The 243,793-nt window shown below is 41.9% G+C and overlaps 3 protein-coding genes and 7 pseudogenes across 17 annotated transcripts; 3 read left to right on the forward strand and 7 right to left on the reverse strand.

Moving 5' to 3' along the window:
- Positions 1–20,774: 20,774 nt before the first annotated feature.
- On the forward strand, positions 20,775–22,349 carry LOC104669242 (annotated as a pseudogene). The gene has a single exon (XR_748961.2). The product of XR_748961.2 is annotated as a PSME3-interacting protein pseudogene (transcript).
- A 6,913-nt stretch (positions 22,350–29,262) lies between these two features.
- On the reverse strand, positions 29,263–39,608 carry LOC104679591 (annotated as a pseudogene). The gene is made up of 15 exons (XR_004054848.1): positions 39,337–39,608; positions 38,743–38,815; positions 38,498–38,580; positions 37,173–37,212; positions 36,603–36,684; positions 36,045–36,152; positions 35,608–35,717; positions 34,325–34,373; positions 33,680–33,800; positions 32,891–32,985; positions 32,424–32,489; positions 31,856–31,955; positions 31,340–31,492; positions 30,004–30,367; positions 29,263–29,816 (listed from the first exon to the last, which is right to left on the reverse strand). The product of XR_004054848.1 is annotated as a TBC1 domain family member 3B-like (transcript).
- An 11,506-nt stretch (positions 39,609–51,114) lies between these two features.
- Positions 51,115–78,056, reverse strand: SLFN11 (schlafen family member 11). Of its 5 annotated transcripts, none has more exons than XM_030922949.1 (7): positions 77,958–78,056; positions 71,595–71,752; positions 70,992–71,108; positions 66,797–67,866; positions 64,279–64,407; positions 54,136–54,859; positions 51,115–53,938 (listed from the first exon to the last, which is right to left on the reverse strand). In XM_030922949.1, the coding sequence occupies exons 4-7, from the start codon at positions 67,845–67,847 to the stop codon at positions 53,167–53,169; spliced, it is 2,676 nt and encodes an 891-aa protein (XP_030778809.1). In that variant the 5' UTR covers positions 67,848–67,866; positions 70,992–71,108; positions 71,595–71,752; positions 77,958–78,056; the 3' UTR covers positions 51,115–53,166. The 5 variants fall into 5 exon arrangements, with proteins under 5 accessions (XP_030778809.1, XP_030778808.1, XP_030778806.1 ...); XM_030922948.1 differs by having other exon boundaries at positions 70,992–71,088; positions 77,850–78,011; XM_030922946.1 differs by having other exon boundaries at positions 77,850–78,011.
- A 4,016-nt stretch (positions 78,057–82,072) lies between these two features.
- Positions 82,073–82,334, reverse strand: LOC104679589 (annotated as a pseudogene).
- A 32,919-nt stretch (positions 82,335–115,253) lies between these two features.
- Positions 115,254–120,058, reverse strand: LOC104679588 (annotated as a pseudogene). The gene is made up of 2 exons (XR_004054947.1): positions 119,016–120,058; positions 115,254–118,652 (listed from the first exon to the last, which is right to left on the reverse strand). The product of XR_004054947.1 is annotated as a DTW domain-containing protein 2-like (transcript).
- A 1,359-nt stretch (positions 120,059–121,417) lies between these two features.
- SLFN12 (schlafen family member 12) lies at positions 121,418–150,322 on the reverse strand. Of its 2 annotated transcripts, XM_010385209.2 has the most exons (4): positions 149,944–150,322; positions 139,882–140,960; positions 138,520–138,627; positions 121,418–123,679 (listed from the first exon to the last, which is right to left on the reverse strand). In XM_010385209.2, the coding sequence occupies exons 2-4, from the start codon at positions 140,918–140,920 to the stop codon at positions 123,084–123,086; spliced, it is 1,743 nt and encodes a 580-aa protein (XP_010383511.2). In that variant the 5' UTR covers positions 140,921–140,960; positions 149,944–150,322; the 3' UTR covers positions 121,418–123,083. The 2 variants fall into 2 exon arrangements, with proteins under 2 accessions (XP_010383511.2, XP_030778815.1); XM_030922955.1 differs by lacking the exon at positions 149,944–150,322 and having other exon boundaries at positions 139,882–140,961.
- Positions 150,323–151,906: 1,584 nt separating this feature from the next.
- SLFN13 (schlafen family member 13) lies at positions 151,907–243,413 on the reverse strand. 6 transcript variants are annotated; one of them, XM_030922950.1, is made up of 6 exons: positions 243,127–243,413; positions 221,263–221,952; positions 161,444–162,522; positions 160,619–160,750; positions 158,408–159,131; positions 151,907–158,212 (listed from the first exon to the last, which is right to left on the reverse strand). In XM_030922950.1, exons 2-6 carry the CDS (start codon positions 221,586–221,588, stop codon positions 157,441–157,443), a joined length of 3,033 nt encoding a protein of 1,010 aa, XP_030778810.1. In that variant the 5' UTR covers positions 221,589–221,952; positions 243,127–243,413; the 3' UTR covers positions 151,907–157,440. The 6 variants fall into 6 exon arrangements, with proteins under 6 accessions (XP_030778810.1, XP_010383510.2, XP_030778811.1 ...); XM_030922951.1 differs by lacking the exons at positions 151,907–158,212; positions 158,408–159,131; positions 160,619–160,750; positions 161,444–162,522 and adding exons at positions 182,307–182,907; positions 186,074–186,184; positions 187,132–188,210; positions 205,428–205,613; XM_030922953.1 differs by lacking the exons at positions 151,907–158,212; positions 158,408–159,131; positions 160,619–160,750; positions 161,444–162,522; positions 243,127–243,413 and adding exons at positions 182,307–182,907; positions 186,074–186,184; positions 187,132–188,210; positions 205,428–205,613; positions 205,709–206,043 and having other exon boundaries at positions 221,263–221,374.
- Positions 211,539–212,794, forward strand: LOC104679599 (annotated as a pseudogene).
- Positions 212,794–215,595, reverse strand: LOC104679598 (annotated as a pseudogene).
- LOC104679597 lies at positions 232,319–233,828 on the forward strand (annotated as a pseudogene). The gene has a single exon (XR_004054946.1). The product of XR_004054946.1 is annotated as a serine/threonine-protein phosphatase 4 regulatory subunit 2 pseudogene (transcript).
- Positions 243,414–243,793: the final 380 nt, after the last annotated feature.

The raw sequence follows: 243,793 nt of genomic DNA on the forward strand, positions 1-243,793 counted from the left end.
TAATCCCAGCTACTTAGGAGGCTGAGGCAGGAGAATCACTTGAACCTGGGAGGCCGAGGTTGCCATGAGCTGAGATCACGCCACTGCACTTCAGCCTGGGCAACAAGAGCAAAACTTTGTCACAAAAAAGAAGAAAAAAAAATTCAATGGAACAAATATCCAAACAATATCAAGGAACTAAAATAAACAAATATAAAACACAATAAAGAAAAATGGTTTTGGCATAGTGAATTGGGGTAGGAAAAAAAATACAAGAAAAATGGAATTCCAAAAATGTTCAAGTAACCCAAAAGAAAGCAGGAAAAAGAGCAATCAAAAAACAAAAACTTGAAAGAGGCATGGTGGCTGAGGCGTGTAATTCTAGCTAAAAATACAAAAATTAGCTGGGCATGGTGGCACATGCCTGTAATCCCAGTTACTTGGGAGACTGAAGCACAAGAACTGCTTGAACCCAGGAGGCAGAGGTTGCAGTAGGCCAAGATTGAGCCACTGCACTCCGGCCTGGGCAAGAGTAAGACTCTGTCCCTCCACTTCCCCCCCAAATAAATGGGACTCTGACAACATCTGTAACTACGTAAATGACCCAAATACCTAAATACAGCAAATAAAAGACAAAAACTGGCCAGGTGCAGTGGCTCATGACCGTAATCCCAGCACTTTGGGAGGCCGAGGAGAGCAGATCACTTGAGGTTCGGTATTCGAGACCAACCTGGCCAACACGGTGAAAACCCGTCTCTACTAAAAATACAAAAAAAAAAAAAAAAAAAAATTAACCGGGCGTGGTGGTAGGCATCTGTAATAGCTATTCTGAAGGCTGAGGCAGGAGAATCATTTGAACCCACTAGGTGGAGGTTGCAGTGAGCCAAGATCATACCACTGCACTCCACCTTGGGTGACAGAGCAACACTCCGTCTCAAAAAAAAAAGACAAAGATTGACAAATTGGATTTTAAAAACTAACCTAAAGCCAAGCATGGTGGCTCATGCCTATAATGCCAGAGCTTTGAGAGGCCATGACAGGAGGGTCTCTTGAGCCCAGGAGTTCAAGACCAGGCTGGGCAACATAACAAGACCTCGTCCCTACAAATAATAAAAAAATTAGCCAGGTGTGATGGTGCACATGTGTGGTCCCAATTACTTGGGAGGCTGAGGTGGGGGAACTGTTCGAGTCCCGGAGGCGGAGGTTGCAGTGCGCCAAGATTCTGCCATTGCACTCCAGTCTGGGCAACAAGAGTGAAACTCCACCTCAAAAAGCTAAATAAATAAAATAAAAAACAGTGTTTTACTGGCATAAAAACAGAGCACTGAAAGAGAACAGAGAGTTCAGAAATAAACTCTTGCTTATATCGGGAAGTGATTTGCAACAAAGTGTCAGGATCGTTCAGTGGGAAAGAGTCTTGTCAACAAATGATGCTGGGAAAACCGGATTATCTACATGCAAAAGAATGTAGGTGGACACTTATCTTACACCACACACAAAAATTGACTCAAAATGGATCGAAGATCTAAACATAAGAGCTACAACTGGGCCAGGCACGGTGGGTCACACCTGTAATCCCAGCGCTTTTGGAGGTTGAGGCAGGTGGATCATGAGGTCAGGTAATCAAGACTATCCTGGCTAACACGGTGAAACACTGTCTCTACTAAAACTACAAAAAAAACTATCCACGCGTGGCGACAGGCGCCTGTAGTCCCGGCTACTTGGGAGTCTGAGGCAGGAGAATGGCGTGAACCCGAGAGGTGGAGCTTGCAGTGAGCTGAGATGGCACCACTGCACTCCAGCCTGGGTGACAGAGGGAGACTCCGTCTCAAAAAAATAATAAAAAATAAAAATAAAAATGTCAACAAAGTTGCTCAACTATAACAGAAAAAGAAAGCTTACAAGAGAATGTAGAGCTCGTAATTTTTACTTAGTGTTCGTTAGAGAAATGCTTTAAATGGACTGAAAATTCTGAAAAATTGCTTGAATCATAAAGAATCTATGAAATATTATGGAAGCATTTTCTAGCTTGTTTTTGAAACCTCTGAAAAAACCTCCTCATGTATCAATACAAGCTAACCTGCTTTACAGAAACAAAAAGAAAACTATGACTGGGCGCGGTGGCTCACGTCTAAAATCCCATCACTTTGGGAAGTCGAGGTGGGCAGATCACTAGGTCAGGAGTTCGAAACCAGCCTGTACAACATGGTGAAACCCGCTCTCTACTAAAAATACAAAACTTAGGCAGGCATGGTGGTGCACACCTGTAATCCCAGCTCCTTGGGAGGCTGAGGCAGGAAAATAGCTTGAACCTCAGAGGCGGAGATTGCAGTGCAGTGCACCAAGATCGCACCACTGCACTCCAGCCTGGGACCAAGCGAGACTCTCTCTCAAAAAAAAAGGAAAAGAAAACTATACATTTTACTACATGTATACATTTGTCTTTCATATACTTGTAACTCAGAAAACCATGCTTTCACAAATAGAAATACAATAATATTAGCAATCATAACATTCGTGAAACTGTAAAGAATAAACTGGCCAGATGCTGTCTCTTACACCCTAGAACCCAGGTTCTGGTCAAAGTTTCTCTTGGTTGTATGAACTCACCTCATGCACCTGTCATAAGGCTCAAAAGAGATACGGTAAACAAAAGCGTCTTGTAAACTGTATAAGCCTGTAGATATGTGGTTCATCTTAACCCAGGCACTTTAATGACTCACAGCTGCCCCCCAGAATCTCTTTTCTCAATTCTTAAACAACTTATATTTCCAAGACCATTTCAAAAGTGATATTCTTAGAAGCCTCCGCATCCCCGCTGTCCATCAGGCAGAACTGATCCGTCTCCACTCTAGTATTATACTCTCATAACTCTTGGCCCTTCACCAGTTCATTCAAGGGTACAAAGAGCAATTAAAATATGTCAGGCATCATGCTATGCACTGGAGAAAAAAATCTTAAATGTGTAAAGCTTACAAAGTTTTTCACACACATTATCACATTTCCTACTTTAAAAATATCCCATAGGATCATAATGGTTTGTTTACAATTTCTCTAACCAGAATGAATTCCCAGGGGTTAGAGACTAAGTGTGATTCATCTTTGACTCCCCAGAGTCTAGTGCAGTGTCTGGCACCCAGAAGGCACCCATTAAGTGCTTGATAAATAAATGAATAAAGAAGTAACAGACACTTGTTCAATTACTAAAATATCCATCAGGGTTAACACTGAAATAATCTGTCCACAAAGTTTCCACAGGGAAAAGGGGAAAAATACATTATATTACACAAACACATCTGGGGAGTGAAAATTCCTCCCTCTGGCAGAGCATCTCCAACTCAAGTTTAACTGTTGAACAAAGGCACGTAGCAACTGAAGATGGATTTGACTTTACTACGGGACTAACAAGCTCTAAGTGAAGAAGAATGTGCTCTGCATAAAAGCTCCTATGTAGATCATTCTGCTTGGTAAAACTGGACATTATTACACAAATATTAAAATAAACACTGAAACTAAAGGGCTTCTGCACAGCAAAAAACTATCATCAGAGTGAACAGGCAACCTACAGAATGGGAGAAAATGTTTGCACTCTATCCATCTGACAAAGATTTAATATCCAGAATCCTTAAGGAATTTAAACAAATTTACAAGAAAGAAAAACCCATCAAAAAGAGGGTGAAAGATATGAACAGACACTTCTCAAAAGAAGATATTTATGTGGTCAACAAACATGAAAAAAAGCTCATCATCACTGCTTATTAGAGAAATGCAAATCCAAACCACAATGAGATACCATCTCATGCCAGTTAGAATGGCAATCATTAAAAAGTCAGGAAACAACAGATGCTGGAAAGGATGTGGAGATACAGGGACGCTTTTACACCGTTGCTGGGAGTGTAAATTAGTTCAATCATTGTGGAATACAGTGTGGCGATTCCTCACAGTGACCACTTTAAATCTTATTTCACATGTAATAAAACCATTTTCTATTTACATGAATCAAAGTCTCCTAAAGCAAACACTTTACACCTTCATTTATTTCCCATTTTGGCACAAAATTGGATTTTCACTGTAACTGTGGTGTGCTAAGTGCATGGTTAAGCCAGTGTCAGCGTCATCTTCCTGTAAATTACAGATGCCGTCTCTGAGCAGGTCTCCTGCGGATTCATGGATGTTGTATTTTGAAATCTCCCTTAGAGGATATTTTAAGACTTTTAGAACCAGAAATACCATTTGACCCAGCAATCCCATTACTGGGTATATACCCAAAGGATTGTAAATCATTCTACTCTAAAGACACATGTACACATATGTTTATTGCAGCACTATTTACAACAGCAAAAACTTGGAACCAACCCAAATGCCCATCAAGGATAGACTAGATAAAGAAAATATGGCACGTATGCATCATGGAATACTAGGCAGCCATAAAAAAGAATGAGTTCATGTCATTTTCAGGGACATGGATGAAGCTGGAAACCATCATCTCGGCAAACTAACACAGGAACAGAAAACCAAACACCGCATGTTCTCACTCATGAGTGGGAGTTGAACAATGAGAACACATGGACACAGGGAGGGGAACATCACACACCAGGGCCTGTCAGGGGACGGCGGGCAAGGGGAGGGATAGCATTAGGACAAATACTTAATGCATGAAGGGCTTAAAACCTAGATGACAGGTTGATAGGTGCAGCAAACCACCATGGCACATGTATACCTATGTAACAAACCTGCACGTTCTGCACATGTATCCCAGAACTTAAACTATAATTTTTAAAAATTTAAAAAATAAAAAAATAAAATAAAGTCTTGTTTCAGGGTAATACTAATTTGCATTGCCACCTATTTCAACATGGCAGACAATTGTACCATCTGAGCCAAATGGAGCCTTGACGTGAAATCTGAAAATACCCCATGAAAGGAGTGATAGACATAAAGTGAAATAATCCAGTGCTACCAGTTCTCATAAGCTCAAAATGCAGTTCTCTACTGTACAAAAATCCCTGGTATAGGTGAGAGATATACTTCAAGATCTTTGCATATTTCAAAGTTTACGGCTATCACTATGACACAGAGCTTCTTCCATAAACTTCCCATGTTTCCACTGAAGAGCACTGTGTCTGGGGCTACTTTACTGTCACTAAGTTGACAATGGTGTTTTCTCCTTGGTGTAATATTTCACAACAAGACAAAGAATATGTATGTGTGTATGTGAATCATTCATGCTAGTTACCACAAGCAAGTTAACAACAAGCAGCAAATATGAAGATAAAAGTAAAGTTGAAGTATAAATGCTGCTGTCCAGATGGGTGAGACTTACTCATCCGCCAAGCGATGTCCTCGGCCCAATACAGTGAGTTTTAATAGACAGGGACAGTTGACATTAATCTGTCTAGTCCTACATGCCATTTTGGCATTGAAGGTTTCCACAGGGCTAGAGTCACTTAGCTCTAGGTGCACAATTCTCATGTATGAGTATACTTTTCTATTCTAAAGTCACAGTGGGCAAAATGGCTCAGTGTAATTTTAGAATTCGTCTACTACATATCAAGCACTGTAATAGGTAAACATTTTACATACATCCTCTCTAATCTTTGCAACATTCCACAAAGTAAGGGTTATTTTACCCACTTAAAAGTCACTGGATGCCGGGCGCGGTGGCTCAGGCCTGTAATCCCAGCAACTTTGGGAGGCTGAGGCAGGTGCATCGCGAGGTCAGGAGATCGAGATCACCCTGGCTAACACAGTGAAACCCCGTCTCTACTAAAAATGCAAAAATGAATGAGCCAGGTGTGGTGGCAGGCGCCTGTAGTACCAGCTACTCGGGAGGCTGAGGCAGGAGAATGGCGTGAACCCGAGGGGCGGAGCTTGCAGGGAGCCGAGATCGCGCCACTGCACTCCAGCCCGGATGGCAGAGGGAGACTCCATCTCAAAAAGTAAAAACAAAATAAATCAAAGTAACTGGAAAGTCAGAGGATTTAAGTCCACTGCCCCCAAAATCTACAGCCCACACCAGGATATGAACCTAAATCTCTCTGGCTTCAAAACCCTGCCCTAATCATTTCACTATACCACCAATCCAAGGAATAAAGAAAGTTAAGGTATCTTAGATAAAAGTGGCAAATTAGACTGAGGGGGGTGACTCACACCTGTAATCCCAGCACTTAGGAAGTCCGAGGCGGGCAGATCATGAGGTCAGGAGATGGAGACCATCCTGGCTAAATGGTGAAACCCCAACTCTATTAAAATAATATAAAAAATTAGTCAGTGTGGTGACACATGCCTGTAGTCCCAGCTACTCAGGAGGCTGAGTCAGGAGAATCACTTGAACCCAAGAGGCAGAGGTTACAGTGAGCCAAGATCGTGCCACTGCACTCCAGCCTGGGTGACAGAGAGAGACTCCATCTCAAAAAAAAAAAAAGGGGGGGGGGGCAAATTAATGGGAGGAAAATATTAAAAGTTAACCCTACAAACCAAGAAATCTATTTATGATTATGTTTTTTGTAGGAGACAGAGTCTTGCTATATTGTCGAGGCTAGTCTCAAAGTCCTGACCTCAAGCAATCCTCCCGACTCAGCCTCCTGAGTAGTGGGTATTACAGGCATTACAGGCATGAGCCAATGCCCCCAGCAAGAAGTCTATATGTTCTTATCACGCATGTGACTAAACAAAATTATACGCAAGAAACTGACAAATTGTGGTAATATTTTAAATATCACGACTACACTGAAACTCTGCCAGAAGTATTTTTAAAATGTCAAGCCTTTTTTTTTTTTTTTTTTCTTTTTTTTTCAGACAGAGTCTCCCTCTGTTGCCCAGGCTGGAGTGCAGTGGTGTGATATCTTGGCTCACTGCAACCTCTGCCTCCCAGGTTCAAGCGATTCTCCTGCCTCAGCCTCCCGAGTAGCTGGGTTTGCAGGCACGTGCCACCACACCTGGCTAATTTTTGTATTTTTAATACAGACTGGGTTTCACCGTGTTGGTCAGGCTGGTCTCGAACTCCTGACCTCGTGATCCGCCGGCCTCAGCATCCCCAAGTGCTGGGATCACAGGCGTGAGCCACGGCACCCAGCCAAAATGTCAAGGATTTTTACACTGATGTGCTTAATGTGCCCAATCTGTAATTCTAGTGGTAATCAATGACATGCCTATAAATCAGAGAGTACTTCTATGAAACAATCACAGCCTACAAGTATGGATAAAACTCCTCAGCTTTACCTCTTACTTGGTTCTAGACAGTTTCAGAATTCTTGCCTCTTTCTTCAACTCTCTCATTAATTTTATTACCCTTAGCAGTAAAATAATCTTACAATTGCTTTCCCTATGAAATTGTGAATGAAAATTCCCATTTCTCTTTGCTAGGTCTTGTTAGCTGCCATCTCTGGGAAGGAGAAAGTGTTTTTATAGACAGGCATGTCAAGGACAAATCATAGAGCTGAAATACAAGGGTGGATGGCAAATAAATTGCATCTTGTGAACTAACTCCAACTAATTTCTGCCTGGAGCACTGTGTTTTGAAGGATTCCTAGGCCATATCTGGAGGGACCTGGAAAAAAAAATAAAACAGAAGCAAGGAAGGTAAGTGTAGAACCAGTAAAGTGTTGTGCTACAGTAGCCTAGGGTTTCAGGAAAGGAGATTATAATATCAAGTCAGGCAGAGCAGCAGACAAATAACACGAAGAAAAATGTCCGTGAGACTTGGCATGCAGGAGATCACCGATGTGCCTATTGACAAGTTCAGTAGTGTTGTGAGGGAAGAAGTCAAGGCGCTAAAGCGGAAGTGAGTGCTGACACAGAGACAGCAGGTGTAAACCAGAGACAGAGCCAGCGTACCGGATGGCTGAAGTCAAATACTTACGTAGCAAATGGGGATAGAGACAAGTGTCCGATGGATGCATTGGCCTTCTCAGGACAAATATTCCATTCCCTAAGAACCATAGGAAAGGGGTAAAGAAGGATACTCCTACAGGTCAATTTATGGAAGAGAGCAAAACCTTAAAATTCTCAATGAAGGCCGGGCGGGGTGGCTCACGCCTGTAATCCCAGCACTTTGGGAGGCTGAGGCGAGTGAATGAGGTCAGGAGATTGAGACCATCCTGGCTAACATGGTGAAACCCTATCTCTACTAAAAATACAAAAAAATTATCCAGGTGTGGTGGCGGGCACCTGTAGTACCAGCTGCTTGGGAGGCTGAGACAGGAGAATGGCCTGAACCAGGGAGGTGGAGCTTGCAGTAAGCCAAGATCGCGCCACCGTGCTCCAGCCTGGGCGACAGAGCGAGACTCCCTCTCAAAAAAAAAAAAAAAAAAGAAAGGAAAAGAAAAAGAAAATTCTTAGTGAAGTAGGGCTAAGAATATCTATCAGGTGAAGAGACAGGAAGGTCAAGAGGGGGAAGGAGATTTGGTAAAGATGTTGAAGAGAATGAGAGAACTAAACAGGGTTGGGCAAGGAAAAGGCATCAGGCAAGGCTGGGCACTCAGATGAGGTTGAAAAGATTTAGTAGTTACTTTAAAACAGGGTTCATCTGTATAACTAGTTGGTTTTTCTTTAGCCCTCAGATACAGAAGTAGAACAACAGACTGGGGATTGGGCTGGCATTTTACCAGTGTACAGCAGGAAGACAGGGGCCGAGGAAAGGCCCGATGTTGGGAGTATTTCAGTTAATCTCCTATGAGATCCAGGCTGGATAGGGTAGCGAGGTAGATTACAAGAAGAAAAATACAGACAAACTCGTGAGACTGCAGAGGCCTGGAAGGAGAAAATGTGTTGGGTGACAGTGAGATGCAGAAGATTTCTGAGGTGATACACCTGTAGATGAGAAGGTAGCGGTCCCAGCCCGGGTAAAGGGTGGCTGATCTACACCTGGTGATGACCACTGGCGTTAAAGGCATCCAGAAGAGATGAGGCTTTTTCTGTTTGCGTCAGTTATCTCCTTATCCAAGTTTCTCTTCACCACTGAAAACCTCTGAAAGTTGTCAACTTCATTAAGGTAAATTCAGAAGACCTATTTTATTCAAAATGACAAAATGCTTCTAGAGAAAAAGCACATATGTTTGGTCAGATAATGCATGTTACGACTTGGGACAAATCATAGCATTTCAGTGTTTGAGGTAATCTAGTCTGTCCTCTTTATTCCTTAACTCTCCATCTGTACAGACAGAAACAATATAATCAGCCACATATCTTGTATAAAATAAATATGAAGAGAGAAACAATTATAAAGGCAGAAGTTCTTGGGGTGAGGAGAAGAACTTTAAAATTAGCTACTTCTTCAAGAAGAAAAATATCGGGGAGTACTGAAAGACAACAATTGTAGATAGGAAGAGAAATTAACCGAAACAGCAACCAAAAACTTTCTAAAAATGTATCAGCAGTCCCGTGAAAAACAAATAGCTACAAGCTTGACACTAATTCAGAGTCAGTGTTTTCTTCTGACTGAGACTCAGGGAAAGCAAGCCAAAAATGAAAGTTACCTTATCCACCTTGTAGGAAAAGAAATTTCTGTCTTCCATAACACAAACTGCTAAAACCTACAAACATCCATTTTCAGAGAAAAAGAGTATTAAGGAGAACTGGTAAAAACAATTCATTACAAAGTTAATTCTCTCTCTCTCTCTCTCTCTCTCTCTCTCTCTCTCTCTCTCTCTCTGTGTGTGTGTATATGTGTGTGTGTTTGTGTGTGTGTGTGTGTGTTAAACTCTGGCATTCATTTACAATAATTGATCTACTCTTTTTCCAAGCAAAAATATGTACTTTTGGAACAAGTAAAAATTTACATGATCATGAAAGAAGATTTATGAAGAAGCATAAGCTTAAACATAATTCTTGCCATAAAAAGTCTGATCCTACTGCAAAATATCAAACTTGGAAATTTGGCAATATTATAGAAAAAATTGCAAATGAGTGTCTCTTTTAATCCTGCAATTCTAATTTAGGAACTTATCATAATAATGATGGATACACACAAAGGTTTTACTATGTATAATAATAAAAACAGAAAATAATACAAAAGGCCAGCATTAGGGAAGTGGTTACATAATTTATGGTTTCTCTGTATTATGCAATATATGCACCATATATATGTGTATACGTATATATATGCATATATATATATACACATTTATTTATGTTTTCTGAGATGGAGTCTCTCTCTGTCGCCAGGTTGGAGTGCAGTGGTGCGATCTCAGCTCACTACAACCTCCGCCTCCTGGGTTCAAGCGATTCTCCTGCCTCAGCCTCTAGAGTAGCTGGGTTGCTACAGGTGTGCACAAATATGCCTAGCTATTTTTTTATACTTTTAGAAGCGACGGGATTTCACCACGTTGATCAGGATGGTCTCAATCTCTTTTTTTTTTTTTTTTTTTTTTTTTTTTTTTTTTTTGCGACGGAGTCTCTCTCCTTCTCCCAGGCTGGAGCGCAGTGGCCGGATCTCAGCTCACTGCAAGCTCCGCCTCCCGGGTTCACGCCATTCTCCTGCCTCAGTCTCCCGAGTAGCTGGGACTACAGGCGCCCGCCACCTCGCCCGGCTAGTTTTTTGTATTTTTTAGTAGAGACGGGGTTTCACCGTGTTAGCCAGGATGGTCTCGATCTCCTGACCTCGTGATCTGCCCGTCTCGGCCTCCCAAAGTGCTGGGATTACAGGCGTGAACCACCGCGCCCGGCCGGTCTGGATTTCTTGACCTCACGATCTTCCCCTCTTGGCCTCCCAAAGTGCTGGGATTACAGACATGAGCCACCGAGCCGGGCCGCACCATATGTTTAAAAACAACAACAACAAAAAATCAGATTACCTGGGAAAAGGCTTGCAATCTACTGAAGAGTAAAAGACGTTAGAGAACTTGTAGTAATGTGTGATTTAAATTTTTCTTTTTGTGTTGTTGAACTATCTATGCTTTTTAAAATGAGCACTACGACAAAAGCACATTTAGAGCTTTTGTTATTTCAAAAAAGTTATTTCAAAAAAATCTTCACACTTCTTCCTCAAAGCACTTAGCAAATAAAGTACAGTAACACTGAAAAACTAGTTTTTCACATTACTTTGTAAACATATTTTACTAATAATTTTAATGTTATCTTACTACCTAGCAAGTATTTTTAATTTCAAAAAAATTGACTACAAAAAGTATTTGGAGGCTGGGCTGGTGGCTCACGCCTGTAATCCCATCACTTTGGGATGCCGAAGTGGGTGGATCACAAGGTCAGCAGTTTAAGATCAGCCTTGACAATATGGTGAGACCCCATCTTTACCAAAAATACAAAAATTAGCTGGGTGTGGTGGCAGGCGCCTGTGGTCCCAGCTACTCGTGTCGGGAGGCTGAGGCAAGAGAATTGCTTGAACCTGGGAGGCGGAGGTTGCAGTGAGCCTACATCGCACCACTGCACTCCAGCCTGGGCGACAGAGCAAGACTCTGTCTTCAAAAAAAAAAAAAAAAAAATGAAAAAGAAAAAAATGTATTTGGAATCTCGTGTACTCAATATTGAGAGCAATGACTAAGCCCTGGTTTTCACAGTCAACAATTCCTCTAATTCATCAGACGCTCTCATTCCATTCAGTTTCATCCTATCTCAGTTTCTCTCTGTATAGATTTGGCACACACAAACTTCTTCACAAGAATGTTGAAAGAAATGTATATAAAGTATATAATATATGTAAAGTATATACATTGGAAGTATATATATATTGAAGCTCTCATTCCATTCAGTTTCATCCTATCTCAGTTTCTCTCTGTATAGGTTTGGCACACACAAACTTCTTCACAAGAATATTTAAAGAAATGTATATAAAGTATATAATATATATAAAGAATATTATATGTAAAATTGTCTGAGACTTTATACTTTGATCAAAGATGGAAAAATACCTTTTGATTTTGTCTTCTCTGCATGTTTATACCCTAAACAAATTATTAAAGATGTGTATACTTGAATTACTTCATTCTCCTGTAAAATGAATGATATTAAACTCCTCAAGGATTTACTTTGAATAATTAAAGCAAATGCAAAACTTTCTGCAAAATTCATACAGAAGTTTTAATATGGGACGTGTTCTGAAGTCATTAAATAAGTAATATTTATGTGTATAATAACTGGTAGACTCTTCTCAGCGTCGAATCATTCTTGTCAAAGTCAACTACTGCATTTCTTTTTCTTTCTTTCTTTTTTTTTTTTTTTGAGACGGAGTCTCCCTCTGTCACCCAGGCTGGAGTGCAGTGGCCGGATCTCAGCTCACTGCAAGCTCCGCCTCCTGGCTTTACGCCATTCTCCTGCTTCAGCCTCCCGAGTAGCTGGGACTACAGTCGCCTGCCACCTCGCCCGGCTAGTTTTTTGTATTTTTTTAGTAGAGATGGGGTTTCACCGTGTTAGCCAGAATGGTCTCGATCTCTTGACCTCATGATCCGTCCGTCTCGGCCTCCCAAAGTGCTGGGATTACAGGCTTGAGCCACTGCGCCTGGCCCAACTACTGCATTTCTGTGTCTTTTGAAGTAATACATATAGAGATACTGATGCAACCTAATCTGTATTTTGTGCTACTAGAATATTCTATCCCCTAAATTACTGTGTTCCCCAAGAATAGATTAATATAATTTTGGATGCAACGCAAATTTCTTTTCACAGTAGTCTTTGTTAAATACAAAGAGAACTACCAAAGCTATGAATACCACAAGTAAACATGCTCTAGAAGAGACGGCCCCCTGGTGCGAACCAATAATGTCCAACAGATTCAGAAAACTAGTTCCAATGCTAGGAGCACCCAGGCTTCTAAAAAGGTCTGGATCCTTCTGTGTTTTAATTTCAACAGCTTATATTTAAAGTGGTGGCTTTTAAAGCAAAGTAAATTGAACAGTATGTTAAGCCCATAAGACATGACTAATTTATGACATTCAGTAGCAAATATCAACACAATTCCTGACACTTAACTCTCACGGATACAAGCTGCTCAAGTGCTTATAGACTAAGTCCACAGAGATGCCATTTTCTGATCCTTAGTTTCTACAACAAAACACAAAGTCAAGAGCAAAGAAATCTGTACATTTCAGAGAAAAGTAGAAAAATAAAGAAACAGACCATGGTGGCTTATTTTTAAAACTATATATACTTCATCCAAGTATTTAAGTACTTTCTTCTGAAATCTTGAAAAATAAAACCTTTTTAGAATTGATATATGACCTAATGTCTCTTTATATGGCTTCTTCATATATAAGTGGTAACAGGCCATTCAAACATAAGTCATTATCAGCATGATTTTTTTTTACTCATAATCTGTAGTGTTGGACCAAAGCTTTAGAGCAAGACTTGCTAAGGAAAAGAACACATTAAGGCAATAAAAAACATGTTAAGGTAACAATTAAGTGATTAGCACAGGATCTTTTCTCATTATGGTCAGAACAGTTGCAATTCCTTTTCTATTGAAAAGAGTCATTAGGAGAATAGAATGAATTAGCATGGATAAAGCACTTACTATAATAAACATCATAAAATGTTTGTTACATAAGTAAATGAATCAATAAACACGGAAAACCACATCATGCACATACATTCAATAATACCTACTTTTGAAGGTGGTCATGTTCTTTCAAAAATAGCTCAGTTCTTCTGTTGTTTACTCCAGACCCACTTTTATATGACCTGGGACAAAAGAGAAAATTTATAAACATTTTTGGCAGAGGATACAAAATCTGAGGAACTGAGTGACTGCAGTGATCTTGAAAGTAGATGCATTGAGTCTCTTCACAGTTTTGAATGAACAACAAAAGTGCATAATCCTTTCCCTTTCGCCCCCAAAAATGGTATCTAGTATAAACAGGTAAATATTAATGTCTCTCTATTTTAGGCCTAACAGTTTACTATGTTTTTCACAAAAATAACTCAACATTCGGAAACATACAAACAAAATATCTCACTTTTACTTTCCTTTCCTTCTCTGCTATCTTCATGTTCTCCACGTGGGAGTAAACCGCAACACTGATTTAGTATGTAGCACATGGGGAGGGAAAGCTGTTGAAATGGAATGTTTTCCTTCACAGTAATGCATGCGGTCCACCAACAGAAACCTGAGGAAGCCAACAATTTATTTATTTATTTATTTTGAGACAGGGTCTCTTTGTCACTTAGGCTGGAGTACATTGGCACAGTCTCAGCTCACTGCAGCCTTCTCAACCTCCCAGGTTCAAGTGATCCTCCTGCCTCAGACCCGCAAGTAGCTGGGAGTACGGGAGCACGCCACCATGCCCAGCTAATTTTTGTATTTTGGTAGAGATGGGGTTTCGCCATGTTCCCCAGTCTGGTCTCGAACTCCTGAGATCAAGCAATCCGCTTGCCTCGGCCTCCCAGAGTACCAGGATTAGAGGTGTGAACCACCATGCCTGGCTCCAAATTTTTAAAATTCAAGTTAACTGTACAAATACTACAGTAAGACAAAAGAGAGTCATGCTGTTAAAATGGAAATACTGGCTGAGACGCAGGGCTACCATGCAAAGCACAGGAGAAAATACCACCGAGGAAGGCAGAATGATATAACCAAGAACACACTGGACTCGGGAGACTGATGACTTGGATTTAAATCTATACTCCATCATTTCATAGCGGCTTCACCTTAGACAAGTGTGTCAATGTCTACATTTGTAAAATGAGACTGATTATTTCTATCTTAACCAAAAGATCGTTATGGAGCCAAAAAAAATACATGAAAAAATGCTGTGTAAGTTACTACACACACACGCACACACACATGCATGCACACACACACACACAATGTCAGGTATCATTACTATATCACATCTCACTAATCATATTCTGCCTTGGATTATACGAACTTGAGTATCTGCCTTACTTTCCTCCGGCACCTGGATTATAAACTCCTACAGGGCCATGTTGGTCTTTTCATTTCTACCTGCTACTGTGACTAACTCAGAGTTGGTCCTCAGGAGCTAGTTGAAGGAATGGACGAACATATCTTTTCTGCCCATTTTTCAAAAACCAAGTGATTACAATGGGTTGCATTCTAGTGATTCCCACACATGGTGTGTGGGGGGTGCTCAGTGTCCACACATTAAAGGCGTCCCCTGCACAGGTTCTCAGTGTGTTTCTCAAAATGTGTATGTAAATGCACTGAACAGAAATTAAACAAAAGCCTTACATGTCCTGAAGGACTAGAAATCTGACAACTGTCTTACTGTTGAAACTGTTACAACAAAATAAAGGATCTCTAGGGAAGTGTTTCTCAGAGTACACATAATGTATAGTTGATAATCGTGTATATCACAATTTATGAAACTTACCACATAATTTATCACCAGTGACACGATGACAGGTATCATTCGATGGCTCCAAATTGGGAAGTCTTCAGCTTCAATGAGATGCCCACAGGACTTAACATTGTCTGTCCGGAGCCATGAGGCCTGGAATTAGCCGACCTCTGTTGCTTGATCTCCGCAAAGCGGAGACAAGAGGGCACATTCCCGGGTTCTTTATTTACAAACCCTTCCCGCGCGCGCCCAAAGCTTTTCCCGCGCGCGCCTAAGTTTCTCCCGCGCGCGCCAAAACTGTTTCCGCGCGCGCCAACCTTTCCCGCGCGCGCGCAAACATTTTCCCGCCCAGGAAGATATGCAGCCCAGGGCGCAGGTGCAATCCCGCGCCCGGGAACAGTACAAACCCATGGCGCATGCGCGATTGTAATTTGAGAAGACCCGGCCCCCCATCACCGCCCTGGCCCAACCTCTTCCCCTGCCAGCCTATATAAGGCATGACCCTACACTCAATAAATGAGACTTGATCAGGCCATTTGTCTTGTCTCCATTTCTCGTGTTTTCTTGTCTCCTCCATTCCCACTCCCCCTTCCAGGGCCCGTTCGACTGTCCTGCAGGTCGGGACAATTGTCAGTAGTGTTCAGTTGTGAAATAATTTCCAAAATTGTGTATCAAACGCTAGAATAGATCATTAAAGGAGAGGCAAAATGACCTCATCTTAAAAAATATTTAAAATGATAGATTGAGATCAGCATAAAAAAGTTGGGAGTCCTTAAATAATGTAACATTAAGGCTATGAGTTTCTATGTATTATTGTTGTAATACATACAAATGTAATACACAATTGTTGGGACAAGGGAGGGGGCAGAGATAGTGGATAAATAGGAAGACAAACATGGAGAGCTTCAGTAACTGATAATGTTATAATTTTAAAAATTTTATTTTCTTTGACACATCTGCAGAGGATTATAGAAATAACATTATAATTCTTAGGGTGGGTGGTAAGAGATCGAAAAACCATGAAGATACTATCTAAGCTGCACTTTGAACTAAGACAGGAAAGTCAAGGTTGGCAGGAGCCAATGGTAAAATAAGAGGAAGCATGAGATAAAAACGGAAAAGTAGATTAGGATGACGCTGTAGCAGCAATGTTCAAAGACAGTGAAATGGGAATTGGAAACTGAAATCTCCACCATGGTTCTGCCACTCAATTTGCAGTTAACCATAGACTTTATCCTAAAGCCAAATCTGAATAAATAATCTGCAAAACAATATAAAAGGCAACCTACTCAATATCTTTCCATACTGATCCCATGAGATTCTGCCTTTCCCGTATTGCCATAAAGTTTGCTTTGGTTTTATGGAATCCACGTGTATAATCCTGTAATAAATCAACATCTAGTTTCAACATAAGCTAATTATTGGATTTTCATCTGACTGAACCAGTTATGTATTGTCTTTACACTGTAAATTTCTGTCAAGGAAAGTGCTATTTAAGAAATCAAATTAACCAAAGGTAAAAATAACTTTATAATTACTTTTCTGAAGAGTGACCAACTTCTTTCAAATGAAAATAATTCAGTGTTAGGGGAACAGAGCCATTACATCACTATCCTTTGTACCTCCTAGTACTTTGTCTTATGAGGCAGAATTAGGAAGAAAACATTTCCAAATAAAATAACTTCAAATAGCCTAGGAGAAAACTTGAGAGGTTCTTGCTACTTAATAGTGCACCTAATAGAGCTTATTTTCAAATTTCATCATTTTGGAGCTCTCCCCCAAAATTTAATTCCTAAACTAATCAAAAAAGAGCAAGAGAATTGTAAAGAACAAAATAATCTTTAAACGTTTTCCCTTATTTTTGTACCATTGTATTTTTAAAAGATATTAACAATATTAATTACTTCTTAAAAATTCAGAGATGGCTGGATGCAGTGTCCCAGGCCTATAATCCCAGCACTTTGGGAGGCCAAGGTGCTTGGATCACTTGAGGTCGAACTTGCATTAAAGATCCTTGCCGCTTGGCTTTGACTCTGGACTCTGGTGGTCTTCTTCGGGGAATAAACGGTCTGGGCATAACAGGATCACTTGAGGTCAGGAGTTCGAGACCAGCCTGGCCAACATGGTGAAACCCCATCTCTACTGACAATACAAAACTTAGCCGGGCGTGTCAGTGGCTGTAATCCTGTGCCTCAGCCTCCTGAGTGACTGAGATTACAGGCGTGTGCCACCATGCCCAAATAATTTGTTTCGCAATTTTAGTAGAGACAAGGTTTCACCATGTTGGCCAAGCTGTTCTCGAGCTCCTGACCTCAGGTGATCCACCCGCCTTGGTCTCTTAAACTGCTGGGATTACAGGTGTGAGCCACTGCGCCCGGCTGAACCCACTTTCTGACTTTGGCCACTGCATTGAGAGGGATATACTGGCGGTGTCATTATCACTGGATAAACCAAGGCCAGGGAGCCAAACCTATGGACTGGGACTGTTTCCACAGCTGCTTTCACATAAGCTTTGGTGGCCCGCCCTCTCAGCAGGAAGGACAGAGATGGCTATTGCCATCTCTGAGATAGAGTTGACTTCACTTTAGAAAGTAGAGTACTTGATGTTTCACTTCTGGTTCCTAATTCTGGGTCTACAGGGAGAGACCCCCTCTGTCCTACTTCATGTATCACAGTTCCTGAAACGCTACTAGTTAGAGGTCCTTTGGGCAAACAGCTGACCTTTTCTGCAAATCCTTCTTATCTAACAAGACCCAGCCTAAATGTCACCTCCAAAACTTTCCTCAACCTCCACCCCTAGGAGAGTAATATTCTCTTAGTACTTATCTTGTCATAGGACTTATCAGACTCTATTGTAATTAATTATTGTGATGATTTTACATTTCTCTCCTGTATCTTGATGGCTAGCATGGGGTCTTACTGAACTTTCGCCCTCAGTGCTCAATCATGGGTACTTATTGTCCTCAATAATGTGTGTTTTGGGAGGATGAGGAGAATTCAGAGAGCCGTTGTAATTAGGAAGACACCTCACATGGCTTTCCATACAGATAGGCGTTATTATTGCCATGTTACCGTTGAGGAGACTAAGCCACGGAGAGTTTTAGTAGCCCAAAATAATAGTTAAATGCAGAACCACAATCCAACTCCAAAGACAGTGGTCTAAACTAGTACACTTTACTGTCAGGCTACATCCAAATTCTTAGAAAATAATTTGGACTCATCTCTGGGTACAGATAAATGAGCCTTTGAGGTCAGAGAATTCTGCTTCATCTAGTGTGGCACTCATAATCATGATTTCATTAGCATAGAACAACTGCTTTGAGCTAAGCAACTCACTCTAGAGGCTTCTGAGTGATTAAAATTAAAAATAGGTGCCATCCACCCAAAACTGTTACTTTGAATTTCAGTGAGTTGAGGAACAGTATGTGGCCCTTATTGCTGGCTGTTTACTAAAGCCGTTTCGAGCTTGTGAAAAGAAGCCTGATCCAAGTATAGCACAGTGGCTGAGAGTGAGGACCCCGGAGTGTGACAGGTCTGGTTTGTATCTGGCTCCACTACTTGCTAGCTGTGTGACCTTGGGAAAATTAACTTCCCTTTCTGAGCCTCACTTCTCTTTTCTGTAAAGTGGGGATTATAATTCCTACTTCAATGTTGGACAGACCAAATTACAATATATGTACACATACATACTCCTGGCACAGAGCCCTCAACACTGGCAGCTACTATTCTTGTGGATTTCTGTGAAAGGGGATGCATGTCTTTCTATTCCCTAGAGCGGGGCACCTACAGACAGCTCATGCAAAGTGTATCATTTCATTAAGGAAATATTTCAAGATAAAGAAAACTCAGAACCTGTCCCTATTTTATTCAGCTGGATATTGTAAACTCAACCATGAAGAGACTCCAAGGCCGAAGCCGGTATTACTGTCACTTCCATAGCTCTATGTGGGCTCATGATTCCCATAAGGAGGTCAGGAAGCTTCGTATGTGACCAATTCTGCCTCAAGAGTCATTAGCAGGCAGAGGGTCAATAAAATCACTATCTTAAATAATTTCCTCACAAGGTGACAAAGAGCATTGTGATTGTCTACAGGGGACAGTCGCCACCCAAAGGGCTCCTGCTCCCAGTGAGAGCCTTTACAACATGAGAGGGTGATTATCAGCAATGGCTTGTGAGTACTCAACTCTTCCAAATATCAGCTCCGCTACTCCTTATGCTCTGAAACTAGAGCATGAGACCAAGACCTGGGTTGCTGGGAGGGGCCTGCAGGAGACAGCTGGACCCCACAATAAGCATGCGTCCTTCCACCTACACCTCTTTAGCTTGTACCAGACCCAGTAGTGTAGCGAGTCAGCCTAAGAATCTGAGCTCAGGACCCAGATCACCTGGACTCAGATCCTGACTCCAACTTAGTAGCTGCGTGACCGAGGACAAGTTATTTAACACCAACATCATGTTGCTGGGGGAAGTTTCCTCTGATGACAACACAGATGGGCAGAGATGGGCTGAGATTTTCGTCTTCCCTCCCAGCATGTGCGTCCTGGCTCACGACACAGGTATTTGGAAGCTTAAGTCCCAATAGGAAGCTGACCTTTCTGGATTCTGTAGACCTGTGTTTAGCATTAAGTATTTTCAAACAAGCTTTCTAAGCCAAGGGAAACAGCTTCTTCCACCTAATAATAAAGACAACGAAAGAATGGTGGCCACATTGAATGACAGAGAAATGGGACAGGGAGAAAGGAACTGGCATATACTGGCACTCTGTGCCAGATTTTATCCCCTTCCCCCACATCTCCTATCTCCACCCCCTTTAAAGATCAAAAACATTATCAGAGGCTGTCTTCATTTCACACATGAAGAGACAATAGTTTGCCCAGGTTTACACAACTTAGTTCCCCAACTCTTTCTGATTTCAAATCCCAACCTCTCTCCTTCACATGACACTGTTTATTACTTTTCCTTACACACTGCTGTTTACCTGATTTTAGATGCAAATATGAATATTACAGGGCTCGGCTGGGCATGGTGGCTCACGCCTGTAATTCTAGCACTTTGGAGAGCCGAGGCGGGCGGATCACAAGGTCAGGAGATCGAGACCATCGTGGCTAACACAGTGAAACCCCGTCTCTACTAAAAAATATAAAAAATTAACCGGGCGTGGTGGTGGGTGCCTGTAGTCTTAGCTACTCAGGAGGCTGAGGCAGGAGAATGGCGTGAACCTGGGAGGCGGCGCTTTCAGTGAGCCTAGATCCTGCCATTGCACTCCAGCCTGGGCGACAGAGCGAGACTCCGTATAAAAAAAAAAAAAAAATTTTACAGGGCTCAGGTCTTGGCCTAGGAACAAGGACTGGCATCCTGTTTTCTTCTTCTCCCAATCTTCACAGAACTATCTAGAATTCCTCATTCAATCACACTACCTGAAATGTTAGCAAGTAGAGACTTCGTAGGGTAAAAAGCCTCCTGGCATGTTCAGATGTAGGGAAAATCCCATATTTGATTATAATAACATTTTACCTCCTCTTTCCAACTTGAAAAAAACTTGGTCTCGCCTCCCGCGCGCCGGTAGATTGGTTGTTTCATTATGGATGGAGGGGATGATGGTAACCTTATTATCAAAAAGAGGTTTGTGTCTGAGGCAGAACTAGATGAACGGCGCAAAAGGAGGCAAGAAGACTGGGAGAAAGTTCCAAAACCTGAAGATCCAGAAGAATGTCCAGAGGAGGTTTGTGACCCTCGCTCTCTGTATGAAAGACTACAGGAACAGAAGGACAGGAAACAGCAGGACTATGAGGAACAGTTCAAATTCAAAAACATGGTAAGAGGCTTAGATGAAGATGAGACCAACTTCCTTGATGAGGTTTCTCGACAGCAGGAACTAATAGAAAAACAACGAAGAGAAGAGGAACTGAAAGAACTGAAGGAATACAGAAATAACCTCAAGAAGGTTGGAATTTCTCAAGAGAACAAGAAGGAAGTGGAAAAGAAACTGACTGTGAAGCCCATAGAAACCAAGAACAAGTTCTCCCAGGCAAAGCTGTTGGCAGGAGCTGTGAAGCATAAGAGCTCAGAGAGTGGCCACAGTGTGAAAAGACTGAAACCGGACCCTGAGCCAGATGACAAGAATCAAGAGCCCTCATCCTGCAAGTCTCTCGGAAACACTTCCCTGAGTGGCCCCTCCATCCACTGCCCCTCTGCTGCAGTCTGTATCGGCATCCTCCCGGGCCTGGGCGCCTACTCTGGGAGCAGCGACTCCGAGTCCAGCTCAGACAGCGAAGGCACCATCAATGCCACCGGAAAGATTGTCTCCTCCATCTTCCGAACCAACACTTTCCTCGAGGCCCCCTAGTTTCTCTGTCCTTACACAGGGAGCTCCTCCCCAAGGGTAGATCGGACCGTTCATGCTGCCTTCGGGCATTACATCCCTCAAAAAAAAAAATAAACTCCTTTGCCTGCATCCTGTGCACAACATGACGTTTTTAACCAATCTAATCTAAAAATGTGCCAGAATCCACCTGTGGCCCGAATCGTGTTTGGTTTCTCTTTCTACTGCAGTGCACATGAGCAAACCTGTCCCGCTGCCACTTTCCTCACTGATACTGGGAGGAGGGCAAGGCCCAGCTGAAGTTCCACTAAAAATGCCCTAGGAGAATAGGCACCGGCTGGCTTGCCAAAGGGTTTGGGTTTTATTGCTTTCTGTTGTTTTCTTTTCCCGACAGCACAAAGAAGTAAGGGCAGTTATTGGACAGGTGTTATTTAAACATTCTATTGTAGGTGAATGTGTTGTTTGGTTCTACTGCATTGTGGAGCATGCGGGGAAAGAGAACTGACCCAGGGGATGAAATGGAGCCCTTCCCTGGAACTAACCAGTCCTTGATGTTGTGTGACTAAGTAAAGATGATAAACCCCATCTGCTGGGGGTGTCACTTCACACTCGGCATGCATTGTGAAAGCTTTCCATACCCTTGGCCATTCTCTCTCCCCTCTTTATCCAACCCCATTTATGCAGGAAGGGACTGCTAACAAGAAAGCTTCCATCTCAAACCTTTTCTCTGCCTGGGAAATTATTTTATGTTTGTTTTTGAAATAAAGGATTTAGTTTAAGATTCTAAATTTTAGAGAAACAAACGTAGGCCTTGTTTACTCATAGCCAGACATCAGAACTGCGGGGAGGTATGTTAATGAGATGACTTATTTCTGGCAGCTCCTGGAATCCTGATATTGTAAACGAATGGGACACACTTGCATATTGTGACTGTTCTACTGAGGCCCTTCTCTGTTTAATGCACATTATACTTGTGCTTTTCACTGTGGAATCTATTTCTAACCTAAAGGTGCTGCCCTAGTACTTTTCTTTGCTGCTCCTGCTGCTCTTTTTCCTTTCCAAACAGCAACTCTGAGGCCATGAGCAGCCAAAAACTAGAGGTGCTGCTCCACCTTGTCTCATAAAGGGAAACGGGCTCATCCCTTGGATTCTGGAGGAGGGAGAGGGAGACGGTTTGGAGGCCTCTAGGAAAGAGATAAGATATGAGCTTTGATGACAATCTGTAGGCTCTCCTGCTTTAGAATAAGCGTGTACCGTTCTTCATCCATTCCCCTTGTTCCTACGTCAATTGTTTTTACTGTCTTGGGTGTGAGACTGAGACACACACAAAATGTGTTGACACTGTGATGCCGGCAGGCAGAGCAGCTACTGACTTTGAACGTGGGCAGAGAGGCCCCTGGATCTCATCCAGCCCACTCGGTTTCCCCTTCCAGTGCAGTGACACTCTGGTGCCCGTTGGCAGATGGCGACTTCCCTGCACCCATAACTGATGCTTTGTGAATTCTTCCTCCTTTTCAGAACTACTCTGTGCTAATTGTTCCTGACTGCCAGTATGGGCGCGTCAGCTCCATCCTAACAAACAAGATGTTTAGGTAAAACTGTGTAGGCACCTTCTGCTTCTCTGCTTCATTGTTCCTGTGATAGTCGTGTTATTACAGCATGTACCCAAAACAGCCTCACATTGTTACAGGAGGCAGGCTAGGGCTTCAGGTCACCATCTTTATGTGGCTTGAGTCAAGCCACTTTACTGTACCTCATGGCCTCTTGATGTGGAAAGAACTTGACAAAAGGTTGCAGGGTTTAAAAACATACATTAACATGAAAGCTAATAAACCTGTCAGAGAACAAAAAAAAAAAAGAAAGAAAAAAACTTAAGTCTTCTTGTATTACAGGTTCTCAGAAATGTTGATCCATCTTTCGTATCTAAGATTTTATTTCTCCTTTTGCAAAAGCTGCTCCAAATACCAGCTGTGCTGCTCCGCAGGCTCTGAATGTTCAGAAGAACATTCTCGTTACGAGGATGACTCCATGGAATGCTTGACCACTAAGTTTGGTAACTAGCTGGTCAGCCTTTTTCACTTTAGCCACAGTTGGGGAGGAAAGCCTCTATATGAGTGGCAGAGGCTGGCTGGCTGTTTAGCAGACTCATTTCTTCTTTCTGAGGACACAGTAGCTTACATTTCCTAGCTTTCTTTGCTATTGGTTTGCCATGGCCATGCAATTGAGTTCTAGCTAATGGAATATAAGCAGAAGTGATGCACCCCACTTCCAGGGTGAGACCCCGAACTCCCCTGCTCCCCATGCACAGCCTTCCACTCTCTCCTTCCTATTGCTGGCATGAAGCACATAAGCAAGCTGTCTTGGAAGCCACGCATTGAAGCTGGTGAAGACTACAAGATGGAAGCAGCCTGGTCCCGGAATCACCACTTGGAGAAAAGCCTCTTGCTGTTCACATACACCAGTTTTGGATTTCACATAGGGAGGCATAACCAGCAAAGAATAACCAGTTAAACCAGTAAGACTTGGATTTCTGACCCCCTAGCTGACCGACAAATCAGCTGTCCCCCTTCTGATCCCCTAGCTGACTGACAGATTCATGAGAACTATTGTTATTTCAAGTCACTGAGCTTTGGGACAATTGACTTTTGTTGCAGCAGCTGATTAAGACATTGTAAATTCTCATTAGTTGCATCACTTTGACAAGTCAGTCTAACCTCTTTCTTCTACCAACACCACCACGACCACCACTGCCGCCGCCCTCCACTGTACTCCTAAAGAGAGTTGCTACTTTTAGGGATTCTTAATTTCTTGAAGTCGCTATGTGGAGGCCAAAGCAACTCCATGTTGGATGCTAATCTACCTTGTTGACTTCAGGTTAACCTCTGCTCTGGGAAGACCGTTAAGATTTCCAGTTTGTCTATTATTCCGTGTGTAAGAGCACATACTTACTGTAAATCCTGCCCTTAGGTCAAAACAGCTTTGCTGTTATCATACTTTAATTGTCTTACACATCACTTCTGAATCATGTATACCCTTTCCCTGTGGTATATCAGCCCTGGGTCTGCAGGGTAATGGTGCGGGGATCCACGATCTCATCTCTCCACCACCAGACACTGACATGGCTTCTGTTTGTAAGTTCCTATTAAATATTACTTTATGTTTTTGTTGTTCGTTTTGTTTTTTTCAGAAAGAGTTTTTCTCTTGTTGCCCAAGCTGGAGTACAATGGTGCGATCTCGGCTCACTGCAACCTCCGCTTCCCGGGTTGAAGCGATTCTCCTGCCTTAGCCTCCCGAGTAGCTGGGACCACAGGCATGTGCTAATTGTTTGTATTTTTAGTAAAGATGGCATTTCTCCATGTTGGTAAGGCTGGTCTCAAACTTTTGGCTAAAGTCAGCTTTTGGCCACATCTGTTGATCAGCAGGGAAAGAGAAGGAGAAGAGGGATTTTCACACTTAGCAAGCAACTCATGTGTGCCAGTTGCACAGAAGCAAGGTTATAGTGAGCTATCCAATTCCCATTAGAGAAACAAGGGAGCTGGAACTCAGAGAACAAAGTGATTTGCTGACAGTGAAGTCTTGTGAGTGGCGGTGCTGGGATTGGAGCCAGGCTAACTTGGCCCTAAGGTCCATATTGAACAGAAACCTTCTCTGTGATTCCCCAGCAGACACACATAGCCGTGCCGTTTCAGGTCCACTCTCAGGTTGCTTCTGCTGGGGCCTTATGTGCCTGAGCGCAGAAACTCATAAACAGTTGAGAACCCACGTGGTGTTGTAGTTCAGCATGAACATTTCAAACTCTAACCACTCCTGCATCTGCAAAATGGCATTTTCCCTGCTGGATGTCTAGGGTAGGGTAGCATCCTACCCTGTATGGTTCGTAGCTGGGGCCCCTGTCACCAGGGAAATGGTGCTGGTTCTCACCCAGAAATAGATAAAGAGGAAGTGTCTCTGCTGAATAAGAACAGATATGCAAGCCTATCCCGACTCCCTGCTCCCTGAATGAAGCAGGGCCTCCTGGCATCGCTTGATGTTTGTGACGCTATCCCAGGTTGCATTGGCAGCAGCCAATACCAGGGTTTTCCAGAGGCTGAAGTCCAACACATGGTTAGTGTCATTGCCTTTTCTTCCCTTCCTCGGGATCAGAGGAATAAACATCTCTTACTTAGAACTGTTCCAAACAGACTTAGAGTGGCAGAGGAGTCACTTAACCTATCAAAGGCTATTTTGAGCAAAGCCACCTTGTGTCACTGAAGCTGTAGAACGGAGCCACAGAAGGAAACTGTTAAAGTCGCAGGGTCAAGGACTAGGTACCTATGTTATCCTGACAGCACAGAAGCACGGCCTGAGTCTCTTCTTTGGCTGAGCCAAGGGTGTGCCAGAGAGGCCTGAGAGAAAAAGGAGTGGCCCTAGTGGCCAGTACCCTTTTGGTTCAAAAGGAACATCTCCTCTTGTTTAAGTGACTTGGCTGAGCTTGCTACTTCTGCTTTGAGAGTCAAATATCAGGATCAAGACTTTAATTATCCCCAATTTACAGATGATGAAACCATACTGGGCAGGAAAGTAAGTCACTCCAGGAGAGCAACTTAGGCCTGGGCACTGGCTGAGGACACGGGGGAAGGACAATTTGGGATGTAGCTTGTTAAGGGGCTTCCCAAGAGTTCTTGGGATCCAGATGTTGAGAGGATAGAGCAGAAAAGTTGCCAGGGAGACGAGGGTAGGGTGCACTGCGAGACTGGGAGAAATTAAAGAGAACTCGCAACAGAGCCTTGGGACACTGGCAGGAGGGTGGACCACTCTGTTTTGTGCTGCAGGAGAAGAGAGCAAGAAAAGGAATCTGTGTTAAATACCGACAGCCTGCAGGAGAAGCAAATGCCCTTCATTTTGTTCATCCGCAGTGAGACTGGCATCCCTGTAGCTTTGGGAAACCAGGCTAGTGTGGATGCCAGCTCACTCCAGTGGGCCTGACTGGGAGACCATGGGCTGGGATTCTGGTCTGGGCTCCTAGGCCTGATGGGAGGAGAGTTCAGCCCCAGGTTTCCTGTACTTCAGCTCGTATCCAGACGATGGTAATTGTTGGAATGAGAGACTCACAGGAAGCTGGAACCTGAACTTTGTTGTCGTCCCATGTGGACACCTGTGTTCACTTTCTATTGTACCTCTTGCTGTCTGTGTGTTCTTAGGTAACTCACTTAAACCTTTCTGCATCTCGTTTTGTTCATTTACAAATAAAAGACACAACAGTTATGTCAGATACTGTCCTGAGGATGAAATGGGAGAAGGAGCAGCCTCTTCTGCATTCCCCTGGCTTCCAGTGGGTGGAGGCCAGAGAAGCTGCTAAACATCCTGCCAGGCGCAGGACAGCCCCCGTCACAAAGAACTGTCTGGCCCTGGTGTCAGTAATGCAGTACTCAGGAGCCCTGGTGTGGGGGAAAGAGAGGAAACTCAGAAACTTGGCACATCTCAATTCAAACCCTGGTTTTAACACCACCAGCAGGCCTTGGTCAGGGAATAGTATCTAGCTAAAATTCATTGACTTCATTTTGTTTTCATTGAATTTATATTTTGCTGACTTTCCATTTGTGAGAGTGATAGAAATTTCCTTTAAACATGAATTTGTAAATACGAACAAGTAGGCCATTCAGAGAAATACATAAAATATGTCATAGGAAAGGTGGCACTCTCATATGGCAATAATTATGACAGAGGCCGGCAAATGACCTGAGTGACCTGGAGTGACCTGAGCACTGACTTCCAATCGCCGTCCGTAGGATGTCCTGCATCCCCCAGACCCTTTCCTGGGTCCTCCTGGGCCCTAAAACCCTCTAGACCATCCAGACCTCAGGCCACCCACCTCTCTGTTGCCAGAGCAGTCTCCATTCCGGAACGTGCTGGTCACCACCAACAGCAGCTGCTCCTCCTCCAGGCAGCTCAGCTTATACTTGTCCATACAGAGAACCTGGATGGCACTGAGGTGGACATAAGCCCTCAGCTCCCAGTAGAAACTCTGGGCTTCCTCCCACACCTTCCCCCAGCCGGGACTCCTGGGCTCATCTGTCTCTCCAGTGCCCAGCACAGGCGTGGCACAGAAGAAGTGAATGGACCGATTTGAACACATCATCCTGGATTCTCCTTCCCCACTCAAGCCGTGCAGCTAACCCATCGGCGAGTCCTGGAGGCTCCGCCTCCAAAATACTGCCTATCCCATGTCCAAACGCCTCTCACCACGTCCACTGCTACTTGCAATTCTGTGTGTGTGGAAATATTTCCACAAAATTGGAATGAGCAGGTCACAGCTGACGCCTGGAGGGAATGGCCGGGGAAATGTGCCCTCACCTTGCTGCTCTATCCAGGCACACCCAGCTAAAGATGGGGGACCTGCCACCACTCTCCTGGCAGTTCCGGACTCCTGGGAGCCAGCAGGTGAGGACCCAAGAGTGTCTTCAGCGACCTGGCTGACCTGGTCATCAGTCACTCCCACCTTGGCCTAGGCCTCTACATGGCACAGATCACAGCTCATTCCAACCTGGCATTACACTGGTCTGTGCCCTGTCCTCAGGGTCACATCCGTCTCCCAGAAACCGTGCAACCCTAGAAAACCCATGAACCTGTCTAACAGTCAGGTTCCTCCTCTGTGCATTAACAATGACATTGACGCCTGCTTTGCAGGGTGCTGGGAGGATAGAGGGAGGTGTATGCTGGAGAGCTCCCCAAGGGCAAGGCCTGGCTCTGCGTCACTCACTCTCAGATCCTCAGAGCCTGGAACTGGCCCAGCAGGTGGCCACCATTCCCTAAGAGTTGGATTTGATCCGTCAGTGCTGAAGGCAGGGGATAGAGCTTAGACAGACCCCCTGTGTCCTGTCTTCTTTATCTGCAGCTTACTCATCCTTGCCCCTTTCACATGCACCCTGCAGAGCAGGTGTTCACTGAGCTTCCACAAAATTCACTAGAGCAGCTGATGGATCCTGGGGCCTGGATTCACTGTCAAAGTGTTTCTCAAAGTGTGCTCTCCAGAACACCATGGAAAACTCATTTACTGTATAAGTTTGAAAACCCCTGCCCACAGGTCTACCTTTGTGTACGAGCAATCAGCTCTACCATTCAGCCCAGGTGTGTGTTTGCTGGACCATCTGGAGGAAGCTGAGGAGACATGAGCCGAAGGCAGAGGGTGAGTCCGAAGTGGGATCTTGGGACAGGTATGAGAAGTTAGGCAAAAATGGGATCATTCTAGCCTTAGTAACCTTAGATAATAGTTCACATTATTATTTAGTTAATAGGGTTGTACCCACGTTAAATTTCTTATTTTTTTTTAAGAGGGAAAGTCTCACTCTGTCAACCAGGCTGGAGTGCAGTGGTGCAATCATGGCTCACTGCTTCCTGGAACTCATGGGCTCCAGCAATCCTGCCTCAGCCTCCCGACTAGATGGGACCATAGGCACACGCCACCATGCCTGGATAATTTCTTAGACTTTTCTCTAGAGACAGGGTCCACCTGTGTTTCCCACGCTGGTCCCAGACTTCTAGACTCAAGTGAACCTGAACGTCCTGCCTCGACCTCTCAAATTGCTGGGATTACAGGTGTGAGCCACCACACCCAGTCTAAATTTCTTATGTGCCATGGTACTGCAAAACGTCATTATTAGGGGCAGCTGAATGGAAGGTGTAGGAGGACACTGTAGTCGCCTTTTCAATCTTTTATATCTAAAATAATTTCAACAGAAAACATTTATTTTAAAACATGAAGGGGTTAACCGTCTATGAGTTGAAAGTACAAAGGCAGGCTCACAGTGTCGTCAGAATTCAGAAAGCTGGTCACACGGCTGGGGGTGCTGGGAGGGGCTGGACATGGTTGACTTTGTGATCTGGGGGCTGGTGTGTTCCATCTGTGAATGTCTTTCGAGCTGCACACTTTCTTAATAAATTTTCATACATTTAACAAAAAATAAAACGAGGACGTGAAGTTTGCTTGGGTTGTTAAGCCTCGGGAAATTATCCAGCCATGAGCCCTGCCCCAGATGCTTCTGGAAGCCTGGAGGGAACTGAGAATTTTCCAAGTAGAGGTGGCAGAGGCAAGGCCCTGAGGTGGGAGGGCACTGCTGCTCGTCACCAGCTGCGAAGGGGGTGCCCTGGTTGGAATCAGTGCTGGGTGCAGTGCAGGGCTGGAAGTCCATGTCCACACTGTGGCTCAGTGCAGTGAAAGCCAATCTCACCCCCTCCGCAGGGTGTTCCGCCTGCCAGCAGGTGGCCAGCTGGTCTTCCTGGGATATGGTGCCATTGTAGAAATTGGGTGCAAGTCTCTTGTCCATAGATGGGATGCCCTGTTGTAGTGGGATATCTCCTGGCCTCCCTCAGTCCTGATGGGCCTGGGCAGGGCCTGGTGTCAGGGTCCCCGTGGGCTTCTAGAGCTGGCCCTGTCCCACATGTCCCGAGGCCGTCCAGGACACATTCAGAAGGGACACGGACCCAGCAGGTCTGTTCGAAATCATAATGGGGGAACCAAGGGCCCCCTACATCCAGGTCCGTTGGCAGCCGGGGCATCGAGTTCCACTCCAGGAATCTCCAGGAACCCTGAGGTCTTCCCTGAGCCTGGGGCCAGGCTGGGCACACCCCGAGTGCCCACAGGGTAGGTGTCTTCCCGGACAGCCCCACCAGGACAGGGTGTGGAAGAACGAGGTGCCCATGGTGGGGAAACTAACCAAATGGGCCGCTGGAACCGGGCTGGTGGGCCTGGAGGGGACTGCCTGTCCCCCTTGCAGAGGGTCGTCCTGCCACTTGAAGCCAGCACAGACCTAGGTGCGGAGGACCCTTGCTCGGGTTTGGCTGAAAGGAAAACAGTCGTGGTCAGTGTCTCTAATGAGACCATACAGGCCTTTCCGGCTGGGCCCCACCTGCCTGGGTCTCTGGAGTCCTCGTGGTCTCTGTGGGGCCCTCGGGGCCTGACACTGAGGACACACCTGTAGTCTGCTGATACCAGAGGGAGGGGTGTGTGCCACCTGCCATGGGGAAGCTGTCAGGGCATGACAGGCAGCTCCTAGGACTGCCCCCAGGGTTCGGACTGGCTGAGGGATTCCTACCACACACCCTCATCCCAGGGCTGTTGGACCAGGGATATAGACCCCAGTGAGAACTCAGGTGGGAGGGAACTTGGATGTCACCCAGCCCCTTGTCACCTCACATGGGGACCCATCTCCACAGTGGGTGATTGGACATGGACATGGGTCACCCTCTGCCCTCCTGGGTTGCCCAGTCCATGCCAGGACTGACTGTTCTCACATTTGCCTGAATTCTTGGCTCTAGCTCTCGTCCGGGGTCCTGCCTGTGCCCTCTCCCTGAATGTTCTGGGGTCAGGGACACCCGATTCCCTTGTCTCCCTGGCTCAAGGCTTGTTCTGGCAACCTTGGAGGAGCGTGCAGCAGTGAGGGGCTTCTGCTGCTCTCTGAGGCTGTGGGTGCTTGCAGGGAGGGGTGGGGTTTCCCACAAATGGGTCTGGCTTCTTGAGTGCCCTTGACGGCCTTGTGATGGGGAGACAGAGACACTGTGGAATGTGGGAGGGGGCTTGTTGGAGGGTCATGCCCACATCCTCCTCCTGCGTGCACAACACATCCAGTACACACGCACTGAGTGCCTACCCTGAGGACTGGTGGGCCTCCTGTACTTTCTTAGAGTCCAGGAGGAGGAGGAAGAAAAGGTGAAGAGGAAGGCCCAGGTAGTAGATTTGTGGGTCCCAGGCACTCCTACACTATTGACTGCCCCAGAAGGTGACATGGGAGGGGACATGGCACTGGAGCCCACCTGGGGGTGGCAGGTCCCCTTGCTTCCTTCTTAGTTTCTTCGTAGAGGCCCTAAGATGCTTGAGCACAGAGTCATCATCCAACTCCCAGGTATGGAAGAACTGGTTCCGAAACCGTGCCCACAGGCCAGACCTGGACGTCTTCATGAGGCGCTCTAGGGACAGGGTGGACATCAGGAGAGGAGAGTTCCCTGGGAGGGGGCACAGCTGATACCCCATGGCCACTTCAGCCTCCCACTAGGCGATGCGGGAACCTTTTGAGCCCACCCCAGGGGTTCAGATGTGCACAGGAGACTGTGGCCGGGGGAAGTGGGTAGGGAAGTGCTCACAACACTACTTTCATCTGGGTCATGTGGGGGACGGGCTCGGTGTCACTGTGCCTTGCCCAGCCCACCTGGCCAGACCTCCCTCTAGGCCAGAACAGAGAATCATGAGGACAGTGTGAGGAAGCTGCCCTCGGGTAAGTCGGGGTCTGACCCCAGGGCTCCCCAGGCCCCACTGGGCACATGGAGACTTACTCCTCTGAACTTTAAAGGCAATGCTTGTCATCGGCATCAACACCTGTTCTCCTTCCAGCAAATACACGTCCCACAGGCGCAGGATGAGCCCAAGAGAGATCTGTGGGGATAGCAGGTGTGGGAGACTGTAGCCCTTCCAGGCTGGGGCTGGTGGCTCGAGCTGAGCCCACTGGGGCTTCAGTCCCCAGAGTCAGTGACCTTCGCCATGAGGGTTTCCTGAGCCCTCCAGGACGCTGGGTCAGACAAGGTCTTGCAGCTCCTCATGGGGGGCACTCATTGGAGGGGGATGTGGCTCCTGGAGAGAGGGCCTTGCCCAGGGCATGAGGCTTCCCTGATCCCTCCCAAGTCAGGTCTCGGCCCAGTCTGCCTATAAGGCTGGTCCTGAGCCCCAGTCATTGCCCTGGGATGACCCCTCTTGGGCAGAGGGTTTTGTTTGGGTGTCCTGTGGGGCCCCCCTGTGGGCGGAGCCTCCTGTGGGCTGTGGGTGAGCCAGACCCCTGGACTGGGGAAGCAGGGCACTGCAGGGCAAGGAGGGTCCCTGAGCCAGGGTCTCCCTGTGCCTTCTTACCCCGTCATTCAACATCTGGAGAAGCCAGCCAAACGAGGAACCCTGCGTGCAAAGACCTTCCTTGTCCTGATGGGAGGAACAGAGGTGCTCAGGGGCCCCTGGGCTGCCCTAAAAACCTCCCTCTTCCAGGGCCTCTGAAGACCCTTCCCCTAGTGCAGAACACTGGGCGGTGTCCAGGGCTCCCCACAACACAACACCGTCCCCTTTCCACACTCCCGGTGGACATACTGCCCTTTGCGCTGCTCTGCGGGAGCTGGGCCCCCATCCCTGTGCCTCTGTCTCCTCCAGGGCAGGAAAGGAAACCAACTCCCCGCCCATGGAGAACCCGACGTCCCAGGTCAGGCCCTGGCTGGACTCAGCCAGTCACCAGCCCCACCAGGGACTCCAGTCCCCGTTCCTCCAGCCCCACGGGAGGCAGAGTCTCTGGGGAAGAGCCCAAGCTTGGTCACCAGACGCCATCAACTCACCAGATGCCACATGGTCTTGGGTTGCGACGTGGGTACCACATGTTCCTGATGGTCTTGGAGCCCCTGGACTGTCCCGCCATTTGGGCTGTGGAATCCTGAGAAGCCCCCAGCCCATCAAGAAATCAGAGCCTTCCCCCAAGATGTGGAGCCATCAGCAGGAAAAGCTGGGCAGCTACAGAGGACCCGAAACCTGAAAGCCTTTCACCCTCCCACCTGATGACCCCACCATGCTGCCTTTGCCCTGGGGACGTGGGTCAGGAACATCCCCTGGAGCCTGGCTGGACACCCTCCTGGACCAGGGTGCAAAAAGGGCAAGCATGACTTGAGGCCACCACATGGCGGCAAGAACAGGATGGGTGCTGGGCTTCCTGGTCGTCTCCTGGAAGTGAGGTCGGGCCAGGGGACACGGGTTGGGGAGATGCTGCCACCTGGGCTTGGTCGGCCCATTTGTGGGCACCAAGGGCAACAGGACCCCAGCAACTGGAGGGCAGGAGGACTCTCAGGGATTGGAGAGTCAGCTACACAATCAGAGCTGGAGGGCGTGGCTGCAGGACACAGAGGGTGGCCACGGGGAGGATGAGATGCCCTCCGCTGATGGGGATGAAAGTCGTCTGACTTGGGCTTTGGGGGTCAGCTGTAGACTCCTGTGGGACCCTCAGCAGAGACATCCTAAAGACTCCCAAGGAGCTGGCCAAGGAAGGTGCCTTGGCTGAAAGCTGAGATCATCTGGCCAGGGTGGCCGTCCCTGGGTCTGACTGCATGAGGTCCCTTGGGCAGCTGTTCACTTACCCTGCAGGGAGTGCCTCTCCCTGGCCAGCAGCTGCACCAGTGCCCAGAATGCATCCTCCTCAGGCAGATAAAGGAGGAACAAGGCTGCGATGTGGCTCAGGTCCCTGCAGTAGCCCACCTCCTGCAAGAGCCAGAGTCACCGTGAAAGGACATCACCTGGGAGGACTGAGGTCACCTGGGAGGACTCATGTCATTGGAGAGGGCAGAGGTGACTGGGGAGGCTTCCTCTGAAGAAGAGGCTTCCTCAGAGTGCAAATTCATTTCATGACAAGAGCCAAGTCCATTAGGCACTTCAGCACCTTGTCCAAAATGTCTCCTGATGGCACCATCCCAGGTGCCACCCTGCCAAGCTCCTGGGCTTTGGGGCAGCCCCAGGAGGAGGGCGTCATTTCTTGTCCTGAGAAGTGATGGTCAGACCCAGGTGACAGCAGGAGTCCATGCCCCGACTCCTTTGTGTCTCAGCTTGACCCCTTGAGGCCACCCCCTTGCTTGGAGGTTTATGCCAGCAGTGAGCTGGAGTCCTACCTCCTATATCCTGGTGGGTCACAAACACTAACTTTAAAAGAAGCGACGGCACCGCACCAGACACCCACTCCTGTGAATAGGGAAATACTGCCCGGGAACGTCACTGCCGGGAATACTCACCGGGGTATACTCCGAATATGCCAGGAGGATGTAGAATAGTTCCCGCTGCCTAGGAAACAGAGAAATGAGGCTTTTGTTTGTTTCGTGCAGATGCTGTTAGTTTCAGTTTGTCTACAAAGCCTAACAACAAATCCCATTTCAGGTTCAGATGATTCACCAGATAAGCAGTGAGCTCTTCAGGGTCTTTGACTTTGAGGAAATATTTCAGTAAAATCCACATCTGTGACATGCAGATAGCCCAGTTGTACAGTGACTTGCCTGATCCTTTTCACACTGAATGAGTTTTTTTTTCAGTTTGCACACACGCCAGCTCAGTCTTTGGATGTACAGTTCCTCCATGGTTCTAAACCAATGGGCAGAGTCTCCCGGCCACTGCTCTAGCCCCTCCTGAAACGACTCCTTCATCTTCCAAGTCTCCAGGGTGGCCCCTATGCACCCGGCCTCTCCCTGATCCCTCAGCCCCTGGCCACCCAGACTGCTTCTCAGTCCCTATGGTTTGGCCTTTTCCAGAATGGCTTAGGAATGCGAATCCTACGTGGTAGCTTATTGGGTCTGGCTTCTTTCCCTCAGCAAAATGCATCTAGGATCCACCCACGTTCGTGCGGGCATCACTGGCTCGTTCCCTTTTCTCACTGGGTCTTCCGTTTGAAGGGAGGACCAGCCTGACTCTCCCCATTCCCATGTTGAAGACTGTCCCCGAAGGCTCCTTGTGTGAGTGATAATGAATCAAGCAGTGGACGTGGCATGCAGGTTTCATGTGGACATTAGTTTTCAAATCAGTGGGTTCAATATTTGTAATACTTTGGGGACACGTGGTTCAAGTCCATTGAGCTTTGTGAGTCACTGCCCAACTGGCTGCCAAAGTGGCTGTGCCAGTGTCACGTTCCCAGCAGACCAGGATGACAGTTTCCAGGACCCCTAATTGTCCCAGCATTTGGTGCTGTCAGTGTTGCCTGGAGAGGCTCATGGGCCCTCCATCCCGTCACCCTCCCATGGATCCTACCATGGGTCCCCTTGGGTCAGGGAGAGCACCTTTCACCATTGTGCATGATTTTGTTTGCTGTCTCCTCAGGGTCCTCCTTGTTTCTGGCCCCACATGCTCCAGTCTGGCCATGGGCTTGGAACCAGGTGCTCAGTTCATGGTGCCAGCTGCTCCCTGGGTCAGGGGAGGTCTTGGCAGCTCTGTCATCCCTCCTAGGTGACCCTGCCTCCGCTCCATGGAAGCCCCCATCCCTTTTGTTCACTCCATCTCCGCTGAGACCCTGTGGCTCCCATAGGCTTACTTGGCTCCGTATCGATCCCTGAAGAAGATGTGAGTCCTTAGTGTCCCGCTCACGTCCAGGTCGATCTGGTGGATGTGTTCAGATGACCTCTTGCCCTTCTCCTTCATGACCTGTAGGGCAGGGCCAAGAGGAGGAAGCAGCCTCAGAACAGGTGGAAGACTCCCTGCCCCAAATGGCAGTCAGCCCACACTCAGCACTCCGGGAAGGAGGGAAGCAGGGAGGTTTCCTTCTGCACAAAGCTGCTTTTTGGCTTGTTACTGAAGCCGGGGAGGGTCACCAGAGCCGAGTTTGTCTGTGGTGACTATGTCACCGTCCGTGCTCAGGATGTGCATCTGACCATCCCACCCAACCCCAGGCTGGGCTTGATGCTCCCTCCAGCTGGAGACCTGGGCCCCTGACACGGCCTGTCCTGCTTGTTGTGCTCTGGCTGAGCGTACCTTGTATGTTCTGGGGTTTTTCGACTTGACTTCCTGTATGTTAAGGAGGACTGACCACACTTGGCCCCGGATTTTCATGGGAATGCCCTTATATACTCGATCTATCAGCTGTGGGCAGAAAACAACCTGGTGTCACAGGCCACGGGGCAACCCCAGTGAGGACCAGAGCCCGAGGATTCTGGAAATGGTTGGTTTTGGCCCAATGATTCCTCGTTAGAGGTGACATTAAGCTGGGACAGGGTCTCCCTTCCCAGGATTGAAAGAGTGGATGGACACTCAGAGTCGGGACTCTGATCTGAACCTTTTCCTTCCTTTGGTCACCGGGGCATCCCTAGCCTTGAGCTCCGGGTGGTCCCAGCCCTAGATTCAGATTCCCTCCCAGCAAGGTGATGCTCGCATGAATAGGCAGGCAAACCACCGACCAGGCCTGCAGTCCTCTGGGCGAGGACAGTGTGCCACCCGCCCTCTGAGAGGCTGAGAGTGCCAGGTCACAGCCATGCGTGCCTGTCCCCTATCTCTGCACAGAGTGGTTCCGGGGCCTCTCCCTCCACACATTACCTTTGTGCTGTTCTTGTATGTCTCCCACTTGTCCCAGCATTTCCATCCACTTGCTCTTTCGTGTTATCTCCCGCCGCATTTGCTGTCAAATGAGGAATGTTGGCGTTAGGGGAGCTGCCAGGCTTCCCGGAGCCGCCCATGGATGCTGGGTCTTGGGCTGTGGAGCCCCGGTGGACCCAGCTGGAGGGAGCCAGAGAAGGGCAGACCCGAAGGGTTGAGAGCCTTTGAGCAAATGAGCCCCAGTGGGCTGGCTTTGGGACCCTGGGATGTGCCATTCTCAGGCCACAGACATATCAGTCTTAGGTCAGGTCCCAGCCTCCATGTGGGGTCCTGACACAGGCGGGCAGCCAACCCCAAGCCACAAATGTGGTTCTCACTTTGGAATCTTATCAAGCTGCCAAAGTTACAGCAACCTGGGGTCAGGTCCAGCAGGGAGTGCTGCCCCTCCCAGGGACATCGTGTTGCCCTCAGCAGCCACCGCCCAGGCCAGCTGCCTCCTGTGCCTCACCGACCACCTGCCCAGTCCCCACATCCCTGGTTCAGCCCCCTCCTCATGCATCAGGCTCTTACCTTCGCCTCCCGAGCAGTGGCAGGAGGCAGCTCTGTCTCACTGTAAGATAACCCAGGCAGAACTGAGGACCTGCACAGGGCCTGGAGCTCCCGGAGACTGAGACCCAACCCCCAGAAAGGACAGGCTCTGTCCCCATCTAGCTCAGGGCTCAGTCCAGGAAAAGACACAGGGAAGGGGGACAAGGGCCTTCCTGTGGGGCTGACTCCCAGGAGGGGGAGGACTTGGGAGAAGAAGGAGTGCGGGGCCAGCCTGGGCGGGGTTACTGGGGCCCCTGGCGTGGGGGGCAGTCAGGCTGCACCATGGGGCTGCCTGTCCTGGACTCGAGGTGGTACTTTCTGCTGGAGCTGAGAAATGTCAGGCCTGAGACGGGATGGGGGCCGCCCAGGGTGGGCGACTGGGCCCTGACAGGAGTCCCTCAGGGAGTGACCACATCTCCCCACCAGGGTCAAGGCAGCCTGCCCTTAGACCTGCCCGGTGTACTCCTGGTGTACCCAGGGCCCATCCCACTTGACAGCCCCAAGGCCCTTGCAGGTTCTGACTCCCAGCTTCCACCTGCCTCTCCCTGCACCTGACCCACACACCCTGCGTTTCAGAAGTGGCACGGCTCATCAGCTCCCACCCTACCTCCCCCGGGATCCTCTGTCTCTCCATCGTATGATCCCTAAGGGATGGGCTCCTGGCTGGGCTCCTCTTACATGGCCACAGGTCCTTTCCCAGCACCAGACCCAGGGTCTCTAGCCACAAGCCCTGCTGCCTCCCTGGCCTCACCATGAGATGCCCATAATGGGGCCCTGCCCATCTTCTCCCCCATTCCCCTAGGGCCACAGCCCCCACTGTCTCCATGCCTTTCCATCTTCCCCATGGGGACAGTGAGGGCTGTAGCTCTAGGGAAATGAGGGAGGACAGGGGCAGGTGGGCCCTCAGAGACCTGCTGGACAACAGCCCTGAGGCTAGGCCAGGCGTCCCCTCAGCCTGTAGCCACAACACTTGGATCTCACTGGGGTTGTTTCCAAGTAGACAGGGCCAGACCCTCAGGCTGCTCCGCTCCCCTTGTGCTGACTTAGGGACAGAACTGCTGAGAGTCCAGGGGCCTGACCTAGCTCAGTCTTCATTCCCACCCACTCCCTAGATGGGCCCCGCACCTCTGGCCTAACAGCAACCTCAGGCTGGACCTGCAGGGGAGCCAGGGAGGAGTTCTGACCCTGGAAAGGAGGTTGGCCTGACCCGGCGGGACAGTCCTGCCTCGGAAAGGCCTTTCTAAAAGCAAACCCATCCCTGAGCTGAGACAGGTGATTTAGGGGTGAGGGGAGCACAGAGGACTCACTGCAAAATTCCAAAGTGATCAATGCTGCTGTAGATTCCAACAGGCTCAGGTCCCGAGTCCTCTGGCAGCCCAGCTCGGTGTCCCTGTAACCCAGAGGGAGCCTTGGTGAGGGGTCCAAGGCAAAGGGTGCAAGGGCCTGGGGGTAGTGGCCACCCATGCCCACCCTGTGCTCCTAGGGAGCCCAGGACCCTTTGACCAGGGCTCACTGGAAGAGACCTCCCTCCAAGGAGCAGACCGACCTGTACCTTCTCATAGTTCATGATGATATTCTCTCGCTCCTGTGCCTGCAAACTATCTGCATCCTCTACGATTACCATCCTGTGAGACAAAATCATCTAAAAGTTACATTGTACTTGAGAGCTTCGGAGAACACCTGAACTGTTCCCGCCAGGCTCCCAGATGCTGGTTGGCTGTGTAACCCCGATTCCACCACCGCCCCCGGGTAAAAAGGCGCCAGACCTAGTGTCCCCACACCTGCAGGAGTCTCTAGAGTCTCCAGTCCCAAGCAGGGGTGGGCATCACCCCAAGGACTTGAGGACAGTGGGACCTGGACAGAGAATCCCGTCGTCCCCAGTTGCCATGAAATGGGGACACACCTGCCCCAGCAGGTTGAATGGTGTCCACCTGCCAAGGGTGAAGGGCCCATGATGGGCTATTCCAGGGATGTGGAGGGAGACTGGGGTCAGCGATCAGAGGTCTCTGTACAATCGGCCTCCTGAGATGCTCAGGGACCACAGAGATGCCCAGTTTCCTACAGGGATCAAGAGCTCTCCTGACTGCTCTGTTCTCCGCTCATCACTTTGGCTCCCGTGGCCCTTCAGTCTGAACAGTGAAGCCACCTTAGGAATAATGCCAGCTGAGCAGGAGGGTGTCCGGTCTGGGGATGAAAATGATCTATTGTGCTCGTGGAAACCCTCACTCGGGGAGGGACTGTGGACTCCACCATTCTGAGCTGTCCCCACAGGAGGGGCTTCATTTTCCTGGGTCACTGAGGAAGGACCGTGGGTCCTTGATCCTGGAGAACACCTGGATGGACTGTCCCTCCTGGGAACACTTGGGGCAAAAGGAGGGTGAAGCCTCGAGAGGACCAGACAGAGCAAGAAATACTTGGAGAGAACCCCAGTGCCTGGACCCCTTTGAAGAGAAGGGAAGATGGTCTCCCCCAGCCAGCCCTCCAGGGCTCCTTCATTTTCCACAGCTGCCCAAGGGCAGAAGGTTCCCCAGGATAAGGGACCATGTGTGTCCAGTGGGGCCCACAGCCACCATCAGGACCCAGCTTAGGGCACAGAGGTGTTCTTAGGACCCTACTATCCACCACACCTACAGTGGATCCATCCCAGTGGCTCTGCCAGGACTAGGCTCTGCCCCATCGGGATGGGAAAACTGGGAAGACTTGGGATCTAGGGCAGGGAGGTCCCAGGGTTCACACCTGAATTCCAGCACAGCACACGGCAGGGCTGAGAGCAAAACCCAGGGTCCTGTCTGGATTCCCAGGCCGGTTACCGCCTCTCTGACCCCAGACGTCTCACCTGTCGAATGGGTACACTAGGGAACGGCACTCACTCTGTGAAGCCACCATGAGGAGGAAAGAGCCAATCGTCTACACAGGCAGTGGAGAACAGGCGCCCGGTGGGTGCTCAGGGATGGCCCTCCTTGGTAGCTGCCCAGAGGCCAACACCGCCCACACCATAGCCACTGTCCCCAAGTCAGCATAGCCACTGTCCCCAAGTCAGCCTGGAGGGAAGAGAGCAGGTCGCACTCACCTGATTCTGATGAATCAGCTGGCCTGCGTTATGCCTCTCAGGTAGAAAACCTTCGAGTCCACAAAACTGTTCCCAGATACCACTGTGCGTGTGTAACTGCCGTAGAACACAGAGGCAGGCCGGACAGCGGATTGGTGCTAAGCACCAGTGACATTCTGAGGTCATGGCACGCATCACAGTGGGGCCTTGCCCGGGTCAGCAGGGCCCAGAGTCAGGGTCCTCCGCTGCCTGAGGCGGCCACACGCCTGCCTGCAATGTGTTTGTGTGCATGCGTGCACACGTGTACGTGGGTAAACACGTCTGTGCACGTGTGTGTGCCTTCTCTGGCCAGGCCTGGCTGTCCCACTCATGTGTGCACCCAGTTCCTCATCACTGTCACCTCCGAGGCCCAGGACCAGTATCAGAGCATCCACAGGTGTTCCCTAACCTCAGCCCTCCTCGCCCAGGGTGGTCTGGGACACACATAAGGGTGGAAGGAAGTGACCACTACTGTTGAATCTCAGAATATAAATGCTAATACTATTACATAATTGTCTTTTTATGTCTCTAATGCTATCTCTTTTTTCATTTCTGATATTTTAACTGGGTATTTCTCTCCATGACCCTTGAATGTTCTAGCTAGAGGATCCTGTGGGGAAAGTGCCGGGCACACAGTAGGGCCTCACTCTATTCCAGACATGTTATCTAAAATCTGGTTCATCTGTCCTTCCTGCCAGGGCCTAGGGGATACCAAATTCCAGGGTCCAGAAAGAGCTTGGGGTAAAATGATGCTTCAAGGGGTGGACTTTGACCTGGGCTGAGTCTGCCTGTGCCATTCAAACGGAGTCTCAAGTCCCAAGAGAGGGCGTCCAGATGCCCCAATGCAGGGACCTCTGATCGACACCTGTTCCCCTGCACTCATTAGCAGCCTCACCCACCCAACTCTCAAAGCACACTTGGCCCTCATATCCGGGAGCTCTGCATCTGTGGATTCAGCAACAGCAGATGGAAAATATTCAGAAAATAAACTGGATGGTTATGTCTCTACTGAACATGTGCAGACTTTGCTCTTGTCATCATTCCCTAAATAACACAGTATCACAACCATTTATGCAGCATCTGCACTGTATTACATATCTTAAATAATCTAGTAATGGTCTAATGTCTACGGGAAGATATATATAGCTTATATGTAAATGCTAGGCCATGTTATATCAGAGACTTGAGCATTCATGGATTTTGGCATCCCCGGGACAGCTACTCAGAAGACTGAGGCAGGAAGATTGCTTGAGCCCAAGAGTTTAAGTCTAGCCTGGGCAACATGTCTCTTAAGAAAAAAAAAAAAAACTATCAAGAATATTTACTCACAAATATTCACTTTTATTCCTTTTATATACCTTTCCTTCCTTAGAGAAATAACAAAAATTCCATTCCAATGCGATGCCCCATCATAGACAAAGTCCAGATCATGTGGTGGTCTTTCTATCAGGCCTGGGTATGACTCCTTTGGAGATGTATGACTTAAAATACAAGTTATCATGCATACACACACATTATACAATAGTGAAATAAATAGTAACAGAATAACATTTAATAATCCTCTCATTTGATAGGCCATGAGTGGTGGCTTATGCCTATAATCTCGGCACTTTGGGAGGCCAAGGCAGATGGATCCCTTAAGTATGGGAAGTTGAGACCAGCCTGGGCAACATGGTGAAATCTTGTCTCTAAAAAATATTACAAAAATTATCAGGCATGGTTGTGTATGCCTGTGATCACAGCTACTCAGGAAGCTGAGGTGGGATGGATATTGCACAATGGCACTCCAGCCTGGGCGATAGAGTGAGACCCCGCCTCAAAAAAAAAAAAAAAAAAAATCACCTCTCATCTGGGAAGGGGAAGAATGGGAGGCACAGAATAGTCCCTGGTCCATAGAAATTTTGAAATGCTGCTGGGCAGACACTGTGAGGCACTGTTACCCAGGGCTCCCTCTGGGTTACAGGGACACCGAGCTGGGCTGCCAGAGGACTTGGGACCTGAGCCTGTTGGAATCTATAACAGCATTGATCACTTTGGAATTTTGCAGTGAGTCCTCTGTGCTCCCCTCACCCCTAAATCACCTGTCTCAGCTCAGGGATGGGTTTGCTTTTAGAAAGGCCTTTCCGAGGCAGGATTGTCCCGCCGGGTCAGGCCAACCTGCTTTCCAGGGTCAGAACCCCTCCCTCGCTCCCCTGCAGGTCCAGCCTGAGGGTGCTGTTAGGCCAGAGGTGCAGGGCCCATCTAGGGAGTGGGTGGGAATGGAGACTGGGCTAGGTGAGGCCCCTGGACTCTCAGCAGTTCTGTCCCTAAGTCAGCACAAGAGGAGTGGGGCAGCCTGAGGGTCTGGCCCTGTCTACTTGGAAACAACCCCAGTGAGATCCAAGGGTTGTGGCCACAGGGTGAGGGGACGCCTGGCCCAGCCTCAGGGCCAATCTCACAATATTTTCTGTATATAATATCACAACATCTGCAAACACAGATAATTTTATTTTGTCCTTTCCAATTTGGGTGCCTTTTATTTCTTTTTCTTGCCTAATTGCTCTGGCTAGGAATTCAGTATCTCTTGAATAGAACCCATGGTTCCTGCTTTCACTCTCAGGAGGGTGTCATTAAGTTTTTCCACTTTTTTTTTTTTTGAGACAGAGTCTCGCTCAGTCGCCCTTCTTCCACTTTTAAAGTGGAAAGTTTCCCTTTTCTATTATTTTCTTCAACCACATTTAAAGCAGGAACTGGGGACTGTACCTTCCTTTAGAGCTGACCAGCTTTCTCAACCTACTGCTTGCCCAAAGAATGTTGGAGTCCAAGGGTTGTGTTAGGTCTCAAAGCATCACAGTTTTTGCTTTCTGGATTTTAAAAATCTAGGTATGGCTCCTTGGCAACTTAACTTTATCAAAAACATCTTGTTGTTTTTTTTCAAATCTGTATGGTCTCAGTTAACTCTGTGCGCTAATACAATTCAATATTTTTGAGACGTGCTTTTCTCTTTAGATTTAATTATATTACCTTGAATTAGCAGGCTTTCATCAGAAAGCAATGCACTCAAGCTCTTTTCTCTGAGCAATTTTGTCCACTGAAAGGATTTATTGGCTGACATCTTAGTTGATTCAGAGGTTTCCACCATAAGTTTAATAGCTACTTATTAACTGCCTCTTTGTCGAAGACTGAGTTTGAATTTCTGTCTTTGTCACCCAAAGACATTCTCAGATTTTTTATTAGTTGAAGAAGAGAAATATTTGCAACTTCTTATTCTAAAAGTCCAAAAATGTGTAGACCATTTTCTTCCCTTCTTGCTTGCAGAGAGTTTAGTGCTTTTCCAAGCATATTGTTCCTCCCACCTTTTGTATTACCTTACCTAGTAGCGATCAAACTATATTACTAGCATCTGTTTCCTTACTTCTTCACTCAAACCCACAGGCTCATTTAATACATTATCTTCATTCTAAGTTATTAAAGGTGACTGTTTTGTCCAGTCTTTCACTACTACAAAACAGGGGTTGCCATCTTCCCAGCCTCCAATAATATTTTCCTCATTGCCCACCACTCAGCTCTGGAACCAAAGCCACAATTTAAATTATTTTTTTATGCAGCATCCCCCTCTAAGCACCAATTTCTGTATAAATCAGAACTAGCCAGATTTTGCCGTGGTAACAAATTATCCCCAAAGTTTCCGTGACTGTTTAAAAATAACAAATGTTAATTTCTTTCTTAAACTACATGTCTGTTGTGGATCCCATTTGACTCTACTCTTCATTGTTTTCATTCCAGGACCCAGACAAAGCAGCCAAATCTGGGTCATTGCCTGTCTTATACCAGGAACAAAAAAGAACATGGCAGAAACACTCAATGACTCTTCAGAATTCTTCTTGGAAGTAACACACGTTATGCCTGCTTATATTTCATTGGTCATAACAAGTCACATTGCCAAACCTGACACCAATGGGACACAGAATATGATCTACTTCTGTGTAGGGACATCAACCTTATCAAACAATATTTCAACTTACCACACCATCTTTTGCTCCAAGATGACTGTACCAGATTCTGGCATCTCGTCCACATTTCAAGCCAGCAGAAAAGAATTCACACTCTTTTCAAGGGCACAATATGAAAATTACACACATTGCCTTCCAATATTCCATTGGCCAGGCCTTGGAAACAAGCCATATCTATCTGCTTTGGAGCATAGGAAATACAGTTTGTCGTATTTGTTTTGGGGTATTTTTTTTTTGGTCTATCTTCCCCACTACCCCCAAAACCACACAGTTCTTACCTGGGCATCCCTATAGTGGGTTTTTTGTTTTGTTCTGTTTTTCTTTTTAATCTGGTCCAATAATTGTGTCTTACTTGGAATTTAGTCTCAACACTAATGAATAAATAACAACAATCCAGCCTCCACTATAGACTCTACACAGCTGCCAATGCTAACGCGGAAGATGGCAAGGAGCCTTGTGCCTTGTCCTCTCACTCTGGGAGCACAGGCTGTGAGTTAGAAGGGCAACAAAAATGTTCTGTCTCCAGATGTGAAACACAGTGGGCATGTAGAGCTGGGACATGGAGTGCCATACAACTGCCATCCACAGGGTCCAGATGGCATACCTTTCTTGGGTGTCAAGCTGAAAACAAACAAGGGAACTGTGTTGTCCTCTGAGGAGAATGCAATCACTCCTTCCACAACTGTTGCATGTCCCTATGGGTACAACAGAGCCATCACTGACCTCTCTGCCAGCAAGACTGGGTGGTCCAAAGAATCAGAGACGGAGAGTAGTAGAAGGCTTTCTTAGTGCACTTGTCCTGACCCCTGGTGGATCTTGTTATCAAGTGTCCAACAAAGGCTGGAACATTCCAGGGGATTAATTCTTCAAATAGGACACCATGGATCTGTCTTTTGGAACTCCTCAAAGGCAGAATTTACAATTTCATCCGTTTTATTTTCAGAAATTCTCTACAATTAAGAAGATAATTTACTAAAAATGGTCTTTCCTACCTCTGTAGTGTGTCACACACACTGATTAGAAGTGCTATAAAAAAGAAAATTCCAAATTGAATGACCTTCAAAATTTGCCTATTAATATACAGTATGTTATGAAAACAGTTCCATTCATTCAGAGAACTTTTGCATGCTCATGGTTGATCAGTTTTTAAAAAAGAGAACAGTAATAAATAAAGTACAGTTTAAAACCCAGAATTGGCAGGGTATGGTGGCTCATGCCTGTAATCCCAACAGGTGTGACTAGGGTGAGAGGAGTGACACAGGGCCTGGCAAATGCAAAGTTGGATCCGTTCTTCATTTAACATTTTTATATTTTATTCATCAAAAATGTTTGCATTAATTTTGATTTTAAAATGTTGTGCATCTTGGTCACTGAGAGGTGGTGTTTCTTTGGTGCCCCCTTCAATTTTGCACTAGCAGGTGCCTCACTCTCCTGCCTCTCTCTCCTTACCCAGCCCTCCCCACAGGCTCGTTGTCTTAAGTGCGGTGATGATTTCAAGGGATTCTACATAGGTGGCTTTCCATCATTTTGTACACTTTAAACAAGTGCAATTTCATGTATGTCGATTATAGCTCAATACAGCTATTTTTATAGTAATATATAAAGCAATAGGGCACAGGCTCTGTGCACTGGTCGCCTTTCCCTGCAGCTGTGGTCTCAGGCCTAGTTTGCCGCATCTCCAGAACCCAGAGGCCAAGACAATCCCCCAGGGCAACGCCCTTGGCGCGGGACCTGAGACTCCTGCTGCAGGCATCTTCTTTGGCTCCTCCTGAAGCGGGGTGCTGCGCTTAGAAGCTTAGGCCCGCACCCACCTCCCTACCCCACGCCCCTCCCCAATCCCCTGCTGCTCGTGGGCTGCAGAGATTGATGCCCACCCACTCCTTTTCCGGGCAGGCGAAGATTAGACGGGGTCCAACCCCAGGGGACGCTGGCCTTCACGCCCACCAACAACTGGTCAGGGTGAGGACCCCCCAGACCCGCCGGGATGAGGGGGGAATCTGAAGTTCGCAAGGTCTGCGAAAGAGGCTGGAGAAAGCTCATTTGGAAAAAAAAAAAAAAAAAAAAGACGCGGAAGTGTCTACAGGGCCCTCCGAAGTGGTTTAAATTCTCCGCAAGGAAACCGAGGCGGATACTGAGGTCGGTCTCACCCTTTCCAGGGCGCGCAGTGAGGTCAACCCGGGAATGGCTGTCACCGCGGGAGGAGAGCAGCCCAGGGAACTAAAGACGCGTCCAGTTACCAGGGAAACGTCCTGGACACGTGTGGTCATCCCTGCGGGAATGAGGTTGAGTGATTCCTTAGGTCAGGCACTGCGGTTAAGTCCTGCATTCCCAGCAAATTCACAGGGAAAGGCAGAGGCGGGAGGATTTTTTTTTTTAAGTTAGCCAGGCGTGGTGGCCCTAACCTGTAGTGCTAACTACTCAGGAAACGAAGGCAGGAGGATCCCTTTAGCTCAGGAGTTGGAGGCCGCAGCGAGCCGTGGTCGCGCCACTGCACTCCAGCCTGGGCGACAGAGCTAGTTCCTGTTTCAAAAAAGAAATAATTCCTCAAATGTTAATTATGAAATATTTCAGACGTACAAAAAAGTGTACCACCACCGGCGCAACCACTTCCACCTTAGCAAGTGAAGCCCCACTACAATCGAAGCGTCAGGTGTATCCTCCCGGGCCGCTTTCCCTCCCTCCCCGGCCCTTCCCTCTTTCGATTTCCCTCCGGCCCCTCCTTTCCCCTCCCTCCCCTCCTGACCTGGACTTCCTTCTTTTCTCTGTCCAAGGGGCAGGGCGGAAGATCGAGCCTCAACGCTGCCCTACACCCACGCTGGATTTAAAGCCCACGCAGTAGGCGTCTGTCTCCACGGTGGCAGCGTTTTCTTGTCCTCCCCGGGACTGGGAGAGTGCAGCGCTCCTTGTTCCCTTTCCTGCTGCAGGAAAACGAGACCGCCTTCAGCCTTCTCTCTGCGCCTCCCCAGACCCTCAGCTCTCCAGTGATTCTGATGACTCTGCACTGGGAGGGGGTCACCCATTCAGCAAAAAGTCACCGAGGGCCCAAAATGTTTTGCCAGAGAACTAGGACGGCTGAAAATGTTACCCTGATGGTACAAACGGAATAACTCCGTAGGCGCACATAATCAGCTGTTTTCTGAGGGCATCCAAAGCTACTATGGGTGGAGTGGCTCATGCCTGTAATCCCAGCACTTTGGGAGGCCAAGGTGAGATGATCGCTTGAGGGGAGTTTAAGACGAGCGTGGACAATTCAGAGAGATCCCACGGCTACAAAAAAAAAAAAAAAAAAAAAATTTAGCCGAATATGGTGAGCACGCCTGTAGTCCCATCTACTGAGGCGCCTGAGGTGAGAAGATCACATGATCCCAGGAGTCTGAGACCAGCCTGGGCAACAAAGGGAGACCTCCTCTCTACAAAAAAGAGAAACAAAACTAGCCAGGCCTGGTGGCGTGCGCCTGTAGTCCTAACTACTTAAAAGGCTGAGGTGGGAGGATCCCTTGAGCCCAGAGTTTCCAGGCTGTAGTGACTGCACTCCAGCCTGGGCAAAAGGGCAAGACCCTGTCTCAAAAAAAAAAAAAAAGAAAGAAAGAAAAGAAAAAGAAAAAGGAAAGGAAAGGAAAGGAAGAGAGAGAAAGAAAAAAGAAAGAAAAGAAAAGTCAATGCATACTGCTGGTGAGTCAAGGAAGTAACCATGTTCTCCCGAAGTAGCAACCATAGTTATAAAATAAGTATCATATGATCCAGCAATCCCATTTCTGGATGTATATCTTGTTTTATATTAAATTTCAATTTTCTAGCACCCTTTTCTGAGTATATATCTAAAAGATGTGAAATCAGTACATCAAAGAGGTATCTACACTCCCGTGTTCATTGCAGTATTAATAATTACCAAGATATGCAATTTAACTGTCCATTGATGCATGAATGGATACAGAAAATGTGTTACATATGCACACACACACTCTATCTCTCTCTCAAACACACACCACACAAAATGAAATACTCTTCAGCCTTAGAAAAGAAGGAAATCCTGTCATTTGCAACAACATGGATGAACTTGGAGGACATTATGCTAAGTGGAATAATCTAGGCACAGAAGGACAAATACTGCATTATTCCAATTGTATGTGGAATCTAAAATAGTTGAATTAATGGAAGCAGAGAGTAGAATAATGCCAGGGGCTGGATGGGGGACAGAAGTCAGGGAATGAGGAGATGTTGGTCAAAAGATACAAGGTTTCAGTTAGGATGAATAAGTTCTTGAGATCAATTGTACAGCATGGTAAGTATAGAGAATAATAATGTATTGTATACTTAAGGGTATTAGAAACCAAGATCTGGATCCTCATTGTTATTTATTTGTTTAATTTGTTGATGTTGACTGTTGTGGGTTTTTTTTTTTTTTTTTTTTTTTTTTTTTTTTTGAGAGGGTGTCTTGCTTTGTCACCCAGGCTGGAGTGCAGTTGTGCAATCACGGCTCACTGCAACCTTCGCCTCCAAGGTTCAAGCTTTTCTCATGCCTCAGCCTCCCAAGTAGCTGGGACTACAGGCTTGTGCCACCATGCCCGGCTGAATTTTTTTGTATTTTCAGTAGAGGTGGGGTTTCACTACATTGGTCAGGTTGGTCTCAAACTCCTAGCCTCAAGTGATCTGCCCACCTCAGCCCCCCCAAAGTGCTGGGATTACAAGCATGAGCCACCATACTTGATCTGTTGTGGTTTTTGCCAGATATCCTGTATATGCCTAATACTAGAACAATCTGGGCAACTAAATAAACAATGTAGCATTGGAATATAACACAAAGTATTAAATAAATATCTATAAGTCCATTCTTACAAGTAAAGGAATAATTCCAAATAATTTATGTAGATAAATTATCTACATATCTGAATGTTTGCGTCCCACCCTTCACCCCCAAGTTCCCATGTTGAAACCCCAACCTGTAGTGTGGAGCTGGGGCTGCTAAAAAAGTAATTAAGGTTACATGAAGTCATGGTGGGGCTCTGATGTGCTATTGGTGTCTTTATAGGGAGAGACCCCAGAGAGCTTGTTCCTTCCCTCCCTGTGCATGCAAACAAGAGGGCATGGGAGCACACGGAGAGAAAATCAAGTAAATAGAAAAAATATATATAAATGATAAAGTATCATTTATGTAGATAAATTATTTTGCAGGATATGCAGATATTGGCCCCCTCAAGAAAGTGGAGCTTCAATCCCCACCCTTTGAGTGTGAGCTGCACTTAGCAACATGGGAGGAAGGGAAAGTAACTTCATTGTAGAGAAACCTGGCAAACACTTCCTCTGTCAGCTGGCCAAGGTTAATATCACCAGTGATAAGGCATGTTGATAGCATATGCCCTTGATGTGATGTGATCAGAATAACTCTTCATTTCTGTGGTCTTCCTCTTGAAAACCTATAATTCCAGTCTGAGAAAAAAATCAGACAAACCCAAACTGAAGGACATTTTATTTGTAGATACCTGACCAATACTCCTCAGAACTGTCCAGGTCATCAAAAATAAAGCATCACAGGTCAGAGGAGGGTAAGGAAACATGACCACTAAATGTAGTATGGTGTCCTGGATGGGATCCTGGAATAAAGACACTAGAGAAAAACTAGAGAATCCAGGCCGGGCGCGGCAGCTCACGCCTGTAATCCCAGCACTTTGGGAGGCCGAGGGGGGCGGATCACGAGGTCAGGAGAACAAGACCATCCTGGCTAACATGGTGAAACCCTGTCTCTACTAAAAAAAAAATACAAAAAATTAGCCGGGCGCGGTGGCGGGCGCCTGTAGTCCCAGCTACTCGGGAGGCTGAGGCAGGAGAATGGCGTGAACCCGGGAGGCGGAGCTCGCAGTGAGCCGAGATCGCGACACTGCACTCCAGCTCCAGCCTGGGCGACAGAGCGAGGCTCTGTCTCAAAAACAAACAAACAAAAAACTAGAGAATCCAAACATAATGTGGGGTTTAGTTAATAGTCATGTACTAAGTAAGGTTGGTTCCTTAGTTGTGATGAGCGAATCACAACAATAGGGTAATAAAAAAGGGAACTAGCCACTGCAATGGCTCACACCTAATCCCAGCACTGTAGGAAGCCCACGCAGGAGGATTGCTTGAGCCTGGGAGTTTGAGACCAGCCTGGGCAACATAATAAGACCCCGTCCTCTATAAAAAAATTTTAAAAAATTAGCCAGGTGTAGTGGCATGCACCCACAGTTCCAGCTTCTCAGCTAGTTAGGGTGAGAGGATCACTGGAGTCCAGAAGTTAAAGGCTGCAGTGAGCTGTGATCACCCAAGTGTACTCCAGCCTGGGTGAGAGAGCAAGACCTTGTCAAAATAAAATAAAATAAAATAAAGAGGAAACTAAATGAAGGGGACACAGGAACTTTCTGTACTATCTTTGTAACTTTTTCTGTAATTCTACAACCACTCTAAAATAAAAAGTTAATTTAAAATATAAAAACACTTTGTTTCACTTTATAATGGTTGGGTAGGTTTTCAGATCTTTAATGAAGTACATCCCAGATGTCTAGAGGCAGAGTCCAGAGATGGGCAGGCACCCAATTGAGCCTGGTGCACTGGCTCACGCCTATAATCCCAGAAATTTGGGAGGCTGAGGCAGGAGGATCACTTGAGCCCAGGAGTTTGAGGCTATAGTGAGCCATGATTGCACTACTGCATTCCAAACTGGGCAACACAGTGAGATCTTGTCTCTCAAAAAAAAATTGAAAGTTAATGTTACTTAATCTTTTACTGGCTCGTTTTGGCTCTCGCATGGAGTCACTGGCCTCTGTCTTCTCCTTTTCCCCCATTTAATCATTTATTTTACAAGACCATTTTTTTCCAGTTTAATGAGACACAAACTCTCAACTTTTTATTTAAAACAGAAATGCAGTAGATCTGTAAGCTAAACCTTTTGCCATTCATATGGAAACAAATATCAGTAATCCTCTTTGGTCTAAACAAAAATTCATAATTATTTATACATTTAAAAATATATTTCGTTTCAAATATTGTTAGTGGGGCAATAAATCATAAAGAGATACAACCAGTCAAAATTAGACTTTTAAAGAATTACTCTCAAAGACATTACAACAACTCCAAAGTCCAGAGATCTTATAAGACTAATTTATTAGGAACAACATTTACAAAGACAGCTTTTTAATGCTGAGTTGTACCTGATTTAATGCAGTCAGAATGAAAGAAGAAGCATTTTTCTCCTTATTTTGCTGATCTGTCAGATTTTGCTTAAGTTAGGAGAGCCTACAATTTCAAGGCTAGATAACTGGAATTCCATGAGTTAACACAGAAAGACAGGAGAAAGGCAGGGAAGTTCAAAACTCACAATCTGGGGGGAAATCAGCAGAGTAAGATTACTAATAAGTGAAATATTGGGCATATGATTTCTTAATTTCCATTAGTTATGCAAATATCTTATTGTTAGTATTTAGATTAGTATTTTAGAATATTTTGTAGAGACTGAAAAGCAAATACTTAATTGTATTAGCATTGTTAAGTATCAGTGTTTTCTGTTTGACAAATAATCATACAGCTGTGTTCTCGGGCTGCAATAACAAAACACTAGAGACTGAGCAGCTGAAACAACAGAAATTTGTTTCTCACAGTCTGGAGGCTGGAAGTCCAAGACAGAGGTGCCAGCAGCAAGAGTTTCATTGTGAGGCTTCTCCTCTTGGCTTGTAGGTGGCTGCCACCTCTCTGTGTGCTCCCACGCCCTCTTGTTTGCATGCACAAGGAGGGAGGGAGCAAGCTCTCTGGGGTCTCCTCCTATAAGGACACCAACCTTAGCAGATCACGGCCCCACCATGACTCCATGTAACCTTCATTACTTTTTTAGCAGCCCCAGCTCCACACTATAGGTTGGGGCTTCAACATGGGAATTGGGGGGTGAAGGGTGGGACACAAACATTCAGTCCATAACAATGGCCCACCAAACCATGAAAGTAAATGGAAAAAAAAAATCACAGTTCAAGAATGACATAAAACTTCACTAGGTGTGTTATAGAACAATGCATAGAACTAAACTGAGAAGTTAAAACATAAACTCATTGATTTTTAAAGACAACCTTTCTCAAGTTCGGTTCACCTTAGGGCTGATACACACCTTCAGAACCAGATTTTGGTCTCTAATATTATTTTCCGCTGAAAGCCAGGGCAAACAGGTTTCTGTTCATTTCATTTTGGCCTATACTTTCTCTTTAAAGTGACCATTAATATTCACTATCACAATTAAGCCTTGGTCTGGGCCATTCTGAGAACAAGCTCTGGAGATCACAATTTTAAAGGATTAAATTATCACAACAGTAATCTTTGTTCTGACAAAATTATTAATCTGACAGTGACTGAATTATCTTGGGACTCTCCCAAGCCCTAAATGAATACAGCAAAGATAAATGTGAAGAATTCAGGAACAATTGCTTCTGTTATGGTCAGTAAGCTCCTAACAGATCAGGTTTCTGCAGAAAACAATTCTGGACAAATGTTTAAAAGCAACAAACTACATGAAGGGACTTAAAAAAAAGAAGCCAAGCCTTGGAAGAAAGAAAGGCCACAGGCTGAGTTCTTATTTTTATGGCTTTTAACCAGAGTGCAATACACAGATCTGCATTGTGCAGGGCAGCTAAAGCTCCTTTAGAAAACCACCATCTTTCTGGCTGAAAGAGTCAGGGGTCAGAATGGGGGGCAACCACCACTGCTGAAAAGAGTTGGGTGAGGAACCCTGAAAGGAGAGCCAGAAATGGGGGAACTCCAAACTCTGTGTCAGCTCTGTCCAAATCTCTGACTTGTAAACTAAAAAGAAAGGTTTCTACCATCAGCAGACTGTCACCCACAGACATTTACAGAGCATTTTGGTTTGGAGTTCTTCCTAATGGCCACCCTACAGAAAAATATATAGGTGTTGTTTTGCCCTGGAAGCCAGACAGATCAGAATATTGGGTAAGATAGCTGGGTCAGCTGTCCTTGGATTGATCCCAAACACTATGTTCCTTTCCAGGCCTGAGAATCGCCGGACACTGTCCAAAACAATGTGATCACCCAACATATCACATGCATCTCTGAGCTGCACAACCCTTTTCTTCCTCATTGCTTTCAAGAGCTTATACTTATACCGCTCCACTTCTTTTGCAGTGCTGACAAGCACAGCAACATCCTTTGGAGAATAGCCCCTTTCAAAGAAGAACCTGCAGGTGTCTGCCACAAAGGACACTATTTGCTCCACAGTCAAGCGTTTCTTAATTTGTAAGGTTCCCTGAACACCCTGGGACCATTCAGCTTTAAGAAGTACCTCAAGGGAACCAGGGGGGATGTTAAATGAAGGATTATTTCTAATTACTTGCATTTCTTTTTGTAAGTACTTGGCTATTGGATCTGCATTGCGAACTATTCTGGTGAGCTCTTCTCTTGGATACTGGTCTGAGAGAAGGGGGAGGCCACTGCAATCCAAGTGGCTGGTCTGAAAGTAGTCCAGAAAGATCCAGAGAATTCCTGGGCCATCCTTTGCTCTCCGAGTGATGGTTTTTGCCTTCCCATACCAGTCCCCATCCTCAGAACGGAAATTCTGAGCTTCGTCAATGACGATGTGTTGAATGTGTTCAAACTTTTCTTTTATGAAAGTTTTCCGGGTCTCTGCTTGGCAGATATTTTTATCACTGCAAAAATTAAAAGAACACACTCAAGTTTTATCCAAAAAAAGCAAGGGGGGAAAATGAATGTATCATGTTCCTCTGAGCACAGTATGTTATCACAGATGATTTTACCACTCAATTCTCAAGAAAGAAGGTGACTTAGCAGAAAAAATTAAACCCAGATTAAATAATACTTAGAGACATAAGATCCAACTGCTTACCTGATAAAGTTCCTCAGAGGCTGGTTTTCACAAACGTAAAGAATTCTCTTTTCCTCACAGTGAAACACATTCCTGATCTTCTCCATGATCTTCATGGCCATGATGGTCTTCCCTGAGCCAGGTAAGCCGTGGACAAACAATTTTCTGTTCTTGCGGAGGCTTCTGGAGAATATCTCATACTGCTGGGCTGTGAGCAGATTTAAAACCTCACAGCTGAGCTGGTCACTCAAGAGAGACCTGAAGCCGAGCAAGACAATCACGAGGGACTGCAGCAGGGCTTCCATGTGCTGGGTGCCTGCAAGGCTATAGGACGCGGGGTAATCCATCGGAGACACTGCAGCCTCCAAGGCCTCTGTGCTGCTCTTAGGACTCAGGCAGAGGACCTTGGCCCTGACACACACCTTCCCGGTGTAGCCCCCCACGTTCACCAGGTTCTGCTTCAAAGTAAAGGCGGTGCGAGTGCAGTAGTCCTGGCTCTCTGCATCCTGCTCCCTGAGAATGGTGTAGAGAATGGGAGTGCTGTTCTGTGCTATCAGCAGTGCATCACAGATGACTCCTGGCTTCTCCTGCAAGTTCAGGTCCACAGCCCAGCTTCTAGAGAGGATCACAATTCCCTGGGAGAAAGGTTGCACTTGCTTGTTTACTAACTCCTGTAGTCCTTCATGCTCTGAGGTCAGGTCCCTCCAGAGGGACTCCGGAGTATATCGCAAATGTCCTGGTGGGACTGTATGTGAAAAGAATGATAAATTAAGGGAAGAGAAATAACCCTATTGATTATGATGACTAATTATAATTAACTAATTGATTAACTGCATTATTACTTATGGAAGTTTCAAATATTATTTTTTTTTTTTTTTTTTTTTTTTTTTTTTTTTGAGACGGAGTCTCGCTCTGTCGCCCAGGCTGGAGTGCAGTGGCCGGATCTCAGCTCACTGCAAGCTCCGCCTCCCGGGTTCATGCCATTCTCCTGCCTCAGCCTCCCGAGTAGCTGGGACTACAGGCGCCCGCCACCTCGCCCGGCTAGTTTTTTGTATTTTTTTTTTTTTAGTAGAGACGGGGTTTCACCGTGTTAGCCAGGATGGTCTCGATCTCCTGACCTCGTGATCCACCCGTCTCGGCCTCCCAAAGTGCTGGGATTACAGGCTTGAGCCACCGCGCCCGGCCTCAAATATTATTTTATAAATATTATTGTAATTATAAAGGAAAAGAACGCTTGGAATACCTGGTATACTTCGTCTAAATCCACGTGTTTTTTAAAACTTACAACCTTGGGAAATTCCTTAACCTAAGACTTTGCTATCTCATCTGTAAAACAGAACTAAGAATAGCACATTTCCTATGAGGAGGAATAAATGAAATAACATAAAATGTTTGGTTCATTGTAGCAGCTTGAGAAATGTTGGTTCTCTTCCTCCCCTTCCTACTTTCAAAGTACCTGAATCTCAAAATGCCCCATTGCTGGGAGTAGCAGGAGCCCCTCCCCTGGCCCCAGGAAGAAGGTATTCATTAACTCCATATTTGCAGGGGAGAGGGAGTCATATTAAAGCCTTTATTGGCAGTGAATTTCCTGCAGTCCTGGACTGGAAGATCCTTAAAGCTATCTCTCCTGAAGCAGAATTCTTGCATCACTTAAAGATCAACGTATGGCTCCCCACTATCACAAAAGTCTTCCCTTTGTCACACACAAACAAGAAATAATTCTGACATGAGAATTACTTGCATTGGAGGATTATGAACTTATTTCAATGATCATGGGTTCCAAAGTGGGGGGGAAGATAACTGTTGTCCTGTTGTGGTAGTGTTAGAGTACAAACCCAAATCAAGATTTGCAGTGGTAATTTCAAATGAAATTACCCAGGTTTTATTGGTAATGGTTTATTGTTCATTGTTGCTGGTGCTTTCTCTTTCGTACCAGGTGCTCATACAACTTGATTATGCCTGCAACCTGGATGACAGTGAGTAGGAGATGGCATCTAGCATGAGACACATCCAGATTTTAGAGATGTTAAAATATAGGGGAAACACACATCTTAGAATGGATAAAATAGGATAACTGAGCATATGTTTAAAATGAAGCTTTGGAAACCAAAGAAATGTAAAATAAGAAAATACACCATTTGTTGATTGTACCAGGGAATTTGCACGTATTTCTGGTCCTCACAAATTTTCCAAGGAAGATATATTTATTCCCATCTTCATATAAGTAGATAAGGACTCAAAGAGGTCAAGTGAGAGCTGGGTGCAGCTACTCAGGAGGCTGCGGTAGGAGGATTGCTTGAGCCAGGGAATTTAAGGCTGCAGCGAGCTATGACTATACCACTGCACTCCATCCTGGGCGACAGAGCAAGATAGTGTCTCAAAAAATAAAAAATAAAAGAGATCAAGTGACTTGCCCAACATCACACCACTAGGCAATGGCAGGGCCAGAGTCTGAACCCAAGTCTCTTGGACATCAGATCCTCTACTGTTTTTGCCCTGCCTGGCAAGTCACAGACTACTCCTGCCTGATAAATGGTAAAAATCACTAAGACACTTGATGTTTATTTACCTCATTATTGCATAGGTCTTCTTTTTCTTTAACTGTATAATGGAACATGCTTCTGAAGGATATTATGGGAAGATCAGAAGTGTCTCTTTCATTTCTTTGATATTCCACAAAACAGTAATGATAGGGACCAGAGTAGATGTTCAATTAATGCCACCATTCCAGGTGCACCAGAGTAGTCATCACTCCCCATGTGATTTGAGGACTCTGTGCCTTTGCACTGGTGTGCTCTGAAACTCTGATGTCTTCTTCCACCTTGATCACTTGATAAACTCCTCATCCTCCCCAGAACTCCCATATTCATCCTTCTATCCTTGGAGCTCCTACCTTGTATCCATTCTGGGAACTAATTTCACCATGGATCTAGGGAATCTTTAGAAACAGCAGTTAAGGGTCCAGGGCAGTTGTTCTCAAACCATAAGAAATCAATCAGGTGAGGGAGCCTAAAGGTTTAGGACACCAAGAGGCTGGCTGATTCTGATCTGCTACACCAGGCCCTGAATATCTTTAGTGCCAGTAACTCCATTACAGACAAAATTTCTATTTGAGACAATCATTGCATTTCTTCCAAGAGAAGCACTGACAGCATTGAATCTGAACCTAATTTATTGTCAATCAATGCTAATAATTAATGTGCTAAGAACATCTTTATTCTTTTTTTAATTTTTTTTATTATTATACTTTAAGTTCTAGGGTACATGTGCACAACGTGCAAGTTTGTTACATATGTATACATGTGCCATGTTGGTGTGCTGTACCCATTAACTCGTCATTTACATTAGGTGTATCTCCTAATGCTATCCCTCCCACTTGTCCCCTCCCCACAATAGGCCTCGGTGTGTGATGTTCCCCTTCCTGTGTCCAAGTGATCTCATTGTTCAATTCCCACCTATGAGTGAGAACATGCGGTGTTTGGTTTTCTGTTCTTGCGATCGTTTGCTGAGAATGATGGTTTCCAGCTGCATCCATGTCCCTACAAAGGACATAAACTCATCCGTTTTTATGACTGCATAGTATTCCATCGTGTATATGTGCCACATTTTCTTAATTCAGTCTGTCACTGATGGACATTTGGGTTGATTCCAAGTCTTTGCTATTGTGAATAGTGCTGCAATAAACATACGTGTGCATGTGTCTTTATAGCAGCATGATTTATAATCCTTTGGGTATATACCCAGTAATGGGATGGCTGGGTCAAATGGTATTTCTAGTTCTAGATCCTTGAGGAATCACCACACTGTTTTCCACAATGGTTGAACTAGTTTACAGTCCCACCAACAGTGTAAAAGTGTTCCTATATCTCCACATCCTCTCCAGCACCTGTTGTTTCCTGATTTTTTAATGATTGCCATTCTAACTGGTGTGAGACGGTATCTCACTGTGGTTTTGATTTGCATTTCTCTGATGGCGAGTGATGAAGAGCATTTTTTCATGTGTCTGTTGGCTGTATGAATGTCTTCTTTTGAGAAGTGTTTGTTCATATACTTTGCCCACTTTTTGATGGGGTTGTTTGCTTTTTTCTTGTAAATTTGTTTGAGTTCTTTGTAGGTTCTGGATATTAGCCCTTTGTCAGATGACTAGATTGCAAAATTTTTCTCCCATTCTGTAGGTTGCCTTTTCACTTTGATGGTAGTTTCTTTTGCTGTGCAGAAGCTCTTTAGTTTAATTAGATCCCATTTGTCAATTTTGGCTTTTGTTGCCATTGCTTTTGGTGTTTTAGATGTGAAGTCCTTGCCCATGCCTATGTCCTGAATGGTATTACCTAGGTTTTCTTCTAGAGTTTTTATGATTTTAGGTCTAACATTTAAGTCTCTAATCCATCTTGAATTAATTTTCATATAAGGAGTAAGGAAAGGATCCAGTTTCAGCTTTCTACTTATGGCTAGCCAATTTTCCCAGCACCACTTATTAAATAGGGAATCCTTTCCCCATTTCTTGTTTTTGTCACATTTGTCAAAGGTCAGATGGCTGTAGATGCGTGGTATTATTTCTGAGGGCTCTGTTCTGTTCCATTGGTCTATATCTCTGTTTTGGTACCAGTACCATGCTGTTTTGGTACCAGTACCATGCTGTTTTGGTTACTGTAGCCTTGTAGTATAGTTTGAAGTCAGGTAGCGTGATGCCTCCAGCTTTGTTCTTTTGACTTAGGATTGTCTTGGCAATGCGGGCTCTTTTTTGGTTCCATATGAACTTTAAAGCAGTTTTTTCCATTTCTGTGAAGAAAGTCATTGGTAGCTTAATGGGGATGGCATTGAATCTATAAATTACTTTGGGCAGTATGGCCATTTTCACAATATTGATTCTTCCTGTCCATGAGCGTGGTATGTTCTTTCATTTGTTTGTGTCCTCTTTTATTTCACTGAGCAGTGGTTTGTAGTTCTCCTTGAAGAGGTCCTTTACATCCCTTGTAAGTTGAATTCCTAGGTATTTTATTCTCTTTGAGGCTATTGTGAATGGGAGTTCATTCATGATTTGGCTCTCTGTTTGTCTGTTACTGGTGTATAAGAATGCTTGTGATTTTTGCACATTGATTTTGTATCCTGAGACTTTGCTGAAGTTGCTTATCAGCTTAAGGAGATTTTGGGCTGAGACAATGGGGTTTTCTAAATATACAATCATGTCATCTGCAAACAGGGACAATTTGACTTCTTCTTTTCCTAACTGAGTACCCTTGATTTCTTTCTCTTGCCTGATTGCCCTAGCCAAAACTTCCAACACTATGTTGAATAGGAGTGGTGAGAGAGGGCATCCCTGTCTTGTGCCAGTTTTCAAAGGGAATGCTTCCAGTTTTTGCCCATTCAGTATGATATTGGCTGTGGGTTTGTCATAAATAGCTCTTATTATTTTGAGATAGGTTCCATCAATACCGAATTTATTGAGAGTTTTTAGCATGAAGGGCTGTTGAATTTTATCAAAGGCCTTTTCTGCATCAATTGAGATAATCATGTGGTTTTTGTCTTTGGTTCAGTTTATATGCTGGATTATGTTTATTGATTTGCGTATGTTGAACCAGCCTTGCATCCCAGGGATGAAGCCCACTTGATCATGGTGGATAAGCTTTTTGATGTGCTGCTGGATTCGGTTTGCCAGTATTTTATTGAGGATTTTTGCATCGATGTTCATCAGGGATATTGGTCTAAAATTCTCTTTTTTTGTTGTGTCTCTGCCAGGCTTTGGTATCAGGATGATGTTGGCCTCATAAAATGAGTTAGGGAGGATTCCCTCTTTTTCTATTGATTGGAATAGTTTCAGAAGGAATGGTACCAGCTCCTCTTTGTACCTCTGGTAGAATTCGGCTGTGAATCCGTCTGGTCCTGGACTTTTTTTGGTTGATAGGCTATTAATTGTTGCCTCAATTTCAGAGCCTGCTATTGGTCTATTCAGGGATTCAACTTCTTCCTGGTTTAGTCTTGGGAGAGTGTAAGTATCCAGGAAATTATCCATTTCTTCTAGGTTTTCTAATTTATTTGCGTAGAGATGTTTATAGTATTCTCTGATGGTAGTTTGTATTTCTCTGGGGTCAGTGGTGATATCCCCTTTACGATTTTTCATTGTGTCTATTTGATCTCTCTTTTCTTCTTTATTAGTCTTGCTAGTGGTCTATCAATTTTGTTGATCTTTTCAAAAAACCAGAACATCTTTATTCTTAATATCTGGAATCTAATTGTAAAACTATAAACATAATTTGTTTACCACTATTAATGTTCAAAATCTGATAACAATAACAATGTTCCAAAAGTGAAAAATGTCATTTAAAAAAAAAAACTTTAGTTAATATATTCCTATACCAAATACCCAAACACTCCTACTCCCATTTTCTTAATTTCCTACCTTCCCAATCTCACCCTTCTCCCTTATCACAGATACTTTTAAGTTTCTTGCCTACTCTTCCGAAATTGCTTTATGCAAATACAAACAAATATTCTGCCCTTTCTTTCCCAACAGGTAGCAAACCACTCAGCAACTACTTTTCTTCACTTAGCAATGTATTGTGGAGATCTTTCCGTATCAATGCACAATTCCTTATTCTTTTCTTACAGCTATCTAACACAGATATGGATGTACCATATTTTGCTTGACCAGTCCCTACTGATGGGCCCTTGAGTTTTCCCCCCAATCTTTTGCTATTATGTTAACACTACAGCGAGTAACCTTGTATGTCTGGTATGTATGCAAGCATACGTAGCATACACACACACACACACACAGATATATAATAAAATCCCAAAAGTTAAATACATTTGTGATTCCAATATATTAATATATTGCCAAATTGTCCTCCAATGGAGTTGTATGAATATGGACTCCCACTAGCAACGTACAAGAAGGTGTGTTTCCCCACAATCTAGCAAATAAGAGATAATGTCAGGTTTTTTCATTTTTTAACAATCTAATAGATGGAAACAATATCTCCTTTTAATTTACATGTCTTTTATTTTGATTAATATTTAGCATCTTTTCAAATGTTTCAGAGCTGTATGAATTTTATTTTCTCTGGACTATCTTTTTTGATTTTTCTGTTTGTGTGTGTGTGTGTGTGTGTCTGTGTGTGTGTGTGTCCTTATCAACTTCTGGAAGCTCTTTATATATTAGAGACACTGGCCCTTTGGTTGTGATATGGGTTGCAAATATTTTTTCTACTTGATCATGGTCACTTGACTTTGTTCTTAGTGGCTTTAGTCATGCACAATGCTTATTTGTATGCAGTCATATATATCAGTCTTTTATGGTTCACAGATTTTGAATCTTGATATTTTTAAGTCTAACGCAAAAATTATAAAGATGTTTGCCTATGTTTTCTTCTAGAACTTTTCTGGCTTTTTGTTTTAAATTCTTGATCCATTTGGAGTTTATATTAGTATATGAAGTAAAGTATGAATTCATCTTTTTAAAAGTTAATTGCCACCAAGCTACCCTATATATTTATGAACATTTCTATTTTTCTCTACTTGTTTGCAAGGCCAGTTTCATGATAAACTAAATTTTAATTTGTGTTTCTGTGCATTTCCAGATCCTACATTCCATAACTTTGGTCTAATTACATGCCAATACAATTCTTTTTATTATTTATATATATACTATATATTTAAATATATATAAATAATATATATCATACATAAATAATATAAGTATATAACATATAAATATGAAATAAAAATAAATTTTAAAATAAAATTTAATAAATAATAAAATAAAAATGTATACTTATTTATATAATATATAAATATATATTTTATATATCTATATATTGTAATTATATAATTATATATTATATGTATTTATATATCTATAAATAATATGTTATTTATAGATAGCCTCTCTTGTTTTTCAGGTTTTAATTTTCCACCTGTTCTTGCTCTTTTAGTTTTTATGTTTAAATAATCTCTTTTTAAAATTGATATATAAAATAATTTCAGAATTGACAACTTTGTGATGATGATTCTTCCTTCAAAGTACGTAACATTCCCTGATTCACTTACTCTTCTGTGTCCTTCAATATTAATTTAACTTTTGCTTTAGATAGGTTTACTGCAGATATTTTACCTTTTTGTTGTTATTGAAAATTGGGTGTCTTTTTTCATTATACGTTATATTAAAGATACTGAATTCTGCATATTAATTTTTATAGTTGTTTCTTATAATACTAATATAAGTACTTATATTCATTTTGAATTCTTTTACTGTTTACAGTAGCTTTTCATTTGATTCTCATGAATTCTCCAGATATATAGTCCTATCTTCTTCCATTTTAATCCAATTTCTTTCTCTTATCTAACTGTATTGGCCAATTAACATTACATTGTACTTGTAATATGCAAGTGGCTGTTTTGTTCCTGAATTTAATAGAATGCCTATAATCTCTCCCAATTAACATGATGTTCTTGGTGGACATATATACATATATATATATGTAAATACAAATATAATGTTAAAGAACTATTTATAGGTTACTATTTTATTGAGGACCTTTAAAAAAACAACATGTATTGAGCTTTACAAATGCCTTTTTGATGTATTAGAAGACAAATATATAATTTATCTGCATAGATACATAGAAATGATGAATTACATTAACTCTCCAAATGCTGATACATCCTTGTATTTCTGGAATTCTGTCTTTGCATCCTCATTAATAAGTAAGATTAGTCTGAGTTTTCCTTTTTCTTTTTTTCTATCTTTAACAAGTTTTATAATTACTGTTTCTCACACTTAAAAAATAGCTTAGGGTTGGGCACAGTAGCTCGTGCCTAGAGTCTTAGCTTCTCAAGAGACTGAGGTTAGAGGATCACTTGAGCTCAGGAGTTTAAGGTTGCAGTGAGCTATGATCACACCACTACACTCCAACCTGGGTGACAGAGCAAGACCCTGTCTCAAAAAACAATGACTTGGGAATTTTTGTTATTTTTCTATGAATCTGGAACAATGCAAATAGTGTAAAATATGCCTATTCTTCAAAGGTTTGGTAGAAGTTTTAGAAAATTGATTTTTTTAATACCAGAATAATAGGCTGCTCCTCTATGGGCATATAGCCTATTATTTTGTCTTAGTTATAATTTATTCCATGGTAATAAGCTCTACTAAAATGAATCTATTGAGCTTAAAAAATGATTAGCAGCGCTTAATAGGTTTACTCTTAGATTTTACATTGTTTATTGTGGACAGTTTCTAAAATATAAGTTTGATATGTAAATGAATGCAAGGACCTTGGATAAGGGAAAAAATGAAATTGTAATGGGGGCAGTCATTATCTATTAATTTAATGATCCTTGACAGATATTTACACATATATAGGACATTTATGTATCAATTATAGTGCCAGATAAGCCACTGACTTACTGCACAGATTTAAGCAAGTGGTTTTCCCTCTCTGGGATTCTACAAAGAAGACAGCAATGGATTCCTAAGCAAAGCCTATCATGGGAGCAAGGGATAAGAGTAGAGAAAAGGCGTTGACCTTGGTCCCGAATTATTGTGTTTGTGCTGCTACATGATTGTCCTAAACCCAAAACATGGGAAGAAATGCATAATCCATCTCCATTTTAAATGTTTTGTTTTCCATCTTGACCTAGATTTATATTCTTTTCTCATATTTACAACCACCACTCCTCTGGAAAATCTGGCAAGGGTAGGCAGATTTTTGGCTGCTCTCTGGTGCAGTGTATGACTAGTTTGACTAGATAAAAGTTTTCCAATCTAGATTAGCATAAAATCATGAGGGTAGTTTGAGAAAAGTACATATTGCAAGCCACTCTTCCCAGGTATTCCAACTTGTTATGAGTGGAGTAGGAACTCAGATATGTGTCCTTTTAAAAATGACCAGAAACACTGATGATCAGCCAGAGTTGGGAACTACAAGAACAAATAATCTTTAAGGGAAATAATGTTCCTGGGTTCTATGTGTGGTACTGCCTTAGCCAGTGGGGTCAGTGAGGGTTCATTTCTAAACCACTTATCACCGAGAGGATTGTAACATCATCACGTTTTATCTATGGGTTTGCAGAGCACTTTCAGGATTCTACAAAACAAATAAAACAGTTTAATCTCCCTTTATCCTGACATAGAAACTGGCTGGTGTTGAGAAGACAAACCATAATTACCTGAAAATAAAAGCTGCTGGAGTTCCTTTTTATGTTGAAGGCTTTTCTTGGAGTACACCGGTCTGCTAAGGGGAGGCCCACTAGATAGACTCAGCTGACATTCAAAATCTTCAGACAACTGTAGAAGATCTTAAGAAAGAAAATTCACATTATTCTGACATGTCAATCTCTTCATACTGAAAGAGGCCTTATCAGTAGGTGGAATGTGTGACTTTCTAAATAATGTGACTTGAGAGATAATATCAAAATAACTCTCTACTCACTCTGTCTAGATAAGTGCCTTTATTGCATATCAAGGTTGCCAAAACCCACCCTGAAAAGCCATTATTTGGAAGTTTAAATGTATTTCTCCATTCAGTATAATTCTTCGTTCTCTGTGTCTGGACAGCATTTTGTTTGCACACCTCTTATGATACCTAGCACATTCTTTTAGTACTGCTGTCTGTGCATGTATCTTATTTTACATCCCCTCTCCAACCGTCACCACCTCTCCTGAACCCAACTCTCATCCCTGTTAAATATCATCTCATCACTGATTTGCAATTACCATTACTCACACTTAAAAAAATAGCTTAGAGCTTGGGCACAGTAGCTCATGCCTGTAGTCTCAGCTACTCAAGAGACTGAAGTGAGAGGACCACTTGAGCCCGGGAGTTCAAGGCTGCAGTGGACTATGATCGTGCCACTGCACTCCAGCCTGGGTGACATTCTGACACCTATGCTTATTCCTGATGTTAAAATGAGATACTGTGTGAAATCAAAGAACGTTATAGAGTGCATTAACTTTTTCATGTGCTTTGGAGATTGGAATCAGCTTTATAACATCTCCTTTCCAAGTACACATCCACTTTACTCAGAAGACTGTATCCCAATTTTTATGTTCTCTCTGTATTTCTGCAGGCTTAGGGTGTTCTCAGGTGTTCCAGAGACACTGAGATAGCCCACCAGCCTGCCAAATTATAGCATGATGGGTTATATACAGAAATACGTTTGGGAAGCAGTAGTGATGCAAGGCAAGAAATATTTCAAACTGTTAGGAGCAGAGGGGTAGAGCAGATTATGCTGCTGGCATAGAGCATAATGGGTACATGGTGATGAGTGGAAGAAAAGGCAAAATATCAACAGGATAAACAGAGACACAGAACAATATGAAAGGGTGCTGAGGACAAACCTTGAATACACCCCTATCCCCATGACCCTCATCACCCTGAAATACTTTCTGTTCTTTGGTTTTGAGACAGGGTCTCACTCTCACCCACGCTGGGGTGCATTGGTGTAATCATGGCTCACTGCAGCCTCAAACTCTGGGGCTCAAGTGATCCTCCCACCTCAGCCTCCCAGAGTGCTGGAATTATAAGCATCAGTCACCACGCTTGGCCCTGAGCTGCTTTCAAATTTTCCTGAGCTACAAAATCAACAATGTCCTCAAGGATCAAGAGATAAACTACATCTTAATTTAGGCAGGGTACTATTATGAGGTGATAGAAAACTTCAATCCAAAGGGTTTTTTTTTTTTTTTTTTTTTTTTTAAACAGAGTCTCCCTCTATCACCTAGAGTGCAGTGCAGTGGCACAATCTCAGCTCACTGCAACCTCCTCCTGCCAGGTTCAAGCAATTCTCCTGCTTCAGCCTCCCAAGTAGCTGGGACCACAGGCACGCACCACCACATTTGACTAATTTTTCTATTTTCAGTAGAGACAGGGTTTCGCCATGTTGGTCTTGAACTCTTGCTCAGGTGATCCACGCACCTCGGCCTCCCAAAATGCTGGGATTAGAGGCGTGAGCCACCAAGCCCAGCCCAAAGGACTTTTAATACTTCAAACAAGCAACCCCAGAAAGCAGTACTATGCTGGTGATAGTTTAATAAACAGATCTAGTTGAGAAGAGATCCCTCATTCATAGCCAACTGCCAGTTTCGGTGTTATAAATCTTCCCACCACAGACAATTTCAAGCTCCTAATGGATTATCACTAAATACAGAGTTGGAAAGCAACGCACCGTAGCACTCCATTTTATAGTATTACCACCACAAAGATACAATAGATGTAAATAATCTCTCAAGCAAAGATAATAGTAAAATGTAGCAAATAATTAGGAAGTGGTGAGTTTGAATTGATTACATTTGTTTCTGATACAATTTATTTAGGTGCAAGTATATATAACCTAATTTTTAGTAATAACTATATTTAACAACTACCTCAAAAATTCCTGAAAATTTAATCATTGATTCTAAAGCCAGTAAGAGCCATTCCAGTACACCACTGCAAGGGTGGCTATTTTCAAATAATTTTCTGTTCAGTTACGAATGTAGAAAATCACCACTTATAGACATGTGAGTTAGGTTTGTAATCACCCAACAAAATTTTCTCATGTATGAAAAGTAGGATACTTGGGGATTCAAAATAAAGTGTTTGGTGGATGTAAGATATTCAAAGTCATAGGCAGCAAAGGAAAATTTAATATGGGAGGTCCCAAGGATGTAGAAAGGACAGGGAGGGAGGAGCTTTCTCCCTCTTACCTGGATCTGTGTCTGTCATCATGCCTACCCACTTCTCAGTTGTCAGGCTGCAGACGTACTTGTCCTCCACTATCCATGAATTGGGAGCTTCAGAGAACACTGCACAGCAAAATGGCTCTACTCTGATCATACAAGCATAACCATATAGCTCTCCCCTAGCTAACACATCCACAATTTTGAGTGTGAAGGTTATCTGGCACTGGGGTTGGCAAAAATGAACACAAGGTAGTTTGTGTATTGTTTTTACTATTTTCCTTCTCAAAGAGTCAGGGTCAACATTTTCTTTTGCACATCCCAGAACTTTCTTACTCTTATCATCCACTCCAATAAAAAGATAGCCTCCATCAGTGTTTGCAAATGCAGAGACGTATTCTGGAATTATCTTTTTTACATATTCTTGGATGTGTTTTGTAGAGAACTGTTTAAACTCTACTAATTGAGACTCAGGAAAAGGCAGGATTTCACCATATTCGAGATAGTCTTTTTGGAAAATTGGGTCAGCAGGATCCGAGTTATGGAGCTCTTGGTGTATACCCTTGTGAACTTTTTGAAAAGGTCCTTCTTCCAAGATTTTTGCATCATTTTTCTTTTTCTTCAGGAAACAGAATGCCTCTCTTGAGTTCATGAGAAGTGCAGATGTCCGAGATCTACGGTGTAATGAAGAACGGAGGCTGCAAAGGCGGGGCTTGACAGAGCCATCTTCAGGTAAAAGGCCACTGCTCCAAGATTTAACAAATATGTAAAAACACCTTCCTTGTTGCTTGGTCTCAAAGAAAGCCTGCAAATCTGAAGACTGAATAAGCTCTCTCAAAGACTTTTCTAAATCCAGCCCCATGTCCACGAGATGCTCATCCTTCTTGGCCATCCGAATCACTCCTCCTCCTGAGTTTAATAAAGCACACGCAGCCCGTAAAACTCTCTCCTTCTCTTGGTCTCTCTGAATTTTCTGCAGCTTGTTTCTGTTTTCTTCTCCAAGGGTCACTTCTCCTATATTGATGACCAAGTCTGAGTAACATGATTCCACCACCAGGGAGCACTGATTTGCCTCCATGTTGAACTCACAGCTGAAACTATTAGAAGACATGAATTATTACATGCATGCAATTCATTTATTAATATATTATTTTGTGTCTAATATATGCTGAGAGAAGGCAATAAACTAACAAGCAAGACAGGAGCAATCCCTTCTCTTTAGGAGGAGAATGGTTGGCAAGGAAGGGTGCTAATGAAATTAGCATTTAACATCATGTATGATATGAGTTATGAGAAGAAAAATACACTAAAGGGGTATCTAAACGAATCTGGAGATGATGGTTCAATAAGACTTCCAAGGCAAAGGTGACATTTAATCAAGACCTGAAGGATGCCTTTGAATTGGCCAGGTGAAGTTATCAGCATTGAAGAATGGAAGCAGTGGATCACATGAAGGGCATGTGTACAATGGAATGAGACTATCTCAGTTTAGATTGTTGATGTTCCAGTGAACGTTGACTATAGCGGATGAGTAAAAGAAGACAACATTGAAAAGGAGACTGTAGAAAGGACTGACTGTGAAAAACCAGAGGTAGGAGAAAAACCAAGGGTATATGGTATTAAGGAAGCCCAAAACAAAATCACCTGCGCAGAGGTCTCAGATCTATGACATAATGAAAAACTGTGGCTGCAAAGGTGGGGCGTGACAGAGCCAAGGTGTCTAATACTGCTGACAGGTACAGCTAGGTGATGACTCGAAAGTGTTATTAGGTTTAGTAAAATTAAGGTTATTGGTGACTTTGAAAAATGCTGTTCAGACACCTGGGCAGTGGGCACCAGGAGGCAATAAATCACAGGCTAAGGTCTTAGAGACTAGAGTTAATGGAGATGGCTTGAATTCCACTTGTCATTAAATGTATTATAACATTAACCTAGATATTTAATCTTTCTAACCCTGTTTTCTTACCTATAAAACATGGTGCATCCACCTTAATATGCCTGTTATTATGAGGATTAATTGAGAATAATTCTCAAAAAGGATTTAACACTACGCTTTGGTTCACAGGTGTTTAGTAAAGGAATCTATATTAACTGTCCATTTCACAATGAGTCAAAGAATGAATGGGAGATTAGGAAATAGTATCACCACATATATACAACTTGTTCACTATATGAAGCTATAAAGGAGAGAGGTAAAAAGAAATGTAGCTGGAGGTAAAGAAGAAGCTACAGAATTTTATTAAGATGGGAAAGGTCTGAACATATTTAGATGGGAGGAAGCCAGTAGGGAAGTGAAAATTTAAAGAGGTAGAAGGAAGTTAGGATAATTGAGACAGTGAAGGCCCTGAAAAGAGAGATAAGGAAGGAAGGTGATCCAGGATGCAGAAGAAGGTCAGGAGGAGGAGAAACAGAGATAATTGGCATGGGCGAAGGTAGGCGTATCGCTTTGGTGCGAGGAAGCTGAAAGAGTCCCCTTCTGATAGCTTCACTTTTCTCTTTGAGGTAGAAAATAAAGTCACCCCCTGAGACAGAGGCACTTGGTATTAAAACAAGACAAAAACATTTTGTGTGTGTGAGATGGGGTCTCGCTCTGTCATCCAGGCTGGAATGCAGTCACAGCTCACTGCAGCCTCAAACTCTGGGGCTCAAGCGATCCTCCCACCTCAGCTCCCTGAGTAGCTGGGACTACAGGCGCACAGCCACTATACCCAGCTAATTCTTTAAAAAAATTTTTTTTTGTAGAGATGGGGGTCTCCCCATGTTGCCCAGGCTGGTCTCAAACTCCGGCTCAAGTAATCCCCCTGCCTTGGCCTCCCAAAGTGCTAGGGATTATAGGTGTGAGCCACAATGCCCAGCTGACAAAAACATTTTAATAACAGAACGGAGACAGTTTGAAACAGACATTATAAAGAACAAGATAGATATTTGACATGGGAAACAAACAACTTACAATGAAAGATTAATACAGCAGACAAAATAAGTAAATCATATCTTCAAGTATAAATATAGATAAGCTCATAAAGCATGATGATACATTTTAAAAGCAGGTTTGCAGAAGATAATACACAATAGAATAGCATTTAGATTAAAATATTTTAAAAACCATAATAAATATGTTTATGTTTCGTAAAAGGAGAAAAACATCGTGAATAAAAATGTACTTTTTTTTTTATAGAGGTTACAAATAAGGATGGAAAAGAATGAGATTAAAGAATTAAGAAACCTTTAGCTGTACATACAATGCTATAAGTTCAGAAGAAAAAGCACCTGTACTAAATACATCTCAGAGGTGGGTGGGACATAAATTTTTGTTATTTTCTTCTCTTTGCATTTCTGGAATTCTGAGTTATTACAACATTTTTAAAAAGTCATCCTCCTTCGAATTAAAAGGGTAGTCGGGGGAAGAGTAGGATTTTATCACGGAAGTAACTGAAATCTGGACTACGTATTCTAAGACAAATAGGTCAGGGAGTGAGGGTGGCAGGGATCTCATTGATAGGAACAAAGTAAGAAGGTGAATGGATTGTAGTTCTCAATAAGGGAAATAAAAAAGAAGGAGAGTGAACTTCGAAATAAAAATTATGAATAATCAAGATTAAGAATTGTTCAAAAAGATCAATATAATAAACAAATAACTGATATCATTATTTGAAAATTATTATTTAAAATGAAATTGTAAAAAACCAGTACAATCAACAAATACTTCGCATCATTATTTGAAAATTATTTAAAAAAAAAAATAAAAAATTTAAATGCAATCAACAAATACCTTGCATTATTATTGGAAAATTATTAAAATAAAATAAAAGGTAAAGCAATCAGTATATTCATAACCTATTTTGAAGTCATCAAGGATATATACAATATGTAGAAGCAGACTATCACAGCCTTATTTTCTCTTCCTACAAAAATCCATCCTATACTAAAGGCTTGAAATTACAAGTCTGAGTGGGTGCTAGTAACTCTGAACAGATAAGGTGGATGTTGATGCAGGTGACAGAAGGAATGAGATGACTGAGGTATGAAGACATTTAGAAAAAATTTGTTAGATAAAAGTGAAGGCTGGGCCAGGTTCTGTGGCTCACGCCTATAATCCCAGCACTTTGGGAGGCTGAGGCAGGCAGATCACTTGAACCTAGGAGTTTGAGACCAGTCTGGGCATCATGGTGAAATCCCGTCTCCTCAAAAAATACAAAAATTAGCCAGGTGTGGTGGTGCTCACCTGTGGTCCCAGCTACTCAGGAGGCTGAGGTGGTAGAATCAGCTGAGCCCTCGAGATGAGATTGTGGTGAACCAAAATCATGCCACTGTACTCCAGCCTGGGGGTCAAAGTAAGAATCTGTCTCAAAAAAAAAAAAAAAAAAGAAGAAGGCTGGCACATCCACATTCTTACCATCTTGCCTACTTTAGACCCTTGCCTACAAATTTATATTTCTCAAAATTCCATTCTGCATTCCAAGACCATTGAAACATTTTTATCAAGTTATTTGTAAAATATTCCTTTTGATATATAGGGATTTCATAGTTAAATACTTTCTCTGCCCCATAAACTTTATTGTCAAAGCCAATAGATGCTGATAGTTTTTCACTGGCAACTGTATTTAAACAGCAACCCCACCATCTGCTTAGATTCTTTTGCAGGCAAAAAAGGCTTAAGGAGCTCTATCCCTAGCTCTTTCCTTAGGATTAAAGGAATTATAATCAGCATCACTTGCACATTCTTTGTAAGGTAGAGATATTTTCCACACAAATTTGAAATCCTAAATAAAATTAAACTAAGTTAATAAGAGATTAAGAATTCAGAAAAGAAACTCAGGACACTTACCAAAGCACTTCAGAAACAAAAGCACCTGATTCTAGTTGGTTTACAAGATAACTTTCTCAAACCTTTCAGTGTAGCCAGTGTTCCCACCAACACAGTGAATTAGCACCACGTGCTCTCTTTCCACCAAAAGCAGTCCTGAAGGCTCTGTATACAGAAACCTATGTAGACAGAGGTAGCAGAGTTCAAGGATTAAGACTCAGATTTCCTAGGTTCAAATCCCAGTTCCACCATTTATTAGCTGTACAGTTTCCATTTATTAGCTATACGGTTTCCATTTATTAGCTGTATGGTTTCCATTTATTAGCTGTCCCCATTTCTCCCCATGCCCCAGGATCTAGTCCTGCAGGACCCCTGAGGGAACAGTGAGTCTGACATGAACACACAGGGACAACCACCCCCAAGCAGGGGGCTGAGTGGGTAGCATCTGTGCATTTCTCCCCTGCCAGGAAGGCTTACCTAATTTGCTCAGCAAACTCCCTAAAAGGTGACGAATTAGCCTGGGAAAACTTTGCAATGTCAAATTGTCTAGTAGTGCCCAATTTTCTGTATGCTTCTGGGTGGTTCTTATTTTTTTGTTTTACTTCCCCTTTCCTTCCATCCTCCCACCCATCTCCCCTAGATCACAGGGGATTGGCTAGCCTCAGATAGAAACTGAACAGAAAGGGAAACGGGAGGGCAGAACAAGGTGGTGTAATAGAAAGCTCCACCCACCGTCCCCCTTCTCCTGCAATGACCACGTGGTGCAGAGAAATCTGTGTGCTTGGGAAGGGAGGGCACAGCGATTGCAAGACTTTGCATTGAACTCAGTGCTGCCCTGTTACAGTGGAAAGCAAAACCAGGCTGAATCCAGCTTATACCTGCCCATGAAGGCAGAATTTGGACCAGCCCTAGTGAGATAGAAATTGTCCATCCCAGCAATTGAAACCTGAGTTCCAGCAAGCCTCGCCACTGTAGCTGAAGTGCTATGGTGCTCTAAATAAACTTGAAAGATGTTCTAGGCCACAAGGACTGAAACTCCTAGGCAAGTCCTAGTGCTGAGCTGAGCTCAGAGCCAGTAGGCTTGGAGGGCACACAACCTACTGAGATACCAGCTGTGGCAACTAAGAGAGTGCTTGCACCACACCTCTCCCAACCCCAGATAGTGCAGCTCTCAGCTCCAAAAAGATCACTTCCTTCCACTTGAGGAGAGAAGAGAGAAGACTAAATAGGACTTCTGTCTTGCATCTTGGATGTCAGCTCAGGCACAGTAGGATAGGACACTGGTCAGGGTCATGAGACACCCATTCCACACCCTATCTCCTGTACACTTCTAGACACACTCTGGGCCAGAAGGGAAACTGCTGCCTTAAAGGGAAGGACCCAGTCCTGGCAGGATCTATCACCTGCTGACTAAAGAGCCCTTGGTCCCTGAGTAATCAGCAATGATACCCAGGTAATATGCCGTGGGTCTTGGGTGAGAATCTGCTGGCTTCAGGTGAGACTCAGCACAATTCCAGCTGTGGCACATACAGGCAGAGACTCCTTTGCTTGAGAAAAGCAGAGGGAAAAGTAAAGGGGACTTTGTCTTGCACCGTATATACCAGCTTAGCCACAGGGATAGAGCACCAAGTAGGCTCTTGGACAGCATTTCTGGACCTGCCCTGGGCCAGAGGGTAGTCCACTGTCCTGAAGAGTGAGTCCCAGACCTGGTAGCATTCACCACAAGCTGACTAAAGAGCCCTTGGGCTTTAAGTGAATATCAGCAATAACTAACAGTACTCCCTGTGGACCCATGGTCATGATGGCCACAGGGTGATCTCCTCTGCCTGTGGAAAAAGGAGGGAAGAGTGGGAAGGACTGTGTCTCACGATTTGAGGGCCATCTCAGCCACAGTAGAATGGAACATAAGGTAGATTTCTAAGGTTTTCTTACTCCAGTCCCTGGCTCCTGGATAGCATCTGTGAACCCACCTAGGTCCTGAGGGAACTTGCCACTCTGAAGAAAAGAACACAGCTTGGCTGACTTCACCACCTGTTTATTGTTTGAAAAGATAAACAAAATTGACAAACCTTTACCCAGGTAACCTGAGAAAAAAAGGTGAATACCCAAATAAACGAAATCAGAGATGAAAAAGGAGACAATACAACTGATACTGCAGAAATTCAAAGGATCATTAGTGGCTACTATGAGCAACTGTATGCCAATAAATTGGAAAACCTAGAGAAAATAAATTCTTAGACACATACAACCTACCAAGATTGAACCATGAAGAAATCCAAAACCTGAACAAACCAATAAGAAGTAATGAGAATAAAGCCATAATAAAAAGTCTTCCAGCAAAGAAAAGCCTGGGACATGATGGCTTCACTGCTGAATTCTACCAAACATTTAAAGAAGAACTAATATCAACCTTATCAAACTATTCAAAAAATAGAGAAGGAGGGTGGGTAGACTTCCAAACTCATTCTATGAGGCCAGTATTACTGATACCAAAACCAAAGACATATCAAAGAAAAAACACTACAGCAAAATACTAGCAAACTGAATTCAACAATACATTTAAAAGATCATTTATCATGACTAAGTGCTATTTATTCCAGGGATGCAAAGATGGTTCAACATATGCAAATCAGTCAATGTGATACATCATATCAACAGAATGAAGGACAAAAGCCATATGATTTCAACTGATGCTGAAAAAGCACTTAATAAAACTCATTACCCCTTCACGGAAAACCCCTCAAAAAACTGGGTATAGAAGGAACATACCACAACACAATAAAATCCACATATGACAGACCTACAGCTAGTAGCATACTGAATGGGGAAACACTGAAAGCCTTTCCTCTAAGATCTGGAACACTATAAGGATCCTCACTTTCACCATTGTTATTCAACATAGAAATCCTAGCTAGAGCAATTAGACAAGAGAAAGAAATAAAGGGCATCTAAATTGGAAAGGAAGAAGTCAAATTATCCTTGTTTGCAGAAGATATGATCTTACATTTGGAAAAAAACTAAAGACTACACCAGATAACTATTAGAACTGATAAATTCAGTAAAGTTGCAGGATACAAAATCAACATACAAAAATCAATAGCATCTCTATATGCCAACAGTGAACAATCTGAAAAAGAAATAAAAAAGTAATGCCACTTACAATAGCCACAAATAAAATTTAATACCTAGGAATTAACCAAATAAATTAAAGATTTCTACAGTAAAAACTGTAAAATCATGATGAAAGAAATTGAAGAGCCAAAATATGGAAAGGTAGTCCATGTTCATGGACTGGAAGAATCAATATTGTTAAAATATCGATACTTCTCAAAGCAATCTACAGATTCACTGCAATCTCTATTAAAATACCAATGACATTCTTCACAGAAACAGAAAAAACAATCCTAAAATTTATATAGAACCACAAAAGACCTATAATAGCAAAAGCTATCCTAAGCAAAAAGAACAAAATTGGAGGAATCACATTACCTGACCTAAATTATACTACAGAACTGTAGTAACCAAAATGGGCATGATACTGACATAAAAACAGACACACAGACCAATGGAACAGAATAGAGAACCCAGACACAAATACACACACCTACAGTGAACTCATTTTTCACAAAGGTGCCAAGAACATACACTGGGGAAAAGACATTCTCTTCAATAAATGGCACTGGGAAAACTGGGCATCTATCTGCAGAAGAATGAAACTAGACTCCCAACTCTTGCCACATACAAAAAATCAAATATCACATACAAAAATCACATACAAAAATCAAATAAAAATGGGTTAAAGACTTAAATCTAAGACCTCACACTGTGAAACTACTACAAGTAAACATTGGGGAAGATCTCCAGGACATTGATCTGGGCAAAAATTCATTAAGCAATACCCCATAAGCATAGGCAACCAAAACAAAAATGGACAAAAATGGACAAATGGGATCACATCAAGTTAAAAATCTTCTGCACAGCAAAGAACACAATCAACAAAGTGAAAAGACAACCCACAAAATGGGAGGAAATATTTGCAAACTACCCATCCAACAAGGGAGTAATAACCAGAAAATAACAGGAGCTCCAACAACTCTATAGGAAAAAATACAATAATCCTCTTGAAAAATGGGCAAAAGATTTGAATAGACATTTCTCAAAAGAAGACAAATGTCAAACAGGCACGTGAAAAGGTGCTCAACATCACTGATCATCAGAAAAATGCAAATCCAAACTACAATGAGATATCATCTCATCCAAGTTATAATGGCTTTTATGCAAAAGACAGGCAATAACAAATATTGGCAAGGATGTGAAGAAAAGGGAATCCTCATACAGTGTTGGTGGGAGTGTAAATTAGTACAACTACTATGGATAACAGTTTGGAGGTTCCTCAGAAAACTAAAAATAGAGTTACCACAACATTCAGCAATTCTACTCATAAGTATTGACCCAAAAGAAAGGAAATCATGTATCCAAGAAACATCTGCACGCCTATGTTTCTTGCAACACTGTTTACAATAGCTAAGATTTGGAAGCACCCTAAGCATCCATCACCAGATGAATGGATCAAGAAAATGATGTGCATATACATAGTGGAGTACTATTCAGCCATAGAAAAGAATGAGATCTAATCATTTGCAACTACACGAATGAAACTGGAAATCATTCGGTTAAATGAAATAAGCCAGGCACAGAAAGACAAACATCGCATGTTCTCACTTATTTGTGGCATCTAAAAATCAAAACAATTTTATTCTAAGAGCAGAAGGATGACTACCTGAGGAAGGGTGGTAGATGGGAAGGGGTGAGGTGGGGAGCGTTAATGCCTACAAAAAAATTAGAAAGAATGGCCGGGCGCGTTGTCTCATGCCTATAATCCCAGCACTTTGGGAGGCCAAGGCGGGCGGATCACGAGATCAGGAAATCGAGACCATCCTGGCTAACACGGTGAAACCCCGTCTCTAATAAAAAACACAAAAAATTAGCCGGGCGTGGTGGTGGGCGCCTGTAGTCCCAGCTACTCTGGAGGCTGAGGCAGGAGAATGGCCTGAACCGGGGAGATAGAGCTTGCAGTGCGCCAAGATCACACCACTGCACTCCAGCCTGGGCGACAGAGCTAGACTCTGTCTCGAGAAAAAAAAAAAAAAAAAAAAATAGAAAGAATGAATAAGACCTACTATTTGATAGCACAACAGTTGTTACAGTTAATAATAACTTGATCGTACGTTTTTAAATAACTTAAAGAGTGTAACTGCATCGTTTGCAACTCAAAGGATAAATGCTTGAGGGGATGGATACCCCATTCTCCATGGTGTGCTTATTTCACATTGCATGTCTGTATGAAAACATCTCATGTACCCCATAAATATATACATCCACTATGTACCTACAAAAATAAAATAAGGTAAAAAACTAAAGAGCATAATTGCATTGTTGGTAACACAAAGGACAAATGCTTGAGGTGATGGATACCCCCATTTACCCTGATGTGATTATTAAACATGACATGCCTGTATTAAAATATCTCATGTAACCCATAAACATATACATCTACCATGTACCCACAGAAATTAAAAATTAATTTAAAAAAAAGTAAAGAAAGGAAAGTGGGCTGCGACAGACGTGCCCTCTTGGAAAACTAAAACATAGAGCTCTTTGTCCTTGTCGGGTAGCACGTGTATTCTACAGATCTTGTCCACAGGGAGACATTTTTCTCATTTCTCCCCTCTCTAGATTATAAACCTCCCCGCAGGGTAATGGCAATTCTAATTCTGCTGTAAGTTTCCATATTAAGGAAAATAGTTTAGAGTGGTTGGTCAGTCACACGAAACCTGTAGAACTAGTTTCTCAAGTCTACAATACCAAGAACTCTGAAGCCTGAGACCTGCAGCCCTGGGAGCCGCCAAGGTGCACTTGACCCTATGACCTCCCAGGCTTCGGTTCCTGCTCCGCGCCCTGCAGAAACGGCGGCTCGCTGGCCAGGGGCTCTTCCAACTTCTAGCGGGAGCAAGTGCACAGGTCAGGCCCGCCCCGCCCCCAATGCCTTCCGCCCCCATTATCCACCCCCGCCCCGCCTCCCAGTCCTCCATAGCCCGCTTTTCAGGGAACCTGCTGAGCAAACTAGCTGGGCCCGCAGGCAGGGGAGAAAAGCACAGATAACCCCACTCCACTCCACCCCCAGACCCTCCGCACCCCTCCAGCCCCTCCCCACACCCTCAACACCCCACACCCTGGCTGGGGTGAGGTGGAGCGGGTGCTGCTCTCTTCGCGAACCTGGCATTCGAGTTATAGCCCGACGGGGATTCAGCTGGACTAGACCCTGAAGCACGGGTAGAAACGGAACTCCGGAGTCCCAGGCTAGGGGCCGGGACCCTCTCTGACCTCTCAAGCTCCAGCGCGTCCGAAGCCCCCTTCGCGTTTCCCTGGAAGCGCCCAGGTCGGGTCCTTATATACTAGCGGGTTGGCGCCATCCTGTGCACGTCCCACGCAGACTATGCACGCGGTAATGGGCGGGTCTACTAAGCCCGCGAACTCTTTGCAGCGTTTAATATTCTGGAAGCTCCCAACTTCCTGACTGTTGCCACGTAGTTCTTAGTTTCGGGGAATTTAGGGATTTTTTTTCCCTGCCCCTTCTTGCCACCCTTCCTCCGTCTCCTCGCTCCCTCCATCCAACCCTCCCTCCCTATCATCTATCTATTCATCTATGTGGATTACATTAAAACAAAGAATAAAGATGATGAAGAGAAGAGCTTCCCAGGCCCACGCAGCCGTCTGCTCCTGCGCTTCCAACGGGGTGGGCCGGTTCCTTCCTCGCACCCTCTTCTCTCCCGGTGCCTGCGGTCCCACCTTCCAGGTACCCCTCGAAGAGTCCACCTGAGCTCTCGCTAGAGCTTTCCCCTTCCAACCCGCTCGAATTGCCCAGACCCCCAAGCTGAGCTTCTCTCCCCAAAGCCCCAGAAAGTGGGTCTTGGAGACCGGGGCAAGAATTTGGGCCTCTGCTTCTGTTTCGGGCCTCCGCTTCTGTTCCAGACCCCCGACCCTTTGCCAAAATGCGGCAGGTGTGCAGATCGGTCCACTCTTGGTTCCTGGCTGGGTTTATGGAGCCTGCTGCTGAGGCAGGCTCCGCAGACCCCGAGCCAGAGTAGGATTTAACGGCGGCCGGTGCGCTGTGTTTGGTCAACCCCGGTAACCGTCACACTGCCCGTGATACGAAAAAAACCAGCCAGCGTTCTGCTTTTCTGCCCCGCTGCAGTCTTTAGCACCCACCCGAGTATTTAGCACCTGTCCGAGTATTTGGATTTTGTAATCCTCCTCTCTTTGGTCAACTCCCCATCCTTGGCCGAGAGCTCGCCCTCGGCCGGGCTCCTTGCTGCCAGCTTTGCGGGACCCTCGCGGATGTCCCGGGCGGCTCTGCCTGAGGCCCAGTTCTCACTGATGCTGAGTGGCCCAAATGTGGGAGCAGCGGTTAATGCTGGGCTGATTAATACAGGTTTCAGTGGAGGCGAAAGTAAGAAAATAAAACGAATTGCAGTATATATACACAATGTGTGTATGGATACACGTGTATATATATATTACACATATGTGTATGTAACGCACGTTTGTTACAATGAGGTCATAATGTACATGCTGTTTCATAACCCACTTTCTTTCAATGACCACCTTTTCATTTCAGTAAATCTTCGTATTCTCACAATCCAGCTTCTCCATTTTTCTTTAACATGTTGTTTACAAATAGTTTGTGCAAACCTGTACCGAATCCGGAACTATGCATCTACAACATGCTAAAAGATTGTCAACCTAGGATCCTATAACAACCTATAACAACCACAAAAAAGAGACCTACCTAAATGGAGGCAAAGTAATGACTTCAGACAAAAGAAAAAAAAGGAATTCTGAAAATCTGAGGGAATTTGTCACCAGCCGATTTTCCTTATGAAAAAATATTAAAGGAAGTGTTTTAGGTGGAAGGAAAATTATACCTGAATGAAACTCAGACCTACAAAAAAGAATGAAGAGCCCAGAAGATAGTAAATATGTAGATAAATATAAAAAATCCTTTTTCACTTAAAATTATTCTTTTTTCAATACGACAAAATGTATTTTCATTGGATATTAATTATGAACCCATAATGCATGTAAACTAAATACAATACTTCATTCTGCACAAAGAAATTACAGATCACATTTATTTAATAACAAAATGTCTAGTTTAATAAAACATTTTTAGAAAATATAATTTTCAAAAACAATAAAAATATTAAATACATCACTTTATGGCAGAGGACAACATAAATTTATTTCTGCAGCACAGCAGGCAAACTGTTGTGTTAGCAGAGTGGAGAAAAAATTTAAAGCAAAAAGTCAGGAAATGGGTGTTCATAAATTTCTGGTTAACTGAGGCTCAATAGTTATTGTAAGAAACAGGAGCCTTTGAACGTTAGATTTTGTTTATAAAAATAAAAACTTCCTCAAACGTCAGATTTTTTTCACCTCAGCAAATGTTTTTTCCTTTGATAATTCATAATCCTGCTGTTCATTTGTCACTTTTATGAATATCTGGTAACTTCATAAACAACTACCAATGGCACACTTCAAATGCTGATTCTGTTGAATTTTCTCATATTTTTTTTCCCCAATGAACCTAGGGCCTATGATAGAGAAGATATTGAAACATACTAAGGTAACAATTGGTCTTAGAGAGACTTCACAGCAAGTATTTAATGAAAGCCACTACATTTCCAGCTCTAAAAAAGAGCCAGACAGACACAATCCCTGCTTCCAGAGTTCACCATTCAGAATACAGCAGGGCAGGCACTGATTCTGAATCATTATGAGCTTTGATTTCATCTTTCAGGATTTACATAGATACTGATTTCTTCTGGAAGAGCAAATGAAATCTTCCCTTACATCATTCTTTGGATTCTCATAAGGGGTAGTTTGAAGTCTGTATGTTGACAAGACCAGTAGATACTTAGTTTTCTCTAATTGCCTTCTACTACTTAAGACTATGTTAAGTGTTTTGTTTTCCCTTTCAGTTCTCCCCAACCTCTACCTTCTGCAGTTTTGTCTCTCCTGTTGGCTTTTCTGTAACACTTTGCTACACTTTTCTGTTCCCCTTCACTGTTTTCCTCTGTTGCTTTCCTCCTTAACAGAAGCCTGGTCATCTGGACTTCCCCATCTTTCCTTTCCTGGCTTCTTATTCACATGGGTGACTAATCTCAGAACTTCCTTAAAAGTTGGATCTTCAGTAAATATAACTCGTCAGCACTTTTGATCTGCATTTCCTTGAGCTTTTGTTGTTGCTTTTTTAGTCATCAGATCTTCTGTGCAATAATATTATCTTCCTGAATGCTATTTAGAAATATCGTCCTCAAAACACCAGTGGTTTCTTGAAGATACTTGTTTTAAAAGTTGTATCAAAAGAGATTGATAAAGGAATCTATAACTCAGCAAAGGATGCTTCTACTTTATTGTGAATTCTCACCATTATAAGTACTGGATTCTGCAAGTCCAACATTAAAACCTGGTATGAGACATCGATTTATACATATAAGAGTTAGATTATAATTTTAATTTTTTTGATGGATATTAAACTGAAATTTATATAATACATGAGGTTTGAATCTTTAAAAAAGTAAATTATAAAAATTTAATATAGTTAACTGTTCACTGATACATCTATTGACTTCATCATAACCTATATATTTAATTAAAAATCAAACTATGAGTGTGCAAATCAGATGCTATCAAGCAAATTGCCATCCAAGATCCATAATTCTTTTTATATTTTTAACTCAGATGAATATATAAGACTCAGTACATTTTAATGTTCCAAATTGTTCTAAAAAAAATTACCAGAAGCTTCCAGTTAACACAGTTCTGCTAATTCATTCCCCGCCCCCCCCCCCCCCCCCCCCCCCAGTGAACTACCTGTTTGTGTTGTGAAGTGGCAATCAAAGACTATGATCTGTGAGGGCAGGAGCCTTAATTCTTATGCATTACCTCTTCATATGAAGAATATGGACAAAAAAAAAACAGATGAGTCACCTTTCATTATTCATTGACTCTTGGTGTTTTCATAGTATGTTAAATGCCTGATTTCCACAAAAATACCAATATTTATTCTGAAAGGCAATCGTATGTTCCAAATCGTATGTTCCAAGTAGCAGATTTTTTTTTTTTTTTTTTTTTTTTTTTGAGACGGAGTCTCGCTCTGTGGCCCAGGCTGGAGTGCAGTGGCGCGATCTCGGCTCAATGCAACCTCCGGCCCTCCAGGTTTAAGCAATTGTCTGCCTCAGCCTCCGGAGTAGCTGGGATTACAGGCGTGTGCCACCATGCCTGGCTAATTTTTTTTCTATTTTTAGTAGAGATGGGGTTTCACCATCTTGGCCAGGCTGATCTTGAACTCCTGACCTCGTGATCCACCCGCCTCGGCCTCCCAAAGTACTGGGATTGCAGGCGTGAGCCACCGCGCCCTGCCCAAGTAGTAGATATTAACAACTTCCAACATGATCTCTAGGAATAATCCACAGTTCTAAACCTTGTTTTAGAAAAACATTTCCAGCAGTCTGTGCAAGATTTATTCCTATTCCATCATTGGTAATAACTGCACTTGTTGCAGCATGAACTTTAAATTCTTCTGCTGCAAACTTTAAGACTGCTATGAAAGGTGTACTTTCAGGAACGCAGAGTACTTTGTATGGCATCAGACATCGGGTCAGATGTCAGCATGATCTTAAAGGAAACCTTCGACATGGTGGTGCCGGGATGAATCTAGAACACACGCCAACTCTGCGGGGTAGTATGACTTCCTCCACTGTGCTGAAAATTATTCTTAAAATAATTAATTTTTTAAAGGAATAAAGCTATGTATTGTGGTGCTTATAATAGAAATATTTTATTTTTAGAAATAGAGGAAATGGGTGTGTATTGTAAAACTCTTACGTAATTCACAAAGTCATATACTATGACTAAACTGTGGTAAGTTGAAGGTGCATATTGTAAGCCCTAGAGCTACCACTGAAGAAATAGGAACAAAAACATACAGATAATAAACCAAAAAAGGACTTTTCCTTATGACTCCTATATTCTTCCTGTTTTTATAAAAATACTATTTTTCCTACCGGTTTTTGCTTTATAAACATGCAATGGACTTTTTCCCCATAAGTTATTGTGGTACAGGTGGTATTTGGTTACATGAGTAAGTTCTTTAGCAGTGATTTGTGAGATTTTGGTGCACATACCATCCAAGCAGTATACACTGCACCGTATTTGTTGTCTTTTAATCTCTTGTCCCCTTCCCACACTTCCCCCAGAGTCCCCAAAGTCCACCGCATTATTATTATGCCTTTGCTCCTCATTGCTTAGCTTCCACATATCAGTGAGATTATACGATGTTTGGTTTTCCACTCCTGAGTTACTTCACTTGAAATAAGTCTCCAATCTCATCCAGGTCACTGCAAATGCTGTTAATTCATTCCTTTTATGGCTGTGTAGTATTTCATCATGTGTGTGTATATATAATATGTGATATATGATATATATATTCCATCATATATACACATATCACATATATTCCATCATATATACATATCACATATTATATGTGATATATATGAATATTCATATATATGATTATTCCACATATATTATTCCACATATATAATTCCACATAATATATATGGAATATATATCATATATCATATATATATCCGTATATGTGTGGAATAATCATATATATACATATCACATATTATAAATATATATACACACGATGGAATACTACTGTTATATGTATATCTATATATATCACAGTTCCTTTATCTACTCTTTGATTGATGGGCATTTGTGTTGGTTTCATGATTTTGCAATTGTGAATTCTGCTGCTATAAACATGCGTGTGCAAGTATCTTTTTCGAATAATTGACTTCTCCTCTGGATAGACACCCAGGAGTGAGATTGCTGGATCCAATGGTAGTTCTACTTTTAGTTCTTTAGGAAGTCTCCACACTGTTTTCCATAGTGGCTGTACTAGTTTACATTCCCGCCAGCAGTGTAGAAGTGTTTCCTGTTCACCACATCCACACCAATGTCTCAAGAGTTTTTTGACTCTTTGATTATGGCCATTCTTGCAGGAGTAAGGTGGTCTTGCACTGTGGTTTTGATTTGCATTTCCCTGATCATTAGTGATGTTGAGTATTTTTTCATATGTTCATTCACCATTTGTATATCTTTCCTTGAGAATTGTCTATTCATGTCCTTAGCCCACTTTCTGATGGAGTTTTTTTTTTTTTTTTTCTTACTGATTTAGTTGTGTTCATTGTAGACTCCGGATATTAGCCTTTTGTCAGATTTATAGATTGTGAAGATTTTTTCCCGCTCTGTGGGTTGTCTGTTTACTCTGCTGACTGTTCCTTCTGCTATGCTAAAGCTCTTTAGTTTAATTAGGTCCCAGCTATTTATCTTTGTTTTTATTGCTTTTGCTTTTAGAGTTCTTGATCATGAAATCCTTGGCTAAGCCAGTGTCTGGAAGGGTTGTTCCAATGTTAACTTCTAGAATTTTTATAGTTTCATGTCTTAGGTTTAAGTTCTTAATCCATCTTGAGTTGATTTTCGTATAAGGTGAGATCTGAGGATCCAGTTTCATTCTCCTACATGGGGCTAGCCAATTATCCCAGCACCATTTGTTGAAAAGGGTGTCCTTTGCCCACTTTATGTTTTTGTTGGCTTTGTCAAAGATCAGTTGGCTGTAAGTATTTGGATTTATTTCTGGGTTCTCTATTCTGTTCCATTGGTCTATGTGCCTATTTTTATACTAGTACTCTGATGTTTTGGTGACTATAGCCTTATAGTATAGTTTGAAATCAGGTAGTGTGATGTCTCCAGATTTGTTCTTTTTGTTTAGTCTTACTTTGGCTATGCAGGCTCTTTTTTTGGTTCCATATGACTTTTAGAATTGTTTTGTTCTAATTCCGTGAATAATGATGGTGGTGTTTTGATGGGAATTGCATTGAATTTGTAGATTGCTTTTGTTAATATGGTCATTTTTACAATATTGATTCTACCCATCAATGAGCATGTGATGTGTTTCCATTTGTTTGTGTTGTCTATGATTTCTTTTAGCAGTATTTTATAGTTTTCCTTATGGAGGTCTTTCGACTCCTTGGTTAAGTATATTCGTAAGTATTTTGTTTGTTTGTTTATTTATTTATTTATTTTTGCAACTATTGTAAAAGGGGTTGAGTTCTTGATTTGATTCTCTGCTTACTCGCTGTTGGTATATAGAAGTGCCACTGATTTGTGTACATTAATCTTGTATCCGGAAACTTTGCTGAATTCTCTTATTAGTTCTAGGAGCTTTCTGGAAGAGTCCTTAGGGTTTTCAAAGTAAATGGTTATATCGTCAGCAGCGACAGTTTGACTTCCTCTTTACCGATTTGGATGTCCTTTATTTCCTTCTCTTGTCTGATTGCTCTGGCCAGGACTTCCAGTACTATGTTGAAGAGGAGTAGTGAGAGTGGGCCTCCTTGTCTTGTTCCACTTCTCAGAGGGAATGCTCTCAACTTTTCCCCATTCAGTATTATGTTGGCTGTGGGTTTGTTATACACGACTTTTATTACATCAAGGTTCATCCCTTGTATGCCGATTTTGCTGATATTTTTTATTGTAAAATGACACTGGATTGTGTAGAATGCTTTTTCTGCATCTAATGAGATGATCATGTGATTTTTGTTTTTAATTATGTTTATGTAGTGTATCACATTTATTGACCTGCGTATGTTAAACCATCCCTGCATCCCTGGTATGAAACCCACTTGACCATGGTGGATTATCTTTTTGATATGTTGTTGGATTTGGTTAGCTAGTACTTTGTTAAGGATTTTAGCATCTATGGTCATTAAGGATATTGGTCTGTAGCTTTCTTTTTTGTTATGTCATTTCCTGGTTTTGGTATTAGGGTGATCCTGGCTTCATAGAATGAATTAGGGAGGGTTCCTTCTTTCTCTGTCTTGTGGAATCATGTCAAAAGGATTAGTACCAATTCTTTTTTGAATGTCTGGTAGAATTCTGCTGTGACTCCATCTGGTCCTGGACTTTTTTACTGTTGGTAATTTGTAAGTTACCATTTCAATTTTGCTACTTGTTACTGGTCTGCTCAGGGTATCAAATTCTTCCTGATTTAGGAGACTTGTATTTTTCCAGGAATTTATCCATCTCTTCCAGGTTTTCTAGTTTATGTGTGTAAAGGTGTTCATAGTAAGGGAGGAGACCACCCCTCATATTGTCTTATGCCCAATTTCTGCCTCCAAAGAAAGATGAAGTAAAAACTAAAAGGCAGAAATGAAATCCACAAGCAGACAACCCGGTGCCACACCCTGGGCCTGACAGTTAAAGATCGACCCCTGACCTAATCAATTATGTTATCTATAGATTACAGGCATTGTATAGAAAAGTAATGTGAAAATCCCTGTCCTGTTCTGTTCCATTGTAATTACTGGTGCATGCAGCCCGCAGTCACTTACCCTGTGCTTGCTCAATCGATCATGACCCTCTCACGCAGACTCCCTTAGAGTTGTGAGCCCTTAAAAGAGACATGAATTGCTCATTCCGGGAGCTCGGTTTTTGGAGACATGAGTCTTGCCGAAGCTCCCAGCTGAATAAAGCCCTACCATCTTTAACTCAGTGTCTGAGGGGTTTTGGCTGTGGCTTGTCCTGATACATTTCTTGGTTCCCTGACCAGGAAGCGAGGTGATTAACGGACAGTCAAGGCAGCCCCTTAGGCAGCTTAGGCCTGCCCTGTGGAGCATCCCTGCAGGGGAATCCGGCCAGCTTAAGTGACCCGGGTCCTGAGAGCGCTCCGGGATAGGCAATTGCCCTGGTGGAACGCCTCGCCAGAGCAGCGCGTGGCAGGTCCCCATGGAGGATCAACACAGTGGCTGAACACCAGGAAGGAACTGGAACTTGGAGTCTGGACATCTGAAACTTGGTAAGACTTAACCACTCCATTTGAGTGGAAGCATGACCTGTTCACCCACAGCATGCCTGTACCAGCACTTTGGTTTTTGTTTTTGACTTGACTTGGATTGCTTGATACTTTGGTTTTGGTTTTGACTTGGTTTGGATTTTGTTTTTTTTTTTTAGTATATATACTTTAAGTTCTAGGGTACATGTGCACAACGTGCAGGTTTGTTACATATGTATACATGTGGCATGTTGGTGTGCTGCACCCATTAACTCGTCATTTACATTAGGTGTGTCTCCTAATGCTATCCCTCCCCTCTCCCCCTACTCCACGACAGGACCCGATGTATGAGGTGCCCCTTCCTGTGTCCAAGTGTTCTCACTGTTCAATTCCCACCTATTAGTGAGAACATGTAGTGTTTGGTTTTCTGTTCTTGCAATACTTTGCTGAGAATGATGGTTTCCAGCTTCATCCATGTACCTACAAAGGACATGAACTCATCCTTTTTTACGGCTGCATAGTATTCCACGGTGTATATGTGACACATTTTCTTAATCCAGTCTATCATTGATGGACATTTGGGTTGGTTTCAAGTCTTCGCTATTGGGAATAGTACCACAATAAACATACATGTGCATGTGTCTTTATAGCAGCATGTTTTATAATCCTTTGAGTATATACCCAGTAATGGGATGGCTGGGTCAAATGGTATTTCTAGTTCTAGATCCTCAAGGAATCACCACACTGTCTTCCACAATGGTTGAACTAGTTTACAGCCCCACCAACAGTGTAAAATTGTTCCTGTTTCTCCACATCCTCTCCAGCACCTGTTGCTTCCTGACTTTTTAATGATCGCCATTCTAACTGGCATGAGATGGTATCTCATTGTGGTTTTGATTTGCATTTCTCTGATGACCAGTGATGATGAGCATGTTTTCATGTGTCTGTTGGCTGCATAAATGTCTTCTTTTGAGAAGTGTCTGTTCATATCCTTCGCCCACTTGTTGATGGAGTTCTTTGTTTTTTTTTCTTGTAAATGTGTTTGAGTTCTTTGTAGATTCTGGATATTAGCTGTTTGTCAGATGAGTAGATTGCAAAAATTTTCTCCCATTCTGTAGGTTGCCTGTTCACTCTGATGATAGTTTCTTTTGCTATGCAGAAGCTCTTTAGTTTAACTAGATCCAATTTCTCAATTTTGACTTTTGTTGCCATTGCTTTTAGTGTTTTAGACATGAAGTCCTTGCCCATGCCTATATCCTGAATGGTATTGCCTAGGTTTTCTTCTAGGATTTCTATGGTGTTAGGTCTAACATTTAAGTCTAATCCATCTTGAATTAATTTTTCTATAAGGTGAAAGGAAGGGATCCAGTTTCAGCTTACTACATAGGGCTAGCCAGTTTTCCAAGCACCGCTTATTAAATAGGGAATCCTTTTCCCATTTCTTGTTTTTGTCAGGTTTGTCAAAGATCAGATGATTATAGATGTGTGGTATTATTTCTGAGGGCTCTGTTCTGTTCCATTGGTCTATATCTCTGTTTTGGTACCAGTATCATGCTGTTTTGGTTACTGTAGCCTTGTAGTATAGTTTGAAGTCAGGTAGCGTGATGCCTCCAGCTTTGTTCTTTTGGCTTAGGATTGTCTTGGCAATGTGAGCTCTTTTTGGGTTCCATATGAACTTTAAAGTAGTTTTTTCCAATTCTGTGAAGAAAGTAATTGGTAGCTTGATGGGGATGGCACTGAATCTATAAATTACCTTGGGCAGTATGGCCATTTTCACAGTATTGATTCTTCCTATCCATGAGCATGGAATGCTCTTCCATTTGTTTGTGTCCTCTTTTATTTCATTGAGCACTGGTTTGTAGTTCTCCTTGAAGAGGTCCTTCACATCCCTTGTAAATTGGATTCCTAGGTATTTTATTCTCTTCGAAGAAATTGTGAATGGGAGTTCACTCATGATTTGGCTCTCTGTGTGTTATCGCTGTATCACATGCTTGTGATTTTAACACATTGATTTTGTATCCTGAAACTTTGCTGAAGTTGCTTATCAGCTTAAGGAGATTTGGGGCTGAGATGACGGGGTTTTCTAAATATACAATCATGTCATCTGAAAACAGGGACAATTTGACTTCCTCTTTTCCTCATTGAATACCCTTTGTTTCTTTCTCCTGCCTGATTGCCCTGTCCAGAACTTCCAACACTATGTTGAATAGGAGTGGTGAGAGAGGGCATCCCTGTCTTGTGCCAGTTTTCAAAGGGAATGCTTCCAGTTTTTGCCCATTCAGTATGATATTGGCTGTGGGTTTGTCATAAATAGCTCTTATTATTTTGAGATATATCCCATCAATACCTAATTTATTGAAACTTTTTAGCATGAAGGCCTTTTTTGCATCTATTGAGATAATCATGTGGTTTTTGTCTTTGGCTCTGTTTATATGCTGGATTACATTTATTGATTTGCATATGTTGAACCAGCCTTGCATCCCAGGGATGAAGCCCACTTGATCCATGGTGGATAAGCTTTTTGATGTGCTGCTGGATTCGGTTTGCCAGTATTTTATTGAGGATTTTTGCATCGATGTTCATCAGGGATATTGGTCTAAAATTCTCTCTTTTTTTGTTGTGTCTCTGCCAGGCTTTGGTATCAGGATGATGTTGGCCTCATAAATGAGTTAGGGAGGATTCCCTCTTTTTCTATTGATTGGAATAGTTTCAGAAGGAATGGTACCAGCTCCTCTTTGTACCTCTGGTAGAATTCGGCTGTGAATCCATCTGGTCCTGGACTTTTTTTGGTTGGTAGGCTATTAATTATTGCCTCAATTTCAGAGCCTTTATTGATCTATTCAGGGATTCAACTTCTTCCTGAGTTAGTCTTGGGAGAGTGTATGTGTCCAGGAATTTATCCTTTTTTTCTAGATTATCTAGTTTATTTGTGCAAAGGTGTTTATAGTATTCTCTGATGATAGTTTGTATTTCTGTGGGGTCGGTGGTGATATCCCCTTTATCATTTTTTATTGCATCTATTTGATTCTTCTCTCTTTTCTTCTTTATTAGTCTTGCTAGTGGTCTATCAATTTTGTTGATCTTTTCAATAAACCAACTCCTGGATTCATTGATTTTTTGAAGGGTTTTTGCTGTCTCTGTCTCCTTCAGTTCTGCTCTGATCTTAGTTATTTCTTGCCCTCTGCTAGCTTTTGAATGTGTTTGCTCTTGCTTCTCTAGTTCTTTTAATTGTGATGTTAGAGTGTCAATTTTAGATCTTTCCAGCTTTCTCTTGTGGGCATTTAGTGCTATAAATTTCCCTCTACACACTGCTTTAAATGTGTCCCAGAGATTCTGGTATGTTGTATCTTTGTTCTCATTGGTTTCAGAGAACATCTTTATTTCTGCCTTCATTTCGTTATGTACCCAGTAGTCATTCAGGAGCAGGTTGTTCAGTTTTCCATGTAGCTGAGCAGTTTTGAGCGAGTTTCTTAATCCTGAGTTCTAGTTTGATTGCACTGTGGTCTGAGACAGTTTGTTATAATTTCTGGTCTTTTACATTTGCTGAGGAGTGCTTTACTTCCAACTATTTGGTCAGTTTTGGAATAAGTGTGATGTGGTGCTGAGAAGAATGTATATTCTGTTGATTTGGGGTGGAGAGTTCTGTAGATGTCTATTAGGTCTGCTTAGTGCAGAGCTGAGTTCAATTCCTGGATATCCTTGTTAATTTTCTGTCTTGTTGATCTGTCTAATATTGACAGTGGGGTGTTAAAGTCTCCCATTATTACTGTGTGGGAGTCTAAGTGTTTTTGTAAGTCTCTAAGGACTTGCTTTATGTATCTGGGTGCTCCTGTATTGGGTGAATATATATTTAAGGTAGTTAGCTCTCTTGTTGAATTGATCCCTTTACCATTATGTAATGGCCTTCTTTGTCTCTTTTGATCTTTGTTGGTTTAAAGTCTGTTTTATCAGAGACTAGGATTGCAGCCCCTGCCTTTTTTTTGCTTTCCATTTGCTTGGTAGATCTTCCTCCATCCCTTTATTTTGAGCCTGTGTGTGTCTATGGACGTGAGATGGGTCTCCTGAATACAGCACACTGATGGGTCTTGACTCTTTAACCAATTTGCCAGTCTGTGTCTTTTAATTGGAGCATTAAGCCCATTTACATTTAAGGTTAATATTGTTATGTGTGAATTTGATCCCGTCATTAGGAAGTTAGCTGCTTATTTCGTTTCTTAGTTGATGCAGTTTCTTCCTAGCATCAATGGTCTTGACAATTTGGCATGTTTTTGCAGTGACTGGTATCAGTTGTTCCTTTCCATGTTTAGTGCTTCCTTCAGGGTCTCTTGTAGGGCAGGCCTGGTGGTGACAAAATCTCTGAGCATTTGTTTTTCTGTAAAGGATTTTATTTCTCCTTCACTTATGAAGCTTAGTTTGGCTGGATATGAGATTCTGGGTTAAAAATTATTTTCTTTAAGAATGTTGAATATTGGCCCCCACTCTCTTCTGGCTTGTAGAGTTTCTGCTGAGACTTTCGCTGTTAGTCTGATGGGCTTCCCTTTGTGGGTAACCCGACCTTTCTCTCTGGCTGCTTTTAACATTTTTTCCTTCATTTCAACTTTAGTGAATCTGATAATTATGTGTCTTGGCGTTGCTCTTCTCAAGGAGTATCTTTATGGCATTCTATGTATTTCCTGAATTTGAATGGTGGCCTGCCTTGCTAGGTTGGGGAAGGTCTCCTGGATGATATCCTGAAGAGTGTTTTCCAACTTGTTTCCATTCTCCCCATCACTTTCATGTACACCAATCAGACGTAGATTTGGTCTTTTCACATAGTCCCATATTTCTTGCAGGCTTTGTTCATTCCTTTTTACTCTTTTATCTCTAACCTTCTCTTCTCAGTTCATGTCATTCATTTGATCTTCAATCACTGATACCCTTTCTTCCAGTTGATCAAATCACTTACTGAAGTTTGTACATTCGTCATGTAGTTCTTGTGCCATGATTTTCAGCTCCATCAGGTCATTTAAGGACTTCTGTACATTGGTTATTCTAGTTAGCCATTCGTCTAATCTTTTGTCAAAGTTTTTAGCTTCTTTGCAATGGATTCGAACTTCTTCCTTTAGCACAGAGAAGTCTGATCATCTGAAATCTTCTTCTCTCAACTTGTCAAAGTCATTCTCTGTCCACCTTTGTTCCATTGCTGGCAAGGATCTGTGTTCTTTTGGAGGGGAGAGGCACTCTGATTTTTAGAATTTTCAACTTTCCTGCTCTGTTTTTTCTCCATCTTTGTGGTTTTATCTACCTTTGGTCTTTAATGATGGTGATGTACAGACGGGGTTTTGGTGTGGATGTCCTTTCTGTTAGTTAGTTTTCCTTCTAACAGTCAGGACCCTCAGCTGCATGTCTGTTGGGGTTTGCTGGAGGTCCACTCCAGATGCTGTTTGCCTGGGTTTCAGCAGCGGAGGCTGCAGAACAGCAAATATTGCTGAACAGCAAATGGTGTTGCCTGATCGTTCCTCTGGAAACTTCGTCTCAGAGGGGTACCCAGCTGTGTGAGGTGTCAGTCTGCCCCTACTGGGGGATGCCTCCCAGTTACACTACTTGGGAATCAGGGACCCACTTAAGGAGGCAGTCTGTCTGTTCTCAGATCTCAAACTCTGTACTGGGAGAACCACTACTCTCTTCAAAGCTGTCAAACAAGGACATTTAAATCTGCAGAGGTTTCTGCTTCCTTTTGTTCAGCTATGCCCTGCCCCCAGAGGTGGAGTCTACAGAGGCAGGCAGGCCTCCCTGAGCTGCGGTGGACTCCACCCAGTTTGAGCTTCCCAGCTGCTTTGTTTACCTTCTCAAGCCTCACCAATGGTGGGCGCCCCTCCCCTAGCCTTGCTGCCGCCTTGCCGTTAGATCTCAGACTGCTGTGCTAGCAATGAGCGAGGCTCCATGGTTGTGGGACTCTCCGAGCCAGGTGCAGGATATAATCTCCTGGTGTGCCATTTGCTAAGACCCTTGCAAAAGCACAGTATTAGGGTGGGAGTGTCCCAATTTTTCAGGTGCTGTCTGTCACAGTTTCCCTTGGCTAGGAAAGGGAATTCCCTTAACCCTTGCACTTCCCAGGTAAGGCGATGCCTCATCCTCCTTTGGTTCTCGCTTGGTGGGTTGCACCCACTGTCCTGCACCCACCGTCCAACATGCCCCAGTGAAATGAACCTGGTACCTCAGTTGGAAATGTAGAAATCACCCGTCTTCTGCGTCACTCACACTGGGAGCTATAGACTGGAGCTGTTCCTATTCAGCCATCTTGGAACCCACCTCCAACTCAGCTTGGATTTCTTGATACTCTGATTTTGGTTTTGATTCTGGTTTGTTATAAACTGTAAATATGTGTGTGTGCCTTTTTTTACCCGTTCTTTGTTTTGTGGTGTGTGTGTGGGGTGAGTGTCGTGTTTTGTCTCGAAGAAGCATGGGTCAGGCACAAAGTAAGCCCACCCCACTAGAAACTATGTTGAAAAATTTCAAGAAAGGATTTAAGGGAGACTATGGGGTACTATGACACCAGGAAAACTTAAAACTTTGTTTAAGATAGACTGGCCAGCATTACAGGTGGGTTGGCCATCAGAAGGAAGCCTGGACAGGTCCCTTGTTTCAAAGGTATGGCGCAAGGTAACCTGTAAGCCAGGGCACCCAGACCAGTTTCCATACATAGACACTTGGTTACAGCTGTTTTTAGACACCCCGCCCCAACAGTGGTTGAAAGAACAGCAGAATAAGTGACTGGCAGAGGCAAGGAAAGACCAGCAGAGAGAGAAAGAGGAAGAGACAGAGAAACAAAGAGGGAGTAAAGGAAAAAGAGAGAGAGAAAGAGAAAGACAGAGAGAGAGAAAGAAAGGCAAAAGGAAAGTCAAAGAGAAAAAGAGACAGGAAATCCAAGAGAGAAAGAAAGAAAGAGACATACAAGTAGTTAAGGAAAAAAACAGTATACCCTATTCCTTTAAAAGCCAAGGTAAATTTAAAACCTATAATTGATCATTGAAGGTATTCTCCATAACCCTATAACATTCCAATACCACTTTGTTGTCAGTGTAAACAAGGGTGTATCCTGAAAGCACTGAGGCCTTCCTATCAAAAATCCTCAACCCAGTAACCCGCAGATGGCCCAAATGAATTCAATCTATAGTGGCAACTGCTTTGCTAACAGAAAAAAGTAAAAAAAATAACTTTTAGAGGAAACCTCATTGTGAGCACATCTCACCAGTTCAGAAGTATCCTAAGGGAAAAAATAAATAAATAAAGGATTATTTAACATTAACCACTGAAAATTCCCTTAGGAATTGTTGCACCCACTGTCCTGCACCCACTGTCCAACATGCCCCAGTGAAATGAACCTGGTACCTCAGTTGGAAATGTAGAAATCACCCATCTTCTGTGTCGCTCACACTGGGAGCTATAGACTGGAGCTGTTCCTATTCGGCCATCTTGGAATCCACCTCCAACTCAGCTTGGATTTCTTGATACTCTGATTTTGGTTTTGATTCTGGTTTGTTATAAACTGTAAATATGTGTGTGTGCCCAGGCCCCGCCTGGGACGCCGAACGGCCCTTCAGCAAGCCACCGAGCAACCCCTCACGAGCCCCCCGGGCCCCGAAGCAACCTCAGCCACAAGCCCAACACCAGGGGCCACACATCGCTCGTTTCTCGTCTGTCCCCGACGCGCTCCCGCTCCGGGAGACCGGCGCCCACCCGGCGGGGACGCTCACTTCCCCCAAGGGACCAGGCGGCCCAACCCCGGCGCCACGCACACGCGGTCATCGGCACCGGCCGCGGCTCGGCACGGGAGCTTTCCCAACAAGTTTATAAGTGCTCTCCTGAATAAGTATTTCAAACCTTCCGTGATAAACTGAATGTGCCAATACCAGAAATTCCAGGAAAAACAAGAAATTTGTTTTTGCAATTAGCTAAGTATGTAGCCCAGTCTCTCAATGTCACTTCATGTTATGTATGTAGAGGAACTGTAGTAGGAGATCAATGGCCATGGGAAGCCCAAGAATTAGTACCTACAGACCCGGTTCCTGATGAATTCCCAACTCAAAAGAATCACCCTGATAACTTATAGGTCCTAAAAGCCTCAATCATTAGACAATACTGTATAGCAAGGGTGGGGAAGGATTTCAGTCTTCCACGGGAGGACTCAGCTGCCTTGGGCAAAAACTGTATAATAATGCTACAAAAAGAGCCACCGAGTGGAGTTCAAACTACACTAAGAAAAATCCATTTAGTAAATTCCCAAAGTTGCAAACTGTGAACCTACCTGGAGTCCCACCAGGACTGGACAGCCCCCACTGGATTATACTGGATATGTGGGCATAGAGTTTACACCATATTACCCGACCAGTGGGCAGGTAGTTGTGTTATTGGCACTATTAAACCATCTTTCTTCCTACTGCCCATAAAGACAGGTGAACTCCTGGGCTTCCCTGTCTGTGCTTCCTGCAAAAAGAGAAGCATAGCTATAGAAAATTAAAAAGATGATGAAAGGCCCCCTGAGAGAATCATACAATATTGCAGGCCTGGTATTTAGGCATAAAACAACCTGTGGGAATACTCGACCCCCATTTACATGCTCAACCAAATCATACAGTTACAAGTTGTCTTAGAAATAATCACTAATAAGACTGGCAGAGCCTTGACTATTTTGGCCTGGCAAGAAACTCAGATAAGAAATGCTATCTATTAAAATAGATTGGCTCTCAGCTACTAGCTAGCAGCTGAAGGAGGGGTCTGTAGAAAATTTAACCTTACTAATTGCTGTCTACACATAGATGATCAAGGGCAAGTAGTTGAAGACATAGAAATATGACAAAACTGGCACATGTGCCCATGCAAGTGTGGCATGGATTTGATCCTGGGGCCATGTTTGGAAAATGGTTCCCAGTGCTAAAAAGATTTAAAACTTTTATAATAGGAGTTATAATAATAATAGGAACGTGCTTACTGCTCCCTTGTTTGCTACCTATACTTCTTCAAATGATAAAAAGCTTCATCACTACCTTGGTTCATCAAAATGCTTCAGCAAAAGTGTACTATATGAATCACTATTGATCTGTCTTGCAAGAAGACATGGGTAATGAGAATAAAAGTGAGAACTACCACTATTGAGTGAGATTTTCAAAGGGGGGACTAAAGGAGGAGACCACCCCTCATATTGTCTTATGCCCAATTTCTGCCTCCAAAGAAAGAAGAAGTAAAAACTAAAAGGCAGAAATGAAATCCACAAACAGGCAGCCTAGCACCACACCCTGGGCCTGGCAGTTAAAGATCGACCCCTGACCTAATTGCTTATGTTATCTATAGATTACAGGCATTGTATAGAAAAGCATTGTGAAAAACCCTGTCCTGTTCTATTCCATTCTAATTACTGGTGCATGCAGCCCCCAGTCACATACCCTGTGCTTGCTCAATCGATCATGACCCTCTCACGTGGACCCCCTTAGAGTTGTGAGCCCTTAAAAGAGACAGGAATTGCTCACTTGGGGAACTCAGTTGTTGGTGACATGAGTCTTTCCAAAGCTCCTGGCCAAATAAAGCCCTTCCTTCTTTAACTCGGTGTCTGAGGGGTTTTGTCTGCAGCTTGTCCTGCTACAATAGTAGCCTTGAAAGATCATTTGTATTTCAGTGGTGTCAGTTATAATATCTCCTGTTTCATTTCTTAATGAGATTGTTTGGATTTTTTCTTCCTTTCTTGATTAATCTTGCCAGTGGCCTATCAATTTTATTTATCTTTTCAAAGAACCAGCTTTTTGTTTTATTATCATTTGTATTTTTTTGTTTCCGTTTCATTTAGTTCTCCTCTGATCTTGGTTATTTCCTTTCTTCTGCTGGGTTTGGGTTAGGTTTGTTCTAGTTTCTCCAGTTGAGATGTGACCTTAAATTGTCTGTGCTCTTTCAGACTTTCCTCTTAGCATCACCCTTGCTGTGTCCCAGAGGTTTTGATAAATTGTGTCATTATTGCCATTCAGTTCAAAGAATTTTTAAATTTCCGTCTTGATTTCATTTTTGATTCAATGCTCATTCAGGAGCAGGTTATTTAATTTCCTTGTATTTGCATGGTTTTGAATGTTCCTTTTAGAGTTGATTTCCAGTTTTATTCCACTGTGGTCTGAGAGAGTGCTTGATATGATTTCAATTTTCTTAAACTTATTGAGGCTTGTTTTATGGCCTATCATATGTTCTATCTTGGAGAAAGTTCCATGTGCTGTTGAATAGAATGTATATTCTGTGGTTGTCAGATGAAATGTTCTGTATATATCTGTTAAGTCCATTTGTTCCAGGATATAGTTTAAATCCATTGTTTCTTTGTTGACTTTCTGTCTTGATGACCTGTCTAGTGCTGTCAGTGGAGTATTGAAGTCTCCCACTGTTATTGTGTTGCTGTCTATCTCATTTCTTAGGTCTATTAGTAATTGTTTTATAAATTTGGGAGCTCCAGTGTTAGGTGCATATATATTTAGGATTGTGATATTTTCCTGTTGGACGAGGCCTTTTACCATTATATAATGTCTTTCTTTGTCCCTTTTAACTGCTGTTGCTTTGAAGTTTGTTTTAACATAAGAATAGCTACCCCTGCTCACTTTTGGTGTCCATTTACATGAAATGTCTTTTTCTACCCCTTTACTTTAAGTTTATGTGAGTCCTTATGTGTTAGGTGAGTCTCCTGAAGGCAGCAGATAGTTGATTGGTGAGTTCATATCCATTCTGTGGTTCTGAATCTTTTAAGTGGAGCATTTAGGCCATTTACATTTAATGTTAGTATTAAAATTTGAGGTACCTTTGCATTCATTGTGCTTTGTTGCCTGTGAACTTTGTTTTTTGGTTTTGCTTTTTAACTTGTATTTTTGTTTTATAGGTCCTCTGTGATTTATGCTTTAAAGAAGTTCTGTTTTGATGTGTTTACAGGATTTGTTTCAAGATTTAGAGCTCCTTTTAGCAGTTCTTATAGTGGTGGCTTGGTAATGGCGAATTCTCTCAGCATTTGTTTGTCTGAAAATGACTGTATCTTTCCTTTGTATATGATGCTTAGTTTCGCTGGATACAAAATTCTTGTCTGATAATTGTTTGTTTCAGGAGGCTGAAGATAGGGCCTCAACCCTGTCTAGCTTGTAGGGTTTCTGCTGAGAAATCTGCTGTTAATCTGATAGGTTTTCCTTTATAGGTTACCTGGTGCTTCTGTCTCGCAGCTCTTAAAATTCTTTCCTTCATGTTAACTTTAGATAACCTGGTGACAATGTGCCAGGCAAAAATCTTTTTTCAATAAATTTCCCAGGTGTTCTTTGTGCTTCTTGTGTTTGGATATCTAGTTATCTAGCAAGGCTGGGGAAGTTTTCTTCAATCATTCCCCCAAATGTGTTTCCCAAGCGTTTAGAATTCTCTTCTTCCTCAGGAACATCTGTTCTTCTTAGGTTTGGTCATTTAACATAACCTCAGACTTCTTGGTGGCTTCGTTCTTATTTTCTTATTCTTTTATCTTTGTCTTTGTTGGATTAGGTTAATACAAAGACCTTGTCTGTGAGCTCTCAATTTCTTTCATCTACTTGGTCAATCTGTTGCTGAGACTTTTTAGAGAATTCTGTATTTCTAAAAGTGTGCCCGAAGTTTCCTGAAGTTTTGATTGTCTTTTTCTTTAAGTTATCTATTTCCTTTAATATTTGTCCCTTCACTTCTTTTATCATTTTTTGGATTTCCTTGCGTTGGGCTTTGCCTTTTCTCTGGTCCCTCCCTGATTAGCTCAATAACTAACCTCCTGAATTTTTTTTTTTTTTTTCAGGTAAATCAGGGATTTCTTCTTGGTTTGGGCCCATTGCTGGTGAACTAGTGTGATTTTGGGGGAGTACTGAAGAGCTTTGTTTCATCATATTACCAGGGTTGCTTTTCTGGTTCCTTCTCATTTGGGTAGGCTCTGTCAGAGGGAAGGTCTAGGGCTGAAGGCTGTTGATAAGATTATTTTGTCTGCACTCCAGCCTGGGCGACAGAGCGAGACTCCGTCTCAAAAAAAAAAAAAAAAAAAAAAAAAAAAGATTATTTTGTCTCATGGGCTTTCCCTTGATGTAGTACTCTCCCCATTTTCCTATGGATGTGGCTTCCTGAGAGCTGAGCTGTAGTGATTATTATCTCTCTTCTGGGTCTAGCCACCCAGCAAGTCTACCTGGCTCTGGGCTGGTACTGTGGTTTGTCTGCACAGAATCCTGTGATGTGAACCATCTATGGGTCTCTCAGCCGTGGATACCAGTGCCTGTTCTGGTGGAGGTGGCAGAGGGTGCAATGGACTCCACGAGGGTTCTGAGCTTTGGCGGTTTAATGCTCTATTTTTGTGCTGGTTGGCCTTCTGCCAGGAGGTAGCACTTTCCAGAAAGCATCAGCTATAGTAGGCCCCAAGTAGGCCCCAGTGTCTGTTCTTCCCCTCTTTGTGTCCATGTGTTCTTATCATTTAGCTCCCACTTACAGGTGAAAACATGCCATATTTGGTTTTTTGCTCCTACATTAATTTGCTAAGGATAATCGTCTTCAGTTTCATTCACGTTCCTGCAAAGGACATGATCTCGTTCTTTTTTATGGCCGCATTGTATTCCATGGTGTGTATATATATCACATTTTCTTTGTCGAGTCTACCATTGATGAGCATTTAGGTTGATTCCATGTCTTCGCTATTGTGAAGACTGCTTCAAGAAACATGCACATCTATGTCTTTATGGTAGAAAGACTTATATTTCTTTGGGTATATACTCAGTAATGGGATTGCAGGGTCAAATGGTAGTTCTGTTTTTAGCTTTTTGAGGAATTGCCACACTGTTTTCCACAACGGCTGAACTAATTTACACTCCCACCAAAAGTGTATAAGTGTTCCCATTTCTCCATAACCTCTCCAGTATCTGTTATTTTTTGATTTTTAATAATAGCCATTCTGACTGGTGTGAGATGGTATCATTTTGTTTTTGTTTTTGTTTTTTTGAGATGGAGTCTCACTCTGTCACCCAGGCTGGAATATAATGGCATGATCTTGGCTCACTGTAACCTCTTCCTCCTGGGTTCAAGCAATTCTCCTGTCTCAGCCCGCCAGAATAGCTGAGACTACAGGCGTGCACCACTACCTCCAGCTAATTTTTTGTGTTTTTGATAGAGAAGGGGTTTCACCATGTTGGCCAGGCTGGTCTCAAACTCCTGACCTCAAGTGACCCACCCACCTCTGTTTCCCAAAGAGCTGGGATTACAGTGTGAGCCACTGCACCTGGCCCTCATTGTGGTTTTGATTTGCATTTCTGTAATGACAAATAGTATTGAATTTTTTTCATCTACTTCTTGGCTTAATGTATGTCTTCTTTTCAAAAGTGTCTGTTCATATCCTCTGCCCACTTTTTAATGGGATTGTTTTTTTTCTTGTAAATTTGTTTAAGTTCCTTATAGATGCTAGATATCAGACCTTTGTCAGATGGATAGATTGCAAATACTGTCTCCCATTCTGTATGTTGTCTGTTCACTCTGTTGATAGTTTCTTTTGCTGTGCAGAAACTCTTTGGTTTAATTCGATCCAATTTGTCAATTTTTGCTTTTGTTGTGATTGCCTTTGGCATATTCGTCAGGAAATCTTTGCCAGTTCCTATGTCCAGAATGGTGTTGCCTAGGTTGTATTCCAGGGTTTATATAGTTTTGGTTTTACATTTAAGTCTTTAGTCTTCCTTGAGTTGATTTTTGTATATGGTGTAAGGAAAGAGTCCAGTTTCAATCTTCTGTATATGGCTAGCCAGTTATCCCAGGTCCATTTATTGAATAGGGATTCCTTTAATTGCTTATTTTCATCAGCTTTGTCAAGTATCTGATGGTTGTAGGTGTATAGCATTATTTATGGAATCTATTCTGTTCCATTGGTCTGTGTGTCCGTTTTTGTACCAGTCCCATGCTGTTTTGGTTACTGTAGCTCTGCAGTAGAGTTTGAAGTTGGCTAACGTGATGCCTCCAGCTTTGTTCTTTTTGTTTAGGATTGCCTTGGCTATCTGGGCTCTTTTTTGGTTTGATATGAATTTCAAAATAGTTTTTTTCTAGTTCTGTGAAAAATGTAATTGGTAGTTTGACAGGAATTGCATTGAATCTGTAAATTGCTTTGGGCAGTATGGCCGTTTTAATCATACGAATTCTTTCAATTCATGAGCATGGAATGTTTTTCCATTTGTGTCTTCTCTGATTTCTTCAAGCAGTTTTTTTGGAATTCTCATTGTAGAGCTCTTTCACCTCCCTGGTTAGGTGTATTCCTAGGTATTCTTTTTGTGTGGCAATTGTGAATGAGATTTCATTCCTGTTGTGCCTCTCGTCTTGGCTGTTGTTGTTGTATTGAAATGCTAGTGATTTTTGTGCATTGATTTTATATCCTGAAACTTTGCTGAAGTTGTTTATCAGCTGAGAGAGATTTTAGGCCAAGGCTATGGGGCTTTCTAGGTATAGAATTATGTCATCTGCAAACAGGGATAGTTTGACTTCCTCTCTTGCAATTGGGATGCCTTTATTTCTTTCCTTTGCCTGATTGCTCTGGCCAGAACTTCCTATAACATCTTGAAGAAGAGTGGTGAGAGAGGGCTTTCTTGTCTTGTGCTAGTTTTCAAGGAGAATGCTTCCAGTTTTTGCCCATTCATATCAATATCAATATTATGATATTGGTTGTGGGTTTGTCATAGATGGCTCTTATTGTGTTGAAGTATATTCCTTCAATACCTAGTTTATTGAGAGTTTTTAACATGAAGGATGTTGAATTTTATCAAAAGCCTTTTCTGCTTCTATTAAGATAATAATGTAATTTTTGTCTTTAGTTCTGTTTATGTGATGAATCGCATATATTGATTTCCATAGGTTAACCAAACCTTACATCCCAGATATAAAGTCTACTTGATCATGGTGGGTTAGCTTTTTGATGTGCTTCTGGATTTGGTTTGCAAGTATTTTGTGAAGTATTTTCACATTAGTGTTCACAAGCATATTGGCTTGAAGTTTCCATTTTTGTCGTTGTGTCTCTGCCAGGTTTTGGTATCAGGATGATGCTGGCCTCATAGAATGAGTTGGTGAGAAGTCCCTCCTCCTCAATTTTTTTGGAATAATTTAATTAGGAATGGTACCAGCTCTTCTTTGTATGTCTGGTATTATTTGGTTGTGAATTTGGTCCTGGGCCTTTTTTTGGTTGGCAGGCTATTTATTACTGATTCAGTTTCAGTGCTCACTATTTGTCAGTTCAGGGAATCAACTTCTTCCTGGTTCAGTCTTGAAGGCTGTATGTGTCCAGGATTTATCCATCTCTTCTAGGTTTGCTAGTTTTTGTGCATATAGGTGTTCATATTAGTCTCTGATGGTTATTTACATTTCTGTGGGATCAGGGGTAACATCCCCTTTGTAATTTCTGATTGTGTTTGTTTGGGTCTTCTATCTTTTCTTCTCAGGTTTTTTTTGTTTTGTTTTGTTTTGTTTTGTTTTGAGACGGAGTTTCACTCTTGTTGCCCAGGCTTGAGTGCAATGGTGTGATCTCGGCTCACCACAACCTCCGCCTCCCCAGTTCAAGTGATTCTCCCACCTCAGCCTCCCAAGTAGCTGGGATTACAGGTAAGCGCCACCACACCCAGCTGATTTTTGTATTTTTAGTACAGACGGGGTTTCTCCATGTTGGTCAGGCTGGTTTCAAACTCCCGACCTCAGAAGATCCGCCTGCCTCAGCCTCCCAAAGTGCTGGGATTATAGGCATGAGCCACCACACCCGACTTCTTTTCTTTATTAGTCTAGCTAGCAGCCTATCATTTAATTTTTTTCAAAAAACAACCCCTGGATTCATTGATCTTTTGAATGGTTTTTCACGTCTTGAATCTCCTTCAGTTCAGCTCTGATTTTGGTTATTTCTTATCTTCTGCTAGCTTTAGGGTTGGTTTGCTCTTGCTTCTCTAGTTCTTTTAGTTCTCACAGTAAGTTGTTAATTTGCCATCTTTCAAGCTTTTGGATGTGGGATTTTAGTGCTATAAATTTCCCTTTTTTTTTTTTTTTTTTTTTTTTGAGATGGAGTCTTGCTTTGCTCTGTCACCCAGGCTGGGGTGCAGTGGCACGATCTCAGCTCACTGCAAGCTCCGCCTCATGCCATTCTCCTGCCTTAGCCTTCCCAGCAGCTGGAACTACAGGCACACACCACCACACCTGGCTAATTTTTTTTTGTATTTTTAGTAGAGATGGGGTTTCACTATTTTTAGTGGAGAGGGGATTTCACCGTGTTAGCCAGGATGGTCTCGATCTCCTGATCTCGTGATCCGCCCACCTCGGCCTCCCCAAGTGCTGGGATTACAGGCATGAGCCACCGCGCCCGGCCATAAATTTCCCTCTTAACACTGCCTTAACTGTGTCCCAGAGATTCTGGTATGTTGTATCTTTGTTCTCATTAGTTTCAAATAACTGATGGATTTCTGCTTTGATTTCTTATTTAACAAAAGTCATTCAGGAGCAGGTCATTTAATTTCCATGTAATGGCATAGTTTCGAGTAATTTTTTTAAGTCTTGATTTCTATGTGTATTGCACTGTGGTCTGAGATTGTGTTTGGTATGATTTGAGTTCTTTTGCATTTGTTGAGGATTGTTTTATGTCTGATTGTGTGGTCAGTTTTAGAGTATGTGCCATGTAGCAATGAGAAAAGTGTATATTCTGTTGTTTTGGGGTGGAGAGTTCTGTGGAGGTCTATCAGATCCATTTGGTCCAATATTGAGTTCAGGTCCTGAATATTTTTGTTCATTTTCTGCCTTGATGATCTTCTAATACTGTCAGTGGAATGTTGAAGTCTCCCAATGTTATTGTGTGGGAGTCTAAGTCTCTTTGCATGTCTCTAAGAACTTGCTTTATGAATCTGGATGCTTCTATGTTGGTTGCATATATATTAGGATGGTTAGGTCTTCTGGTTAAATTGAACCATTTACCATCATGTAATGCCCTTCTTTGTCTTTTTTATATTTTTTGGCTTGAAATCTGTTTTGTCTGATCTTAGGGCTGCTAACTTCCGCTTTTTTCTGGTTTCTATTTGCTTGGTAGATTTTCCTTCATCCCTTTTTTTTTTTTTTTTTTAGCCGATGGGTGCTTGAGAAATGGTTGTCTTGGAGACAGAATACCATTGGGTCTTGCTTTTTTCTCCAGCTTGATATCCTGTGCCTTTTAAATGAGGCATTTAGCCCATTTACATTCAAGGTTAGTATGTTAGCAAGTTGACATGTGTAGATTCGATCCTGTCATTGTGTTGTTAGCTGGTTATTATGCTGGCTTGTTTATGTGGTTGCTTTATGCAGTCACTGGTCTAAGTACTTCCATGTGTTTTTCTGTTTGCTGGTAATGGCCTCTCCCTTCCATATTTAGTGCTCCTTTCAGGATATCTTTCAAGGTGGGTCTGGTGGTAATGAACTCTCTCAGCATTTGCTTATCTGAAAAGGATCTTATTTCTCCCTTGCTGAGGAAGTTTAGTTTGGCTGGATATTAAACTCTTGGTTGAAGATTTTTTTTCTTTAAGAATGTTAAATATAGGCCCCCAATCTCTTTTGGCTTGTAGGATTTCTTCTGAGAGGTTCATTGTTAGCCTGGTGGGGTTCCCTTTCAAGGTGACCTGTGCTTTCCTTCTAGCAGTCTTTAACATTTTCCTTCATTTCTCTCTTGGGGAATCTGATGATTATGGGTCTTGGGGATGATCTTCTTGTGTAGAATCTTGCAAAGGTTCTCTATTTCCTGAATTTGACTGTTGGCCTCCCTAGCAAGGTTAGGGAAGTTTTCTTGGACAATATTCTCAAAAATGTTTTCCAAGTTGTTTGCTTTCTCCCCATCCCTTTCAGGGATGCCAGTGACCCATAAATTTGGCCTCTTTACATAATCTCATATTTCTTGGAGGTTTATTCATTTAGTTTTACTCTTTTTTATTTATTTTTGTCTGACTGCTTTATTTCAAAGAGTCAGTCTTCAAGTTCCAAGATTGTTTCTTCAGCTTGGTCTATTCTGCTGTTAATACTTGCCACTGCATTGTGAAATTATTGTAGTGTGTTTTTTCAACTCTATCAGATCAGTTAGGTTCTTTATTATACTGGCTATTTCATCTGTCAGCTCCTGTTTTATTGTGATTCTTGGTTTCATTAGATTGGGTTTTGCTGATCTGAATCTCAGTGATCTTTGTTCCTATCATGTTCTGAAGTGTGTTTCTGCCATTTCAGCCTGGTTACAAACCCTTGCTGGAGAACTAAGTGTGGTTGATTGGAGGACATAAGATACTCTGGCCATTTGAGTTGCCAGAGTTTTTGTGTTGGCTCATTCTCATCTTTGCAGGTGGATGTTCCTTTATGATGTAGATTGAATACAGTCAGAAGACTTCTTTTCTGGATGTTTTCACAGGCCAAGGCTTTGTGCAGGGTCTTTATGTATAGCTGACTTATCTTTGGTTTGACAGGATTGTATGTTAGCAAGGTATTTTGGTGCTGAAGCTTTGGGGTGTGGTCTAGTTGGTGGTGCTTAGTGTACTGGCCAGTCAATAGACTCTTGCTCTGTTATGTGGTTTTCCTGTTTCCTCACAGTTACAGCGGTGCTCTCTCTCAATGCTCTGAAAGTGTGAGCTCCTTTCCCACTTGAGTTCTGGCTGTAGACTGTCTTGGCACTCCTGGGCTGCCCACCAAAGCTCTGGGGTGATCTCAGGGTTTATGTTCCCTCCTTAACTTGGAGGCAACAGATGAAGGGACCTTATTTGTAGTGGTTGTGGCCAAGGGTTTTTTTTTTCTTGTCTTCTGGAGGCTCCACCCAGAGAGATGCAGATCAGCAACCACTCAGTGCAATCAGCCCTGAATGATGGGGGTGGGTCTGTGCTGTGGACCCGAGGTGGATCCACATCCCTGCTTAGTGATGAGCAGGTGAGTGGGTGGGGAAGCATGGGAGATGTACTGGCTTCCTCTTCCTTGGTCAACTGCTGCTTGTTGGAGGTGTGGAAAATGTACTTAGGGTCTTTGCTCCTTCACTAGTCTGAGGGCAGCAGGAATAGTACTACTGCAGAGGCAGTGGCAGAGGGGCTTTCAGTTCCCCATGGGGGTTCTACCTCTAAGTAACATGGAGCTGCTGTTACTGGGAGTGTTCAGCCAGTAGGGTGAGGTGGCTGCACTGCTGGCATGAGCTCAGGATTCTGCTTGTTGGGAAGCAGGGGGCTGAGGGTTCACCAGGAGGAGAGACTGGTCTCTTCTCCATATAGTGACTGTGGCATGCTGTAGCTTGGTTGCAGCCCTCAGGCTCTGTTTCTTCCCCAGATTGAGGGCAGCAGTGATAGAACCACTGCTGTGGCAGTGGCAGAGGGGCTGTTGGATGCCTCTGGAAGTCTCTCCCCACAGAAACTCTGGGCTACTACAAGTGGGTATGCTTAGCTGTGGTTACAGTGGCTATTCTGCAGTAATAAGCTGGGGGACCTGCCTGGCGAAGAGTGGGGAATGGGGGTTCCCAGGGAATAGGGGTTGGACTTCTATGCATATGGTGGCTGCAGTGTGCTGGAAGTGCCAGCATAGTGACTAGGTGCTTTTTTCTTTCTCCAGGCTTAGGTCTTGCTAGGTCGGTAACACTGCAACTGCAGTGGGAAAGGAATTGCAGGTTGACTCTGGGATTTCCTCCTCAAAAAAATGTTGAGATGCCTCTGATTGAAGTGACCAGGCAGGGGCAGGGTGGTTGTGCTGGAGTCCCAGGTCAGGTGACCCTGCCCATTGAGGAGAAGTGAGGACCAGGACCTGCATGGAGAACAATACGGCCACTTTTCCATGAGGTGGGTGCTCTGTGCTGGGGGTCTAGGCTGGTCCCTGACCCCCAAGGAGTCACCAGATCCTAGCGACAGCAAGGGCGAGGGCTGCAAGACAGCAACCTACCCCTCCCACTTGGAGCTCTGTCCCAGAGAGCTGCCAAGCTGCTACTGGCTTGACAGCCCCAGTGGGGGGTGGCTGTAGAGGTTTTATAAAGGGCAGTTCCCTTTACAATTTGATAGAACCTTCCAAACATGAACATTTGGACTTAAAACCCTTCCCATCTCCATCAACCCAGTAAGCAATAATGCTCAACTTTTCAGAAGACAATCTTTCTTAGGAATTTTAAAACAAAATGCAAATGTAAATTAGAAAATGTAAATTAGAAAATGCAAATGTAAACTAAATATGTTAGTTTACTAACTCTATGTTTTTCATACCCTGGCAACCTCTTCAACTCTCAAGAAAGACTACATGTTGTAAATTAGGAGTCATTTGTCTTTTACATACACAGATAAATAAAACAAAATGCACAGACATAAGACACAATGATTAATCTTGCCTCACTATAAGCACCCTGGCATAGAGCTGATACACTTCCTCCTTCTCCCTCCCTACCAAAGTAGTACACAAACACAATGTGTGTTACACAAGATGTGGTTTGACCATTCCTCTTAAAAATAACATTTCACATGAATTTTAACACCAGAGACGTTTACCAAAATGTGTTATTTTACTACCTCTAATTTTAACAAATGTCAGGCACTTCAGAACATCTAGAAAGACTAGATATTAATATTTCAAAAAAGTTCTTAGCATTGTCAGCTATGTATACAGTAGTGTTGAATAAAACACACACACACATAACAATTTTTAGAATATGAAAATATCTTCTAAATATAACCAGTCAGGCATAGAACCTTCTTCTCTGCCTTCTCAGGTCTTCCGCTTCATGTCCTCTAAGCCCCTGAATAAATGTGGACTTGTCACTCTTGGTGTCACTTCCAGAGGTGGTCTGACAACTCCATTTCAAAAAGTCATCTACAAAAGACATTTATTTTCTATGATTTCTTTTTAAACAAATGCGAATATGCAAGATGTGTGATTTCTAACTCTGTCATACCTTGGGAACCTCTTTACATCTAGAAGGGCTAGATTTAGCAAATGTTTTCTTATAAAAGGTTGGGAGGAAAGTTGAGAACAGCTTTTTCATCTAAATACATAGGACTTCTATAAATGGCCAGTAAATCTTCCCAAAGTGTGATGGGCCTTTCAGTGGGTCAAATGTGGCATGTTATTCTACCATGTTATTCTACCATTCTTCCAACATTAACATCTGGTAGGTAGAACCAAGACCAACCCTCACCAATGGGTGCCAACCGTTCCACCCATCATACTTGGAGGACTCCACTCACCTTCCTGCAGTTAAGGTCTTTGTCCAGTGTCATCAGGACTAGGTAGGTCTAGCCCAACTGGGACAGGGTGGTCACCCCAGGACCCGGATCTGTGTGGCTCCATGACCTAAACAGGCTGCTGAGCCTGCGTCCATAGACCTGCCTTCTTGGACCCTTCACACCCTATAAATGGCCTCTGCCACCTTCCAGCGGCCACGATATTTCCCGCCCACCATACCCACTGCCACCCAGAGGCGCTGCATCCAGGTGGCACACAGGGTTTCCTCTAGGCCCAGGAGTGTTGGGCCTAAAAACCCGCACCTGGCAGAGTCCTGGCAGGGTCCTGACAGGGTCCAGGCTGAGAGGTGGCAGCTGCTATCAGGTCATCTCAGAAATAATATTCCATTGGATATACCACAGTTTGTTTATTCATTCACCTATTGAGGGACATCTTGATTGCTTCTAATTTTTGGCAATTATGAATAAGGCAGCTATAAACATCCACATGCAGGTTTGCATGTGGATATATGTTTTCAACTCTTTTATGTAAGTACCTAGGAGTGTGATTGCTGAATCATATGGTAAGACTGTGTTTATTTTTGTAAGAAGCCACCAACCAGCAATGAGTGAGTTTCTGTTGCTCTACATCCTTACTAGCATTTGGTATTGCCAGGATTTTTGTGAGGTTTTATTTATTTATTTTTTGGTTTTTAGCCGTATAGTTGTATAGTGGTAACTCATTATTTTAATTTAAAATTACCAGCCGGGTGTGTTGGCTCATGCCTGTAATACCAACACTTTGGGAGGCTGAGGTGGGTGGATCACCTGAGGTCAGAAGTTCCAGACCAGCCTGGCCAACATGGTGAAACCCCTCTCTACTAAAACATACAAAAATTAGCCGGGCGTGGTGGTAGGCGCCTGTAATCTCAGTTACTCTGGAGACTGAGGCAGGAGAATTGCTGGAACCCAGGAGGCAGAGGTTGCAGTGAGCTGAGACCACACTATTACACTCCAGTCTGGGCTGACAACAGTGGGACTCCGTCTCAAAAATAAATAAATAAATAAATTTTAAAAATTACTGACACATAATGTTGGTCATTTATTCCTATGCTTAATTGCCATCCATAAATCACTTTGATGAGGTGTCTATTCAGATCTTTTGCCCATTTCAGTTGGATTGTTTTCTTGTTATTGAGTTTTTAGAGCTCTTTGTATATTTGGGATACAAGTCTTTATTAAACGTGTGTTTACCAAATACTTTCTCCCAATCTGTGGTTTGTCTTTTCATTATCTTAACAGTGTCTTTCTCAGGTCAGAAATTTTTTATTTTAATGAAACCCAATGGCCTATTTTTTTTTCATGAATTATGCTTTTGGTGTTGCATCTGAACAGTAATCACCAAATGCAAGGTCATGTAGATTTTTCTTCTTTAGCCTGGTAATATATGGTGGATTACATAGATCAATTTTCAAATAATAGAGCCAACCTTGCATTCCTGGAATAAATCCTGGTATATAAGTCATTTTTATGTATTGCTGATACTATTTGCTAGTATTTTATTAAGAGTTTTTGGCCAGGCATGGTGTCTCATGTCTGAATTCCCAGCACTTTGGGAGGCTATGGTGGGAAGCTCACTTGAGCCCAGGAGTTTGAGACCAGCCTGGGCAACATAGTGAGATTTTGTCTCTACAAAGAAAAGAAAAGAAAAGAAAAGAAAAAGCCAGGGATGGTGACCCATGCTACTTGGGAGGCTGAGGTGGGAGGATGGCTTGAGTCTGGGAGATTGAGGCTACAGTGAGCCATGATCATGTCACTGCATTCCATCCTGGGTGACAGAGTGAGACCCTGCCTCAAAAAAACAACAACAACAAAAAAGAGTTGTTACATTCATATTTATAAGGGCTATTGGTCTGTGGTTTTCTTTTCTTGTACTGTCTTTGTCTGATTTTGATATTAGGTAATACCATAAATGAATTCACAAAATGAATTGAGAAGTGGTCTCTCTTCTGTCTTTTGGAAAAGAATATGTGTAATTGATGTTAACTTATTTTAAATGTCTGGCAGACTTCTCTAGTGAAATCACTCAGGCACAGATACTTCTTTTTTGGGAGCTTGTAAAAGACAAACTCAATTTGAGGAAGTAGTTCATTTCACGTTGTCTCACTTATGAATGCAGAGTTGTTTGTATATTCCCTCATTATCCTTTGGATGTCTACATGGTCTGTGTTAGGTTTTAAAGGGAAGGCAAGGGTTAAAGAAAGACACAGAGAAAGTGGCGGCTCTACAGCAAATGCAGGCTTTATGTCCAGCATAAGACCTACAGAAGTGGGGAGCCAGCGTAATGCCAGTGGCCACTGCTGCTTACAGGTTGGGTTACTTATAGGTATGGGTGGAAGGGGTCTGGGCAGTATGGCTTGCTGCCCTGGAGAACATTGATAATGTGTTCCCAGGATGAGGTGGTTCTGGCCCTTGTACCGGCAGAATATGGTGTTCCTTGCACTCGCTCCAAGAAGAATATGAGGCAGGCTGTGTCTCATGGCTCCAACCCCCATGGAATGTTTCACTTTCACCAAGGTCTGCGAAATGGAGGGGGACTTACAAAATGGTGCTGTTTAGACTAACAGTCTGTATTGATATTCCCCACTTCACTCCTGATATTGGTAGTTTATATGCTATTTTCCTTCGTTGCAACTCTCCCAAGAGATTTACCAGTCTTATGGGTCTTTTTTCAAATAACTAGCTGTTTGTTCTATTGATTTTCCTATTTTTCTGTTTCCAGTTTTATTTATTTTTGCTGTTTATTTCCTTCTTTTCTGCTGGCTTTGGGTTTATTCTGCTCTACTTTTTCTATGATCTTAAAGGGGCAGCATAGCAACTATTCTTTTCTTTTCTTTCTTTCTTTTTTTTTTTTTTTTTTTTTGTTTTGTTTTGACAAAGTCTCGCTCTGTTATCCTGGCTGGAGTGCAGTGGTGTGATCTCGACTCACTGCAACCTCCGCCTCCCAGGTTCAAGCCATTCTCCTGCCTCAGCCTCCTGACTAGCTGGGACTACAGGCACGCGCCACCATGCCTGGCTAATTTTTTTGTATTTTTAGTAGAGACAGGATTGCACCATGTTGTTCAGGCTGGTCTCAAACTCCCAACCTCAAGTCATCTGCCTGCCTCGGTCTCCCAAAATGCAGGGATTACAGGTGTGAGCCACTACACCCGGCCTCTTGCTTTCTAATTGTATTAGTTTCCTATTGCTACTGTAACGAATTACCACAAATTTAACAGCTTAAAACAACATGAATTTATCGTACAGTTCTGGAAATCAGAAGTCCAAAATCAGTTTCACTGAGCTGAAATCAAGGTATCAGCTGGCTTGTACTCCTTCTGGAGCTGTAGGGAAAATCCGTTTCCTTGCTTTTTCCAGCTTCTAGAGGCTGACTGCATACCTTGGTTTGTAGCCCCTTCCTCTATCTTCAAAGCCAGAAGTGCATAGCACTTTCTCTTGGCTCTGTCCTATGCTTCCATCCTTATATATTTCCTCTTTCTGTGGCTGATTCTCTTGACTCCTTCTTATAAGGACCCTTGTGATAATACTGGATCCACCTAGATAATCCAAGATAATCTCATCACAAAAGTGTTAATTTAGTCACATCTACAAAGTCCCTTTTACTGTGTTAAGGCAACACATTCACACGTACTAGAAATTAGGAGATTTACATCGTTAGGGGGCTATAATTCAGCCTACCACACTAATCTGTGCATTTTGTGCTTAAATTTCACTCTCATCACTGAATCTCCTTACTGTCACTACCTATGTCTCACAAATTTTGATATACTGTATTTCCATTTTCACTCACTCAAATGCATTTTTAAATTTTCCCATGAGATTTCCTCTTTGATCTATGGATTATTTAGAAGTGTGTTTTTAGTTTCTAAGTGTTTGGAGAGTTTACTGTTATCTTTCTGTTATTGATTTGTAGTTTTATTCCATTTAGGCCATAGGACACCCTTTGAGTTTAATTTTAATCTTTAAAATTTTAATCTTTACAATTTGTTTAGGTTTCTTTTATGGCTCAGGTTATGATATATCCTGGTATACATTCTATGGCATTTGAAAAGAATGTATATTCTGTTGCTGTTAGGTAGAGTGTTCTGTATATGTCGGTCAGATTCTGTTGACTTCTGTTGACTGGTGGTGTTACGTTCTTCTATATCCTTGTATATTTTTCTTTTTTTTTTTCAGAGACAGGTTCTCACTCTGTCACACAGGCTGGAGAGCAGTGGCATAGTCATAGCTCACTGCAACCTCGTCCTCTTGGGCTCAAGTGATCCTCCTGCTTCAGCCTTCCAAGTAGCCAGGACTGCAGGTGCACACCGTCTTCCCCAGCTAATTTTGTTGTTGTTGTAGAGATGGGGTCTTGCTATGTTGCCCAGGCTCCCTTTGCATATTTTTTGTCTACTTTTTCTAGCAGGTATTGATAGAAGGGTGTTAAAGTCCCCAACTATAATTGTAGAGTCTGTTTCTCATTTCAGTTCTAACACTCTTTGTGTCACATATTTTGCAGCTCTGTTGTTTGAAACGTATACACATATAATCACTATATCTTCTTGATGGACTGATGTTCATCATTATATAATGTCCCTCTCTGTCTCTGGCAATTTTACTAAAAGTAAAATCTTACTTAAAGTAATATCAGATATAACTTTATCTGATATTAGTATAGCCACTCCTGCTTTCCTTTGCTTGCGTAATTCCTTTTCCATTTACTTTCAATTTCCATACATTTGAAGTGAGTTTCTTTAGACAGCATGTAGTTGGGTCATGTTTTTAAATATACTCTACCAACATGTTTTTTAATTAGTGTATTTAGACCATTTACACTTTCTGTAATTATTTATATGTTTGGGCTTAAGCATCCCCTCTTATTTTTTTATTTATATTTCTTCTTTCTGTTTTTCTTTACTTTTTCCTGTCTTCCTGTGGGTTATGTGAATATTATTTAGAATTCCATTATGATGTCTCTATTATGTTTTTAGTGTATCTGTTTGTATAGTTTTTATAGCGGTTGCTCTAGATATTGCATTATATATACATAATTTTTCACAGTGTGCTGGTGTTATCATTTTACCAGTCCTAGTAGGATATAGAAATCTTACCTCCAGTTATGTCTCTTTAATCATTTTCACTTGTTTATAATATTGTATTAACTATTTCCTCTATAATCATGTAGAATCACATCAGACAGTATTGTAAGTTTTGTTTCAACTGTCAAACATAATTTAGAAGACTTAAGCAGAGAAGGAAAGCGTACTGTTTTTTTGTAGTTACTGTGATCTTTTTCCTTCCTGATGTTCCATGACTCCTTCTTTTTGCCTTTTTTTTTTCTCTTTAGCTAACTTCTTTTGGCTGTTCTATTAGGGTAGGTCCTCTGGTGATGAATTCTCTTATTATTCCTTCATTTGAGAATGTCTTGATTTCCCTTTCATTTCTGAAGAATATATTCTCTGTGCATAGGATTCCAGGTTGAGAGTCCTTATCTTTCAGCATTTGAAAAATATTGTACCACTTCCTTTTGGTCTCCATGGTTCCACTGTTATTCAAATTGTTGTTCCCTATTAAGAAGGTGTTATTTTTCCCTAGTAGCATTAAAGATTTTTGGCATTTAAATTTAGTTTTAGAAATTCAGTTACAATGTGTCTTGGCACAAATTTTGTTGGGTATCGTAATTGGGATTTCATCAGCTTCTTGGATCTGATACCTGAGGTATTGGATAAATATTCAAATGAGAAAAAAGAAAAAAAAAGTGCTTGGGAAAGAGGAGACCAAAAAGGGTGTGGGAGAGGAGGAAAATTTTACCCTAGAGATACAAGCCATTCTAAAAGATTTTGTTTAATAAAAAAAAAAAAAGTGGGAGAGAAAGGGGTCTGGAAGGGATTGTCCATGGAAAGGCACTGCCTAGAGAAACCGGCCCCCTTTCTTCTACAGCCCTTTCTTCTTATCATCCAGAGACAAAAACTAAAACAGCTTAAAATGACAGGGAGGGGGTAGTGTGATCCATCCTCCTCCAGTGTACATCCACTGCCTGAACCCCAAAGGCCAAGCAGTAAGCCAAGACCATGGTGCCCAGCCAAGGAGCAGGTGTCCCTGAGAACCCAAATATCCTGGAATATATCTGGGAACAGTCTCATTACATGCAGTAGTCAACAAGCCAGAAAATTAACTAAAAGCATCTGAAAGACGGGTAGCCGGACAGATCTCTGGAGCTGTCCTGCTGCCACACAGGAGCCCCCTGTATGTAAGTCCTAGTAAACTCATCTACTCACCAGGCTTTACTTGTCTGTGCCATTCTTTGGTTTCTCAGCTCCTTCCCAGTTTGGGGGCCCAGTTTCAAGGGACATTACAGTCCCAGGTTTTTCTTGTGATGAGGCAGGGGGAGGAAGAGGAAAAAGAAACCCTGAATTCCAGTGTGTTAGTCCATTTTGTGTTGCTGTATACCAATACCTGAGGCTAAATAATTTACATAGAAAAAAAAAGGTTTATTTGGCACACAATTCTGTTGTCTAGAAAAGTTCAAGATTGAGCACCTACATCTGGTTGCAGCCTCAGGCTGCTTCCTGAAGAGAGACAAAGAGGAGCCAATGCATGCAAAGTGGGGGTGGTGTCAGGCTTTTTTTGACAACCAGCTCTCATAGGAACTGATAAAGTCAGAACTCACTCCCACCCAAGGAAAGCCATTAATCTGTTCATGAGGGATCCTCCTCCTTGATCCAAACATCTCCCATTAGTCCCCACCTCCGATATTGAGGATTAAATTTCAACATGAGGTTTGGAGGAAACAAACATTAAAATTGTAGCACAGGGAGAAAATAATAACCAACTAAATTATATGTAGATACAATTTTTCCATCTATAATGCAATATTGTTTATTCATAAAAATGCCCATCTGTAGCTATTTTAAAGAAACACATCTACGTAGTAAAATATAGTTATGTAAAACTTCTGAGTTTACTAAGTCAGATCTAAGTTTTTACTTGTAGCATCAATAAAATTTACTTTTGTATCAACAGCAATTACATACAAGGGTCAATGATTTAGCTCCCTAAAATTCAGCATCCCTGAAATTCAGTGGAGAGGATTTTCTAATAACATGATCACATTTTTAAACCTATTTGGGCAACAGTTGGAAATATGTGATGAATAAGCTGAATAAATTATACAGAAGTGTTCTATATAATTTACTAACTGAGAGGCCAAGGCAGAAGGATCTCTTGAGGTCAGGAGTTCAGAACCCATCTAAACAACACAGTCAGACCCCCATCTCCACAAAAATTTTAAATTAGCTGAGTGTGGTGGCATGGGGCTGAGGTTCTAGTTACTTGGGAGACTGAGGTGGGAGGAACACTCCAGCCCAGAAGTTCGAGGCCGCAGTGAGCCATGATTATACCACTGCACTCCAAACTGGGTGACAGAAGGAGACCTTGTCTCTTTAAAATAAATAAATGGTAGCAGGACAAGCCGCAGACAAAACCCCTCAGGCACTAAGTTAAAGAAGAAAGGGCTTTATTCAGCCGGGAGCTTCGGCAAGACTCACGTCTCCAACAACTGAGCTCCCCGAGTGAGCAATTCCTGTCCCTTTAAGGGCTCACAACTCTAAGGGGCTCCTCGTGAGAGGGTTGTGATTGATTGAGCAAGCAGGGGGTACGTGACTGGGAGCTGCATGCACCGGTAATTAGAACAGAACAGAACAGGACAGGGATTTTCACAGTACTTTTCTATACAATGTCTGTAAACTACAGATAACATAACCGATTAGGTCAGGGGTCGATCTTTAACTGCCAGGCCCAGGGTGTGGTGCTGGGCTGTCTGCTTGTGGATTTCATTTCTGCTTTTTAGTTTTTACTTCTTCTTTCTTTGGAGGCAGACATTAAGCATAAGACAATATGAGGGGTGGTCTCCTCCTTTAAAATCATGAACTGGTGGTATAGTGAGGAGCTTATTCCTTCCAAAATCTTTTAAAAACATTACTGGTCATGGCTGAGAAAGGTGTCTCTGGAGTCTTAAAGTTAGCAAAAATAATTTTTCCCAATATAATTATCCTACTCCACATAAGAAGTCTTGTAATCCAACCTGTAGAAAGTTGCCATGCACTGTGACTTACTTCGTGTAATATAGTTCTCAACCCTTTGTGCTAGAAACTCTCAATATCTCTCATTACACACAGTGATTTCAATATACTATAATGGGCTGATTAAAACTGAAGTCACTTTATATATAAGGAAATACTATTCTCTGAGTTACATGGTTCAAATAACTCACAAAACCATCTATACCACATCAAAGTGCAGTTGGGGTACACAAGCAAAACTTACTATCAGCTACAAATTCATAAAGCCTGGAACTTCCAGGAAAATCAAGCAAATATAAAGAATCTGAATTTAAAAGCCAACTAATACAATAAAAAAGTACTTTTTAAAACCCTGACTAAATTTTCAGTTAAAATGCTCACATAATACTACACACTTTGAGAACTTTTAGTAATTAAAATAATGACTTTAAAACTTACTTAAAACTGTTTAATGAGAACAGGTGACTAGAGAAGCACTTTGTACCACAGATGATTAAATGGACTTGCCTTGTAAAGAGGTCAGGAAAATATAGGTAAAAAACAAGTAAAGTGAGTTAACAGGCCAGTAAAATAATTTGGAAAACTACATACTTCAAGAAAATGTTATACATTTCCAAGAATACTAAATGTTAAGCTTTTTAAGTCTTCAAAAATACTCAAAAATGTTTTATTTAAAAGATAAAAGTAGAAATTACTGTTTAAAAATCAACAAAGTAAAATTTTGAGGTACAAAATTGCATATTAGGGATGGGGGAGTTTTCTTTTTAAAAAATACTAATGACTAAAGGAAACTCATAAAGTTTAACATCAATGTGAAAAGTTACTATAAAATGCTTTTAGCCCCACTTGTTAAGACACTATTATATATTATTATATGCTATTTCTTTTCTAGTACACCAAGTAATCATCTGATATTAGGTTTTTTACATTGTAAATGAGCTTATTTATTTATTTATTTATTTATTTATTTATTTATTTTTGGAGACAGGTCTCACTCTGTAACCCAGGCTGGAGTGCAGTGGAATGAACACAGCTTCCTGCAGCCTCGACCTCTTGGGCCCAAGCAATCCTCCTGCCTCAGCCTCCTAAGCAACTGGGATCACAGGTGCACACCACCACGTCTGGATAATTATTTAAAAAAAAAAAAAGTTGTGTGGAGGTGGGGCCTTACCATGTTGCCCAGGCTGGTCTCAAACTCCTGGACTCAAGCAATTCTCACTTCTCAGCCTCCCAAAGTGCTGGGATTACAGGTGTGAGCTATTGGGCCCAGCCCTAATTTGTTTTTAAATCCAAAAATAAATCAACAACAGAAGATAGCACTCTAACTTTTAATATTTTAAAATATTTTCTGCATAGTTTCCCCAAATACTAGCATTCTAATTGTGACCACCATTATGGTTTTTAATGAGTCTAATCCAAGTAAATAATAAACAAATGAGCATGAAAACTATGAGAAATAACCATCAGTGTATGCTTATGTTCCATAAATAGTTATCAAGTTTACCTTTAAATTGCATGTTTAGTTTTTCCTTACAACTTAACACTAGATACAGGAAACTCTAGAAGTCATAAACAAAGACTAAAAACAAAATCTCCTCTTCTTGCCAAGACGTGTTCATGATTGCAGTAGACTTATGCTGAATATAAATATATGTTACCTACATGTCTCTTATGCTATACAAAATCTCAGCAAATATTTTCCCACAGAGGAGAGGAATTTGTTCTCTCAAGTTGAAAGTTTTTGCCCAATAAAAAGGTTATTTTAAATAGCCCTAAAGAAATATGTTCTGAAAATAACAGTTGTATCATATTCCACTTACTATTTTCCATTTGAAAACTTCAATAAAATAAGTTTACCATAGTCAATAAGCCTGTTCAATGAACACTGAAAAATAAAAATTTATCCAGAGTAACTGCAAATGAAAATGTGTGCTGTTTCAAAATTACATGTACCTCTTTAAAAATCAGGGCAATTAATAGAATACTTAAATCATATTAGCTGAATTCAAATTTAGCCCTTAACAATGAGGTTTTCTTATCCCTTTATATTATTTTACAAAATAATGAATTACTTGATTATCATAATTTTCTTCTGCTACTTATTTCAAATTATAAAGTTAGGATAGCAAATTGATGTAGGTATCTTATATTATTGGTCTACACCTACTTATTTATAAACATTAATGAAAACAATACTGTTTCAATCTACCACAACAATTTCCTTCTATTTTACAAGCAAGAACTTCAAACCCAGCTCAACAACAAAACACATTTTAAATTTGAGTTTGAAAACATGTATTATTAGAGGCACATTTTTAAAAACAAGTACAGTATGAACTCTTGCTTTTCAGTGAGTCAGTGAATTTTCGTTTGTTTATTTGTTTCTATGGATATTTGGTTTACTTCCTTCTTCTGGGCAAGATTAGTATGCAATTCTCATTCTACTTTAGCAAGTCAAAAACCTATAGACCTAAACTATATGAAAACTTAACTTGGTATTGTTAGATGAAGACAGGTAAGCTAGCACCAAAAGAACAACTGTACTAAATTTTAACACTATTCTTTAACAGTTGCATTTTCCTGAGTTTGCGTTTGTTCTTTGGCATTGGTTTAGGATATAATCCATTTTTCAGAAGGTGTTCCTTGCTGAGGCTAATTTGGGCACCATGCTAACGTTGGAAAGAGCATAAAGTTTCAAGAGGGCGAGACAAAGTCTCTTTTATGTAATTACTTTTCTCCAAGATGGAAAGAGCAACAGCTGCACACTCCAGTGTAGAAAGACTTCTATTAGTTGGCTGCATCCGAATTACATATTGACTAGAAACGCTAGGTGGTGGTGGTGTTGGTGGTGGTGGTGGTGGTGGTGGTGGTGGTGGTGGTGGTGGTGGTGGTGGTGGTGGTTTGAGACGGAGTCTTACTCTGTCGCCCAGGCTGGAATGCAGTGGCGCCATCTAGGCTCACTGCAAGCTCCGCCTCCCGGGTTCACACCATTCTCCTGCCTCAGCCTCCCGAATAGCTGGGACTACAGGCGCCCACCACCACGCCCGGCAAATTTTTTGTATTTTTGATAGAGAGGGGGTTTCACCGTGTTAGCCAGGATGGTCTCGATCTCCTGACCTCGTGATCCACCCGCCTCGGCCTCCCAAAGTGCTGGGATTACAGGCGTGAGCCACTGTGCCAGCCAAAATGCTAGTTTTTAACTGCACCTGTTTGGGGTGTCAGAACAAGGAATTCTTACAGAAAATGTCCTTAGCCTGGCTCCGTGTACCATCAATGATGATGATTGTGAAGGATAAACCGGAGAATCTAACATAAATTCTTCCAAATTAGCAGCTTCAGCCCCTGGATATAATAATAATGTACCAAATTTCCAGCAAACAGTTGAAAGTTCAGGATCTTTTTCTTCACTGAAGAGACGACCAATCTTTACTTTGCGCTTGTCCTGAGGGAGGCATGCTGCTAGTAGAGGAACTGTCTACAACATTTTGTTTTCCTCTGCTGGATGCTGAATTATGTACAAGTGGGTAGAGATATGCAAAGGGTGCGCTGGGAGAAATGGACACAAACACACTTTCTGAGACCGGCTGCAGCGGCTGCACTCGGGCCTCCGCTCGGCCGGCTGCACCTGCGGCTCCCATAGCCAGTCCGTACCAGCGTCGTCCGCCTCTGTGCCCAGGGCAGCCGTCGCCAGCACTGCGCCGCCCTCCCGCAGCTCCTAGTCGTTTGGCGTCTGAGACCTTGAGGCCCCAGCTGGCCGCGCGACGGGTTCCTGGAGTGTTGGCGCCTCTTTCTGTGACTCCATGGCAGACACTCTGGTCAGGCCATCCATATAATATTTTAATATAGACATAAGGAATAGATCGTATATGTACCTATAGATATGGATATAGCATATATAACTAAATTAAAACAAAGGTCCATAATTTGGCCCAATTAGAAATCCAGAATGTATATACCAAAGAATTTATATTACAAAAAGATAAATAGGACACTGATTGGGTTTTTTGTCTCTACAACATAAGGTCTAAATTAACTTTAGCATTTGCTAAAATATACAAACTGACATACTTCATGGACTCAATCAGTACTGGGGCTCAAATTATACTTGGGGCCCAGTATTTTGGGAGGCCGAGGCGAGTGGATCACCTGAGGTCAGGAGTTCAAAACCAGCCTGGCCAACATGGTGAAACCGTGTCTCTACTAAAAATACAAAAATTAGCCAGGCATGGTGGCAGGTGCCTGTAATCCCAGCTACTAGGGAGGCTGAGGCAGGAGAATCGCTTGAACCCGGGAAGCGGAGATTGTCGTGAGCCGAGATAGCACCATTGTACTCCAGCCCGGGCAACAAGAGCGAAACTCCTTCTCAAAAAAATATATTATACTTGGGGTTCTCACTAAATTTAAATATTGTACCCTCTCTAATCTTAAAAAGGTAACTAAGCAAAAAAAAAAAAAAAAAAAAAAAGAGTAACTATCCCTCACTTTACTGCCTTGGTTGAATTTCCCATAGTTTTGTACCCATTGTTTTAAAGTATCTCATATTGGACACAGACTCTGACACAACAAATAATAAATTAAAGTTAAAATTTTGGCACTTAAAAAAATGGCTTGATAAAATGGGACCCTATAAATCCCTCTTTAAAATAGTTAATATGGCAAAATCTAAGTTAGAATAGGCCCTTCAAGGATTAAGACTTGTTATATAGAACCTCATTATGAAAAGGGATAATTATCCCTACTGCTTCTCCATTTAATGGCTCAATTTTGCCTATCCGAGGCCTCTGGGAGGCCAAGACAGGAAGATTGCTTAATCCCAGAAGTTGAGACTGGCCTGAGCAACATAGTGAGACCCTATCTCTACAAAAATTTTAAAAATCAGTCAGGTGAGTTGGCATGTGTCTGTAGTTCTAGCTACTCAGGAGGCTTAGGTGAGAGAATCTTTTGAGCCCAGGAGTCCAATGCTGCGGTAAGCTATGATCACACCACTGCAATCCAGCCCCTAAAAATAACAATAATAATAATTAATGGAGATTATTGCCTTCTCCTGGAGGTAATTGTTTCCTATTAGTCAACTCCTTGACTCACTCACTCCCCAGTGCCCTCCCCTACCACTCCCTCAAGCTTCCCCCCGCCGACCTCTTGTCTTATGTCTCTGATCATGACCACCCCTTGCCCTTGGTTATACACATATATGCTATCTACACATACATTATTAATGTATCAGCCATACCCTTCAATGATATGACTGCCAGACCTGCCGTCTTGATGTATATATAATTCAGACTTTTAACCCACTTTACAACTCCCCCAAGGTTATACTAAAGACCCCCCAAAATTTCAGATCTACTTTCTTGACTAATGACATACAAATGAAAAACTTACTGATGGGCCAGCTTGCAAGGACTCCTCATATATCCACTTGTGTTCTTCCTTCTTACTCTCATAGTAAAACATTTTCTAGGCTGTTTAGGTCAGCTTATGCTTCACTCTCTAAATACATCTGCTATCACTACCCCAGGTTTCTTACAATGATGCCAAATAGGAACGGGGCCAATGGCTCTTACTGTGTTTTCTTAGATTCTGTATTTGTCTATTTGGCATCCAGGCACCTGGAGACTTCATCAAGTTTACATTGTCCTTTGCTGATGTTTCAACTCATCCTACAGAACTATGTTCCATGTAGATCTGGCCTATCTTGAGGCTACTGTTTCTGCATTCATCCTCCCATGGTCACATTTCTTGGCCAACAGAACCACAGAAACTGATCTGCCATGAGTTAACATTTAGTCCAAATCATTTTTCCACTTTGACTGTGCTTCAAATGGGGCTGGCCTGGTGATACTGAAGACAATCAATGCACCTATAAATTCCAGACAACATGTTTTTGTCATTTCCCCAATCTTTCCTCATTGCAATGTTCCACAGCTGCAGGTGCGCCAAGGCCTCTGAGTCCCAGTGGAGCTCCTTCAGTGCACAGTTCACACAATGGTGAACTGGCTTGGAGATGCCAGGAGGAGTTCTGGTGCACACAGTGTGTGATGATGATGGTCTTGCCTGTGCCCAAGTCACCCATACCAGCAGCTGGTACAGACTGACACACTGTGCTGGCCACAGTTCAGGGCTGGAGAGAGACTCCAGGAGTGCAAGTATGCTCTCGTTTTAAGTTCTTCATTTTGATTCTCTTCATTGGCTGGATTTCATTGCAGCATAGTTTTCAAGAAGGTAGAAGAGAACTATGTTCCCTATATCCTTTGATAAGAATGTCTGCCTGTTTCCTTTATAGTCAAACATCATCTCGGTTTGGCAAAATATGTGTTAGTAAAACTTTTCTCAGAATACTGAATGCATTGATCCACTTTCTCTGGTATTGGGCACAGTGGTGGAGAAGGCAGAGGCCCTGATGGGTAATTTAGGCTCTATTCTCTGTTCCAAGATGCCACTGAACGTCTCTGTTCCAAGATCCCACTGAACGTCTTAGGCATGAATTCAAATCACCCAGCCAAGGGTGTATCCCACTCCACTGAGCTTCATCTCAGTCCCTTAGCTCATCTTAGATGAGTGGGAAATGCCAAACCCTGGTGCTCCTTCCTCTTGTTGATGTAAACTCTCATTGTCTAAAAGAGTTTCTACTTACACTTTGGCTGCTTTCCTTCCAATCTTAGTTAGGGAGGGTTTTCCACATTTTGTCAACTCACCTTTTTTATTCAGAACTGCTTGTAGAAAAATCAAGTAACCATTCTTGTGAGTTCTTTAAAGGTGCTAGCTGACCAATTAGAAAATCTGCAACCCTTCCAAGAAAATAGTGTGAAAGTAGCTCAAGAAGATCCAGAGAATTCCTGGAGTTTTTGTTTTGAGGACATGAGTTTTGCCTTCTTATTCATTTCCACTGTGGAAATTCTGAGTTTCATCAAGGATAATCTTTTGTAAGTTATCATTGTTTTCTAGACGTATGCTGGGAGATTTTCACTGTCGTCATTAAGAATAAAAGTGTTGCAATTTTTCCCAGTTCAAGCATGGAAGAAAATTTATTCAGGAACTACAGACAGAGTAATACTGTGCACAGACTAGTTAACAAATTAATTTTCCTAATATCCCTCAAGCAATATCTGAGAAGTGAAGATAGGCTAAACCCAATTTTCCAACATCACATCAAGTTGCTTAACTTGCAAAGTTTTCAAAGACATATTTTCACAGAATTAGAGAATGTTATCAAATATATAATGAAAATTATCTCAGTAGCCCAGTCCATTTTCCATCAGGTGAGCATTCGACAATATTTAAACATCTTTTTATCATTCTTCTGAAAGCAATCTATACTGATTATCTGGGAGACACTGGCAAAGGCAAACTGGTCTCTCACAGACTCAAGTCTCTTTAAGGCTTTAAAAAGGGCTTTCAGCAAGTCTTTCCTTGTTTGAGTGTTTGTAAAATAGTAGGATTCAGGGTAAATTACTTGCAACCTTAAATCATACTGGCAGCTTGTCTTGCCTTCAGGGCTCAAGTAGAAGATCTTTGTCATGACACACACTTTTTTTGTGTAACCACCAATTTGTCCCAGCTTCTGCTTTAAGGTTAGGGCAGTTTGTGTAGAATAGCCTTTAAACTCCTCATCCTGTACCATGTGGAAAGTATATAGGACTGGAGGATTGTCCTGAGAAATCAGAAGAGCATCACAGAGGACTTTGTTGTTCTCTTGCAAGCCCAGATCCAAAGACCAACTCCTAGAGAAGATTAGTGAGCCCTTAGTGACAGAGCCCATTTCTTCACATATTAATTGCTGAAGTCCTTCATGTTGTAAGAACAGTTTTCTGCAAAGGTTTTCTGGAGTGTATGTTATCCTTCCTGATAGCCCTAAATAAGGAAATAATGATAATAAATTATAAAACAATAGGAACTTCCCGTTTAAGCCATGGCAAAGTAGCTTGTAAAAGACCACCAAAAACACTGTAAACGTTGTATAAAATATATCAAACAATAATTTAAAGAACTAGAAAGCACAAATAAAAGCAGGATTTGAAGTGCCACAGTCATAAATAGATGTGAAACACAGGAAGTAGCTTCACATTCACTCCTGCTTTTTCCCTAAGTAGATTTTCCATATCATGGCATGGGTAAATAAAGTCCAAGGAGAAATAATCAGTCTTATTATTTCTGAGGAAAAGAAGTAAGAAGAGCTGGAATATGAGAAGTAAAATCTCAGAGAAAATGAAACTGCAGAGAAACCAAAGTCTACGCACTAATTTCCCTGAACTCATTGGCTAATACAGGTGAGATGCTGGAAACACAGAAGAAAATATCAGCTGGGAGACTAAAGAGCTGAATGTAAGTTTCTTCAGTCTCATGGTGCTCAGGAAACACAGACAAAAATTCCAGTCCCAAAAGAGTGGTGGGATCTTGGTAAACACCAGAGACATTACGGCACTAGAAAAGCCATGATCTGGTAGTAAGGACAAAATTAAAAACTATTATACCTAGAAAAGCATTTTAAAAAATCTTCAAAGGAATAAAAGCAATAGGTGGTACTCTATCGACCTGCCAGAAGTAAAGATAGCCATTTTTGGAGAATTGTAATATCTATCAAAGTCTCTACAATTTGTAATCCATGATACAATGAAAAATTGAGAGACAATAAAAATCAGAATGAATTACTAGAAAACAGGAGAAAAACCAGATCAGAGAAAAAGACTGACAAGTGCTTCAGATATTGTCGTTATCAAAAAGAGACTTTAAAATAACTGTAATATATTTAAAAACAAAAAAATAATAAAAAGATGAAAAGATGAAGATGTCCTTATTCTCTTACAGGCTTAGAAAAACTAAAATTGATGGATAAAAATTGTGTGGACATTCCTTAACTGAAAAACACAGTATGTGGTATTAAGAACTTGTTTGATAATGTTTAACAGCAGACAGAGCATAGCAGAAAACAAGACTAATCAATAGAAAGACAGGATGGTAGCAAAAGTCCGAACTCAAACTCAATGAAAAAAAAAAGGTAAAAACAGAAGATGAGGGACATGTCAGAAACTGTCAAAATTCTAGTAAATTTATGAGTCCCACAAAGAGAAAGGAGAGAAAACTAAGCTAAGCAATATTTGAAGAGATAAACAATTATAGTTTTTTCAAAGTTGATTAAAGATATTGCTCACAAATACAAGAGTATACCAGTCCTTCTCAAACTCTTCCAAAAAATTGAAGAGGAGGAACTACTTCCAAACTCATTTTATGAGGTTAACATTACCCTGATCACGAAGTCAGGCAAGGACACCACATAAAAAAGAAAATTACAGGCCAATATCACTGATGAAACTAGATGCAAAAATTCTCAACAAAATACTAGCAAACCAAATACAACAGCACATTAAAAGGATCATTCAGGATCCTGGAGCAAGATGGCTGAATAGGAGCAGCTCCAGCCTCCAGCCCCCAGTTCGAGCGACACAGAAGTCAGGTGATTTCTGCATTTTCAACTGAGGTACCAGGTTCATCTCACTGGGGAGTGCCGGACAATCAGTAGTGGTCAGCTGGTGCAGCCCGACTAGCCAGAGCTGAAGTAGGGCGAGCCATCGCCTCACCTGGGAAGTGCAAGGGGGAAGGGAATCCCTTTTTCTAGCCAAGGGAAACTGAGACACACAACACCTGGAAAATCAGGTAACTCCCACCCTAATACTGCACTTTACCAAGGGTCTTAGCAAACTGCACACCAGGAGATTATATCCCACACCTGGATTGGCGGGTCCCACGCCCACAGAGCCTCCCTCGTTGCTAGCACAGCAGCCTGAGATCTAACTGCAAGGCAGCAGCAAGGCTGGGGGAGGGACGCCTGCCATTGCTGAGGCTTAAGTAGGTAAACAAAGCCGCCAGGAAGCTCAAACTGGGTGGAGCCCACTGCAGCTCAAGGGAGCCTGCCTGTCTCTGTAGACTCCATCTCTGGGGACAGGGCATAGTTAAACAAACAGCAGCAGAAACCTCGGCAGAGGTAAATGACCCTGTCTGACAGCTTTGAGGAGAGCAGTGGATCTTCCAGCACAGAGGTTGAGATCTGAGAACTGACAGACTGCCTGCTCAAGTGGGTCCCTGACCCCTGAGTAGCCTAACTGGGAGACATCTCCCACTAGGTGCAGACCGACACCTCACATCTCACATGGCAGGGTACACTCCTGAGACGAAGCTTCCAGAGCAAGAATCAGAGAGCAACACTTGCTGTTCAGCAATATTCTATCTTCTGCAGCCTCCGCTGCTGATAACCAAACAGAGTCTGGAGTTGACCTCAAGCAATCTCCAACAGACCTACAGCTGAGGGTCCTGACTGTTAGAAGAAAAACTAACAAACAGAAAGGACACCCACACCAAAACCCCATCAGTTCGTCACTGTCATCAAAGACCAAAAGTAGGTAAAACCACAAAGATGGGAAAAAAGCAGTGCAGAAGAGCTGGAAATTCAAAAAATCAGAGCGCATCTCCCCCTCCAAAGGAATGCAGCTCATCACCAGCAATGGATCAAAGCTGGACAGAGAATGACTTTGACGAGTTGAGAGAAGAAGGCTTCAGTCGATCAAACTTCTCAGAGTTAAAGGAGGAACTATGTAACCAGTGCAAAGAAACTAAAAATCTTGAAAAAAGAATGGAAGAGTGAATAACTACAACAGTCAATGCAGAGAAGGCCATAAACGAACTGACAGAGATAAAAAACCGTGACACGAGAAATACGTGACAAATGCACAAGCTTCAGTAACCGACTTGATCAACTGGAAGAAAGAGTATCAATGATTGAAGATCAAATGAATGAAATGAAGTGAGAAGAGAAGTCTAGAGAAAAAACAAGAAAAAGAAAAGAACAAAGCCTCCAAGAAATATGGGATTATGTGAAAAGACCAAATCTACATCTGATTGGGGTGCCTGAAAGTGAGGGGGAAATGGAACCAAGTTGCAAAACACTTTTCAGGATATCATCCAGGAGAACTTCCCCAACCTAGTAAGGCAGGCCAACATTCAAATTCAGGAAATACAGAGAATGCCACAAAGATACTCCTCGAGAAGAGCAACTCCAAGACACATAATTGTCAGATTCACTAAAGTTGAAATGAAGGAAAAAATGTTAAGGGCAGCCAGAGAGAAAGGTTGGGTTATGCACAAAGGGAAGCCCATCAGACTAACAGCAGATCTCTCAGCAGAAACTCTCCAAGCCAGAAGAGAGTGGGGGCCAATACTCAACATTCTTAAAGAAAAGAATTTTCAACCCAGAATTTCATATCCAGCCAAACTAAGTTTCATAAGTGAAGGAGAAATAAAATCCTTACAGACAAGCAACTGCTTAGAGATTTTGTCACCACCAGGCCTGCCCTACAAGAGACCCTGAAGGAAGCACTAAACATGGAAAGGAAAAACCGGTACCAGCCATTGCAAAAACATGCCAAAATGTAAAGACCATCGATGCTAGGAAAAAACTGCATCAACTAACGAGCAAAATAACCAGCTAATATCACAATGACAGGATCAAGTTCACACATAACAATATTGACCTTAAATGTAAATGGACTAAATGGTCCAATTAAAAGACACAGACTGGCAAACTGGATAAAGAGTCAAGAACCATCAGTCTGCTGTATTCAGGAGACCCATCTCACGTGCAGAGACACACATAGGCTCAAAATAAAGGGATGGAGGAAGATCTACCAAGCAAATGGAAAACAAAAAAAAGCAGGGGTTGCAATCCTAGTCTCTGATAAAACAGACTTTAAACCATCAAAGATCAAAAGAGAGAAAGAAGGTCATTACATAATGGTAAAGGGACCAATTCAACAGGAAGAGCTAATTATCCTAAATATATATGCAGCCAATACAGGAGCACCCAGATTCATAAAGCAAGTCCTTAGAGACTTACAAAGAGACTTAGACTCCCACACAATAATAATGGGAGACTTCAGCACCCCACTGTCAACATTAGACAGATCAATGAGACAGAAAGTTAACAAGGATATCCAGGAATTGAACTCAACTCTGCACCAAGCGGACCTAATAGACATACAGAACTCTCCACCCCAAATCAACAGAGTATACATTCTTCTCAGCACCACATCACACTTATTCCAAAATTGACCACATGGTTGGAAGTAAAGCACTCCTCAGCAAATGTAAAGGACCAGAAATTATAACAAACTGTCTCTCAGACCACAGTGCAATCAAACTAGAACTCAGGACTAAGAAACTCAATCAAAACTGCTCAACTACATGGAAACTGAATAACCTGCTCCTGAATGACTAGTGGGTACATCACGAAATGAAGGCAGAAATAAAGATGTTCTTTGAAACCAATGAGAACAAAGACACAACATACCAGAATCTCTGGGACACATTTAAAGCAGTGTGTAGAGGGAAATTTATAGCACTAAATGCCCATGAGAGAAAGCTGGAAAGATCTAAAATTGACACCCTAACATCACAATTAAAAGAACTAGAGAAGCAAGAGCAAACACATTCAAAAGCTAGCAGAAGGCAAGAAATAACTAAGATCAGAGCACAACTGAAGGAGATAGAGACACAAAAAAACCCTCCAAAAAAATCAATGAATCCAGGAGTTGGTATTTTGAAAAGATCAACAAAATTGACAGACTGCTAGCAAGACTAATAAAGAAGAAAAGAGAGAAGAATCAAATAGATGCAATAAAAAATGATAAAGGGGATATCACCACTGACCCCACAGAAATACAAACTACCATCAGAGAAAACTGTAAACACCTCTACGCAAATAAACTAGAAAACCTAGAAGAAATGGATAATTTCCTGAACACTTACACTCTCCCAAGACTAAACCAGGAAGAAATTGCATCCCTGAATAGACCAATAGCAGGCTCTGAAATTGAGGCAATAATTAATAGCCTACCAACCAAAAAAAGTCCAGGACCAGACGGATTCACAGCTGAATTCTACCAGAGGTACAAGGAGGAGCTGGTACCATTCCTTCTGAAACTATTCCAATCAATAGAAAAAGAGGGAATCCTCCCTAACTCATTTTGAGGCCAACATCATCCTGATACCAAAACCTGGCAGGGACACACAAAAAAGAGAATTTTAGACCAATATCCCTGATGAACATCGATGCAAAAATTCTCAATAAAATACTGGCAAACTGAATCCAGCAGCACATCAAAAAGCTTATCCACCATGATCAAGTGGGCTTCATCCCTGGGATGCAAGGCTGGTTCAACATTCGCAAATCAATAAACGTAATCCAGCCTATAAACAGAACCAAAGACAAAAACCAAATGATTATCTCAATAGATGCAGAAAAGGCCTTTGACAAAATTCGACAGCCCTTCAGGCTAAAAACTCTCAATAAATTCGGTACTGATGGAACGTATCTCAAAATAAGAGCTATTTATGACAAACCCACAGCCAATATCATACTGAAAGGGCAAAAACTGGAAGCATTCCCTTTGAAAACTGGCACAAGACAGGGATGCCCTCTCTCACCACTCCTATTCAACATAGTGTTGAATGTTCTGGCCAGGGCAATCAGGCAAGAGAAAGAAATCAAGGGTATTCACTTAGGAAAAGAAGAAGTCAAATTGTCCCTGTTCGCAGATGACATGATTGTATATTTAGAAAACCCCATCATCTCAGCCCAAAATCTCCTTAAGCTGATAAGCAACTTCAGCAAAGTCTCAGGATACAAAATTAATGTGCAAAAATCACAAGCATTCTTATACACCAGTAGCAGACAAACAGAGAGCCAAATCATGAACTTCCATTCACAATTGCTTCAGAGAGAATAAAATACCTAGGAATCCAACTTACAAGGGATGTAAAGGACCTCTTCAAGAACTACAAACCACTGTTCAGTGAAATAAAAGAGGACACAAACAAATGGAAGAACATACCATGCTCATGGATAGGAAGAATCAATATTGTGAAAATGGCCATACTGCCCAAGGTAATTTATAGATTCAATGCCATCCCCATCAAGCTACCAATTACTTTCTTCACAGAATTGGAAAAAAACTGCTTTAAAGTTCATATGGAACCAAAAAAGAGCCCGCATTGCCAAGACAATCCTAAGTCAAAAGGACAAAGCTGGAGGCATCACGCTACCTGACTTCAAACTATACTACAAGGCTACAGTAACCAAAACAGCATGGTACTGGTACCAAAACAGAGATATAGACCAATGGAACAGAACAGAGCCCTCAAAATAATACCACACATCTATAACCATCTGATCTTTGACAAACCTGACAAAAACAAGAAATGGGGAAAGGATTCCCTATTTAATAATGGTGCTAGGAAAATTGGCTAGCCATAAGCAGAAAGCTGAAACTGGATACTTTCCTTACTCCTTATATGAAAATTAATTCAAGATGGATTAGAGACTTAAATGTTAGACCTAATACCATTAAAAACCTTAGAAGAAAACCTAGGTAATACCATTCAGGACATAGGCATGGGCAAGGACTTAATGTCTAAAACACCAAAAGCAATGGCAACAAAAGCCAAAATTGACAAATGGGATCTCATTAAACTAAAAAGCTTCTGCACGGCAAAAGAAACTACCATCAGAGTGAACAGGCAACCTACAGAATGGGAGAAAATTTTTGCAATCTACTCAGCTGGCAAAGGGCTAATATCCAGAACCTACAAAGAACCCAAACAAATTTACAAGAAAAAATCAAACAACCCCCTCAAAAAGTGGGCAAAGGATATGAACAGACATTTCTCAAAAGAAGACATTCATACAGGCAACAGACACATGAAAAAATGCTCATCATCACTGGCCATCAGAGAAACACAAATCAAAACCACTATGAGATACCATCTCACACCAGTTAGAATGGCAATCATTAAAAAGTCAGGAAGCAACAGGTGCTGGAGAGGATATGGAGAAATAGGAACACTTTTACACTGTTGGTGGGATTGTAAACTAGTTCAGTCATTGTGGAAAACAGTAAGGCGATTCCTCAAGGATCTAGAACTAGAAATACCATATGACCCAGCCATCGCATTCCTGGGTATATACCCAAAGGATTATAAATCATGCTGCTATAAAGACACATGCACACGCATGTTTATTGCAGCACTATTCACAATAGCAAAGACTTGGAATCAACCCAAATGTCCATCAGTGACAGACTGGATTAAGAAAATGTGGCACATATACACCATGGAATACTATGCAGCCATAAAAAAGGATGAGTTTGTGTCCTTTGTAGGGACATGGGTGCAGCTGGAAACCATCATTCTCAGCAAACTTTGGCAAGAACAGAAAACCAAGCACCGCATGTTCTCACTCATAAGTGGGAATTGAACAATGAGATCACTTGGACATGGGAAGGGGAACATCACACACCGGTGCCTGTTATGGGGAGAGGGGAGGCTGGAGGGATGGCATTGGGAGTTATAACTGATATAAATGACGAGTTGATGGGTGCCAACGAGTTGATGGGTGCAGCACGCCAACATGGCACATGTATACATACATATGTTGCGTTGTGCACATGTACCCTAGAACTTAAAGTATAATAAAAAAATAAATAATAAAAAATAAAGGATTATTCAGCTGGGTGCAGTGGCTCACACATGTAATCCCAGTACTTTGGGAGGCCGACGCGGGTGCATCACCTGAGGTCAGGGGTTCAAGACCAGCCTGGCCAACATGGTGAAACCCCATCTCTACTAAAAATACATAAAATTAGGCAGAGATGGTGGCAGGCACCTGTAATGCCAGCTACTCAGGAGGCTGAAGTAAGAGAATCGCTTGAACCCAGGGGGTGGAGGTTGCAGGGTACCAAGACAGTGTCATTGCACTGCAACCTGGGTAACAAGAGCAAAACCATGTCTCAAAAAAAAAAGAAAAAGAAAAGAAAAGGAAAGGATCATTCACCATAATAAGTGGGATTTATCCTTGGGATGCAAGCACAATGTAACGTGAAAATCAATAAATGTGATATACCACATTAATAAAATGAAGGGCAAAAACTGTATGTTCATATTAATGGATACAGAAAAAGCATTTGACAAAATTCAGCATTCTGTAATTTTAAAAAACCTCTCAACTAATTAGATGTAGAAGGAATGCACCTCAACAGCAAAGACCATATATAAAAAACCTACAGCGAACTTCATACCCAATGGTGAAATGTTGAAAGCTTTTCATCTAAGATCAGGAACAAAACAAGGATGCCCATTTCACCACTTCTATTCAATATGGAAGTCCTAGCCAGGGCAATTAGGGAAGAAAAAGAAATAAAAAGGATCCAAATTGGAAAATAAGAAATTAAATTGTCACAGTTTGTCCACAATGTGAACTTATATATAGAAAACCTTAAAGATGCCACCAAAAAACTAATCAGAACAAATAAAAGAATTCAGTAAATTTTCAGAATACAAAAATCAGTAGCATTTCCATACACTAACAAAAATGTATCCTAAAAATAAATCAAGAACATACTCCCATTTATAATAGCTACAAAAAATACTTGATAATAAATGTTATCAAGGAGATGAAAGATCTCTATGCTGATATCTATAAAATGCTGATGAAGGAAATTGGAAAAGACACAAATAAATGGAAAGATAGCTTGTGTTCATGGATTGAAAAAATCATATTGTTAAAATGCCCAAACTACCCAAAGTGAGCTACAGATTCAGTGAAAACCCTATCAAAATTCCCATGTCATTTTTGACAGAAAAATGATTGTATACCTAGAAAACCCTAAAGACTCATCCAAAAAGCTCCTAGATCTGATAAATGAATTAAGTTTCAGGATACAAAACCAACGTACACAAATTAGCACTGCTATACAGCAACAGTGATCAAGCTGAGAATCAAATAAAAAACTCAATCCCTACTACAACAGCTGCAACATAAAATAAAATACTTAGCAATATACCTAGCCAAGGAGGTGAAAGATCTCTAAAAGGAAAACTACAAAACAGTGCTAAAAGAAATCACAGATGAAACAAACAAATGGAAACACATCCCATGCTCATGGATAGGTAGAATCAATATTGTGAAAATGACCATACTGACAAAAGCATTCTACATCAATGCAATTCCCATCAAAATACCATAATCATTCTTCACAGAACTAGAAAAAACAATCCTAAAATTTATATGGCACCAAAAAAGAGTGCACATAGCAAAAGCAAGACTAAGCAAGAAGAACAAATCTGGAGGCATCACATTACCTGATTTCAAACTATACTACAAAGTTATAGTTACCATAACAGCATAGTTCTGGTATAAAAATAGACTTGTAGACCAATGGAATAGAATAGAGAACTCTGAAAGAAAGCCTAATGCTTACAGTTCAATTGGATCTTCAACAAAGCAAGCAAAAACAAAGTGGGGAAAAGACACCCCATGCAAAAAATGGTGCTGGGATCATTGGTAAGCCACATGTAGAAGAACGAAACCAGATCCTCATCTCTCACCTTACACAAAAACCAACTCAACATGAAACAAATACTTAAATCTAAGACCTGGAACCATAAAAATTCTAGAAGATAACAGAAAAACAATTATAGACATTGACTTAGGCAAAGAGTTCATAACCGAGAACCCAAAAGCAAATATAAGAAAAACAAAAATAAATAGATGAGACATAATTAAACTAAAAGTCTTCTGCACAGCAAAAGAAATAGCAGAGTAAAAAGACAATCCACAGAATGGGAGGAAATATTTACAACCTATGAATCTGACAAATGACTGATATCCAGAATCTATGAGGAACTCAAACAAATCAGCAAGAAAAAGACAAAGAATCCCATCAAAAAGTGGGCAAAGGATATGAATAGACAGTTCTCAGAAGAAGATATACAAATGGCCAATGAACATGAAAATATGCTCAACATCACTAATGATCAGGGAAATGAAAATTAAGACCACAATGAGACCATCTTACACCTACAAGAATGGCCATAATTAAAAGTCAAAAAATAATAGACGTTGGCCTGTGTGCACTGAAAAGGGAATTCTTTTATACTGCTAGTGTGAATGTAAGCTATTACAACCACTATGGAAAAAAGTATGGAGATTCATTAAGGAATTAAAAGTAGAACTACCATTTGCTCCAGCAGTCCCACTGCTGGGTATCTACCCGGAGGAAGATAAGTCATTATATGAAAAAGACCTTTACACACACATTTATAGCAGCACAATTTGCAATTCCAAAAATGTGGAACCGGCCTAAATGTCCATCAACCATCAAAGTGGATAAAGAAAATGTGGTATATATACACCATGGAATACTATCAGTCATATAAAGGAATGAAATAATGGCATTCGCAGCAACCTGAATGGGATTGGAAACCATTATTCTAAGTGAAGTAACTCAGGAATGGAAAACCAAATATTGCATATTCTTACTTATAAGTGGGAGCTAGGCCGTGAGGACACAAAGACTAAGAATGATACAACAGACTTTGAGGACTCAAGGGGAAGAGTGGGAGGGGAATGAGGGACAAAAGACTACACACTGGGTACAGTGTACATTGCTCGGGTGATAGCTGCACCAAAATCTCAGAAGTCACCACTAAAGAACTTATTCATGTAACCATAAACCACCTATTCCCCAAAAACTAGTGAAATAAATATTTTAAAAATTAACATATAAGATACCTAGGAAAAGCACTCACTACACAAAATAAATAAATTTTTGAAACCAATCTGCTTTGTTCTCACAAGAAAATAAAAATAGCCTGAAATAAGTATTTGAATATAAGTCAGACTAATATTGAGATGCCAGCTATTGAATTTAGGATTCCTTAAAAATATCTTACCAAAATTAACACCAAAGGAAACAGAAAGAGTAGACAATCCTTTCATTAAAAAACCAGAAATATGTCAGGCACAGTGGCTCAAGCCTGTAATCCTAGTGCCTTGATAGGCTGAGGCAGGTGGATCACTTGAGCCCAAGAACTTGAAGCTACAGTGAGCCATGATCACACCACTACACTTCAGCCTGGGTGACAGAGCCAGTTCCTGATTCAAAAAAGAACTAGGAGTCTTCCCACAAAGGGAAGACTTTTGTACAGGCAAATTCCACCACAATATCAAGCATATCATTCTAATCTCATATAAATTTTTTCAAAGGATTGAAAAAGAGGAAATAATCCCCAAATCATTCTGAGTTCAGCACAATTTTAATACAAATACTAGACAAAGAGAGAAAACTACCCTTAGACCTTGTCACTCATGGATTTAGATGCAGAAATTCTAAATTAAGAATTAGCAGCTAAATAAAAATGCATAAAAAAGATAATACTGCAAGACCCAACGGAGTTGGTTCCCGGAATGCAAAAATGGCTTAATAGAAAATATTAAACATCATTTGCCAATCAGCATATTAAAGGGAAAAACATATAATCATGTCAACAGAAGTAGAAAATGCGTTTGATAAAATTCAGTATTCATCCATGTAAAAAAAGAAAAAACATTTAGTAAACTAGAAATATCATTAAACTTCCTTAGGCTGATAATAGTATATTCAAAGTACTTAAGGCAAACCTCAATTTATTTTTATTTTTTATTATACTTTAAGTTCTGGGGTATATGTGCACAATGTACAGGTTTGTTACATAGGTACACATGTGCCATGTTGGGCAAACCTCACTTTAAATGGGAAAGCCACAGACATACTCTCTTTAAAATCTGAACTAAGACTATTTGCATTAAGAATTGTCTAAAAGTCTTCATCAGTTCATTAGGACAAGAAAAAAAGACATTAAAGGCATAAAGTTTGGAAAGGAAAAGACAAAACATTTTATGATTTGCATATTTGTTTATACAAAATGTAAATAATCTGTGGACAAATTATTTAAAATAATAAGGAAACCTAACAATGTGGCCTTATATAAACTCATTATGTAAAAATCAACTGCATTTCTACACATCAGCAATAAACAAGAAAATATAACTTTTAAAGAAAAATATCTTTACAACAACAATTAAGGAGCCTAGACATGAGTGTAATAAAAGATGTACAAAATGTGTACACAGAAATTTATGAAACTATAAAGGCAATAAAGAAGATATAAATAAGTAAAAAGATTTCCTATGCTCAAGGATACAACTTACTGATATAAATTGCCATTTCTTCCCAAATCTATCTAGAGATGCACTGTAACTGCAAATCAAAATCCCAAAAGAAGTTTTTTGGCACTTGAGATTCTAAAATGTGTATAGAAGATTAAAAGACTAAAAATTGCCAAGACACTCTCAAAGAAAACCTAAAGGGCTTACCCTACCAGATATCAATACTTAGTATAACATTACAATGGCATGGACAGATGACTTGATCAAGGAAACATAATAAAGATTCTAGAAAGAGGGTTGTCTATAGATATACAGTTGATCCTTGAACAACATGGGTTTGAACTGCATGGGTCCACTTACACCGGGATCTTCTTCCACCTCTGCCACCCTGAGATAGCAAGACCAACCCTTTTCTTCCTCAGCCTACACAATGTGAAGACATTGAGTGTGAAGACCTTTAAATGATCCTCTTACACCTAATGAATAGAAAATATATTTCCTCTTCCTTATTACTTTCTTAATAACATTTTCTTTTCTCTAGCTTACTTTGTAAGAATATAGTATATGATACGTACACAAAATATGTGTTAATTGACATTATTGGTAAGGCTTTGGGTCAAAAGTAGGCCATTAGTAGTTAACTTTTTGGAAAGTCAAAAGCTATACACAGACTTTCGACTGCATGCAGGTTTGTTCAAAGGTGAATTGTATTTAGTAATATGCTGAGGGTGGCATGGCAGATCATGGTGAAAGTGAGACTTTTCAGTATTGCAGCTGGGAAAGTGGTTATCCACATGGAATAAAATGAAATAGCATGCTACATTACTGTCTATTGAGATGAATTGTGTATTTACTTATTTATTTATTTATTTATTTATTTATTTATTTATTTATTTAGACAAGGTCTCAGATGAATTGTGCATTTATCTATTTATTTATTTATTTATTTATTTATTTAGACAGGGTCTCACACTGTTGACCAGGTTGGAGTGCAGTGGTGTGATCTCAGCCCACTACAACCTCCGCCTCCTGGATTCAAGTGATTCTTATGCCTCAGTCTCCTGAGTAGCTGGGTCTACAGGTGTACACCACTACCCCTGGCTAATTTTTGTATTTTAGTAGAGACACAGCTTCACCATGTTGGCCAGGCTGGTCTCTTGGCCTCAAATTATCCACCCACCTCTGGATTGTGTATTTACATATTACATGTTGAGTGCAAAACTTTAAAATTTTTAGGAGAAAATTAAAAGAAATATCTTTATAATCCTAGGATATCGAAGGATCTCTTAAGCAAGGCGCAAAGAGCAGTAAACCACAACATTTTAAATGATAGTTTTGCCTACATTAAAATTTAAAATGACTACTTATGAGAGTATACCTTAAGAAAAGAGAAAATGCAAGCCACCAGCTTGGAGAAGACATTGGTAATCGTTAATACCTATGACTAAAAGAGGATTTCATTCTAGAATCTCTAAATTACTCCTATAAATCAATAAGAAAAAGACAAAGCTTATTAGAAAAATGGGCAAAGATAAAATAGACACTGCACAAAGATGAAATATATATGGCCAGTAAGTATATGGAGAGATGCTCAACCTAATCAATAACAGGGAAACACACATTACAAAGAGATACCATTTTATATACATTTGATTGAGAAGAAGGAGGTTAAGAGAAGGAGAAGTGTAAATAAGAAAAATTTGACAATTGGAGAAGATGTGGCATTTCTAATATATTGCTGATGGCAGTAACATGACCTATCTACTTTCAAAACAATTTGGCATTATCTTATTACTCGAATATTCACACACCTCCTGAGCCAGCAATTCTACTCTTACTTAGGCACCCAAGAGAAAATCTTGCACATATGCGCTAGAAGACTAAGAATGTTCAAGGTAACAGTGTTCATGTAGCAGAAAGCAGGAAATAGCTCAATTGCCCATCATCAACAACAACGACAAAAAAAGATCAGTCAGAGATCCTGAGTACTGATGGCATCTCTTCAGTAACTGAACATAGCCACGCCTGAAGGTGGGCCTCAATCTAGACTGCTCAGTGACATTATATATATGCTTTCTTTTTTTGTTTGTTTAAACTAAACTGACTTGGGTTGCTCTTACTTTCAAGTAAACGAGTTTGTATTGCACCAAGAAAATTCTAACCCAAATATAAAGAAATAGAATTTGGGCTGGGCGCGGTGGCTCAAGCCTGTAATCCCAGCACTTTGGGAGGCCGAGACGGGCGGATCACGAGGTCAGGAGATCAAGACCATCCTGGCTAACACGGTGAAACCCCGTCTCTACTAAAAAATACAAAAAAAAAAATTAGCCGGGCGAGGTGGCGGGCGCCTGTAGTCCCAGCTACTCGGGAGGCTGAGGCAGGAGAATGGCGTAAACCCGGGAGGCGGAGCTTGCAGTGAGCTGAGATCCGGCCACTGCACTCCAGCCCGGGCGACAGAGCGAGACTCCGTCTCAAAAAAAAAAAAAAAAAAAAAAAAAAAAAAAAGAATTTGACAGATTCAATGACTTAAAACAACAAAGAATTCCCATAAACACAAGAATGTGCTTTCAGAACAAATTTCAAGACTGAGCTGGTTTGAAGAGAAAGAGGTTTGAATACAGCCACACCAACAAATCCAAAGAAGCCAGAATGAAACTACCTGGACGGTGATGTCTCTGCCATTGCCCTTCCAAATGAGGCCAACTGTGGGGAGTAGGTGATGGCATATTTATCTGAGAGATCAGCTCTTCATATGACCTGGAAAATTCTTAGAAAAAAAAAATCACATTCTTAATTTGGCAGAAGGGAGACCCCAACTAACTAATGCATAGTATTATATATTAAAAGTCTATTTGTAACTGATTTTGTTTTCGAAAAAAACCAAAATATTAATGTTAGATATTGTGGTTAGATTCTTAGGTCAGATACAAATTGCAAAATTAACTTTTGATGCCACTGACACGCTCTATATTTCGAATGAAAATTAACAGTAAAAATGCATTAATAGTATTTAATACATTACCATATAATTGGGTTTATTTTTAAAGCAGTTAAAATGAGACGTGATGGCTAGTGAAGGAATGCGGACCTTTGTGCAGATTCTGAGGAAGAAGCTTACATTTTCAGACATTTTATAAGTTGCTAGTACTGGTACAATTTCATTTGAGGGTTTCTTTTTCCAAAACCAGATAAAAATACCAGCATTATTCCTTCCTTATTGGTACAAATTAGGGCTACCATTTGGCTCACAAATGTGAGAAGAAAAAGGAAGCGATTTTATAGGAAATAAATAGAAAGGGAACAAGAAACATGAAGGAGCAAGTAAGTAAAAGAGGCAAGTAAGTGTTCCTGAAAGAGAGCAATGGTTACTTACTGAAATAGAGCTCAGAAACAAAAAGGAAAAGGATTAAACGGGTTTTCCTTCAAAGCTAGTAAAGACGTGATAGGGAAGAAAATTCCGGGTTTAACTGGATCTTTGCACCAGGTAGGGCTACTAAAAGTAGATCATGTGCTTATTTTATGAAATATCTATCTTCTTCTAAGGGTGTAGAAGAAAACAAGAGGTAGGGAACCTTTTTTTTTTTTTTTTTGAGACAGAGTCTCGCTCTGTTGCCCAGGCTGGAGTGCAGTGGCGCAATCTCGGCCCACTGCAACCTCTGCCACCTGGCTTCAAGCGATTTTCCTGCCTCAACCTCCTGAGTAGCTGGGACTACAGGCACGTGCCATCACACCCGGCTAATTTTTTGTATTTTTAGTAGAGACAGGGTTTCACCATGTTAGCCAGGATGGTCTGTGTCTCCTGACCCGGTCATCCACCCGCCTCGGCTTCCCAAAGTGCTGGGATTACAGGCGTGAGCCACCGCACCCGGCCGAGGCAGGGAACTATTGATTGTATCCACCAGAGATTAATAGATTAGGTGCTGAAATTTGAGGACTATTGATCTTGCCCCAAATCCCAAAGAGAAAACCTCCCTGCCACCCAAGCCAAATGCATTCCTGTTGCGAATCCCCTGCTCTCAACTTGGTTCAGCCTCCGCCATGAACTGGATCCATTCCTTCCTGGTCAACTGCATCACACGGTTATCTTTCACATGCCAGGAATCAGGCTCTTTAGCAAACACTGCACAGCAGAAGCGCTCCACTCTGAGTGCACAGACATATCCACAAAGACTTCCTTTATCATATACTTCAAGGAATTTGCATGAATAATTTATGTTCTTCTTCTCCATACAGAAGTGATGCACAGGCATCTTCTTAATGGACTTTTCAATTTCTCTTTCTAACTTATCGAGGTCACTCATCTCTGCTTTAAAGCCAATTATTTCTTTATCTTCATTTAAACCAATGAACAAATATCCTCCATCAGTATTTGCAAATGCAGAAACATACTGAGGGAGAATCTCTTTAATTCGTTGTAACAACTTTTCTGTGGAGAAGTTTTTAATTTCAACATGTGTGGATTCAGTAAAGGTCAATTTTTCTTCCCGATCAAGTTCTGTTCTGTCAAAAAAGGCCCCAGCCAAGGCCTTCATGTTAGTTTCTTCTTGTATATCAACACGGGGCCTCCTTGCCAGCAATTCCGGTCTTAAGTACAATCTCCCTCTAGTCTTTTTCATGTCTTTGAGGAACTGCAGTGCAGCAGCAGCATTCATGACTTTTGCAGACGTTATATCTCTTTTGTACAAATTGGAGCTCAAGGTGGTAATCCGCAGACCAGAGGTGTTCAAGCTCCATGACTTCACAAAAATCAGAAAGTAATTACCATTCTGCATGAAGTCTAGGTACTCAGGAACAAATAACAGCATGTTACTAAAAGAATGCTCCAAATCTAGTCCTATTCCATCTTTTGTATAACTATAGTCTTCATTCTCAATTTCAGCCTTGATCACTCCCCCTCCAGAATTCAGCAGGGCACACACAGCTCGTGAGACACTTTCATTCTGCTTTTTTCTCAGTTTACTGTCCTTCATTTTCTTCCTGTTGTTCTCTCCCAGAGTGACTCTTCCCACATCTAGAACCAATTCGGCATAATTCGTTTCCAAATCAATACTGACGTTCATTTTCCCAGCAGCTATGCAGTGTCCAAGCAGAAATTCTTTTCTGTAAAATAGACAGAGCCATTAGAATAGGACCTGAACTAGAAAGATAGCAAATTCTGTATTATGAGGCAAATGCAAAAAAAAAATCCTGTGCAGTATATATTCCACTAGACTGGTAAGTATATGGGTGTGAAGAAACTGAAAACTGACAAATTTTGAGCTAAGACTATAATAATTTGTACTCCTACTGAATTTTCAAATTTGTTACTATAGTTTTCTATAATGTATTCTAATTATGTAATCTCTTTATCTGCCCTTTTTCTCCTTTCTAGTCCCTGATATTGTACAACCTGTTTTCTCTCTCCTTTTCTTAAACAACACCTGGAGTGAGTCTATGTTTTTATCTTCTCAGTGAACCACGCTTTAGTTATACATATTATTTCTACTTTTCTTTTTATTTTAATAATTTCAGCTTTTACCTTAATTATCTCCACTTATGGTGATAAATCTTTTGGAAGATTTCCAGTTAAGGTCTAACGACATCCAGCAATATGTCATGTTAATTATTTTTCCTTCTTGTAAGAATGAATTAGATTTACAAATTTTGGCCATTGATCTTAAGCAAAGTGGGCTAAGTCATTGTGCCTTTTTAAAATCTAATATTCGCATATTTTCAATAAGGAAAATTCTTATATACAAAACACCTGTGCTATGGTTTGAATGTTTGTGTTCCCCCAAAATTCATATGTTGAAATTCTAACTCCCAAGGTGATGAGGTTTTTGGGAGGTGATCAAGTTACGAGGGTGAAGCCCTCATGAATGAGATTAGTGCTCTCCTGAAAAGGACCCCAGAACGCTAGCTCATCCCTTCCACTATGTGAGAACACAGCAAGAAAGGAGGCAGTCTGCGACAGGAAAAGGGCCCTCACCAGAACCCAGCAGTGCTGGCATCTTAATCTTGAACTTCTCAGCCTCTAGAACTGTGAGTCATAAATTTCTGTTACTTGTAAGCCACCCATTTGTGGTATTTTGTTATGGCAGCCTAAACAAATTAAGACAGTGTGTTTTAGTCTGTGTATCCCTAATCCATTAGCTCTGTTCCCTTAAAATCTATTGGGATCACTGCTTTGCTCTAAATGGAAAGTTTTAGGTTAAGAAGTATAACTTAAGTTCAACTTTTTTTAAGTGTAACTTAAATGTAACTTTTACGTTAAGAATTTTTTTGGTTTTTTTTTTTTGTTTGTTTGTTTGTTTTGAGATGGAGTCTGGCTGTGTTGCCCAGGCTGGAGTGCAGTGGCGCGATCTCAGCTCACTGCAAGCTCTGCCTCCCAGGTTCACTCCATTCTCCTGCCTCAGCCTCCCAAGTAGCTGGGACTACAGGCGTCTGCCACCATGCCCAGCTAATTTTTTTGTATTTTTAGTAGAGACGGGGTTTCACCGTGTCAACCAGGATGGTCTTGATCTCCTGACCTCATGATCCGCCCGCCTCAGCCTCCCAAAGTGCTGGGATTACAGGCGTGAGCCACTGTGCCCAGCCAAAGTGTAACTTTTTTATAACTTTTTAAAAGTGTAACTTAAGTGTAACTTTTAAGTTAAGTTAAGAAGTATAACTTAAGTTTAACTTTTTTTAAGTGTAACTTAAGTGTAACTTTTAAGTTAAGAAGTTTAACTTAAGAAGTGTACGTTTTCCAAGTGGCATAGAGACAATTGAGAATAAACTCCATCATAGGTCGTAATTACTATACTAGAAAAGGAATGTAAAAGGGATCAGAATATTCCTGTCCACTGCTAGACCAATATCATGCAGATACTCAGCTAAGGTTATGGATACCACCTGTGTCCATATAAATTCCTGATCACATGTACACAATGTTAACATTGGAGCCCCAAACTATTTGGACAGTTGGGGTTGAATCCTTTAGTTCTTTGTCTATGTTTTCTCTTAGCTCTTTGAAGATATTTAAGACAGTGTTTGTTTTTTATTTTATTAATTTATAAATAAAATCCTATATATTGATCATTTACAATGTGTTTTTTTGAAACATGTATATACTGTGGAATGGCTATGTTGAGCTAACTACCATATGCACTACTTCACAGACTTATCATTTTTCTGGTGAACATTGCTACTGTTTTAGCAACTTTCAAGAATACAGGCCCAGCATGGTGGCTCATGCCTATAATCCAAGCACTTTGGGAGACTGAGGTGGGAGGATTGCTTGAAGCCAAGAGTTCAAGGCCAGCCTGGACAACAAAACAAGACCACATCTCTACAGAAAAGTAAAATAAAATAAATAAGAATTGGCTGGGCACAGCGATTTGTGCCTATGGTCCCAGCTACTTAAAAGGCTGAGGTGGGAGGATCACTTGAATCCAGGAGTTCAAGGCTGCAGTAAGCTATGATCATGGCACTGCACTCTAGCTTGGGCAACAGAGAAAGACCCTGTCTCCAAATAAACAAATAAATAATGAAGAATACAATATATTGTTAACTATAGTCATCATGTTGTACAATAGAGCTCTTGAACTTATTCCTCCTATCTAACTGACATTTTGTATCCTTTAACCAACATTTCCCCAAACCCCATCTTTCCCCAGTAACCACTATTCTGCTCTATATTTCTATGAGTTTAACTTTGATAGATTCTACAAATAAGTGAAATCATGCAGTATTTGTCTTTCTCTGCTTGGCTTATTTCACTTAACATAATGTCCTCCAGATTCATCCATGTTATCAAAAATGACAGGATTTCCTTCTTTTTCTTAAGGCTAACCAGTATTTTATTATCTCTACGTACCACTTTTTCTTTATCCGTTCATCTGTTGGTGAACACTTAGGTTGCTTCCATATTTTGCCTATTGTGAATAATGCTGCAATAGACGTGAGAGTACAGATATCTCTTTGATAGATTGATTTCATTCCCTCTGGATATTTATCAGGAGTGAGGTTGCTGAATCGTATGGTGGTTATTTTCCTTCTTTTTCTTTCTTTCTTTTTTTTCTTCAGAAACCTCCATACTATTTTCCATAATGGCTATGCTAGTTTAAATTGCTACCAATAGTGTGCAAGGGTTCTCTTTTCTCTACATCTTCACCATCTCTTTTTATCTCTTGTCTTTTTTGTTATAGCCATTTTAACATGTGTGAAGTGATTTCTCATTGTGGTTTTAATTTGCATTTTCCTGATGATTAGTAATGTTGAGCATTATTTCATGTATCTGTTGTCCATTAGAATGTCTTCTCTTGAGAAATGTCATTCAGATCCTTTGCCCATTTTTTAATCTGTTTTTTTCTTACTATTGAGTTGTTTGAGTTTCTTATATATTTTGGATATTAACCTCTTATCAGATGTATGGTTTACAAATATTTTCTTTCATTCTGTAGCTTATTATTTTACCCTGTTGATTTTTTGCTTTGCTATGCAGAAGCTTTTTAGTGTGATGTAATCCCATTTGTCTACATTTTCTTTCATTGCCTGTGCGCCATTGGGATGACATCCAAAACATCACTGCCCAGGCCAATGTCTTGGATCTTTTTCATATATTTTCTTCTAGTAGTTTTATAGTTTCAACTCTTACATCTAAGTCTTTAATCGATTTTGAGTTGATTTTTGTATTTGGTGTGAGATGAGGGTCTAATTTCATTTTCAGCATGTGGATATTAAGAATGTTGTTTTAAAATCTTTGTCTAATATGTGTGGTATCTGGCCTTCCTCAGAGACGTGTTCTGCCAATTTACTTTCTTCTTTTGGATAGATCATATTTTTCTGTTGTGTGTATGCTTCATGAATTTTTGTTGGAAACTGGGCATTTGAAAAAACAGCGATCTCTCACAGTCTTTGCAGACAAATGCTATGGCAAGGCAAACCTTCAATGATCGGCTAAGTATACTCTGACCTTAGGGATCAGCTTGAGGAAAAAGTTTAAGGTCTTCTCAGGTCTTTTCTGAGCATTTGTGCTGCCTGGATTGAGTGGGGCTTTCTTGATTCCTCTACATACATGGCTGCTTTTGAATGTCTTAATTTCCCCAAGAATCTCACCCCAGCTCCTCTTGTGAGCCTTAGATGGTTATTCTATGTCTCTAGCTATAATCTCTTGCCTAAGGCATCTGGGGGTCGATAGTCTCCTTGAAGCTTTCCTGAGCAGTGGCTGTCACTTCTCTTCACTTGAGATCTGAGTTAGGGGATACAGAAATGAATCCCTCAGGCAGTCCCCAGACAGGTTACAACATTGAAAATAAGTTTTACTATGCCCCATCAGTTCCAGGGAGGAAACTAGGAGCAGTGATGCTGCCTCCTCAAGACTAAGACCATGCCATGCAGGGCAAAAGGTTGGGCAAGGGTGAACAAAAACATCATGAAATTGCCTACAACTTTGAATGTTGCTTTTTCTTGCTTGGGCGTTCATTTCGTTGCAACAGATCTTTGTTGTTAGCTCAGTCAGTTTTGGGTTGCTTTTGATGTTTCCATGGAGAAACAGAGTTGAAGCTTCCTAATCCGCTATTTTTCTGGCGTCGTTCCTGTCACCATTTCTTTATATTAAATGCAATTCGATAATATTTTTAAGATTTTGCACCCACGATGTCCCTTTCTCCTATTCTTGTTGACAGGTAATGCAAATCAAGTAGCTTCATAAAATGAGTTGGGGATGTAAGCTGCATTTCTATTATTTATTTCACATTTTACCCAGTATGAGGATCTTTTTGCAGTGAGAGAGTTGGTCACGGTCAGCCATACTGCCCAAAACTAAAATATACAATTTGAATCTTGCTTTTCCATGTGTCAATATAGTATATACAATCAGTTTTGCAAAATAATAATTAGTTATTCTTTAAAAACCTTATTAACTGCATAATTTCATACATGGTATTAATGTACCATTATTTAACTACTACCCTACAACTGAACATTGAAGTTGCTTTCAATCATTCAATATAATTGTACTAGAATCTTGACTCTGTTATTTCAATGCTTGGGTATGCTAATCACATCGTCTAATTTTCATTGAGTCTAAGAGTGCCCTGGCAAAGCACTTCAATTATATATACAGATACGGTTCAGATATATATAAAGATGGTTAAATCGAGTATGGGAGGCCAGAAGAGGCAGACAGAAAAGAAGCCAGATTTCAGGATATAAGAAATAGAACCTTGAAAGGGAAAAATTATGTAAGAGAAGAAAGAGTCTGAATCTCTGGAAATAAAGGTTCATGGTGAAGGTTATACTTGAACTTGGGCCTTAGGCACATAATTAAACTGAAATTACGCAAGTATATAGCGTGTATATATACACACAGAGAGAGACAGAAGTTCGTAAAAGTTAAATTACTGTATTAAGTGACAAAAAGTTTAAAGATTTTGATATATATTGTCAAATATTTTCCCAAATAATTGTATCAGATTTTTCTCTAGCAAATTTATCTTAGTGGTGATTACAGCACTTTGCCCTGTACCTTTTAGGGGGAAGAGGATGTGGTATAAAAGCTATTAGAAAGCAGCATCTTTCCCTCGGTATTTCCTGAAAACTCAGAGGGACCCAAGAGAGGGCTGCCTTCTAAGAGATATTGGACCTAGCATTCATTCAAATAGGCTCCCTGGGCCTGGGTCCGTAGAAGAAAGCATTTGAACATGACCCAGAGAGATTCCAAAAAAAGAGAATCTAAGGGAGGAGGACTTGACTCCTGGTAGTTGAACAACAGTGTAGCCAGGTAAGCACAATCATTGAAGTTTAAATTTAAAACTCAGTAATAGTCTCAATATGGCATAATTACGCAAGAAAGCAGAGGAAGATGTATATCTCTGCCACGCTGAGCTTTCTCCATAGTATTATAGCACAATTTGTGTTCTTTAGACCCAATTTCTTTACATTTCTTACACACGAGGCTGCCCCAAAGGCAAGTCCACCTTCCCTGTTGATCAGACAGAAGAGATTCTCCATCTCTACCCATAAAGGCTGCAGGAGAATCAGTTCCACTTCTAGCCAAGCACACAGCCCCAGTCCTACAATTTTCTGGTAATGCCTCACCAAGCAGCCTCTGCTCTGCTCCCCGATTCTTTTTGCAGCCTCTGTAACTAGAGTCCTGTCCCCTTTCCTCCCACCCACGTTTTTGCACTGTCTACATCAGGCCCAGCTCTGTGTGAACTTTTTTGGCTAACCCACCATACACAAAAGGAGACAGAAATCACATCTCACCCTCAGATTGATTAAGGAGGGTGCCCGTACAACTGGGAAACTTGGAACCCATGGGAGCTGCAGCGGAGCCATCTTATAGAGGACCCAGTGCTTGTGGACTAGCCTGGGATCCTGGACACCCCAGTCCAACACCTGCAGCTGTGTAAAACTTTCCATAGTTCAAAATCACTGCCTTCAAGCATACATCTGGAATACACTCCTTAAAAAATTAGCTGGGGATTGAGCTTACCAAATCCCTAGGGCCTAAAACTTACTGGCCTCCCTTAAACCTCGGGTCTAGGTTTACAGGTTAGATGTTTCCACTGAAATCCTTTATATTTTTGACTACAGGGGAAATTCTATCAGACCTGCACTCAGTATTTAGGCTATGTTGTTGACTCTCTTTAATGGGAAAGGAGACGGCATTCAGATCTCCTTAGAGTTATGTCAGAACAGCAGGTTAGTAGGAACTGCACACAGGGTGGGACAGAAGTTGTAAGAGCTACCTCCTAGGAAACAAAAATCATGCAACACTCTTTGCCCTCCTAGGACATCACTTTGCATTTAGTTCAGGACAGCACTGCTCTCATCCTTCCCACCTTCTAGATGATAAACCAGCAGAGTATGAGGGTGCTTGGTTTTTCTTTTAGGATCTAACAATGAAGTTCGTCAGTGCCTGGTCACGTTTCATATAGAGAACCTATTCCCCAACTCCCCGCATGTTCAGGACTCCAGGAGGATGGGCAACCCTGGGAGCTCTGGACACCCACCAAACCCGGCCTGACCATAGAGCACTCTGCCCTCCCTGCCTCTCTAGCTCTGCTCCAACACTGCAGATCCCTGGCTCACTGGTCCCACAGCTCTTTCAGGTGCTCCCCAGCCCATGCAGGAGCAAAAGTTCCACCCAACCTATAGCTTCCAAGTGCACCATTCCTAAGTCCTCAACAGCCTGCAGTTTTGACAGAAGTTGCTACAGAGACAGGCAAGTGTTACTGGTGGAGGCTGTGCTGGTCACTGAAACATTCTGTTTGCAGGAGAAAAACAAAAACTTGGTCTGTTCTAGGATCTATGTGTTTCCTTAAAGTCTTAGAATGAGCAACTCCATTTTGGTTTGGTTTGGTCTGTTGGGGCCTAGCACATGAGCTCAGTCCAAAACACTGGCCTCTCATAATTTTGTTTTTAAAAATTCCCCCTTTTTGTTCAGGTTCTCACTTAGGTGAGAGTGTAACCAAAACGTAAGGCCTTAGCGCCGCTCTCAGTTACCATCATTTTGGGTTTCCAGTCTCAGCATATCATTCATAGATTACGGTGTCCTCATGATCGCATATTTATTTCACTTCTTACCATTCCAGTTGAAGAGAGACCGTTTGACATTCTAGAGATGGCTGCATGCAAACATTGAAAACCTTTGAGAGAATACAGTGCACCAGGGAGCCTATTATTATGATGACTATTGGGAGGATAATACTGAGAGTCTGGAGGATGCTCCTTGCCCAGGGTCCCCATAAACCAAACCACCTAAAATTAAATAGATCAAATAATGAACTAAATAAAGAATCTACTAACTTAAGTAAACAATCTCTTCATTAATCCCCTACAACTGAATCTCTTAATCTTCATTTAATGTATTTCTCCATAGACTCCAAGTGCCAGCAGTTGCACAGATACTTCTCTGTTCAGTCAATTCTATCCTAACTTTCTCAAAAGAATTTAAAGTCTGTTGTGTAACTACGGCCTTTACAGTAGATGTTCTGAGAACATCTAACCTATGGGTTCTAGATTGTGAAGGGGTTGATTGTTCTCAGTGAACCATAAAAAACTTTCTTTACCTGGTGAAAGTACACTGTAGCATAATGATGGGAAAAGTTTTTATACAACAAGAAAACATGCATTGAACATGACATTGAATAAAATCCCTTTGTAAATGCTTAAATGGCCCATCGGGTAGCCAAATGTACCTGAAGCTTTGATTGTCTTCCCAGGAATATGAATTTGAAAAACCAAACATTGGTTATAAACTACTTTTGCAATTTATAAGTCAGCAGTTTCCATGGTAGCTTGATTTTTAAAGGTCAAACTTCCTGGGACTTCAAAGAAGCACCAACCAGACCCCCTGCTTAAGAACAGCAGCACAAGAGCCTGCATACATGCAAACCCCTCCCACTTTCCTATTCAACTGCAAACTCCAGATTCCAAACAATATTGGGGCCAAACAGTATTGCAACTGCAAGAGAAAATCCTAAAGAGGGCTTATTACTAGGCTTAAGAACCTCTACCAAAGGAATCCCCCTTGGAAAGGCTGAGGTCCAGAGGATCCCCCAGAGCATCCCCCTTTAGGGTCCAATCTTAGAGCATCAGACGTCTTTGACCTTAGGTGAGAACCAGTGCCACTTTATATGTTTTCCCTCCAGAGGCAATGGCCTATTATGAGGTTTCCTTTTGTCTCTGGATGAAGGCCTTGACTTCTAGCATCCTTATGATTTGATAAGCCCATGCTTTCCCATGGTTCCCATTCCACTAGAGTGATAGCCATGAACTTTAATGATAGGAAATAGAGGCTAGGTGGGTTTCTTTTGTCCTTAGCAGTAGAGTAGGGTATTTTCAGTTTTTCATCTGTCACTTAGGAAAGGAGGGGTTGCAAAGGAAGTAGCCTCTGGTCCTTTTGTTACTTGAGTGTGGCAAGTTGGGGTTTTCCTCCAGACTCTTATTCTCCTGCCCCAGAAGGGAGAGAAAACAGCCCGGGATAGGGGTAGGGGGTCTTCCCGGGAGTGGTGGGGTTGTGTTACCAGTGCCCCACCTCCTCCAGAGCCAGCAGATGCCCCAGAAATGAAAAACTAAAGCTGGAAGGTTTAGCGACGGAGCAGGATCAACTTACCAGCTCGCGCTGCTCCCTAGAAGCTGGATTCTTTGCAGGTGCAAGCACACCCCAGATGCCAGCGTGGGCCCTTGAGCAACGGGAAGTTAAAAACCTACGAGAACAGCTCTGAGTGATCTCTAGGGAGCTCTCGTTTCATTTTCATCCACGTGTATTTTCTAAGACAAAAAGGAAAAAAGGTAATTTAAAGAAAACAAAGAACAAAGGAACTTGTCGAGGCGCAGGCTACAGTCCGTCGGCTCACTCTCCACAGAGTGTAAAGAATGTGAATCCTTTTCTGTTTTTCAGCCCTCCTCGTCCCGCCCTCCGGCTGCCCATTTCCCAGAGTGGCCTGCATTTCTATTGGGCAGTTGGCGCTCCGGAAGTGTCCACATTCTTTATTATCGACTCTGCGCCTTTGCGCAATTGTCACTATTTTGGTTCATCAAAATTGAAGAAATACTAGGCTTTCTTACCATGCCCTTAAAGGGGTGACTCAACCTTTCCAGCTTTCCTCGCATTCCCAGAGCAGCCCTGCTGCCCTCTTGCTTTTTTAAAAGCACAGTGGCCACCAGGAACCAAGTCAGAGCAGCTGTAGATGAACAGGAGAGGACAAAGGTGCAAGGAGCGGATTGCTCCAGGAGAGACAGATTCAAATACCTAACCCTGGCAGTGTAGGGGGCATCTTGAGGTCATTTGGGAGATCCCTTTAGTTGAGATGCTCCAAGGGTTGGTCTCGCTGGATACAGCCCTCCTGCCACTTTACTTTCCTTTAGCCCCCTTATTATGGTAATTATGGTAATACATGTTTTTCCTGCTCACTTGTCTAAGAATTGGTGTCTCAATACATAGCTTTTGAAATGTACACAGGCCAAAATGACTCATCACAGGGCAATTTGCAAGTCTGAGTTGCTCCTTCTCCGCAAGCTCCACCTACCCCACTCTGGACTGCATTAGCTGCCTACTGCCTATTCTAAAATCTTAAGGTACCTAGGAAGAGTACCTATTCACATTAAATAACGTAAACATTGAAAGCACATAGCTGTGCTTTTCTTCATCTCATCTGATCCAGACACCAGCTCTACGGATACAGTCTTATCGAAGTGAAAAAACTATTCTTCAGTCATTGGCTTAGAAAATGCTAGTGTAGGCTGGGAGCGGTGGCTCATGCCTACAATTCCAGGACTTTGGGAGGCCCAGGTGGGTGGATCACGTGAAGTCCAGAGTTCGAGACCAGCCCAGCCAACATGGTGAAACCCCGTTTCTACTAAAAATACAAGAAAAGTAGCCGGACGTGGTGGTGGACCCCTGTAATGCCAGCTACATGAGAGGCTGAGGCAGGATAATCACTTGAACCCGGAAGGCGAAGGTTGCAGTGTGCCAAGATCACACTACTGCATTCCAGCCTGGGCAACAAGAGCAAAATTCTGTCTTGGGAAAAAAAGAAAAAAAGAAAGAAAGAAAAAAGAAAAAGCTAGTGCAGGCCAGGTGCGGTGGCTCACGTCTATAATCCCAGCACTTTGAGAAGCCGAAGTGGGTGGATTCCCCTAGCTCAGGAGTTCGAGACCAGCCTGGGAAATATGGTGAGAGGGCATAGTGGTGCACGTCCGGTAGTCCCAACTACTGTGGTGGACTAGAGAGCGGGTGGGAGCGCTGAGGCATGAGAATCACTTGGACCCCGGGAGGCAAAGGTTGCAGTGAGCCAAGATCACACGGTTGCACTCCATCCCAGAGCAAGGGATTCTATCTCAAAAAAAAAAAAAAAAAAAAAAAAAGAGAGAGAGAGAGAAAAGAAAAAAGAAAATGCTAGTGCAGGGATTTTCCCAGAATACCAGGATGGCTTCCAAGGCAGAAACAAAAAAAAGATTAAGAAGTTGTTCCCATGAGAATGTGTGTGGCAGGCATGACATATCAGATCAACTTGGAATGGAAAATGCATATCCCAAAAGACCCCTCAGAAGTGAGAAGAGTAAAAACATTCACAGAACTTTTAAATTATGTTTTTATTAACTATTGAGTAGAAACAAGATAATATTTATAGAATACGTATAAGGTATAAAGAACAAAAGTATGAACGCCTGTCAACCCCTTACGTGGCTAAAGAATATTAACAATAAGCCTCTCCTCAGAGGTAAAACACCATATCAAAGTTTATATTGAACGTTGTGTTGCTATTCTTTATAGTTTTTTTTTTTTTTTTTGGCAGGGGGGTTGGGTTTTTTTAACCTACTGCAGCCTTAACCCCCTGGGTTCCAGTGATCCTCTTACCTCAGCCTCCCAATTGCTGGGACTACAGGCACACACCACCAAACCCAGCTAATTTTTAAATTTTATTTTATTTTATTTTATTTTTTGTAGAGCCAGGATCTTGCTATGTTGCCAAGGCTTATCTCTAACCCCTGGGCTCAGGTGATTCTCCTGCCTTGGCCTCTGGAAGTGCTGAGATTACAGGTGTGAGCCACCATGCTGGCCTGCTGTTTGTTTATGCCATAAATTCCCTTTGTTGATTTCCAAAAGTGTTTTATACTTCTAATTTGCTGAGTCTTTATCATGAATGGATGCTGAACTTTATCAAAAGTTTTTTCATCTATTCAGATGATCATGCGATTTTTCTCTTTTGAACTCTTAATCTGTGGTGAATAGCACTGATTAATTTTTTTTTTCTTTGAGACAGGGTGTCAATCTGGCACCCAGGCTGGAGTGCGGTGATGCAGTCATAGCTCAGTTCAGACTCAAACTCCTGGCCTGAAGGATCTTTCCTCCTTCAGTCTCCAGAAAGTCTGGGATTACAGGAGTGAGCCACCTCTCTGGGCCTGATGATTGATTTTTTAATGCCAAAATCAACATTGAATTCCTGACTTAAACCACCTTGGTCATGACGTATTATCATTTTTACATATTGTTGGATTTCCTTTACTAAAACTTTGTTTAGAATTTTTCATGTAGATATTTGAGTGACAATGACCTGCAATTTTCCTTTCATACTTTACCTACCAGACTTGTTATCAAGATTATGCCAGCCTCATGAAATTAGTTAGGAACTGTTTCCTCTTTCTAGGAAAACATTTAAGTGAGACTGAAATTCTCTCCTCCTTAAACTTGCTAGTTAGAACTCACTGTGACAATGGTTACAGAATTTCTGCTTTGATCCGTGAGTTAAACACTTTTTTAATTCCAAAAGATATGAACATTTTTCTGGTTACTGTTTTATTACTAGCTTCTAATGTATTTGCATGTGGGGTCAAAGAATGTGATCAGTATCAGTTCTTTGAACTCTTTGAATAATTACTCTTTAATTAGAAAAAAATCTCAAATATTATGCATTCAGAAGCGAAAACACCCCACAGACATACACACACACACACACACACACACACACACACAAGTTATTAATTACAAAAAGCAAATTGTAACTGCACAGTAGGGAAACCTGGCAGATGCTACCTTATCCAAATGATCGGAATTAGCATCATCAGGAATGGAACTAATCACTATCGAATGGCTTCTAATACCATGGACTGAGAACCGTAACAGCCCTTCCATGGTATTCGTACCAAAAATGCATAACCTGAATCTAATCATGAGAACACATGAAATGACCCAAAATCAGATACTCTGCAAAATAATAGGCCAGTTCTCTTCAATAGTGTCAAGGATATGACAAAGACCGATTAGCATCTCCAGATTAAATGAGACTTAAATAAATGCTCAATACAACGCATCATCTTAGATCAAATCCTGGACCAGAGTTTTTTCTCTTGTGCCGTAAAGACACTTGTGGCACAACTGATATAATTCAATAAGGTCTATAGATTAGATAATAGTGTTAATTTACTGATTTTGATGATGGTACTATAAATATCCTTCTAGGAAATACCCACTGAAGTATTTAGAGGTCAATGGGAGCCCTGTCCACTACTTACTTTCAAATATCTCAGGAAGAAAAATGGTAGAAAGAGGCACAGGGACAAGGCGAGAGAAGGCTGCATCAAGATCATCTGTGGTCAAAGGCCTCTGGGCACACTGGCATCTAATACCCAATTTTAAACTTTTGATTGTTTTATTATTTTGTTAGAGATGGGGTCTTACTCTAATGCCCAGGCTAGGATGCAGTGCCATGATTATCGCTCACTACAACCTTGAACTCCAGGAATCAAGCGATCCTCTCGCCTCAGCCTCTGGAATAGCTAGGACTGCAGGAGCACACCACCACACCCAGATAATTTTTTGTTGTTGTCTTCTGGAGTAGCGGGGTTGGGGGGCGGTCACGCTATGCTGCCCAGGCTGGCCTCATATGATCCTCCCACCTCAGCCTCCTGCTAATATATAATTCAAATATTTGTCTTTCACTATTCTCAAGGCTTTACTAAGCTTTGTTGAAAGTAGGCCCAGGTGTTGACTGTTAATTTGTGAAACAAAAGATGTGACCTCTTTCCACGCTTGAGATTCAGAGGAGCAGAAGAAGTTTAGTAAAGTCATTATGTCAAGCCAACTAGAAACTAGCAGAGGTCTTGGTACAGCACTCCATAGCAAGAAGTGGCCGGAGACTACAAGGACAGATCTGTGAAACACGGAAGCATTCCTGGAATTCTCAGAAATCTTAATGGAAATAATCTAGGTTTGTGTGTTTGTTTGTTTGTTTGTTTGTTTGTTTGTTTTAAAAAGGAGGGAGCTAAGTGAGGGTATACAGGAACTTTCTGTACTATGCTTGCAACTTTTCTGTTCTTCTAAACTAAAATAAAAGGCTAATTTAAATTTTAAAAGCATTTTGTTTCATTTTACAATGGCTGGGTAGATTTTCAGATCTTTAATGAAGCAGGTCCTATATGATTAGAGCCAGATTACAGAGATAGGCAGGCACCCATCAAAACCCAATTAAGCCTGACACAGTGGCTCATGCCTATAATCCCAGCAATGGGAGGCTGAGGCAAGAGGATCACTTGAACCCAGGAGTTCAGGGCTATAGTGAACTATGATCACACCACTACCCTCCAGCGTGGGCAACATAGTGAGACCTTTTCTCTTCAAAACAAAAATTAAAGTTAATCTTGCTTAACCTTTTACTGGCTCATTTTTGGCTGTGTCATGGAGTTGCTGGCCTCAGTCTTCTCCTTTTCTTCCATTTAATCATTTATTTTACAGAACCTTTTTTTTTTTTTATTTTAATGAGACACAAACTCTCAATTTTTTATTTAAAACAGAAATGTAATAAAACAGAAATGTAATAAACATATAAGCTAAACATTTCCTCATTAATATGAAAAAAGAAAGCATAGTAATCCTCTTTGGTCTAAACAAAAATTCGTAAGTGTTTATACATTTTAAAATATGATACTGTTTCAAATATTACTAGGCCAATAAATCATATAGAGAGACTCAACCAGTCAGAATTAGACTTTTAAAGAATTACTCTCAAAGGCTGAAATAACTCCAAAGACCAGGGAGTTTACTAAGAACATTTACAAAGATAGAGTTTTGGTGCTGGGCTATATCTCATTTAATGCAACCAGAAGAAAGAAATATTTTTCTCCTTATTTTGCTGATCTGTCAGTTTTTGCTCAAGTTAGAAGAGCCTACAATTTCAAGGCTAGATAACCGCAATTCCATGAGTTAACACAAATAAGAGGAAGACCGGCAGAAGAGTTCAAAACTTATAATATGGAGGGAAATCAGTCAAATAGGATTACTCATAAATGGAATACTGGGCATGTAGTTTCTTAATTTTCATTAGTTATGCCAATATTTTATTGTTAGTATTTAGATTAGTGTTTTAGAATGTTTTGTAGAGACTGAAAAGCAAATAAGTAATTGCATTAGCATTGTTAAGTATCAGTGTTTTTAGTTTGATGAATGATCACACAGCTGTGTTCTCGGGCTGCAATAACAAAACACTACAGACTGGGCAGCTGAACCAACAGAAATTTATTTCTCACAGTCTGGAGGCTGGAAGTCCAAGACAGTGGTGCCAGTGGGGGGTGGTTCATTATGAGGCTTCCCCTCCTAGCTTGCAGGTGGCTGCCATCTCTCTGTGTGCTCCCATGCCCTCTTGTCTGTGTGCACAGGGAGGAAGGGAACAAGTTCTCTGGGGTCTCTCCCTATAAGGACACCAATCTTGGCAGATCAGATTCTCCACTGTGACTATGTGTAACCTTAATTACTTCCTTAGCAGCCCCAGCTACACACTGAAGGTTGGGGCTTCAACATGGGAATTTAGGGGTGAGAGTGGGACACAAACATTCAGTCCATAACAGTGGCCCTCCAAACTATGAAAGCAGATAGAAAAAAAAAATCACAGTTCAAGAATGACATAAAACTTAAGTAGGTATGCTATAGATTAATGCATAGAGCTAAGCTGAGATGTTACAACGTAACAACATAAACTCACTGCTTTTTTTCTTCTTCTTTTTGAGACAGAGTCTCACTCTGTTGCCCCGGCTGGAGTGCAGTGTCATGATCTCAGCTCATTGCAACCTCTGCCTCCAAGATTCAAGTGATTCTCATGCTTCAGCCTCCCGAGTAGCTTCAGCATCCCGATATAGGCATGCACCACCATGCCCAGCTACTTTTTGTATTTTTAGTAGAGACAAGGTTTCTCCATGTTGGCCAGGCTGGTCTTGAATACCTAACCTCAGGTGATCCACCTGCCTCAGCCACCCAAAGTGCTGGGATTACAGGTGTAAGCCACTGTGCCCGGCCAACACTCATTGATTTTTAAAGACAATCTTTCCCAAGTTCGTTCACCTTAGGGCTGATATACACCTTCAGAACCAGATTTTGGTCTCTAATATTAACTTCTACTAAAAGCCAGGATTTTCTCTTGGCCTATAATTTCTCTGTAAAGGTACCATTAATGTTCACTATTACAATTAAGCCTTGGTCTGGGTCATTCTGAGAACAAGCTCTGGAGATCACAATTTTAAGGATTAAGTAATCATAATGCTATTCTTTGTTCTGACAAAATTATTAATCTGACAGTGACTGAATTATCTTGGGACTCTCCCAAGCCCTAAATGAATACAGCAAAGATGAATGTCAAGAATTCAGGAAACAATTACTTCTGCTAGGCCTGTAAGCTACTAACAGACCATGCTTCTGCAGAAAATGATTCTGGACAAATTTTTAAAAGCAACAAACTACATGAAGTCACATAAAAAAAAGAACTCCAGCCTTGGAGGAAAGGTCACAGGCTGAGTTTCTTATTTTTATGGCTTTTACCCAGAGTGCAAGACACAGATCTGCATTGTGCAGGACAGCTAAAGTTCCTTTAGAAAACCACCATCTTTCTGACTGGAAGAGTCAGGGGTCAGAATGGGGGGCAACCACCGCTGGTGAAAAGAGCTGGGGAAGGAATCTCTGAAAGGAGAGCCAGAAATGGGGGAGCTCCAAACTCTTTGTGTCAGCTCTGTCCAAATCTCTAACCGACTTGTGAACTAAAAAGAAAGGTTTCTACCATCAGCAGACTGTCACCCATAGACATGTACATAGCATTTTGGTTTGGAGTTCTTCGTAATAGTCACTTCACAGAAAAATATATAGGTGTTGTTTTGCCCTGGAAGCCAGACAGATCAGAATATTGGGTAAGATAGCTGGGTCAGTTGTCCTTGGATGGATCCCAAACACTATGTTCCTTTCCAGGCCTGAGAATCGCCGGACACTGTCCAAAACAATGTGATCACCCAACATATCAGACGCATCACTGAGATGCACAATCCTTTTCTTCCTCAGTGCTTTCAAGAGCTCATACCGATAGCGCCCCACTTCTCTCGTGGTGCTGACAAGCACAGCAACATCCTTAGGAGAATAGCCCCTTTCAAAGAAGAACCTGCAGGTGTCTGCCACATAGGTCACTATTTGCTCCACAGTCCAGTTTTCAATAATCATTTTGCTGCCTGAAACACCTGGAGCCCATTTAGTTTCACCAAGAATTGCCAGATACTCATGGGGGATATTAACTGAAGGATTTTCTATGATTCGTTGCATTTTTTTTTGTATGTACTCGGCTATTTCATCTGCATTGCGGACTACTCTGGTGAGCTCTTCCCTTGGATACTGTGCTGAGAGAAGGGGAAGGCCACTACGAGTTAAGTGGCTGGTCTGAAAGTAGTCCAGAAAGATCCAGAGAATTCCTGGACAATCTTTTTCTCTCTGAGTGATGGTTTTTGCCTTCCCATACCAGTCCCCATCTTCAGTACGGAAATTCTGAGCTTCGTCAATGATGATGTGTTGAATGTGATCAAAGTATTCTCTCATGAAAGTTTTCCGGGTCTCTGCTTGGCAGATATTTTTATCACTGTAAAAATTAAAAGAACACACTTAGGTTTTCTCTAAAAAAACAAGGGGAGAAAATGATTGTATCATGTTCCTCTGAGCACAGTATGTTATCACAGATATTTAACCACTCAATTGTCAAGGACGAAGGTGACTTAGCAGAGAATATTAAACCCAGAATAAATAATACTTAAAGACGGAAGATCCAACTGCTTACCTGATAAAGTTCCTCAGAGGCTGGTTTTCACAAACATAGAGAATTGTCTCCGCCTCACAGTGAAACACATTCCTGATCTTCTCCATGATCTTCATGGCCATGATGGTCTTCCCTGAGCCAGGTAAGCCGTGGACAAACAATTCTCTGTTCTTGCGGAGGTTTTTGGAGAATATCTCATACTGCTGGGCTGTGAGCAGATTTAAAACCTCACAGCTGAGCTGGTCACTCAAGAGAGACCTGAAGCCGAGCAAGACAATCACGAGGGACTGCAGCAGGGCTTCCACGTGCTGGGTGCCTGCAAGGCTATAGGACGCGGGGTAATCCATCACAGACACTGCAGCCTCCAAGGCCTCTGTGCTGCTCTCAGGACTCAGGCAGAGGACCTTGGCCCTGACACACACCTTCCTGGTGTAGCCCCCCACGTTCACCAGGCTCTGCTTCAAAGTAAAGGCGGTGCGAGTGCAGTAGTCCTGGCCCTCTGCATCTTGCTCCCTGAGAATGGTATAGAGAATGGGGGTGCTGTTCTTTGCTATCAGCAGTGCATCACAGATGACTCCTGGCTTCTCCTGCAAGTTCAGGTCCACAGCCCAGCTTCTAGAGAGGATCACAATTCCCTGGGAGAAAAGTTGCACTTGCTTGTTTATTAACTCCTCTAGTCCTTCATGCTGTGAGGACAGCTCCTTCCAGAGGGACTCTGGAGTATATCGCAAATGTCCTGGTGAGACTAGACATGAAGAAAATAGAAAGATGTTTTCACTGTATTTGTGTGATTTTGTATGAATCACATGTTATGTTTAAAAGGGAGAGGAAAGCCACCCAAAGGATCGTACACTTTAACAGAAATTCCTTCTGGTGCATCTCTTTTTTTTTTTTTTTTTTTTTTTGAGACGGAGTCTCGCTCTGTCACCCAGGCTGGAGTGCAGTGGCACGATCTCGGCTCACTGCAAGCTCCGCCTCCTGGGTTCATGCCATTCTGCTGCCTCAGCCTCCTGAGTAGCTGGGACTACAGGCGCCCGCCGCCACGCCCAGCTATTATTTGTATTTTTAGTAGAGACAGGGTTTCTCCATGTTGGCCAGGATGGTATCGATCTCCTGACCTCATGATCCGCCCACCTCGGCCTCCCGAAGTGCTGGGATTACAGGTGTGAGCCACCGCGCCCGGCCTGGTGCATCTCTCTTTAACCCACACCCTACAAATCTGGTAAAACGAATGATGTCACCCTTCTATGTATCTCATGGACAATGGAGCATGTCAACTGAAATGTAATTTACTGAGCCTGAGAAAGTGAAAGCCGTATATTCAATTACTCTTGCATCTTGAATTCTTATGTAGAATGTTTAAAAACTTTTCTGATAAGCTAATGACTATAAAGATCTCAGGTAAGTAAAGAAACTATTTGGTGGTAAACAGACCTAAGGCAGGTCTTATATATGAATTACCTTGCCCTTGATAAATGTTTGGACATACATAGGATATTTTTGTATCATATTCTTCTGTCAAATCTCATACTTAATATATTCAATATGTGAAGTTAAGCCATTTCCCTCCTTGAGAAATTTAAGTTTCCTTTTGTAAGTAGGAACTCTGAGGGAAAAAAACCTTGCTAAAACAATGTTTGGGCAGCAGGGAGAGGGGTTACCTAACATTGTCTATGGGCTTGAATAATTATTTGGTGCTACCTCTGAAGCATTAGTGAGCTGTTCCCTCTAGCCTCTTCCAAAGGAAAATTATTTGTGGTTTTTCTGTATTCTTATATTCTACCAGGTGAACATTTTTATTCCTTTTACAGACATAATTCCTCCATCCTAGAAAAGTAGACCAGAAGTGGCTGATTATTCCATTGTGCCCCTGAGGTTGTACTAGATCACTGGTTTCCAAACCCAGCAGGGCATCAGAATAATCTGGGAAGCTTGCCCAAATGCACATGGCCAGGCCTTATCTCTGGAAATTAAGCGTTTATAAGTTCTTGGTGTGGGCCTGGACATCTGCATGTTTAACTACCTCCTATGGCATTTCTAATAATCAGCCAGATGTGGCAACCAATGGGCCTGATGATTTCTAAAGGTACCTGAAACTCATCCCCGAGAGGCTTGTGGCATTGTCACTGTATACACCTGGATCTGCAGGACACAATCTTTCATGGATTTGTTTTTCACGAAATGTATTAAATGACTTCCCTCTGTCCTGATGTAAAAACTGGCAGTTAGTACCTGGAAATAAATGTCGTTGTAGATCTGCTTTGTGTTCCAGACCTTTCTTAGAATACACTGGTCTGCAAAGTGAAGGACTGTCAGATAGACTCAACTGAGACTCAAAGGCCTCAGTAAAGTCTGGAGGAAACTCTGAAAGAAAGAACATTTTAATTTACACTATATGATTTCATGTCTCACTACTGCAATAGGCTGTACAAGGCTGTGTCTAAATTTCATCTAACATGGTATAAGTCAGGCCACAAAGTCAGATGCTTTACTCTTTCTTGACTCTATGTCCAGGTTCCCAAAGACTCACCATTAAAAGCCCTTTTTCGAACCTTGAATGGTGTTCCCCCATGCAATATAATGCTCCCTCTTCCATGTTTGAATAGTTCTTTGCTTGAATTGCAGTGAAAAAAAACACTCTCTTTAAGTTCTAATCATCAGGTTTTTATATCCCTGTGCACGCACCTCCACTAATCCCACTTAAACAAACCTCAACCAACACTAGCCCTTGTCTCCCAGAGTTGATTTTATGCTAAATTGAGGTACGAGCTAATCATTATTATGAGGCTCCAGCAAATTCCAATTCAATGATTTTATTAAAGGAACGAATTTCCAAGTTTTTCCTTTACTTCTTCTTTTGTGGAAAATCACCATTCACAAAATACCTCATTTTGGTTTTTTCTCACTCAATAAAACTTAGCATCTATGAAAAGCATGGAGATTTAGAGAAAGTAAATTTCAGTGGGTGTGAGAAGGTCAAGCTTAGAGAATAAAGAAGGAAGTGGTATTGGGGAAGAGGTAGAAAGGTCAGGGAGGGAGAATCTGCTTCCCTCTTACCTGGATCTGCGTCCATCATTTTCTTTAACCATTCCTCAACTGTCAGGGGACAGACATACTTCTGTTTCACCATCCATGACCTGGGAGCTTCCGAGAACACCACACAACAGAATGCCTTCACTTTAATCACACAGAGATAACCATACAACTCTTTCCCGCGAAACACTTCTATGATTTTGGTGCTGCACTCTACCGGAGGTTTGGAAGAGCAAAAATGGACAATGGGCAACTTAGAAATTGCTCTTGCAATTACATTTTTCAAAGAGTTAGGGTCAACTTTGTTTTTGGCACATCCCAGGACTTTCCTACTCTTATCATCCACTCCAATAAAAAGATAGCCTCCCTCAGTGTTTGCAAATGCAGAGATGTACTCTGGAATTATATTTTCTACATATTGTTGGATGTATTCTGTAGAGAACTGTTTAAACTCGATGGATGGAGACTCAGGAAAAGATAGGATTTCACCATATTCAATAGTGTCGTTTTGGAAAACTTTATATGCAGGATTTGAGTCAGATACGTTCTGGTATACAGCTTTCGTAATTTTCCTAGGTGGAGACCCTTCATTAATCAGATCATATTTGGACTGTCTTTCTTTGGTCTTCAGGAAACCGAATGCCTGTCTTGAACTCATGGGAAGCACAGAGGTGCCAGATCTACAGTATAATGAAGTGCTAAGGCTGCAAATGCGGGAATTGAAGGAACCATGTTTAGGGACAGGGTCACCGCTCCAAGATTTAACAAAAATGTAAAAACACCTTCCTTGTTGCTTAGTCTCAAAGAAAGCCTGCAAACATTGATCCTGAATAAGATTTCTCAAGGATTCTTCTAAATCCAGTCCCATCTCTATGGGACGCTCATCCTTGTTGGCCATTTCCATCCGAATCACTCCTCCTCCTGAGTTTAATAGAGCACACGCAGCCCGTATAACTCTCGCCTTCTCTTGGTTTCTCTGAGTTTTCTGCAACTTTTTTCTGTTTTCTTCTCCAAGAGTCACTTCTCCAACATCGATGACCAGGTCTGGGTAAGATAGATCCACACCCAGGGAGCAGTGATTTGCCTCCATGTTGAACTTGCACCTTAAAGTATTAGAAAAGTTGTTTCATTTTTGATTAAAAAATTATTACAGGCCTGCAATTCACTTACTAGAAAATATTTAAAACCTGTCTAATATATGCTGGTAGAAGACAATAGCAAGAAAGACAGGTATAGTCTCTTCAGGAACTGACTGGCTGGCAGGGAGGGAACTAACAAAATTAGCCTTTACCATCATGTGTGATATGGGCTCTAAGAGGGAAAACACATTGGATAGGGTATCTGAACTAATCTGGAGACCATGGTTCAATAAGACTTCCAGGAGCAGGTTCCATTTAAGCCAAGACCTAAAGGATGCACTAGAACTGGCCACGTGAAGTCATCAGCATTGAAACATGGAGGTAGTGGATCACCTGAGGGGCATCTGTACCACGGCATGAGAACATCTAGGTTTGGAACAGATTCTCCATGAACATCAACTTTAGAAGATAAGTAAAAGAAGAACACATTGAAAAGGAGACTGTAGAAAGGTCTGAGTATGAGAAATCAAAGAAGTAGGAGAAAAATCAAGGGTATTTGGTATTAACAAAGCCTGGAACAAGGTCACCTGCCAAGGTTTAAGATGTCTAATACTGCTGACAGATACAGCTAGGTAATGACTGGAAAGTGTTATTAGGTTTAGTAAAATTAAGGTTAACAGTAACTTTGAAAAATGCTGTTCAGACACCTGGGAAATGGGCATCAGGAGACAATAAACCAGGGGCTAAGGTCTTGGAGAGTAGCGTCAATGAAGATGGCTTGAATTCCAGTTCTGTCATTTAGTACTGTTATTAATCTAGATATTTACTCTTTCTAACTCTATGTTCTTACTATAAAACATGGTGCAGCCACCTGTGACTGTTATTATGAAGATTAACTCAGATAATTTACAACAAGCATTTAAAACTATGCTTTGGTTCACAGGTGTTCAGTAAGGTAATCTATATTAATTGACATTATTTTACAATGGGTTGAGGAATGAATAAGAGGTAAGGAAATAGCATTAAGTATACACCTGCTGTCTTCTTACACCAAAATCAGTCCTGAGGTACCTGTACACAGAAACATGTGTAGAGAGGGGCAGCAGAGTTCAGAGGTCAAGATTCAGAAATAAAGGCTGGGACATTCACAATCTTACCACTTTGCCTAATTTAGACCCTTGCCTAGAAATTTCTACTGTCAGTATTCTGTCTTGCATTCCAAGACCACCGAAACATCTTTGTCAAGTTACTTGTAAAATATTCTTTTTGATATATGGGGACTTCAAAGTTAAATCTTTTCTCTTTACCCCCATGAACTTTATTGTTAAAGCCTAGATACGCTGATAGTTTTTCATTGGTAACTGTATTCAAATGGCAACCCCACCCATATCTTTTGCAGGCAGAAAACTCTTAGGGAACTCTATCCCAGCTCTTCCTTTGGGTATAAAGGTATTATAATCAGTGCCACTTGCAGATTCTTTGTAAGGTAGAGATATTGTTTCCTAAATAAAATTGAAACCCTAAATAAAATTGCTATTCAATAACAAATTGAGAATTCGGGGGAAAAAAATCAGGAAGTTTACCAATATATTTAACAAAAACAACTGATCCTGTTTTATTTACAGAATAACTTTGCCAGAATCCCTTTCTTAATATAACCAGACTTCCCACCAGCACAGTGAATGCCCACCACCTGCTGTCTTCTTCTACCAAAATCAGTCCTGAATGAAGGACCTGTGTGCAGAAACATGTAGAGAGAGGCAGCAGAGTTCAGGGGTCGATTCAGACTTCTTTGAACCCCCCCGGTTCAAATACCGGCTCTGCCATTTATTAGCTGTGTGGTTTGGGGATATTTACTTGACCTCTCTGTACCTAAGCAAAACAGTGATAGCCATAAAAGCTGCCTCGCAGAGTTGTAGTGAGAAGTAAATGAGGTAATATATGTACAGCATTTAAAATGCTACATGACACAAAGTAAACATACAGTACTAGAGTTTGTTAGTTAAACGTAGAAATAATACCCTAGAATCCAGGAAACAGGAGGTGGGGGGAGGGTGGAGGTGAAGAGGGGCCTATGAGAAGCCCCTGGGGGCAATGGATGGCTGTTGGATAACAGCCTGTACACATGCATCTATCGGAGTAATTCGAGATAATTCTTGATCTTGCTTCTCTGTGGAAATTGATGGAAAGTTTCACTTCCTACACAGGTATACTGTAGGTAAAATCAGAACAACATAAATCCTCCCATCCACTCCCAAGCTCCCCCCACCCCAATCCACTGAGGAAAACTGGGTGGGAACTGGCTAGTCTCAGGCAGAAACGAAACCGAAGGAAACAGCTGCGACAGAAGCCCCCTCTTGGGAAACTGAAACACGGAGCTCTTTGTCCTTCTCAGCGCCTCTGTATTTTACAGACGTTGTTGGGAAGGAGACATTTTTCTCATTTGTCCCCTTTCTAGATTACAGGGTAATCACAGGGTAATGGGTTTTGGCAATTCTAATTGCCAGTGGTACAGGATAATGGCAATTCTAATTCTGTTTTGTTGTTTTGTTTTTGTTTTTGTTTTGATACAATGTCTTCTTGTGTTGCCCAGGCTGGAGTGCAGTGGCGTGATCACAGGCTCAGGCGATTTTTACCTCAGCCTCTGGAGAAGCTGGAACCATAGGTGCGCGCCACCAGGCCCGATTAATTTATTATTATTATTATTATTATTATTATTATTATTATTATTATTCACAGCGATAGGGTCTCCCTACATTGCCCAGGCTGGTCTCGAAATCCTGGGCTCAAGTAATCCTCCCACTTGGCCTTTCAAAGTGCTGAGACTACAGGCATGAGCCACCGCACCAGGCCTAATTCTGTTTTTTAACTCTTAGATTAAGAACAATAATTTACGGTGGTTAGTGAGTCAATGCCAAGAACCCTGAAACAAAGGGCCCAACTTCGCGACGGTGGAAGCCTCCAGGACGCACTCGGCTCTGCCTGTTTGTTCCGCCCCCGAGGAAACCGCTGCTCGCTGGGCAGGGGTTTTCTGTTTTGCAGCCCGAACAGGAACACAGGTAAGGCCCGCCAAGCCGCCGGCGACGCATTCCAGCCCCTTTCGCTCCCCGCACCGTCCCTCCCCACCGCCCCGCCTCCACCCGCGCCGCGATCAAGTCCTCCTAGTCAGCCTTTTAGGGAATTTGCTCAGCAAACTAGCCGGACTCCAAAGGCAGGGGAGAAGCACACAAATGCCCCCATTCCACCCACTGGCTGGAGCTGGGGGCGGGGGTGGCTCTCCTAGCTTGCTCCCCATCCGAGTCATCGCCAGTCCAGGGTCGTGCTGGACTGTACCCTGGGGCGTGGGTACAAGCGGGAGCATCGCAGTCCGGGTAAGAGCAGGGACCGTCTCTTACCTCTCAAGCTCCAACGCGTCGGAAAGCCCCACCGCGTTTCCCCTGAGGCGCCAAGGTCCGGTCCTTATAACCAGTGGTTGGCTCCTCCCTGAGCACGTCCCACTCAGGGGATGAACGAACCAGGAGGTCCCACGCAGGGCATGGAGACGCCAATGGGAGTGTCTGCAAAGTCCGGCAACACTTTGTCACGCTATCTAGAAGACCTGGTGGGTGGCTCAGGTCTATGAAATTCCAGCACTTTGGGAGGCCTAAGCGGGTTGATGGCTTGAGCCAAGAAGTTCGAGACCAGCCTGGGCAGCACAGTGGGACCCCCGTTTCTACAACAACAACAACAGCAACAACAAATTACTCGGGCTTAGTGGCGCGCGTCTGTGGGCTCAAATGTAGTCTCAAATGCCCGGAAGGCTGAGGCGGGAGGATCACTTGAGCCCGAGGAGGTAGAGGGTAAAGTGAGACGAGATCGCATCATTGCACTCCAGCTTGGGCGACAGAGTGAGAGCCTGTCACAAAAAAAAAAAAAGAGAAAGAAAGAAATTGTCCGGAAGCGCCAAGTTTTCGGATCGTTTCTTAGTTCTTTCTTACTCCCACTCCGCCCCACTCCGTCCCTATCTCTCTCTCCTCTCCCACAGCCTGAGGTCCCGCCTTCCCCGGATCCCTCCTCTGAGGGTCCAGCGAAGCTTTCGCCCGGGTTTTCCCCTTCCACCGCACTGGAATTGCCCAGACCCCAAGCTGGGCTTCTCTCCCCACCGTCTGCCCCAGAAAGTGGGCCTTGAGACCCGGGAACCCCAGGTCAAAATGCGATGGATGCGCTGATCGGGCGGCGCTCGGTTCCTGGCTGGATTTGTGGCTCCGCAGACCGGGCGCCAGAGTGGGATGTGGCGGCGGCCGGTGCCCTGTGCTCGGTCAACCCCTTGGAGAGGACTACGAAATCCAAATACTCTGGACTCTGGCAGGTGCTAAAGGCACAGAACCAGCAGAACCCTGGCTGGTTTTCTTGTAACGCGAGCAGTGTGACGGTTCCCGGGGGTTGACCAAGCACCGCGCACCGGCACAGTTCTCACTGATGCGGAGTAGCCCAAGGGTGGAAGCGGCGGTTAACACCAGGCTGATAAATATAAGCTCCAGTGGAGGCTAAAGTGAGAAAATAAAACGTACTCCTATCCCCCCCGCCCTCCGCCCCAGAGATTACCACTGATCACTATTAACACCTTATTGTATGTATCTTCACGGATCATACATATACATTACACAAACGTATATGTAATACATTTTTATTAAAGTCATACTGTACATACTGTTCGTAACCTGCTTTTTTCAATGACTTCCACCTTTCCATTTCAATAAATCTTCATATTATCATATTCCAGTTTTTCCGTTTTTCTTTAAAATATGATTTATACATTGTGCAAACCTGTGCTGAATCCAGAACTATGCATTTGTAAAGCGCTGGGAAAAAAAGACTGTCAATCTGGAATTCTATGACCACCAAAAACAAAACAAGTCCTCCAAAATGGAGGCAAAATAATGACCTATTCAGACCCCCCCCCCCCCCCAAAAAAAAAACTTAGGAAATTTGTCACCAGCAGATCTTTACAAAAACCATTAACGTGTTTTTTTGTTTGTTTGTTTTTGAGACGGAGTCTTGCTCTTGTTGCCCAGGCTGGAGTGCAATGGCATGATCTCAGTTCACTGCAACCTCCCCCTCCCAGGTTCAAGGGATTCTCCTTCCTCAGCTTCCGGAGTAGCTGGGATTACAGGCTCCCGCCACCAGGCCCAGCTAATTTTTGCCTTTTTAGTACAGACTGGGATTCACCATGTTGGCCAGGCTGGTCTTGAACTCCTGACCTCAGGTGATCCACCCGTCTCGGCCTGCCAAAGTGCTAGGATTACAGGCGTGAGCCACCGCCCCTGGCCTAACAAATTTCTTTATTTTGAAGGAAAATGATACCAGGATGAAACTCAGATCTACACCAAAGAATGAGGAGCAATTGACTTTGTATGCTTTTTTTTTTTTTTTTTTTTTTTTTTTTTTTTTTTTTTTTTACCAACTTTGCTAAACTTTGAAGTTAATTTTGACGATCAATCTGTGTTCTTTTAGGTCATCTAAGAACACAATAATATTAAGTGTGCATAATGTGAGTTTTATTTCTTCCTTTGTAATCTGCATACTTTTCTTGTTTCCTTTTCTTGTATGATGCATTGGCCAGGACTTTCAGCACAATGTTACGGGAAAGAACTAGTACCTAAAGACACAACCTAACAACACTAAAATTCCATCTTTGGAGATCTGTTCACTGGGATCGCCTTAAATAACAGTTTCTGTGTTAGTCAGGGTCCTGTCAGAAGACCAGTTATTTTGAACAGAGAGGTTTTAAAATGAAGAACTATTCACTAGATATAAAGACTTTTTAACTCAATCATGGAAAAGGCAAACAAGTAACACCACGGTATTATGGAGGTGACTATGGAAAGGAGCCATCACCCCTGAGGCTAGGAGAACAAATGGAAGAGATCTTTGAGGGAGCACAAGGCAGCCACTGTGAGTGCTGGGAAATTTCTTTTAAAAGCATCTGAAAAGTGTTTATGGGAAAGTTTATAAGACCTTATTGAAAAATAATAAATATATAAATACATTAAATCATATACCATGTCCATGGATTGGAAAACCCAATATATTTAAGACCACTTTGGGGCCGGGCGCGGTGGCTCAAGCCTGTAATCCCAGCACTTTGGGAGGCCGAGATGGGCGGATCACGAGGTCAGGAGATCGAGACCATCCTGGCTAACACGGTGAAACCCCGTCTCTACTAAAAAATACAAAAAAAAAAAAAAAAAAAAAAAAGACCACTTTGGGAGGCTGAGGCGGGCGGATCACCTGAGGTCAAGAGTTCAAGACCAGCCTGACCAACATGAATAAACCCTGTCTCTACTAAAAATACAAAAAATTAGCCAGGCGTGGTCATGCACGCCTGTAATCCCGGCTACTCAGGAGGCTGAGAGGCTGAGACAGGAGAATCGCTTGAATCTGGGAGTCAGAGGTTGCGGTGAGCCAAGATCATGCCATTGCACTCCAGCCTGGGCAACAAGAGAGAAACTCCATCTCAAAAACAAACAAAAAAATTAATTCTCACTCAATTGATGAGTAGATCCATTGAGATTCCATTTTAAATCCCAGCAGTATTTTCCTAGAGCATTACATACTGATTATAGATTTATATATAAGACCCGAAACACTCTTCAAAAGAAAAAGCACATTGTGGGCAGACATCAAATTTTCTTATATAGCAATAATAATTAGAAAAAATAGAGCATGGAATAAATGACAGAACCTAAAACTCACATATTGATGGAAAAATCTATGACAGAGGTGGCATTGCAGTTAAGTGGGGAAAGGAGAGACTATTTTATAAATTGTGTTGAGATATCTGCTATCCCTAGAGAAAAAATATTAATTTGCGTCCTGTCGTCCAAAATCTATTCTGCTAAAATAAAAACATAAATAAAAAAATACAAAATCAGTAAATTTTTAAAGATAATATAGGGACCAGGTGCAGTGGCTCACACCTGTAATCCCAGCACTTTGTGGGGTTCGAGGTGGGCTGACCACTTGAATCCAAGAGTTCGAGACCAGGCTGGGAAACATAGTGAAGCCCCGTCTCTACCAAAAATACAAAAAATAGCCAGGCATGGTGGTGCATGCCTGTGGTCCCAGCAACTCAGGAGGCTGAGGCAGGAGGATCACTTGAACCCAGCATGCCACTGCACTTCAGCCTGGGTAACAAAGCAAGACCCTGTCTTCCAAAAAAAAAAAAAAAAAAAAAAAAAAAGGCAAAATCATGATGTTTCCACTCTGTTATGGGTGTTAACAAACCTCTCCCTTACAGAAAGCTGGAAAATGACTAGGCAGTGGTGATATGACCAATATATCCAAGGCCTGACCAATTACATGGGAGCCCTTCTTAAGCACAGATTCCATAAGTAGAAATTGTGCCTTTGCTAATTAGGTTACTCACTTTCTTTTTCATCTTATATGAGATGCCTTCTTTTTCCCAGCTCACATTTCACATTCACATGCCTTTTTTAGTATTAACATAAATACAGTAGAATTTACTTTTTCATGTACAGTAAAATTTACCTTTTATGTATAGTTCTATTAATACATGTTTAGAATCATGTAACCACCACAAAAAAAGAATGCAGCCACCACCACACGCGCGCGCACACACACACACACACACACACACTAATGCTTTCCCCCAATTCCAGTCCCTGCAAAGCACAGGTTTGTTCTCTATCCCTAGTTTTGTCTTTTCCAGGATGTTGTATAACTGTAATCAAATAGTACGTAACCATTTGGGATTGGCTTCTTTGCATAATATCTTTGAGTTTCTTCCCTGCTGTGTCTATTAATTTTTCATTTCTTTTGATCGCTGAGAGGTATTCCATTGTTTGGATGTACCACTTTTTGTTTAACCATTAACCCATTGAAAGACATTCAGGTTATTTCCTGGGTTTGTTAATTATAAATAGAACTGCTATAAATAGCCATGTATAGCTGTGATGGTTAATACTGAGTGTCAACTTGATTGGATTAAAGGATACAAAGTATTGATCTTGAGTGTGTCTGTGAGGGTGTTGCCAAGAGATTTGCTTTTGAGTCAGTGGGCTGGGGAAGGCAGATCCACTCTTAATCTGGTGGGCACAATCTAACCAGCTTTCAGTGACTATAAAGCAGGCAGAAAAACGTGAAAAGAAGAGACGGGCCTATCCTCCCAGCCTCCACCTTTCTCCTGTGCTGGATGCTTCCTGACCTTGAGCATCGAACTCCAAGTTCCTCAGTCCTGGGACTTGGACTGGCCCTCCTTGCTCCTCAGCTTACAGACAGCCTATTGTGGGACTTTGTGATAGTGTAAGTTAATACTTAATAAACTTTCCTTTATATATATATACATATATATATCTCCTATTAATTTTGTCCCTCTAAGAGAACCCTGACTAATACAGATTTTGGTACCAGGAGTAGTTCTAAAGGAACAGAATATTAAGGATGGAATTTTTTCATTGATTTAGGGGTTTCTGGAGTTGGCTGCTTAATACGATTAGACTCAAAAATGCTAAGGACTCTGCTTCTAATAATATGGAGAACACCGACAGTCCTTGCCGTGAACTGTTTAGAGAGTTGTGCAAAGTAAATGCGTTTGGCACTCCTGAGTCACCGCTCGTGAGAGGCAAGGAGTTTAGTGGCTCTATACATAATACTTTTGACCCTATGTGGAGAACCAAGGAACATAATGAAGTGGATTGGTTGCTCCTAAGTTCAGTAGACACAGTGATGAAAGAAAATGATGAGCTCAGGGATTCTGTCTCCCGGCTTCAGAGGCAGATACTGAGCCTCAAATCTGCTAAGATTGCCCTGAGTGAGAGTCTTATCTCCTGTAGAGAAAGAGATGAAATTGTGGAAAAACCAAGCTCTCGTGAGAGTGGCTGACCTGCAACAAAAGGTGCATGCACAGCCTCCTCAGGTGTCTACTGTTAAAGTGAGGGCATTGATTGGAAAAGAATGGGACCCTGCAACTTGGAATGGGGACATGTGGGATGACCCTGATGAAGCTGGGGACACTGAGTTTGCAAACTCTGATGAACCTTGTGAGAAGGAGCAGCTTCCCCATCCCAAGTAGTGGCAACATCCCCTCCTCGACCCATTCTGCCATCAGCCTTTCCTCCTTTGTCTGAGGAGATAAACCCTGTGCTGCCTGAGGCAACAGTGATGGCCTTCCCTGAGGCAGTTGCCAGGCAAGATGATGTTGATCCTCCTCAGGAGCCACCCCAACACTGCTGTTTGCTTCTAGACCTACAACTAGACTAAAGTCCCTTCAGGTCCCTGGAGGTGAGGTTGAGAGTGTGACCCATGAGGAGATGCAATACACTCAAAAAGAACTGTATGATTTCCCTAATTTATATAAACAGCAATCTGGAGAACAGGCATGGAAATGGATATTAAGGGCATGGTATAATGGTGGAAGGAACATAGAGTTGGATCAGGTTCAATTTATTGATCTGGGCAACCAAAGTTGCCATAGTGGCGGGGATGGAGGTCATGCATGGGCTCAGGAACATGGACTTCCACTCACCGAAGCTGACCAGGCTATGGCCACTGCTGAGTGCCCAATTTGTCAGCAGCAGGGACCAACACCGAGCACTCGATATGGCACCATTCCTTGGGGTGATCAGCCAGCCACCTGGTGGCAGGTTAATTATATTGGACCTCTTCCATCATGGAAAGGGCAGAGGTTTGTCCTCACTGGAATAGACACTTACTCCGGATATGGGTTTGCCTATCCTGTATGCAATGCTTCTGCCAAGACTACCATCGATAGACTCACAGAATGCCTTATCCACCATCGTAGTATTCCACACAGCATTGCCTCTGACCAAGGCACTCACTTTACAGCTAAAGAAGTGTGGCAGTGGGCTCATGCTCATGGAATTCATTGGTCTTAACATGTTCCCCATCATCCTAAGGCAGCTGGATTGATAGAACGGTGGAATGGCCTTTTAAGGTCACAATTAAAATGCCAACTAGGTGACAATACTTTGCAGCGCTGGGGCAGAGTTCTCCAAAAGGCTGTGTATGCTCTGAATCAGCATCTGATATATGGTACTGTTTCTCCCATAGCCAGGATTCACTGGTCCAGGAATCGAGGGGTGAAAGTGGAAGCAGCACACTCACCATCACCCCTACTGATCCACTAGCAAACTTTTTGCTTTCTGTTCCCGCGACATTAGGTTATGCTGGCCTAGACGTCCTAGCTACAGAGGGAGGAATGCTGCCACCGGGAGACACAACAATGATTCCATTAAACTGGAAGTTAAGATTGCCACCTGGACACTTTGGGCTCCTCCTACCTTTAAGTCAGACTAAGAAGGGACTTGCAGTGTTGGCTGGGGTGATTGGCCCAAACTATCAAGATGAAATCAGTCTACCACTCCACAATGGAGGTAAGGCAGAGTACTCATGGAATACAGGAGATCCATTAAGGAGTCTCTTAGTATTACCATGCCCTGTGATTAAGGTCAATGGGAAACTACAACAGCCCAATCCAGGCAGGACTACAAATGGTCCAGACCCTTCAGGAATGAAGGTTTGGGTCACTCCGCCAGGGAGAAAAAAAAAAAACCCATGACCTGTCGAGGTGCTTGCAGAAGACAAAGAGAATACAGAATGGGTAGTAGAAGAAAGTAGTCATCAATACCAGTTATGGCCACGACCAGCTGCAGAAATGAAGACTGTAATTGTCATGAGTATTTCCTCCTTCTTTTGTTAAAAACATGTTTGTGCATGTATACACTTGTACTAAGAAAATATCTTCATTTTATTTTCTTTTCCTTTATCATGTGACATAAGATTTATTGACTTCATATCAGCATTTAAGTATTGTTAACTTTATGTAATAGTATTTGGGTTAGGGATTGGTGCCTTTCTGGTTGTACGAAGGATAGTTGTATTATGCTAATCATAATTATGACTTCATTATTGTCTTTATTTGAAGATTATGTATAATCTCAAATGGAGATGTTTATGGATTCAAGTTGACAAGAGGGGACTTGTGATGGTTAATACTGAGTGTCAACTTGATTGGATTGAGGGATACAAAGTATTAATCCTGGGTGTGTCTGTGTGGGTATTGCCAAAAGAGATTAAAATTTGAGTCAGTGGGCTGGGGAAGGCAGATCCACTCTTAATCTGGTGGGCACAATCTAATCAGCTTCCAGTGAATATAAAGCAGGCAGGAAAATGTTAAAAGGAGAGACAGGCCTAGCCTCCTGGCCTACATCTTCAGATTCTTCAGTTTGGGTACTCGGACTGTCTCTCCTTGCTCCTCAGCTTGCAGACAAGCTATTGTGGGACGTTGTGATTGTGAAAGTTAATACTTAATAAACTCATATATATACATGAGTTATATATATTACGAGATATATATATATAATAGTTCTGTCCCTATTAGTTTTGTCCCTCTAAGAGAACCCTAATCAAGCTGCGTCCCAGAGATTCTGGTACATCGTCTCTTTGTTCTCATTAGTTTCAAAGAACTTCTTGATTCCTGCCTTAATTTCATTATTTACTCAGGAGTCACTCAGGAGCAGGTTGTTCAATTTCCATGTAGTTGTGTGATTTTTAAGTTAGTTTCTTAATCTTGAGTTCTCATTTGATTGCGCTGTGGTCTGAGAGACTGTTATGATTTCAACTGCTTTGCACTTGCTGAGGAGTGTTTTACTTCCAAGCCCACCTAATTTTTGTATTTTTAGTAGAGATGGGGTTTCACCATGTTGGCTAGGCTGGTCTTGAACTCTTGGCCTCAATTGATCCACCGCCTTGGCCTCCCAGAGTGCTGGAATTACAGGTGTGAGCCACCATGTCTGGCCCTACATATGTCTTTTTCCATCATTTTATTTTCAACTTTCATACATTTGAAGTGGAGTTCCTTATAGACAGCATACAGTGGGTCATGATTGTTAATACACTCAGCCAAATGGTTCTTTAATTGGTATATTTAGACCCTTTATATATTATATAATTATTGATATGTTTGGGCTTAAGTATGCCATTTTATTTTTTGATTTCTATTTCCTCTCTGTGTTTTTAATATTTTTTTCTTTTCCTTGCCTTCCTATGGGTTATGAATGTTGTGCAGAATTCTGAGTTATCTATTATGTTTTTAGTGTATCTCATTGTATAGCTTTTATAGTAATTATAAAAGCTGTAATAGGTATTACATTATATATACATAATTTTTCACAGTGAACTGGTATCATTTTACTAGTTCTACTGAAATATAGAAATTTTACCTCCAGTCATGTCTCTTTAGCCACATTTCTTTATTTATAATAAAATTATATTAAATATTTCCTCTAAAAACATGTAGAACCACATCAGAGAATGTTATAATTTTTACTCCAACTGTCAAACATAATTTAGAAGACTCAAGCAGAGAAAGAAAGCCTATTGCATTTACACATATTTTTATTTATTGTGTTCTTTCTTCTTTTCTTATGTTCCGTAACTCCTTCTTTTTTTTTTTCATTGCCTCTCTGTTTAGATAACTTCTTTTAGCTGTTCTGTTAGAGTAGGTCTTTTGGTGATGGCGATTAATTCTCTTATTTTTCCTTCATCTGAGAATGCCTTGGTTTTCCTTTCATTCCTGAAGAATACATTCTCCGTGCATAGGATTCAGAGTTGAGAGTTCTTTTTATTCAGTACTTGAAAAATGTTATGACACTTCCTTCTGTTCTCCATGATTCCACTGTCATTCAAATTGTTATTCTCTATAAAGAAGGTGTTTTCACTGGCTGCTTTAAATATATTTTATGTCCTTAGTTTTCAGAAATTTAATTAAAATTTGTCTTGGTACAAATTTCTTTGAGTTTGTCTTGTTTGGGATTTGCTTAGCTCCTTGAATCTGTGTTTACCTGAGTTATCAGGTAAATATCCAAGAGAACAAAAGAGGAAAAAAATGATTGCGACAAAGGAGACCAAAAGGAGTGAGAGAGAAGGAAAATTTTACCCTAGAGATACAAGCCACTCTAAAAGATTTTGTTTAATGAAAAAGTGGGAGAAAGGGGATTGCTGGGGCGTGTCCAGGGAAAGGCTACTGCCAAGAAGCACTGTGTCCCTTTCTCCTCCATTCTTTCCTCTTATGAGCCAGAGATAGAAACTAAAACAGCCTAAAACTGGGGGGTGTAGTGTGATTGATCCCCGACCAGGTTACTTAAGGGTTCATATCTGCTGCTTGCACCCTGAAGGCTCAGCACTGAGCAAAGGCCATGATGCCTACCTGAGGAGTAGGTATCCCTGAGAACCCAAACATCCCAGAATGTGTCTGGGAACATACCAAGGAAAACGGTCTCATTGCAAACAGTAGGCAAAGAGCCAGAATATTTGCTTAAAAGAAGCTTAGGGCTGGGTGATAGGGCAGATCTCTGGAGCTGTCCTGCTACCACCCAGGAATACCTTGTATGTAAGTCCTAATAAATTCATCTATTCACAAACCTAGATTTGTCTCAGCCATTCTTTGGTTTCTTGGCACTTTCTCAGTTTGGGAGTATGTTGCAGTCCCAGTTTTTTTTTTTTTTTTTTTTTTTTTTGTAACAGCCTGAGGGAGAGGAATAGAAAAAATATCATAATAACCTGAATTCAGGGTGCCTTAGTCTATTTTGTGTTGTTATAAGGAATTCCTGAAGCTGCGTAATTTATAAAGAAAAAGGATGCATTTGGCTCACAATTCTGATGTCTAGGAAAGTTCAACATTGGGCATCTGCATCCGGTTAGGTCCTCAGGCTGCTTCCACTCGTGGCGGGAGTCAAAGAGGAGCCAGTGTGTGCAGACATCACAAGGCAAGAGAGGAAACAAGAGTAGGGAGAGGTGCCAGAGTCTTTTTAACAACCAGCTCTTATGGGAACTAATAAAGTCAGAACTCACTCACCCCAAGAAAGGGCATTAATCTATTCATGAGACATCCTCCCCCATGACCCAAACACCTTCCACTGGGCTCCCTCTCCAACACTGAGGATCAAATTTGAACATGAGGTTTGGAGGGGACCAAACATCCAAACTATAGCACAGGGAGAGAAAAAAAAATAACCAACTGAATTATATGTAGATACAATTTTTGTTAATTTTTATTTTAGGTTTGGGGGCACATGTGAAGGCTCATCACACAGGTAAACATGTGTCATGGGGTTTTGTTATACATATTACTTCATCACCCAGGTATTAAGCCCATACCTATTAGTTAACTTTTCTGCTCCTCTCCCTCCTCCCTCAAATAGACCCCAGTGTCTGTTGTTTCCTTCTTTGTGTTCATAAGTACTTTCATTTAGCTCCCACTTATCAGTGAGAAGATGCTGGACTTGGTTTTCTGTTCCTGAGTTAGTTTGCTAAGGGTAATGGCCTCTAGTTCCATCCATGTTCCTGCAAAATACATGATCTTGTTCTTTTTGATGGCTGCATAGTAGTTCATGGTGTATATGTACCACATTTTCTTTATCTGTCATTGATGAGCTTTTAGGTTAATATAGACATAATGAATAGATTGTACATGTACATAGATATAGATATCAAACATATATCTAAATTAAAACAAACATCCATAATTTCACCCAATTGGAAACCCAAAATTTATATACCAAATAATTTATATAACAAAAAGATAGATAAGGCTGTGATTGCATTTAGAACTGTAAGGGTTTTTTTGTTTGTTTGTTTTTTGCTTTTTGGTTTTAGAGATGGAGTCTTGCTCTGTCACCCAGGCTGGAGTGCAGTGGCGCGATCTCGGCTCACTGCAACCTCCGCCTTCCAGGTTCAAGTGATTCTCCTGCCTCAGCTTCCCAAGTAGCTGGGACTACAGGAGTGCACCACCACATCCAGCTAATTTTTGGAATTTTTAGTAGAGACAAGATTTCACTATGTGTTGGCCAGGCTGGTCTTGAACTCCTGGCCTCAAGTGATCTGCCTGTCTCGGCCTCCCAAAGTGCTGGGATTACAGGCGTGAGCCACCATGCCTGGCCAGAACTGAAAGCTCTAAATTAACTTTAACATTTGCCAAAATGCACCAATTGAGAAACCTCATGGACTTAATAAATACTCAAATTATGCTTATGCCTGAGATTCCAACAAATTTAAACATTATACCCCAAATAAATTTAAAAGATAGCTAAATCACGTTTTAAAAATAGCTATACCTTATTTTATATCTTGATTGAATTGCCCATAGTTGTTGTACTCAGTGCCTTAAAGTATCTCACATTGAACATAGACTCCATGACACAATAAATAATAAATTAAAATTAAATTTTTGGCACTCAAAAACTGGCTTGATAAAATAGGATCATATAAATCCCATTAAAATAGTTAATATGGTTCAAAGTAAGTTAAAATAGGCCCTTGAAGGATTGAAAGTTGTTACATTAAACCTCATTTATATAACATAAAAGGGATAAAGGGGATAATTATTCCCTGCTGCTTGTCCATTTAACAGCCCAGTGTTGCCTGTTCTTAAACCTGGAAAATAATAAGCAGCAGGCACCTCACGGTGAAGGACTACAACATTAATGCTGTGGACTTATCTACTAGGGCCTCATACCCAGTATCTAATATGACTAAAATTACTAACTCTATCCAGTCAATAACTGCTACATACTCTGTTCTTACAGACTTGGCTAATATGTTCAATATGTTCAATTCTGTGCCAATTTCAACAGACTCCACCGTAGTTTGCCTTCATTGCTGAAGAGACACAATATACCTCTTGCAGGCTACACCTCAGTACCTTCACAATTTTGCATTCATGCACACATCTTACAGACAAGATCCTTTTTAATACTTAATTTTTCTAGAGTAGGTTCACAGCAAAATTGAGCAGAAAGTACAAAGATTTTCCATATACCCACTACCCGCATTCATGCATAGCCTCCCCCATTAGCAATATCTCCCATTAGCGTGCTACATTTGTTACAATCAATTAATCTAAATTAATACATCATAATCACTCAAAATCCATTGGAACTTCTACATTAGCGTTCATTCTTCTTGTACATTTTACGGGTTCGGACAAATGTATAATGACATATATCCATTATATAGTATCAAACACAGGATTTTCATTACCTTAAGAATCCTCTGTGATTCAACTATTCATTCCTCCCACTTCCTTAATCCTTGGAAACCACTGATCATTTTACTGTCTCCATAATCTTGCCTTTTACAAAATGTCATATAGTCGGAATCATACAGTATATGGCTTTTTCAGATGGTCTTCTTTTTAAAGAGACAGGGACAGACAAGATCTTAAGTGCATGCACCTTCCTCTGGGAGCACAGATATGATATTACATTAATAACTTCCTCCAAGGAGATGTCATTTAGTCTACTCATATGGACATAAAAGTGCAACATCTTTTCATCCTTTTTATGTTCTCATGGCAAAATATTCTTCACTTACAAATTTTACTTAATCTCATTGATACTGTAACTTATAAATCAACCCACTTTAAATGTGGCACCCTCAATAAAAAGGCTCTACAAGCTATCCAAATTAATACCAACAGACACACCCATTGGTGCCTGCAGAGATTCCTTTACTGAGGAGACTTTAACAAGCTCTACTCGTGCCTCCTAAAGTCTAGACCACCTGTGATGGCTACGAATTGCCAGAGTGCTCTCGGCCTCAGGCTATATGCCATTAAAACCACAAATGACTAGCTCCATACTGGGCTCTCCTGGACATAGAGGCTCTCACAGATTCTGAGTCCATGACCCTCCATACCTGGCTACCTGTTATGCTTTCGGTCATGGAAACAGCGCCCTGTAAGCTCAGCCCCTCAGAGGGCCCAGGTTTGTCTCTATCCTGTCTCAAGGAGGCTACCTTGTCCTGGGGTCTCTAGCATATTCACACGCAGAAGGGAGTGACGTCCCCTGTCCTTGGTCCCTTGCCAGATGCCATAGTGCTGGAGGAGGTCACCTCTCACCCAGACCCCTTGGCTACCTGGGAAGCTCCTTTGGATTGACTGAGTGAAGAGCAGTAGAAGTTCACAAACTATATGAATGCCACTGCCAACCACCATACATGATGGAGCTAGGTGGAATATTACTGAATGCTGGATGCCCTGGCCAGCAAATGGCCCCATCTCCACATTCTTTATGAACTGTTGAGCCATTGCCTAATGAATTGTCCCTTTTAGATTAAGGAACACTAAGAACCTCTTTCCTCTTAGATATCCAAAATCACATGCCTGTGTATATTAAGGCCACCATATGAGGCCTTACAATTACCAAGGTGATAACCAAGGCAGACATTTCACATTGCAAAATACACCCTGAATGGGCTCCTGAAAAAGAGGCATTCAATAAAACTTTCATGACTCTAATAGGTCCCAAATAGCCATTTTAACTGAGAAACATAAGAGTCTCTCCAAACAACTTCTTTTAAAGTTCCAGTCCAACAAATGGACCTCTCAATGTGTCTTTATCTTGCCCCAGGCCTTAATTTTACAGATTTTCAATATCAAACCCCTCCCATCAGGAGGACACAGCAAGTGTGTATATTCTCTGGGGACCAATTAATAGTGATTGTCCAATGGGCTAGGCAGCTGCTTATCCGATATGGGACCCGTTTGAGCCTAAACTTCAACCATAAAACAAGCAAGCAAGAAAAACCAAAACTCTGTCAAATGCAGCTGCACACCATTCTGTTTTCTTTTTATCTTTCTTGTTTTGTTTGTTTGTTCTTGCTTTTTGTTTTCGTCTGAGACAGGGTCTCACTCTGTTACCCAGGCTGGAGTGCAGTGGCATGATCATGATTCACTCCCCTCCTCTACCTCCTGGGTTCAGGCAATCCTCTCACCTCAGCCTCCCGAGCAGCTGCAACCACAGGCACACACCTCCACACCCAGCTAATTTTTTATGTTTTTTGTAGAGACAGGGTTTTACCATGTTGCCCAGGCTGGTCTTGAATGCCTGAGCTCAAGCAATCCACCTTCCTTGGCCTCTCAAAGTGCTGGGATTACAAGCATGAGCTGTCATGCTCAGCCTGCTGATCTTACTATTGATGTGGGTGTTTTTGTTGTTTTACCATCTGGAGGCACCAACCCTCCATACAAGCCATTGTTTTAATCAATCATGGCAAATGCTAAGCCCCACATCAACCTGAGTCTGTATCCACTTAAAAGAAATGCTCAAGACCTATATCCTAGGTGACATTTTCGTGCATAAGAGCTCACTGCTAGAGATGATGCTGCCTCAGATGACACCGATCCAGCTTACCATCAGAGATGAATTTACTCCTGCACCAGACACGGCATCACCCTAGACACAAAAACCTTCACCCCAGTGACACCCATGGACTGTGTCTTCTCAGGCACAAACTGGACACAGAACATTTGGCCTTTTTTCCTTTGATATCAGGGATTCTATTATGTTTCTGAGTGTGCTGTCTGCTTAGCCTATCATCCTGGCATACTCCTTGTCTCTGCCAAAACATACACCCCACACTCCCATGCCTGAAGGAAAATTTAACAGTAGTTACCACTACCTATGCCATTCTAAAAATTAATGGAGGGCCAAGCACAGTGACTTGTGCCTATAATTCCAGCACTTTGGGAGGCTGAGGCAGGAGGACTGCTTAATTCCAGGAGTTCCAAGCCAGCCTGGGCAACATGGGGAAACCCTGTCTCTACAAAACATATAAAAGTTAGCTTGGCATGGTGGTGTATGCCTGTAGTCCCAGCTACTCAAAAGTCTGAGGTAGGGGAATCTCTTGATGTCGGGAGGTCAAGGCTGCAATGAGCTATGACCACATCACTGCACTCTAGCCTGGGTGACAACTCTTGACCTCAAGTGATCCACCCACCTCGGCAAGTTCTCCATTTTGATTAATCTCTTCATTGGCTGAATTTCATTGCAATGTAGTTTTCAAGAAGATATTAGAGAACTATTTTTTCCATGTCCATTGGATAAGAATGTCGGATATTTCCTTTATAGTCAAATGACATCTTGGTATGGCAAACATGTGTAGATAATTAATTTTCCTAATATCCCTTAAGGAATATCTATAAAGAACTTACGAAGAAGTGAACATAGGCTAATCCCAGCTTTCCAACATCACGTCAAGTTGCTTAACTTGCAAATTTTTCAAAGACGTATTTTTACAGAATTAGAGAATGTTATCAAATATGTAATGAAAAATATCTCTGTAGCCCAGTCCATCTTCCATGATTCAAGTGAGCATTGGACAAGATTTAAACATCCTTATCTATACTGATTATCTGGGAGACACTGGAAAATGTCAAAGGCGAATTGATCTGTAAAAGAATTGATTCTCTGGCCGGGCGCAGTGACTCACATCTGTACTCCTAGCACTTTGGGAGGCTGAGGCGGGTGGATCACGAGGTCAGGAGTTCAAGACCAGCCTGGTCAAGATGGTGAAACCCTGTCTCTACTAAAAATACAAAACAAAATAGCCAGGTGTGGAGCCGGGCACCTGTAATCCCAGCTACTCAGGAGGCTGAGGCAGGGAATTGCTTGAACCCAGGAGGCAGAGGTTGCAGTGAGCCAAGATCGTGCCACTGCACTTCAGTCTGGGCAACAGAACGAGACCCATCTTAAGAAAAAGCAAACGGGCCGGGCGCAGTGGCTCAAGCCTGTAATCCCAGCACTTTGGGAGGCCGAGATGGGCGGATCACGAGGTCAGGAGATCGAGACCATCCTGGCTAACACGGTGAAACCCCGTCTCTACTAAAAAAATACAAAAACTAGCCAGGCGAGGTGGCGGGCGCCTGTAGCCCCAGCCACTCGGGAGGCTGAGGCAGGAGAATGGCATAAACCCGGGAGGTGGAGCTTGCAGTGAGCTGAGATCTGGCCACTGCACTCCAGCCTGGGCGACAGAGCGAGACTCCGTCTCAAAAAAAAAAAAAGAAAAAGAGAAAGCAAACAAACAAAAACAAAATGAACAAACAAACAAACAAAAAGATTTGATTCTCCTTAGGTAAGATATTTGAAAGAGCCTCTTCCAAGTCTTTCACTGTTTGAGCTGTTGTCCGATAGTAGGATTCAGGGTAAATTACTTGCAAGTTTAAATCATACTGGCAGCTTGTCTTGCCTTCAGGACTCAGGTAGAAGATCTTTGTCATGACACACACTTTTTCAGTGTAACCACCAATTTTTGCCAGTTTCTGTTTTAAAGTTTGGGCAGTTTGTGTAGAATAGCCTTTAAACTCCTCATCCTGTACCATGTGGAAGGTATATAGGACTGGAGGCTTGTCCTGGGAAATCAGAAGAGCATCACAGAGGACTTTGTTGTTCTCTTGCAAGCCCAGATCCAAAGACCAACTCCTAGAGAAGATTAGTGAGCCCTTAGTGACAGAGCCCATTTCTTCACATATTAATTGCTCAAGTCCTTCATGTTGTGAGAACAGATTTCTGCAGAGGGTTTCTGGAGTACAAGTTATCTTTTCTGATAGCCCTAGATGGGGAAATAATGATAAATTATAAAATATTGAGAACTTCCAACTTAAGCCATGGATACAAAGCAGCTTGTATCAGATTAATTCTCCCACCAAAAGCAACTATAAAAGCTGTGTAAAAGTGTATCAGGGCCAGGCATGGTTGCTCACACTTGTAATAACACCACTTTGGGAGGCAGAGGCAGGAGGATCACTTGTGCCCAGGTGTTCAACACCAGTCTAGGCAACATTGTAAGACCTCTTCTCTACAAAAAGGTTAAAAAGTTAGCCAAGCATGCTAGTGCATGTTGGTAGTCCCAGCTACTCGGGAGGCTGAGGTGGGAGGATCACTTGAGCCCAGGAAGTTGAGGCTGCAATGAGCTGAGATCATGCCACTGCACTCCAGCCTGGGCAACAGGGTGAGACCCTGTCTCCAAAAAAGTATACATTTATACATATATTTTAAAATTTATATATATGTGTGTATATATAACATAAAACTATAATGTAAAGGTCTGGAGAGCAACCAATACAAGCAGAACTTAAAAGTCTACAATCTTTAATAGAGAAGAAGCACAGGAAGTAGCTTTACATTCACCCCTGCTTTTTCCCTACGGAGATTTTCCATATCACAGCATTGGTAAATAGAGCCCACACAGAAATCAGCAGTTTTACTAGGCTAAAGAAAAAAGAGGTCAGAATTCAGGGCAGCCAGAGGAGCTGGGATTTCAGAAGCAAAATCCCAGAGAAGATGAAACTGCAGAGAAGCCAAAATCTACCTACAAATTTCCCTCAACTCACTGGCTAATACAGGTGAGATGCTAGAAACACAGAAGAAAATATAAACTGAGGCTGGGTGCAGTGGCTCATGCCTGTAATCCCAGCACTTAGGAGACCGAGGCACATGGATTGCTTGAGCCCAGGAGTTTGAGACCAGCCTGGGCAACATGGTAAAATCCTGTCTCCACAAAAAATACAAAAATTAGCTGCAGTTAACCGTAATCATGCTACTGCATTCCAGCCTGGGCAACAGTGTGAGACCCTGTCACAAAAAGAAGGGAAGGGAAGGGAAGGGAGGGGAGGGGAGGGAGGGGAGGAGAAGGGAAGGTGAAGAGAAGGCGAAGGGAAGGTGAAGAGAAGGCGAAGGGAAGGGGAAGGGAAGGGGAAGGGAAGGGAGGGGAAGGGAAGGGAAGGGAAGGGAAGGGAAGGGAAGGGAAGGGAAGGGAAGGGAAGGGAAGGGAAGGGAAGGGAAGGGAAGGAGAAAATATCAACTGATCAACTGGGAGATTAAAGAGCTGAACATCAATTTCATCAGCTTCATGGTGCTCAGGAGACACAAATTGGAATTCAACTCCCAGCCAAGTAGAGGGGTCTTGGTAAATACCCCAGACTTTAAGACCCCAGAAGAGCCATGACCTAGTAATTGTGCAAAATTAAAAGCTACTATACCTAGAAAAGCATAAAACAAAACTTCAAAAGAATAAAAGTAATCACTGGTGCTCTATCTGCCTGCCAAAAAAAAAAAAAAATGTGTAACCCTATCTGGAGAAATGCAACATCTATTGAAGTCTCTACAATTTGTAATCCATGATACTATAGAAAATTAAGAGACAGGATAAAAATCAGAACAAATTACTAGAAAATAAGAGAAAAACTGGATGAGAGAAAAAGACTGGCAAGTGCTTCAGATATTGAAGTCATCAAAGAATATCTATAAAGAATATCTATATATTTTTTTCTATAAAAATATATATATTAAAATTACTATAATATCTTTTTTAAAATCCCCCCAAAAATAAAATAGATGAAAAGATAAAGATGTCCTGATTCTCTTACAGGCTCAGAAAATTGAAATCAATGGATAAAAATCATCAGGGGTTTGATACCCTTAAGCCCTGCTTTGTTCAAGGGTCAATTGTATGTAGTAATATCCCAGAGGTAGCGTGACAGATCAGTGGGTGAAACTGAGTTTTCAGTAACTGGATCTAGGAAAAGTGGTTATCCACATGAGATAAAATGAAATAGCCCCCTACATCACTGCTTATGGATATGGATTACATATTTAAATGTTAAGTGTAAAATTTTAAAAATTTTAAAAGAAAATAAACAGAAATATCTTGATAACCCCCGGGTAGGGAAAGATCTCTTATACAAGGCACAAAGAGCACTAAACCACAAAATTTTCAAATGGTAAGTTTGACTATATCCAGTTTAAAACTACTAAGGAGAATATGCCTTGCGAAAAGAAAAAATGCAAGTCATGAACTTGGAGAAGACATCTGAAATCTGTGATATCTGTGACTAAATGAGGATTTTATGTTAGAATATGTGAATTGCTCCTAGAAATCAGTAAGAAAAAGACAAAACCTATTACAAAAATGAGCAAAAGACAGAATCGCCACTTCATAGAAGATACAATATCTTCTATGGCAATAAGTATATGGAGAGGTGCCCAACCCGATCAATAACAGGGAAAGGCATACCAAAAAGAGATAGCATTTTATACCCATTTGACTGAGGGAGAAAAGAAGTTCAAGAGGAGAACAAGCAGAAAGATGAAGAGAGAAGTCTGGCATTGGAAGAGATGTGGCATTTCCAATATATTGCTGGTGGGAGTAAAGTGAGCCATCTACTTTGGAAATTATCTTATTGGCATTATCTTATTACTTAAATATTTACACACTGCCTGAACCAACAATTTAACCCCTACTTAGGCACCCAAGAGAAACTCTTGCACATATGCATCAAAAGACTGAATAAGAATATTAAAGGTAACACTGTTCACATAGCAGAAAACAGAAAATAACTCATTGCCTATCAACAACAACAGGTGAATAAATCAGAGATGCTGAGTATTTCTTCAGTAACTGAATATAGCCATGCCTGAAGCTGGGTGCCAGTCCAGACTGCTCAGTGACATGATGTATATTCTTCCTTTTCTGCTTAAACTAAGCTGAATTGGGTTGCTCTTATTTTCAAGTAAAGAAGTTTCTATTACACCAAGGAAATTACAATCCAAAGCTAAAGAAATAGAATTTGACAAATTCGATGACTAAAAACACCAAAGAACTTCCATAAACACAAGAATGTGCTTCCATAACAAATGTCAAGACAGAGCTAGTTTGAAGAGAAGGAGGTTTAAACATAGTCACACCAACAACTCCATGGAAGCCAGAATTAAACTACCTGGAAGGTGATAGCTCCGTGGCTGAATTTTGAAGTTAATATATTCACGAAGTGGACAACTCTGGGAGACAGGCGATGATGTACCTGCTGGAGAGGGCAGTTCTTTATATACTATGGAATAATGTTAGAAAACAAAATCACACTCTTAATTTGGCACAAGACAGATTCAACCTAAGTAATGCACAGTATGCCAAAAGTCTACTTAGAACTGACCCTGCATTCCCAATACAAAATATTAGATATTGTGGTTACATATTGTGGTTAGATTCCTAGGTCAGATACAAATTGTAAAATTAACCCTTGATGCTGCTGATACACTCTATACTTGGAATGAAAATTAACAGTAAAAATGCATTGATAGCAACTTAATACATTGCCATATAACTGAGTTTATTTTAAAAGAAGTTAAAATTAGAAGAATGTGATGGCTAGTGAAGGAAAGCTGGGTTTTATGCAGATTCTGAGGGACAAGCTTCCATTTTCAGAGATTTTGTTAAGTTGCTAGTTCTGGTCTAATTTCACTGGAGTCTTTCCTTTTCCAAAACCAGATAAAATATCAGCATTATTCTTCGCTCATTGGTACCATTTAGGGTTACTCTTTGGCTCATAAATGTGAGAGGAAGAGGGAAAAGGCTTTACAGGAAATAAATGGAAAGGGGATAAAGAAAGATGAAAGAGCAAGTAAGTAAAAGAGTAAGTGTTCCCGAAAGAAAGCAATGGTTAGTTACAAAAACTAAGCTCTGAAAGAAAAAAGAAAAGAATTGAACAGGCTTTTCTTGAAAGTGGGCAAAGATGTGGTAGAGAAGAAACATCTAGAATCTTTGCATCAGATAAAGGCTACTAAGAGTAGATATTTACTTATTGCATGGAATATCTGTCTTCTAAGTATGTAGAAGAAAACAAGAGGCAGGAAAGTATTGATTATATCCACCAGAGATTAGTAAATTAGATGTTGAAATTTGAAGACTTTTAATCTTGTCCCTAATCCCAAAGATACAATAAAACCTTCCTGCCACCCAAGCCAAATGTATCCTTATTGCCAATCCTCCTTCGTCAACCTCGTTCTGAATCCACCATGAACTGGATCCATTCCTTCTCGGTCAGCGGCTCCACTCTGTTATCTTTCACGTGCCAGGAATCAGGCTTTTTAGCAAACACTGCACAGCAGGAGCGCTCCACTCTGAGTGCATACACATATCCACAAAGACTTCCTTTATCATATACTCTAAGGAATTTGCATAAGTAATCTATCGTCCCCTTCTCCATACAGAAGTGATGCACAGGCAGTTTCCCAATGGAATTTTTTGTTACTTCTTCTAACTTAGTAAGACAACTGTTCTCTGATTTAAAGCCAATTATTTCTTTATCTTCATTTAGACCAACGAATAAATATCCTCCATCAGTATTTGCAAATGCAGAAACATATTGAGGGAGAATCTCTCTAATTCGTTGTAACAACTTTGTTGTTGAGAAGTTTTTAATTTCAACGTGTGTGGATTCAGTAAAGGTCAATTTTTCTTTATAATTAAGTTCTGTTCTGTTAAAAAAATCAGCAGCCAAGGCTTCCATGTTACTTTCTTCTTGTACATCAACACAGACCCTCGTTGTGGGCAATTTTGGTCTTAAATATGCTCTCCCTCCGGTTTTTTCCTTGTCTTTGAGGAACTCCAGTGCAGCAGAAGCATTCATGACTTTTACAGACGTTACATCTCTCTTGTACAAATTGGAGCTCAACGTGGCAATCTGCAGACTAGAGGTTTCCAAGCTCCATGATTTCACAAAAATGTGAAAGTAGTTACCATTCTGCATGAAGTCCAGGAAATTAGGAACAAATGGCAGCATATCACTAAAAGAATTTTCCAAATCTAGTCCTATTCCATCTTTTTTATAACTATAGTCTTCATTCTCAACTTCAGCCTTGATCACTCCCCCTCCAGAATTCAGCAGAGCACACACAGCTCGTGAGATATTTTCATTCTGCTGTTTACTCAGTTGACGATCCTTCATTTTTTTTCTATTGTTCTCTCCAAGAGTGACTCTTCCCACATTTAGAACCAGCTCAGCATAATTTGTGTCTAAATCAATACTGATGTTCATTTTCCCAGCAGTTAAGCAGTTTCCAAGCAGAAGTTCTTTTCTGTAAAATAGACAGAGCCGTTAGAATAGGAGCTAAACCAGAGAGACAGCAAATTCTGCATTATGAAGCAAACAGAAAAATCCTTTACTGTATATTTTCCACTAGACTGGTAAGTATATGAGTCTGAGATAACTAATTTCTGACAAATTTTGAGCTAAGACTGTCATAATTTATACTCCTACTGAATTTTCATATTTGTTACAACTGTTTTATATGATCTTATTCTAATAATTTTAATCTTGTCTTTATATGTCTTTGTGTCCTTTCTCATCACTAATATTGTACAATTTGTTTTCTCTTTTCTTTCTTTAAGTAAATCCCTGGAGGGATTCTACGTTTTTATCTTCTCAGTGGACCAGGTTTTAGTCATACATATTATTTCTGCTTTACTTTTTATTTTAGTAATTTCAGCTTTTACCTTCATTGATTATCTCCTTTTATGGGAAATCCTTTTGGAAAACTGCCAGATAAGGTCTAAGAGAGTCCAGCAATAAAAATCTTAATTATTTTTTATTCTTATAAGAATAAATTAGATTCACAAATGTTAGGCATTGATCTCAAGCAAAGCAGACCAACTCACTGTGCCCTTTCCCTATCAAACATCCATGTTTTAAATGAGGTAATTGTGGGTGGCAAGCCCCCAGGTGCCAAGGCAAGAGACCAAGGGCACTAGCAGTTCCAGTATAATAAGGAAAAAATATAGAATTAAGAATAGTTACACTAAAAATAGATTATAGATATGATTATATATGATTATCATTTATCATTAGTTCGTAGTATTATTCTTTATTCCAATACTATAATAATCTTTGTTCTACAATTATAACCTAGAAAAAACCAGGCCATACAGAGATAGGAGCTGAAGGGACACAGTGAGACGTGACCAGAAGACAAGAGTGTGAGCCCTCTGTCATGCCGGGACAGGGCCATTAGAGGGCTCCCTGGTCTATCGGTAACGCCAGCACCTGGGAAGGCACCTGTTACCTAGCGGACCTTGGTCTAGCGGTAGTGTCAGTGCCTGGGGAAGGCACCCATTACTCAGCAGACCGGGAAAGGGAGTCTGCCTTCCCAGGAGAGTTAGAGAAGACTGCTCCACCACCTCTTGTGGAGCAGCCATCTGGAGGCCTAACAATCTCCCTGTGATGCTGTGCCTCAGCAGTCACATTCCTGGTCCACTTTCATGTTCCATGCTGTACACCTGGCTCTGCCTTCTAGATAGCAGTAGCAGAATTAGTGAAAGTACTAAAAGTCTTTGAAATGCATAGAAAAAATAATGGCATGAGCTGTCCTCTCTCCGCCTTGGCTGCCAAACAGGTAAGGGCCCCCTGTCCAGTGGACACGTGACTCACATGACCTTACCTATCATTGGAGATGGCTCACACTCCTTACCCTGCCCCCTTGTCTTGTATCCAATAAATAACAGTGCAGCCTGGCATTCGGGGCCACTACTGGTCTCCACACCTTGGTGGTAGTGGCCCCCTGGCCCAGTTGTTTTTCTTCTCTCTTTGTCCTGTGTCTTTATTTCTATGATGTCTCATCTCCACACATGAGGAGAAAAACTCACAGACTCTGTAGGACTGGACCCTACAGGTAATATTGGTTTTTTTGTTTGTTTGTTTTGTTTTGTTTTGTTTTGTGATGGAGTTTTGCTCTTGTTGCCCAGGCTGGAGTGCAATGGCACAATCTCAGGTCACTGCAACCTCCACCTCCTGGGTTCAAGGGATTCTCCTGCCTCAGCCTCCCAAGTAGTTAGGATTACAGGCACCTGCCACCACACCTAATTTTTTTTTTTTTTTTTTTTTTTTTAGTAAAGACAGGGTTTCACCATGTTGGCTAGGCTGGTCTCCAACTCCTGACCTCAGATGATCCGCCTGCCCAGCCTCCCAAAATTCTGGGATTACAGGTGTGAGCCACCACGCCCAGTCAAGGTAATATTCTTATATACAAAACGCCTGTGCTCTACCTTGAATGTTTGTGTCTTCCCAAAATTCATATGTTGAAATTTTAATGTCCAACATGATGGGGCCTTTGGGAGGTGATTAGGTTAAAGGGTGGATCCCTCATGAATGAGATTAGTGCTCTTCTAAAAGAGACCTTAGAAAGCTAGCGATGGCAGCCTGCCATCACAAAGGCAGAAGCAGGGAGGTGCAGTTAGGGCTGCACACTTTCTGGAGCCCATGGGAGCCCTGCCTCTTCCAAGCTGGGATATGAGCTTCCCAGGTACTTCTGCAGCCACCCAGACCACCACTGTAGACCCAGGCCTTCCGCTCTAAGGAGCATGCTGGAATCCTGCCCCACAACCCTGCGCCATGCAGCTGCAGTCACCCAAGTCGAGATTGCAGATTCAGGCATCCCTGCACTCTTGGGGCCTGGGAAGGGCCCCCTGCCCTTGCAGGCTCAGAAGTGGCTGCTCCCACTGCCTGGCTTCTCCTTCTCCCTGCTACCAATGCCCACTCTGGTCTGAGAGCAAAGACTGGCCAAACTCTGGAGACATAAATGGTAGTGAGAGGCAGATAGATTCCTGGGTCAAAGGAAGCAGTCCCTGGTAGGGCCACATCTTCAGGGCCTGAAGGCTGGGGACCGGGCTGCCAGTCCTGTGGACTGTGGGGGCTTGTGGTGCCTCTTCTGGGGCTGCATATAGACTGATGGCACACACTTTCTCCACTCTGAGGTCCATAAAAGCCTTGGGCTCAACCAGAGCAGGGTCAGAGGAGGAAGAGACAAAGAGAGGACCAACTTCAGAGAGGGACTACCCTCTCTACTGATAGCAGGAGAGGACAGGACAACCAGCTGCAGAAAGGAACTATCCTCTCTGCTGAGAGCTTCAGAGACCTGCAGAGACATTGGGACTACAGCTGCGAGAGGAGCAACTGTCCCCAGGGCCTCCTCTCTGCTGAGAGCAGCAGACATAGGAAGGACCAGTAGCAGAGAGAAGCTACCCTCCCCAGGGCCTCTCCTCTGCTGAGAGCTGAACATTCCACGGGATGACCTGCCTACAGAGAGGAGTTACTCACTGTAGGTCTCCACTGAGCTATCCTAACACTTAATAAAATTCATCTTCGTCTTGTTCACCCTTCATTTGTCTGCATACCTCATTCTTCCTGGACACAGGACAAGAACTCTGGCAAAGGTACCACCAGCCACAGAGGTTTCTGGCCAGAAAATCGACACCCCAAAGATCCCGTAACACTAGTTCACCCCTTCTGCCATATGAAAAACACAGAAGGAGTTGACAGTCTGCAATTGGAAGAGGGTCCTCGCCAGAATCCAATGATGCTGGTATCTTGATCTTGGACTTCCCAGCATCCAGAACTGTGAGTAATAAAATTCCGGTATCTATAAGCCACACAGTTTACGGTATTTTGTTATGGCAGGCTGACTAGACTAAGACAGTGTGCTTTAGTCTATGTATACCTAATCCATTAGCTCTTTTCCTTTAAAATCTATGGGGATCACTGTATTGCTATAGACGAAAATCTAAAAATATTATAGGTTTGTCAAATGGCCTAGAGACAGTTGAGAGTAAAGTCCATCATAGGTAGTAATCACTACACTAGGAAAGGGCTATAAAGGGGTCAGAATATTCCTGTCCACTGCTAGACCAATATCATGCAGATACTCAGCTAAGGTTGTGGATACCACCTGTGTCTCTATAAATTTCTGATCATGTGTAAACCATAATAAAATTGAGGCTCCAGATCATTTGGACAACTGGGGTTACATCAAGAGAATTTATATGCAAATCATGGTAGTAACATACAGAGGGAAAAAGTGCCATCTGTTCCATATAACACTTAACAATTTACAGGGACCAGACTAGATGTTCAATAAATGACACAACTCTTTGTGCACCAGAGTACTCACCACTCCGCATGTGATTTGGGCACTCTGTGCTTTTGCATAGGTGTGCTCTGAGACTCTAATGTTTTCCTCCACCTTTGTCGCCTAATAAACTTTTTATCATCCATCCCAGACCTCCCATATTTGTCCTTCACTCTCTGCTACTCCCACTGAGCTTTGTACCTGTACTTGGCACTAATTTCACCATAGATCTAGGGAAACATTCAGAAACAAAGCAGTGAAGTGGCCAGAGCAGTTGTTTTCAAACTGCAGGAAATCAAGCAAGGACTCCTAATCATTTAAGATACCAGAGGGAGAAGCTTTGGTTCAGTTCCTACCTTAGACATTGAACCTCAGAGGGTTCAAAGCACTTTCCATGTTTGGAATGCCCTCCTTGAAATTATCTAAGCCATTTCCAGTGCCAGGTACCAATCAGCACCAGCAGTGTCATCCTGGCAGGGTGCCCCAGACTGGACAGAACTGCTCGCATCCCCATTCCTTCCATTTGGGAAACTCAATGGCCCTTCACCCAGGAAACCCTGGGACTGGTGCCTGTGAGGTTGTCTTAGGACCTCATGGCTAGGTCCTATTCCAGGAGAATAGCCTGGCAAGTGCATTGCTCTCACTACCTGGAGCAGGATTTCTTTCACAGGATCAAGTCAGATTGGATGGCCAGGATGGTGCTGATAATGCTGATTTGGGTTGATTCAAATTGTTTATATTGACAGAGGCTCACAAAAAAATATTTACTCAGGTAAAATTTATTACTGAAGCCATCTGGTCCATGGCTTTTCTTAGTTGGGTTTTTGATTACTGATTCTATCTCCTTACTAGACATAGGTCTATTTGGATTTTTTGGCTTTTCCTGATTCAGTATTGGTAGGTGATGTGTTTCTAGGAATTTGTCCATTTCATCTAGGTTATTTGATTTGTTGGCATACAATTTTTCACAGTACACTCTTATAATCCTTTTGATTTCTATAAAATCAATAGTAATGTCCCTTCTTTCATTTCTGATTTTAGTTGAGATTTTTCTTTCATTAGTCTAGCTAAAGGTTTGTCAATCTTGATCTTTTCAAAAAACCAACTCTTGATTTTTCATTAATTTTTCCTACATATTTTGACTTTTTAGTATAGTCATTCTGACTAGTATGAGATGGTATTTCATTGTGATTTCACTTTGCAGCTCTCTGGTGACTAGTGATGTTGACATTTTTCACGTTTGTTAGCAACTTGTATGTCTTCTTTTGAGAAGTTTCTGTTCATGCCCTTTGCTCATTTTTTAAATGAAGTTGTTTGGTTTTTTCCTGATTCATTTAAGTTCCTTATAGATTCTGGATATTAGTCTTTTGTCGGATGCATGATTTGCAAACATTTTCTCCCATTCTATAGGTTCTCTGTTTACTCTGTTGAGACTTTTGCTGTGCAGAAGCTGTTTAGTTTAATTAAGTCTCATTTGTCTATCTTTGATTTTGTGGCATTTGCTTTTGACATCTTTATTATAAATTATTTGCCTAAGGCAATGTCTAGAAGAGTATTTCCTAGGTTTTCTTCTAGAACTTTTATAGTTTGTGGTCTTACATTTAAGTCTTAATTTTGAGTTAATTTTTGTATATGGTGAGAGATAGGGATTCAGTTTCATTCTTCTGCATATGGTTAGCCATTTATTGAATAGGGTGTCCTTTCTCCGTTGGTTATTTTGGTGGACTTTATCAAAGATGAGTTGGTTGTAGGTGTGAAGCTTTATTTCAGGGGGCTCTCTATTCTGTTCCATTGGTCTACATGTCTATTTTTGTCTTAGTACTATGTTTTGGTTACTGCAGCCTTGAAGTGGAGTTTGAAATGCAGTAATGTGATGTAAGGCTCCCTACCCATTTTGTTCTTTTTGTTAGGATTGCCTTGACTATTCAGACTCTTTTTTGGTTGCATATACGTTTTAAAATCATTTTTTCTAATTCTGTGAAAATGACATTGGTAATTTAACAGGAATAGCATTGAATCTGTAGATTGCTTTGGGGAGTGTGAACATTTTAATGATATTGATTCTTCCAACCCATGAGCATGGAATGCTTTTGCATTTGTTTGTGTTATCTGTGATTTCTTTCAGCAGTGTTTGATAGCTCTCCTCGTAAAGTTCTTTCACCTCCTTGATTAGGTGTATTCTTAAGTTTATTTTCCTTTGGCTACTATAAATGGGATTATGTTTTTTATCTGGTTCTCAGCTTGAACATTATTGTTGTATAGAAATGCTACTGATTTTGTACATTTATTTATTTATTTATTTATTTATTTATTTATTTATTTATTTTATTTTATTTTGATATGGAGTCTTGCTGTGTCACCCAGGCTGGGGTGCAGTGGCACGATCTCGGCTCACTGCCAACTCCACCTCCTGAGTTCACATCATTCTCCTGCCTCAGCCTCCTGAGTAGCTGGGACTACAGGCACCCACTATCATGCCCGGCCAATTTTTTTTTTTTTTTTTTTTTTTTTTTTTGTATTTTTTAGTAGAGACGGAGTTTCACCGTGTTAGCCAAGATGGTCTCGATCTCCTGACCTCACGATCTGCCCACCTAGGCCTCCCAAAGTGCTGGGATTACAGGCATGAGCCACCTTGCCCGGCCTGTACATTTATTTTTTATCCTGAGAATTTGCTGAAGTCATTCATCAGGTCTAGGAGTTTTTGGCAGAATCTTCAGGGTTTTCTAGGTCTACAATCATATTATCAGTGAAGACAGATAATTTGACTCCCTCTTTTCCTATTTGGATTACTTTTATTTCTTTTTCTTGCCTGATTGCTCTGGCTAGGACTTCCAGTATTATGTTGAATAGGAATGGTGAGAGTAAATGTCATGATACTATTCTAGTTCATAAGGGAAATGCTTCCAGCATTTTCCTGTTTAGTATAATGTTAGCTGTGGATTTTCTCATAGATGGCTGTTGTTATTCTGAGGGCTGTTCCTTCAATGTCTGGTTTGTTGAGAGTTTTTAACCACAAAGCGATGTTGGATTTTATTGAATGCTTTTTCTGTGTCTACTGAGATGATCACAAGGTTTTTCTTTAAATTCTGTTTCTGTGGTGAAACACATTTATTGATCTGCTTATGTTGAACCATTCTTGCATCCCAGGAATAAAGCCCACTTGATTGTGGTGAATTAACTTTTTGATGTGCTGCTGGAATCAGTTTTCTAGAATTTTGCTGAGGGTTTGTGCATCTATGTTTATCAGAGATATTGACCTGTAGTTTTATTTTTTCTTCTGTCCTTGTCAGATTGTGGTATCAGGATATACTGATTTCATAGAATGATTTAGGGAGGAGTCCTCCTACTCAATTTTTTAGAACAGTTTCAGTGGGATTGGTGCCAAGTCGTTTTGTACCTCTGGTAGAATTTGTCTGTGTATCCATCTTGTCTAGGGCTTTTTTTGGTTGGTAGATTTTTTATTACTCATTGAATTTCCTTATCTGTACAAGATTGCTGCTTTTTCCTGGTTCATTCTTAGAGGTTGTGAGTTTCCAGGAATTTATCCATTTTCTCTAGATTTTCTTTTCTTTTCTTTCTTTCTTTCTTTCTTTCTTTCTTTCTTTCTTTCTTACTTGCTTTCTTCTTCTTTTTTTTTTTTTAACAGGGTCTCACTCTATCACATAGGCTGGAGTGCTGTGGTACAATCAAGGTTCACTGCAGCCTCGAACTCCTGGGCTCAAATGATTCTCCAACCTCAGCCTCCTGAGTAGCTGGGACTACAGGCATGTGCCACCATACCTGGCTAACTTTTTAAATTTTTTTGGTAGAGACAGAGTCTCACCATGTTGCCCAGGCTGCTCTTGAGCTCCTGGGCTCAAGCAGTCCACCTACCTCAGCCTCCCAAAGTGCTGGGATTATAGGTGTGAGCCACTACACCCAGCCATTTCCTCTAGATTTTCTAATTTGTATGCATAGAAATGTTCACAGTCATCTCTGAAAATCTTTTATATTTCTGTGGGATTGGTCATGATGGCATCTTTGTCATTTGTGATTCTACTGATTTAGATCTTCTCTCTTTTTCTTTGTTAATCTAGCTAGTAGACTACCAATTTTGTTTATCCTTTCAAATAATCAAGTTTTTGTTTCATTGATCCTTTGTATAAATTTTTGAGTCACAATTTCTTTAGGTTCTGCTCTGATTTTAGTTATTTTCTTCTGCTAGATTTGGGTTTAGTTGCTCTTGTTTTTCTAGTTCCTTTAGGTGCAAGGTTGGAGTGTCATTTCTTAATACAGGCAGTTAGTGCTATAAACTTTCCTCTTAACACTGCTTTTGCCATATCGCAGAGGTTTTGGTATGTTGTAGCTCTATTTTGTTTCAAAAAACTTTTTGATTTCTGACTTAAATTCGTTGCTTACAGCTAAGCATGGTGGCACATGCTTGCAATCCCAGCACTTTGGGAGGCTGAGGTGGGTGGATCACTTAAGCCCAGATGTTTGAGACTAGCCTGGGCAACATGGCAAGACCCAATCTTTACAAAAAATACAATTAGCTGGGCATGGTGACACATGCTTGTAGTCCTAGCTACTCGGGAGGCTGAGATGGGAGGACTGTTTGAGCCTGGGAGGTGGAGGTTGCAGTGAGCCAACATGATGCCACTGCACTCCAGTTTGGGTAACAGAATAAGACCCTGTCTCAAAAACAAAAGGTAATTATTACATGTTTTCATTATCATAATAATGTTAAAAAGTAAAAAAAAAAAAAATCATTGTTTGTCCAAAAGTCATTCAGGATTATGTTGTTTAGTTTCCACATGTTTGTGTGGTTTTGAGAGTTCCTCTTGGTATTGCTTTCTATTTTTATTCCATTGTGGTCCATGAAGGTGCTTGGTATGATTTTTATTTTTTTGAAATTATTGAAATTTGCTTTATGACCCAGAATGTGGTCAATCTTTCAGTGTGTTCCATGTGCAGATGAGAAGAATGTATATTCTGTGGTTGTGGAGTGGAGTATTCTGTAGATGTCTATTACGTCCAACTGGTTATGTGTCAATCTTAAGTCTAGAATTTATTTGCTAGATTTCTGCCTTGATGGTCTCTCTAATGCTGTCAGTGGGGTATTGAAGTCTCCCACTATCATTATGTGGCTATCAAAGTATTTTATTTGGTCTAGAAGTACTTGTTTTATGAATCTGGGTGCTCCAATGTTGAGTGTGTATATATTCAGGATAGTGAAGTCCTCTTGTTGAATTGAACCCTTTATCATTATGTAGTGACCTCTTTTGTCCTTTTTTTTTTTTTTTTTTTTTACTATTGTTGACTTAAAGTCTATTTTACCTGATACAAGAATAGTGACCTTTGCTCTTTTTTGTTTTCCATTTGTGTGATAGATATTTCTCCATCCATTTACCTTGAGCCTATGGGTGTCATTACATGCAAGATGGCTCTCTTGAAGACAGCAGAAGGATGGGTCTTGTATTTTTATCCAATTTGCCAGTCTATGTCTTTTAAGTGAGGCATTTAGGCTGCTTACATTCAAGGTTAATTTGATATGTAGGGTTTTATTTCTGTCATAGTGCTGTTAGTTAAATGATTTGTAGTCTCATTTGTGCAAGTCTCATTTGTGGTAGCAAGTATTGTTCTTTTGAATTTAAATTTTAAATTTTTAAATTTTATTTAAAACTCCTTGAGCATCTCTTGTAGGGCTAGTCTGATGATGCTTAATTCCCTTAGCAATTGTTTGCCTGGAAAATACTTTATTTCTCATTTGCTCATGAAGCTTAGTTTGACAGAATATGAAATTCTTGGCTGGCATTTCTTTTCTTTGAGAATGCTAAGAAGGGGATCCCACTCTGTTTTGGCTTGTAAAGATTCTGCTGAGAAGTCTGCTGTTAGTCTGATGGGTTTCCCTCTTAGGTAATGTGGCCCTATTCTCTAGCTACTTTTAAGATTTTTTTCTTTTGCATTGACCTTGACTAGTCTGATGACTATGTACCTTGGAGATAGTCATCTTGTATAGCATCTTCTCATAGGAGTTCTCTGGATTTCTTGTATCTTCATGTCTACCTCTCTAGCAAGATTGGGAAATTTTCCTGAATTATATCATCAACTATGTTTTCCAAGTTGCTTACTGTCTCTTCTCTCTCAGGAATGCCAATAAGTTGTATACTTAGTCAATTTACATAATATCATATTTCTCAAAAGCTTTGTTCTTTTTTATATATTCTTTTTTCTTTGTTTTTGTCTAACTGGTTTGATTTGTCTTTGAGTTCTGACATTCTTTCTTCTGTTTCATCTCATATGTTGTTAACACTTCCAACTGTTTTGAAATTCCTATAGTGAATTTTTCAATTCCAGAAGTTCTGTTTGTTTCCTTCTTAATATATCTTTGTCATCTTTCAAACCTTGGATCATTTTTCTGTTTTCTTTGTGTTGGATTTCAACTTTCTCTTGGATTTCTTTGCCATTCATCTTTTGAATTCAATATGTGTCATTTCAGACATTTCATTCTGATTACGATTCACTGCTTGGGAGTTACTGGGAACCTTCGTAGGAGAAGAAATGCTCTGGCTTTTCGTATTGCCAGAGTTCTCACACTGGTTCTTTCTTATCTGAGAGAGTTGATGTTTCCCCTGTTTTTGAATTTGCTGTTATTTAGATGGGTCTTCTTGATATTTTATTCTTTTTTCCCTTGGGGGTATTACCATGGTATATACCTCCATTATATGGCTCCAATATATGACTCCATTTCTGGGTGTTTTCAGAGTGCCAAGGCTCTGTACAGATTCCTTTGTTGCAGATAGGTTTGTACAGTGGCTTTCTCAGACATTACTTGTTGTAGTGATGTAATATTGTTTGGTGGTGTAGATCAGGCTGCAGTCCAGTATATGGTGCTTAAAAGTAAGAGCCAGAAGGTAGGGCTAGGGGCAGAGGCAACAAGAAAGCATGCACTCCTCCATCTCACCCTCATTGGGGGTGGAGCTGCTGCAGAAGCCCAAGAAACAGTCTTTTTCACCTTTATATTTTCAATGTGGCATTCAGTCACTGGCTAGTGTCCTTTCATTTCAACTTGAAAAACTCCCTTTAGCATTTCTTATAGGGCAGGTCCAACATAACGAACTCTCTGAACTCTTGTTTAGGAATGTCTTAATTTATCCCTCGTTTTTGAAGAGTTTTTGCCAGATATAGAATTCTCAGTTGACAGTTGTTTTGTTTTTTCTTTTTGTTTGTTTGTTTGTTTTTTGTTTTTAGTACTTTAAATATATCAGCCTTTTGCCTACTGCCTTTTGGCCTTCAATGTTTCTGCTGAGAACTTGGCGGTTAATCCTATTGAGGACAACTTATACATGATGAGTGTCTTCTCTTCTGCTGTTTCCAAAAGTCTCCCTTTATCTTTGCATATTGACAGTTTGATTACAATGTGTTTTGATGTAGGTCTGTATGGATTTATCCTACTCAGAATTAATTTAGCTTCTTGGAGTTGTAGATTCACATCTCTCATAAAATTTGGGACATTTCCAGCCATCATTTCTTCAAGTCATTTCTCTGATCCTTTCACTCTTCTCCTTCTAGGGTTAACATAATGCATATATTGGTGTCCTTGATATTATTCCACAAGTCTCTTGTGCTCTGTAGACTTTTTTCTTTTTTTTTTTTTTTTTTTAATGGAGCTTTGCTCTTTAGCCCAGGCTGGAGTGCAATGACTCAATCCCAACTCTGCAGTCTCCGCCTCCCGAGTTCAAGTGATTCTCCTACCTCAGCCTCCCAAGTAACTAGGATTATAGGTGTGTGCCACTAGGCCCCCTAATTTTTGTATTTTTAGTAGAGATGGGGTTTCATCATTTGGCCAGGCTGTTCTCAAACCTCTGACCTCAGGTGATCTGCCCACCTTGGCCTCCCAAAGTGCTAGGATTACAGGCGTGAGCCACCACACCCATCACCTTCATTCTTTTCTTTCTCCTCCACAGGCTTGATAAGTTGTATTGTCTTGCCTTCAAGTTCACTGATTTTCTTATTTCTGCCTGCTTACATCTCTTATCAAAATTCTTTAATATAATAATTTTTTTCCATTCAGTTATTTTTCAGTTCCATAGCTTCCGTTTGGCTCCTTTTTAAAATTTCTAGTTTGTTTGTTTGTTTGTTTAGATGGAGTTTTGCTCCTCTTGCACAGGCTGGAGTGCAATGGCACTCTCAGCTCACTGCAACCTCTGCATCCCTGGTACAAGCAATTCTCCTGCCTCAGCCTCCCGAGTAGCTGGGATCACAGGCGCTCACCACCACGCCCAGCTAATTTTTTTGTATTTGTAGTAGAGACAGGGTTTCACCCTGTTGGCCAGGCTAGTCTGGAACTCCTGACCTCAGGTGATCCACCCGCCTCGGCTTCCAAAGTGCTGGGATTACAGGCGTGAGCCACAGCACCAGGCCAATTTCTAATTTTTGTTGATATTACTATTTTGCTCATAAATTTTTCCTAATTTCCTTTAGTTCTTTGTCCATGTTTTCCTTTATCTCTTTGAAAATATTTAATATAGTTGTGTGTTTTTTGTGTTTTTAAAGTTACAGACAAAATTACATATGTTGGTTATGTATAAAATGTTTTCTTGAAAAATGTGTACATTATGGAATGGCTAAATTGAGCTAATTTCCATATGCATTACTTCACATACTTATTTTTTGTGGTGGGAACAGTTAAAATCTACTTTTTAAGCAATTTTCAAAAATAAAACACATTAATTATTGTCACTATGTTTACAGTAGAGCTGTTCAACTTATTTCCTCTATCTAACTGAAATTTTGTATCCTTTGACCAACATTTCCCCAACCCACCTCCACCCACTCCATCAATCTACTCTCTATTTCTAAGAGTTCAATTATTTTTAGATTCCACATATAAGTGAGATCATGCAGTATTTATCTTTGGCTGCCTGGCTTACTCCACTTAACATCCTCCAGATTCATCCACATTATCACAAATGACAGAGAATCTAAGAAAAGAGACTCAACTCCTGGTAGATGAACAACAATGAAACCAGGTAAGCACAGTCATTTAAGTTTAAATTTAAAATTTGGCCAAGTGTACTGGCTCATGTCGGTAACACCAGCACTTTGGGAGGCCAAGGCAGGAATATTGTGTGTGCCAGGAGTTCAAGGCTGCAGTGAGCCATGATCATGCCACTGCACTGTAGCCTGAATGACAGCGTGAGACCCTGACTCAAAAAGAAAAAGTAATAATACTCTTAATGTGGCAAAGTTATGCAAAAAAGCAAAGGGAGATGTGTGATCCCACCATGCCAAACTTTCTGCACGGTAAGTTTGCTTACTACCACAATTAGCATCCTTTAGACCCAATTTCTTCATATTTCTTAGACACGAGGATGCCCCAAGGGTGAGTCCACCTTCCATGCTGACCTGACAGAAAACAGTCTCCATTCTTTTTGCTCCCGCAAAAGCAGCAGGGGAATCGGTTCTACATCTGCCCAGCCACACAGCCCCAGCCCTACCATTTTCTGGTCATGCCTGGCCAAGCAGCCCCTGCTCTCCAATTCTTCCTGCAGCCTCTGTAACTGGAGTCCTGTCTGTCCCCTTTCCTCCCGGCCCACCTTCCTGCACTGTCTGCATCAGGCCTTGCTCTGGATGAACCCTTTTGGTTCACCCACCATACACAGAAGGGGACAGAAATCACATCTCACCCTCAGATTGCTTAAGGAGGGTGCCCATACCACTAGGAAACTTGGAACCCGTGGGAGCTGCAGTTGAGCCATCTTATAGAGGACTCAGCACTCGTGGACTAGCCTGGGATCCTGGCCACTCCAGTCCAACACCTGCAGCCATGTAAAACTTTCCATGGTTCAAAACCTCTGGCTTCAGGCATACATCTGGAACACAATGCTAAAAATTAATTAATTAATTAATTAATTAATTAATTAATTAAAATAAATAAAAATGAGCTGGGGACTGAGCCGACCAAATCTCTAGGGCCTAAAATTCACTGGCCTCCCTTAAACCTTGGGTCTAGGTTTACAGGTTAGATGTTTCCACTGAAATCCTTTATACTTTTGACTATAGGGGAAATTCTATCAGAATTCTATCAGAACTCACGATTTAGGCTATGTTGTTGGCTATCTTTAATGGGAAAGAGGGTGGCATTCATATCTCCTTAGAGTTATGCCAGAACAGCAGGTTGGAAAGAAATGCAACCCACAAGGGCGGGACAGGAAGCATAAGAGCTACCTCCTGGGGAACAAAAAGCATGGAGCGTGATTTGCCCTCCTCAGATAGCATTTTGCAATTAGTTCGGGACAGCACTGCTCTCACCCTTCCCCTCTTCTAGATGATAAACCAGCAGCGCAAGAGGGTGACTGGTTTTTCTTTCAGGATCTAGCGACGCAGTTCGTCAGTGCCCGGTCACATTTCACCTAAATAACCCATTCCCCAACTCCCTGAATGCTCAGGACTCCAGGAGGATGGGCAACCCCCATCCGACGGATACCTGCCAAGTCTGGCCTGTCCATACAGCACTCCCCGCTTCTCTAGCTCTGCTCCAACACCGCAGATCCCCGCGGCTCTCCCTGCGGCTCCCTTTGCCCGCCCTGCTGCTTTTTAAGGCGCTCCCCAGCCCACGCAGGGGCAGAAGTTTTGTCACCCACAGCTTTCAAGTCTGACATTGCTAAGTCCACAACAGCCTGCGGTTTTGACAGACGTTGCTACACAGACAGGAGCCAAGGAGCCAAAATGCTCAGAAGTGAGAAAAAGCAGCCCTGGGTATCCCCGGGAGGGGTGGGGTTGCGCTGGCAGCGCCGCACCTCGTCCCGGAGCCAACAGACCCCCCTGGGAATAAGAAACGGAGGCTGGAAGGTTTGGCAATGGAGCGGGACGAATTTATCTCCGCGCAATTCCCTGGAAACAGGATTCCTTGCAGGCGCGAATGCACCGCAGGTGCCAGCGCCCTTCCCTTGAGCAACTGAAAGTTAAACGCCCACGTGAATAGCTCTGCGGGATCACCCGAAGTTCTCGTTTCGTCTGTACCTATTTGTATTTTCTAAGCGAAAAAAAAAGTCATTTGAAGAGAACAAAGAAAGAACGAACCTGGCGAGGTCCACGTCTGTGCACTCTTCACCGAGTAAGGGGACCTGAGTTCTTTCCCACTTTCCCGCTCTCCGCGTCGGGTGAGCGGCTAGCCCCTCCCTCAGCTGCATTTCTATTGGGCAGTCGATGCCCCGACGCTCCGGAAGTGGTGGCACCGCACGCGCTTTTATCGACTCTGCGCCTTTGCGAAATTGTGTCCTCAAAATTGACGAACGACCAAACCCCTAAAGGGGTGACATTTCAGCTTTACTCGTATCCCAGAGCAGCACTGCTGTCCCCTTGCTTGAAAGCGCAATTGACGCCAGAAACCGGGGGAGAGCAGCTGCTACTGCACAGGGGAGGAGGGAGGTGCGAGGAGCGGGTTGCTCCCAGACAGACAGATTTGGACCCCTTAAGGTGTGGGGAGTATATTGCGGCCATCTAGGCCCATTAATTGGCTTCGGACACTCCAGTGGCTCCTCTAACTGGATACAGCCCTCCAGCCACATTGCTTTCGTGGGGTATGGTATGGTAATTACGATAATACAGGATTCTTCAGGCAACAAGTCTAAGAATTGTTGCGAGAACCCATACCTTTTGAAACTCACACAGTCCAAATTGACTCACTAACTGAGGAGTTCACCAGTCTGAATTGCCGTTTCTCCCTAGCTCCATCCCACTCCGGACTCAATTAAGGCCTGCCGTTGGAAGTCCCATCTAGAATCTTAAGGTAGCGGCAGAGTACTTCTTCACATTGAATGAGCACATACATTGAAGGTATATAGCTGGCAGGGAGCGGTGGCTCACAACTGTAATCCCAGCACTTTGGGAGGCCGAGGTGGGCGAATCACCTGAGGTCAGGAGTTTGAGACCAGCCTGGCCAACATGAAGAAACCCCGTCTCTACTAAAAATACAAAAATTAGCCGGGCGTGGTGGCACGCGCCTGTAATCCCAGTTACTCGGGAAGCTGAGGCAGGAGAATCTCTCGAACCTGGAAGGCAGAGGTTGCAGTAAGCCGAGATCGCGCCACTGCACTCCAGCCTGGGCGACAGAGCGAGACTTTGTCTCAAAAACAAAACAAAACAAAAAAGTACATAGCTGTGCTTTTCTTCATTTCATCTGATTCTCATGCCAGCTCTAAGGAAACAGTTTCACTGAAGTAAGGAAACTCTTCTTCAGTCACTGACTGAAAAAATTTAGTGCAGGGATTTTCCCAGAGCACCAAGAAGGCGCCCAAGAGGTAAGCAAAAAAGATTAGGATGTTGTTCCTATGCCGTCGCAGTGGCTCACCCCTATAATCCCAGCACTTTGAGCGGAGGAGACAGAAAGGTCGCTTGACCCCAGGAATTCAGGACTAGCCTGGCAATATAAGGAGACGTCATCTCTACAAATAATTTTTAAAAATAACCGGGCGTGGTGGCAGTGCACTTGTGGTCCCAGCTACTAAGGAGGCTATGGTGGGACAATTAAATTGAAATGCTATGTGCCTGACCCAACGGTAGACACGTAGTAGGCACTCAACTCATATGTTTAATTGAATTGAACATCCCTTAGGAAACACACACACACACACACACACAACCACTTGAACTTCGGCTGTTGAGGCTGCCATGATCAGCCTACCGCACTCCAGCCTGAGCGACAGAGTGAAACCCTGTCCATATATATATATACACACAAACATACGTATATATGTCAAATGAATGCAGCAATGTATCCCCCAAAATTGTATTAAGACCAACAGAGGCTTACTCCAGGTATCCAAGAGATTTAGATGTGAAAATCAATCAGCCTATTCACTGCATTAATGAAAAAAGGAACACCACATGATTATTTCAATAGATGCCAAAAAAGCATTTGACTCTTGAAAGTTACGCTCAGAAAGAGTACACATGACGTCTGCACTTATTCCATAGGTCAAAACAAGTCACCTTGCCAAGCCTAATATCAATGGGGCAGAAAACTATCACCTACTTCCAGAGAGGAACACCAACCTGTGGAACATTATTACAGTTTACACAGCACAGCATCTTATGCTCCAAGTGGGAGAAAAATCCCACAACCAGTCATGATTTTTAAAAAAGAACCCTTAGCAAATTAGGAATAGAAAGAAATAGCCGACATCCAGATCCTCACCACCAACACTTCCACCATCTCCTGTTCCTCCTCCCTCCAAAGGGCGCCATAGCCACCGGCCCCCTCCTCCCCAGTGCCCCCGGCATGGGGGACATTTAAGCATTCCTGTGGTACCCATCACCATTTCAATTTAATTGTTTTCTGTGAAGCGGTTTTTGCAAATTCACATTACTTAAGCAGAGGGAGAGAACCTGTACTGATCAGAGCATGTAAACCTGTGTGATCTAAGGTTTGTCAGCCTCTGCAAGGAGCTTTGTTCCATCGTCCTTCCATTCCCAGGAGGAGGAGCTTGAAGCGAGTCAGTCCTGGGGCTTGCTGACATGGGTGGCCCATTGGAAAGGAGAACCAGGTGAGGTGAAGCAGCAGGCATGAGTCCCTCCATCCTTGGGCTTCCCGGACCCCTGTGATGGGAGAAAGGGATCTCTTACACCGCACTCAGGGAGACCACTTCTCAGGGTGGGGTCTGATGGAGAGACCTCTAGGGAGAAAGACGTACCTGTTGTGAGAGTGGCATTTCCTTAAGCTGGCAGCAACAGGGAGCTCCCACTGTGTCGGGGGGTGAAGTAGTTCTGGGCAGACCCCGTTCCCCTTCCTCTATGAAGGAATAAGTTGGACCAAGGGAAGTCGGGGACGTAGAAAACAAACCAAAACAATGCCAGGGCGTCTCCCGCTTTACTCTTCAGGAATGGTGTCCCAAGTTGGAGGCTTTGTGTCAGCTGCAAATCCTACCAGTTATGTCCAAGAATGGCTTTCCCTTGGGCAGGTGGCAGTGGTCATCACCCACTGGGAATATGGTGTAGTACCTCGGGTCCATTCTTTGCATGCTAAGGACTGCGGGAATGAGGGGGTCAGATAAAGAACAAACCTCAAAACGAATAATTAAATTGAAATGCTATGTGCCTGACCCAATGGTAGACACGTAGACACTCAACTCATATGTTTAATTGAATTGAATATATCCCTTAGGAAACATACACACACACACACACACACACACACACACACACACACACACACACAAAACCACAGGAGCCCCGGTCAGTTTACTCCAGGTAGATTTCCACAATACGCAAAGTGGTGGTGGGGTCAAGGCAGATGACACCAGCACTTAAAACTCTGTGTGTGTGTATGCGTGGGTGTACGTTTGGGAAGAAAAACAAAGGTGCAGACTATCTTCCTTTTTTCTTCTTCAGCCTCCATCCCTGGCTTCCTACCCTCACACACATTGGACTTGGTACAAAATGTCGGTGTGGTTCTAGATGAGGCATTGGGGTGGGGGAGGGAGAGGGAGCTTTGTGTAAAGCGCCTACTGGAAATGCACTGTGGGGTTTTTTCCTGTATGGGAAACCATTTATGCCAAACTTTTCCCCATTTCCCATATTTATCTCATCTGGTTAGCTGCCTCTGCTTCCAGCTTAGTGTAATTCTCTTGGCCAGCTGCACAAAGCTGATTTTTTCCAAAGTCTAAAGACTGAGCCCACCTGGTCAGATTGTTGTGTGTTTTGTTGAAATTTTTCATAGTGTAATGCCGTATTTATTGTTTTAAAAATGAAAGGAATACTAATAAGTCTTAAAAGTTCCTTCATGCATAAGATTTTTTTCCAGTTACTGGGCTTAACTGGTGTACATTAATTAGATGTCCATACTGTATTTTGTTTGCATTAAGTACTTTTCTTTTTGACTTAGTATCCGGCACACAAAGTGGGTTAGTACTACAGTATTTGCATTACTTTAAGTACTATGTATGCAGGTTTCCTGGTACCATTGAGTTGCAGCTATTAAAGCTCACACACAAAATGGCTAAAAGTTACAAGTGTGCAAATTATGATTGCATGAACCTTAGAACATAAAATGTATAAAGGGCAACACATGAGCTGTCAAACAGTATTAGGTATGTGTTTATATGTACAGAGTTGTGCATAGCAATCGTTTTATTTAAGTTGATATGTAGTCTACTCACATTTTCATTATTTAGTAATTTTGTACAAAAATAGCAATTAATTTGTAAACGTTACCAGAATACTTTCTAGCTGTTTTGTAATGTTTTAAGAATGTTATTTTGTTTTCATTTTTTTTCTGTGTCTTTGTTGTGGTTCTTGTTTTTGTTTTTGTTGTACATGTAGATCTGTAAATAAAATTGTAATATTTAAAGCTTAAGCTTTCTGGAAAAAGAAAATAAGAATTCAATGTGTGCATGACAACTCGTGTGTATGAGAAGGAGGGATTTGAAGGAAGATGGCTTGCAGAGTAAGTCGGGTGGCAATTGTCAGGGTGTGGGAATTTCTTTTCCTATGGGGTATGTGATTTTGTAAAAAGGAAGTATTTCTCCCAAAACTGGGAGTAGGCAAACTACTAATCAGTTTAGTTTTGTGTTGTACGCTAGTTTAAAAAAGAAAATATGTAATATAATGTAAAAAACAACAAAAGAAAGCTTTTATGATGGATTTTGTAAATAGATTTGTTACAGGGTGACCTGTTCTCTAGCTGTGATCTTACGACTTCAAATGGGTGTAATTTAAATAAATTTTGTATAGTAAAGGATCAATAAAATTATTTTTTAGAAAAAAGAAATATCTCTAATCTGTTAAAGATTATTTATAAAACACAAACTTTTAAAAATCACACTCAATGAGGAAATATTAAAAACTCTCCCAGGAGTTTTAGGAATGAGGCAAGGATACTCTTTACTTTCATTTCCATTGCGGCTTGTGCTGGAGGCCTTGGGCAGTGCAATAAGGCACACATAGCTGAACAACCCTGAAAAACAATAAAGGTCTAATACGACAGCAATGCACCTGGGCACGCACACAAATAGACCAGCAAACCAATAGGACAGTCGAGAGGATCCAGAAGCAGGCAATGTACAGTCACCTGACTTAGGATGCAGAAAGGGAGCATGCTGGAGCAGGGGACAGAGGGCTTCTATGGTGGGAGGAGGACTAGTTCAGGGCCAGGACCAGGGTGAGGAAAGTGACGCATGGCCAGGCAAAGGCAGGGTTGCAGCCTATCTTTATTTAACATTTTTATGTTTTATTCATCACCGATTTTTGCGTTAATTTTGATGTATTTATTTATTTATTTATTTTTATTTTTTGAGACGGTATCCCTTTGTCACCCAGGCTGGAGTGCAGTGGCCGGATCTCTGCTCAAGACAACCTCCACCTCCCAGGCTCAGATGATCCTGAAACACTGGAGTAGCTGGGACTACAGGGGCGCCCCACCACACTGACTCATCTTTGTTTGTTTTCTGTAGAGATGGGGCTTTGCTATGTTGCCCAGATTGGTCTCAAACTCCTGGGTTCATGCAATCCACCCACCTTGGCCTCTCAAAGTGATAGTATTACAGGCATGAGCCACCACGCCTGGCCACATTAATTTTGATTTTTTAAATATTGTTTATCTTGTTTACTGAGAGGTGGTGTTTCTTTGGTGTTCCCTTTAATTTTGGACTAGCAAGTGCTTCACTCTCCTTACTAGTCCTCCCCATAGGTTCATTGTCTTAAGTGCCCTGACGGTTTCAAGGGTTTCTAGGTAAGTCAATATCCTTCATATTGTACACTTCAAATACGTACAGTTTCAAGTATGTCGATTATAGCTCAATATAGCTATTTTTACAGTAACATATAAAGCAATAGAGTGCAGGCTGTGTGCGCTGGCCACCTTTTCCCGCAGCTGTGGTCTCCAGCCCAGTTTGTGACATCTCCAGAACACAGGCCAAAACAATCCCCCAGGGCAACGGCGTGGTACTTGAGACTCCTGCTGCAGGTGTCTCCACTCCCCGCGCCTTCTTTGACTCTGCCCGGGGTGGGATGCTGCGCTCAGAAGCTTAGGCCGGCGCCCACCTCCCTAACCCCATCCCACCCCCACCAGTCCGCTTCTGCTTGCAAGCAGCAGAGATTGGTGCCCACCCAACCCTTTTCGAGGCAGGCAAGGATGAGACCGGGATCTGACACCAATGGGCGCTGGCCTTTGCGCCCACTAACAACTGGTCAGGGTGAGGACCCCCAGACCTGCTGGGATGAGGGCAGAATCTGAAGCGCGCAGCGTGAACGAAAGAGACTGGAGAAAGCTGATTCGAAAAAAAAGACAAAAACAAACAAAACAAAACAAATACGCCAAGACGTGGCAGTGTCTACAGAGCCTTCGGGAGCATTAAATTCCCCACCAGGAAACCGAAACCAGACCGACGCTGAGGTCTCACCTATTCCTGGGTGCGCTGTGAGGTCGCCCCCCACCCCAAAATGGCTGTCACAGCACGCAGGAGAGCAGCCCAGTTACCAGGGAAACATCCTGGCGACACCACCTGTGGCCATCCCTGGGGAATGAGGTTCAGAACTATTCCTTAGTCCAGGCACGGTGGCCCACGTAATCCCGACACTTTGGGAGGCTAAGGTGGGTGAATCTTACGAGCTCAGGAAATCAAGGCTGCATCAGCCGTGATCGCACCACTGCACTCCAGCTTTGGCGATAAGAGTGAGACCCACTCAAAAAAAAATGATTTCTTAAATGTTAATTATGAAATATTTCAGACGTACAAAAAAGCGTACCACCACCAGCGCATCCACCACCACCTTAGAAAATGAAGCCCCGCGTTTCCTCCTGGACCTGTTTCCCTCCCTCTCGACACTTCCTTCTTCCGACTTCCCACCGCCCCATCGTCCCTCCGGCGCCTCCTTTCCCTTCCCTCCCCTCATGACCTCAACTCCCTTCCCTTCTCCCTGGAAGGAGCGGGGCGGAAGATCCAGCCCCAGCGCTGCCCCACGCCCACGCTGGATTAAAGCCCACGCAGTAGTCGTCTGTCTCCACGGTGGCAGCATTTTCCTGTCCTCCCCAGGAATGAGAGAGTGCAGCGCTCCTCTTTCCCTTTGCAGGTGTATGAAAGCAAGATCGCCTTCTCAGCCTTCTCTTTGCGCCTCCCCAGACCTTCAGCTCTCAAGAGATTCTTATGGCTTTGTGCAGGGAGCGGGTCACCCATTCAGCAAAAAGTCACCGAGGGCCCAAAATGTTTTGCCAGAGAAATAGGATGGCTGAAAATGTTACTCTGATGGTACAAATGGAATAACTCTGTAGGCGTACATAATTAGCTGTGTTTTCCCAGGGTGTCAAAAGCCACCGTAGGCTGGGCACGGTGGCTCACGCCGGTAATCCCAATAATTTGGGAGGCCAAAGCGGGAGGATTGGTTGAGCCTAGGCAGCCTGGGCAACAAAGCTAGACTCCTGTCTCTACAAAAAACAAAACTAGGCTGGGCGCGGTGGCTCATGCCTGTAATCCCAGCACTTGGGGAGGCCGAGATGGGCGGATCGCCTGAGGTCAGGAATTCGAGACCAGCGCTGGGCAAAATAGCGAAACCCCGTCTCTACCAAAAATAAAAAAATTCGTTGGGCGTGGTGGCACACACCTATAATCCCAGCTACTAGGGAGGCTGAGGCAGGAGAATCGCTTGAACCCAGGAGGCAGAGGTTGCAGTGAGCCGAGATCGCACCACTGCACTCCAGCCTGGGCCACAAGAGTAAAACTCCATCAAAAAACAAAAACAAAAACAAACAAAACTGGCTACCTAGGCTTAGCAGCACTGTCTGTAGTACTAGCTACTCAGGAGGCTGAGCAGGGAAGATAGCAAGCTAATATTCATTTCCATTATAACCCGATTTAGTGGAAGGCCACGTTTACATTCTCATACTGTTCTATTTAGAGCAGGGAATACACTCGTCTGACTTGGTAACTAAGTGTAGTTATTTTAGAAGTTCCAAAACAATCCGACAGTCTTGAAAATGCCTTCTTTGCATTTTCAAAGAAAATGTTTATTTCACCCCAGGAAGAATCAGAATCAGGGAGAAGATTCATAAGCATTGTGTAAACCTTGGATTCATGAAACAATTTTAACAAAGGGTATAACTTTAGAAGCATTAAATTTGATTTTCTTGTATTTTTGTTACTAAATAATACTAAGACCCTCTAAATCTTCATGAAAAATCTTAGTAAAGAAAGGATTCTTGGACCAGGCGAGGTGGCTCATGCCTGTAATCCCAGCACTTTGGGAGGCCAAGGTGGAAAGATCGCTTCGGAGTTTGAGACCAGCCTGTACAACATAGCGAGACCCTCTAAAAAATAATAATAATTAAAAGAAAGAGTCATGGAGCGGCCGCCCAGAGCGGCGGCGGGGGCGGAGGGGCGCGGGGCTCGGAGGCCCAGCTGAGCCGGCAGTGGGAGCGAGACCTGCAGCAGAGACAATGGAGGCGGAAGCAACGCGATCCGGGAGACGGCGACTGCTGGGGGGCGGGAGGGGGGCGGGGGGAGGAGCCGGAGCCGCCTGGAATGTTCAGTCATGAAATGAGTGCGTACAGAGCAGATCCAGATGGTAGTGTCTTGCTACCTCAAACGCTGGCAGTACATGGGCTCAGAGGGTCCCCTGAAGCAAGGACCACGGCTGCCACAGACTGCTGAAGAGATGGTGGCCAATCTCACAGTACAATCAGAATCTCGTTGTGCCAACATAGTGTCTGCAGCCCCTTGCCAGGCAGAATCCCAGCAATATAAAGTACAGTTTGGACGACAGCGGAATTTTTTCTCATCGATTCTGATTCACAGCATAGCCACGAAGTGAAGCCTCTCCTCTATCCTCTCTTTGTCTACCTCCATCTCAACCTGGTCCGGAACGGTCCAAAGAGCACAGTGGAAAGTTTTTACAGCCGCTTCCATGGAATGTTTCTGCAGAACGCTAGCCAGAAGGAGGTCATTGAGCAGCTACAGACCACTCAAACTATCCAGGACATCCTATCTAACTTCAAGCTTCGAGCATTCCTAGATAAAAAGTACGTGGTCCGTCTCCAAGAAGACAGCTACAACTACCTTATCTGCTACCTCCAAAGTGACAATACTGCCCTGTGCAAAGTCCTCACCGTACATATTCATCTGGATGTGCAGCCTGCCAAGACAACAGACTACCAGCTGTATGCAAGTGGCAGCTCCTCCCGAAGTGAGAACAATGATTTGGAGGCCCCTGACACGCCCAGCCCTATTCTGCAGAAGGAGGCTGCCCTGGAGATCTTACAGGAGAGCATTAAGCAAGTCAAGAATGGGCCTCCCTCCCTCACTACCATCTGCTTCTATGCCGTCTATAACACCTAGCAGCTGTTGAACACTGCAGAAATCTCCCCCAATAGCAAGCCGCTTGCTGCTGGATTTGACAACTCCTGTATGAAACTCTGGAGCTTACAATCCAAGAAGTTAAAATCAGAGTCCCATCAAGTAGTCATGTCCCACATCTATTTGGCTTGTAATATCTGGAGGAGGAGGTATGAATACCATTTTTTCTTCCATGCACCTGCCTTCCTAATTTGCTTAGAATGTCCTTACCAAACACGACATATCTTAGAATGGACTTCCTAATTTTCCTCATCATATAGCTAAAGCCAGACTAATGCCATGTAACTTGTAGCCATTGAATTCCTGCACATGCCTAACCTAAGGTGTAAAAACAATTTTTAGCAACATTGCCTTAACATTATTAATGAACGGTAGTATTTATACTATCTGAAATGTGGATAACAACTCTAAGCCTAATTAAAGACCTTTAGCTAATATTGACTTTAGCTGAGATTTGCAGCAAATATGCACTTATGTGTGTGCACAATTGCTCGGGTATAAATAATTAGAAGTAGGATTACTGAGTCGAAGGGCCTGCATTGTAAACTGTAATGAATATTACTTTTCCCACAGAAAGTTGTACCATTTCACAGTCTCAGCAGCAGTGGTGAGAACACTGGTGTCCCTGCACCCTCACCACACTGGGTGGTATTGCCTTTCTGAGGCCAGTGCATATCCTGTGGATCCAAGTACCCCAGAGTGTTCCCAGACCCCACTTTGAGAAGTAACACAGGAAGTAGAGTTGCCAGCTCTCCCTCATCAGTCAGTGTTCAATCTTTTTTGGTTTGTAACCACTTAGACATTGAAAAGGACAGGCGCAGCTTGGGTTTCAGGTCACCAAAAATCGCTACCTTAGAAAAAATGTAGGCCAAGGAAGATAGAAATTAAATTTCACAGAGTTAACTTTCCTTCAGAGTGGTCCTGCGAAAGCTGCGGGTCAAAATATTTTTGTCTTATTGCCACTGAAATTCAGGTAGCTACGCCTCACATTACTTTGGATGGAAAATTCTTTATACAATGTTGAAAAATTAAGGAACAAAAATATTACTCTAATTAAATTATGGTTAATGATAAGGATATCAAGAATATTGAATGTATTAAATTAAGCCATTGTTTTCCTGTTTCTGTTTTCTGGGTCTGCTTCCAGTTAGTATGGCCTTTAAATTTTTGATTATTGCAGCAGAGTCAGTATAATTCAAGGATTTCCTTATGATGAGTAAAGAGTCTGATTCCCATGTAGAAGCTTTAATTTCTAGAATTTTTTTTTTGAGATTAAGGAAGGAGACCACCCCTCATATTGTCTTTCAACACAGACCACTGGGTGTTTTTAACATAAGCAAGGCCATATGTACATTATAATCGCATGTTTTAGAAATGAACAAAATCTGTGATATTTCAGTAACTCATAGTGTACTTATAAAGTGAAAAGATCTCTATCAAAATATGCTTTTCACTGGAAAAAATTAACCAAATGGATTTACACAAAGTAAACATTAACTTTGGTAGATTTCAGTGTAGAATGGTTCATAACAAGCATATTTGCCCTTATGCTCAACTACCAAGTTAAGAATTTTTTAAGTATTTTAACTGAGATTTTATTATGTTGACATTTGTTTCTCATTCTACATCGTCTTCAGCCAAGCGCTGAGCACTTACAAGTGTCTAATTAACTGGTAGGGGCTTTGTCAGAAGTATCTGGATCACTGGTGGTGGAAGAGTTTGTTGTAGCACTTGCAATAACTGTTGTGGCTGTCCACACACAGAACTTGGATTTGTCAGGTGGTCTACACTTGGAGCTAGGATCTCTTCACCAAAGCTGTATCTCTTCAAGGAAGAATTTCTGAGCAGCTTCAGCATCTTTGAGGTCAGCAAACTTGGAAAGCTCAACTCTCTCCTCGGCCAGCTTCTGTTTCTTTCTTTCCTCTGGAAGCCTGTTCTTTAGTTGGGGTCACTTCGTCTTTTGCGGTCGAAGTAGATGCAGTACCCCATGAAAAGGGCCCCGCATACCGCAGCGGCGATGGCTCCCTTCCGACCCAGCCTCTTCCCCAGAACGCGGAGTGTGGACTACGGCGGTGGGGGAAAGGAGCGGATGCCCACGAACCATCTGAGCACAGGGAGCCGCGCAGACCCGACGCCGGCAGGACAGGCACTCGGAAAGCAAGATTCAGGGTTCTGAAGATTAAAATCGTTAATGCATTTATTGTATTTGTGCAAGTTTCAGAGAGAGTCATGCGTATAGGATTACCACTGAGTTTATATTATTTTCTCCATGCCTGGAGAGTGTTTCTTTTGTTTTTGTTTATTTGTTTGTTTTGATTTTTTGCTTGTTTGTTTTTGAGACACGTTCTCGTTCTGTCACTCCAGGTTGGAGTGCAGTGGCTTGATCTCAACTCACTACAACCTGCTCCTCCCAGACTCAAACGATCCTTTCACCTCAGCCTTCAGCGTAGCTGGGATTACAGGCACGGTCACCAAGCCCGGCATTTTTTTTTTTTTTTTTTTTTTTTTTTTTTTTTTTTGAGACGGAGTTTCGCTCTTTGTTGCGCAGGCTGGAGTGTAGTGGCACCATCTCGGCTCACTGCAACCTCCATCTCCCGGGTTCAAGCAATTCTCCTGACTCAGCCTCCCAAGTAGTTGGGATTACAGGCGCCTGCCACCACACCCAGCTAATTTTTGTATTTTTAGTACAGACGGGGTTTCATCATGTTGGCCAAGCTGGTCTTGAACTTCTGACCTCATGATCTACCAGCCTCTGCCTCCCAAAGTGCTGGGATTACAGGCGTGAGCCACCGCACCCTGCCACTGTTTCTTTTTTTTTTTCTTTTTTTTTTTTTAGTTAGCATATTTAAAGAATTAGATGTTTTGGGCTTAATTTCTTAATTTTTCCCTGGGATTCTTAGAGATCCCCTCTACTAGATTTATATAAACACTTAGTAACATCTTGAAACTGATCAACATAGGACCATAGAATTTGAGAGACATTAATGTCCTTATTTTCTAATATCCACTGAAGATAGTCTATCTTTCTGAGGAAACTACTTCTCTTAGTTGTCTTTGACATATCACTACCACTTCACAAGAACAAACAGTTTTTGCAACTCTATTACTTCAGCATCAAAAAGATTGGGGTCCTTACTGGGGGCATGGAATCTTCTAAGATTCTTCATTCCATGTTCCAGCTCCCCAGCATATAGGAACCTCAGTGCATCAGCATTAATTGTCCTAAAGCAAAACATTCCATCACTGTGATCAGATTAAAACTCTAACCACTTCTGCCCTTCCATTCTGGAATACCTATTTAAGGAGGATAGAAATATACTCCTTCTTCTTATAGTACAGGATTTGTCAGCCTTGGCACTATTGAGATTAGGGGGTGGAAAATTCTTTCTTGGGGGGGCTATCCTGTACCTTCTAGGATGTTCAGCAGTATCCCTGGCCTCTACCCATTAGGTACCATTAACACACTCCCCTCAAGTGGTGACAATCAGAAATATCTCCAGATATTATGTCCCCTGGAGGGCAAAATCCACCACCACCACCACTACCACCACCCCCACTCTATTGAGAGCCACTGGTCTAGTCTAATGAAGAGCAGATTAATTTTAACAATTAGCAGACCTATTTTAATGATCCATATACTAGTGCCATCCAACAGAAATATCATGCAATACATAAATGTGATTTTAATATAGTAAGCACATTTTTAAAAGGTAAAAATAAATAGGCAGCATTACTTTTAATAAAATATTTTATTCAACTAAATTTTTCCAAAATATTATCATTTTGACATGTAATCCATTTAAAATTATTCATGTAATTTTTCATTCTTTGTCACACTAGTTTTTGAATCCCAGTGTATATTTTACACTTACATGTCATCTCAATTTGGACCAGCCGCATAGCAAGCACTAATTTGCTACACATGGCTAATGTGTGCCATGGGCACTGCAGCCATATACAGTGACATCTGGCAAAAGCCAGAATAGTCAACATCAAATTAAGCAAACAAACAAATAGCAGTGAGGGCACAGATCTTGGTTTTGCCATTCTTCAATAAAAGGAATCAGAGCTTCATGGAGAAATGGCTGATTTTAGGGCTGGGGCAGAGAAAAAAAAATCACAAGCATTCCTATACACCAACAGTATACAAGCAGAGAGCCAAATCATGAGTGAACTCCCATTCACAATTGCTACAAACAGAATAAAATACCTAGGAACACAACTTACAAGGGACATGAAGGACCTCTTCAAGAACTACAAACCACTCCTTAAGGAAATAAGAGAGGATACAAATAAATGGAAAAACATTCCATGCTCATGGATAGGAAGAATCAATATTGTGAAAATGGCCATACTGCCCAAAGTAATTTATAGATTCAATGCCATCCCCATCAAACTACCAGTGACTTTCTTCGCAGAATTAGAAAAAACTACTGTAAACAAAAAAAGAGCCCACATAGCCAAGACAATCCTAAGCAAAAAGAACAAATCTGGAGGCATCACACTACCTAACTTCAAACTATACTACAAGCCTACAGTGACCAAAACAGCATGGTACTGGTACCAAAACAGATACATCAACCAATGAAACAGAATAGAGACCTAAGAAATAACACCACACATCTACAACCATCTGATCTTCGACAAAACTGACAAAACAAACAATGGGGAAAGGATTCCCTATTTAATAAATTGTGCTGGGAAAACTGGCTAGCCATATGCAGAAAACAGAAACTATACTCCTTCCTTACACCATACACAAAAATTAACTCAAGACGGATTAAAGACTTGAATGTAAAACTCAAAACCATAAAAACACTAGAAGAAAACCTAGGCAATATCATTCAGGACATAGGCATGGGCAAAGACTTTATGACTAAAAACAAAAGCAATTGCACCAAAAGCTAAAATTGACAAATGGGATCTAATCAAACTAAAGAGCTTCTGCACAGCAAAAGAAACTATCATCAGACTGAACAGGCAACCTACAGAATGGGAGAAAATGTTTGCAATCTACCCATCTGACAAAGGGCTAATATCCAGGGTCTACAAGGAACTTAAACAAACTTACAAGAAAAAAAAAAAAAAAACATCAAAAAGTGGCCAAAGGATACGAAGAGACACTTCTCAAAAGAAGACATTTATGACTAGGTGCAGTGGCTCACGTCTGTAATCCCAGCACTTTGGGAGGCTGAGGCAGGCGGATCACTTGAGGTCAGGAATTCGAGATCACCCTGGCCAATATGGTGAAACCCCATCTCTATAAAAATACAAAAATTAGCTGGGCGTCATGGTGGGTGCCCTTAATCCCAGCTACTCAGGAGGCTGAGGGAGGAGAATTGCTTGAACCCGGGAGGCAGAGGTTTCAGTAAGCTGAGATCGCACCACTGCCCTCCAGCCTGGGTGACAGAGTAAGACTCTGTCTCAAATAAAAAGACATTTATGCACCCAAAAAACATATGCAAAAAAGCTCATCATCGCTGGTCATTAAAGAAAAGCAAATCAAAACCACTATGAGATACCATCTCATGCCAGTTAGAATGATGATTATTAAAAAGTCAGAAAATAACAGATGCTGGAGAGGATGTGGAGAAATAGGAATGCTTTTACAATGTTGGTTAATTCAACCATTGTGGAAGACAGTGTGGCAATTCCTCAAGGACCTAGAACCAGAAATACCACTTGACCCAGCATTCCCATTACTGGGTATATACCCAAAGGATTATAAATCATTCTACTATAAAGACACATGCACATATATGTTTATTGCAGCACTATTTACAATAGCAAAAACTTGGAACCAACCCAAATGCCCATCAATGATAGACTGGATTAAGAAAATGTGGCACATACACACTATGCAACCGTACAAAAGAATGAGTTCACGTCCTTTGCAAAGACGTGGATGAAGCTGGAAGCCATCATTCTCAGCAAACTAACACAGGAACAGAAAACCAAACACCACATGTTCTCACTCATGAATGGGAGTTGAACAATGAGAACACACGGACACACAAAGGGGAACATCACACACTGGGGCCTGTCAGAGGGTAGGGGGGCAAGGAGAGGGAGAGCATTAGGACAAATACTTAACGCATGCAGGGCTTAAAACCTAGATGACAGGTTGATTGGTGCAGCAAACCACCATGGCATATCTATGTAACAAACCTGCATGTTCTGCACATGTATCCCAGAACTTAAAGCAAAATAAAATAAATAAAAAAAGAAAGAACTTCCAATGGCTCATACTAGAACAATTTGAGCAACTAAATAAACAATGTAGTATTCAAATATAACACAAAATATTAAATAAGTACCTATAAGTTCATTCATACGAGTAAAGGATTGAATGAATGAGTAAATGGTCTCCTATACAGAAGAATTCCAAATAACGTATGTATAATAGCTTCATCCTCTCTCCCCACATGAAGGAAGTGGCACTTCAGTCCCCACCCTTTGAGCGTGAACTGCACTTATGACATTTGAGGGAAGGAAAGTAACTACAGTGGATTAACCTGGCAAACACTTCCTGACTCATGTGGTCAAGGTTAATATCAACATGATAAGACATGTTGATCGCATACACGCTTGATATGATATGATGACAATTACAGTTCACTCCTGTGGTTCTCCTCTTGAAAACCTTGAGTATGAAAAATAAAATCCTAAGCCCCCCAACCACTGAACAGACCCCCTCTTGGCCAAGGGAACCCCAGAAAAACCTTAAAAGCTGAATTTGCAAGCATGATGGGATGGCCGGTCAGCTGCACCTCATTATAACCGCTCTCTTTTGCAGTTTAGACACAACAACTGACCAGCACTCAGGTTAAAATAAACATCATAAGACTGATGAAACAGTCTCTTTGTGGCAATAAGATACCAAGTTATAAATAGGACCAAGTTAAGTCACACATCCCTACAGTTAAAGAATAAACTATGTTCTAATGGCCACAAGCTTTTTCTTTTCTTCTATCAGCTAAACAAGCACTGGCCTGGAGATAAGCAATATTAAAACAACTGCAGCTCATCCACTGCCAGACATGAACCAACTGACCGCCTGCTCCACCAGCCATAACTACAACTTTGACTGGACAAGAGACTGATTTTAGTAACTTTCTCCTAATAACAAGACCACCAACCATGGACAGGTTCTGGCTGGTTTCGAGTCTCAGCACTTGAGTGCCTTCTTGTCCTGAAAAGACTTTTGATGTATAGGGTCTAATTGTAATAGATATAAAAGTCAAAACATATAGGGTCTAATTGTAATACATATAAAAGCTAAGTCTCTACTGGCTGGGCGCGGAGGCTCACGCCTGTAATCCCAACACTTTGGGAGGCCGAGACGGGTGGATCACCTGAGGTCAGGAGTTCAAGACCAGGCTGGCCAACATGGCGAAACCTCGTCTCTACTAAAAACACAAAAATTAGACAGGTATAGTGACACACACCTGTAGTCCCAGCTACTTGGGAGGTTGAGGCAGGAGAATTTCCTTGAACCCAAGAGGCAGCAGTTGCAGTGAGCTGAGATCACACCACTGCACTCCAGCCTAGGTGACAGAGCAAAACTCCATCTCAAAAAAACAAAAAAGTTGTCTCTACTAAAAAGTGAACGTGGGACAATACACACAATAAGCATGTTTACTCTCCATGCATATGCACAACCGCCTCTCAGGAGTATTCATAGCTCCTCCTATAACCTGATGAATATGTATACTTTCCCAAGCCATTCAGCACAAATCCCTGTTCCATCCTGCCTTCTCTCAAAGTGCTGCCTTTCTGCCTAAGCTTCCCCCCAATCAGGATGGCCAGCCTGCAGGTTGTAACACTTTATAATAAATAAAATCTCCTTTCTAAACTTATAAATTGTGTGATTTTTAAGTTGACAACCTGTAACTCCAGGCTAACTATGAGAAAAACATCAGACAAACCCAAAAGGAACATTCTACAAAATGCCTGAACAGTGCTTCTCAAAGCTATCCAGGTCTTCAAAAATAAAGTCTGAAAAATTATCATAGATCCAAGGAAGCTAAGGAGACATAACTGCTAAATGTCATATGGTGTCCTGGATGGGATCCTGGAACAGACAAAGCACAGTAGGAGAAAACTGGGAAATCCAGAGAAAATGTGGAGTTTAGTTCACAGCACTGTACTATGGTTGTGACAAGTGAACCACAGTAATGTAGTAATGAAAGAGGGAACTGAGTGAGGGGTACGCAGGAACTTTCTGTACTATCTTTGCAACTTTTCTGTAAGTCTATGAATATTCTAAAATAAAAAGTTAACTTAAATTTTAAAAGCATTTTGTTTTATTTTACCATGGCTGGGTGGATTTTCAGATCTTTAATGAAGTAAGTCCCAGCTAGCTAAAGCCAGATTGCAGAGGTAGGCAGGCACCATCCAAACCCAATTGAGCCTGGCACAGTGGCTCATGCCTATAATCTCAGCAATTGGGGAGGCTGAGGCAGGAGGATCACTTCAGCCCAGGAGTTCAGGAATACATGCTGAACTATGATCACTCCAGCCTGGGCTACATAGTGTTTTCACAAAAATATTTTTAAATTATCCAGGCATGATGGCATGCAACTGGGTCCTAGCTTCTCAGGAGCCTGAGGTGGAAGGAATGCTTGACCTCAGGAGGTTGAGGCTGCAATGAGTCGTGATGGCGCCACTGTACTCCAGCCTGGGTGGCAGAGCAAGACTCTGTCTCAAGAAAATGAAAAATGACCTGAGTCGGTTTTCTTTAGCTAAAAAAGGTAGAAAAAATTACCCCATGCTGCTCTCCTAAACACAGCTTGTTGTCACAGATAATTTTACCACTTAATTTTCAAGGAACAAGGTTATTTAGCAGAGAAAATTAAACCCAGATTAAATAATACTTAGAGACATAAGGTCCAATTGTTTACCTGATGAAGTTCCTCAGAGACTGACTTTCACAAACGTAGAGAATTCTCTCTGCCTCACAGTGAAACACATTCCTGATCTTCTCCATGATCTTCATGGCCATGATGGTCTTCCCTGAGCCAGGTAAGCCGTGGACAAACAATTCTCTGTTCTTGCGGAGGCTTCTGGAGAATATCTCATACTGCTGGGCTGTGAGCAGATTTAAAACCTCACAGCCGAGCTGGTCACTCAAGAGAGACCTGAAGCCAAGCAAGACAATCACGAGGGACTGCAGCAGGGCTTCCATGTGCTGGGTGCCTGCAAGGCTATAGGACGCGGGGTAATCCATCACAGACACTGCAGCCTCCAAGGCCTCTGTGCTGCTCTCAGGACTCAGGCAGAGGATTTTGGCCCTGACACACACCTTCCTGGTGTAGTCCCCCACGTTCACCAGGTTCTGCTTCAAAGTAAGAGCAGTGCAAGTGCAGTAGTCCTGGCCCTGCCAGGGCTGTTCTGTGCTATCAACAGAGCATCACAGATGACTCCTGGCTTCTCCTGCAAATTCAGGTCCACAGCCCAGCTTCTAGAGAGGATCACAATTTCCCAGGAGAAAGGTTGTGTTTGCTTATTTATTAACTCCTCTAATCCTTCATGCCGTGAGGACAGCTCCTTCCAGAGGGATTCCAGAGTACATCGCAAATGTCCTGGTGGCACTAGATGTGAAAAGAATGATAAATTAGGGGAAGGAGAAGAATCATACAGATTATGACAATTAGTTGTAATTAATTGATTAATATATTTGATTATTAATTGCAGATATTTCAAATATTCTTCTATAAACATTATGTTACAATTGTAAAGGAAAAGAAGCTTTGAAATATCTGGTAAACCTCATCTGAACCCATGTGTTTATTATGACTTTGACCTTGGGAAACTCCCTAACCTCTCTGAGACTTTGCTCTCTCATTTGTAAAACAAAACTAAGAATAACACATTTCCTATGGAGAGGAATAAATGAAGTAACGTAAAGCATCTGGCTCATTGCAGCTGCTTGAAAAAGATGAGTCCTGTTCCCCATCCTACTCTCAAAGTGTATGAATCTCCAAATGTCCCTGAACAGTCCCCACTGATGGGGGTAGCAGGAGCCTTCCCAGGAAGAAGGTACTCATTAGCACGATATTTGCAGAGAAGAGGGAGTCATGTAAAAAGCTTTTATTGGCAGTTAATTATCTGCAGTCCTCGACTGGGAGACCCTTGAAGTTATCTTTCCTTAAACATTCTTGCATCATATACAGATCAGTCTGAGGCTCCCCCCATTACAAAAGGTCTTCTCTTTGTCACAGTCAAACAAGGAACAATTACATGACATGAGAATATACTTGTGCTACAGAGTTATAAACTTATTTTAGGCTTGGTACCGTGACTCACTCTTGTAATCCTAGTACTTTGAGAGGCCAAGATGGGTGATCACTTGAGCCCAGGAGTTCAAGACCAGCCTGGGCATCATGGTGAAACCCTGTCTCTAGAAAAAATACAAAAATGAGCTAGACGTAATGGTGCATGCCTATAGTCCCAGCTCCTCGGGAGGCTGAGGTGGGAGGATTGCTTGAGCCCAGGAAGCAGAGGTTGCAGTGAGCTGAGATTATGCCACTGTACTCCAGCCTAGGAGATAGAGCCAGACTTTGTTTTGGAGAAAAAAAAAAATTATTTCAATGATCATGGAGTCCAGAGGGAGAAAAACAAGAATGTTTTTATCCTGTTGTGGCAGTGTTAGAATACAAACCAGAATCAAGATTTGTAAGTGGTAATTTCAAATGAAATTACTCAAATTTTATTGGTAATTGTTTATTGTTCATTGTTGCTGGTGCTTTCTCATTCATACCAGGCATTCACACAACTTGATTATGCCTGCAACCTGGATGACAGTGAGTAGGAGATGGTATCTATTATGAGACACATTCCAGATTTTAGAGACGTTAAGAAGTTGGGGGAGATAAATAAAACTCCCATCTCCCTGGGACAGAGCACCTGGGGGAAGAGGCGGCTGTGGGTGCAGTGTCAGAAGACTTAAGTGTACCTGCCTGACAGCTCTGAAGAGAGCAGCGGATCTCCTAGCACAGCGTTCAAGCTTGCTAAGGGTCAGATGGCCTCCTCAAGTGGGTCCCTGGCCCCTGTGTATCCTGACTGGGAGACACCTCCCAGTAGGGGCCAACAAAAACCTCATACAGGAAAGCTCTGGCTGGCATCTGGCATGTGCCCCTCTAGGATGAAGTTTCCAAAGGAAAGAACAGGCAGCCCCCACTGGTGACACCCACGCCAACAGGGTCTGGAGTGGACCTTCAGCAAAATCCAGCAGACCTGCAGCAGAGAGGCATGACTGTTAGAAGGAAAACTAACAAACAGAAAGGAACAGCACATCCACTCAGAGACCCCATCCGAAAGTCATCAACATCAAAGACAAAAGGTAGACAAATCCACGAAGATGGGGAGAAACCAGCGCAAAAAGGCTGAAAATTCCAAAAACCAAAATGCCTCTTCTCCTCCAAAGGATCACAACTCCTCACCAGCAAGGGAAGAAAACTGGACAGAGAATGAGTTTGACAAATTGACAGACATAGGCTTCAGAAGGTGGGTAATAACAAACTCCTCCGAGTTAAAGGAGCATGTTCTAACCCAACGCAAGGAAGCTAAGAACCTTGAAAAAAAGGTAAGACAAATTGCTAATTAGAACAGCCAGTTTAGAGAAGAACATAAATGACCTGACGGAGCTGAAAAACACAGCACGAGAACTTCGTGAAGCATACACAAGTATCAATAGCGGAATCGATCCAGTGGAAGAAAGGATATCAAAGATTAAAGATCAACTTAATGAAATAAAGCAAGAAGACAAGGTTAGAGAAAAAAGAATAAAAAGCAATGAACAAAGTCTCCAAGAAATATGGGACTATGTGAAAATACCAAACCTACATTTGATTGTTGTACCTGAAAGTGATGAGGAGAACAGAACCAATCTGGAAAATGCTCTTCAGGATATTATTCAGGAGAACTTCCCCAACCTAGCAAGATAGGTTAACATTCAAAGAGAACACCACAAAGATACTCCTTGAAAAGAGCAACCCCAAGACACATAATCATCAGATTCACCAAGGTTGAAATGAAGGAAAAAATGTTAAGGGCAGCCAGAAAGAAAGATCGGGTTACCCACAAAGGGAAGCCCATCAGACTAACAGCGAATCTCTCAGCAGAAAACCTACAAGCCTGAAGAGAGTGGAGGCCAATATTCAACATTCTTAAAGAAAAGAATTTTCAACCCAGAATTTCATATCCAACCAAACTAAGTTTCATAAGTGAAAGAGAAATACAATCCTTTATAGACAAGAAAATGCTGAGAGATTTTGTCACCACTGGGCCTGCCTTACAAGAGCTCCTGAAGGAAGCACTAAACATGGAAAAGAACAATCAGTACCAGCCACCGCAAAAACTTACCAAATTGTAAAGACCATCAACACTATGAAGAAACCATCAACTATGGGCAAAATAACCAGCTAGCATCATAGTAACAGGATCAAATTCACACATAAGAGTATGAACCTTAAATGTAAACGGGCTAAATGCCCTAATTAAAAGACACAGACAGGCAAATTGGATAAAGAGTTGAGACCCATCAGTGTGCTGTATTCAGGAGACCCAACTCACGTGCAAAGATACACAGGCTCAAAATAAAGAGATGGAGGAATATTTACCAAGCAAATGGAAAGAAAAAAAAAAAAAGCAGGTGTTTCAATCCTAGTGTCTGATAAAACAGACTTTAAACCAACAAAGATCAAAAGAGACAAAGAAGGGCATTACATAATGGTAAAGGGATCAACTCAACAAGATGAGCTGACTATCCTAAATATATATGCACCCAATACAGGAGCACAAAGATTCATAAAGCGAATTCTTAGAGACCTACAAAGAGAGTTATACTCTCACACAGTAATAGTCGGAGACTTTAACACCCTACAGTCAATATTAGACAGATCAACGAGACAGAAAATTAACAAGGATATTCAGGACTTCAACTCAGCTCTGAACCAAGCAGACCTAATAGACATCTACAGAGCTCTCCACCGCAAATCAACAGAATATACATTCTTCTCAGCACCTCATGGCACTTATTCTAAAATTGACCACATAATTAGAAGTAAAACACTCCTCAGCAAATGCAAAATAATGGAAATCATAACAAAAAATCTCTCAGACCACAGTGCAATCAAATTAGAACTCAGGACTAAGAAACTCACTCACAACTGCACAAGTACATGGAAACTGAACAACCTGCTCCTGAATGACTACTGGCTAAATAACAAAATGAAGGCAGAAATAAAGGTGTTCTTCATAACCAATGAGAACAAAGACACAATGCACCAGAATCTCTGGAACACATTTAAAGCAGTGTGTAGAGGGAAATTTATATCACTAAATGCCCATAGGAGAAAGCAGGAAATATCTGAAATTGACACCCTAACATCACAATTAAAAGACCTAGAGACGTGAACAGCAAACAAATTCAAAAGCTAGCGGAAGACAAGAAATAACTAAGATCAGAGCAGAACTGAAGGAGATAGAGACACAAAAACCCCTTCAAAAAATCAATGAATCCAGGAGTTGGTTTTTTGAAAAGATCAACAAAATAGATAGACCACTAGCAAGACTAATAAAGAAGAAAAGAGAGAAGAATCAAATAGACACAATAAAAAATCATAAAGGGGATATCACCACCAATCCCACAGAAATACAAACTACCATCAGAGAATACTATAAACACCTCTATGCAAATAAACTAGAAAATCTACAAGAAATGGATAAATTCCTGGACGCATACACCCTCCCAAGTCTAAACCAGGAAGAAGTCGAATCCCTGAATAGACCAATAACAGGTTCTGAAATTGTGGCAGTAATTAATACCCTACCAACCAAAAAAAGTCCAGGACCAGACGGATTCACAGCCGAATTCTACCAGAGGTACAAAGAAGAGCTGGTATCATTCCTTCTGAAATTATTCTAAACAATAGGAAAAGAGGGAATCCTCCCTAACTCATTTTATGAGACTGGCATCATTCTGATACCAAAACCAGGTAGAGACACAACAAAAAAAGAAAATTTCAGGCCAATATCCCTGATGAACATCAATGCGAAAAATCCTCAATAAAATACTGGCAAACCGAATCCAGCAGCACGTCAAAAAGCTTATCCACCACAATCAAGTCAGCTTCATCCCTGGGATGCAAGGCTGGTTCAACATACACAAATCAATAAATGTAATCCATCACACAAACAGAACCAATGACAAAAATCACATGATTACCTCAATAGATGCAGAAAAGGCCTTTGACAAAATTCAACACCTCTTCATGCTAAAAACTCTCAATAAACTAGGTATCAATGGAATGCATCTCAAAATAATAAGAGTTGTTTATGACAAACACACAGCCAATATCATACTGAATGGGCAAAAGCTGGAATCATTCCCTTTGAAAACCGGCACAAGACAAGGATGCCCTCTCTCACCACTCCTATTCAACATAGTATTGGAAGTTCTGGCCAGGGAAATCAGGCAAGAGAAAGAAATAAAGGGTATTCAAGTAGGAAAAGAGGAAGTCAAATTGTCTGTGTTTGTAGATGACATGATTGTATATTTAAAAAACCCCACCGTCTCAGCCCACAAATCTCCCTAAGCTGATAAGCAACTTCAGCAAAGTCTCAGGATACAAAATCAATGTGCTAAAATCACAGACATTCCTATGCACCAAAAATAGACAAAGAGCCAAATCATGAGTGAACTCCCATTCACAATTGCTACAAACAGAATAAAATATCTAGGAATACAACTTAAAGAGATGTGAAGGACCTCTTTAAGGAGAACTACAAACCACTGCTCAAGGAAATAAGAGAGGACACAAATAAATGGAAAAACATTCCATGCTCATGGATAGGAAGACTCAATATTGTGAAAATGGCCATACTGCCCAAAGTGATTTATAGATTCAATGCTATCCCCATCAAGCTACCAGTGACTTTCTTCACAGAACTGGAAAAAACTACCTTAAACTTCATACGGAACCAAAAAAGAGCCTGCATAGCCAAGACAATCCTAAGCAAAAAGAACAAAGCTGGAGGCATAACGCTACGTGACTTCAAACTATATTACAAGGCTACAATAACCAAAACAGCACAGTACTGGTACCAAAACAGATATGTAGACCAATGGAACAGAACAGAAGCCTCAGAAATAACACCACACATCCACAACCACCTAATCTTTGACAAACCTAACAAAAACAAGCGATAGGGAAAGGATTCCCTATTCAATAAATGGTGTTGGGAAAACTGGCTAGCCACATGCAGAAAACTGAAAGTGGACCCCTTCCTTATGTTTTATACAAAAATTAACTCAAGATGGATTAAAGACTTAAATGTAAGACCTAAAACCATAAAAATCCTAGAAAGAAACCTTGGCAATACCGTTCAAGACATAGGCATGAGCAAAGACTTCATGACTAAAACACAAAAAGCAATGGCAACAAAAGCCAAAATAGACAAATGGGACCTAATTAAACTAAAGAGCTTCTGCACAGCAAAATAAACTATCATCAGAGTGAACAGGCAACCTACAGAACAGGAGAAAATTTTTGCAATCTATCCATCTGACAAAGGGCTAATATCCAGAATCTGCAAGGAACTTAAATTCAGAAGAAAAAAAAAAAAAAACATCAAAAAGTGGGCAAAGGATATGAACAGACACTTCTCAAAAGAAGACATTTATGCACCCAACAAGCATATGAAAAAAAAAGCTCATCATCACTGGTCATTAGAGAAATGCAAATCAAAACCTCAATGAGATACCCTCTCATGTCATTTAGAATGGCAATCATTAAAAAGTCAGGAAACAACAGATGCTGGAGAGGATGTGGAGAAATAGGAACGCTTTTACACTGTTGGTGGGAGTGTAAATTAGTTCAACGATTGTGGAAGACAGTGTGGCAATTCCTCAAGGATGTGGAATTAGAAATATCGTTTGACCCAGCAATCCCATTACTGGGTATATACCCAAAGGATTATAAATTATTCTACTATAAAGACACATACACACATATGTTTATTTCATCACTATTCACAATAACAAAGACTTGGAATCAACCTAAATGTCCATCAATGACAGACTAGATAAAGAAAATGTGGCACGTATACACCATGGAATACCATGCAGTCACTGAAAAGGATGAGTTCATCACTTTGCAGGGACATGGATGAAGCTGGAAACCACCATTCTCAGCAAACTAACATAAGAACGGAAAACCAAACACCGCATGTTCTCTCTTATAAGTGGGAGCTGAACAATGAGAACACATGGACACAGGGAGGGGAACATCACACACTAGGGTCTGTCAGGCGGTGGGAGGCTAGGGGAGGGACAGCATTAGGAGAAATACCTAATGTAGGTGACGGGTTGATGGGTGCAGCAAACCACCATGGCACATGTATACCTATGAAACAAACCTGCACGTTCTGCACATGTATCCCAGAACTAACAAACCTGCACGTTCTGCACATGAACCCCTGAACTTAAAGTATAATAAAAAAAAGAACTTGTCCGCATAACAAAATACCACCTGTTCCCCCAAAACTATTGAAATAATATAAATAATAATAGTAAATAAAAAATAAAATAGATTAGAAAAGAAAAAAAGTTGAAGAGATGGAAGCTCAGAAACATTAACTTTCTCAAAGTCACTCAAACCCATACCGAAAGAGAAACCTATACTCTTCCTACTAACTTTATAACCTCATACATAGACATCATCTGTCATGTCTTTTGGTCCCCTGGCTAGCCTCCCAGGTGACTGCTTTGCCTTTTATGTGATGTTTTGAGTCCTTCTAGTGTCCAGTGAGCCTGGAAGCTGTTGTCGTGTATCTCTTGTCCTGACCTAATGTCTTCCTGCCTACAGGGTCCCTTTGACTATCAGTTTGTTCCTCCTTTCCCATCCCCCACCAATCTCCCAACTTCATTCACTTCCCTTGCTTTATTCCCGTAAACTTTACCCCCTCTCCCTTCACCATCACCATCATTAAAAAAAAAAAGGTTGGGAGAAACACACAGATGGATAAAATAAGATAATTTGAGGACATATTCAAAATGGCTTTAGATGCCGGGTGGGGTGGCTCATGCCTGTAATCCCCACACTCTGGCAGGCAGAGGCGGGTGGATCACCAGAAGTCAGGAGTTCAAGACCAGCTTGGCCAACATGGCAAAACCCCATCTCTACTAACAAATACAAAAATTAGTCAGGTGTGGTGGCAGGCGCTTGTAATCCCAGCTACTTGGGAAGCTGAGGCAGGAGAATCTCTTGAACCTGGGAGGCAGAGGTTGCAGTGATCTGAGATCACGCTACTGCACTCCAGCCTGGGCAACAGAGTGAGATTCCATCTCAAAAAAATAAATACAATACAATAAAATAAAACACCTTTAGAAACCAAAGGAGTGTAAAATAAGAAAATCCATTATTTATTGATTGTCCCAGGAAGTTTACATATATCTCCAGTCTTCCCAAATTCTCCAAGGCAGATATACCTATTCCCATTTTCATGTGAGAAAACAGGGACTCAAATATGTCAAGTGAAAGCTGGGTGAGGTAGCATGTCTGTAATTCCAGCTACTTAGGAGGCTGAGGTGCAAAGCTCGCTTGAACCCAGGAGTTAGAGGCCAGACCGGGCACCATGACTTGCCCAATGTCCAGTGTCACACCACTAGGAAATGGCAGAGCCTGTGTCTGCACCCAAGTCTCTCAGACATCAGATCTTCTATTGCTTACACTCTACTGCCCTGCCCTGCCCTGCAAGCCACAGACTACCCCTACCTGACAAAGGGAGAAAATCACGACATTCGATGTCCCTTTACCTAGTAATTGAATAGGTCTTCTTTTTTCTTTACTTTTATAATGGAACACGCTTCCTGAGGAAATCACATAAAGGCAAGAACTGTCTCTTTCATTTCTTTAATATTCCACATAACACTTAGTAACTGACAGAGATTAGACTAAGTACTTAACAAATGCTTCCACTCCACATGCACCAAAGTAGTCACCGCTCCCCATGTGATCTAGGGACTCTGTACCTTTGCGTAGGTGTGCTCTGAGACTCTAATGCCTTCCTCTAGCTTTTTCACCTGATAAACTCCTCTTGTCCATCCCAGAACTCCCATATTTGTCCTTGCATCCTTGGGACTCCCACAGAGCATTGTGTCCATTCCAAGTACTAATTTCACTATGAAGCTAGAGAATCTTTAAAAACATCAGTGAGAGGGCCAGAGCAGTTTTTCTCAAACTATGTAATATCAGGTGAGGGCTCCTGAGGGTTTAGGACATTAAGAGGAAGGTATCTGGGGCTGGGCACGGTGGCTCACCCCTGTAATCCCAGTATTTTGGGAGACCAATGTGGGAGGATCACCTGAATTCAGGAGTTCAAGACCAGCCTGGGCAACATGGTGAAACCTCATCTGTACTAAAAGTACAAAAAAGTAGTTGGGCATAGTGGCAAACACCTGTAATCCCAGCTACTCGGGAGGCTGAGGCAGGAGAATCACTTGAGCCCGGGATGTGGAGGTTGCAGTGAGCCAAGACTGCACCACTGCCTGGGCGACAGAGTAAGACTCTGTCTCAAAAAAAAAAAAAAAAAAAAAGAGGAAGGTCTTTGGGGCTACTTGATTCAGACCTACCACCCCAGGCCCCGACTTTCTTCAGTACCAATAACCCCAGTTATAGACAAAATTTGTTTGAGACAGTCATTACCTTTCTTCCAAGAGAAGCACTGACAACGTTGAATCTGAAGCCAAATTATTGTCAATCAATTCTAACAATTAGTGCACTAAGAACATCTCTATTCTTTTCTTTTGAACTCTGTCACCCAGGCTGGAGTGCAGTAATGCGATCTTGGCTCACTGCAACTTCTGCCTCCTGGGTTCAAACAATTCTTGTGTCTCAGTTACCTGGATAGCTGGGATTACAGGCATGTGCCACCATGCCTGGCTAATTTTTGTATTTTTAATAGAGACAGGGTTTCACCATGTTGGCCAGGCTGATCTCAAACTCCTGACCTCAAGTGATCTGCCCACCTTGGCGTCCCAAAGTGCAGGAATTACAGGTACTTTGGCCTGTAATTTTGGTGCAAGATTGCGCCATTGCATTCCAACCTGGGAGACAAAAGCGAAATTCTGTCTCATATAATAATAATAATAATAATTTTAGAACATATTCCATGCCAAATACCAAAGCACTCCTACTCCCATCTTCCCATTTCCTGCCTTCCTAGTCTCACCCTTCTCGCTTACTACAGATGCTTTTTTAAAGTTTCTTGCCTATGCTTCCAAAATTTCTTTACTCAAATACAAACAAACATTTTTTTCCTTTCTTATACAGTAAGTACCTACTTTTTCGACAGTGAATTTTCAGCTGTCTTGGACTGAGAGACCCTTAGAGCTACCTGTCCTGAAGGAGAATTCTTGCATCACTTACAGATTAGTATGAGGCTCCCTCCATTACACAAATCTTCTGCTTGCCACAGGCAAACAAAGAACAATTATGTGACATGAGAATAACTTAGCAATATACGTTGGACACCTTTCCATATCAATACACAAAGAACTTCCTTCTTCTTCTTCTTTTCTTTTTTAACATCTAACATGCTATTTTATGGACGTATTATATTCAAATAGTCCCTATTGATGGACACTTGGGATTTTTCCCCCAATCTTTTGCTGTTATGAATAACCTTGTATATTTGGTATGTATGCAGGCATATGTGTGCGTGTGTGTGTGTGTGTGTGTGTGTGTGTGTGTGTGTGTGTATAAAATTATATGTAAGTCCTAAAGGGTAAATGTATTTTTTAATTCCAATAGATACTGGGCTCCCTTCGTTCCCCCCGCCCCCTCCCCCATCACCTGCGTGCCGTAGTGTGTGCGAGAGAGGGGGAGGGCTTCGGGGGTGTCGGGGGAGGGGTTCCGGTCCTGAGAGACCCGCGGAGGGAGGCGGAGATTGTGAGGGACGCCGGAAGCCATGGACGTAGAGAGGCTCCAGGAGGCGCTGAGAGATTTTGAGAAGAGGCAGGGAAAGGAAGTTTGTCCTGTCCTGGATCAGTTTCTTTGTCACGTAGCCAAGACTGGAAAAACAATGATTTAGAGGTCCCAATTTAAAGGCTATTTTATTTTCAAACTGGAGAAAGTGATGGATGATTTCAGAATTTCAACTCCTGAGCCAAGAGGTCCTCCCAACCCTAATGTCCGATATATTGCCTTTGACAAAATGAAGGAAAGAATACTGAAAATTGTCGCTGGATTTAATGGTATCCCTTTTACTGTTCAGCGACTATGTGAATTGTTAACAGATCCAAGGAGAAACTATACAGGAACAGACAAATTTCTTCGAGGAGTAGAAAAGAATGTGATGGTTATTAGCTGTGTTTATCCTTCTTCAGAGAAAAACAATTCCAATAGTTTAAATCGAATGAATGGTGTTATGTTTCCTGGAAATTCACCAAGCTATACTGAGAGGTCTAATATAAATGGGCCTGGGACACCCAGGCCACTTAATCGATCAAAGATTTCTTTGTCAGCCCCCATGACAAGAAATGGCTTGCCTGAGAGCACAGACTCAAAGAGGCACATTTGCAGCAAAATGAGGAGAAAAATCACAGTGACTCTTTGACATCTGAATCAGAAGTTTCCTCAGTGAGCCCTTTGAAAAATAAACATCCAGATGAATATGCTGTGGAAGCTGAGGGGCATGAGGTAAAAAGACTCAGGTTTGACAAAGAAGATGAAGTCGGAGAAACAGCCAGTCAAACGACTTCCAGCGAAATTTCTTCAGTTATGGTAGAAGAAACAGAAGCATCATCATCTCAGGATAAAGACAAAGAAAGCCCTTGTACCCAGCAGCACTGTACAGAAGAGGATGAAGAAGAGGATGAAGAGAAAGAAGAGTCTTTTATGTCATCAAGAGAAATGATCCCAGAAAGAAAAAAATCAAGAAAAAGAATCTGATGATGCCTTAACTGTGAACGAAGAGACTTCTGAGGAAAATAATCAAATGGAGGAATCTGATGTGTCTCAAGCTGAGAAAGATTTACTACATTCGGAAGGTAGTGAAAACGAAGGCCTTGAAAGTAGTGGTTCTTCTGACTGCTGTGAAACAAAAGAATTAGTAGGATCCAATCCCAGTAAAACTGGAGAGATTCTTTCAGAATCATCCATGGAAAATGATGATGAAGCCACAGAAGTTACCGATGAACCAATGGAACAAGACTATTTAGAAACATTTAGATGCAGTATTTTACATACAGTTCTGCTTTTAACACTGTATAACACTTTTATGTAATAAAGTGGACCTTTAGTTTTACAAAAGAAGCAGGTTGTAAAATAAAGTACTTTATGGATAATTCCTGAAAGAGTTGTACATGTAAGAACTGTGAACATCAGCTCCTCTGGGTTCTGCTTACCTTACCACTGACTTTCTTTCTTTCTTTCTTTCTTTCTTTCTTTCTTTCTTTCTTTCTTTCTTTTTTTTTTTCCCCCTTTCTTGCCTTTCTTCTTTTCTTTTTCTTGCCTTGTCCTGGGCAAATCAGTGGTGGTTGTGTATAGATTTTTTAATTTAGGATTAAGTTTTGAAACTGGAGGTAATTATAATTTTGAAACTTTTTGAGATTATCACATTTAGTTTATACATATGCAAGAAGCTTTTTGTCTCTTTCTGATAGCTCTAGCAGTTTTCATATTTTGGTCATAGTTTCAACATTTTAACATGTGAATTATAGGGTTTCATGCTGGTTTCCAGATTTTATTGTTTGGCTACATACAATGGAACTTTAAGTCATATATACATACATTATATATATATATAATTAATCTAAGGGGGGAATGTTATATTTTTCTGTTTCTATAAGAGATGAAAACAGTGGATACTTTTTCTATTGGTAATGACTGAGTTCACCTCTTTCAGGAGACATTTTCTTTCTCTTCTGAGTAACTGAAATAAAATCTGGTCCTTATGCTGTAATCCCAGCACTTTGGGAGGCCAAAGCGGGCTGATCATGAGGTCAGGAGATCGAGACCATCCTGGCTAACACAGTGAAACCCCGTCTCTACGAAAAATTAAAAAAATTAGCTGGGCGTGGTGGCAGGCCCCTGTAGTCCCAGCTACTCGGGAGGCTGAGGCAGGAGAATGGCGTGAACTCAGGAGATGGAGTTTGCAGTGAGCCAAGATGGTGCCACTGCACTTCAGCCTGGGTGACAGAGCAAGACTCTGTCTCAAAAAAAAAAAAAAAAAAACAAATCTGGCCCTTGTAAAACCCTGGAAATCTTGAGTCTGTTGAACGGAATGTGTTAAACACATTCCAAGAAAGCTGTTCAAACTCAAATTCTTTTGTATACTTCTGAGGTGCCTGAGAAAAAGACTTCATTATTTATGAGAAAATATGCTTTATCTTGGAAATTGTGTTCAAATGTTAGCTTACTATTTTGTAGAATGAATGTTTATGAAGCTGATATGAGTCCGTGTCAGAAGAACCAAGCAGGTTCCTTGATCAAAATTTTGCTTGCTTTCTGAACATTGTGAATATTACACATGTCTTTCTAAATTGTTCTAGTGTATGCAAATGTCAATGGTATGAAACACCACTGTACTGGAAGAATTAACATATTACTTTAGTATGTACCTGAACTAAATGACTGAAGCTTTAGGGGTGCATAGAAACCACCATAATTTGTATGACATTTTGAAGTGAATTAAATATTTTTGAACATGCTTCTTTGACAGCTAGTGTTATATTTTTCAGATCAACACAAAGGACAATGATTACTCTAAATTCAATATTTTCAAATTTACATATTTAAAGTCATGGAAGCTGCAACTTCCCTGTCAAAATTACTGGCTGCCAAATTTATACCTGTTTCTTCAGCTGTACCTTTTGATATTTAGAGTTTTAAAATTTCTGTAAAGTAGATTTTGTAGAATGTAATGTGTTCACTGCCTTTGTGAAGTGGTATATAATTGTATAATTTCTGTGTATAAACTGAATGCTTGGGCTTTCAATACAATATTCAAATAAAGCAATAAATATTAATGTTATTTAAAATTTTTTAAAAAACCTTTACCTCCAAAAAAATTTGAAGGGGAGTGGGACATAGGCATTGAGAATATTGGTAAGAAAGTAGTTAAACTCTTTGGGAGGCCAAGGCAGGTGGATCACGAGGTCAAGAGATCAAGACTATTCTGGCCCACATGGTGAAACACTGTCTCTACTAAAAATACGAAAAATTAGCCGGGCATGGTGGCAAGCTCCTGTAGGTCCCAGCTACTCGGGAGGCTAAGGCAGGAGAATCACTTGAACCCAGGAGGTGGAGGTTGCAGTGAGCCGAGATTGCGCCACTGCACTCCAGCGTGGGGACAGAGCGAGACTCCCGCTCTTTTTCAAAAAAAAGAAAGAAGGAAGGGAGGGAGGGAGGGAGGAGAGGGGTGGGGAGGGAGAGAGAGAGAGAGAAGAAAAGGAAAGAAAAAGAAAGAAAAGAAAGAAAGAAAGAAAGAAAGAAAGAAAGAAAGAAAGAAAGAAAGAAAGAAAGAAAGAAGAAGGAAGGAAGGAAGGAAGGAAGGAAGGAAGGAAGGAAGGAAGGAAGGAAGGAAGGAAGGAAGGAAGGAAGGAAGGAAAGAGAAAGAAGGAAAATAGAAGAGAGAAGTTAAACTTTTGGACTATACATTCTTAGGTGGATAGTGGGGGAAATGAAGATGGTCAAGGGAGGTGGTAAATCTGACAAATGAAGTAAAAGGAAGATCAATGATTCTTAGTCTTTTGTATTTCAAAGAACTTGTATTTGAGAGTGGTTGTGCAAATCAATAAAACTTAGCCGTGCTGTGGTGAGAAGGGGGCTCTTAAGACTCTCGGACAACCTGCACAGTCACTTTCTCTTTTGCTTGACTATGCATTCGTGCATGCCATGAAAACATTTCATTATTTGATTCAGTCGTGCAGGAAACATTCAATGAAAGCTCACACTAAACACAGTGCTGTGAGAGATACAAAGAATTTGCCTGCTGGGGACAAATGGTTTAGGTCACATCAAATTGCCATGACATGGCTTAAATATATGTGGAGAAAAATCCATAGCCCCAAATGCCTATATTGGTTAAAGAGAAAGATAAAAGTAGAGTGAATTGTATCAACATTTACAGAACTTAGAAAAAGAACTAGATCACAGAGGAACACAAAGGGAATAATAAGTGTAAGGGCAGGAGGAAATTGAAAAATCAGAAAGCAATTTATTTGATTAATAAGATTAAAAGTTTTGTTTTTCCTTGTTTTGCTTTTTTGTCTGGTTTTCCATCTTTTTAGACAACTCACTAATGTCTTCATTTTTTCACTAGCATCTTTATTATTTTTAAAAAATGAACAAATAAAATGGTGGTTGACGCAGGTGTGAAAAGGAAATAGATTTCTGAGCAGGAAATTATGTAGAAGGTGAAATCTTTCACAATCTTACTCATATGTCTGATATGCTCCTTGTAATAAAACTTACAACTGTCTTTGTCTATATTTTATGACCATTAAAACAACCTTGTCAGATTATTTATGCAAAGTGCCATTTGTGACATATAAGCTTTAAAGTTTTAATGTTTATTCCTATGGACGTATTCTTTCAAGTATAGCATGCCATTGGTTTCCTTGGATAAAATTTTCATATTGGCAGCTCTCTTCTTTTATTTTATTTATTTATTTATTTATTTATTTATTTATTTATTTATTTTTGAGATGGAGTTTCGCTCTTGTTGCCCAGGCTGGAGTGCAGTGGCGCGATCTCGGTTCACTGCAACCTCCATCTCCCAGGTTCGAGTGAGTCTCCTGCTTTAGCCTCCCAAGTAGCTGGAATTACAGGTGCTCACTACCGTGCCTGGCTAATATTTATTTATTTATTTATTTATTTATTTATTTATTTATTTATTTATTTATTTTTAGTAGAGACGGGGTTTCATCATGTTGGCCAGGATCGTCGTGAAATCCTGACCTCAGGTGATCCACCCACCTCGGCCTCCCAAAGTGCTAGGATTATAGGTGTGAGCCACCGGGCCCAGTCTGGCAACTCTCTTCTATATCTAAAATTATTTTGTATGAAATAGAAAATAATAGAAATAGAAATAGAAAAGTCTGAATTATTTTGTATGAAATAGAAACCTCAGTAACTGCTCATCTTTTCTTCTCCCTTTAAGACCTAAAGAAAACAATAAATACACAGAAAACTCTAGTAGATTTCTTCCTCTAAAATAATACCTGAGAAAGATTTGTTTCCATCAAAATATGTATTAAGAAATTTGAGGCCGGGCGCGGTGGCTCAAGCCTGTAATCCCAGCACTTCGGGAGGCCGAGACGGGCGGATCACGAGGTCAGGAGATGGAGACCATCCTGGCTAACACGGTGAAACCCCGTCTCTACTAAAAACTACAAAAAAAAACTAGCCAGGCGAGGTAGCGGCGCCTGTAGTCCCAGCTACCCGGGAGGCTGAGGCAGGAGAATGGTGTGAACCCGGGAGCTTGCAGTGAGCTGAGATCCGGCCACAGCACTCCAGCCCGGGTGACAGAGCGAGACTCCGTCTCAAAAAAAAAAAAGAAAAAAAAGAAATTTGAAAACATAAACGAATGGTTTTTAAAAATAGGCACAGGCCAGGCACGATGGCTCACGCCTGTAATCCTAACACTTTGGGAGGCTGCGGCAGGTGGATCAACATAGTGAAACCCCGACTCTACTAAAAATACAAAAATTAGCTGGGCATGGTGGTGCGTGCCTGTAATCCCAGCTATTTGGGAGGTTGAGGAAGGAGAATCGCTTGAACCCAGGAGGTGGAGGTTGCGGTGAGCCAAGATGGCACCACTGTACTCCAGCCTGCACAAAAGGGGGTGAGACTCCATTTCAAAAAAAAAAAAATGGCACAAAAGCAAAATTTGTTTGATAAAAAATTGATAATGCAGATAAATCAATAACAGAATAAAAAGCATCAGGGACGTTATCAAGAAAAAATTTATAAAGTACCTGGCTCCATTGGGATTATGGGAAAACTTTTTTTAAAACTTCAAAATCAGGCCAGGCACCATGACTCTTACCTACAATCCTCACACTTTGGGAGGCCAAGGCAGGCATATCACTTGAGCCCAGGAGTTCAAGACCAGCCTGGCTAACACAGGCTGGTCTTGAAATCCTCACCCCTACTGAAAATACAAAAATTAGCCAGACATGATGGCAGGTGCCTAGAATCCCAGCTACTCGGGAGGCTGAGGCAGGAGAATCGCTAGAATCCGGGAGGTAGAGGTTGCAGTGAGCCAAAATCATGCCACTTCACTCCAGCCTGGGTGACAGAGTGAGACCCTATCTCAAAAACAAAAACAACCCAAAAAACAAAAACAAAAAAAACTTCAAAATCATATGATTATCACATTGTTAAATATATATTGTTTGACAGAAAAAATGGCAGACTACAAAATTCAGTTTTATATATTGTATAAACAATATTATGACGATCAATAACCTTTTCACCCTTATCTCCCTTATCTCTTATCATCTTAATAATGTTACATTCTTTCACAATTTGTAAGCATCAAATAAACAGAATTTTATATTCTACTTTTATCACATAACACCACTACAACCCTTCCAAGTTATAACGCTTTTAGTTATAGGTTTCAAAGGCTATATTACAATTCATCAAGAAGATGCTTAATACAATGTTGCATGTAGAAACTATTTTTAAAAGATGCATATTAATGAACTGGGCACGTCTCAATTGTTAAAATTGAAATTGCTCTCAATTCATACTTAAATATAAATAATAGTCATAAATTATTTACTCAACAAATATTTATTGGATATCTATTATTTGCCTACCACTGTGCTAAATCTGGAAAAGACATTGGTGAACAAAACAAACGTGGTCCCTCTTCTTGAGGAGGTAGACAGTAAACAAGTGACTCTTATGGACAAAAGTTTAGAATGTCAGGGGAGCTTAGAGTGGAAACACTGCCCTCACCTGGCAGTTGGAGGGGAAATGGGTCCAGAGAAGGATTTCCAGAAAAAGTAACATTTGAATTAGGATCTGAAGAATGCAAATGATATGAAGAGTTAATTTGGTGAAGAAGGGTGGGAATAATTTTCTAGACAGAAGTAAGAAGGATTATGTCAAGTTCAAAAGACTGACAGCACAGAGCTGGAGGGATAGAAGCAGGAGATGAGGTTGGAACGATGCTCAGGTGTCCAACTGTGCATTGTTCGGTAAACCACTTTAAGGATTCCTGACTTTACCCTAAGAGTAATGAGAAGCCAGCCAGACATCGTAGCTCACGCCTGTAACCCCAGCACTTTGGGAGGCCGAGGCAGGCAGATCATCTGAGGTCAGGAGTTTGAGACCAGCCTGGTCAACATAGTGAAACCCCATCTCTACTAAAAATTAAAAAATTAGTCGGGCTGCGCTTATAGTCCCAGCTACTCGGGAGGCTGAGGAATGAGAATCGCTTGAACCTGGGAGGTAGAGGTTGCAGGAAGTCGAAATCACGCCACTGCACTCCAGCCTGGGCAACAGAAGGAGACTCTGTCTCAAAAGAAAAGGCTGGGCACAGTGGCTCACACCTGTAATCCCAGCACTTTGGGAGGCCGAGGTGGGCAGATCACGAGGTCAGGAGATGGAGACCATCCTGGCTAACACAGTGAAACCCAGTCTCTACTAAAAATACAAAAAATTAGCCAGGCATGGTGGCACACACCTGTAGTCCCAGCTACTCGGGAGGCTGAGGCAGGAGAATCGCTTGAACCCGGGAAGCAGATGTTGCAGTAAGCTGAGATCGTCCCACTGCACTCCAGCCTGGCAACAGAGCAAGCCTCCATCTCAAAAAAAAAAAAAAAAAGTAATGGGAAGCCACTGGAGGATGTTAAGCAGGAAGACATGGCATCAGACAAACATTTTTTAAAGTTCTTTCTAGCTGAAGCAGGCTAGAGCAGTCATGGAAAAGACTTTTCAGGATATGGTTTCAGCAGCCCAAATGAGAACAGATGGTGATGTAGACTAAGGTGGTGACAATGGAGAAGCAGGCAGAGTTGAAAGAGATTTAGAATTAAGCCAGCAGAGTTGAGAGAGATTTAGAAGTAAGCTGAGGGGCCTGGCGATTGATGGAAATTCGTGTCTATTATTTTAATTGCTCCTCTTCCATCTCAATCCAATGGATAAGAACCAGAATGGGCCTAGTCACTGGTGGGAGCTGTTTATGAGATACTGCTTCTCACCCCAGATTAAAAACCATAGCTTAGCCAAACACTGAAAGGGAGAAAGGATCCAAATGTGGAGAGAGAACCTGGATATATGTCAAAGCTTAAGCAGCCAGAAGCAGAAATCTCTACCAAGGCCTGGGATCAAGAGTTCTGATATAAGAAGATCAAATCAATCAAGTCCAGATTCAAAACAAATGGCATAGTAGGAAGATTGATGCTTGTGCTCCTCATGAGCTGAAAGAGCTAACATTTATTGAGCCAGGAACTGTACCAAAACCTTTACATACATAATCTCATTGATTCCTCACAACAAATACTGTTACCTTTATTTTATCAATGAGGAAGCTGAGGTTGGGGGACATATTCAGAGTCATATGGGTGAGGCTCAAATCCAGGAGTATTTGATTCTAAATGCTAGTGCTTCTAATCAAAACCTAGACTCTGTCTCTCTCTCTCTCTTTTTTTTCTTTTTTTTTTTTTTTTTCTTTTTTTTTTTTTAGCAACAGGGTCTAGCTCTGTCATCCAGACTGCAGTGCAGTGGTGCAGTCATAGCTCACTGCAGCCTTCACCTCCTGAACTCAAGCAGTCCTCCCACCTCAGCCTCCCAAGTAGCTGGGACTACAGGTGTATGCCACCATGCCTGGCTAGTTTTTTTATTTTTCTTTTTGAGACAGATTCTCGGTCTGCTGCCCAGGCTTCAAGGCAGTGGCGGGATCTCGGCTCACTGCACCCTCCACCTCCGGGGTTCAAGTGATCCTTCCACCTCAGCCTCCTGAGTAGCTGGAATGACCGGCACGCACCACTACTCCCAGGTAATTTTTGTATTTTTAGTAGAGACAGTGTTTTACCATGTTGGCCAGTCTGGTCTTAAACTCCTGACCTCAAATGATCCACCTTCCTGGGCCTCCCAAAGTGCTGGGATTACAGGCGTGAGCCACCGCACCCGGCCCTGGCTAGTTTTTCTGTTTGTTTGTTTTGTAGAGATGGGGTCTTGCTATGTTACCCAGGCTGTTCTCAAACTTCTGGGCTCAAGCGATCCTCCCACCTTGACCTCCCAAAGTGCTGGGATTACAGGCATGAGCAACCACACCTGGCGCAAAATCTAGACTCTTAATCATTGCGCAAACTGGTCTCCCAAATTATTAAGCCTCTTGGAAGACAAGAGAGTTTTCATTACTCTGGTAAGAATAACCAGAGTATTCTCCCTGGTATTTGTGACAGCATTTATTTTATGAAACACATTTGATAACAAGAAAAACATGGGTCTATTTCTGTCAAACACAGGCAAGCAAAAGTCATACGTAAAAACATAGCTAGACAGAACACCTAGGGCTTTCACAAGTATCTACTTTAATTAATGTCGGTAAACAACATAACCCAATGCAGTGACGCACTTTCAAAAATTACATCTCAATCCAACTAGATCATAGTTTCCCAGTCAATACAGCTTGAATTTCTCTGAAAACAAAACAGTGTATATATTATGAGAAACAAGAAAACACAGTTGGGCTCAGTGGCTCATGCCTGTAATCCCAGCACTTTGGGAGGCTAAGATCGGCAGATTGCTTGAGCCCAGGAGTTTGAGACCACTCTGAGCAGGGAAACCCAGTCTCTACAAAACACAAAAAAATTAGCTGGGTGTGGTGGTATATGGTCTATAGTCTCAGCTCCTCTAGAGGGTCTGAGATGGGAAGATCACTTGAGCCTGGGGAAGTCGAGACTGCAGTGAGCCACGATTGCATCACCGCACTCCAGCCTGGGTGACAGAGTGAGATCCTGTCTCAAAAAAAAAGAAAAATCAAAATAAGAAACCCCTTTTCATAGCGATGAAGCAATCAGCTAACTGCTAAAGAATCTTCACAGGCACAGCCGGGTACAGTGGCTCACGCCTGTAATCCCAGCACATTGGGAGGCCACGGTAGGACGATTGCTTGAGGTCAGGAGTTTGAAACCAGCCTGATCAATCTAGCAAGACTTCCTCTCAACAGAAACAAAAAAAATTAGCCAGGCAACCTCGTGCTCAGTGCCTGTAGTCCCAGCACTTTCAAAGGCTGAAGCGGGAGGATCCTTTGAGCCCTGGAAGGTCAAGGCTGCAGTGAGTTGCGATCGCACCACTGCACACCAGCCTGGGTGAAAGAGCAAGACCCTGTCTCAAAAAAAAAAAAAAAAGAATCTTCACAAGCATCCCTTCCTCCCAAGGCTCCTCCCTTGTCTCATCTGAAGGTTTGCTCCCCAGAACTATGAGAACCCTCTACATCTCTCTTTCTCAGCCCAGCCAGGATGTAGGACTCTCTGGGCTGGAGTCCTACATCCCAGGCCTCAGCTACAAGGTGAGTCCAGTCTAAGGGCCAGCTCCTCTCATTGTCTATTTCATTTATTTATTAAAAATGTAGACGTAAAGTGTCTACTTCGTCCTCTCTTGCTTAAAGTGGGTATGTCTGGAAGAGTCTACAGCCACAGAGGGGATTTTCATCTTAGAGTTATGAGGTCTCTTTGAGAGACTCTCCATTCCATTGAATAGGCATGGCTTAGATCTCTCTGGACAATCTGTACTTACCTTGAGAATTAAAAGATTCCACAGGGTTGAGATGCTGAAAAGATGAGAAAGTTCCAGGAGTTCTGATACACTTAGGAGTCCCTGCAGTTTGGCTGAAGACAGTGGTAACCCTCAAAGGCTAGAAATGGCTCTCAAATCTGAGCTCTCTGCAGAAAAACAAGCACAGGAAAAAGGCTGTTTTGGTATTTCTGAGAATGAAACTAGAAGGTTGCCGCCTTTTTTAAGTTTCCATTTCTCAGAATGCTCCTACTCACTTTAGGCCTGCCTTTCTAGCTTCAAGGTGGAAAAAATGTGCTATTTCCTGCTTATCAGTAGACTAAGTGGGTCAAAGACTAGTTCTGGCTAAAGACGAAAGAAACTTTAACAGAAGAAATCCTTCAAACACTCTGGAGAACAATGCTACAAAAAAGTTTTTTTTGGATACACACCAAACTGTTATTAAGGATTACTCTTTCAGGAGTGGAACTGGAGAGGAAGAAGATGGAAAGGGAGGAGAGAATTGTTACCTTGTACAGTAGGCCTGAGTTACTCAAGAAATATTTTTCTGTTGGCAAGGAAAAGGGAAAAAACAAAATGAAAAGAAACAGTGAAAGAGCCAGAAAGGAAATTAAACGGTGCATCTCACTGACTTTCTCTTTTAATTTTTATAGTAGCCTACATAATCCTA

The sequence above is a fragment of the Rhinopithecus roxellana genome, chromosome 19 (genome assembly GCF_007565055.1).
Source record: "Rhinopithecus roxellana isolate Shanxi Qingling chromosome 19, ASM756505v1, whole genome shotgun sequence".
NCBI lineage: Eukaryota > Metazoa > Chordata > Mammalia > Primates > Cercopithecidae > Rhinopithecus > Rhinopithecus roxellana.

Excerpts from the sequence above, each read along its gene's own strand:
- SLFN11 (XM_030922949.1), bottom strand. The coding sequence starts at position 67,847 with ATGGAGGCAAATCAGTGCTCCCTGGTGGTGGAATCATGTTACTCAGAC. Across the intron at positions 64,408-66,796 it reads GATGACAGACACAGATCCAG|ATCTTCTACAGTTGTCTGAA; the intron begins GTAAGAGGGAGA and ends TTCTTTCTTAAG. Across the intron at positions 53,939-54,135 it reads CCTCTGAGGAACTTTATCAG|TGATAAAAATATCTGCCAAG; the intron begins GTAAGCAGTTGG and ends TAATTTTTGCAG.
- SLFN12 (XM_010385209.2), bottom strand. The coding sequence starts at position 140,920 with ATGAACGTCAGTATTGATTTGGAAACGAATTATGCCGAATTGGTTCTA. Across the intron at positions 138,628-139,881 it reads CATGGCGGAGGCTGAACCAA|AATTTTCCAGGTCATATGAA; the intron begins GTTGAGAGCAGG and ends TTTTTTTCTAAG. Across the intron at positions 123,680-138,519 it reads GCAGAGACATCACCGTCCAG|GGCTATCAGGAAGGATAACA; the intron begins GTAGTTTCATTC and ends TTCCTTATTTAG.
- SLFN13 (XM_030922950.1), bottom strand. The coding sequence starts at position 221,588 with ATGGATTACCCCGCGTCCTATAGCCTTGCAGGCACCCAGCACATGGAA. Across the intron at positions 162,523-221,262 it reads TCTCTGAGGAACTTCATCAG|GTGCAAGTTCAACATGGAGG; the intron begins GTAAACAATTGG and ends TAATACTTTAAG. Across the intron at positions 159,132-160,618 it reads ACAACGACATTTATTTCCAG|TCTCACCAGGACATTTGCGA; the intron begins GTACTAACTGCC and ends CTTCATGTCTAG.